The sequence below is a fragment of the Neolamprologus brichardi genome, chromosome 15 (genome assembly GCF_056152115.1).
Source record: "Neolamprologus brichardi isolate AB-2024 chromosome 15, ASM5615211v1, whole genome shotgun sequence".
Classification (NCBI taxonomy): domain Eukaryota; kingdom Metazoa; phylum Chordata; class Actinopteri; order Cichliformes; family Cichlidae; genus Neolamprologus; species Neolamprologus brichardi.
The window spans coordinates 887,501-1,172,500 of NC_142118.1; the positions used below are offsets into that span (position 1 = coordinate 887,501).

At 42.5% G+C, this 285,000-nt stretch overlaps 13 protein-coding genes and 1 non-coding gene across 24 annotated transcripts; 8 read left to right on the plus strand and 6 right to left on the minus strand.

Moving 5' to 3' along the window:
- Nucleotides 1-103,085: 103,085 nt before the first annotated feature.
- On the minus strand, nt 103,086-111,705 carry LOC102798343 (uncharacterized). 4 transcript variants are annotated; one of them, XM_035908704.2, is made up of 6 exons: nt 111,541-111,705; nt 110,137-110,176; nt 106,806-109,869; nt 105,264-105,407; nt 104,694-104,774; nt 103,086-103,773 (listed from the first exon to the last, which is right to left on the minus strand). In XM_035908704.2, exons 3-6 carry the CDS (start codon nt 109,846-109,848, stop codon nt 103,655-103,657), a joined length of 3,387 nt encoding a protein of 1,128 aa, XP_035764597.2. In that variant the 5' UTR covers nt 109,849-109,869; nt 110,137-110,176; nt 111,541-111,705; the 3' UTR covers nt 103,086-103,654. The 4 variants fall into 4 exon arrangements, with proteins under 4 accessions (XP_035764597.2, XP_006793020.2, XP_006793021.2 ...); XM_006792957.3 differs by having other exon boundaries at nt 111,497-111,705; XM_006792959.3 differs by having other exon boundaries at nt 103,648-103,773; nt 104,689-104,774.
- A 133-nt stretch (nt 111,706-111,838) lies between these two features.
- Nucleotides 111,839-152,982, plus strand: vsnl1a (visinin-like 1a). The gene is made up of 4 exons (XM_006792956.3): nt 111,839-112,178; nt 120,524-120,690; nt 148,473-148,688; nt 150,938-152,982. The coding sequence occupies exons 2-4, from the start codon at nt 120,529-120,531 to the stop codon at nt 151,133-151,135; spliced, it is 576 nt and encodes a 191-aa protein (XP_006793019.1). The 5' UTR covers nt 111,839-112,178; nt 120,524-120,528; the 3' UTR covers nt 151,136-152,982.
- Nucleotides 152,983-156,626: 3,644 nt separating this feature from the next.
- On the minus strand, nt 156,627-161,438 carry sf3b6 (splicing factor 3b, subunit 6). The gene is made up of 4 exons (XM_006792960.3): nt 161,283-161,438; nt 160,647-160,765; nt 157,749-157,887; nt 156,627-157,087 (listed from the first exon to the last, which is right to left on the minus strand). Exons 1-4 carry the CDS (start codon nt 161,310-161,312, stop codon nt 156,998-157,000), a joined length of 378 nt encoding a protein of 125 aa, XP_006793023.1. The 5' UTR covers nt 161,313-161,438; the 3' UTR covers nt 156,627-156,997.
- A 2,661-nt stretch (nt 161,439-164,099) lies between these two features.
- On the plus strand, nt 164,100-182,983 carry tdrd6a (tudor domain containing 6a). 5 transcript variants are annotated; one of them, XM_006792961.2, is made up of 18 exons: nt 164,100-164,443; nt 167,461-173,087; nt 173,324-173,403; nt 174,240-174,290; nt 174,384-174,438; nt 174,870-174,949; nt 175,130-175,184; nt 175,888-175,967; nt 176,520-176,583; nt 176,700-176,761; nt 176,944-176,962; nt 177,571-177,650; nt 178,646-178,700; nt 178,784-178,839; nt 178,925-178,988; nt 179,481-179,563; nt 180,861-180,915; nt 182,512-182,983. In XM_006792961.2, exons 2-17 carry the CDS (start codon nt 167,537-167,539, stop codon nt 180,903-180,905), a joined length of 6,480 nt encoding a protein of 2,159 aa, XP_006793024.2. In that variant the 5' UTR covers nt 164,100-164,443; nt 167,461-167,536; the 3' UTR covers nt 180,906-180,915; nt 182,512-182,983. The 5 variants fall into 5 exon arrangements, 4 of the variants coding, with proteins under 4 accessions (XP_006793024.2, XP_006793025.2, XP_006793026.2 ...); XM_006792962.2 differs by having other exon boundaries at nt 179,481-179,554; XM_006792963.2 differs by having other exon boundaries at nt 175,912-175,967.
- A 265-nt stretch (nt 182,984-183,248) lies between these two features.
- On the minus strand, nt 183,249-190,876 carry pla2g7 (phospholipase A2, group VII (platelet-activating factor acetylhydrolase, plasma)). 2 transcript variants are annotated; one of them, XM_006792965.3, is made up of 11 exons: nt 190,576-190,876; nt 190,133-190,260; nt 189,786-189,936; nt 189,429-189,522; nt 189,261-189,329; nt 188,009-188,180; nt 187,298-187,411; nt 185,425-185,516; nt 185,049-185,219; nt 184,814-184,962; nt 183,249-184,627 (listed from the first exon to the last, which is right to left on the minus strand). In XM_006792965.3, exons 1-11 carry the CDS (start codon nt 190,637-190,639, stop codon nt 184,527-184,529), a joined length of 1,305 nt encoding a protein of 434 aa, XP_006793028.1. In that variant the 5' UTR covers nt 190,640-190,876; the 3' UTR covers nt 183,249-184,526. The 2 variants fall into 2 exon arrangements, with proteins under 2 accessions (XP_006793028.1, XP_006793029.1); XM_006792966.3 differs by having other exon boundaries at nt 183,250-184,627; nt 190,732-190,876.
- Nucleotides 190,877-191,325: 449 nt separating this feature from the next.
- Nucleotides 191,326-198,870, plus strand: ints9 (integrator complex subunit 9). Its single transcript, XM_087852484.1, has 17 exons — nt 191,326-191,434; nt 191,744-191,871; nt 191,957-192,017; nt 192,140-192,202; nt 192,522-192,661; nt 192,806-192,892; nt 193,092-193,212; nt 193,315-193,449; nt 194,955-195,066; nt 195,173-195,353; nt 195,596-195,656; nt 197,143-197,314; nt 197,400-197,524; nt 197,763-197,930; nt 198,123-198,221; nt 198,301-198,438; nt 198,519-198,870. Exons 1-17 carry the CDS (start codon nt 191,426-191,428, stop codon nt 198,690-198,692), a joined length of 1,974 nt encoding a protein of 657 aa, XP_087708610.1. The 5' UTR covers nt 191,326-191,425; the 3' UTR covers nt 198,693-198,870.
- A 1,957-nt stretch (nt 198,871-200,827) lies between these two features.
- On the minus strand, nt 200,828-203,468 carry glrx5 (glutaredoxin 5 homolog (S. cerevisiae)). The gene is made up of 2 exons (XM_087852722.1): nt 203,056-203,468; nt 200,828-202,040 (listed from the first exon to the last, which is right to left on the minus strand). The coding sequence occupies exons 1-2, from the start codon at nt 203,351-203,353 to the stop codon at nt 201,868-201,870; spliced, it is 471 nt and encodes a 156-aa protein (XP_087708848.1). The 5' UTR covers nt 203,354-203,468; the 3' UTR covers nt 200,828-201,867.
- Nucleotides 203,407-205,584, plus strand: prkrip1 (PRKR interacting protein 1). Its single transcript, XM_087852721.1, has 2 exons — nt 203,407-203,549; nt 203,704-205,584. The coding sequence occupies exon 2, from the start codon at nt 203,774-203,776 to the stop codon at nt 204,353-204,355; it is 582 nt and encodes a 193-aa protein (XP_087708847.1). The 5' UTR covers nt 203,407-203,549; nt 203,704-203,773; the 3' UTR covers nt 204,356-205,584.
- LOC118454354 (small Cajal body-specific RNA 13) lies at nt 204,845-205,120 on the plus strand. Its single transcript, XR_004843694.2, has one exon.
- Nucleotides 205,585-206,590: 1,006 nt separating the features above from the next.
- Nucleotides 206,591-207,476, minus strand: LOC148098367 (high choriolytic enzyme 1-like). Its single transcript, XM_087852723.1, has one exon. It carries the CDS (start codon nt 207,380-207,382, stop codon nt 206,591-206,593), a length of 792 nt encoding a protein of 263 aa, XP_087708849.1. The 5' UTR covers nt 207,383-207,476.
- A 4,285-nt stretch (nt 207,477-211,761) lies between these two features.
- LOC148098368 (high choriolytic enzyme 1-like) lies at nt 211,762-212,610 on the minus strand. Its single transcript, XM_087851986.1, has one exon. It carries the CDS (start codon nt 212,553-212,555, stop codon nt 211,764-211,766), a length of 792 nt encoding a protein of 263 aa, XP_087708112.1. The 5' UTR covers nt 212,556-212,610; the 3' UTR covers nt 211,762-211,763.
- Nucleotides 212,611-213,639: 1,029 nt separating this feature from the next.
- Nucleotides 213,640-222,957, plus strand: clmnb (calmin b). Its single transcript, XM_087852123.1, has 10 exons — nt 213,640-213,791; nt 214,612-214,673; nt 214,751-214,846; nt 215,248-215,331; nt 215,426-215,518; nt 215,595-215,821; nt 216,071-216,264; nt 219,263-219,345; nt 219,592-220,889; nt 222,252-222,957. Exons 1-10 carry the CDS (start codon nt 213,725-213,727, stop codon nt 222,379-222,381), a joined length of 2,334 nt encoding a protein of 777 aa, XP_087708249.1. The 5' UTR covers nt 213,640-213,724; the 3' UTR covers nt 222,382-222,957.
- A 7,597-nt stretch (nt 222,958-230,554) lies between these two features.
- On the plus strand, nt 230,555-232,728 carry LOC102776590 (alpha-1-antitrypsin homolog). 2 transcript variants are annotated; one of them, XM_006792969.3, is made up of 5 exons: nt 230,555-230,658; nt 230,823-231,445; nt 231,605-231,875; nt 231,954-232,101; nt 232,190-232,728. In XM_006792969.3, exons 2-5 carry the CDS (start codon nt 230,833-230,835, stop codon nt 232,376-232,378), a joined length of 1,221 nt encoding a protein of 406 aa, XP_006793032.2. In that variant the 5' UTR covers nt 230,555-230,658; nt 230,823-230,832; the 3' UTR covers nt 232,379-232,728. The 2 variants fall into 2 exon arrangements, with proteins under 2 accessions (XP_006793032.2, XP_087708371.1); XM_087852245.1 differs by lacking the exon at nt 230,555-230,658 and having other exon boundaries at nt 230,795-231,445.
- A 3,628-nt stretch (nt 232,729-236,356) lies between these two features.
- Nucleotides 236,357-241,704, plus strand: LOC102789805 (alpha-1-antitrypsin homolog). Of its 2 annotated transcripts, none has more exons than XM_087852397.1 (5): nt 236,357-236,460; nt 238,136-238,748; nt 238,919-239,189; nt 240,591-240,738; nt 240,836-241,704. In XM_087852397.1, the coding sequence occupies exons 1-5, from the start codon at nt 236,452-236,454 to the stop codon at nt 241,025-241,027; spliced, it is 1,233 nt and encodes a 410-aa protein (XP_087708523.1). In that variant the 5' UTR covers nt 236,357-236,451; the 3' UTR covers nt 241,028-241,704. The 2 variants fall into 2 exon arrangements, with proteins under 2 accessions (XP_087708523.1, XP_087708524.1); XM_087852398.1 differs by lacking the exon at nt 236,357-236,460 and adding an exon at nt 237,753-238,005.
- Nucleotides 241,705-285,000: the final 43,296 nt, after the last annotated feature.

The following is a 285,000-nucleotide window of genomic DNA, read 5'->3' on the forward strand; positions in this document are numbered from 1 at the left end:
TGAACTAAACCCAGCAGCTATGCATGCAGACGGCTTCTGCAAACACTTGTGAACGAATGGTGGAGCTCAGTGGAGTTGTTGCCACCCGTGCAACAAGTCCTCACGACTAATTATTCCTCTGCCAACTGTTAGTGCTGTTATTACAAAGTGGACACCGTTTTGAATGACAGCAACTCAGCCATGAAGTGGTAGTAGTGTATTCTGGTGCTGAGCTCTGCCCCATAGTGCCAGTGAAAGGAACTCTTAAGCACTGGCATACCAACACATTTGGGACAATTTCATGCTCTCAACTTCGTGGGAGCAGTTTGGGGATGGCCCTTCCAACATGACTGTGCACCAGCGCACAAAGCAAGGTCCATAAAGGTCCGTAAAGACCTTGCCTTGAGTAAGTCTGGTGTAGAAGAACTTGACTTAACAGAGTCCTGATATCAACCTGATAGTACACCTGTGGGATGAATTAGAACGGAGACTGTGAGGCAGAAGAGGTCACAGCTGACATTACATTAAACACTATGGATTAAGAATGGGACGTCACTCAAGGTCAGTAATAGGCAGACTGCTTGTCTCCACCCCGGGGGGAAGGGTAACATCTCTTGGGTTTAGGTGCTGTTTCCACCTCGAGGGCGAGGGTACCTGGACCCGGGGTATAGAGTATGTTTGGGGAGTGTGATTGTGTGTACATGTCCATGTATGTCTATCTCTACGTTGGGTGAGTGCTGAGTGTTTGTATATGTGTGCATGAGGGGGGGAATGCATGTCTGTGTCTGTGTCTATATGTCAGGTCGGGTCTTAGACTCCACCTCTCTGGGAACTCCCAGGCCCTCCAAGTGTGGATCTCCCCTCACCACACTCCCTGCCGGTGATTGATGCCCTCAGGGGTCGGTGCGTTGGTGGTTCTTGGTGTCCGGGGCTGGGCGCTCAGGTATGTACCAGCTCACTCCCGGTGGCTACTTGGCGGGGCCTGGCGCCTGTTGCTCGGTCAGGCCTCTTCTGGGGCGTAGGGGGCCCTCTTCCACTTGGTAAAGTAAATCCATTGGGTCTCCTTGTTGGTCTTCAGACAACAATTCTGACGGCTAAAGAACCAAATGGGACAGGCAAAAAACAAACAAACAAACAAAAAAAGACGAGCAAATACCTTCAGTACTTAAATAATGCACACAGACACCGTGTCACGGTTAGCGCTGGCAGACCGTGGGGATGTGGGGATGAGGGAGGTCCGGGCTTCTCTGCTTGGGCTGCTGCCCCCGCGACCCCGGATAAGCGGAAGAAGATGGATGGTGCTGTGCATTATGGCCACCAGTGTTGGCAAGTTACTTGAAAAAAGTAATCAGTAACTAATTACTGATTACGCCTCCAAATAGTAATCCTGTTACTTTACTGATTAATTATTTTAAAAAGTAATTACTTAGTTACACGAAACACAACCTAAATATGTAATAAAGCGACAGACCTACATAAAATGTAATCAAATGGAAAAGTCTCTTTTTAAAAATAGTTTTATTAGTTTTAATCTTTTAACTTTATGCACATTTCATCAAGCAACAATTAAACTAGATGCAACTGTGTTTGACTTGAATGTTTTTAACATTTAAACCTTTTTCCTGCATATGAAATAAAATCATGTTTTATGTTTACACTCTTTCAAATAGATAAAAGTAAAACAGCAGAAAATCAATAAAATCAAAGATTCAGCAGCTCTGAGTCCTGTCGCTTTTACATCTATTTTCACCTGTTTAGCAGGAGTGCTGCAGCGCTCATGTCAGTGGGGGGGTCCGGGGGTTTCTCGGTAAACGTCACATTCCCGTGGCAGCGTGCTCGCTGCTCGCTCAGAAGTTTAGGGGTTTTTTCGCTGTAAAAAGAAGTTTTCTTCCCACGCACAACGGACACTAATGTTTTTGTCACTTTTTATGGAATCAAACTCAAAGTAAGGTCAGTACTTCCACGCTTTAAACGCTGCACGCTCATACTCTCTCTGCACTCGATATATGATCCATTGTTGATCTGCACACAGCTGTTGTCACAAATGTTGCACGCGCTGCCATCATCGTCATGAGACGTAACGCGTTACTGCTCATCTCTGGTGCCACACATTTGCACTTTGGCCCTGCCTGTCCAGTGGACACAGATCTGGAGGTAGGGATGCACCGATACCACTTTTTTGGAAACGAGTACGACTACTTGCATTTCAGTACTCGCCGATACCGAGTACTTAATAAAAACATGATTTAAATTTGCAGGTAACAGCTTTAGTCCTATAATTTAACAAAAAACAACAACAAGGGACTAGTTTGGAATTAAGAACATTTATTTAAAATGAAAAGCAGGTTGTATGCAACATATTACAGGATAAATAATTATGAAAAAAACAAAATTTAATTTTAAATTTGTTCATCTGTTTCTCTGTTTAGAAGTCTCACTAGCACAGTCACAGCTGGGATGACATCAGAGGCTAGTGCGTCGTAGCTGCTCACTTTTTTAGTTAGTTCCTCAAAGGGGGCGAGGACGGCAACAGTCGTCTCCATAAGAGCCCATTGGTGAGCGGTGAGATAGTCAGGGAGTTCGTGCTCGGACACGCCCAGCACTCGCTTTTGCTCAATGAGGGACTGGAGCATGTAATACGTGCTGTTCCAGCGCATCTGTACGTCCTGCTGCAGTCTCTTTATTGGCTGGTTGAGCTGTCCCTGAATGTCCTCGAGGCGGGAGTAGGCTCAGGCCGAATGTTTAAAATGCCCAACTATTTTCCGTCCCACTGCTATAGCATCAGCTATGCTCCTCTGTGCTAGTAAGCGTGGGTAAATAAGCGTGGGTAAATAAGCGTGGGTAAACTCTTTGTACTCGTTGTCGTGTTGGGATTTTGGTGCGTGGTATCGGTCCCCGTAATCGGGGGACTTTTAACAAGTACGAGTACTTTAGAAAATGTGTTATTGAGGCCGATACCCGATACCGGTATCGGTGCATCCCTATCTGGAGGTCTCGTGTTTGTTTAGATGCAGCTTTGTATCTGTGCTGATGTTCTTATTCAAAAGAAAAAGCTTTCTACTTACGATGACTTGTACTGTCACAGAGTACTGTCATTACCTGAACAGTTTACAGACATCTCAGAGGTTCTGCTGTCAGTTTCCTAAAAGAGTAAATATAATAAAACTGCAGCTTTCAAATATCAGTTTGATGATGAAACAAGAGGCAACACTACACCAAAAATCCACAGTTTTCCACAATAACCCCCCAACCCGTCCACAAACACACCGTTGTGTCGTGGCCCCCCCGGCACACAGTGAGTGGCCGTTTGTCCGTTTGCTCTCATGCAATCAGCTGAGGCATCAGAGCGCAACTAGCAAGAAGGCGTGAGGGACTGCTCGGTGCCGAAATGAGCGACCAGAGGGAGTCACGAGGGAGTGAGAGGAAGGAGAGGGGAGAACGAGAGCGGGAAATACTTGAGAGAGCGAGTAGATACAGCACACACACTCACAGAGGCTTCTGTCACTGCAGAGTTAGAGGAAGGCACCGAGGGGGGGCTGATATGGAAATAAAGGAGGAGGAGAAAAAAGAGACAGATAATGAGGATGGGAATCAAAGTGAGTGACAAAGGAGGGGAAGGAGGATAAAAATAGGAGGCGAGCATTCAAGAAAACGCGTGAGAAACTGCGCTCTCTGCAGCTCGGACCGCGACGCCACACTGCAGCATCACTCCCACTGTCCAACACACTGCGTTTGATTTATGACCTCATTACAAGGCCGCCGTCAAGGTTAAAAAAAGCGAATTCATCGACTCACCACACAAACCAGGTGCAGAGTGTCCACCCACGAGCTCTCAGACTACAGACAGGATTCATGTTTTTAAATTCACTTTTAGGGCACACGTCTCTTATTTATCGTACAGAGTTATTGCTCTTGTTTGGTGCTGTCTGTGTACAGGAGGCTCTGAATCACACGTACTGCTAATGCATGAAGAAACAAGAGGGCGGGGAGGAGCTGGAGTCATAAAACAGACGAGCTTTAAGATCCACTATAGAGTCCTCTGGTTCCCATTCTGCATGCACAGAATGCTCCCATTGCTAACATCACATATTCAATTCAATTTTATTTATATATATATATATTTATATATATATATATATATATATATATATTTATATAGCGCCAAATCACAACAAAAGTCGCCTCAAGGCGTATCGCTGTAGAGAACTGCTTCTGCCATTTAGCAATATTTGAATCTGTTTGATAGACTGGGGCTCAGCTCATGCGCTTCCATCTCAGACCCAACTTTTTGCAGGATGAGCAAAGATTTATTAAAAATAAATAATAATAAATAAACACCATAAAAATGTGGCTTTTTTCCCAACTTAGTTTTGTGTGGCACGCATTCAGTTTTCATGGTCAGGATTGAACCTTGTTGCTGATCCTGCAGAAACCTCCAGATTTAAAGGAGTAATCCAGTTACTGTGACACGTTCTCACTCCCAAAGTGTAACATTTTACGCTAGGTGACAAATCGTCAACATATTACGTTTTCGGCTACCCACCACGTTCCTAAATGACAACCTCGGAAAAATGAGTAAATATGAGAACCGTCTGGACTCAATCTACACATGTGCGCTCTTTTTCTTCAAATCGCTTAGAAACATGCTATTTAACATCATTAAAGTCCTGGTTAAGGTCACGAATAAGGTTAGGTTTAGGGCTGGAACGTCTATTACCGCGGGAGCGTCATTGCACTGGATTGCCGCCATAACCCGCTGCGTACCATAAGAACGCCGAAGGTCTCCCAGATAGCAAGGAAACATTGAACAGATGTTGATTTTCCATCTGAACCATCGGAATCGTCAGGGTTGAAATGTCAACACAAATCCAATGTTGAAACAACACTGAAATACTGATGAAACCGCTTACAGCTGCTACCACTTGGACTATTCCATAGCCCCCCCTCTCACAGTGGTACATCCCTTCAGGTAACCATTGTCTTGTACAGTAGAGCGGGACATTAGATTTACTCTCAGCGGAATTGACCGGAGAAGGCATCAGTTCATGCACTGCACTGGCCTGCACCACGATTAATATAAGGTAAGAATGAATGACTTTTGTTCTATTCGTTATTTCCACGGTTGCATTTGAATAACAGTAAAAAAACAAACAAACTTCTTAATGTAAAGTTTCGGACAAAATGTGGGAGCCCGAAATTGTGTCTACTTTCATCTTACAATCCGGCAACAAATAAATTGCACTGCGAACAAAGTCAACAAAGAAAACATTTTCGTTTCATACTTTTCCGTTATATTCCCTTACAAAGCTAGCTTAACGCTTCGAGGATTCCTTTGTTCTTGCCGTCGCCTCGGCGCTTGACCCAGACTTTCGCTCTGTAGTTGCTTTTTAGCATAGTACTACAAAAAATTGTAAATCTGTGATATATGATTTTTTTTTTTTTTTTTTTTGGTTTTTTTTTGCCTGTCCCATTTGGTTCTTTAGCCGTCAGAATTGTTGTCTGAAGACCAACAAGAATACCCAATGGATTTATTTTGCCAAATGGATCATCATGGCATTGCCGTATTGGTCCATTTGATCGACCTTTGTTTTTATTATTTATTTTATTTTCAGTTGTTACAGACGGGACAGACATGAGTGAGGGATAGGAAAGGGAGAAAGAAAGAGGAAGGAAAAGAAAAACAGAAGGGGAGAGGGACAGTGAGAAAGGGGGGGGAAAAAATATCTCCGGGATCACCTGTTGAGAGAAAAAGAATAGAAAACAAGCAAAAAAAACAAAACAAAGCAACATACTATACACAACACCATCGCATTAATCTAGCTAAGTGTAAACAGCAGTAAATACTAAATATTGAATGTTGTTGTGCAGCACGCAGGACAGACAGCGCACAATGTGCTTTGAAGTAGCAGCCAAGAAAGGTGTGATTTAAGTCTACGAACAGTGAACACCCGTGTGCACACCTGTGTGGATCGGCGCGCTTGTATTCAAATGGTTTCCCCATGTAATGGTCTGCAAGAGGATGTAGAGAGCCATAGCCCTGTCCCCCAGGGCATGAAGCAGGCATGGAGGAGATCCAGGCCCCAGACATCCAGAGGCCCCAGAGTGCAAGAGCCCAAGGAGGACCACCAGAGGGGCATCCGTGCCACCTTCATGGGAAGGGCTGAGGATCCCCAGATGAGGGGTCACCCAGTAGCCACCGGGCAGAAGCTAGAGGGGGCTGCACCGGCGTGGCCGCCGGCTCCGCCGGCAGCCAGCTGCGCCAGAGTGAACCGAGCCGCAGGCACAGAGGCCGGAGGCCCGAGGGCCCCCCGCGCCCCGGAAGAGGGCTGACCGAGCAACAGGCGCCTGTGATATATGATTGATAAACGTAAAGGTAACTGTATAAATTTGTTCAATGACTTTGTTACTTTTAATGATTGGAGAGCACCCGCTTCGATTGCACTCAATTCAAACTTTACGTTGCACGCTCACCTAACTTTACGTTGCACGCTCACCTAACTTTACGATGCACGTTCACCTACCTTGCGTTTGCACCTTTTGTCCACACGTAAACTGCGTTTTATTATTTATTTATTAGTTTTTCGCCTCTCACTGCTTAAGCCATTAATCTTTCTGGAATTGTTTTTTTAAACAGATGCGACCTCACAAAAGATGTTAGCTATGCTGTCAGACCTGACGACAGCTGTTAACGAACTCCGTGAGGAGGTCAGAGCCATCCGCCATCCCTGCTGCAATGAATCGGTAGATGCTGGGGTACTGCCTCTGGATTTGCCCTTGCACAACATTGAGGAGCTAAACAATGCAGAGGCAGCTTTTCAATCATAAGAGGCAAATAAGGCAATGGTAAGTATATAAAGGTTATGTACACTTTGTAACTATAAAGTGTAATAGCTGTCAGATGTGAATTAAATACATAACAACGGCCTGTTGATTAAACACACAAGCACTTGCATACACATTTAAGACATGAGACACGCTAATTCCATCTCTTAAAATGTGTCTATAGGTGAGACGCTTTGCCTTGATTGGAGGGACCACACTGGAGGTGCGAGTCCGCCGTGTAATGGCTTATGCCATTACAAACGAGCTGGCCTCGGTACTCAACTGGGCAGGGAAAAAAACCAAGGACCAGACAAAGCAAAAAATGGCATTTAAAGATACAGCGCTCTGCAATTGCATATATGGTGGTAAGTTTTACAGTTTTTTTGCTATATTACTTTGTCTTTCTTAATAACAAGACTTTCATGTCCGGTTAATCTGGAGATGGAGTCTTTGGCTTGTTTAGTCCTCGGGTTGTAGTTGTACAGCCCGAGGACCCCATGTTTATTTTGTTTTAAAGGATACACGGCACACCATGCTAAGACTTATCACTTATCACAGCTCATAGCTCTTTGGGAATCAAATGCGGCAGTTTGCAGATTTACGCCTGGTGACTTTCATGTTTATCAGCCTAGGAGTTTACATACTTTCTCCCCGCTGAAGACAGTTAACAAGAGCTTATTCATGTGCTCTAATTCACTTTTTTTGTTTGTGTGTGTATTTTTTTCCTAGATGGCCTGACGCAGCAGTTGGGGGCAAACTCTATGTCCAAGTTTGTCTTTGCACAAGCAGTGCAGAAATGGCTCCGATACGCCCCAGATCGTATGGGTATGGGTGGTGCAGGACGCACATCATGTATCCCCATCCCAGAGTAAAAAATTACAAACTTCTGTGAAACATATAAATGTAAATAGGAAACTGTCTTTTAATAAAGTATTTAGCAAACGAAACACGCCTATTGACCTTTTTTTGTTTATTTTTTTTCTCTGTTACATCACATGCAATGCTTTCTTATTTTAGGATATTAATATTGACATGATACATTGTGAGACATTTGTTGTTGTTGTTTTTTTTTATAAAGGGTGTCCAATTTGAGGAATAAGTACAATTATGTGTTTAGGTGGTTTAAGTATTGATGGAAACATGCAGTAGTTTAGTATTGGTTAAAATACCTATAAAGAAAGGTAGATTTTCAGTCATGATTTAACTGTTGTTTTAATAAAAAGCAACTGTGCGAAAGAGGTGGAAAATCAACACCATAGCTCAACAGTGTTTCAATATCAGAATCTGACATTGTTTCAATGTCAGGTTTCAACATTGATTCAACATCAAAACCTGACGTTGTTTCAACATTAAAAAAGGGTGCGAGAGTGACGTTAGGTCAACGTCGCACTTCAACGTTGATTCAATGACGTCGCCTGATATTGACTCAACGTTGTTTCAATGTTTCCTTGCTATCTGGGCTCCTTTCGCGTTCCACAGGAACGCCGTGGGACGTGACAAAACGTCGGCATGTTACGCCTCAGGAGTGAGAACGGGCTGGAATATCATGTGGGACAGTCAGAGCAGGTAGATAAAATGATCTAGAGATAAGTATGAAGTATGAACCGATCCTCACACAATGAATTCTGCGTTTTTCATTGTTTAACTGAGTTCTGACTTTCTTTAAACGTCAGCTGTGTTTATCTCTCCTCATAATTACATTTAAAGCCTCTTTAACTAATGAATGTAATCACCTCCACCGAGGAGGTTAAACACGGACGCTCAGGAAGCTTTGAGTGAATTTGGCTGAAGCATGGTAGAGGTGTAGAGCGGCTCTTGTTAACAATTCATGTAAGAGTTGCCGCACTTCCACCGAGGTCTTCAAGATCAACTCGATGATTTATTGGTGGAAAACTGACAAAAATCTTTGTAACTTGGAAACTCTGATTTTTCACCCTCACATTGTTATTTTTCCCACAGTAGTTTTTCTTCATCGTTACATTTTAGCTGCTGGACACTCGAACAACATGTCGCCTTCACTCAGACTTAAACACAGAGATCAAATCAGTCCCTTTCCTGGTCTGACTTCAGGGTTTGTCTGACCTTTCTCCACCACTTCCATTTAAATAACAAATTACTGCAACTCAGTGAGTTTTAGTCACAAAGTTTAGGATCTCTAACATATGGCCGTGTGTTTTTATCAACAAATCTCCACATGGTCCCTTTCCTTCCTTTAAAGCAGCACATCACCCAGCAGAGAATCATCTGCTGTTAGCAGTTTATGGCATTCTGCACTGTTCACCACATGTTACACTGAGCCGCTGTAGTGTCGTCTCATATTTATTTTGATATCAATTCTGTTTTTGAAATAATTGACTCAATATATATTTATATATTACCATTATTGATTTCTTTACATCTGCCTTTGGACTTCATAATCATAACTGTCGCATGTTCAATGAACGTAGAGTCTCGTGTGATCTGTTGGACGCTCGCAGTCAGTTTCTGTCTTCAGAGCTTCAAGAAAGCAATAAAATGACATTATATTGGAGTCAGTTTATGATAACACGATTAACTGTGATAAATCGGTGAACACTGTAAATCTGTTGCTGTGTATGTACACGGAAATTCACATCACAAAGATTTCACATGATCTTTTTCATTCAGAGTCTTGCAGACTTGAAACATAACTCTGTCATAGCTGCTGCAGATTTATTTGCAGAGTGTTGCTTTAAAATGGGAAAATAACCAGAATGCAGCAGCTGGCAACCAGTTGAATTGAGGCATTTAGGCATCTGCAAACTTGGTCAGGATGAGTTCAGTCAGAGACAGGCTGCTTCCCATTTGATGAGCTGTGATCAGCAGTGGTCGCCCAGACGTCGAGGGTTTCGCACGCTCAGTCTCTGCATGGCCACAATGTTGCACAGCAAAAAGTCTGAGGTCAGATCCAGGCGGGTGATTTTCTGTGTGGAGGTTACATCTTCCCCTCATGCCTGTGTGGGTGTTTCTCTGCTGCCCCGGCTTCTTCGTGGTAAAAACATGTTTGGGTCGGCCCTTAACAGCTGTTCCAGCTTCCTCCTTCTGAAGCAGGAAGGGTAGCAGCTCTTTCTGCTGATTGGTTGCTCCTTGCAAAGAAGAGGTTTGAACAGCAGGTGGGAGGAGCTTGTGTGCTCAAAAACAAACATGGAGCTGGACCAAGATCCAAAATAGGGATTTGCACCATCTATGATGTCATGAAGCAAAACATTAAAAAATAAATGAAGTAGTTGAATTTTGACAGCAGCACAAACGTTATAATTGAATGTTGGAGCCGTCAGTGACGACTGATCACCATGGAAAACAAAATGTTCAGTACTCGAGGCTCAGAAACAATCACACAAAATATCCAATCAGTCTTTTATACATGCTGTTAAAATAAACCGACCACGTGGACTTTTTCACTGCTAACAGCCACACAACAGCCACACAACAGCCACACAACTCAGCTACTGTCCGCTCACTTTATAAGTATGTGTGGGGTTACCTTTGAGTTTTAGTAGGCCTTCCTTATAATCGGACTTAAGAAACACACACACACACACACACACACACACACACACACACACACACACACACATCCTTTCCTCAAACCTAACCTGTAACTTTGTCACTAAAACCACATTTGGAGTCTCAAAAATGTCTTCAGACTTGTGGAGAGCAGGATTTTGGTCCCCACAACGATAGTAAACGTCCGATTTTTAACAATATCTTTTAAACAAAGCGAGAGTAAACTTCAGTTTAGCAATTAAGGGTAGTTTTGGTAAATTTGCTCCAGCTGCTCCAAAACTGAAATTTCCCATCTGAGGCTACAGTCGTCTTCTCTACAGCTTCCAGCACAGACAGCAGACTCTCCATAGTTGCTCTCTCAGTGACGCAGCAGCTGCTCAGTTTACCTGCTGCAGATGCTGTTCGTGATGCTGCATCTCTGCTATAGCTTTGAAAGCATATAGGACGGTGGAGAGAGAGACAGATGACAGAAGGAAGTGAAACGAGCCATTATCAGACATCAGAGAGAGAAAGCGAGTGGAGGTGAGGTAAATGAAGTAAGAAACGTAAAGGCAGATGGAGAAGGCGAGAGAGCGAGTCAGACGAGAGGCTGAAAATGTGAGAAAGAAGAGGAAGCGTGAGGGCTTCACTCCTCCTGGTCCTGTCCAGCAAGAGCAATCGCACACTGAATTACAGCATTTAGACGTATCTGTGAAAGTCTGAGACGACCACAAACAAACGTTACTGCACTCGTTTACCACAAAGGAGCATTAAAAGTGTTATACAAGTAAGAAGCTAATGCACTTGCATCATCAACTATCAATGAAAAACTTGACATGTTTTCTTTTCCTCACAAGTCGTGCTCATGTTTAATATAAAAGCTGATGCAACGAACAGCTTAGCAAAGAGATTCCAAAAATAAACCCCTCAGCTGCAGAGAGTGAGAGCTCAGGCCGTTTCCTGCATGTTGTTCACTATCAAACGAAGGCTAAAACAACAGAAACAGCCAGTCACATCTGCAATATTGACATTTTTAAGCAGGCACACTATGCTCCCATCTCAGACCCTACCTGTGCAGCTCACCTGGAGCTCATTTCAATCAACAGAGGGTATTTATGGCCAGCTTCACCGTCGCCTCGCTGCCAGTTTGTCAGCCAAGCTGGTAACTGGCTCACATTCTAGCTCGGGGTCCAAGTTCTTGTTTGCTTGCTTTGTCTTCTTTGCTCCGAGCTGGTTACATCACGCCATCACCGCCAACATTCACCTTTTGGTCACAAACACTCAAAGATTTCAGCCACACTAACCTGCTCGGCCTCCTGCCATCACCACCCACGCAGATCCTGGGAAACTCAGGTCAGACCTTCTTAACACTCCATCCCAGTATCCACGGTAACCTCTGAACCAATCCACGCACCCACTAACACTTTTTCTCTCTCTCGCGCTCTGCGAGCACCAGTCACTGTTTATGTAACGCACCTCGGGACGCCATGCTGGAATTTTCCACCTAGTATTATATTGTGTATCAATCCACGCCAAACTTCCAGGTTTCACCTTGTCAGTCACATGTCGTTGTAAAGAAAAGCTTCTTCAGTTGTCCTGCCTCCGCACAACAATCCTGAGTCCAGTTCTGCTACAGGCCTCTGGCCCCTCACAGGTCTAGCAACAAGTCACAGCCTTGCTGAGTCTGCGGTACAATCCTGTAACACTTTATAGCGAAGCTCATGTTTAGGATGAAATTCTTCTGTAATTCCAGTATAATGTGTCTCTTTCTTGTAAAATGCAGAAGTCGGACAAGGTTAAGCAACTCCGTGATGCAGCCTGAACCCCTGAGATCACACTTACGACGTAAAAGAGCAAAATATTTGTTTTTCTGCAAAATTACTCTGCAATAAAATGAATTATGCAGTGCTTAAGTGTACTTACAGTATAATTATTTCTTTGTTTTCTATAATAACCTGACTTGTTACTCCCTCATTCTAGTATTTGTATGGAAATATATTTGTAATTTCAAATAAAACACAATGAAATTTCATTTGATTCCAGGGGAATTAGTTTGAATCCAAACAATACAATTTGATTTTACAGGCAGCTCGATCCACACAGTAAGTGCTACACCAAGAAAACAGAAACAAAGTAACCATGCTTACGTTGTCCATATATGGACGCAGCTTCCTGTAAATACCAAAGAATAGCTTTAGTTTGATTTTGCAAAGCAGCATTTGCTAATACTGGCTGCTCACCCCAAGCATGGCGTAGGACTAGAGTCAGGGTTAGCACATATGATGACCTCAGAGGGTCATCAAAATGCTCCAGAAGACGCCAACACCAGAAACGGTCTTAAGGTCAGTGACTGAGATTAGTGACCAGCATGAACAAGCAGCAGTGGCGTTAATCATGCGTGACTGCAGCGTCGTGTGAAGCTTAAAATAACAGGTTGAGTGAGACAAAGACCGGAGGTTTGAGCAGCTGATCATCTGTAATCTGGTATTTTGCAGTGTCTTCGGTCTCTCCTGGATCGGATCTGGTCCCTCGGGAGCCCAGCCTCTCCTCCACTGTGAGCTTGAACTCATGCGTGAAGCTACAGACACAAAGCTGAAAGTGGATTTCTCTTAAGTCTACGCGGATGCTGCTGCTTTGTAGCGATGACCTCAGCGTTTTGTGAGTTTAGATGCTTGCATAAAAAGGAACGAGAGGAGCTCTGACAACAGCTGGTGTTGTTTTCATGTACAGTGATGTTGAGAGAGGATCGCGACACCGCGGGGAAATGCTCCATCGAGATGTTCTCCTCATTAACGAGACGAGAGGAAGAGGTGAAAGCCAACTTCTTTTTTAGTAAATAATGGATATCCTCTGAAATATTCAAAGTCTGCATTTGAATTATGTAACGCAGCCTCTGCGAATCAAACGTCTCATCAGAGTCGGGGTTTCGAGAGGCTGAAGATGGAAGTCAAAGGCCTCCGAGCGCCGTCGTTACTTCTACTTAAAACAAAGAGCGTTCCCCGGCTCTAAACGGTGACTGCTGTTACTGCATTACATAAACTGATCATTGCAATCCTCGTCTCTGCTCTGCTGTTGTTTTTCTTTCGCACACGCCCACATGCACTCATGCACACGCAAAATTAGACAGGCGCCACTGATTGCCTTGAATTTTGCATGACAGGGACTGACGTGCAATCAGTGGCTGGATTCTTTGCTTACCCCGTGGCAGTTTGCTGTTTATAGGAGCCCCCCCATCCCACATAATTAGGCTTATGCTTTTCTTTGTCTGCTCTGAAATAGTTTTGCTGCTTGTGTTTTAATGTTCTCTGGGACATGGGAAATAATTCAGTCTGGCTTTTTAGTCAATCTAATCAAATTCCACAATGTTTTTGCTCTTTCTGACGCCCCAAAACACATTTCAATTCAATTCAATTCAATTCAATTTTATTGATATAGCGCCAAATCACAACAAATGTCGCCTCAAGGCGCTTCATAGATACAGAGAAAAACCCAACAATCATATGACCCCCTATGAGCAGCACTTTGGCGACAGTGGGAAGGAAAAACTCCCTTTTAACAGGAAGAAACCTCCAGCAGAACCAGGCTCAGGGAGGGGCGGGGCCATCTGCTGTGATTGGTTGGGGTGAGAGAAGGAAGACAGGATAAAGACATGCTGTGGAAGAGAGACAGAGGTTAATAACAGATATGATTCAACACAGAGAGGTCTGTTAACACATAGTGAGTGAGAAAGGTGACTGGAAAGGAAAAACTCAATGCATCATGGGAATCCCCGGCAGCCTACATCTATTGCAGCATAACTAAGGGAGGATTCAGGGTCACCTGGTCCAGCCCTAACTATATGCTTTAGCAAAAAGGAAAGTTTGAAGCCTAATCTTAAAAGTAGAGATAGTGTCTGTCTCCTGAATCCAAACTGGAAGCTGGTTCCACAGAAGAGGGGCCTGAAAACTGAAGGCTCTCCCTCCCATTCTACTTTTAAATACTCTAGGAACAACAAGTAGGCCTGCAGAGCGAGAGCGAAGTGCTCTAATAGGGTGATATGGTACTACAAGGTCATTAAGATAAGATGGGGCCTGATTATTTAAGACCTTGTATGTGAGGAGCAGGATTTTGAATTCTGGATTTAACAGGAAGCCAAAACAGGAGAAATCTGCTTATGCATTTACAACATACTGTGTATCAAAGAACTGCTGCTGGCAACCTGTGATCGAACTCACAAACTGAAGGAACAACTGGAGTTACTGTTGTCATCTGCGATCACAGAGGATCCCTACAGACACGACTGGCAGAGGAGGATGCCCCACACCCAGTTTCAATACCCGAGGGAAGGGGAGCGAAACAGGGATGACGCTTTACCTACACACAGCACATGTGGCTCCACATTCAACCACTTTCCCAGACTTCAATTTGTGAGCGGAGATTAAGTGGTGGGGGGAATGCAGGAGCTGCTGATTTTAGCAAACATGACATACGACGTGAATCAACTGAGGATCCGGATGCATGTCTCGGGTCCTGTGTCAGGAAGTTTCTCTGCTATAGCTGATAGTTAACCACAACTTGGGGAACTACAGAAACACAAGGAAACTGGAAGACAAACACTGGGGAAAGAATCAGCTTGATAACGGAGAAGGGGACAAAGACGAGGTCAAATACACCAGGGCAGCTGAATACAGTTAGAGCAGACAGGGTCGGGATTTAGCTGACTGATTTAGATTTCGATGACTTAACACGTAAATTCAGGTTGAGACGACTCTTCTCCTGCTGTGCTTTTTATTGGCCGGCTTGTTGTCCCTCATTTTGTAAGAGGACTTGTTGATTCAACAATCCTTTGATACAAAACACAAACATGTAAATTCATCTTATCAAATGTACGGCGTCCACAAAGCAGCTCGCAGACATGCTCTGTCAGCATGCTTCACATTTATTCTCAGACAGGAGGAGAACACCTTTGAGCACAGAACGTGAATCAGCAGTAAACACCGGCCTGTCTCTGGACGTTAAAGCTAAAGTTAAATAATGTGTTTTTGTTAGTCCCCGTAGAGAAATGACTCCTCTGCATTTAACCTGTTCACTCAGTGAAGCAGTGGGCAGCCACCAATGCAGCGCCGGGGGAGCAGTGTGTAGGGACGTACCTCGCTCAGGGGTACCTCAGGGTAGCCGTTCAGTAACCCTGACCTTCCGATCATGGGGCAAGCCCTCTACCTCCTGAGCTATCCCTGCTAACACAGACACTAACATGATGTCCTGGTACTTCCTCCTGGGATGTTAGAAACTACTTCAAAGGTGATCCCACAGCCGCTGACGGAGCTCCGCTGAGATGTTGTCTTCAGCAGGTTCTGGGCCGAACCCTGCAGCGCAACAACACATCAGCTCCTAAAGCTTGAACGACATTTGGTAACTTCTCTTAAATTCCGACTGAAGCGACGACGTGGCAGGATACTGCTGACTGACAGAAACTCAGCTAGTAAATACATCAGAGGGTTACCGTGGTAACTGGAGCCTGGGATGTTGTAGTATAGGCCTCTGTAATGTGAAGCAGGACTTTTAGCTTCTCTGTAACTTCTAGAAACCTTCAGTTTGACCCTGGGTTTATTTTATACTAATTGTATTTTTCTGTGAGCAAATATAAGCGTTTATGTTTCTATGTGATTCTTTAATATGACAAGTACACTGGAGACAGAAATTTGCACCCAGACTGAGCCTTTGTTTGAGTGCTTTGAAACATCAGCGCTGTAGCATGAATGCAAGAACTGGGAGAGTGCACAACATGTTCTGGTATCAGTGGAATTACAGAAAATAGTCCCAAAAATGATCACCTCCATCCTAAATAAGCTAACAAAACCACACCAGCCATTTAGATGTTTAAAGCAAAACAAAAATCTACCACTTCCTTTTCTTTTAAATGAATATATATACTTTAATTTCTAAATGAAAATGTGTTGGTCCTTGTATATAATACAATAAGTGTTTCTTACAAATAAATACTGTTGAATGAATAAATCCTCACTATCATTTTTTTTAGGAAATCAATACCATGAATGTAAAAATGCTCATGAATATATAAACGTCTTCCAAGGTCGTTTTCAGCAGTTATTTCTGATTGTTAGCCCCCCATTAAAAAATCCCAGAAACGCCCCTGGGCAGAGCTCAGCGGCAGCCTGACTGCTTCATATTTATCCTTGTATCCAAAATCGTGTTCATAACTGCAAAATAATCAGTCCAACATTTGTGCAGTTTGTGGCAGGAACAAAACGCCTGGTTCGATCTGTCACATTGATCAATTATGCTGGGATCCATTTTTGAATGGCGTGACTTTGACAAATAGACGCTGTTTACGATCTAAAGTTAAAAACTGAGTGCAGTCTGTACCATTGAAACTCCAACAACAACGAACAGCAGCGCGCACTGACACTACACGAGAGCATTTGAAGTTTAACATGACAGTCAAAGACAGAACCCGAAATAATGACAGAACCACAGTCAGTGACAGAACCCAAAATAATGACAGAACCACAGTCAATGACAGAACCACAGTCAATGACAGAACCCAAAATAATGACAGAACCACAGTCAAAGACAGAACCCGAAATAATGACAGAACCCCAGTCAGTGACAGAACCCAAAATAATGACAGAACCACAGTCAATGACAGAACCACAGTCAATGACAGAACCCAAAATAATGACAGAACCACAGTCAATGACAGAACCACAGTCAATGACAGAACCCAAAATAATGACAGAACCACAGTCAATGACAGAACCACAGTCAGTGACAGAACCCAAAATAATGACAGAACCACAGTCAATGACAGAACCACAGTCAATGACAGAACCCAAAATAATGACAGAACCACAATGATAGAACCCGAAACAATGACAGAACCACAGTCAATGACAGAACCCAAAATAATGACAGAACCACAGTCAATGATAGAACCCAAAACAATGACAGAACCACAGTCAGTGACAGAACCCAAAATAATGACAGAACCACAGTCAATGACAGAACCCAAAATAATGACAGAACCACAATGATAGAACCCGAAACAATGACAGAACCACAGTCAATGGCAGAACCGCAGTCAGTGACAGAACCCAAAACAATGACAGAACCACAGTCAATGACAGAACCACAGTCAATGACAGAACCCAAAATAATGACAGAACCACAATGATAGAACCCAAAACAATGACAGAACCACAGTCAATGGCAGAACCGCAGTCAGTGACAGAACCCAAAATAATGACAGAACCACAGTCAATGATAGAACCCGAAACAATGACAGAACCACAGTCGGTGGCAGATCCACAGTCAGTGACAGAACCACAGTCAAAGACAGATCCACAGTCAGTGACAGAACGACAGTCGGTGGCAGAACGACAGTCAGTGACAGAACCCAAAATAATGACAGAACCACAGTCAATGATAGAACCCGAAACAATGACAGAACCACAGTCAGTGACAGATCCACAGTCAGTGACAGAACCACAGTCGGTGGCAGAACCACAGTCCCATCCAAAACCTGACTATATTGTACCAGGTGCTTCTGCACGTAAAGCTTACATTAAAATAATTCTTCACAAATTATTTAGCCGTATAGCTAAAAAATTAAACATCATGTGCACCTGTGTCTGCTCCGCAAACATCCACAGTTGGCTTCTGGAAGAAGTATGGGACCAACTGCAGGATAAAGAACTTATTATAACTCCTCAAAACCTTAAAAATCTTGAAAAGTGAATTCTTAAAGACCTGCGCGATGTCTTTGGGAGTGTAGAAAATGTTCAAGTAGCTCTGGAGTTACACAAATCCATAGCTGTAAGACTCATTGCAACTAGCTTGACTGAACATCTGTCACAACCAAAAAAGACGCCGTCTGCCATCGTCAGGTTTTTCACTGCGCTGGCCAAAGCCATCACCAAGCCGTTTAAACGCACAACTTGAAATGGTGGCTTTGAACATCAACTTAGTGTTCATCTTTTTTCTTTCAGACCAATACCTAAATACATAACATCAAAAATGTTATAACTCTATAAAGCTAAGAAAACCACACCAAGCCATTTAGATGTTTAGAAAAACAAAAATCTGCTATTTCTTTTAAATGAATATACTTTGATTTTTAAATGAAAATGTGTTCGTCAAGTCAGGGAACACTTAAATGGCTCATTGCTGGGCATCACCAGCACATCCATACACAGTGGTGTCTGGTTTCCTTTCTGCTGTCTTGCTTCTCCCTCCCTAAGAGGTCACAGCAGAATGTGTTTCAAAATCCTGGAGAGAATCATGAAACATGAAATTTAAAACAGCAGGTGTGAGCTTTACTGATAGAAATACAATTACACAATATTTGCAGTCTCTTATTGGCAAATGTTTAGAATCGCTGACCCCACTGGTATGGCCATATCCTCCTGACTACCAGGAAAAAATGTCGTCCAATCAAAAAAAAATTTAAATCCCCCAATGTTTGTAAGGTAATTAGAAGACTGAAATATTTTTTTGGGAAAAAAAGTTTACATTTTTTAGATATCACATGTCCACTGCAGAGGACATTGGAAGGCCAAACATGTAAAAATGAACTTTGATGGCAAATATTTGCTTCAACTCTTCACCAAGGAGAAGTTTGAACTCAAGGAACTGTATGATGAGGTGGGGCCAGGTTTCACAATGAGCTCACCCGAAACTCTGGCTGATTGGGACCCACACCCAGTTCCACACCTTGGCTCAGGCGATTACAGGATCATCAGGGGGTCCTTTTGTCCCTCTGTGGGGGGACACTCCCACTAGGTTTAAATCTGGGACTCTCCACCATTTGACCTTAGAACTGAAGAAGCTTCTCGGATGAGAGGTGAAACGTCTTCAAGTAACTTAAAGAAGTCCAGACGCTTTTCTTTGCAAGCTCCTTTGACTCAAGGAACTGTAGTGGTTTCTTCCCCCAAAACTGCAAGTCATTTTTTAAACAATTCAATACTATACTAAAATGAAGTTAGAATTAAGCATACTATGTTTTAATGTGTTATTAAGAGACTTATTTAAAATATGTTAACAACATTTATAGCTAAAAATTGCTCAATAAGAAGTTTTATGCACTTCTTCCCATAAAATGTGCTTGCAGCGATGGCCGCCATGTTCCTTAATGAAAAAAAAGTTCCCAAAGCTCCACCCCTTCACATTTGGTATCATTGGAAAGCCCTAGATGTCCTCTGTAGACCAAAAGGAGGCAATTGTGTAGTATGCAGTGTATGGGAGATATTCAGGTTTAGAAAGGTGCTCTACAGAGGACAAGTTTGCATTGCTGGTAGTCAGGAGGTTAAGCTCATGAAAGGTTATATTGTTTGTCATTTATATTTTATTTTGGTACCTACCTGTCCAAAAAAGTCCTTTCAGGTCTGTATCAGGATGGTCACGGCTGCACAACAGACAGCAGTTCAGCCTTTCAGTCCCACCTGATGACTCGAGGGAATCTGTTCTGTCTTTGATTTTAAAGTCAATATTTTTTCTTTATCTGGATGATAAACCTATGCACCCTTTATTATGACTTTGATATTGTATAAATAGAAATAATACTTTTTAACTGGACTATTCCCTGAAGATAGAATACCTCATGTCTCCATAGGAAGCCCCCGGACTAAAGATCGAATGCTTTTTGATACCAAACCCAAATCAGAAGCATTTTCTTTCTTCTCCGCTTTGAAAGCTGACACAGCTTTTGGTGGCACAGTTGTCGTGGTCTGTGTGGAGGGAGGCAGGAAAGGACCCAAAATGCAGACTCAATGCAGAGGCACAACTTAACCTCACAATGGCTTTAATGCTGGACACGAGAAAAACTAAACTTGAATATACAAAATGAACCTGGCAGGCAGAGAACACACAGACATGTATGGAGATCACAACACTGACAAAGAGAAACACAGAGCTTAAATACACTGAGGGACAACGAGGGAAGAGACACAGAAGGAGAGCACAGCTGGGAGTAATCAGGCCGGACGAGACAAGGAACGCAAAAGTAGAAACACTGACATGAGACATGGACCTTCAAAGTAAAACAGGAAACACATCGACTGAACTCTAGACATGTAAACTTAACAGAGACCGGGGAGACAGGACAAAGAGACCTGAACGCAGGACAGAAAGGCACAGAGTGGACACATCTAACAACACTGAAACAGCCGTAACCAAAGCCCAGGATAACAAGAACAGTAATCACAACAGCACAAAGGACGCAGAACATAAACCATAATATAAAATAAACATAAAAAACACAAGAACTCAAAATGTTGGGTCACAAAGACCCAGAACTGTGACAACAGTAACACAATCCTCTACATGCTTTGTTGTGAGACAGCTCGGTGCCTGATATGAACTTTCACTGGGAAAGATCTCGTGTATCTGCACTTGTTCTCAAGGTTACATCTAAAGGTTAGCTGTGCTGGGCATGGCAGCACCAAGCCATGAATAAAGATGAATCTCAATGTGAATCATGTTATTCTGTGGTAGAAATACAGTTTTCATACACTTTCAAATAAAACGGAAATAAATGAAACCCTTTCCTTCTATCACCCAACACACAATCTTCAACTGTAACAAATATTTTAAAAGATCAAAGAAAAGATTTAAACTTCTCATTTTGATTGTTTGTCTTGAGGTGTTTCAAGAAGAACGCGGTTAAAGGAGAAATGACAGCCGTTGGTATTCCTGGAATCAAACCTGCAAACTTAGCATGTCTTCTTGGCAGAAGTGCATCAAGTTAGATGGAGAATATTGGTGCACAGCCATTTTCAGGTCTGTGTCAGAGGCGCTGTTAGGTTCAGCTTCTCACTCTGACTTGGTGAAAATATTCCTGTGTGCTCTTGCCAGGTTGTTGTCTTGGTGCAAATAGAAACTTTCCCCCCATCCTGACATTTTAGGCACTCTGGTGGAGGATTTTTCCATCTGGCTCAAGCCAAGACTACCTGCACAACCTATCCATGGGGAAAAAAGAAGAGAAACTATGATTTCTGGGGACTTGTAATTCATATTCTGCTCTGGCAGCTTTATTTAAATCCCTGGAAGTGGCCGTGTCTCTCCACGAGCTCCAGTTTGGCATTTTAGCTAAGCTACCATCGAAGACATTTAAAGAATGGCTGGAAGGCAAAGAAGCACAGCACTGTTTTACCCTCCAGGTGGGTGTGTCCCAATTCATGTGAAAACTATGAATTGGTGATTGTTCCATCTGAGAACAATGGAGGTTAAGTGTTCAGGACATAATGCAGGTCATCAGCTTACAGGAAAGTCAGTGGCTTGATCACGACTCCTCTGCTCCGTGTGTTAACGTGTAAATGAGATACTGAACAGTTTAAAGTCATAGAATAAAGCGCTGCTCGAATAGCTAAATGTGACTGAAGCCTGTAGACTCTGACATGTAACGCTTTGCTCTGAGCACTGCATGATCGCACATTGAATTTGTGGAATCGTCCACTCCTGGGAAGATTGTGTCAACCAGCACCTCGATGCTCCGCAAACTGCCAAAACTGCTGCTTTTATAGAGGTGCTCACACGTTGTGTTAGTCAAATGATTAGTAGTACCTCGCTAATACTTACAGAGCTACATGTTTCAAGTGGAACTAGATGCCAAGAATGACAATCAGCCTGCGTTTACTTGGTGCTGACAAACTCTAATGGCAGTTCTTTCCTTATGTTTGATAAGTGCTCGTGGTATAAATAATCAACACAGAGGTGAGAGGATACTGCGTTTTAATAAAGAGCAACCAAGGCTTGCAAAGAGAAGTTGCATGAACTCTAAAGCTGTTAATTCAATAAAACAACACTTTTTGTAACCCTTCATCCTGTGAGGGTAAAGAGTTTGACAGCAGTGGTCAAAACAGTCCTTCAGCTGAGCATGATGGACGGGTATCCAGCTTCCCTGGTTTTCATAGGAGCAGAAATACTATCTGCTGCAGTGCAGACTGCAGTTTACCCTTGACTGATTATTGTTCTGGGCTTTCCAAGCATGAATGTCTGCTAGCTATCAAACGTCAACATCCATCTCCTTATGCTCAAACTCTTGTTTTGATTCTTCCTGCACTACAGCTCTCCAATAACTACATTGTTCTCAAATAGCCAAACAAAGTGAATTAAGCAAATGATTCTTCCACTTGTGTCCCAATCCCTCCACATTAGACACAGTCCCTGACTTCCTTTTTTAGAAGCAGTCAATAGTTATCAAGACAAAGCTGCTGCTGCACCACCTGACTGCCAGGCGTCTGAGCTACCTCCCCCTCCTCCCTCAGGAGGGGAAGCCTGGGAAGGAGAATCCCTTTGTATGAACTGCAGAGCTGGAAGACACTCGGCTGGGCGGGATGACAAGCTGACTGCAGAGGTGAAAACGAGGAGAGGTGGAGGAGGAGGAGGGTGGTGCTTCTTCCCTTTCATCTCTTGCTCGTTGGCTCCCTGTGTTACTGCCTCTCTCTCTCTCCTTTGATTGGTATGCAGAGCCAGGCCTGTTCGTTCTGCAGTGTGAGTTTGTGAGTGCTGCTGCATGTCAGAGAGAGGGGATCGCACTGCAGTGGCGGGTGGAGTGAGCACGGCTCACACACTTGCAGATACATCCTGTGCTGCACCAGGAAAGCCCTTTTTGAGCTAAGTCATGCCTCTCATGTTATTTAAATCTAAACTTGTATTTGCTTCTGTTTGCTCAAACAGAAATATCGATTACTGTAGTTTTGTGGTAGATGTTCTTTTGTCTTATACAAAATACACGATGTCATGAACAAATCGTCTCGTACAGGTTGTCTCTCTGCACACTATGCAGGAGAGGCTGCTGCTAGTGAGGGGAGACACTAAAGCAGACAAAATGCAAGTGCACCAAGGCTAGTCACATGAACCCACTCCCACCAGTGTGTTCATCTTTAATGAGCAGTGGGTGTGGGTGCTCGGTGGGTTGGTTGTGCGTCGGTATGGTCAGTGGAGTCCCAACAGACTTGGCACTTGTGTGCAGGAGCCGAACCCTCACCTGCAAGACTAAAGAAACGAAAGTTTAGTGTAAAAACAGTCTGGAGGGGGCCCTACCTGCTCGTCTACAGCTGGAAACAGAAGCCCTGAACCAATCAGGATGTTTTATTGTAACAACAGCTGAGTGGAGTCAGACTATCAGCAGCTCAGAGTCACTTGAGAAAGATGTTGAGCTGAGCTGTTAAGCAGCTAAAATTATGAGGATTTCTTATTAGTGCCCCCCCCCCCACACACTATTTAGGTGCTCGCGTTGGGCTGGATGATTGAGCCGCCTCGTTGGTGTGGTAATGTCTCGCTCTGCAGCAGGGAGGTGGGAGAGACGGCGGCTCAACTATCTGCTCTCTACTGCACCGCAGAGAAGACTTCAATGGATTTCCTCTCCTGGCGCTGGTTGAACCCAATTACACTTGAAGCAATAAATCCTTAGCAATGCAATTTCCCCTCCAGAGGAGATGTGCCGGGCTTCCCCCCCCTTGTGCTCTCCGCCGCTGTCTCTTTGCTCTGCAACACTCAAACGGTGTTTCTCCGTCTCTCCCTCAGCCACTCTGCTCCCTCCTCCTCCGTCTGTCACTCATTCGTTGGATTTCTCTGGTTTCTCTCTGTCTTTATCCGTCCTCAGCTCCCTCTAATGCTCGTTCCATCCCTTATTACATCATGCTCCCTGCGACCTTCCTGTCTGCCTCCTTTTTGCCCTGCAGATGGTTTTTCCTCCCTACATATCAGCATGTTCCCCTAAAACCTCTCCTGCAATCACCTCATCGTAGCAGCCCAGTTCTTCTTCCCAGTCGTCTTTGTCTTTCTGTCTGAAGTGCATTCCTCCTCACATGGAAGAATGTTCCAGAGAAAATGTAAGACATTTGTTTGCATACTTTATTAATCCCCTGTAGGGAAATTACTCAGTGGGCAACCACCAATCCAGCACCCAGCGAGCGGTATGTAGGGGAACCTCAGGGTCGCTGTTCGCTGGATTTGAACCCCCAACCATCCCATCATGGAGCGAATGCGCTGCCTCCTGGGCTGGTGTTTTTACCTGTTGTGGATGGCATGTCTGTCAAAGTTGGATCCTGCCTCACGCATCTTTCAGCAGCGGTTTCATTTTTCAGCCCAAAACTTCTGACACATCTGGCATTTGTACACGAAGCAAATTTGGATTCTGTGTTTGAAGAGAATACAGACTCGTTTTATGACCCCTATATGTTATTATGTGACTCTTATTAATTGTGCATGCAGCTTTGCACCATCAGGGCCTGAACACTGGACTAAATTAACTGAGACTGTCAGCACCAGGTGTTAGCAGGACATTTTTCCAGCTGTGTGATTCCAAAGATCAAGTTTGTATCTTGCTAATGCCGAAGTGCTGCAGAGGAAGCGAGGCCAACGCCTTGAGCTGTGATGGTACAGAACAATCCTACTGGGGATGGGATTAGTCATGAGGTGCGTATCAAAGTAGCATCGGCGTGAATAACAGGACTCAAAAATGTTTCCATACTGTGGCTGGACGGAGTATGTGGGTGGATAAATGTGCTGCTGCTGACGTGTCGTTGAAGCCTTGCTGTTGCTTCTTCAAACAGCATCTGGAAGCTGCTTCTGGCCTGAGGCCAGAGCCTTGTTTCATTTCACTGATCACACTCTTCAGGCGCACAACAGAGACCAGGAGGGTTTCTGAGTAACAGCACAGAGAGAACAGCACTCGCTCTGGAAAGGAAGCCATAATGAGCCGTTTGATTTTGCTCATAAAATAAAGCCATTATGAACTTGACTGATTGCGCTCAGGTTAATGCGTAATTGATAAAAGGCAGATCAATGAACTGTGTGCTCTCATTTCGCTCGTCTAGTTTCCAGCCAAACTCGGGTCTCTGCTGTACACGTTTCAAATGTTTTTACACTTTTTTACATGCTCACCGTGTCAGTGCTGAGGAGTCCATCACTGGACACAATCCCATGACTTATTTCAGAAGCTTGTCCACCTCGAAGGGCAACTCAGATCGTATGGATACAATCTGAGATTATCGCAGGCGTCCAGACGCCACCATCGTGTTTTTCCTGAGGGTCAGCGCTGTCAACGCCAGCGGTCACACTGTGACATTTCTAAAGGAACCAGCAGGGACATGCATATAATTGACATTCAGAGGAGACACGCAGATGTTAGTCATTTGGTTTGTACTGTCATGCAAATGACTTTTTTTTTGGTAAGCTTCTCAGTGATTAGTTTGAAGGTTAAAAAAATCAAATCTCTAAACTGTGGATTTGCTTTGTTCCACTTCTTCCTGGTGGGAACTGCACACATGTGATCTGCTTCATATCACCTCAGTTTCCCGCTCTCTCAGATCTTCATCTGCCGCTCATCTTGTTCCTCCTGCTCGCCGTCCACTGTGGGGCTCAGAGCTTTCAGTCGCTCGGCTCGGGAACTCACTCAGATTTCCTTATTTAAGTCACAACTCACAACCTACGTGTCTAAACTGGCTTACTCGCTTTAAAACAGATTTTACTTGCTGTCAAATCATGTTTTTGTTTGTTTGTTTTTTTTAATTTATTGTTTGTGGATGTATTTTGCTGGTTTCTGTATTTTAATTTATTAGAATCTATTTTAATCGACTGTGTTATTGATGTCTTTTTCTCTCTGTAAGGTGACCTTGGGTTTTAGAAAGGCGCCCTCAAATGAAATGTATTATTATTATTATTATTATGGATTTTGAGCAGTGTGCATATGAGAACACACACTATCAGCAGACCTAAGCTGTAGCTACATAATCAGGTCAGGACCTGAACACAGTTCAATTCAATTCAATTCAATTCAATTTTATTTATATAGCGCCAAATCACAACAAAAGTCACCTCAAGGCGCTTCATAGATACAGAGAAAAACCCAACAATCATATGACCCCCCTATGAGCAGCACTTTGGCGACAGTGGGAAGGAAAAACTCCCTTTTAACAGGAAGAAACCTCCAGCAGAACCAGGCTCAGGGAGGGGCGGGGCCATCTGCTGTGATTGGTTGGGGTGACAGAAGGAAGACAGGATAAAGACATGCTGTGGAAGAGAGACAGAGGTTAATAACAGATATGATTCAATGCAGAGAGATCTGTTAATACATAGTGAGTGAGAAAGGTGACTGGAAAGGAAAAACGCAGTGCATCATGGGAATCCCCCGGCAGCCTACGTCTATTGCAGCATAACTAAGGGAGGATTCAGGGTCACCTGGTCCAGCCCTAACTATATGCTTTAGCAAAAAGGAAAGTTTGAAGCCTAATCTTAAAAGTAGAGATAGTGTCTGTCTCCTGAATCCAAACTGGAAGCTGGTTCCACAGAAGAGGGGCCTGAAAACTGAAGGCTCTCCCTCCCATTCTACTTTTAAATACTCTAGGAACAACAAGTAGGCCTGCAGAGCGAGAGCGAAGTGCTCTAATAGGGTGATATGGTACTACAAGGTCATTAAGATAAGATGGGGCCTGATTATTTAAGACCTTGTATGTGAGGAGCAGGATTTTGAATTCAATTCTGGATTTAACAGGAAGCCAAAACAGGAGAAATCTGCTCTCTCTTTCTAGTCCCTGTCAGGACTCTTGCTGCAGCATTTTGGATTAGCTGAAGGCTTTTCAGTGAGTTTTTTGGACATCCTGATAATAATGAATTGCAGTAGTCCAGCCTGGAAGTAATAAATGCATGAACTAGTTTTTCAGCATCACTCTGAGACAGGATATTTCTAATTTTAGAGATGTTGCACAAATGGAAGAACGCAGTCTTACATATTTGTTTAATATGTGCGTTGAAGGACATATCCTGGTCAAAAATGACTCCAAGGTTCCTCACAGTGTTACTGGAGGCCAAGGTAATGCCATCCAGAGTAAGAATCTGGTTAGATACCATATTTCTAAGCTTTTCAGCGCCGAGTACAATGACCTCAGTTTGATCTGAGTTAAGAAGCAGAAAGTTAGTGGCCATCCAAGTCTTTATGTCTTTAAGACATTCCTGCAGTTTAACTAATTGGTGTGTGTTATCTGGCTTCATGGACAGATAGAGCTGGGTGTCATCAGCATAGCAGTGTAAATGTATGCTATGTCTTCTAATGATGCTGCCTAGGGGAAGCATGTATAATGTAAACAGAATTGGTCCTAGCACTGAACCCTGTGGAACTCCATAATTAACCTCAGTGTGTGAAGAGGACTCTCCATTTACATGCACAAATTGGAGTCTATTAGATAGATATGATACAAACCACTGCAGTGCAGTACCTGTAATACCTACAGCATGTTCTAATCGCTCTAACAGGATATTATGGTCGACAGTATCAAATGCTGCACTGAGGTCTAGCAGGACAAGCACAGAGATGAGTCCACTGTCAGAGGCCATAAGAAGATCATTTGTAACCTTCACTAAAGCTGTTTCTGTGCTGTGATGAACTCTGAAACCTGACTGAAACTCTTCAAATAAACCATTCCTCTGCAGATGATCTGTTAGCTGTTTGACAACTACTCTTTCAAGGATGTTTGATATAAAGGAAGGTTGGAGATTGGCCTATAATTAGCTAAGACTGCTGGGTCTAGAGATGCTTTTTGAGTAAAGGTTTAACTGCAGCCACCTTGAAGGCCTGTGGTACATAGCTGATTATTAGAGATAGGTTGATCATATATAAGATCGAAGAATTAATCAATGGCAGGAGTTCTTTGAGCAGTTTTGTAGCAATGGGGTCTAAAAGACACGTTGATGGTTTGGAGGAAGTAATTATTGAAGATAACTCAGAAAGATCGATTGGAGAAAAAGAGTCTAACTTAACATCAATGGTACTAAGAGTAGCTGTAGATAATATTACATCTGTGGGATGATTATTGGTAATTTTTTCTCTAATGATAAAAATTTTCACACAGGCGTGTGAACTTCCCTCAGCCTGTGTTTGAGTAGACGAGCGTGTATATTTACTCTGAGCATGCACCACTATTTCCTTTTTCAAGCTCAGCATAATTGTTAGCTGTGCACCTGCAGTGGCCACATCGCTGTTCTTTTAGATTCTTCTTTGGTCGTCAGCAGTGAAGCTACAGAAACATTTTGTTATGGCAAATGCAGATGGACCCAGGAAGCAGAACGCACGGAGGCAGAGTTGCGGTGAAGACAGTTTATTTACAGTGAGGGGGGGGGTTTACAAGGACAAAAAATATATACAACAGTGTATAAATGGGGACGCGGAGCCAGGACGTGCAGGTGACGGAAACACACACAGGTAGTGCACTCGATCTAAAAAAGAAGAGGGACGAGAATTAGGAAGGTCTCGCCCGATAACCGAGAAAAGCTTAGAGTCAACTTTACAGAGAGTTGGAGAGCTTACTTGGTACTGTTTGATGCCAAAACCTCGAGACGGAAAACAAACCAGTCGAGGCAAAAATCCTAGGGAGGAAACAAAACTCCTTACAGTCACCAAAATAATCCAACAGCTCCAGCAGGCAGGGGCAGAATTTCAGACGCTCCAAAAAAACGCCAATACTCCGACACTAGTCCTCTGTCAGGTAGCTCCTAAAGACACTTCTGAGGAGTCACAGGTGTGCCAGGTTCAGTGACTCACTGTCCCGCCTACCTATACAAAAAGAGAGGCACCAAAAAACGCATACAGACAAAACACCACATAACCAGAACCCAACTCCTAACACATTTGGATCAAAATCTGGAAAACTACACTCACGAGTTCACGGTGCGTATGGCCACAACCGTGTAGATTTGAAAGAGGAACACAAACAGTGACGTGGTTGTTGTTGTAGAACAGAGGCTTATAATGTGACATATGTACTGTCGGTGCTTGTTAGCTCTGCACTGTCAGCCCTCTGAGACCCAGCAGCCCAAATTTAGTCTAATGAAACCCGACCTCCCTGTAGCCTTCAAAAACATCCTTCCACATGCAAAGACCAGAGACTGTCCACTTCCAGCCTCTGCACCACCTCCATGAACTCTAACTATTATTGGATATTTATATTTCAGGCTGAAGCAGTTTTAAAACGCTGTGGCATTCAAAGTGGGAAAAGTATTAATGTATAACACTCAGACGTTAGAGGGCAGGGGGCATTATTTTATTTTATTTTATTTTATTTTCCTGGATGAGTTTAAAAAAATCTGTAGAAAAAATAAAAAAAGCATCCAAATCTGTGTTGCTGCCAATCATTGACCATCTCAGTGCCCTAATACAAATAATATTCATATACTTCTAAAATGTAGTTCATGGAAATGACTTTAGTGTTTTGTTGTTTTTTCAATAAAAACAGTGGAACCATGTAAACATACTGACCTTTGAAGGGTTAAAATCCAAAAAATATTATTAAAAGTGATTAATAATTGATATTTCAGGCTGAAGTAGTTTTAAAATACTGATTCATTTAAAGTAGAAAAAATATTACTACATAATATTTTTACACCAGTTTTTTGGGTGATGGCATTTTGTGGCCAGACAGTTTTTCAGGATCCTCTAAATCACAATAAAAGCTTTTATACGGGAGTTTAGGCTGTGCTGAAGAAAGTTAATCACACCAAATGTTGACTTTCAATTTCATTAGAATTGTACAACCATGTGTCAGGTTGCGCTGTGTGCAGGCAGGAATGGTGGACCCAAAGTGCAGACGCCGGAGACAGGAAGTAACGCAAAACAGCTTTAATTGCTAAACTCAAAAAGTAACAAAACTGAGTATCCAAAATAAACTCCGACCGACCGACCACACAGCAAAATGAGGGTAGATCACGACACAGACACAGAGAAACACAGGGCTTAAATACACAGGGGAGCAATCAGGGAATGAGTAACAGGAGGGAAACACAGCTGGGGCAAATCAGGCCTAACGAGACAAAGGAAGCAAAACCAGACGCATATACATGAGACACGGACTTTCAAAGTAAAACAGGAAACATAACACAGACTGAACTTACAGACACAGACAGGCACTACAGAGGGAACAGAGACGTGGGACCAGGGCAGACACAGACACTGACTGGACACGGGGATATAGCCGACAGGGGAGACAACAACTAAGGATACACAGAGACATAAACCAAAAGACAGAACTCTAACAAAGAAACCAAAGACTAGAAATGATAAATAATATAATCAACTCAAAAACCCTGGGTCAGGCATCCTAACACCATGTCCCATTTATATTTATATTTTAGCAAAACATAAAGAAATGCAGTGTGCTCAAGTACGGCATTGATATCGTATGAAATATACGACAAAATACTGACACACTCGAACACACCTTGCACAGTTTTGAGTCGACGATTTCTCTCCAAACAATAATTTTCAAACGTATATTCATGTAAAGAGCGCGTGATCAACAAGTTTGACGTCAGAGCAGAATAAACGGTTTGTTTGTTCATTTACATTTTTTACACAACAAACTGAAAGTGTTGGTCGGTGGAGTTTAACAGGGAAACATTAAGACCCTTCATTTGTAATGTACCCCCCCCCGAGGGGAGCTTCTCTGAAACAGAGGAGCAACGACTCTGCAGCATCGTTCCTTAAGATACGCCTGTGAATATTTAATGGAGCTGCTTTTGAAAGCCTATTTTTATCATCTTGGCTCAATAATTCAAAGCACCCTCCTCCTGTTCGTATCTGCAGCTCTGTGTGTGGGTGCGTCGCTGTGCCGCACATGCATGTTTGTGTGTTCCACTGTGGTGTTTTGTGAAGCGTGTGACAGCGAAGCAGAAACACTTTGTTGTGGTCTGCGTCAGTCGCTGGGTAATTCGTCTGCCCCCACGCTGGGTTATCAAAGACGCCCAGCCGAGGACATCATTTCAAGATTCGCGAGCCTCTGACCAGTTTTTCATCCTATCAAACTCTGCGGGGAGTTCGGGGATCTGTGAGCTTCAGAATATTTCCAACAACAACTGAGATGAGAACGGAAGCATAACGAGAAACGGCCAAATTGTCCCGCAGCTTGGAAGTCCTATTTCCTGTACTCGGTTTACCCTCGAGTCTGAAATCTCGTCATGAAAAGGTCTGCGTTTGAATAATAAAACCTTAATCAAGCTCAGCCAAACGCCGGCACTTGACCTACAATCAAACAGCCAAGTGGGCAATCAGAGAGCTGCTATTTTCTTTCTTTCTTACATTCGTATCACCGCATCTAATCAGGACAGGTTTGGATAGGGAGTCCTTTCTGAATGTGCCGACCTTCCAGCGCTGCCACAGAGCAGATTTCAGTTGATTTAATTAGACGCAATTACGACAGCCTTGAGTCCGGTGAAGAGAAACGATGCAAGGACGTTAGACATCCTAACGAGGCCTGTGGGCTTTGTCATTTGGCGGGGTAATAATTTGTTTGACGACAGGATAGAAGTATAACCGCTTCTCCTGCACCCACACATAACAGTAGCAGCTCAGTCCTCAATGCTACATCTGTGAAATGACCTTAACTAGGGATGCACCGATACCGATACTGTGAAATGTGTGTGTACTCATACTCGTAAAAGTTAACCGATACCAACTTATTTCATTAATCAGAGGGTGGCTGGTCATTTCTGTTGTAGTTTTTTAGATTGGCCACTAGGGGGCCAATTATTATTTTATCTATTATTTATTTTATAATTTTTTATATTTTATTATTTATTTAATAATAATTATTTTGTTTGTTTGTTTACAATATGGACACTCTGCAATAATTTAAAAGTTTATTTTATTCCAAACAGAAGTGTTTATTTATTATTCTGAAAGCTCGAGACAGTGCCAATAGTTCAGTGATATTTTGTTAAATTACAATGTGGAGACTCTGCAATAATTTAACAGAAGTGCTTATTTTTCATTTGAAATTTTTTTGTGGTCATTTTTATTAAGATTTTATTTTTTATCGGCAGAGAATAAAATAAAATCTGTCTTCCAATTCATTGTATTTGTGTGTGTGTGTGTGTGTGTGTGTGTGTTAGAAGTATCGTTTTTTTGTACTCTGTATCGGCAAGTACTCAGATCCAAGTATCGGTATCGTATCGGTTTGAAAAGATTGGTATCGTTGCATCCCTAACCTTAACCTATTTGTTTCCGCCAGTTCAAAAAAATCTTCCTTGACGTTGTGGACCTTGTCAGGCCTGCAGCTCCGAGTCCAGCTTTCCGAGTGTCTTCCTGCATCTTGTTAGGTCTGTCTCTGTGTAAAGGTTTTTTCCTTTGTATGTTATTTCCTGTTTTATTTTGGTAGTCTCTTGCCTGTATTTGCTTTAACTTCCCCTAACTGTGTTTTGTTGTTTCCCAGCTGTTCCCACACCATACCGCAGTGTATTCTGTGTGTTTGTAGCCGTTGTCTTTGTGTTGCTGTGTGGTGCTCCTGTTTTCCCAGTGTGCTCTCTCCCAGCACTCCCAGCCACTCATGGCAGGTGGCTGCCCCTCCCTAAGGCGTTGCAGGAGGATTCTTCCTGTTAAAAGGACGTTTTTCCTTCCCACTGTCACCAGGTGCTTGCCCATAGGGGCTTGTATGATTACTGACATTTCTCTGGAGTCTTCACCTTACAATAAACAACGTGTCTCCTGTAACTTCACAGTTTTCTCCAGGACAAAGTTTTCATATGCTTACTGGTGAAATCTGGCTTTGATTCACTAATGTGTACACGCAGGTAGGAATAGGCGCATGTTGGTGACTGAGGGCCGCTTTTTGAGAATGGTTTGAATGTAAATGCACATCAGATAGCTTCTATGAGCAGTTAATTGAGAAACCAGGTTATAATTCAAATATATTTATCTTCTGATGGGATCATGCCAACACAGCATGCTGCAGCGGCTCCATCTCTCGTTATGTAATCATTTTTTTCTCATTCTTATTTTAGTCGTTCGTGTTCGTTTCTGAGGGGGGGCTATAATTCACTTTCCAGATTCCTTCTGTCAGAGCCTGATGGAGCTCTGTGCCATATAGTAAACCTCCTTGTGTTTTCATCCATGTGTGTACCCTTTGGTTATTGTACACATGAAGTAAAAGGTGCAGTCATGGCCTCTACGTGTGAATTTGCACACATGTAGCCTCGTCTGATTAATGTGTGTGAATGCAAGCTCCTTTTCAAACAGGCTATATGGAGACAGATGGCTCCGGGCCCCCACGCCCATGTTCGAGCTGCACTCCTGCCGGTGCACTGCGTCGCTCTCTGCGTGTGTGTTCTGTTGCGGGTGTGTTCCTCCCTGCGTGCGTGTGCCGCGGCAGCGTCGTCTCCACAGCGACCGGGATTGTTGCTGCGGCTCCTGATGGTATCAGAGAGGAGCGCCAGCAGACAGAGCCTGGAGTCACTTGGGAACACCCCCCAGACAAAGCTCGGGCGGATAGAAGGCACTTTGTGTTTTATGGCTTTTTTAATGCCGGACTGATTCACCCACTGACTCACTGCTTCCTTTACTGCTTAATCAAAAATACTTTAATCTTCCTGACGGTGCACTGTGGACATAGTGGAAGAACATTACGTTGTAATCGATCATTTGGTCCAGTGTCACATGCGGTGCAAATGAAATTCTTCCTGCTTTTATATCCATCCATCTTCATCCGCTTTATCCGGGGCCGGGTCGCGGGGGCAGCAGCCTAAGCAGAGAGGCCCAGACCTCCCTCTCCCCAGCCACCTCCTCCAGCTCGTCCGGGGGAACACCAAGGCGTTCCCAGGCCAGCCGAGAGATATAATCTCTCCAGCGTGTCCTGGGTCTGCCCCGGGGCCTCCTCCCGGTGGGACATGCCCAGAACACCTCACCCAGGAGGCGCCCAGGGGGCATCCTTGTCAGATGCCCAAACCACCTCAGCTGGCTCCTTTCGATGTGGAGCAGCAGCTCTACTCTGAGCCCCTCCCTCCCCTCCTATCTCTAAGGGAGAGGCCAGCCACCCTTCGGAGGAAGCTCATTTCTGCCGCTTGTATCCGCGATCTCGTTCTTTCGGTCACTACCCACAGCTCGTGGCCATAGGTGAGGGTAGGGACGTAGATCGACCGGTAAATTGAGAGCTTCGCTTTTACACTCAGCTCCCTCTTCACCACGACGGACCGGTGCAGCGTCTGCATTACTGCAGCTGCAGCCCCAATCCGTCTGTCGAACTCCGGCTCCCTTCTCCCATCACTCGCGAACAAGACCCCGAGATACTTGAACTCCTCCACTTGGGGCAGGAACTCATCCCCGACCCGGAGTGGGCACTCCACCCTTTTCCGGCTGAGAACCATGGCCTCAGATTTGGAGGTGCTGATCCTCATTCCCGCTGCTTCACACTCGGCTGCGAACCGCTCCAGTGCGAGCTGGAGGCCCTCACCCGATGAAGCCAACAGAACCACATCATCCGCAAAGATCAGAGATGAGATCCTGAGGCCACCAAAGCGAAAGCCCTCCGCCACTTGGCTGCGCCTAGAAATCCTGTCCATGAAAATTATGAAAAAAAAAACAGCTTAACAGACATGCATCTGTTACAGGCGTCATCGACCGTCGTATTTCCACTTTTTATCAGAGCTGCCCTCCCTCCAGCCTTAATAATCCTCTGCACTTCTCTCTCCATCCGTCCTCCTCTCTCATTTCCTCACACTGCCTCCTCCACCCAAATGAATACACTTCCACCTGCATCCTAACCTGCTGCACATCCTTTCCAGCTTTTTCTTTCTGCCTAACGAGTCTTTTCTCTTTCCTGAGTATCCAGCTTTACATACAACTCACTGTAATCCTTTTTCTTTGCTTCTCCTAACTCGCTCTCTGCCTCGGCTCACAGAATCCCACTTTGTTGTTGTTAACTTCTTCCTGTGAAGACTTTCTTGTACTTCCTCGTTCTACCTCCAAGTCTCTTCTTCTCTCTGTCCGGAGAATACACCAAATACCTTCTTGGTACTTTCCAGCATGTACAGCTGTACTTTTGGTGTTTGTCAGAGTGGATAACAGTGATGTTTCCTTTGATTTTGCATAGCCTCAATAAATGTAAGTGTTAGTTTTTTGGGGTCTGAAGTTTTTACATAGAATTAAATGTCAAATATAAAATATAGTTTTTGCATAAGACACGTTTGTTATTTGACAGATATGTGCTCTTTGCTAAAGTACATTTACATTTTAGCATCATGTTAGCATAGCAAAGGCTTCACACAGTTTGTTAGCATCTGTGCTCGTTGCTAATATAAATCAACTGTACCGAGATCCTCGATGTGTCGACTGAGTCATCACTCAGAGTAAAAGCCTGTTTCAATCATAACACTGGTGCACTGTCATTTAAAGTCCAGTTATTTGTATAATAGGAGTTTTTAAAAGCAGTGAGTCATATTTGAATTCTTACAGATTTCTGCATTTTTGTTCGTTTCTTTTATTTAACTCGCCACGTCCGTGTTTAGTGTTCGAAACACCCAAACTGCTATTTTTCTCAACACAATGCCAAGCATGTTAAACACAACGCCCACCTCAGCGCACAGATGGGATTCAACATGACTGCGTGTGTCTGCTTTGAAGCTGCTGTGAGTCTCATGGAGCGCTGCAGCATGTGTGGGACGACAGACCTCCCGTGTGTCGGCTGCTCGCAAAGCTGGCGCACCTGAAAACTCTTCGCCAAGCAAGCTGACCGCAGGTGGCTCGTTGTCCAATCAGAAGACTTGCTTTGTGTTTTCAGGAATAAAAACAAACAGCAAAATCCTTCAGTTTTGCAAAGCTTTAAGTCCAGCGAGGGAAGAAAAGCAACAGTAAACTGCTTTTACCCAATCAGGCTGTTACAGCCTGTTTGCCCCAGAGCCGAGTTTCGGCGCCAAACTGTTTTAAACCATTTACAACAATTTCAAATGAAACTCTTCACAGACGCAGGATGTCTCCCATTCAGTGGCGGCAGAAACATGAATGTGCTTTTTTCCTGAGGCCTGAATGGAAGAGTGGAAAGCTCCGTGGCACCGTCTTATGTAACTGATGCTGCTGTATTATTATTGTCTGTGTGCAGCCACGCCGGCTGTCCGCCTCAGAACCATCAAACAGTCTCTCCTCCTCTCTCCTTGTTTTCTTTTTACCTCTTCTTTTATTCTCATTAACCACCTCAATCAGATTCGCTGTGATTGCACTGCTCTGTGTTTCTCAAACAATACTTCATGCTGTGATCTAATCCCGTCTGTTTCAAGCTCCTACAAAGCGTCCTTACACCTGGATGCCACAGCTTGATGGCTACACTGTAAACTCTGTAGGCAATCACTGGCAGCTCATTCTTCTGCAGGTCAGCATAGAAAATCAGCTTGCATGGCTCGTTGGTGCTCCATGATTCACTTGCTGCTTTGCTCACTTGGCTACTTGTTCACTTTCCCACTCACCCACCCACTTGCTTCCTTTCCCAATCGCTTAGTTGCCTCGCTCGCTCACTTGTTAAGTCATTCACTTAGTAACTCGTTTGCTCGCCTGAACACTTCTTCCATACGTCTCGTCTCTAATCGCATCGTTCGCACTTCAAAACGATGATGTGTCCGTTTTGATGTTTCCTGGCTTGTTTTCTTGTTCCGAACAAATTCAGGTGAAGTTACATCATGGAGTCACGTCACCTTTGCCCCCCCCCCCTCCAAGTTTCTCATTTACATAATAATCTGCTGGCTCTCATTTATCATTATTAATAAAATGAATTTCTTAGATCATTTACATTAAAGTATCCGGCACTCCTAGTTTCTTCTTATTTTGCTTCCATGGAGATATTATTTTTAAAGTGGCCTTGAGCAATACTTCTCTGGGCTCTTTGAAGGTCTTAACACGCGTCATGGTCCTGGGACATCTGACCTGGCGTTTCAGTTTTCTTGTGTTTTTTGTATCATGATTTGTGATGTTTACGTCCATTTTGTTCATCTTGAGTTTATTCTGTTGTCTTTCCCTCCTCGTGTTCCCCCCGCCTGTCATGTCATCCACGTTTCCCCAGTCGTGTCTGTGTGTGTGTTCCCGTTACTTCCTGTTTTACTTTGGTAGTTTCCTGTCAGCGTGCACTATGTTCTGTTTAGCTTCTCTTACTCTGAAGCTACCTCGTCTCATGTGTTATGTTTAGCTCTGTTTCACTGTATTTTAGCCCTTTGTTTTCTCCCTCGTTGTTGCGTGTTCTTCTCCGTGTTCTTCTCCGTGTGTTCAGGTCTTATAACTTCACAGTTTAGTTGCGTATAATTTTCCATTCAGCAAATAAAGTTGTGTTTTGAGTTTAAGTCTCTGTGAGTCTGCATTTGGGTCCTGCACACAGTCAGATCATGACAATACTAACTTAAGGATTCAGGACGCTGGGCTCAGGCTTCTGTTGTGTTTTGTCTTCGTACTGATGAAAACAACTGTTGACTGATTTATGAACAGAGCTGTACACGACCAGGGACATTGACAATCTCAAAATTATCATTTGTTCTCATTTAATTCTACAAAAAATGAACCTTAAAAGATAAAGACAGAAAACTGTATTTGTGCAGAGAGATGCATCGGGCCCTTCAGCTGATCCATGAACCTTCATGACTCCAGTGGCTGGCTGTCAACAAGCCATGAATGAATGAATGGAAACAAGAGGAAAAGACTGAGGGTCACATCACACGAGTACTGTCAGATTACCCTGCACTACCATCCAGGAAGATGCTAACAGCTGATTGGCAACAACTTCATTTTTGGTGGTGGTGGTCAGAGGGCCCGGTGGCGCCTGTGTCCGGCAGCCTCGCCTCTGTCAGTGCGCCCCAGGGCAGCTGTGGCTACAATGTAGCTGCCATCACCAGTGTGTGAATGTGTGTGTGAATGGGTGAATGACTGAATGTAGTGTAAAGCACTTTGGGGTCCTTAAGGACTAGAAAAGTGCTATACAAATGCAGGCCATTTACCATTTTCAGCACGACAAAGATCCCAAACACACAGTCAATGCAGGAAAAGCAAATAACGCGACAGTATTTACTTAAACTGTTTTTATTCATTATCAAGAAAAGCATAAAACATAACAAGCAAACAAAAAAGAAAGAAATAAAAAAAGAAAAGAAAAAAACCCCAAAGGGAATATATTAAAGTCATTATATACCTGTACAAATACACATATGGGGTAAAGAGGAGAGAGACCCCCCCCCCCCCCCCCCCAACAAAAAAACCCAAAAAACCCCCCACACACAAAAAAAGCATATTTTCACTCAATTACCCACAGATTTAGAAAGAGAAACTCCAAGAGTGAATTGTTGTCTTTTACGCTTACTTCCACCCCCTCAACAGTTGGGACAAATCATTTGGCAAATAAGAAAGCAAAGGGGACCAAACATTGAGAAAGAGACCCTCATTTCCTCCTAAAATAGCAGCAGTTCTTTCGTGAGGAATAACTTTAAATAATTCTCTGTACCACAAAGTCACAGAGGGGGTTTATCCTTAACCCAATTCATGAGAATACATTTCCTAGCTAGCAGCAATAGTTTGTCACAGAATTTGCGCTGCAAGTGATTCAGTGTTACTTCTTTTGAGGCCAAGAAGAAAATACCCGGGGTCCCTTTGAATCAGATTGTTAAAAATATTACTTAGTTCTTGAGATATGAAACTCCAAAATCTTTTGATTAATTTACATTCCCAAAAGTTATGAAAAAAAGTGCCAGTTTCTTTTTGACATTTACTACAAAAATGGTAAATATGAGGTGCAATCTTATGCAAGACATTAGGAGCTATATAAAGGTGATGTATGATTTTGTATTGGGTTGAAAGTAAAAGTGGAACTACCCATGTTAATGGCTCGTTTCCACTCCTCTTCGGTATATTGATTATTAAGATCTCCCATTTATGAATAGCGCTCAATGTGTTGCTACTGAGAGTATATAGGAGAGAAGAAAAAGCTACAGTATGCGACAGTATGAGTCATGGATCGGCCTCCCCGCCTGCACATCCATATTACTGAAGCAGCGTGGGATCATCTGGACAGAGAACCCACACACTGTATTAGCATGTTTGTTTGCACACGTGTCATTAAATCACTGCACCTATTTCCTATTTTCCTGCCAAAATCTAGAGAAATAAGATGTTAAATGAAAACAACAGCAGTTGTTTTGGTTGTCCTGAGATGAGCTCTTTATATATACAGATGGATCACAGCAGCACTTCCTGCCTCCTCCTCCATTTCCAAGCATGAAAGACCTGCTAACAACATGAAAAAGCCACTAATGCCACTGAATAATCTTATAATGTCCAACACCACCGGGTGAAAACTAGATGACCAGTAGTAATGTTAGGCACCTCTACATTATTCAGTAAGTAAACATATATAAATATACTGTTTGTTTGAAACCTTTATTTTACTAACGGATTATTTTGTAGATGATGACCAGCCTGTCTGTGCAGCCTCATTTTAGATAACATCCTGGTGACTCCACGGTGTTATGCTGCAATGTTCTACCCAAACGGACAAACGTGACCAAACATTTCTGTTATTAGCAGGTCTTTCGTGGTTGGAAACTGAGGGACAGCTGGGAATATTCAGTTGAATACGATTATGGAAGTTGACCGATGTGATACTTCATGAACAGATATCATCGACACTGTTTTAGTCAAATTGGCAAATGCTGTCCAGCACTGCGCTGCACAAATGCATCAAATGTCCAAAAGTTGATTCTGTTCATCTGGATGTTTTCAGTGGGAGAAACGTTTCATCATCATCAGGTGACGTCTTCGGTCTCAGCTGACTGCAGGTTTCAATCTTAGAAACAGGACATTTGCATAATGACTGAAACCAGCCCACTGAAGGAACAATGGGCTGGGAGGTCAGTTCCTTTATCTTAATTATGCAAATTCTCATGACCATTGATCAACAACCACTGACCCATACCCACACTGTAAAACCTAATAAGTTCACAGAACTCAAAAATTGTTGTGTAACAGATTACACAACAATTTTTGAGTGACGTTTTTAAAAGTTTTAAGTTTAACTAAAATAAAAATTATATTTGCAGTTGCCTTAAATTACCTCAATGTTAACTCATAAATGTTGATATTCCTCAACTTATAATTAGGGAGTAATAAACTCAAAATGTTCAATATTATTCAACTTAATTAAGGTGTGAAATACACTCAAAATATTTTACATATTGCAACTCATACGATGTGGGAAATAAACTCAAACTTTTTCATATTTTCTAACTTATAATATGGGAAATAACACTTAAAATCTTCAATATTTTTAAAATACTGTGGGAAATACACTTACAAATAATTCTAAACTGTTTGCCCAGTAAATTATAATCAGCTAAAAGTGTTAGAAAACATGAAAGTAACAACACTAACAATTTAACAACTTTTTATTAAACACAATGTGCTTTTAAAAAGGCACAAACAGAGCTCACTCATAAAAAAGTGCTTCATAAATAAAACAAGAGAAAAAGACTTCAAGGGTCTCCATCTCAATTCTAAAATTCAATAACATTTTCAGTATTAACAGCAATTGAAGCTATTAGAACATTGAGGCATTTAACACTTACTGTACCTTGACAGCTGCAGCTCACTTTCTTTTTTAAAAATACATAAAAAACAGTACTGGTTTCCACTGCTGTACTTATAGTTTCAATTTTCAATTTCAATTTTATTTATATAGCGCCAAATCACAACAAATGTCGCCTCAAGGCGCTTCATAGATACAGAGAAAAACCCAACAATCATATGACCCCCTATGAGCAAGCACTTTGGCGACAGTGGGAAGGAAAAACTCCCTTTTAACAGGAAGAAACCTCCGGCAGAACCAGGCTCAGGGAGGGGCGGCCATCTGCTGCGACCGGTTGGGGTGAGAGAAGGAAGACAGGATAAAAGACATGGTGTGGAAGAGAGACAGAGGTTAATAACAGATATGATTCAATACAGAGAGGTCTGTTAACACATAGTGAGTGAGAAAGGTGACTGGAAAGGAAAAACTCAATGCATCATGGGAATCCCCGGCAGCCTACGTCTATTGCAGCATAACTAAGGGAGGATTCAGGGTCACCTGGTCCAGCCCTAACTATATGCTTTAGCAAAAGGGAAAGTTTTAAGCCTAATCTTAAAAGTAGAGATAGTGTCTGTCTCCTGAATCCAAACTGGAAGCTGGTTCCACAGAAGAGGGGCCTGAAAACTGAAGGCTCTCCCTCCCATTCTACTTTTAAATACTCTAGGAACAACAAGTAGGCCTGCAGAGCGGGAGCGAAGTGCTCTAATAGGGTGATATGGTACTACAAGGTCATTAAGATAAGATGGGGCCTGATTATTTAAGACCTTGTATGTGAGGTCTTAAATAGGGAACAAACATCAAGGCAGTGCATTTATGTATTAGGCAACAGAACATTAAACATGAATAGTGCATGAACTGAACAGTCATTCATCTTAAATGTGAGGTAGAAAAGCCAAATGATTAGGAAAAAAACAAACAAAAAAAGCTTCCTCAATACTCAGCTCAACAAGTAGTCCATTCTGAGTGATTCACTCATTGAACAAATCATTCTTCAGCGTCAGTAGACGCCCTTTCAGTGGTTTGTTGTCCTCAAGGCACATCATAACCTTCTGGATAAATGTGAATGTAAGCTCAAGTTTCTTTGGGTATTGTAGGTCTAGTGCATAGATGTACCCAAAGAGCAGGAGAAATGACTCAGCCAGATTTGTGGGACCATTCACAAGTATTTCATCCTCAACGACAATGCAGATGCTTTCGGGACTGAAGAGGGCCGAATCAGTAGTGTCATCCGTGACAATTGTCAGCAGAGCCACAGGAGTGTCAGTGAAGTCTGGACCATCTGCTGACTGCAAAACAAAAATAATACAAGAATGAGTTCAGCCCCACAAGGACACAAATCATGCTATTGATTAGAGGTGTGAATCTTCATAAGTCGCACGTTTCTTTTAGGATTATAATGTCAACGATTTAATTTGATATGGCGATACATCATGATGCATTACAATAATCTTATTTTGGGTTTGGTTTCAAAACATATGTTTAAATAAATGTTTTCAATAATAAATATATGCCAAGATATTTGTTTTTGTTATTTACCATGTGTGTTGGCTGTGTGAAGTTACACAAAGGACATATAAAACAACCACATGCTCCTTCAGTTGCATCAACTCTATGTGAATCATTATGTGATCTTGACAGATGAGCTTTCATTGCCTCGAATGATGGAAAAGTACAAATGCAACTGTCATAGAGACATGGCAGGGGGGACACAGTCGTGAATATTCGGTTTGCAATACAGTGTAGTGCCAAAATAATTGTCCCCGAGTATTTGAAGTTGCAGAACACAACTTGCATTTCCACTCCATTGGGCCAACTTCACCCCTGCAATTAAAATATTTGCAATTAAAGTCAAAACCATTTCAGCCCTGTTTGCACTTTTGGCTTTTCAAAATGCACTGTTTACACGCATTGTACTTAAAATGCGTGTAAATTTTTAAATTAGGTGGAACATAATTATGCCAACAAGTTCACACAGTAATTTAATTTTGTCTGTTCTGTTGCAAAAAAAATCTAAAAATTTTGAATAATTCAGGGCAAAATTCTCTAGTTTCTTTGTATTTATTTTTTATTTAAATTAGGACACAAATTATAAAACTCACCCACTGACAACTGGTGAAATGTTGACTCTCTGTAGCGCTCTTTGCAGTCTGATATCTGTAAACAATATGTGCACAAAGACGACTTATTAATGTTCAAAAACATTTTTTGCACAGCACACACACGTAGTCAGCTGATCTCATCTGATGCAGATCTGCTCCTTGATCAAGTGACATTTGTCCGGATTTTTGGCACCAGTGACGTCGAATCAGCACCGCAGCTGGATGGCCCGATTTACATACCCAGCACAGCTGATACTCACCACAATAATTTACTAAGATTATATGCACTCCTGTTATTAAGTCCAGTTCAGTCTGTTAATGTTAACCGTTTCAAACTAATGTTAATAGGTGTGTTGCTAAGCTTAATAACTTAAATAACAAACTTGAAATTTACCCGTCCTATTTTCCCCTTTGTTTTTTCTCTGTGCTTTGTGTTTGCGCGTGCGCAGTGTGAGAAACTGCGGTGACACCCTCACGACGGTCGCGAGGATTTCAAACAGGTTTGAAATCCTCATTACAGGTTAGGGAGTATTTGTGATCCGCACAGTCTGCATCAATGATTCTTTCTTAGCCTGGGAGCAGAACGCGGCTCTTTATTTTCATTTCATTTCAATTTATCTAGCAAAGATCGATAGGGTCTGGCTTAAAGGTGTCAAGGAGGCGCCTCAGTCTGGCTGGTTGAGCCTTGTCGAATTAGCGCGAAGAATTTAGCTGAACTTCGTTCGTAGCACCGAGTTCGACCAGTGTGTAATGTTAGGCTGAATCAGGCGATGCATTTTTCCGCAAGCCTTGACTTGTAGAGCTCGCTTAGTGGAATACCCCTCTAAACTGTTAAAAGGATTTCGAGATTATCTCACAACCACACATTTGAGACTACGAAAAAATACAAACATGTGCCTAATTACCATCATGCTAACACACTCATGTTGTTTATTATTGTTCGCTTCATGCTAGCACACACACATAGCTCAACAGCGTAAACTACTGACTGTGTAACAGGGACACTTATTGAAATAAGTATACTCACAATACGCACGTGCATTACCGGCGGATACGACAACCGGTAGAAACGGACAGTAGAAAGTTTTAGTAGAAAGTTCAAACGCATGGAACTAGAACTGCCACCGTCAACTTCCCGGGCAAGAATACAATGCATTATGGGAAATGTTGCCCCCCACGGAAAACCGCCAAAACGTTACACCGTACTAATTTGAAATAACATTACGTATTTGTCACATTCGAAAACTTCTAAAATTACAATTACTTGGATTCAAATTTATTTATAACAAACATTCACTGTGCACAAAGTACGACTATATTTCCAGTAAAAAATAAAAAAGAATGTTTATCGAAATTAAATTTAAACAAAACAAAAACACGTTAGACTTACCAAATTTAGGGCAGTTGATGAAAAAAAAATAAGGTGGTGGTCGTGGTGGGTTGAAGTTGCGGACTCTTAATCCACACGGGCTGGCCAAATCTTCCCCGCATCAAGGTAAATTCAAGATGGCTGACTCAGCTTTCCTGAGGGAGCGACAAGACTCCACCCACCAGAACGTCACTAATATATGCTTCTTAAACTTTTTGAGCGTTCCAAACAAATTAGCTAAAAAATATTGAGCCCTATTCAATTAAAGTTGCATAAAAGCCAACAGAGCTCAATACTTTATAGTTTGCTCAACTACAAAACAACATTTGAGTGTTATGAGCTTATTAGTTATGAGCTAGAACAACTGTTAGGGATTACAGTGCACTGATCAATGGCCATGAGTACCTTTCACAGAGTTGGGGAATGGCTGCAATCACAGCATTGTAAGATGGTGACAGATGGACCCTTAGGCCCCTCCTCCATTCAGAGATGGTCTTTCCCTTTTCACGTAAATGGCCTCCTTGACTCCGCCCTCAAACCAGCGTTCCTCCCTGTCCAGGATGTTACATCCTCATCATTGAAAGAGTGTCCACTGGCCTGTAGGTGTGAGTAGACTGCAGAGTCCTGGCCTGACGAGGTGGCTCTTCTGTGTTGTGCCATCCGCTTCGCCAGAGGTTGTTTGGTTTCCCCGATGTATAAATCCTGGCAATCCTCCTGCACTTAACAGCTACACTATGTTACTCTGTTTGTGTCGGGGACCCGATCCTTGGGGTGGACCAATTTTTGGCGCAGCGTGTTTTGGGGTTTAAAAGCCACAGAGACCCGGTGTTTAGAAAAAATGCGTCTCGGCTGCTCCGATACTCCTGACACGTACGGGATCACTACAGGTTTTTGCTTATGTGACCCGTGGTAGGTACCTATTTAAAATAGGACGGAGCCGTAGGCGCACAGTCAGTTAAAAAGGTTTTAATTTTAATATAAAATAAAAGTAACCGTGTAACAGCTGCACCTAAATATCTATCTATCTATAAAAAAGGGTAAAACACTAAAAGACAATCAATATCTGCGGTGCCTACTGATACAGAAAAACTGCACATTTTTTTTGTTGCCTCACAGCAAGAAGGTCCTGGGTTTGATTCCACCATCAGGTGTTTCTGTGTGGAGTTTGCATGTCCTCCTCGTGTTTGTGTGGGTTTGTGTGCATGCATGTGTTAGACTGGCTGTCCAGGGTGGAGCCTGCCTCTCGCATTAAGACACCCACGACAGGATGGATGGACTGTATGATGCACAGGCTGATATCAAACAGGTATTTCCACACTGTTTACTGTAATCTTGTTATATTTCCTCTTTGCTTAAATGATATAATTGCAGGTACTTTCCTCTCCAGTACACGCTGGCTCACTGCTTCACTCTCTTATCCCCGGTTGTTCTCACTTAACACTCTCTCCATCATAAACTAAGTGCACCACTCGCCCACGCACTACTTTCTTTCATCATTCATGCACTAACTGCATTATTCACTCACTCATATAATGACTCCAAACTTTTGCCCCCCCCCCGAACAAACCATTGTATCACTCACTCGCTCATTTATGAGAATTGCATCATTCTTTGCGTTGCAGAGTCGATCGCAGCGTCGCTCACTCACTCATTATTCGACCAAACACACCAACTTCACAGCTAAATACACAACTTCCTCTCTTTTTGCATAATTCAGTCGCTCGCTCCTCTCTGCCGCCGTACTCGATCCACGGCGCATTAGCAACGCCGCTGCACACTGTTCACAGTTCGACTTCAAGGCTTCTGTGGTTCTAACAAGCTGAGATGAAAGAAATCCTGTGTTGTTATTGATTGCGGCATCACAAGATAAAGTTTTCTCACCACGGCTATTAAATGACTACAGTTCCTGCACTCAAACCTCGAAAAACCTAATTAAGAAGTGAAGCATCTTCATTTCACTTGAGCCCAGCACAGAGCGCAGCAGGAACATACGAGCAATTAGATGATGGTGGATAATGATGGAGCCGGTCTGTGCGTCAGGAATCTAAAAGATAACGAAATCAAAAGTTAAGGTCTTCTTAAATGAAACTTTTACACACACACACTTGATATTTGTTTATCTGGGCTGCACTCACACGAGCAAAGCGTTGCGTAGCAAACAAACATATTAGCAGAGGTAAACAGGATGTGCAATAAGATCCAACAGTGAAATCAATACTGTTTCCCTCTTTGGCTCCTGTCAACCTGCTGCCTGCAGCATCAGGCTGAAGGGCCAGCAGAGCAACTTTAATCTGTTAATGATGCACGAACAGTGTTGGGGAGTAACGGAATACATGTACCGCCGTTACGTATTTAAAATACAAAATATGAGTAACTGTATTCCGTTACAGTTACCGTTTAAAAAGGTGGTATTTAGAATACAGTTACTTTGTTGAAATAAATGGATTACACGGCGGTACTTCCCTGTTTCATATTGTGGCGGGTCAGGACTGTTTGGGTTTGTTTGACAGCTACGTTCTGTTGTTGTTGTTGTGCTAAGCTAACAGGCAGAATGCTACAGGTATAGCTCTAAAGAATGTAGCATCATGGGCAGTGTAGTCCGTGCTGCAGGGAGAATGGACTGCCATACCCGTTATGTGTCTGTGAGCGAGGGAGGGAGAAAAAGGAAAAGTACGAGCTGTCATCGAGCAGAAACGGGAGCTGGAAGCATGTAAATATAATAATAACCACTGCAGCCAAGAAGAGAGCCTGACGAGCCCAGCTGTAAGTAAGCTATTAAGACTCAACTGTACACCGTGTTCGTGTTTTCCTCTGAAACAATAAGTTCTGTTGGAGCAGCCTTTCAACGCCTCTCTCTGTCTCTGCTAGCAAAGTTGACCCAGACAACAAAGTAAAGCTAGTTTTCAGCTACGAGCCGACACGAACCCACCGTATCAGCCAGAGGTCCCTTTACTACGGTTCGGAGCCGCGGACCTTCAGTAACAGTAATAAATCACAGCAATAGTACATTCATGTAGTTGTAAACAGCATGATAATATATTAAGTAATCCAAAGTATTCAGAATACGTTACTCTCATTGAGTAACGTAACGGAATACGTTACAGAATACATTTTGGGGCATGTAATCTGTATTCTGTAGTGGAATACATTTTAAAAGTAACCTTCCCAACACTGTGCACGAATGATCCAAATTTACAAGAGAATGTTAAATGAAGCAAAACTATAAAGTATGTAAAGAAATGTTGCTTTCTTCAGAGGACAACTGTTGGACATGTTGGACTGTGTCAAGCTGGGACATGATGGGAGTTTCCCAGTGAAATATCTGACTGACGGTTCTTTGCTGTGTGTCCACAAACGTTTAAGTTCATGGCAATGATTGTGCGATGATATAAACAGACTACACAACATGATTTCTTCTTTCATCAGCAGAACCGTTTGTTTGTAACTGGGAGTGTTTAACAAGCTGATACGTGCTTCTGTCTGTGGGACAAAACCAACCTGCACCAGTTGGAGGGAAGCAGAAAGAACCGTGCGTGTATGTCAGTCACACTGTGCATGTTTGTGAGTCTGAGTGTGAGGATGCTCGCACATCTCTGCGTGCAGCCTGTTTTTTGTGACTGGACTCGTCTGCAGGGAATTTGTTTTCCAATGCCTCAACCACGCAGGCGCCCAGGCGAAGGACCGCTGGCTGTGCAATATGTCCACAGCTGTGTTATTGCATTATCACTTTGACCTTCAGATTAGTCTATTGACCTTGAAAGAGGTCAGAGGTTGAATGTCAGGTGATATTTGACATCTTTAACGTTAGTTTCTGTGCAGTATGTTAACAATACAAAGCACACATGTAAGCATCGTCGTTTCTAAGTTATCAGGCTCCATTAATCAATTTTCCAAAGTTAGAGGATGTTTAGATTTAGAGGTCGAAATAGCTGATTAACAGTAAAAGCTAATAGCTAATAGTCTGAGTCAGCAGACGAGGACTCTGCAGCTCACAGCAGCTTTTTCTGCTGTAACGTTTAGTAAAATAGGAACACGCCATCTCCTGCCAAAAGGAAGTTGTCATAAACTGAACAAGCAACAAGGCCGTTGATCCTGAGGCCCTGTGACACGTCCATAGATTACTAACTGACTAACTGCTGCTGGTATTTTTTGTGGGCACATTTATTAATGTGCGTTGTGTTTGATCTGCGTCGGGGCGGAGCAGGCATATGCACCCCCGTCTGTGGGGTTGGAGTGGCCGTGTGGACAGCGGGCTCTGAGCTTCAAACTCACCGGTGCATGCTGTGTGTGTTTTCATGTTAGTGTGTAAATGCCTGTTTTTACACACTCCGATGAAGGCAGCAAAGTTTCTGAATGTTCAGTGTTACTCGTTTGTCCTGGAACAATTTCTACCAGCGCTTAAAGAACGGCATTATTCTTAGTTCCCCTGCTCCGCTGCTGCATTCTGCTCTGAGAGATGAGGATAATAACACACTGGACTTAATTTAATTTGCATAATGAAATTTTGATTTATCAGTTGAGGGAATATAAAACAAAATAGATAATTGCAAATTAGCCTCAAAGTCTGGCATAGCTGTCTGAGAGGAAAAATGGCTACTGTGTCCCAGAGCAGACAATTAGCGTCGCAGCAGGAACAACATAAAGCGTGCGCTCCTTTGCACGGCGCCGGGCGTGATCCTCACACTCCGAGTAAAAAGCAACGTGGAGAAATAAGAGACGAGACAAAAAGTCTGTTTCTCTTTGCCACTCGTTCAGATTCTCCTCATCCTTCATTTTGTTGGCATCCTTTGATTTTCCGAGCCTGTCAGTCTCTCTTTTCTCTGGTACGACTGTCGTTTGCTCAGCCTGCCTTCTTCCCCGGCTCTCCTGCCCCGGATGCTCAGAGACTCATCCAAGGTTTCCATCCACCATCTGCTCCACAGGCTGCAGGGGTCCCGTCCAGTATTATGTCTTTGTTGGTTCATCAGAGTCCAACTGCAAAAATTCTCGAACCCTAAAAATAATGTTATTGACTCTCACGTCATTTCTCCTCATTTAAATGATGTGTACACTGAGATGGACGATGCCCACCAGGAATATACAGGAAGCCATCTGGTTCATTTTAGTCACATTTCTGAGAAATTTACCAAAAAACGTTGGGACAACAGCTCGAGTTTAAATGACTAACATAACATAACAAACTGAAATGTTATGTTTGAACATGCAAACATAACATTAAATCTGAGGATTAGACTGTTCAGTTATTCCTTCCTTTTGTTGACATATTGGAGTCAAAGGATTTTCACAGACAGATGGTGTCCCCAGTTTTTTCTCTCTCCATAAATTTGAAAATATGGTCAGCAGCACAAAAGGATTTCTGCATGTCCTTCTGACAAAAATGCTCAAATATAAGTCAGCTTTATTCATGCACTTTTTTATTAAATAGGCCCAAATTTGCATAAAAGTCTAACAAAGTGTGAAAACAGATGAATGTTTGCAGTGAAGGTTTCTGCAAAATACTCAAAACTGATGAAAAGAAAATCAGTGGAGAAATTACAACAGAGTTTAATAACAGCAGCAAACATTAAATGTATGTGACGTTCAATTCAATTTTATTTGCACGGTGCCAAAATCATCTGGATGCTTCATGTACTGAGGTAGATCCCACAGCAAAGGCTTCCTGTGACGGCGTCTGCTCCAAGGTCGTGGTTATTGGATATTTTTCATATGATTTACAATCCATATACTTACGATAATGATAAAGACGTGTTTCAGTGAGTGATTCATGTTATCCAGTCATTTCAGTATAAAAGGATCATTAGGAGATGCGATTAATCAATGAGTTTTGGCGTTTTCAGACTTCTACCAGTGGTGCTAAATCAATGAGGTCTGCCACTGATAAGGTCAAATTATACTTTAATGAGTCAAAATCCTTTGGGAATCAATGTAGTGAACACTCCCAATTTAATGATACGTATCCATTAATTAATGCTTTAACCTGCAGCTGGTTCTCATAATTACTGTACATGTTTATTACAGCCTAATGTGTGATCTGCTGATTGCAGTTAGAGAGTCTGTTGACCTGAAAAATATATGAATAATTATATCATATTATATTATATTATATTATATAATTTATGTAATGATAAAAATGGATAAACATTCTATGGATGAATAACTTAAGATAATTAATTAAAATACAAACAAATATAAAATCTAAAAAGTTGGAAAGTTGTTAGGAAAAGTGAGGTTATGCTAACACTAAACTAACACTTGGCTAAATATAGAAATAATCAAAGGAAATGTAAAGTCTGAGAACGCCGTCGACACGGGGGCATAACTCAGACACCTGTATGGACTGAAACTTTATCTTAAGATTTTTCATCTTGTGACTAAAGTACAAAGAATTGTTTTTGTGGATTGTTGGGATTCATCTGAGGAGAAAAAGCTACTAAAGTAGGAGCAACTGGTGATAACAGGCAGGGGGAGGAAGGAAAAACAACGAGGAGATGAAATGTGTTTTTTTCTTGTTGATATTGAACACAGACAGATGAGTTTAAAAGGAGAAATCATCTCCACTATTATCTGACAAGTAACTTTGCTCTGTGCGGAACAGCTCGTCCAAGGGTTTGTGATGTTCTTGTGTTTTTATTATTAGACTGTTACTTTGCAATGATTAGCTGCTGTTTGTGCGTCTGTACACATTATGCTAGCTGAAGTAGCCAAAGTAACTAATAACCTCGCTGGTAATTTGGGTGAGGGAACAGTGGGTACATCCATCTTTTAAATATAGGCTACGTCTCAGATGCTTACAGTATGTTTTAGAAACACTTGCATGGGTCACACAGTGGGAACAAAACAGCACTTAGAGTCGTTGTTTTAGCCTTAAGCCTAACGTGTGCTAACATGCATACTGGGCTGTGACAGCATGTTTGATTATATAAGTATAACTTTTTCTGTCTGACTAGCTGTGAAAAAAACAGTTTGATCTGATAGATTTCTGATCATGGATCAGCCTATAAATGTGAAAACTGAAGGGACTCTAAGCAGGAAGCCTCATGAGTGTCAGTCAGTGAGAGGACATTTTCATTTGATTGATATTTTCACAGCGTTTTATTCCAGTAACTTTGGCCCGATGCATGAAGATGAAAACGAGAGGCTGCTGGAAACGACACTCTTTCAACTGAAAATTAATTCCAAGTGAGCAGCATTGGCATTTTAACTCCTCTCATAACACAGCCCTTAAAGTAGGTCCACTTCACTCCATTTGGCTTATGTGTTTGGGCTGTATCTCTTACATAAATGCTGCTGTTGCAGAGGGAGGGCTGAAAGGAGTGATGGATGAGGAATGGACTGATGCTGGATGGGTGGATGACAGAAGAGGGAGGATGGAGAGGGACTTGTGCAGTGAACCATCTCCTCTGCATCTATGCTAATCAGCAGTAGAAAAAGGTCGTGTGCACTGTTGCAAATATTAACTGTCTGTGATAAAGAAATCAGGCGATCTCAAGAGTTGGCAGGTCGTCTTGTAATCGGAAGGTTGCCGGTTCGAGCCCCGGCTGAGACAGTCTCGGTCGTCGTGTCCTTGGGCAAGACACTTCACCCGTTGCCTACTGGTGGTGGTCAGAGGACCTGGTGGCGGCAGTGTCCGGCAGCCTCGCCTCTGTCAGTGCGCCCCAGGGCTGCTGTGGCTACAATGTAGCTGCATCACCAGTGTGTGAATGTGTGGATGACTGGATGTGTAAAGCACTATACAAATACAGGCCATTTACCAAGAAACGTGCTTCTGTTGGAGCAGTGTAACATACGTGACTATAAATGTGTGCGTTTGGAGTCGGTCTTTGTTGCTGCAGGCACAGAGTTAGTTTATATCCACATGTTGTCTGAAATTATTGTTATTCACGACTGAAGACTTCCTCCTGCCTCCTACTGCATTAGCATTAATATTTACATGATCATTTCAGCCCCTCCCTCTGTGTGGCTGTTACTTTAGCTCAGGTCTCTCTTCAGATTGCTCTTGAGCATTACACAAAGAAATTTACAAGATGCACTAAAACATTAAATGCACTGTGAACAGAATGCAATCAGGCTTATGATCGCATCTCAGCGATAATACGGAATAAACTCAGCAGATGAGATTATTAGCATAGCTGTAATTCTATGTTTGAATATGAAAAACAGACTCCATGTTTGGTGCCAAGTGCACGAATCAGCACAAAGCTGATAGTGATAAACATGTAAACTGTACCGAGCACATCCATCCACTCACGTCCTGCATCGATGCAGCGCTTTGACTGCTGCACTCTGCCAGCCTCCAGTCTGTCCTTATGTAACCAGCTTACATCGGCTGGAGCGCTGGAGCGCATGTGTTAGTGTCTGTGTGAGTTTCTTTAATAAATATAGTCACGATAATCTAAACAGAAACGTTCCTGTTAAACAGAAGTAATTATTGTTTAATCAGTAACAGACTCCTGCTGACAGCACGTGCTCCTTTCAGGAAAACCTGCCACGGGCACTTCATGGAAACTGATGCCAGCATTACATAAACTGCAGACAATAATCCTCCTGTTAACTATGTCTTTGTTGCCACTTCTAGATAAACGGGAACAATACAACACAGGAGTCTGATGCTCAGCAGACGCAGAGAATTCACCATTAAGCAGTTACAGAATAAGTTGTTTTAAACATCACCGTACTTTAATATCCAGTTTAACTCAAACACAACTTTTGGAAAGTCCTTATATCAACAATACATTAGGGCTGCTCAATTAATTGAATTTTAATCACGATTACGATCTGGGCTTTCAACGATCATTAAACATGACTGAGCCGATTATTAGCCCCTCCCTCGTGCTTTACTCTCGCGCTGCTCCGTGTGGCAAATCGAGCGCACCTCTCTGCATTTCGATCACATGTCACAACAGTTAAGAGCAGCGGTCTCCAACCTTTTTTGCGCCACGGACCGGTTTATGCCCGACAATATTTTCATGGACCGGCCTTTAAGGTGTCGCGGATAAATACAACAAAATAAAACTAGTACTGGTACCGAAAAAAAGAAGATTTATTCATAACAAACGTGAAAAGACCCAGGAAAACCGAGTAAACGATAAAAACGATAACAAAATAACGCTGAAAAATGATAAAAACCCTGAAAACCAAACATTTCACACCTGAGCCTCAACTCTCGCGGCCCGGTACCAAACGACTCACGGACCGGTACCGGTCCGAGGCCCGGGGGTTGGGGACCGCTGATTAAGAGGACCCGAGGGAAGCTCGGAAAGCTGAGCAGAAGTTATTTGGAGAGGAGAGTGACTGCTGTTGGTTAAAGAGAGGTAAAAAAAACTTGAGTGGTGTGGAAACATTATGGGTTCAGTCAGACGTGGATCAAGTAGACACAGTGTGTAAACTTTGCTACAGTGTCGTAGCTGCACCACAGAGCAACACTGCAAAGTTCACTAAACATAGATGTTTACATTTTTCATTTATTTTTTATATTGCAAACATTTGCACTGTTATCAGTATTTGCACTATTTTATATTATTTTTTGACAATCTTTAAAGTCATTATTCAACACATTGTTATTGTTAAATAAATAAATAATCGTCAAATAATCGAGATCTCAGTGAAAATAATCGTGATTATCATTTTTGCCATAATCGAGCAGCCCTACAATACAAGTACCAAAATATCAATATATCATCTCCAGGAAACTCTCGAAATCTTGATTTTATTACTAGAAGGTTTGCCGTGTGTCCCAGCACAGTCCCAGGAGACAAGGAGTCAGTCTAGGAGAGCTGGACAGGACTGTGGGACGCCCCAACCCATCAGCGGGACCAGTATGTGCCCCTTTGTGCAAGGAGGAGCAGGATGAGCATGGCCTGAGCTACAACCTCCAGCAGGCCACTGTTGAGAAAGTCTCTGATCAAACAATCAGAAACAGACTTCATGAGGGTGGCCTGAGGGCCCACCGTCCTCGACTGGGCCCTGTGCTCACTGCCCGGCACTTCCACTGGCGTTTACCACAGAGTAGCAGAATTGGCAGGTCCACCACCTTCACAGATGAAAGCAGGTCTGAAAGCAGGGTCAGAAGACAACGTTAAGCTGCCTGTAGCATCATTCAGCATGTCAATGTCCGGCATCATGTTGCAAGAGTATAAAATTCAACAGAACCCCTCTGGGACGTCTTGTTTCAGTTCCAGGTTGCACCTCGGACTCAGTCACTGGTCTGGGGGAGATCTCCCTGGACTCCATTCGTCGTCTCGTTAGGAGCTACCCGGATGCTGTCAAGCATGCATATAGTAGCATGCAGTGGCACACATGCAAACACACATGCAAACAAAATGGACCAACCTGCTGCATCATTTTTGTTGTGTTGTTGAAGAAGAAGCTCAGCGAAGCCTTTGAGTTCATCGAGATTCGATTACATCTTCCACCAGCTGAACAATAAGTGTTATATTTAATGTCAGCCCCTCTGAAGTGAAGAGTTTTGGTAAATAACTGTCTTTCTACTGACAGAAATTGATACGAATGCAAGGGAGCGACAGCATCAGTTGGCTTTTTGTTCGAGAGTCATGACTTTTTCTCTCAGTGAAAAAGCTCATGTTCTGTTCCCTACACCTACACTCGCAGCCGACGGCGAAGCCGACGTGAAATGAGCAGAAACAGTGTCCAGCCACGGTAGGTGTGATTTCTCCCAGTAATGTCTGTAAAGGTGAAGCACCTTCTTTAAACAGAGCATATAAATGCGTGTTGTCACCTGTTACATCCATGTTTTCTGTTGTTTCGTTTGGAAAAGGCCCGGCATGTTTTATCCCACCATGAAACCTTTTCTCTCCGTTTTGCTGAGACTGGAGTGACAAAGCTTTCCTTTCTGGCATTTCACTTTGACTTCGTGCACTCAACAAGCTGCCGAGTGCTGGAACAAACCGTTTTTTCCTTTCTTCATTGATGTCTTTGCCCTTCTGCTCCTGTGCTGAAAATAAACCATCACGCTGTGAGGCGCGCTCCTGATTTTCATATGAGCAACAAAGAGAACGAAAGATGCAAAGGACTCATTCACTGTCATGCTGCTTTCAGGGAGACATACAGTATTAATGCTGCCCTGCTGTCTGACTGAAGGAGCGGCTGTATTTGCATCTGTGTTTGTTGTTCTGTAACGGTGAGAGGCCATGGTTGGTAGCTTGGCTGAAGCTATGGAGGTCAAAGCAATCCAGCTGTTCTGCAGCTTGGGAAACTTGGGTTCCTCTTGTTTCACAGTTATTGCACGTGCACACGGTGCTGCGTAAAGCACACAGAGGATGCAGTGAGCGTAAATGCTGCACCGTCTTGCAGGGTTTGAGTTCTTTCTGGAAAACTCAAATAAAATACAGCCTCAATTTCAAAAGAGTTAGAATGCAGCGTCACATGTAAATGCAAAAACTTGTTTGACTTGAGGTAACTAATTATTTACATGTTACATGAATTCAATTCAGTTTTATTTACACAGCACCAAATCACAACAACAGTCGCCTCAAGGTGCTTCATACTGTAAGATAGACCCTACAATAATAGATACAGAGAAAAACCCAACAATCATATGACCCCCTATGAGCAGCACTTTGGTGACAGTGGGAAGGAAAAACTCCCTTTTAACAGGAAGAAACCTCCAGCAGAACCAGGCTCAGGGAGGGGCGGGGCCATCTGCTGTGATTGGTTGGGGTGAGAGAAGGAAGACAGGATAAAGACATGCTGTGGAAGAGAGACAGAGATTAATAACAGATATGATTCAATACAGAGAGGTCTATTAACACATAGAGAGTGAGAAAGGTGACTGGAAAGGAAAAACTCAGTGCATCATGGGAATCCCCCGGCAGCCTACGTCTATTGCAGCATAACTAAGGGAGGATTCAGGGTCACCTGGTCCAGCCCTAACTATATGCTTTAGCAAAAAGGAAAGTTTGAAGCCTAATCTTGAAAGTAGAGATAGTGTCTGTCTCCTGAATCCAAACTGGAAGCTGGTTCCACAGAAGAGGGGCCTGAAAACTGAAGGCTCTGCCTCCCATTCTACTTTTAAATACTCTAGGAACAACAAGTAGGCCTGCAGAGCGAGAGCGAAGTGCTCTAATAGGGTGATATGGTACTATAGAAACCTAGAAGTAATAAATGCATGAACTAGTTTTTCAGCGTCACTGTGAGACAGGATATTTCTAATTTTAGAGATGTTAAGCAGTCTTATATACCATATTTTCTGGATTATAGGGCACAGTGTTGATTTTTAAGAAAATTAAAGGATTTTAAGTGTGCCTTATAGTCCAGAAAAATACGCTATTTGTTTAATATGTGCACTGAAGGACATATCCTGGTCTGACTTAAAAAAAAACTGCATCTACAAACTGTGGGAAAAATATCTGCATAATGATAGTAAGTGTGAAATTGTAAAGACTGTAAATAAGTCATCACCTACAGTTCATAGTATCATCAGAGGATTCTGAGAATCTGAAGAAATCTGCTCACGGGGGACGAAATCAACAGCACATTAGAAACAGGTACGATTCTCCCAGACAGCACTAAACCACATACTGCAGTCCAGAGCTTTCACCAAGAAACAAGACCCACGAATCCTGTATTAGACGAGAACGGGACAGTATTCCTCTCCCAAAAGTCCAGCAGCTGGGCTCCTCAGTTCCCAGATTCTTCTGCCCGTTGTCAAAAGGAGCAGGAATGCCACGTAGTGCTAAACATGGGCCTGCTCCAACTGAAACATGCTGCAAGCATCACGTTCAAAATGTGCCAATATATTCCTTAAAATGCTGCATCCCAACAGCCTCCCTGTGTTTGGGCGTTGGATTGTATAAAAGACTTTTCCGCTCCTTCATTTGAGTTGTACTGCATATCCAGTCAAAGTCTCCAGAGCTGAAACGATGTCTGCAGATGTATATATCTTTGAGCAATAAGTAGCTCATATTACTCAACAAAACTGATGGTTGCTGGCTCACCTTCTCTTCTCACAATGAGGTGATATATCTGGCTGCAACATTAAAAATTGATCTACTCAGATAACAAAAACTTTCATTCTGCATTGAAGGACCGAGAAACTGTTTCACGTTAAAAGCTTGCTTACGGGCTGCCTTCCCATCACGATGTGTGTGTGTCACCAGCCAGCTCTGTCCTCTCTCTCTTTTCACTTTCGCTGACTGTAATTACAGATCTCTGCAGCAGCAGCTTCCCAGGTGGACCAACTCTCACGAGAGCCCTCCTTCAATTTCCTCGTCAGATTGGACTGGTGTCTGATCAGATCTGGAAATGTGAGGTGCGTGGCGTTCCCAGCATGCACGGCGATGTGAATATACCTGTATTTGTATTAAAGTGCTAATGAAATCCAATTTATTTTATCCATGTCTGCTTGGTGCAAACATCATATGAAAACACAGGGACTGCAGATGTTTTAGAGTTTAATTTCCCTCATCCTGCACTTGAGGGAAAACAACGCTGGCCAATCAGGGCAGGATGAGTTTCTTGGGAGAGTTGGCAGCCACACTGATTTAGTGTTTGGGAAAAGTGCTTTTTGTATACGTAAAAACCACGGGAGGAAAATGTGCTGATTGCTTAACCCAGACTGGCATTTAAACGAGTGAGTGGACGTAATATCAGTGCAGCACTTCTTGGAAAGCTTTATATGTTCAGGCTCATACATGATGTCCTGTTCAGACCATTTCCTCTGGTTTGCTGCAGGTTTGACAAAATTAGAGCTAACCATATTACATATGGCATCAGCTGCCTCACTGTTGTGACTGCCTACCTTATAGCCTTAGTTTAGGACAAATGAGGAAAAATGGGCTCATTCAAACTTTTTATGATGTCATAGAGAGCCAAGAGCAGAAAAATCTGGCTGAAAACGAGTTTTCAGAGCAGGCTGAAGCCGGAGGTTTTGGTCCATTATTAGAAACTGTCCATGCTCATTGAGTCGACATTATTATGTCATAGTTACTGTATTTTTGGTTTGGGTTAGTAGCTCATCTAAATATGTTTATCTGTTACTCATGATTAGTCAGAGTGGGTCTTGTTCAATTTTTTATTTGCTACTATTGCCAACAAATTAATCTCTAATGGTAACAGACGTAACTTCTGTTAACTTTCCAACTCGACTAAACCAGTTCAAGGTTACAGGGAGCTGGAGCTTCCTGTCACGGGGTAAAAGGTGAGGTAAACCCTGGACCGGTTGCCGGGCTGTTGCAGAGCTGACACGAAGAGACAGACAACTATTCACACTCAGATCCACGGCCTGTTTAGACTCAACAGTTAACCTAACATGCATGACTTTGTACTGTGGGAGGAAAACAGCGAGATCCTCTGCAAGCAGTGACAAAACATGTGAACTCCACATCGAAGGGCGCCAGTCTTAAATCCAGGACTTTCTTGCTGTGAGGCAACCATGCTAACCACTGTCCCACTGTGCCACTGTGCCACGTCCTTTTTTACTTTACAAGTCATGAAAGCTCAGCATCAACAGCCTGTTCTGTCCCTAAACTGCCTGTGCTGACACGACTGTTATAATCAAAATCTTCTTGTCATACTAGTAGACTGAAGATTTCTGCAAACAGAATATCAACCGAAAAATAATGCTACATGCTGAGAAAGAATCTGAGAGCCATATTAAATGGATCAATTACATAAATAACCCAGAGTACAGCCTTAATCCAAACAAAGACTTTCAAACCAAACTTTTCAAAAAAAAAAGCCAAAAATGACGACGTGTGCACTGTGCATCATTAGTGCATGAAGTAAAGGTAAAATTCAAAATTAAAGGTTCATCTTTTTAAATGGTGGCTTATATTTGTATGAAATGTGAATAAGCATTTACAGTCGTGATCCAAACAAAACTAGTCTGCTGGTGCATCGTTTTGACAATGTTACGTAAAGAAATCAAGCAAAGACTACATCCTGGACGACGCTGATTAGCATGCAAGCACTCCTTGCTAACAAACAACCTAGCAGTAGTGAAACTTGGAAAAAAGCAATAAAAACTACAAACACAGAACATAAAAGCTGTGCCTTACGACCGACACCGAATTGATTCAGAAGGTTCAGCTTTTAATTTCAAAGTGAATATTCTATGTTCCTGGTTTTTGTTGCATTGCTGCTAGCAAACAAAGCAATCACAACAAGGTTTTTGCTAACCACTTGCTAGCTGGTTTGGAAACATGCATTTGTTATGCAGGGTTCTCACTGACCTGTTTCTAGCAGTGTTGCCAACTTAGCGACTTTGTCGCTATATTTAGCGAGTTTTCAGACACCCTTAGCGACCTTTTTTCTAAAAAGCGACTAGCGACAAATCTGGCGACTTTTTCTGGTGTTATTGGAGACTTATTTATGACGACTCTTTGACGTGAAAACGCGCTCTTACGCTCAACAAGCAGCGGTGCTGCCGTGGGCACCTCACCCGTGCTAAAGCGCTCATGGGCGGAGGATAGTCCTCCCCCAGCTGCTATTCACACACAAAGTAACTCCACCAGAGCGCCTATTTCGGGTCACTTTTGCCGGTCCAAGCCCGGGTAAAGGAGCAGGGTTGTAATTGTGACATTAAAAAAAACAATAATTGCTAAAAGAAATTTAATTTGTAGTTCTAAATAAATTCTAAATGCATTTAGGATGTTTTTTACTCACTTTATGTCTCTTCCACGATGTTATTTCTCTCTCCAACAGCGTAGGTTACAATTACATTAGCATGACCAATTATGCAAATTAAGCGATGACGTCATATGTCGACTTCTAGCGACTTTTAGGACAGCCAATAGCGATTTTCCTTACTGAGGAGTTGGCAACACTGGTTTCTAGGCCTTCAGTTGAGGTTTAACAGTTGATTTCATAGTGACTACCAGCGAACTCCAGCAACCACTCCAATAAGGCTGAGAGGACACATTTTGCCGTGGCACTGAGTGGTTGGTTATGAAACTTAACCACATCTGGATCTTAAGGAACCACACAGAGTCCATCCGGTCGTTAAGTCTGACGTCACTAGCCGTGTCTGGGCCTAAACTGCGCTGCAGGTCCATATATCAAACGATCACTATGGCATTACTGAGAGTTGAAAAACTGTCTAAAGTCTTTCATCTTTAATAAAATGATCAGCGTTCTGCTCTACCAGGTGTAACAACTGAGTTTAACATCCAGGCATCCATGAAAACGGAATTTATGACATTTAACGGAGTTAAAAGTTAGCTCGCTAGCTTCTATCTAAATACAATATAGCATGTCCTGACTGCGGGGTTTTGGAAACAAATTAAAACGTACAGCTCTGTTATCACTTCCAACATAAATGAAGACAGAAAACTAAACAGCAGTGACGTTTGTAGGGTTACTGAAGTTTGGCTAGCTGGTATATAACGATGTGCTACATGACCGCTAGGGACACAGCTATGTTAGCATAACATAAACAAGCTAACTTTTTTTCCCACTCGATAAAAGTTAACGTGAGTGTTCTCGGTGGTCAGGAACAAATGTAATCGCATGGCAGGATGCTGTAAAAGGACCAAACTTCAGCAGGAGAACAACTGAGATAATCCATCCACAATACGAGGTTAGTCATTCATATACTGCTGCATGGGCTGGGCTGTAGTTAGCTTAAACTGAGCTTAAATAAATGATTAGCGGTAATAAATGTCATGGTCCTGGGTCAGTGACCCAGCGCTTTAAGTTTATTATTATCATTTTCTAGTTTATTGTTATGATTATTATTTGAGTTCTCTTCGGTCTGCCTCTGAGTCTGCGTCTGTATCTCTGTCTATGGTGTCACCCCATCTGTTTGTGAATCTGTCTGTTCAGTTCAGCGTCTTGTCTGGTTTCCGGTGTCTGAGTTTCCTGTTTTATTGTGAAGGTCTGTGTCTTTTGTGAGTGTACTCAGTTTACGTTTCCCCTGTCTCGTCAGCTGTGATTTCTCCCAGGTGTGTTCCCCTCCTGTCTCTCATCCCTTGATTACTGCCATCTGTGTATTTAAGCCCTGTGTTTCTGTGTCAGTGTCGCGTCGTTAACGTCTGCTCTCCCTCAGATTTCACTGTGTGTGCCGTTACCTGTTATGCCTGCCTGTTAGTTTATTTTTCCCCCAGTGTAGTTAGTCTTTTGTTCAGTCTGCAACCTGCAATAAAGCTGTTTATTTTGAGTTCAACTTTGCCTCAGTGAGTCCTGCATTTTGGGTCCTTCCTTCCTGCATGCCTGCACACAGCCATGACAATAAAAGCCGAGGGAGGTCAACAGTGATCACTGACTGTTTTAGGAGCTTTTTGAGATTAAATAGAAGAAAATACAAAACATTAAACATGTTAACAACACAAAAGCCATATTAAACAGAGACTACTTTAGGCCCGGAAGTAGGATTCGTCACGTCATCACTTAACGACCGGATAGTTGGCCTAAAATGTGCCAGTTAACTGCCAGTGCCAGCCTAAACTGGTCCAAAATCGCACAATGATTACTTTGGCGAGCCACTGTCAGAGTACGGTTCAAAAAGCTGTTTATGGACATTCTTGTCACAGAGATTAAAAAGAGATTTCTAACAACATCTTCGACAGCCTTGAGACTACAGTATGAGCCACAAGCATCCAAACTATTTTAAGCCTTAAAATCTTTCCTTTAGCTTTCCTGCTAGAAATACCCAGGAATTACACCCAGCCTCAGTGTGAAGGCCACCCTGCAGACACATTTGAAATAGCTCCCATTGATTTGACCCTTTTAGTGATACTGTTTATTCTAAAATGTCTATGGAGGCAGACATCCAGGAAGCCGGCACCACTGAAGAGCTCGACAGTGGGCGACACTTTTATTGTTGATTTAAGTTCCTTAAACAGATGAGTCAGTGGTGAGCAGCTGTCAGCGGTGGTTTGCAGTTTGTTTTTAGACCCATAGCTGCAGCACCCAAGGAGAAATACTGGGATTGACATTTAAAAGAAAAATCCATAGAATGATGACTCACTCGAGAAACAGCACTTGGTGATATGTGCATCCTTTGCTGTTACAGTATTTAGCTTAGAAATGTGGCCCTACTGCTTATGAATTACTGTAATACACGTTTTGCGTGTTAGTCAAATTCACATAGAACAAGGATATGATGCAAAAATAATACCTAAGAGGACATTTGTTACTGTGATTAGCAGAGAAACTGTGAGGTTGTCAGCAGCTCAGAATAAGAAAGCATCGTGTCTCTGTGCTCTCGTGTTGCAGCTACGTTTCATAACTGTGGAAATAGCCAGGAGCAGATGTGCAGAGGTCCACCTCTAACTTTCCTGCCAGTCTGCCTTCTCTTTGTATCCCTCCACAGCACTAACATGTCTGATTTGTCAAAAGGCTCTGAGGATGAAGGAGAGACACCACACCTCATTACTACAAACAGCAACAATAAATGTTTCCATCTCTTACTTTCTCTCTCAAACTGTGACTTAACGAGAACAGAAAACGCCAAAAACGCTGTAAAAACCAAACAAATAAATAAGATATTCATGTTTTGTTTGCTGTTGTTCCACAATCACGATTCACTCTACGGTATCTTGATGTCATTGAAACATTTGTTATTCCAAACACAAACGTTCATAATTAGTGACAGTGGGGTTGTAGTGGCGAATTTCTGTCCCAAGCCTCGAAAAAATAATTCTTCCACTTCTAAATGTGAGCTGTTCAGATTTATTTCTGACTCGTACATACAAACAAAAGATGTCACGGTCAAAAAACTATTTGCTGCTACAGCGCACATTTCCATTGCCGTCCTGGCTCACTCTAACCTGCTACCACACATTCGCTGTAATGTTTTCGTACCCGACACAAATTAAACGCGCAGCATTTATTCTCTAACAACGTATTATACAAAATCAAACATGGAACATAATAACTGAAACAGTATCAAAAATATTTCTCTATAGATTGGCTCTAACAGGGTTTTTTCCTGTTTTGTGGAGCAGGTGATGCACTTTGTGTTAACGTGAAGAAATCTCTGCTCTTATTGAACTGAAAAATAACTTGACATTAATATCAAACATACTGTAGGTCTCCACACAGCGTGAGTCATTATATGATTTGTTATCTTGCTCTAATATGAAGCTTCTAATCTTATTGATTGTGTCTATGTTTTAATCTGATCTCAGTCTTCAAATTAGTCCGATTAGTTAGGGCCGGCTGACTCGTTAACAGCATGCAGGTGTGTCTGCCAACACTTGTTTACAGGTGCCTTCAGGCCTGGTGGGTGTGGCCAATCCCCTAGCAGGGCCACACCCCTGCAACACCTGCTGCTGATCAGCGCTCGTCGGGGGAGCTATTTAGGAGAGTCTTGGAGCTTCCACTGATGCGGGATTGTTGTGTGAGACTCCACGTTAGTCTTCCAGTTTAGTTAAGTCAGCGAGTGCATGCCTGCAACAGCTGAGTGTCCTGACTGCTGCTTTTATTGTTTCCTGCAGGAAGTGCGTGGAAAGCCAGAGAGCAGCGAGCACGGGGATTTATTGTTGTTTTTTCCATTCACTGTAAATAAACCTGCATTTGGGTCGTCCTTCCTCTCACCCCCACGGTCGACCGTGACAATGTGTGCATTTGCATCATCTGAATAAGCCCACACGTGGTAATAACAGTTGTAAAGGTTTTGGGTAAAGACGGGCAGTCATAGAGACAGAGCGCATCATACTTTTTAAACTATGGAGAGGAAACCGATGGCCCGACAACATGCAAGCACGGGCTAAATCAGTACGGTCAGTGTGAAGGGTGGTGGGGGGAACTCCTCTGATTTCAGGAACTTATCTGGTTGGATATATGCAGAAAGATGAGTGGACACGTGTGGGAAACTAGACACAGCTGAACTAAATCTGGTAACAGGACATGGGGAAGTCTAACACGAGACAAATGGCTATCAGCATAAAACAGGAAGTTGTGTTACATAGACGATAGAGCTAGTATAACTAAACCACCAGAAACCAGAACACAAAGTAACAACAACTAAAGACTAAACTTTTTACTTTTTTCCATCTTATTTCTCCAGAAAGGCTCATTCTGTGTTTACATCTGTGATATCACAGACACATCGAATCATCCAGAGCTGCTCTGTCAGATTGAGACGTGTTATTTGAATAAAGTTGTTCTCATGTTCAAGAATGTTCAGTTTTGTGACAGGTCATCGTGTCATGAACTCTAAACTTTATTGGGGAGTTGTGCTCTTGGCTAACTTCTGCCACAGCAGCTTCATTTTAGATGGTGTTGGTTTGTTAAATCTTATTTTTATATACAAACGTCATGAATTTGTTGTTCTTGTGACAGAGGGCCACTTAGAAAGGAAGCCAAAGGGTACAAAGGAATTAAACAGTGATCAAACATATATGGAAGCTTCTGACTCTCACATTTAGACCGAGTTACTGAGCCAAAACTTGATTAAGACAAAAAAGATTTGTCTTAATCAATGGCCGAGAAAATGTATCTTGAAAAAAACCTGAAAGATTTGCAGAGGTGCCCCGTCGCACCGCAGCAGGCTGCGTGGCCTGTTCTTCCCTAACATATTATTATGATACATCACAGCTGTCAGAACGATGGACTTGCTCCTTGTTCCTTCAGAAAGATAAATTCTTCTGCAGTTCTGGCTAACAGGCTTTATCTTTCAGATCAATACAATAGTGCAATTTAAAATCTGATCATTTAGCTCCAAAGCACAATATAACAAGAAGCGTTTTTGATCCATTGTACCGTTTGAGAGGTGAAACACTCGCTGTTTATGCATTGCCCCTCTGTTGTCTCGAGATGCCCTTGTATGTAATTGCCACGGTGCTTTGATTCTTATTACTTGCTCAGCTGTAACAGGGGGATGGGAAGTTTGGGGGGGGGGGGGTCAGCCGTGTTTTTAGAAATGGAAATTACCTTTCATAACAGCAACAATCGTACTGAGATCTCCACAAGATCATTAATATTCATCAAGAACATAACACGTCTTATGCAAAACACGCACAGGCTGGAGTGGCTTTTAAAAAGAAATATGATGAATTTACATGGAGCACATGAACAGGCACCGGCTGGGTGTAGGTGCATGCTGGGGCTGCAGGCTGGTTTAGCTTTAACTGCAGCTTATAGGCAGCAGCATGATACTTTGATCCGATGGCACTTTAAGTGACGGCGTGCTCACAACTTCTTTTGAAACAATGAATGGATCACAGAGAAGTGGAGGGGCTGCAGCATTTGTTGCTGTTCTTTCACTGCACAGTGTCCGGCTCTGCTTCTCTGCAGCTGCACCGGCTGCCTGAGCCTGAGACTGTCTTCACTTCAGAGTCGTGTCTGCTTAGTTCAGCAACCCAGTGCCTCGCATGCAGCTCTCCTGCTTTATCAGACAAGAAGGAGTGTGTGTGTGTGTGTGTGTGTGTGTGTGTGTGTGTGTGTGTGTGTGTGTGTGTGTGTGTTCGCACATCATAAAATATCCAACCACAAGTTGCCTCTTTGTGAAGTTCTGCAGAGTCGTTCAGCTACTGGAGGATATCCTTTTTCTAATCCTTCACCAATATTTATTATGTAAAACCTGCTGTTTGCATTGATGCTCTTAGTCTAAGGTGAGCACTTTGATGAATTAAATGTAATGAGAAACACTTCTAGAACCCAATTTATTCAATTATGAGAGCCACTGGCTTTAAAACTCCTTTTAATTGAGATACATTGTTTCCATCTACTGTCCATTTATTGCTGCGTGTGTGTGTGTGTGTGTGTGTGTGTGTGTGTGTGTGTGTGTGTGTGTGTGTTTCCTGTCAGGGAGACAAATCTAAAGTTTATCGTGAAAATAGGCCACAAATCTTTTTCGTTCTCAATTGTTATTGGACTCTAACGTGGTTTTCCTCAAGAAGAAAAGGCCCCGGCTGACTTTTATACGGTAATATTCAGCGACGTGGCTCAGAAATAAATGACTGTTGAATCCATGTAAAGTTATTATGCTAAGCCTGTTCGGGACCCCTGAGAAGAGCCATGAAAATAGGCTGCACTAGTAAACTCAGCACTAGTGCGGTCGTGACAAACGTGATGCAGACAGACCTTTGAGACTGTTTGACTTCTGATGTATTGGTGGAGATACTGTGAGGAAGACGTGGTCGTGTTCTTGCTTTACATCGTCTCTCAGAAGGTTCAGAGCTCAGTTACATTTGTCTTCATTTGTCATCAAGATGGTTTTTTGGTGAAAATTTGTGTTCTTTTTGGTCAGCAGTGGTTTTCTCCACTTTTGCATCTTTTTGTTATTGTTGAATCATGAACTCTGACCTCAACTGAGACGTGTGAAGCCTCCGGTTCGTCCGGTTCTAGGCTCTTTTGCGACTGCCTAGATGATTGGCTGATGTGCTCTTGGACTCATTTTAGTAGGTCAGTCACTCCTGGGAAGTGTCGCCAATCTTTCAAGTGTTCTCCATTTGTGGATAACGGCTCCCACTGTGGGTCCCCAAACCTTACGAATGGCTTTGTCATCCAATCCAGGTTGATAGATGTCAACGACTTTGTTTCTCAGCTGTTTTTTAGGAATGATATATCATAACATCATGTTTTGCTTTGTAAGATATTTTAGCCCACTTCACTTTGTCAGACAGGTTTTGTCACAATACGGCTGTGTGCAGGCAAGAGTAGGACCCAAACGCAAACTCGCAGAGACAAAAAGTAAACTCAAAAAACAGCTTTATTGCTGGCGTGGAGTGGGACACGAAGAACAATACAAAACTAAACTGGGAAACTAAAGCACAAGGAACCACAGGGAAAACTCACACAGCTATGAGGGAGCACGCAACACCGACAAAGAGAAACATGGGGCTTAAATACACAGAGGGATAACGAGGGAATGAGCCACAGCTGGGAGTAATTAGGCAGGACGAGACAAGGGAAGCAAAACTGGAAACATTAACACAGGACAGAAAGTAAAACAGGAAACACACTGACGGAGCTCAAGACATGTAAACTTAACAGACTGGGACAGAACATAGGGACCTGAAACATGGAACAGAAAGGCCCAGTAGACACAACATGAACATAACAACGCCACAGGGGAAGAGTAAAACAAAACGCAGGAACACAGGACCTTTCAAAATAAAATAGGAAACATAATGAAAAGCAAACATGACAACATAAGAAACACAGACATGAAGCACATGAAGGACAAGGGAGACTTAACAGGGGTTGGATACACAAGGGGAATCTAATAAACAAATAACTTAGATAACCTAATGAACAAAATAAACTCAAACTTAAAACGCTGGGACAAAAGACCCAGGATCATGACAGGTTTCAGTGACCTCTCGATTCAGCAGGTCTGGCAGGGTGTGGTTGGTGAAAAGAAAAATGTGGTTAATCACAATTAATTCATTAATAAGGGGGCAGTTACTTTTCCAGCGCGCACTAGGTTTGGATAACGTTCCCTTAATAAATGATATCATCATTTAAAAACTCCATTCTGCATTTAGTTGGGTTATTTTTTTTCTTCTAATATTACAATTTGTTCACTGATCTGAAATATTTAAGTGTTTCAAATGTGCAAAAAACAAACTTTTTTTTAATGGCAACCATGCAAAGCACCGCAGTAATGGTTCAAATCATTATCACTATAAGACTGGACTCTCACACACATCACACACTCTGTTTTTTCTTCATGCACACTTCCTACAATTGATAATCTCTTTCTGCTATTTGCACATTTTTTACTGTAAATTTCTAAGTTAAACCTGTAAATTGTAAATACTGTAAAACTGTCATTTAATGGTCGGGCATTGCATTGCACAGCTACAAGCATTTCACCTCATACTGTGTATGGTTGTGTGTGTGTGACAAATAAAATTTAAATTTGAATTTGAAATCAAGAACGACCGCTCTGACGGGTCATTGAGTCACACTCGCTCATGGTTTTGTTTGCATCCACCTGACAAATCTCATAAAGTGTACCTTTGCTGCACATCTGCAAGACACTTTGTAACCCCTGGTTCCTCCTCCTCATGATGAAGAGGGCTTTCTCAGAGTCATATTTGTCGGGAAACAAAGCAAATATCTGTGTCTGAGGTCAGGTGGTGCCACCATTCGTTACGTCTTGTTTACAGTTTGGTGCAGATGCAACACGATGATGCTGACACGAGCTCATCAGAGAACATTAAATCGTTTTTCTCAGCTGTGGATTATCCAGAGCAACCAGGACACTAGCATAGAAGAACTCGACAACTGATGTACTAATTGGTGCAGTTAAAGGCCTCATCAGCACAACTGATTAGGTTTCATATGTCGTGGTGATTACGAGGAGCATTAAGCAGAACTCATTAATAAATATGACAGGATGCCAATAAAAGGCCGTGAGGGGAACACTTGACTACTGTGAAGAAAAAATGTTTCCCCAACTTCCGTCTCTGAGCGTCAGCCTTTGGTGAAATCCAGCTTAGATTAATTAATGTTACGTTTTCCAAACAATAGCTGTTTTTAAATTGAACTTCTGCTAGCATAGCGCTCATTTATTGATCTTTAAAAGCTCATTGGGTGAGGATGTGAGCGCGTGTCTGAAAGGAAACGTAGGAGCACGGCAGACGAGTCTGTTCTTGATGAAGTTTGTCGTGCATGCATTAGCCATGTGAACGGCACAGAGCGTGTTACTGCGCGGCCTGAATGATTAACCGATTTTTACATGAACATCTCCTTTGTTACTTTGCTAGCATTAGTGCATTTTTTAGAGGTTTCTGAGCCTTGATTTGCACGAGTGACACACGGTTAGAGCTGTTTGCAATCTGTGCTTACACTTCACCAGATCAGTAACACTTCCTACAACATTATTTGCTTGCTATGAATGTTTCAGGAGACAAGTCTTTAAAATGCACAGACATGCTGATCGTTTGATTTGATGCAGAAAATGTTTCCATGCAGCAAGGCAGAGTGCACCTCCTGCATGTTTTGCACTGTAATAGCAGAACAATGTTAGGACCAGTAGGCTAGCAAACTGCCACCCACATCTCCCAATGACTGACTGAAAGATCTGAGGAAACGTTGGCCGGGGCAAATGCACCTGCTGCCAGAAGCTGTGAACACATACCAGAGGGATTTTATGCTTTGAGAGGAAAACAGAAGGCAGGAAGAAGTTTGCCTGCTCGGCTGTCATAAATCTTCACTTGCAGTGTGAACACTGGCTGACTCATAATTTGCTTTTAGGGCCGTCCTGTCTGTGCAAAGAAATCTATACATTCACACCATATGGCTGCTTGGAAGTTGTTTCGTTTGTATCCCCGTGTGAGTTACTGCTGAAAAAATACAGTTAAGGAAAATAAATTTCTAATTTATCTCTTTCAGTTCATTCAAATGAGGTTTGCTCCGCTGAATGCTGCAACGCTTATACGTGATTATTAAATTCTGGCGCTGCGGTACAACATCTCTGAATATCTGACTGTGAGGCATGTTCACTTTCATTTGTTAACAAGTCAAAAAGTTTTGCAGTTCATTGCAGATTGGATGATATTTCCACAGGCAGTGTGTTCAGCCAAATACATGTAAGTGTATGTAACTCACGCCGCACTTTCTCTGCATGCAAGGATGAAAGTTACGACTGTAGTGTCGAGTCCTCTCATGCAACCAGCTGCACTCATCAGCACAGACTGCTTTGCATGACTGATTGATTGCAATGTGCTGGCAATCTGTCTGCACTTAATCAGGCCACAGTTACACGCCGTCTCCCATCAAGTGACCTCTGCAATCGGCTCGGCTGCACGAGGGTTAAAGGAGTTACACGCTCGCAAAACAGACACAGGTAAATGTCACTGATTTAAAAGAGAGTTTTCTATTATTAACCATTATGGCATTGCTCACACACACATTGCCTGCAGACATAAAAATGTTGATTCAGTATTAAGTTTTAATTTTTCCTCCAAGTGATGCTGCGAGGTGAAAACTGAACAATCGCTACATCTTCTATAATTGAATAAAGTAATGTAAACAAGAGTTATGAAGGGCTCAGAGGAGGGGAGCCTGGCAATTAGCTTTACACGCATGCAGCTGAGAGAGGAAACAATAAAACCCGGACTCGGTGGAGCGTTGCTGACTGATTGCAGTTCAGGAGGTGGAGTGGATTCTCAATCTTACTTTTTTCCTCTCGAGAGAAAAGTGATCAGAAGACGCCCGAAGAACAAACATCACACTTCACGATCAGGAGCGTCATTATTTACACGGGCTAAATCCTCCCACTCAGGTTTGTCCAGTTCACTGTGACTCATCAAAACATCAAACTGACGCAGATAGCAGAGAAATGTTTGACAGACTAAAATGCCACTTCCCTGGCGCCAAGCCATGACATTCATCATGCGTCATAGAGGGAAAAAGCTACAAATGGGATATTGGAAAGTGTGTTTAAAAAACAGCCAGTTTAGAAAAGCCAGCAGTAACACAGGATTTATGGCCTCGCACTGTGTGGCGCTATGAAAAGGTCGGCTTGTAGGAACTCAGACGGTACACAGACACATGGTACAGAGGAATTTGTAAGGTCGCTCACTTCCATTTTCCCAATGGTGGCAAAACCCTTTGTAAGCACAACTGTAAGACGTTTCCTGTCGTTGGTCACCAGCTTTGCACACATCTCAGGAGGTATTTTGGCCACGCCTCTTAGCAGAAACTCTCTAAACCCTTTAGGTTTCTTGGTTTCCGCAATAGATTTTCCATAGGACTGAGTTGTGGAGACGTGTTCAGTCACAAACCAGCTTCCACTGGTTGTTTCATTGGAAAACAGCTGTTGTGTCAAAATGTGATACAGTCTAGGGGTGCAACGATACTCGTATCGATATTGAACCGTTCGATACAGTGCTTTCGGTTCGGTACGCATATGTATTGAACAATACAAAACTTTTAATTTATTTTATCAACTTTTCTTCTGACGATGCTGTCTGTGTTGAGAGCTCAGTGGATCTGCGCTCGACTACTCCGCCTAGGCTGCACTGTCGAGCGCAGATCCACTGAGCACAGCGCAAGCTAGCAGACAGAAGCTAAGCTCGTTGCAACATGGCAAACTGAACCTCCCCCACCCTCATTCAGATCTGGCGTTTGGAACTATTTTGGTTTTCATGTGACGTATGACCCTGAAGGTAAGCGCGTCATGGACTAAAGTAAAACAGTATGTTGAATGTGCCAGCAATGCTCAATTACATTGGTGGGAACTAGTGCGTTAGCGCAGTTAGCTCGTTAACGTGTTGGCCGTCCAGCCCCACGCACGGGGCGATCCGCGGTAGCTCGTTAACGGAGATTTGCCGTGTTGTGGCGTTAACGTCATTTCAGATTAACGCTGACAGCACTAGTGGGAACACAACGAATATGACTGCACATTTACTCCGACATCATCCTCGTGCAAAGACAAGTGGAAGCAGACAAAAACAACAAGCACGCATGCTACAAACTTTACCCGAGTCATTTAGACAGCCGTTAGCACATGATTCTCCTTATGGGGACCTGATATGTTTAATATGCTGCTGAGAATATAGCCCAGAAGAAGCGTATAGTAGAGCTTTTATTTTGGAAAGAGACATTTCTCTGTAATAAACTTTCTTTTCCAAAGATGAGGGATTTCTCCATCAGATAGATTTATTTTTTTATTACTTTGTTGTTTCAGCAACATTAAATTAAAAACTGTACTTGGTAAATGGACTTGTTCTTATATAGCGCTTTTCTACTCTGTCTGAGCACTCAAAGCGCTTTATACAACTAATTCATTCACCCAATCACACCAGCACTTTTTTCTGACCTAAGTGCTAAGTAGTCTACCATTCATACACATTCACACTCCGATGGATGCATTGGAGAGCAACACGGGGTTAGTATCTTGCCCAAGGATATTTGGCATGCAGACTGGAGCAGCCTGGGATCGAACCACCGACCTTCTGGTTAGTGGCTGACCTGCTCTGCCACCTGAGCTACAGCCACCCACATACTTTTGAGTTAAAATATATATTTATAATTTTAATAAATGACAAATTAAAAAAGCATGAACATATTTTTCTATCGAAAAAATATCTAACCTTGACACCAAAGTATCAAACCGAACTGACCGTGAATTTTGTGTATCGTTGCACCCCTAATACAGTCGGCTGTGAGTAAGTGTAAAATACGAAAATGTCAATGCTTCAAAATCCCTGATTTTCCAAACATCATCATTCTGCACTGAGTGCTGCACTGCAGCTGCTCGCAGCCCAGTTACTAAATAAGAGAAAGTCCATCCTGTGATCCACAGTGTTGCCCTGAGACTGATCCACGACTCATTGATCCTCGACTAGAACCACTGAGCATGTGGTTCCTCACAAAGCACAGATCAGAACAAAAGCCCACACAGATCATAAACACAGTCAAACTGCACATTTGTAAATGTTTCTGCCTGCACGGTGCATCCTCAACAGCCTCAGGAATAAATTAACTGTCAGCCAAGATGAATGGCTGCGTTGCCCAGATGGGCTGTGGGATCCATGGCAACCGCTTCACCGCCTTTTAAAGCGTTGTTGTGTTTTGAGTTACTCATCTGGGCTCCGTCTTTGTGCTGTTTTGTTCTAATCGAGCTTAAACAAAATGAAATGTATTCTGTCGAGCCACACGGCTGCCACACGGCTGCCACCCGACCTCGGGTCACATGATTTAAATGGTTGAGTGTGAATATAACTCCAAACAATTATTCCAAAGAAAAGCATTATTCCTTTTCCTGGAAAAATACAAAGATGGTTACAGTGTTACTGTCTCCATCCTGGGTCGTTTGACCCCACGTTTGACCCCACGCCTTTCAGCATTTTTATATACTTTGATGTTTTGGGTTACCTGACTTCATTTCTAGGTTGCTGTTCTAGTTCATTGTTTCTTAGACGCTCCTTGTATCTTCACCCCTGTGTTTGTCTCCCTCACCCTTCACGTGTTGTCATGTTCGCGTCTCATTATGCTTCCTGTTTTATTTTGAAGAGGTCTGCTGTTCCATGTTCATTGTAATCAGCTGTTTCCCCCCCGATCACCTCCTGTGTGTATTTAGTATTTCATTCATTCCTCGTCCGGTCGTTCACGTCATGTTTCTAGGTTTGACATGTATCCATGTCAGGGCTTCACGTTCAGGGTTTCTTCATGTTTTAATCTTCACCCAGAAGAAGTTTTTGTTTAGTTTTCTCCTGTTTAAATAAACAGCTCGTCCTTTTTTAATCAAAGGTTTGTTTTGCGTGTTTCCTCACAGTCAGCCTCAGCCACTCTGTGACCGTTACAAAGGGACTCTTACCTCTTTATGCACGGCTATACTTCATGTTACCTCATATTCTAGGAAGTAAAGGCTGTTCCTGTCGTGTTATCAGGACAGTATTTGCTCCAAAGACTAAAGTAGTCACTGCAGTCAAGCTGGATCTTTGCTCTGTATATGTGCAGTGTAAACAAAACTTCAGCTTTCATTTCTAAAAATGTCTCCATCCACATCATAACCATAAGCATATAGAGATGTCAGCCAATCAGAAGCCTGCAAACAACCACATGGTGCACAGTCGGACTACAAAACGGGTGAAAGGGTCACACTTCTCAGAGTTTTGTTTTTACTGACTCAAAGTGCATTTCTGTGTGGACAGAAAAACGTGCACACAGGCGACATTTCTGATTTGGTGAAACGTTCTCAGTGTTTCTGAACTTGAATTCAAATAACAGTCAAAAAGTTTTATTTTGTCTTTTAATGTAGTGGATACAGCAATGCATTACTCAGGCTTACTGTATGTGAAAGCCACAGGCATGTGTTATCAAATAAATATACATATAAACTGATTCTATGCACGTTCATATTTTCCACAGGCATCATCAGAAAACTTTATTGATCCCTGGGGAAATTATTTTTGTTACAGTGCTCCATTATAAACAAACATTAACAAGACAGACAATACGCTAACTAAGAATAGCACAATAAATATATATATATATATATATATATATATATATATATATATAAAGTCACTTATTAATAAATAGCTGAAAAAGAACATGTGTAGCTGTAGCAGTAACCAGTGTGTTGAGTGGATGAGTTGTGCAGGGAGCCACAGGCAGGAAGGTTTTCCTGTGTCGTTCAGTGGTGCATCATGGGTAATCTCAGTCTCTCACTGAACTCCTGTGACTGACCAGCATGTCATGGAGTGGGTGGGAGGTGTTATCCAACATCCACCTCTCCAACACCACCTTGAAGGAGTCCAGCTCCATCCCCACAACATTACTGGCATCATATATACAGATTTAAAGGCACATCACAGGTGACCTCAATTTTAGATGACACCAACTCACCCAGGGACACCACATCGTTTCATCCTGTCAGAGATGATTTCAGTCCATTTAAAACTGAACCTGATGAGCTGCAATGGGTCGGGAGCCACAAAAAGACCAAATAAACTGTTTTCTTAATGCTGAGGATGCTTAATGCTCTTTCGCCTCGACTTCTGGCCGAAGATCAAACCCTAAAGATTCCAGGTGATTGTGTTTCTTTAGCTCTGAGCTGACTGACAAGTCTTTTCAGGTCCAAAGGGGATGATGGGAGAGAGGAAGCAGCAGAGGGACAGATCAATGCTTAGTCGACCCTGACAAAAAGATCAAGGGCTGACCTCCGAGTACAAACGACTATCTGGGCAGAACAAGAGTGAAGCAAGAGTGAGAGGGAAAGGCTGACAAAGCCCTGCAGACACTGCAGTGGTGCCGTGGACTAAAGGGGAAACACTTCTATGTTCTAGTTCCTTTCATAATGATTTCATTAAATGTGATGGAAGAAGACGTCACAGCACAGTCAGTACGTCTCCTAAACGTTTCAAAAGATCTCATTGGCTGGAAGGTTTCCAATTTTCCACCTGTTTGATTAAAAAGTGATGAGGTTGAAATTTAAAGTACTTGATCAGGACCTCTTTATCAGGCTCTTTTTAGCAATTTAGATTAATATGCAAGTTCTGTGTAAAATCTGTGCTCCAACCTTTCATATCATAGAAACATGCAAAATAATCTAAACAAAAACTGATGGGGATATGAAAGGTAGTGAAGCAATATTTATTTAAACCATTACAGAATATTTTCAACATTTCTTTAGGAGGGTTAGTACTGTCCCTCTCCTGGGTTTCCATCCCCAAATCAGCTATAATCCAAAGACCTACATCTCAGGTTAATTAGTCATTACAGTGGCAAAGTATTCGGCCCCCTTGAACTTTCCCACATTTTGTCACATTACAGCCACAAACATGGATCAGTTTTATTGGACTTCCAGGTGAAAGACCAACACAAAGTGGTGAACACGTGAGAAGTGGAACGAAAATCAAACATGATTACAAACATTTGTTACAAACAAATAACTGCAAAGTGGGGTGTGTGTAATTATTCAGCCCCTTGAGTCAATACTTTGTAGAACCAGCTTTTGCAGCTGCCAGTCTTTTAGGGTCTGTCTCTACCAGCTTTGCACATCTAGAGACTGAAATCTTTGCCCATTCTTCTTTGAAACAGCTCCAGCTCAGTCAGATTAGATGGACAGCGTTTGTGAACAGCAGTTTTCAGATCTTGACACAGATTCTGGATTGGATTTAGATCTGGACTTTGACTGGGCCGTTCTAACACATGGATGTGTTTTGTTTTAAACCATCCCATTGTTGCCCTGGCTTTATGTTCAGGGTCGTTGTCCCTCTGGAAGCTGAACCTCCGCCCCAGTCTCAAGTCTTTTGCAGACTCCAAGAGGTTTTCTTCCAAGATTGTCCTGTATTTGGCTCCATCCATCTTCCCATCAACTCTGACCAGCTTCCCTGTCCCTGCTGAAGAGAAGCCCCCCCAGACCATGATGCTGCCACCACCATATCTGACAGTGGGGATGGTGTGTTCAGAGTCATGTGCAGCGTTTTGCATGTTGGTCTCATCTTACCAGAGCAGCTTCTTCCACATGTTTGCTGTGTCCCCCACATGGCTTGTGGCAAACTGCAAATGGGACTTCTTATGGTTTTCTGTTAACAATGGCTTTCTTCTTGCCGCTCTTCCATAAAGGCCAACTTTGTACAGTGCACCACTAATAGTTGTCCTATGGACAGATTCCCCCACCTGAGCTGTAGATCTCTGCAGCTCGTCCAGAGTCACCATGGGCCTCTTGGCTGCATTTCTGATCAGCGCTCTCCATGTTCGGCCTGTGAGTTTAGGTGGACGGCCTTGTCTTGGTAGGTTTACAGTTGTGCCATACTCCTTCCATTTCTGAATGATGGCTTGAACAGTGCTCCGTGGGATGTTCAAGGCTTGGGAAATCTTTGTGTAGCCTAAGCCTGCTTTAAATGTCTCAGTAACTTTATCCCTGACCTGTCTGCTGTGTTCTTTGGACTTCATGGTGTTGTTGCTCCAAATATTCTCTTAGACAACCTCTGAGGCGTCACAGAGCAGCTGTATTTGTACTGACATTAGGTTACACACAGGTGCTCTCTATTTAGTCATTAGCACTCATCAGGCAACGTCTATGTGCAACTGACTGCACTCAGACCAAAGGGGGCTGAATAATTACACACACCCCACTTTGCAGTTATTTATTTGTAAAAAATGTTTGGAATCATGTCTGATTTTCGTTCCACTTCTCACGTGTTCACCACTTTGTGTTGGTCTTTCACCTGGAAGTCCAATAACATTGATTCATGTTTGTGGCTGTGATGAGACAAAATGTGGGAAAGTTCAAAGGGCTGAATACTTTTGCAAGACACTGTAACTGGCTGTAGGTGCACATGATTGTGTGTCTTTGTGGTATCCCTACAACAGATTGGCAACCCGTCCAGTGTACCCTGCCTCCTACACTGAGAGCTGGGACATGCTTTGGAAAAGTATAAAGAAAACGGATGGATCCTTTCCTACAATGACAGCCTGCAGTGATAACGTCCACAACCTGTAGCTACAAGTGAGACAAGGGGGGGTTCGTCTGCTGGACATAATGGGCTGGTTCTTATGTAGCACTTTGCCACTTGAGCACTCGTTGTGCTTTATATAACACATATATGTTCATGTTTCTATCGAACATGCTCGCTCTGACGAATGCATCAGGAGCAAAGTTGTTGCCCAAGGACGCTTTGGCATTGAGCCCGGGATCAAACCCCCAACCTTCCAACCTGCTTCCCTCCCTGAGCCACAACCTCAGCAGTTTCTCCAGGTCAGCACTTTAATATGTTGATGTTACCTCACAGAAGAGAAACGAAACATGTTTGAGCTCGTCTCATGTGCAAACATCTCCCGACGTTTGGACGGCACGTTTCCCCTCGTGGTTGATGCAAACGAATGACTCTCTCTCTCCTTTTCTCTGTGACTCCTAAGCCCTCTCACTCATCTCTGTGACTCTGTTTAAAAGGTTCCTGCTCAGCACTCAAGGAGCTTTTCAGAGGTTAACAGCACGCTGCCCGTCCTCCCCTCCATCGCTAAATAATTTAACCAGCACTCGACAAGCTCATCGGTTCAATCTGACACAACACACTCGCTCATCTTTGACCTCCACAGAAAGTGAAATCTAGACCCTCACGTGGACGACTGATGACCAGGGATCACTGCTTTGCTGTTTCTCCACGTTTACCTGAGTGACAGCTGAAACACGCACCTCAGGGCTCCAGCCTTATCTCCGAGGCGCCTGAGCCCGCACATCGCTGTGCTGCAGCAGCATAACTGCATTAAAGTTTCATTGTGTCTTGGAGCAAGCTTGACGGGAGCTCTAAGCTGCCCGTCTGCGTGCCATCGCCGACTTCAAGAACAAGCGTCCCACTCTCTTCTCGCCCTCAGATCCTCGCTTCCTCCCTCCTCACTTCTTCGCTGGTCAGGCTGAGCGCTTGTTAAATAACACGAGGGCCCCTCGAGATTTGCTGATAAGCCTGTTGTTGAGCGGACGGGCCAGAAGAATCCCTTACTCACTTATAGCTGTCTCTCCTGGTTTTTCAGCTGCCACTGAGACTCAGGAGAGGACTGTAACGAGTGCATGAGGCAGGCCATTGCATGCTGAGAGAGCATATGTGCTGAGCCCTTTTTTGTCTTTATTTCAGTCTTATTGCATTTATCTGAAGCTTCTATTTACAGCGACTTTCACTGAGTGCATGATTACCTGCAGCTTCTTTTGCTTCCCAGCACTCGATCAATCTGTCGATGGACTTGAAAGGATCCTTTGGTAAATGCAATCTGGAATCAATTGGACTTGCTTGTGGTTGGGTTTGTATCACAGGATTTATGAAGCTGCTCTCTCTGTGTTTGCCTTTGTTTCCGCTGCAGAATATCCCGAGTCAACAGCAGCTCGCGGCAGATTTTCGGCTCAAAGCAGAAGGGCATCCTAGCCCAGCCATATTTCAGCAAACAGTTTTATGCAATCATGTTTATTGTTTGCAGAAGTTCTGAACCAGGTGTCGGTGTTTTTCCCAGCTGAGTGTTTTTGTTTGACTTGCTTCGTGCTTCTTAAGCTGCAGTAAGTCGTGGATCAAGAGACTCTGCTCTATTTCTGGCTGTGCAGGAGCTCACTGCATATACTTGACCTGTCAGCAGAATATTAGATGTGTTTGATTAGTTTAACCGACAGGTTTGCTGGAACGAACTAGTTTTACTTTATTTATTGATGAAAAAACACATTTTCACTTGTTTTATTTTTTCAAATATGTTATTTATAACACATACAAACTAAAATAAAGACATTTCTGAAAAACTGGCAAAACAATAAATTTAGCCAGTTTTGAAAGTTTAACCCTCTGAACTCTTGGTGATGACCTAACGCCAGACCTGAGCAATCAAAACACGTCTGTTGTCTCGTGTCGTATCGTTCGGTTCTCTCTGGTGTTGCACTGGTTTTTGCAATTTTTGCACACTTTGTACTTCATGCAGTCCTGTGCTGATTGTTACCTGTAGCACCCTGTCATGATCCTGGGTCTTTTGTCCCAGCGTCTTAAGTTTGAGTTTATTTTGTTCATTAGGTTATCTAAGTTATTTGTTTATTAGATTCCCCTTGTGTCCTTCATGTGTTTCATGTTTGTGTTTCTTATGTTTCCCATTTTATTTTGAAAGGTCCTGTGTTCCTGCGTTTTGTTTTACTCTTCCCCTGTGGCGTTGTTATGTTCATGTTGTGTCTACTGTGCCTTTCTGTCCCATGTTTCAGGTCCCTATGTTCTGTCCCAGTCTGTTAAGTTTACATGTCTTGAGCTCCGTCAGTGTGTTTCCTGTTTTACTTTCTGTCCTGTGTTAATGTTTCTAGGGCTGTGTCCCAATTCAGGGTCTGCAGCCTTAAAGGCCGCATTTTAAGGCCGATTACGTCACAGCGACGCGACGAAGGCTGTCCCAATTCAAAGGCTGCTCGAAATGCGGCCCTCAGATGCGTCCTTCATTTCCCTGAATTTTAAGGACGTGGCGGTGTAGACTTCGTGGCCCAACATATCCCAGAATGCATAGCGCGGCGGTGGTGTGGATAATTTTGCCGAAAAAAACGGCGGATGAGGGGCGGCCGAAGAGTAAACTTTAAGTAAGTACTGAATATTATGTCACTTATTTATGTGCAAATGTTTAATAACGAAGAACATTAAAACATTCCTGTTGGCCACATGTCGGCAAAGTCATGTGACATTAGTGACGTTTGTACTAACTTGGTTTTAAAGCCTTTACTTTAAAATAGACGCCGTTCAATAGCTGAGCTTAATCAGAGAATGATCAAAGCTCATGTAGAAACAAATGAACAAAAGATTTTCTCCTTCATTTCTGTCAAACAAAGCTGTATGAAACGTTTCCAGCTGTTAGTATCATGGTTGCTAGGCAACCTGGGCAGCGCAACGGAGGCTAGACCGTCCCATTTCACAAGCCTCGCACTTCCGGCCTTAGCGCTCTTTAAGTGCGCGGCCCTTGAGGATCGTTGAGGCTGCAGACCCTGAATTGGGATACAGCCTAGTTTTGCTTCCCTTGTCTCGTCCTGCCTAATTACTCCCAGCTGTGCTCTCCTCCTGTGGCTCTCCTCGTTATCCCTCAGTGTATTTAAGCCCCATGTTTCTCTTTGTCAGTGTTGCGTCCTCCCTCATAACTGTGTGATTTTTCCCTGTGGTTCCTTGTGCTTTAGTTTCCCCAGTTTAGTTTTGTATTGTTTTTCGTGTCCCACTCCACGCCAGCAATAAAGCTGTTTTTTGAGTTTACTTTTTGTCTCTGTGAGTTTGTGTTTGGGTCCTACTCTTGCCTGCACACAGCAATGACACACCGTGGTCCTGGAGGACCGTCGTCTCGTCTCACTGTGTACCGTCCCTCTGCACATGGCTGGAATGACAATAAAGCCAGTTGACTTGACTGGAGACCACAGGGTAAAAGTTATCTTAATGGTAACTCAGAACAGGTTACAAATGTAGTAATAAAGTACAAACAGACATGCACATGTCAGCGTTGGCTCAATCCTTTTCTAATCCAAAGCCTAACTCGTACTTAACACTAAAGGGAATCTCATTCATGTCACATGGTTCATGTTTAGGCCACGTAAACCCCACGGGGACTTTTTAAAGCTCAGACACAAAAACTCCAATATTGTTCTCGGGGGTTTTCTGCTATAAATGCTATAAAATGCCATAAATATCCACAAATATTTCTTTTTGGAAAAACGCAGAGTGACTCCTGTGAGTGTCCGTGCAGAATACAGGTGGAGCATGCTTCACCCTCATGCACACTTACGTCACAGATGACATCAGCTTCATTATGTGTCAGAATCGTCTGCTAGCTCTGCCTACACGTTTGGAGATTAACATTATTGATCGTATTGATTGCTGATTTAATTTGTCACAGACCAACAAAAAGCCTGTTTCTCCTTTCAAGTCAAGAATCTGCTGCATTATTTTTGACTATTTTAAAGGTTCTGACATCGTTAGGAAGCTGATTTGTTCATTGTAAGGATGTCGCTTTAACTTAAGCGCTCCATACAACAGCTCCAGTGTACGGCGGTCCTGAGGGGGCGAGTGTGCCACAGTTTAAGGAAACATGAATAGAAAGCTCAAAAAACACAACAGAAGTGTTATTGGGAGACGATAATGTGACGAACAGCAGAAGTGACCAATAGAAACCAAAGCTGAGCCTTAACAGGAGGAAACGTGTTGTTTAATCGTGTGAGTGATATGGTAGCCGAATACTCCGAGCTGCACCTCTGAAGAAGACACAACAAGGCCAACGGGGCTTCCTGGAGTCCCACAGTTCATTAGAAGCTCGGTCCATAAACTCCTGTTTACTCTGGTCACCAAAATATGAAAATGATTATAATTACACGTGATTATCCTGAGCCCTCATTAGCTGGAGTGTTTCTGTGAACCACAGCCTATTAAATTCATTCAGCTGAAATTAACGACGGTCCCACAGGAAGTTTCGACTTCAGAGACAAACGAGCAACAAACCGCAGCGAGATCGTTTGGATTATTAGGAGGGAAATGAGCATCGAGCTGCGCTAACTTCTCTGTTTGTTTTCACTGAAAGCAGGTGAGCAGGAGAGTAATACCGCGGGAGATGGACAGGAGCGATAAATAGAAGGCCGTTATTTAAAGGGTGTGATGTGGCGGTGGGTGGATCTTGTGGAGATCTGTCACCTCGTGGTTATTCAACATCCAAACGAGCGATTTCTCGGCAGCGGCGGTGACACGCAGAAGGAGCCAGTGTCATCTTCCTGTGGGAGGCGAGGGAAGAAAGAGATGGGAGGTGGCGAGGCACGTGGCCTGTTACCATAGCGATGAGTCTCAAGTCAACCTGCAGAACATCAATGATTTTTTTATTTCTTTCGTTTCTCCTCCTTTCACTTACAAAACTTTGCGATGCTCTCCGCCACTTTGGGAAGGTGGAGTTATTCTGCGGCGCTCTGAGATCTGCTGTTTACCCCGACGGTCGCAGAACGCTTAGTCACAACGCTCATTTATATTCATGCTGCTGTAACTTATGCTCAGAGACACAAAGCAGGATCCGTTTGGAGAGGAGAGGTTTTTGTGTGGAACGTGCTGACACGACGTCCGTTGCGTAACGCGCCTTGATGTGTGTGACACACGCGCACGCACACGCCGAGGACGGCTGTGATTTATGGCGGTGAGAAATTGATGCTGATGTTTAGTAGATGAAAGAGTACCGCAGGTGTGCAGAGGAGAGAGCTGTGGAAACAGCCTCGTACTCTTCAGTCATGTCAGCTTCTGTCACTGTGCTGAAACTGTTCATCAGGACGCGCAGCACTGAACACGTATCGAGAGAAAGAATTCCTATTTATAAAATAAAACTAGTGCTGCTTGTTAAAACGCTGCTGCTTCCCCACATGGAAACAACGAGAACGAGGTGACAGGGATGCAGTTTGATTAAACAAGCGTCCGGTTTTATTTTTAGCACATATGAGTTCAGGATGTTTGTGATGCTCGGCCTCACATTCCAAGGGTCATGGGACAGTCATGGATTTGTTACATCACACTGACCCTCCTGGCAACCATTAGCTTTAACAGAGCTATTGATCAGCAGCATGAAATCTAATAATGTTCTCTGAGGCAATCACATCAGCTGGTCTGTAGAACAAGATTGCGTGATCTCCATGGGTCCTGTGGTTTCTCTCCAGGCAGCCGGGCTTCCCCCAAATGCAAAGGCTTGTGTGTCCAGTTAATTCCTAATCGGTTGTGGTTAATGATGAGCAGTGTTGGGAAGGTTACTTTTAAAATGTATTCCATTACAGATTACAGAATACATGCCCCAAAATGTATTCTGTAACGTATTCCGTTACGTTACTCAATGAGAGTAACGTATTCTGAATACTTTGGATTACTTCATATATTATCATGCTGTTTACAACTACATGAATGTACTATTGCTGTGATTTATTACTGTTACTGAAGGTCCGCGGCTCCGAACCGTAGTAAAGGGACCTCTGGCTAATACGGTGGGTTCTGTGTCGGCTCGTAGCTGAAAACTAGCTTTACTTTGTTGTCTGGGTCAACTTTGCTAGCAGAGACAGAGAGAGGCGTTGAAAGGCTGCTCCAACAGAACTTATTGTTTCAGAGGAAAACACGAACACGGTGTACAGTCGAGTCTTAATAGCTTACTTACAGCTGGGCTCGTCAGGCTCTCTTCTTGGCTGCAGTGGTTATTATTATATTTACATGCTTCCAGCTCCCGTTTCTGCTCGATGACAGCTCGTACTTTTCCTTTTTCTCCCTCCCTCGCTCACAGACACATAACGTGTATGGCAGTCCATTCTCCCTGCAGCACGGACTACACTGCCCATGATGCTACATTCTTTAGAGCTATACCTGTAGCATTCTGCCTGTTAGCTTAGCACAACAACAACAACAGGCGCTCTCTCACCCAGGAAACACGCAGAGAGAGAGTGTCGCCCTGTAACCATGGCAACCGTAACTGCCGCCTGGAACAACAGAACGTAGCTGTCAAACAAAACCCAAACAGTCCTGACCCGCCACAATATGAAACAGGGAAGTACCGCCGTGTAATCCATTTATTTCAACAAAGTAACTGTATTCTAAATACCACCTTTTTAAACGGTAACTGTAACGGAATACAGTTACTCATATTTTGTATTTTAAATACGTAACGGCGGTACATGTATTCCGTTACTCCCCAACACTGATGATGAGAAAGAGCTAAAATGTGACTTGTAGTCTAAGACCTCAGTTACAACCAGCTGTCACAAATAACAAGCGTGTATTTGTCATCCAGGAGGAATTAGGAAGAATTGGGAATTTTGGAAGTCGTCTTTTTTAGAAAGTGTGTCTTCATGCAAAATGTTAAATAAGCAGCATGTTGAGTTTATGCTGCCTTAGTCGAGGTAATAAGAGCATCCTGCCCACAGCAGAGCAGGAACATGCTGCTGGGGGGCTGAAGGTGTTTAATGTGGAACAGCAGAGATGCTGAGATAATGGATGGTAACGGATTTTAATAGGCGGCTGTCGTGGAGAAGCCACGCAGGAGGCTCAGATGCTGTGACAGGAAGCAGCCCGGTCCTCGCGGGAACACCGAGAGAAGTTGGGAAGCAGCTGGGAGTTGAGTGAGATCCAGCTGTTAGCTGTGGCGGCTTGGCGTTCAGCATTTCGAGTTGGCAGCCAGCCCCACAGCAGTGTGGTCATAAGGTAATCTGCTGGAGACCAGCAGCCTCCAACAACCACCTCCCAGCTGCTCGGGCAACACCTTTTTCCCTGGATACCAGAGGTTGCCATGGGGTCACCGACTGTGTGACTGAGTGGTCAGTAAGGCTATAAAAGCAAGAATATTACAGCACACATATTTGGGTTTGAGGGAAAATATTCCCTGAAACAGTGAGTTACAGTCATTTACTCAGAACGCCCTCAGGGACGTTTATACATGTTGTTTTTAATCATCCTCGGAAAAATATCCTTTACAGATGATGACTGAAGTCTGGAAAACATAAACATCAACAATGAAAGCTTTGCCATCCACTGGCCCTGCTCGAGACTCAGGGCAACGATGGAAACAATGATCATAACTGTCTAAGTGGAGACATAACAAACGGGACTGCAAAGTTAACATGAAACAAGCCTTTACAAGAACAGGAGAAACCAACAAACACAGGAAGGATGAAGGCAGAGGCAGTGATTACAGATGAGAAACAGGAAGGAGAGGAACACAGGGAAGACGATCGAGGATCAGGGACAAGAAGTAAAGCTGACGTGGAGACGGCAGAAGACGAAGCCACAGAGTAAAACAACCAGAGGAGACCAGCCTGCACACTAACACTCACGAGGATGAACAGAACAAGAACGTAAAAGCGACCTGAAAGCCAACATTTAATTCACGGGTCCTTTCACCGCCGCTAAGCTCAGCTGACTGGCTCAGCTGACTGGCTCAGCCTCGCAGACTCTTTCACTTCTCTGCCTCCAAAAGCTCGCAGATCAGATTCATGAAGCACCTGAGGCGACTTCTGCTGTGATTTGGTGCTATAGAAATAAAATTGAATTGAATTCAGTGGTTTGTGTCCTGAGATGCTGAATGTCATCACCTTTCCTTCTAGTGGGCTGGTCAAAGTAACGCCAGGATCCAAGGTCGCTCTTTGCTGACACGATCACTTTTTCCTTCGCCAGTCACTTGTTTTAATGTTGCTGCTGATCAGCGTAGAATCAATAACTGAATAAAGGCCTTTATGTCTGCTTACATGTTAACTGCCACACCAGCACGCTTCTAAAATATAAAGAATTATAAGAATTATATCGATATACAGTAGAAGGGGTTGGACATATTAAACTGTAAACGTTATAGAAACTAACCTTTGATCTTTTTTAAATTCTATGTATTTAAATAACAAACTTGCCAGTAAAATTGGATTTTTCATAAATCTGTGTTCTACAGTGGAGAGCAGCTCCAGCAACTCTGAAAGGGAAAACTGCAGGACGGAGATGGAAAGGTACTTTGTTCAATCACGGATGGACCTGCTGCTTAATGCCCACATCTAATCAGCCAATCACATGGCAGCGACTCAAAGCTTGCAGACATGGTACAGACGACCTGCTGAAGTCACCATGCGCCGTGTCAGCAAAGCTCCAATCATCTCAAACCGGATTCTTGAACATTACAGTGTTTCACAGACACAGTCACCAGATTTCAGTCCAACAGAGCCGTGGGAGAGAGTGGGAGATTTGGCTGATGCTATCATAGCCATGAACCCATGAATCCATGAATCCATGCTCAGAAGAATTAAGGCAGTTCTGCAGCATCGGGAGGTGAAAGTGACCGGTGAGTGTGTACGTATTACATGTATGTATATGCATAAAATTTGATGTCCATGCACATCAAACAATATTCCTTCTATAAATTCAAACAGCTGATTGAACTTATTTCCATTAGTATCACCGTACTCGAGAACGGAAGCAGCCTTCCAGGTCTAACTTGCTCCCCATCCCTCGCTCGTCCTTCGAATGGAAAACCAATGGTAAATGTCCTGTATTTGTAAAGTGCTTTACTAGTCCCTAAGGACCCCAAAGCGCTTTACACACCCAGTCATCCACCCATTCACTCTCACATTCACACACTGGTGATGCAGCTACATTGTAGCCACAGCCACCCTGGGCCGCACTGACAGAGGCGAGGCTGCCACCGGGCCCTCTGACCAACACCAGTAGGCAATTGGTGAAGTGTCTTGCCCAAGGACACAACGACGAGACTGTCCAAGCCGGGGCTCGAACCGGCAACCTTCTGATTACAAGACGAACCCCCAACTCTTGAACCACGATCGCCCCCAAAAGATGAGATCACCGGCTAAGGCACCAAACGTGGAATGACTGTAACTCTGTGAGAACTCATAGCTGTGAAAGTTGATGCAACATTATATAATCTGTGTTCTTATCTGATGCAATCTGTATGAAATGTTGCAAATATGCTTTATTTGGATGACAGTTGCAGTTTTCAGGGTTGATGCGTGTGTGTGTGTGTGTGTGTGTGTGTGTGTGTGTGTGTGTGTGTGTGTGTGTGTGTGTGAGGAGAAGGCTGGGTTTCACAGTAACAAACTCTTCATAGATTCTTGCGATTTGCTTTGCTGCATTGCAGCAGTGGTTCCCTCTCCGAATAGGAGGGAGAGTTGAACAAACTCCACAGCTGTCTAAAGCTCACTTCACGTCCTGGACTTAAAGCGTGACGCACTGTTTTATAACCTGTTGTTCTCATTGTGAGTGTTGAGAAGATCCTGGACTCGTTTTGTTTGTGTCTTGCTCCGACTCTCTATGACGTCCTCGTATCTTTTTAAGATCCCTCTGTCGAATCCATAATACTTTGAAATTCCTCCAATCTCTCCATCATTTCCTTCGGATCACTAATGGCGTTATTTTTCCAGTTTCTCTGACCAGATCAAAGCTATTTATTAGCCTCTGTGCCAACACAGACATCCGTTCCAAAAACATCAATATCATACTGTGAGAGGTGCTGCCTGCCTCGTGAGGCTTCGGACAGATTTGCCAATCTTCTGTTTTTCTCTGTGGTCAATCAGCTCATCTCCACAGAGATGTGCGAGACAGCTGAGTGAAGAGGTGCGATGCTGGCTCACAGTATTGACAAACAGTCCAGCAGAGGTAAAACCTTTTCGCACAGCAGTGCAGTCGTGATGATGGGGCACTTTGCAGGAGGCTGTGTTGATGCCAAAGAGAGAGGGGGGGGTGAAACATAAAGCAGAGCTCTTTATTCTATTTTTAAGGCCAGTGGACAAAATGATGTTTTAACGAATAGCTGTGCAGACTGGGCTGGATTAACATGATTTTCTTTATGTTTCTGCTTCCAAGGAGCCGGATTTTCTTGGGATTTTGTTAAAGTGGTCTTCAGGAATACGTCTTGTGACTTGGCTGCTTCTTCATTTTCAGTCCGGTCCTTGTATCCAAACATTTCCAAAGGAATGTTTTTTTTATTCGTTAGGCGACTTATCACTGAGTTATGAATCATTCAAGGAGAACGAATAACAGATAATTTGTCAAAGAAGCGATTGTGTTGTTTTAAATTGTATCTTTAACCACTTTGTTACCAGCAGCCTGTTTCGTTTGTCAAAGCTACAAAAAGCCAAAGATGAGAGTATGAAAAACAGCATCGTTGTACCAACAAGCCGTTAGACGAAAATGTAAAAACTTGAAAACTGCGTCACATCTCAACCCCCCCCCCCCCCCCCCCCCCCCCCCCCGACTGAGGACTTGAGGGATGCATTTGGCTTTTAGTTGATTCGTCCACACTTTGCTGAAGCGTCATCAGAAATGCTGTTAGTGTAAGAGTGTCTGTAAAGAAGCCATTCTCAGGAAAGGACCACGGGGAGAAAAGGCCGACGTGTCGGAGCTCAGCTAAATGTTGGAGATCTTAAAACTGATGGAAACATGAAAGCAGAAACACACATCAGATTTGATTCGCTCTGCGATGCCATCTTCATGTTTCAGCATGACACTGATCTCAAACACACGAGCGGTGCAGTAAAGTCGATTGAAAACGACTGCATGAAGTAATTTGTTTGGTAATATGTGGTTATTCAAACTGTGTTTTTCCCGTATATGTGTTGTATTCTGTGTTTGTTTGCACCTGTTTCCCATTTTTCCAGCACGATGTAAAGACGTGAGGGGCTTTTGAGACTTTTCCACAGTATTGTTGTTAGCATGGTAGCATCACGGCTACTTAATTTCTCTTCAGCTCCATAATCACTAGGGGTGGGAAAAAATGGATACTGTGTAGCATGGTGATATTTTGTTTGCTAATAATGTATGGATACAGGGACAGCAGAAATCAATATTTTGTTACAAAAAGGTTTTTGTGCTCTGACTTCAGAGCATGTTGATCCTTTTTCTGAGCAAGAATCCTGACATTCCTTCACTGTCCAAATGTGTTTCACTTGTTTTTGGCAGCAATAAACATGACAGTTTACTTATTTTAATTTAAGACATGTTTTATTTTAATGAAGTTTAAAACTTTTTTATTTAATGTAAAATTATATTTTGCTTTAATTTACTTTCAAATTCTTCAGTTGCTGAAGGAGCTGCATAGTTTTCATAAACTGCATAGTTCAGAATAGCTATAATTGTACCAGATGGTTGATTCAGTTAAGTTGGACTAGACTGTAATACAAACCGTTCAGTTTGTCAACAATCAAACTGAAATGAGAGAAAGACTGAGTGTGAGACTTGGATATTAGAGAAAATGAATATTGATAAAGTTTACCTTTATGTACAGAATCTGAATATCGCAAAATATTTTTAAAAATTGCAATAATATCGTATTGTGAGTTGTATGGTGATTCCCACCTCTAATAATCACAGACGTCAGGATGGTAGTTCAATTCAATTCAATTCAATTTTATTTATATAGCGCCAAATCACAACAAAAGTCGCCTCAAGGCGCTTCATAGATACAGAGAAAAACCCAACAATCATATGACCCCCTATGAGCAGCACTTTGGCGACAGTGGGAAGGAAAAACTCCCTTTTAACAGGAAGAAACCTCCAGCAGAACCAGACTATTTATCCTGTAAGATGCCAGACTGTCTCCTAGTTGACCCAAAAATAGTTAATTCACCTACAGTTCTGTACTTAAACTGTACCAACCCATTGGATTCAGCTTCATGTTGAACCACAGTAGGGATCAGTTTGTAGTTTGTACACATCAAAAGAGGATGACACAAACGCAGCAGCAGAAAAAAGATCAAAACCACTCAACACTTTCTGAAACAGTCGTCGTGATGCAGCAGAGCGCCCTGTCATTAAGTTGGACTCAACACGCTGCCAGTTAGAGCAGCTCAGACCCTTTGGGGGTATCGTGAAATAGCCTGGCTGTATAGCAGGGGAGTATTTCCCAGTGGCCTTGCCCAAGAGAAGAAGAGTTTGTCCCCCAAATAAAAGGCTAAATCGGTTTCTGCAGAAGCCAGTGATAACACTTCAGATATAAATTGTGAAGTACAAATGTCAAATCCTCCAGTCTGCATAGATTTATCCTTGGAGGCCCATGAAAATATCTCACTGGCATCATCAGAGCGCCTCGACTGACGCGGTGACACAGCAGCGATGTTCCTGTTCTCCCATCAGTCATTTCCACCTCTCCGTACCGCCTCATCTGTCTCTGCCAACAAGAGACCTTCACCTCAGCACCTCTGCATAAGGCTGCTGTTACTGAAAACAACTATTCTGTAACTCAGACGGCGACACTGATGTCAGTGAGAAGTGTCGTCAGCTTCTGCTGTTAACGAGCAGCGTGTCCGTCATCTTCTGGAGACATTATGAAACACTTCTGCAGTCAGTCGCCCCATTTAGACTCAGACATTTTCTTTTTTTTCCTCAGATATTTTTATTAAATTTTCTGCATCCATTTTTACAAAAGACAAATTGAACAATATGCCGTTTTCTTTCTGAAGAACATAAAACAACATAAAACATACACTCCCACCTCATAATTATAGGAGTACCAGTGGGTACAAAAAGAAAAAAGAAAGGGTCCAATCTAATAATACGAATAGTAAATCCTGGAGTACAAGATAACAGTTCCTGAGTGTACAAGAGAGATGTGGAGAGTTTCAGAGCCCACACCCCCACACAGACACAGGAAAAACAAAACAAATAAAACAAAAAACACAAACACAAACATAATGAGTGGTCAGCTTAGTTGTAGAGATAAGTCAAATCTGTAAGAGAAAAGAAACATGTATAAAGTAGGTAAGTAAATGCCATCATAAAGCGCAGGCACAATAGAGTCCATATACTTAAACATAAGATAAAATAGAATAGAATAAAGTCTGAGCTGACTAATTGGGAGCGTTGCGGGACCGCAAAGTCAAAAAAGGGTTGCCAGATCTTAAAAAATTTGGCCATAGACCCACGCAGGGTGAATTTAATCTTTTCGAGTTTGCTAAAATGCAAAGCATCTCTGATCCAGATTTCCCAGGATGGGGGAGAAGAGGACTTCCAACATAACAATAATCTGCGTCTTGCCAATAAGGTGAGAAATGCTACCAGATCCGCCTGGGGCGTCGGCAAGACAACTGTATCAGGAAGAACCCCAAACAAAGCAGTTAAGGGCACAGGTTGGAGGGTTAGCTGGATGATCTTTGATAAAGTCAGAAAATATTAATCCAGTATTGTTTGAAGGATGGACATGACCAAAACATATGTATTAGAGAGGCAGGTGTTTGATGACAGCGGTCGCAATCAGGGCTAAGGTTGGGGTATATTTGAGCTAGTCTGGCTTTAGTCCAGTGTACGCGGTGCAGAATCTTACATTGAATCAACCCGTGTTTGGCACATAATGAGGAGCCATGGACCCGGTAAAGAATTTTATCCCAAGAGTCATCCTGAATCACACACCCCAAATCCTGCTCCCATGCCATTTTAATAGCCGAGACTCAGACATTTCGACTGATGCGTGTCCCGTCAGGTTTAAAGTTTCTTACACTTGTGTGTTTTCGTACATACGCCATCATTTGGGGGGTTTTTGCTCTTTTTACTGACAGAAACATTCTGCCTCTAACTGCAATTTCACAGCATTTTGTGTCGTCAATAGACGGAGAGGACAGCTGCTTTTAATGACATAACGATGGCTTGTATGGCAGCAATGAACACAAACTGCACCAGGAAGGAAGTTTTTCCCACTGCTGGGTTTACAGGTTAACATGCTTGATTTTGGCTTTGCACTAAACCACCAAGCCACTAAAGCATTTGATCATATCATTTGAGCTCTGATTAAACGCACTGCCTCATGTACCCAGTGCACAGTGTGCCTGCACAACCACAGTATCAAACATGGGTTTATTGGGATGTGACATTTTCCACTTCACCTCTTCAATGGGTTTTACAAAAGGATTCCTCCCAGCTCCATATACGCAAAAAAACCCCTCCAATGTCTTGCTCTGCTTTCCCATCATTCTCCTTCTGGGAGCGGTCCACCATATCCAGGAAACCACGGCCTCAGCCTTGGACGTGCTGATTCGCACCACAGCCAGCTAACAGCCAGGTCATGTTTCAGAGAAGCCAACAGAACGACATGTCTGCAATGAGCAGGGATGTACTTCTGAGGTTCCCACATCACAAACCCTTTATTATCCAGCTCTTGATATCCAGCTATGCTTTGATATCTTATGCATGAATATCATAAAGAGAACTGGAGACGAGGGACGACCTTGGAAAAGTCCAACACCCCCTTTGAAGATGAGGATGCTTGACTTTGTGCAAAGGATGTAGATGCAGCCGATGAGCTGATGGCTCGTTATGATCGCCCTGCTGGGTGTAAGACTTCTCCAACACCACAAAACACGTGTAAGTGGGATGGTCACACACGTATGACGTACTCCAGGAGCAGAGATGGGCAGTAACGCGTTACTGTAATCCGATTACTTTTTTCAAGTAACGAGTAAAGTAAGGGATTACTATTACAAAAACGGTAATTAGATTACCGTTACTTTCCCGTAGGAACGCTGCGTTACTGTGTTACTAAAACCGTGATTTTCTTGCGAGAATGTCTCATGACAGTGACGTAAGCGAGTGCGACGTTCGTGACAACAGCTGTGTGCAGATCAACAATGGATCATATATCGAGTGCAGAGAGAGTATGAGCGTGCAGCGTTTAAAGCGTGGAAGTACTGACCTTACTTTGAGTTTGATTCCATAAAAAGTGACAAAAACATTAGTGTCCGTTGTGCGTGGGAAGAAAACTTCTTTTTACAGCGAAAAACCCCTAAACTTCCAAGCTAGCACCGAGTAGCTACGACGTAATGGGAAACTCACAGAGAAACTCGCGGATTCTTCCACTGACCGCTGCACACCTGCACCAGGGTAACCCTCCGCCTACCCCACTCCTGCTTTACAGGTGAAAATAGAGCAACAGGACCGCTAGTCTTTGACTTTATTTATTTTCTGCTGTGTTTTACTTGCATCTATTTGAAAGACTGAGTGTAAACACACAAAATATTTTATTTTATGTGCTGGAATGTGCAGAAAATAGGTTTAAATGTTAAACTAATTTCTTCCAGTCAGAGAATGTTGCAGATAATTAAATGTTTGCTTGATGCATAAAGTTAAAAGATTAAAACTAATAAAACAAGTTTTAAAAAGAGACTTTTCCATTTGATTACATTTTGTATGATGATTATGTAGAAAAAGTAGAATTGGGCTGAAAGATCTATCGCTTTATCACCTATTCAGGTTGTAAATCCTGTTTTTAAAAAGTAACTAAGTAACTAAGTAATTAATTACTTTTGAAATGAAGTAATCAGTAAAGTAACTGGATTACTTTTTTTGGGAAGTAATCAGTAATTAGTTACTGATTACTTTTTTCAAGTAACTTGGCCAACACTGATCACGCCACAACCAGTAAAACTGGGTCAAAGTGCAACAACGATGGAGTTTGTGAAATCCAAATTCCACATTTGTTTCATGATCTGATTTTTTTTTTAGCATTATGTGAAAATCGTGAACATTCTTCTAATTTATTAAACTGAAACTTGAAAACTGATTTACAAACAGTCACCAAATACACACATCTGCTTCTGTGTCTCAGACAAACCTGCTCAGCGTCATCAGAGATCATTTTTAAATGAAAACAATAATGATAATGAAGGCTGCTTGATGTGTGACCTACTTCTGTATAAACACACATGAATTAATGCTCATATATTTAGACTTTAGATGAATTACTGTAATTTCCACACAGGCCTCTGTGATGGTCACAGTCTGGTCACACGCACAGAGTGTCCACATCATTCACCCGACATGAGGTGTGTGTGGCATATTTATGAGGCAAAGCCAATCAAAGAGCATCCACTTGGAAAAATAATGCTTCACAGTGTCTGAAGAGAAAAATCATAAATCTGATTAAAAGCTGAGAAGAAGAGGACATGTCTTCTGTGTTTTACTCGCACCCTAAGCTCCCGCCTAGCAGCATCCCCTCACTGCTGAACCGAGCAGCAGAACCACAATAAGCAGATTAACTGTCATTTGACCGCTAAAGTGAAAAGGCAGCCGTGAAACAGTCGATAATAATGTTTTGGAAATGTTCGTTGCACGCAGTGTCCGATCCAAAAAGCTGCCACGACAGCTTTAAAAAACGTGTGCTTTATGTTGCAGTCTGTGCAGAAGATGCAAAGCGAGATTAGACAGAATTACTGCCGACTCTGCAGGATGTGCCCTGACTTCTTACTTCTGGCTTTTAATTTCATTTAACATTAGCAGCTTATTAAAGTAGTTGATGCTTTTAAACAGATTAACGGCACAAACTGCAGCCATCTAAGACGAGGGAACGAATTCTCCTGCTCGTCCCTGCAGACTAATGCCCTCTCCCATCACGCCTGTGGGGTTAGCTAAGAAGCTGACAGCGATTAGTCACTCGGTGCGGTGAATTTCTGACAGCCCCTCATTTTCATGTCAGCTCAGTGACTGTGCTTCAGCACCAACACGCACTCTGAATATTTTCTTATTCAATCAGCCCAATGAGAACATGTTATGAAATCTGTGTTGATTTTGCAGACCTTGTATGCCCGTCAGAGGCACGATTTCCTTCTTGCGCTCTCAGTTCTTGGTGTATAAGCGTGTGAATACTTTCATTTTTGCATATCTGAATAGCAATGCATGAAATGTAGCTTGAAACCTAAACACTGGAGACAGCTGGGATACAAAAGGCCAGTGTTCACAGTGTGGGTGGACTAAAACGGTACTGCAGTATGTACGTAATGAAGTACCATAATGGAATTATGAGAGATTTTGGCACTTGTTAATTCAGGCCATTACTAAATGGCCCCGCCTACGTTCTTTTAGCTGATAGGCCCTGGCCCTAATTCAGCCACCACACACTCATCTGGACTCTGCCTCACTAAAATAACCATCCGCCTCATCACTCAGCAGCAGGTTTTACCAATGCCCACAACAGCACTTAGTTATGGACCCTAATGATGATTTACTGTATGGCTGTCCAAAACTGTGAAATGACTCATAATGCTGTCTTTTTAAAAACACCTCTGAGGTGCAGTCTGTGACCTGCCAGCAGTTACAGCTGAGCTGTAAGGAAATCTGAAGAAGAAAAATCGGTTCCATCGGGTTTAAAAGCAGGGAAGTGAAATCTACGAATAATAAATAAAGAAATGCAAGATTGGAAGGTTTGCTGTGATAGATCTTCCTAAGCTGCCTCGGATGATGCTTGTGAGTGGTTTAATATGTATGTAACGATGTCCAGTGTTGGGAAGGTTACTTTTAAAATGTATTCCACTACAGATTACAGATTACATGCCCCAAAATGTATTCTGTAACGTATTCCGTTACGTTACTCAATGAGAGTAACGTATTCTGAATACTTTGGATTACTTAATATATTATCATGCTGTTTACAGCTACATGAATGTACTATTGCTGTGATTTATTACTGTTACTGAAGGTCCGCGGCTCCGAACCGTAGTAAAGGGACCTCTGGCTAATACGGTGGGTTCTGTGTCGGCTCGTAGCTGAAAACTAGCTTTACTTTGTTGTCTGGGTCAACTTTGCTAGCAGAGACAGAGAGAGGCGTTGAAAAGCTGCTGCAACGTAACTTATTGTTTTTGGAGGAAAACACGAACACGGTGTACAGTCGAGTCTTAATAGCTTACTTACAGCTGGGCTCGTCAGGCTCTCTTCTTGGCTGCAGTGGTTATTATTATATTTACATGCTTCCAGCTCCCGTTTCTGCTCGATGACAGCTCGTACTTTTCCTTTTTCTCCCTCCCTCGCTCACAGACACATAACGGGTATGGCAGTCCATTCTCCCTGCAGCACGGACTACACTGCCCATGATGCTACATTCTTTAGAGCTATACCTGTAGCATTCTGCCTGTTAGCTTAGCACAACAACAAAAAAAGGCGCTCTCTCACCCAGGAAACACACAGTCGCAAAGAGAGCGTCACCATGTAACCATGGCAACCATAACGCTGCCTGGAACAACAGAATGTAGCTGTCAAACAAAACCCAAACAGGCCTGACCCGCCACAATATGAAACAGGGAAGTACCGCCGTGTAATCCATTTATTTCAACAAAGTAACTGTATTCTAAATACCATCTTTTTAAACGGTAACTGTAACGGAATACAGTTACTCATATTTTGTATTTTAAATACGTAACGGCGGTACATGTACTCCGTTACTCCCCAACACTGACGATGTCTGATAATTAAATCCTGAGTATATGAAGCTGACAGCTCGGTATCCAGAACCCTCACTGGGCTCATCCTCATCCTAGACCAGGGGTGTCAAACTCCAGGCCTCGAGTGCCGGTGTCCTGCAGGTTTTAGAGCTCACCCTCAGTCAACACACCTGAAACAAATGATTAGTTCATTACCAGGCCTCTGGAGAACTTCAGGACATGTTGAGGAGGTAATTTAGCCATTTAAATCAGCTGTGTTGGATCAAGGACACATCCAAAACCTGCAGGACACCGGCCCTCGAGGCCTGGAGTTCGACACCTGTGTCCTAGACCCTCGGCTCCACAAGCTCGGCCTGAGCGAGCGCACGGGTCCTCATGTGGGTCCAAAACCTGCAGGAAGAGCTGTGGGAGTCCAGAGCATTTGTGCAGCAGTCAAAAGCTGAAGGCTTTGGCAGTCTGATGCCCAGCTGACCCAACTGGCTTCATGGAACATCATTAGAAAATGAGGAATGAGGAACACCGGGTGGGTTTTACCCTCTAAAGCATAGGTGTCAAACTCTGGCCACACCAAATTACTATCAGAGCTGGCCTACTGGTATTATACAGCTAATATATATGTTGTTTAGTATTAAGCTTTGCTTGTTCCATATTCAGTTTTTCAGCAAAACTTGTTTGAGTCCATAAGAAAAGATTCATTCTCATATCTGGAGGAATAAATATATTTCAATAAATATTAATGTTAGCCCGACTTTGTTCCAGTTTTGAATTTTGGCCCACTGTGTATTTGAGTTTGACACCACTGCTCTAAAGTGTCAGCGTGAAGGCAAAGAGCACTGAAGGTTATACCATCCAGTTTACATGTGTGGACTTGGAGAAGGCAGTCAGCTGCATCCTTTGAGATGTCCTGTGGGAATATTTTAGGAGGACAGAAGATTGGACCTGTGGTCACGGATTCTGTTCATCGTTTTTTAGAGACAGAATGTTCATCTCTCTTAAGATACAATCTTCTTCCCTCAGTTGCCTCCAAGATCAGCGGCTATCTTTTGTTGACAGGAGTCTCCTGTAACCTGGCCCTGGATTGGGATTGATGGATGGATCCACAATGTGATTATCACAGTGACTACAGCTCATAAAGGTGTGCCCTAAAGGACTTCTGGAACAAGCTGACAGCACTGTCCCCGTGGTAGAGTTTCACAAAATGCCTTCTTTGTACATCGATGTCAAGCAGCAGTGACCGAGGAGGCGAGCTCCCAGCAAGCTTTGAGAAAACTTTTCTCTTTACTACAAAACAATGTAGACTTTCACAATTTCCTTATGATTTAAAATGAAACTCTTTGTCACTTACTTAGCTCTTAGTTCCTCCTACGCCGGGCGGCGCATCGGGCAGCTAGTGATCTCCATCGATGTCGGTCAGCAGCGACTGCTTCAGCTTCGTCCCAGGCAATGTCGACAGTTCTCAGATCGTCCATGAATGTCCGATGCCATGTGGTCTTTGGTCGGCCTTGTTTTCGCTTGCCAGTGCGTGGACGCCATGTCATGGCAATCTTAGCTGGGCGATGAGGGGGTAGGCGTAAAATATGGCCTGCAAAGCGGAAGCGCTTTTCTGCAACAACATCGGCTAACGGGCGGGTGCCTGCTCCTCATAGGACCTCCTCATTTGTTATTCGGTCCCGGTAGGAAATTCTCAGGATTCGCCGCAGGCCCCGTTGTTGAAGCACGTTCAGGTGTTGAATAATTGCACTTGTTAAAGTTTCCACCAGATGAGCTTGATTTAACTATCACAGCATGGAAGAACCAACACAAACCTCAGAATATGGATTTGGTCTCAGAACTGCCACGACTTTCTTTACAAAAACATTCGTCTTCACAGCTGTGAGCAGCCGGAGAGGAAACTCAAAGCAGAAACTAACAGCCAGAGGAAGCGCAGTGGCATTTTGAATGTTCAAAGAGCCACACTGTTGACCATGCTGTTTGCAAACCTTGAATAAAATGTCAGGACAACATTCGGCAACTCATCCCTCCTCCACCGTGGGTCGAGCTGATCTGCGCTCTGCAGTGAGTCAGCGACGAACCCGTTTATTCGACCAACGCTGCTGTTTGTCGCACTGAGACGAGTCTCCCGTCCAGTCAGCGCCAATTTAATTAGAGCTTTTCAGAGGCAGCGAAACAATAACGCAGCGCCATAACAGCAGACTGTGAAATCCTCTTATTGTGCTTTCTCTCGGCCTGCTACGCTTCATCCCGTTCCACACCAAAACACAGATTACAGTGCTGAGAGACTGTGTGCAAACAGTTTCACCAGTATTGCACGTTCACTTTTGATTTAACAGCTTATGAAACGTCCACTGAACACTGTGTCCCGGTCCACTCCCAGGTGATATCGCATCAGGTTAAAAATGAAGAGCAGCACACACTTTTATTAAAAGTAACCGTTACATGAAATTTCTAGAATCTAAATCACTTTCATGCTACTACAGTCCAGCAGTGAATTGCAGTCGAGTGTATTACTGCTGGTGTGAATGAGTATGGATACAGATGACACATGTTAGAAACATACAGGCTGTAAACAAGCTTTTAATGCAACCAGTGTCTTCATATAAAGGTGAAAAGAATAAGATGCTACACTTTCCTGGAGAAACCTTAATTGCATATTCAGTGGTCCTATTTTGCTTATGTCCTGGCCCAAAGAAAAAGCCGCCTCATAACTGCTCTTGCTAGCTGATGAAATATTGAACACATATCAGCTGATTCCTCATTGATTATCGCCTAAATTTCCAGTAATAAGCTTTCTAAGTATAGGCCTTGGTAGTTCTTCCTACGCAGCGGAGTCACGTAGATGATTCAAAGGGCATAAAGCGAGGGGGGAAACACGTCTACTCTTCAGGGTCTCTCCGTGTACATAATAACATTACTTGGACCCTCATGCTGGGATAATGCCGTCCTCCAGTCTGCCAATGAAAATAAACAAATGTGTGCATGTCTAATCCTTTCATTTTAGTGGTGTGGACGAAATGAACAAACACAGGAATTTAAATCCCTGCCAGGTTTCACTTCTTGTATTGTTTTACATCTCGGGTCCTCGCGTTGCTAGGAGCTCATAATTTGTGCTAAGTGAAATATACAATGAAACTTTTGATATGGGGGAGGAGTCATTTTGTAAGAACCTAAAAAGAAAAAAGTGATAAATTCTGGCTTCACTGGAGCCTTTGAAGTCTTTTTACTGTTTCTAAAGCTGGGATGTTTCTTTCATGCTACATGGAGAAGAAGCAGATACACATTTAAAGAAACCTTGTATGACATCCAACATAAAAGGGAAAGGAAAATTAACTCTGCTGTTTGAGTTATTTTATTCAGAAGAAGAAATCCAAGTTTGAAACTTCTTCCCACTTGAGTTGTTTCTAAGTCTGTTCATTATTCCCAGTTAGTATTACTGGGTAGCTGGAACACTGACAGAGGTGGTAGTGTTACACATAATTACACATCTTTATCATTGTGCAAAGCATTGCACTAATCATGACAGTGTTTTTAATCTAAAACGTCATTTAGGTCATTTTAGTCAGATGAAACGACAGCTGTGGTTAGCAGATCTGTAGGGATGGAGTCAACCCAAGACCTCGAGGAAGCTTCGGATTCCTCCACGACAAACGGCGCCTTAAATACTCCCAGCTATTAAAGGACTAAACCATTATTTACTCACAGGTGAGTTCACCAAATTCTTTTTCGTTTGAAAACACATCGTTTTCTCCCCGTTTTGGCCTCCCGTCCACACTGAGACAGCGTTTTCAATCAATTACAAACGCAGCATTTTGAAAATGGTGCTTTCGCGTCGCAGTGTGGACAGTGAAAACAATGAGTTTCTAAAACGATGATACATGTCAGTCATATGATGCAGTCATGTGACCAATTAAACCAAGAAAGCGGAGTGGTTTTGTTTTGTTTCACGTAAATGGCCTCCTTGACTCGGCGCTCAAACGAGCGCTCCTCCCTGTCCAGGATGTTACATCCTCAGAGTCCAGGCCTGACGAGGTGGCTCTTCTGTGTTGTGCCATCCGCCTGTTTGGTTTCCCCGATGCATAAATGCTGCAATCTTCTTGGCATTTACCAGCAGAGACTATGTTACTCCGTTTGTGCTGCAGGACCGGATTCTTGGGGTGAACCAATATTTCTTGCACAGCATGTTTTGGGGTTTGAAAGCCCGAACCACTGATCGTCAGTGGTGCTAGTTTCAGCAGAATCAACTTTTTGGGATATAAATTTGACCGTTTTCTAATAATTGTTAAATATTTTATATTTTAATCTTACATCTCAGCACCATCATGAACAAAAAAATCCATGTAGAGAAATTCCCCACACCAGGCCTATCCTGGGACCTGGTCTCCCGACCCCAGGGAAGCATTTCCCCAAACACCCTGAGAGGACACCGCAAACATTTAAGTAATCACACTTCAACAAGCAACTTCTTTACACCAACACCTTTTTCTCAAGACTTTACACACAAACATTTGTCTTGTTTTTGCTGACCAGTAGACCTTATTTGCTCCCAGTAACAATTCTTTCCTCCACACTTCCTAATGAGGAGCAGCTGTGCAGGTCCTACAACAAAAGGCCTACTCGCTAATTATTATTAATTAGATCATTCATAAATACCCAACTTCTTGTATGCAAATGGTCATATATATATATATGTATATATAATGTAAGTGCTGTACCAGTTACCACAATGAAAATACATATGTAAGGGAGACCTCTTCATTACAGAGCTACTGACTGAGGATATTTACAGGTGGTGGGAAAAACACTGAAGTATTCCATATAGTCCATGTATCCTGCTTAGAATAACATCCATCCATCCACTCACTTCTGCTTATCCTTTTCAGGGTTGTGGGGGGGCGCTGGAGCCTATCCCAGCTGTCTTAGGGCGAGAGGCGGGGTACACCCTGGACAGGTCGCCAGTCTGTCGCAGGGCTAAGACACAGAGACAGACAACCAACCGCACTCACATTCACTCGCACATTCACACCTGTGGGCAATTTAGATTGATCAATTAACCCTTGCTTACAATATGTGGAAGACAAATGGCTAATTTATTAGCCAACTGTAACTGTACTTGGTTGTCAAACTAACAATTGAGTGTGGAGTGTTTTATATTATTTGGACAAAAGTACCAGGCTACATATAGGTTAGAACTACAGAACCTGGATGTCCATGGAAATCCATGCTACTTAACTTGGTTAAGTTTTTATACTAATGTTAATGCCAGCTTGGATAGTGAGGAGAGAGAAACAAACTGATTTACTGCAACAGCATCATCCTATTACAGTATCCTGCACAGACTCTGTCAGCTCTTTGGAACAACCTGTTCATCTACAGCTGTAAAAGCAGACATAGGACTTTATGCACGTGTGACAATGAGACTGAAAACACCTGCATTCAAAGTTTACATGAGTCTCGTTTACATCTCCAAATGATCTTCATCTGTGTGGACTGCTCTCTGCCTGCTAGGCTTTATTTGTTTAAATGAATTCTACATACACACAAAAAGCTGGTATTTGAAGCACATTAAGTCATTCTACCCTCATTATTTTCATTTTAATCCATGTCCTCATTACCATGTGATCAGTGATTACTCTTTTAAAAAAGCAGCAAATGCAGAATCTAATTTTCAAACTGCTTTTGCAGAAACTCTGACACAGCCAGCGGATATAGCACCACTACTGCGTGTTTCAGCAATTTAAAGGACATTTAAAATCAAGTTCTTGTGCAATTTTACAAAAACTTACAAAATATATAGCAAGCAAAAGTCGTTCTAGACATTTGTAAAGATCTGAGAACAGAGACACAGTTACTGGAACCGTTGGTGACCACAGATAACAAGCTAAGGCTGACCAGTATTCTTACTGGATACCATTATGCATCACAAGTGCATCACTTTGCCAAATGTGTTTTACAAAGTGTGAATGTGTTTCATTTCTTAATAAATAATAAAAATCATCTTAATAAAGTTAATAAAGCTACTTATTCACAAGGAGTCATCGCAGCGGGTCGCTCAGACAACTTCCTGTCAAAGCGCCCAATCTGCAAAAAGAGTTCCTGAGATCTACACACTGAAAACTGTTCGTGCACTTCCATTTCTATGTATAGTAAGTATAGTTCATCAACTGGAAAACTGTCTGGAATGAACTTCTCCTCCTCATTATGTGCAAAAAGGGGCTCATCATTCCTTTATTCAGAAATGTGACCATTATGTAACAGTTTCTAACACACTCGACTGCACATCTAGTTAAGTGTTACTAAAACATGACGATTACAGGCTGGTGTGTAATCAATAAGAAATGATTAAAGATGAAATAGCAGCAGTTGGAGATGGAAATATGGTATCATTAAGCTATTAGAATAATAGCTATTGATAAATGAATAACGTATTAAGAAGTTAGCAGTTTGTAGGAGTCATAAAACAAATCTGTCATTAAAAAGAAACTGAGCTGAAAATGTCTCAGAGAGGGAAAATATCCACACGAAGAAAGGAGCGGCAACAAATCAGCAAACACCGCTCAGACACAACTAGCACTGACAAAACCATTACCAACAAACCCAAAAGGAGAGAAATCTAATTCTACACCCACAGCCTTCACAGACTGGGCCTGATTAAAAAGGCAGATTGAATGTTTAGCGTCTGAATCCAATTATTTTTGGAAAGCCATACCGTGGCATTGTTTCTCTGTGATTTGTACTTGCCCGTCTGCCAGCTGAGGCACCTTGCTCATTGAGACAAAGAAAAGTTTCACCGTTTCGATTCTGAGATGTGATGAAAACATTAAATAAAAAATCTTGTTCCAAAATCTCGAAAAACAGGCGTGAATACAACACTGCTCAAATTGGGGGACACCAGGTAACACTAAAAGGACCAAATGGAGCCAATTTGAAGAGAAATGTCCTGATTACGAAACAAAATGTGTCATGTGACTTTTTCATGTGTCTCCTGTTTAAAAAGAACTTGTAATCTGTATAAAATTCTGACATAATAATGGCAATGCTATGATACAATGTGGATTTTACTTTAAACAGGTGCAGCCAGTTGTCAGCAAACTCCTCCAATTTTAATAAAATGTCTGAATTGAGAATAAAAACAATCCCATTCACTTTACAAACGAGAGCTGTGAATGTAGGCATGCAAACCTTAAAAGCACTTCTGATACTGTTGCTACAACTTAAACTGAGGTGTCCCTTCCACTGCCTGCAGCCAGCATAACCACTGCTGACTCAGAGTTCAGATCGATGCACTAGCTCAGTTCTGAAAGAGGAGCTTACATCGTTTTAACACTAGAAGGTTTTAAATACACAAGTGGAGTAAATTTGTAGTCATTGCATTAATATTTGCTGGTATTTTGTGCTTCAGTAGTTTGTCTGAAAGCTGTTTGAGGACGCTACAGTCGCCCAGCTGCTGAGAAAAAGTCAACGTAAAGAATGTAACGCAAGAAAAGCAACAATCTGATCAAGTTTTTAATAACACTGCAGGAAACTAATGATGGAATAACATTAAAACAAGGAAAACTGCAGATACAGCCATGCATAGTGTGGACATCAGAAACATATTTGAATAAATAACATATTTGAATAAATAAAGCAGCTTCAGTACTGAACTCCAGCTAACAGGAGACCAGCTCAGGACAACAGTAACAGCAGAATGCAAAGATAACACACCACACTGTCAGCTAGAAAGAAGCAGATAAATACAGTATATCAATAAGTAAATAAATACATAAAGATCTAAATGTTTTCCATTAAAAACCTGAATATTTTTCTGGCTTGGACAATGTGGAGAACGGATCCTTGCCAGGATATTTTATGGACCCAAACATCTTTGGATAACGGGGGAACTAAAATGTACGGAAACCTCAACAACTCAGGAGAAAATAACAGCGACTTGATGCAGAAGAATAAAACAGGAACGCTGTAAATCCGATGATAACCCTCGAGGTCGTGAACACTGCATCACAAAGCTTCAAACGAGGTTGTTTACACTCACACACCTCACCCTTGATTGCATGTCCAACGTTCACTTGTAGGGGCGGGGCCGGTGCAGGTGTTTGGTCTTGGCTCTCTTTGAAAGTCCAACCCGGATCGGCCGTGCACATGTTTTCAGCGGCTCTAGTCTCCTGGGCTGCTCAGGCGCTCCTGCACACAACACACACCATAAACACATCCTTGGTGACTCATGTGACTTCTGTCTCAGAGAGTGACACTATATGCAGTCCATTTCCTACTAAACATTCTGCTCTTTATATATAAGTTCAATCACTCCTAACCAGCTTTCCTGCACCTTCCTGTTTCTCTATGGCTCCAGAGAGGTGTGTGTGTGTGTGTGTGTGACGAGTCAACAAGACATTTAATGTTCTCTGCCTGTGTTAGCTGGCACCAGAAATACTAATCAGTAAAACAGATAGTATTTGATTAGCATGCAAAGACATTTACCTGTAGGTGTTACTACCTGGCTATCCTACATTAGCTGTGCCTCTCTGTCTTTGAATTAAACAAATTAGGTGAAATGAAAGACATGTGACAGCTGCATGTGTTAAAGTCAACTGGCATATAACTACACAACATAACCACATTCTGCAGATGCATGTGGACATTAAAATGCAAGAAAACAGGCTGCTTCCCCAAGTGCTGCTAATGTTGGCCACAATCAACCTGAGATGACACTGTGTGCGTGTTTGCAGTATTATACACAGCAAAAATAAGAGACACACACTTCATATACTAACGCTGAAAAGATTAACATGACAGAGTAGCGCTGCTGTTATTCTGTCCTGCATATAGAAAAGGAGAAAACATTGCATCTCCAGAAAGGCAGGTGGTAAGAGTCCTCTCCTGTTAAACACTCAGAGGCACACTTGGGGTTATAAATGCAGGACAAGCTCATTCTGTTCAAATGTCTATTTTTGACAAAGCGATTAGTCTAAAATATTACTGAACGAGCTACACTATTCCCCTCTGGCCCCTCTTTAAATCCTGGAAAAAAATATGGATCCCATCCCAAGTGTTTATCCATGAGATGTTTTTAAGTATAAGCTCAGCCTTTACATATACCTCACTGTGGCTCAGTTGTTCCATAAGAGTCAAACACACAAAGGATGGAGACCACACTTCCTGTTTGTGCTCCATCTCCCGGGGCTCTGAAAGCAGCATATTGACAGGCAGAGAAGAAGCACTTGCTAATTCTGTCCTACTGTATTTGCTGCTCTGTTTACCCATCAGCCCATGTTTCTGCATTTGTGGAGCGCGTTATCGTTCCACCGCAGCATATTGTGGAAGGGGAGGGAATATTAATGAGAGTACGCTGTGTCAGGTTGAAATGACAAATCAATAAAAGTAATTATATTTCCACAGTGAATTAACCCAGCTGACCTTTTAATCACCCGCCGCTCTGTAAAAACAGTGTTAACTGAAAACAATGGAATAAAAAAGCACTTAACTCTAATTAAACAACTCTCATGAAATGTTTTTTTCTAGCCTGTCATTTTTCCTTCTGATGTTTTCAACCATGTTGTTTATGTTAATCACAGAGACACTTTGTTGCTCCTTTTCTTCAGAAATATATTCGTCTTTGTTGTTTATTTCTTTTTAACAGAGGCCAGAAATATTGAATTAAATCAACTGTGAACCTCTGTGTTTCTCTGCAACAGGAGCTTCCCGGCACAGGTGTCTGCTAAGAGGCACTTCCTGCTCTCCATCACTACTGACAGCAGTCCGAGAAACCACCGGATCACCTTCACACATGTCCAGGCTGTGGTCCTCGGCAACATCATCTAAAAATTTGAAAACAATAAACAGAAAACAATATATTTTTCCACTGAGCAGCAAAATCAGAACAAACTGGCAGAATTATCAGGATATCCAAGAAGAATCAGTTGAGCTCCTAATTGAACCAATATATAGTTATATACAGTGGATTATGGACAGTATATACATGATGAAAGTCATCCATTGGTTTATAAAGCACTGTTAGGAAGCCTCTTGACCGCTGTCACCTTTATCTGTTGAAAGTAACTTTAGGAAGGATGACTGAGAACCTTTGCTTCATTTTTCAAACGCTGGACTGAAACAGCTGAAGTTCATCAAACTTTTTCTTCCATGTGAGTCAGTTCTACTTGTTATTTTTGATAATGTTAACTATTTTGCATATCAAGTACCAGCTACTTTAAAAATATAATTTAATTTGCCTTATTTGCTTAAATTATATGACAGACATCTTTGGAAGCTTTTGATTCCTGGGGTCAATCTGACCCAAACGTAAAAGATATTAGTGTTTAGTTTTTGATATAACAGCTGGGATGATTTAAATTAAATGGAGTAAAAGTAAAATTTGCTTGTCTTTTATCAATTTTTCAGGTTCTTGCACTTATATCATGAACCAAGTTTAACAAATTGTTTTGGATTTTATTTCGTTTTGGGGTATTTTTTGGTTGCTTTTACATCTTTTTGTAACATTACATAAAAACTAAGGTACAATAATTAATGCTATCATGTCATAGTCTGACCACAGAGTCTTATCATCTCTGTTAGTCATGAGAAACAAATACGTGTATTTCTGCAAACTATTCACTGATGATTTATTCGTCTCAGCATGCTAGCTTGGATTTGGACATCTAAATAAGGACAGTGTACATGAGGGCTGTCACAGTACTAGAACTTCAAACGTAACACCGATACCCAGGAAACTACTCGTCACTTGAAAAACAACTAAGAGGCTCTTATTATTAACCACAGCTGTGAGGTGGTCCTTTAATAACATGAGATGACTAATGTGGTTATTTAACTGCTAACAGTTCAGTGGGTGACATTAAAGTATGCACTCGTAAGGTTAACGTTGTAGTAACAGGAACTTTACTGACCTCGTTAATACTTCACAAAGTGTTTTTCAGTGTTTTGAAAGTCAGTAACAGGAAGTGCCGTGTGCCTGTCTGGGTGAAGTTAGGTCAACTGGAGGAGTTGAAGACACCACTGCTGGTATTGATGCAGTTGCAAATTAATGCATACACTTAAATAGAATTTTAAGTATTGATTAGAGCTTAAGTATTAGTATTTTTAACAACCCTAGTTTAAACTGTGCAGCTGAAGTATCTTATTTGAACGGTCAATGGAAACGCCTGGGGTGCTTACTGCTGTCAGTATTACTGTGTTTGCTCTATCCTACGTATAACTACCTGATGCGGCGCCTCTGTGGCGTCCCACGTCTGGACTGGTGAGACGCTCTGTCCGTTCTGAAGCGCTGCCTTCCAAGACTTTAGTTCTGTCAGTGCACTGCTCAGGTGAGATGAAGTTTGCTTTGCAGTCGCTTTCAAAGTCATTTCTACTGATCTCAAAAAACAAATTCAGCTCTTTCAGGACCGAGTCGAACTGGTTTTTCATTTCAAACTCAGCACAGCTGTTCACACCAGAGGCAGGGCTGTCACTCTCAGCGGAAACAGTAGGGGACATTAACTCTGGGTTTAATTCATCCTGAATGTGCTCAGAGGAATCACGGACCGATTCACAGTTAGGCTCTCGCTCGGGCCATTCGAGAGCAATGGCATCTGCTCCTAAGATGAAGTTTGGGAGTTCATTACAGGCAGAATCACTGCTAAGAAGCCTGTTTGCCATGTTCTCAGTGATACACTCCTCCTCTTCTGGTATCCTCTCATGCATGTTGCTTTCTGCCACTGACATAAAGTGGTATAGCAGCTGCCCAGGCGAGCTGACGAGGACAGGGATGTTGCCCACTCCAGTGGCGTCATCATCATCTAGTGAGAGTTGGATCTTTTCGAAAGTGTCAAACCCCTCCGGCACTAGGTTACAGAAAGCAGATGGCAATGGGGAAAATCTGTCAATGCAGTTTATGGAAGTGGGATTACTGTGAGCCTTCTGTGAATGGCTTAAATTGCCCTGACACGGTACGACTGCATCGCTTGTTGAAGAAAAGCTGAAGGCTGAAAAGTCAGCTTTATTTTCAGCTTTGTCTTGGCAATCAGAGACACAACTAAGCTTGTGTTCTTGTCCATCTTCGCTTCCCAAGGGCAATGTGCTCCACTCTGTCCATTCATCAGCGCCATCACCAGATGACAGTTGAGTCACGTCTGCTTTGTGGTCATTTTGCCACTGAACATAATCCTCAGATTGCACCAGTGTTGCTGAGTTTTCAGGCCCATCAGTTTTCATTTCGTCTCCAACTTCTGTCCCTTCTTTTCTTTCCTCTTCTCCCACTTCTGTCATGGAAATATCAGCACTGAATGGTTGGTCAGACAAACGCTCGAGCTTGCTTCTTTGTTCAGTTTCAGTGAGCTTTAATTCACTGTCCCATTCATGTGCTTCACCCTCGCTGCATTCAGCCTTGCAATCACAAGTAAGTAGTTCAGTTGTGTTATCCTTGTGCTGTCCATTCTGCAGTAGCGGTTTTTCCTCCAACTCCACTGTCCTCTTCGGGTTCATATATTCATTCATTTCCAATTCTTTCACAAAACAGAAGATTTCCTTGCTTTCTTTTATCACAGCTGTCATGTCCACACTGTCAATTTCTCTCTGTGAATGTTTGACTTCCGACGTCTCCAGGGGGTCAAGCCTGACAGAAAAACAGCTGGAGCGACTCTGCTCTTTGAACTCATGTCCCATGGAACCGTGGCTTCCTTGTATTACATGATCCCCAGGAGGGAGAGGCTTTGTAGGGCTCCTGCTGAACCTGGATTTCCATTGACAGTCACATTCAATGAAAGTCTTGTGTGTTTCATTGGTGGTGACGGAAGAAGACTGTAGTCCTGCCTGACAGAAGTCATCGTTTGCACCCTCCTGATGCCATGTCCTGCTTTCATTATTAAAGCACTCTGTCCGGTCGGGACATGAAACCTTTTCTGATGTCCTCATGTGGGAATGGAGTGGAAGAGGCATTTCCATCTTGTCGACTTCTACTGATGGAGATAATTTGGGACCTGCAGCGCTTGCTGAGTTACAGCAGTTTTCTTCAGCTTCCCTGTCAGTTTCACTACAGATCGCAGGGTCAATTACATGGAAAGGGCCTTCATCATTATCTCCTTCAGCCGGCTCTTGACTGATTCTAGCCGGCAACGTAGTCACTGTTGTGTGATCAGCTGTTTCACTCTGAGCTTTGGCTATTATCTTGCAAGCACCATCCGCTCTTTTTTCCCCACAGAGGTCATCAACATCGAGATCCGCGCTCTCATTTGCAGGATTTCTTTCTAACATCACATCATGAGAAAGAATTGATCCTTCACCGCATACAGCAGCAAAAAGGATGAGGGCTTTCTTATTAACTTGGCCTTCTGTTTTCCCATCACAGAGAGAAACATTTTCCTTCTCACAGAACTGTAATCCTGAATCATTGTTTTCCTTTTTCCCAGCTTCTACCAAGTTCCCAGAGGGCTCTTCTACAGGGTCTGAACAGAGTGGTTTAGAATCTGCATAATCACTGGAAGATCTCTTACTCTCACTCTCTTCCTTAGTGAAAACAATATACTCATTAAACTCAGGTTCAGTCCTCTTCTGAGTCGTCTCTACAACTTCAGCAAATTGGCTCCTTGTGCTACAGTAACCTACGTCACAGACTGATTCTTTATTAGTACAGTTAGGCTGACATCTGACCTCTTCATTTCTCGTCTGCATTTCATTGACATTTTTTTGTACCTGTCTCCCATATTTTTCATTTCCAGTGGAAGGACTGCAACCACCAGGGGTTTGATCTTTAAGGGATGTCCCTGGTAGCCTGCCATCAGAATGACTGGATGTGTTAGTACTGGCTATGGTGGCAGACTCTCCTAATGAACCATCTGTATCATCCGACTGGTAAAAGCTGAGTTTGTCTGTTTCAGTAACTGGAAGCTGCTCCTCTTTCCCCAGGAGTAGGTAGCTCTCAGTGGGAATAAAACACACTTTAGATGATTCCACGTGTGTACTCTTATTGTATGAAGTCACCTCAGTATTAGGACTGACGTCAGACTTAGTGTCTTGTGGTCGCTCCTGAGATTTCTCATCCTCCAAACATTCAAATGTGCTAATCAGGCCTTCGGTTTTCTGCAGGGTACTTGCTGATGATGGGGAATGATTAGTTTTCCTAAATGTCAAAAGCTCTGGAAAGTCGAAGCTGCTTAAGCCACTGTGGTCATTCATCACTCTACACTCAGGTCTGGATCGTTTTGGGGAGGGTGGTGACGTGAGCTCTCTCTCTGTTTGTGAGACGTCATCATCTTGTGGGACTTTCATGTTCTCATCGAATTATAAAACCTAAAAAAAAAGCCCACCACAGTGTGAGCTCTGCATCTGGAAGCTACACAGCTCAAATCCGAGTGTTACTCGTCAAATAAGCAATCATGTCCAGAATGTTGCTAATACAAAACTTACTGTTGGCAAATAACATTTTTAGGAAGAAAAAACACAGTGCAGAGGCTGGATTACAAAGGCATCATTATAACAATGCTGGTGAACAATGAGCTACTTCATCATGTACAAGAGTGCACATTTCATTACACAGCAGCACGTGCAGCATCTCACCTTATGACTCCAATCACATGGAAGTAATCCCTCAACAATCCTTTAAAGAAACAAAAGATAATATTGTGTTATTCTAGTATCAAGTACTGATGTGGTTTCTGACCATACCACTGACGTTTACACACTATACACCTCAGTACTAGTACTTTGTGTACAATGAGCATGATAAGCCTCTTTTTATAAGATATTTTGACTGATCAAATAACATATTAACGAGTTTTACTAGCATCTTTTACATCAGCTCCCACAGCATTCAACTGACCCTATAACCTAAAACTGAAACAGCTGAGTGGAAGTCAGTCAGCATTAATTTCATGATTTGTGCTTCTAAAACAAAAGACAGAAGGAAGAATTTCAGGACAACAGGGTGCCTGGCATATCATGTCACACATAAATACTGTAACGGTCTACTACATGATATATACACTATATGGAGAGTATTGGGTCACATCCCTTAACGTTTGAATTCGTGTGTTTTCAGTCCCATTGAAACAGGTGTATAAAACCAAGCACATAACCGCGCAGTCTGCCTTTATAATCATTTTTTAAAGAATGGATCGATGAGATCAGAGCTCAATGATTTCAGATATGCTACTGTAATAGAATATCATCATTGCAACAAGCCAGTTTGTGAAATTTCTGCCCACCTAGATATTCCAATCAGCTGTGAGTAGAATTAATCCAAACTCAAAGCATTTAGACACCACGGCAGTTCAGCCACAAATGGCACACCAGGTAAACTTGGAGAAGGGCTGCTGAGGTGTATAGTGTGTCAAGGTCACTAAAGCTCTGCTGACTCAATTTTCTGTAAAGCTCCATTAACATCAGCACAAAACTATGCACCAGGAGCTTCATGACAGCTGCTGTAGGTGTAGCTTGTAGCTGGCTTAGTAAAACAACCACAAAAGAAATTCTCCAAAGACAGAAAACATATGTAGATGTTAATGACCACTGTCGTGAACAACGATCAAAAAACTAAAAAATGCCATGAGACTGCTCACCACACGATGGAATATTTCATTATTGTACCCATGCTACTATAACAAGGTAGTGTCCTGTAGCTAGCAAAGGTAAAAAGAGACTTAGGTTTGCTAGCTGTTAGCCTTCATTTAGCCTTTACTTTCTAGCCATTGCAACAGAACTAACAGTTCATACAAAGTGCCTGCCTCTTCAGAGATCCCTAAATTACTCTTTAGAGTCACTTGTAATAGTGTAACTTGGTTTTTGTATGTTAGGTATAACTGCTTTATAGAGGTAAGCTAGCTGGCTTCTCACTAGCTTAGTTCGTTATATTGGTATAATAATAAAAGAAAGCAGACTGCGACTTTGTTTTACACTGTAAGCTATAATGATCACTTACTCTCTAGATGCTGTAAGTTAAGTTTTTTGCCCCACGTTTGTTACCTTCTGAAGGAAAGCTTTTTCACCAGGCTGCTGTATTTACAATCGCTGGCTAACTGATGTCCCACATTTGGCGCGAAACTAACAGGGCTGATTAATATGACGTAACTCAGGCTTTAGCTAACATAAGTCAACACCATCGATATTAGCCTCTGCTCTTTAACACAACCGCCCATTGAAATGTGTATTTCTGACACTGGAAGGCAAAGAAAGGTTTGTATTACTTCACAAAATATTATTGGGGACACAAACGCTGGTGTTTGTCTGCTCCTCGCTGCCTTTATTGTCTGTATCGGTGATCCACAGCCACAGGCTGGCAGCGGGAGCGAGGCAGACGCACACTGCGCGCTCTCTCAGTATCTGTCTCCTCCTCTCAGCACATCAGCAGCAGTTTGTGTTGCGCAGCATCATCCTACGGACCTGCACAGCTTCCTCTCTGTGAAAGCCCGACTTCTCCCCAGCATTAAACTAAAATTAAATAAATCCAACAACCCAAAAGGCACCGCTAATCTTCAGCTCGACAGAAGAGCATTTCTTGCTGTTTCCCGTACTCGCAGGTGTTTTCTTTCTTTTTTCTTTCTTTTGGACCACTCCAGACACCACACCGGACTCCACACTCGTTGACTCCACACTCTCGCAAGGTAGGATGAAGGCTTTGCGTAAAATCTTGACAGATGTAGAAAATCTAATTATTATTGTACTGCTCGGCATCATCTCAGTTTATATTTATTTATATTTATATCAGCATGATGTAACTCAGTGCGTCATCCTTTCGGTATCATAAGGCGAATGTATCGATGTATTGTGGTTGAAGTCCATTTTAATAAGGACACACACACAAATACATATATCAGTACATCTGATCATATCGCGTTAGATAAACATGGTTGTTTCTTACCTGGGTTTACTCTTGCTGCTTACGCGCACACACACACACACACACACACACACACACACACACACACAAGGCTTGTGGATTTAACAACAAAAGTGAGGAGAGCGAGGCTGTTCTGTGTAACAGTGGACTGTGTGAAATTTGACGATTTGTACTTGTGACTTGCGTGGGGTGGGCTGCTATGACATGGCACCGTGTGGTGTGATGTGCTGTAGTTTGTCACTGGTGCTGATGTTGCGCAAGGGTGTGTGTGTGTGTGTGTGTGTGTGTGCAAGAAGAAGACGGGGGTGTGGTGTGTGTCCTTAACCCCAATCATCCTCAGTGGGAAGCGCCTGGTTGTTGTTTTTTTTCTTTTGCAAATCAATCTTGCATGACCACATCCACCAGCCCCATCCAATCATTGTTGCCCCCCCCCCCTTCTACAGACACACATTAATCTCTCCTGTAATATTTGCCCAAATTAAAGCCTCAGATTGCTTTGTTCCCATCCTTGCTGTCTCAGCCCAGACTCTGCCTGCCTCTCAAGGTCATCCATGTTGGCAAATGATGGCAAAGGGATAGTGTTATGTAACAGCCCACAGCCTGGCTCTGGAGCAGGTCTGGTGTGTCAGACCATACCTGTGTGCTGATGTGTAATTACATGATGTGTAATTACTATCTGTTGAACCCTCAGTGGACTGTGAGACAAAGGGCTATGACTCAGGTTTGGAGTCAGCATGGCGCTCTGCTCTGCATCGCACTGCAGAGTGACCCCTCGTCCCAGACTCAGCCCCACTCAACTGTCTTGCTAAAACAAACCACTGGCTGATGATGCACTAGCTGCCCCCCTTGGCCCTTTGTAGATGTGATTAACCGCCTCAATAATACATTACAGTGCATGTAACTAAGTGCCATCAGGCGTATTTCTTTTAGGGGGGGGGGGGTTGTACACCCTAAGTCTCCAGTCACCTCCCTGATTGCTTTCCTTGCCTTCATCCCATTTCTTGCCGTCTCTCTGGTGTTGACAGTGTAACAAAGTAAGGATGGAAACGAGTTCAGTCATTATTGCATTTGTTAGCCGAGAGGCGACGTTCATGTAAAAAGATACTTTTGATTCCATTTCTCATTTTATTGCGATTCAGTAAACATCAACAACAGGGGGAAGGTGACAGGGAGTTACCGAGCTCGTAGGCAGCTCGCAAGAATGACAGTCAGTGGAACAGCAATGTTTTCAGATACACAGACCATGTGGGTTGCTTTGATACAGCCGATAAATACGTCACTCAAATCATTCTGCAGACATAAATGAAAGGTCTCAGAAAAAACGCTTTTAAAAAATGTGTAGGTTGAATAGGTTTTGAAATCGTGCCATGTTGCCTCGCGCGTCACTTTAAAGGCTGTGCAGGTTTTATATGAAGCGAGATGGTGGGAGGTATCAAGACGATGTGTGACTTGTCATTTTTACTCCTCGAGAAAGGATATCATTGCTTTCTCTTATATAAACACGATATTCATTTATAAGTCCAACTGAGGGTGTAGCAGTGTGTGTGTGTGCGCTCGGTGTGGGACATGCAGTTTTTATTCAGCCGAGAAGCTGTCGACATGTTTGCCAGAAGAAAAAATTCTAAAAAGCTGTTGGCAATGATAATATATCAATTATATTTCTGAGATCTGTGTGTTAACTCGAACTACACATGGAGTTAATGCTGTGAATGGTCTTACTGCACCAGCATATGGATCAAACTGTTAAACTGTGAGCACCGAGCTTGTCTGGTTCCTATAAAGGACGTCTCCCGTCCCAGTGTTGTTAAAGCTGAACATCGTCCTGCTGACTTTAAAGTCCGTTTTTTCTGATGTTACACAACATTTAAGTGTCTCAACTCTTTCAGTAAAAATTACAGTCAGAAACTCAAGAGCCGCCCATGAAGCTGAACCCATGAATTTCGCGTACCCTCCCCTCCTGAAGGCTCAGCTGTAGCACCCTGTGCTGTAAAGCTGGGTCCTAGCAGCACGCTGGCACACACTGCAGATGCAGATTCAGCCCATGTTCAATGACTGGTGAGAGCAACACTTGCATTGTGATGCGACGCTCTTGTTAAGCAGGTTTTGAATGTTTTAGAGGAGAATCACCATTAAGTAGCGCAGAAGATGTTTGTGTCTTTTATCATTCGGTCCCTGGAGGTTGTGAGCGTGCGCTGCCGCAGCACTGCATATGCTGCTGCTTGCTCTTACTGTGCTCAGGGCGCCTTGAGATGTTCCTCAAATGTTTATGAGCTCCATTATCTTTGGGATGCAAAGTGCACTCAATTCATTCTCAATCAGCGAGTGTCTGTGACAGACTTGCGCTCCTAAACACATGAGTAATGCCTCCGTACAAGCACACGTGCTTTATAAATACAAATGCATTTACTTTGTCTCTCTGTCACACAGTCACTCACGTATGCACTGACAGTAAGTGAGACCGTCTTCTGCTCACATCTCTTCCAGGACACGGTGGCCTCCTGCTGCAGCTGCGTCCTTCTGCACTGCACTCTGCACTGAGGAGTTTTAACCTGCTGCTGCCCGTTACAGGCAAATGTTCGTTTACATGTTTCACATCGAGCCTGTGGTACTCACCTCAAAGGGACGCTCATTTCTACATATTTTTACTCTAAAAATTGCTTTGTATGATTCACAGTTCCCAATATTTATTTATGCGCCTCATAAACAGAAAGCTTGAACAGCAGGTGGGAGGGGCTTGTTTCCTTAGAACGGCCATATTAGTGATATCTGCTCTCAGTGACATCATACAGAGCCGGGCGTAGATTATCTGCAATATGAGCCAAATGCCCGAGCACTTGTACAAACGCCAACGTCGTTATTTTAAACTGTTTTAATCAGCCATGTGCTGATGTTTTCTTTTTTCTTTTCTCATTTGTAATTAAAACACATTTTCACAAAGGAGCCTTATTTCATAACATAGCAGCGCCGTAGCTGTGTGGCTGATTCACTTCTGTTGAATAATTGCTGCCAAAAATCTTAGAAAGCCAGTTCAGTGGATCCTCACATTGAAAGCACAGTGGAAGGATCACAGGCTGAGTTATGAATGAGGAAACTGTTCAGCTTCGTCTTCTTTACAGAACGAGCTAAAAGCATTTAGGATGCAGGTCACAGTAACACAGGCGGGCTTTTCTGCGCTCTTCAAAAGCTACTGTTTGAAGGATGTAAGGTTTGTTTTTAACTGAACATTTTTGAGTGTTCAGGTTGTTTAATCTGTGTTATAACTACGAGCCAAGTACGTCTGCATTTACAGGTCATGGCTGGTGTAATTAGGGAGATGTTATTCTGCTGTAGCTTTATGTGCCAAAGCTCAGGTATAGATTAGCTCCAATAATATCCATGTATCTGAGCGTCTGGTTAATTTGTTGGTTTGAATGAATGAAGATGATTAAAACAAATTATGAACACACTGATGACACGCTGCAGTCCTGACGCAGCTCCTCCCTCGGTGAGCAGCACACAGTGTTGGGATGCGTCCGGTGTACTGCATCTGTTGCATCCGTTGGGCTGCTGTGATATCAGGGTTTCTCTGGAGTTTTTGGCTCCCTGAGAAGCCAGATCCAAAGTAAGATTGGAAACATTAAACAAAATCTTTAGTACATTTTCTAAAAGCAGTTTTTCTGTTTGTTTGTTTTTCTTTGAACATTTCTTTTTCTTTCACGAGGCAGCTGTTTGAGTGGATATGTGTGGCTTAGAGTCTGACTGATATCAGGTGATTGATCTGTTTTTCTTCTGATCATGTTTTTAAAAAGTAACTAAGGAATAAAGTAACTAATTAGTTTTGATCATTAAGTAATAGGATTATTTTCTTGGAGACGTAATCACTAATTAGTAACTAATTACTATTTTCAGGTAAACTGACCAACTGTTTATAGCTAACTGTTGTATTTGCAGAGTGCCCCCTGCTGGACAAACTGTGCAACATCAACACCTAATATGGTTGAAGGGTGTTTCTGCTTTCTCTTCTTTACTGTTTAATTTTCATTTATCGACCGTTATATATTCTGACACTGATGAGTGATCAGCAGGCCAATATTAACAACAGCCTGTTGTTAATGTTGACCTGCTGATAAGTCAGTCAGGCTCTAGTACAACAACGTTGTGTTTCTACGGTCTCTTACTGAGCGTTAGGAAAACGCTCAGACATTCTCCATCTGTATTCTCCTCTCTCTGCGTTCCTCTCTGCTTCCATCTTTTCCCAGTTTTGGCTGGATTCCCAGCTCCACCTCCCATCAGGTATTAAAGCTAATGGCTCTGCGTCACACTGTTTCTCTGATTTAATTGGATTTTTGTTCACTGTTATCAAAATTTCATATTTTCAGTGCAGTCTGTGTCATAGTGCACCTGCAGCACTTTAATCATTATGAGTTCATGTATTTGTTGAAATTTCCATGTAGCTTGCAGACAATGTGCTGTCACACTTAGTCATTGCATAACTCAAATTTCCGTTTGGTATGTTATTAATCCAAACTGTCCCTGTGAGCTCGGGTCATGCTGAGCCGAGCTGGAAAAAACCTTTTGAAATTGGCTTTCAGGACAAAGTATATTTATCTCACGTAGACAAACGATTCCCAGATTTTGGTGCAGGGAGTGTCTGAGCTGTTGAAAAGTCGGCTTCACACGGTCTTCATGAACTGACGAACTTTTTCCCCATTTGCTAAGAATAACTTTTCTGATCTGATGTGTCGCTTTTTCCACTGCTCGAGTTCTCCATCAACAATCCTGCAGATAGATTAGATCAAGCAACTGAGATGTCCACACACACACAGACACACACACACCATCCGTATCATTTCACGATGTATTAAAATAGCCTGCCCTGTGGTTCAGGGCTCTTCATCACAGTGAAAGAACACAAACCTATTTTAAACCTCTAGGAAGACGTTTGAAATGGAGTTTGGTGATAACGAGATGGGACTGAAACTCATGTTGTGACCATATTAACCAAAATGTTATCACTTTAAAATGCATTTTTCTCCTTATTATATTTTCCCGTTACGATACGATGTCACGTATGGCTGCAGGCAGCATCGCACGCTTCAGATCGCTGCTTATGTGTTTGTTTTAATTTGGGGATTCACATGTAAACACTCTTTGAGCTTGGGGAGCTGACATCTCTCTGACTCACAGCTGTTACGCTTCATTTCACCTCCTCGCGGCCGACCGAGCACCTTTCGTAGCCCTTTATTGACTTTTCTTTTGTGAACAGTGCTGCTTCATGAAACGAAGGTCTTGCTCTGCTGCTGCCCTCTCTCCTGTTCAGCGCGTGAGCAGCAGGGCTTCAAAAACCTGCAGTGGCTGTCAAACATCGGGGCGGGCGCCGCTGCTGTGGAAAAGCTCCACCGTATAACCTGCAGCTAGTTAGCGAGTGCTTGCAGATATGTCAGCGTCTTCCATATAAACTTGTCTTCTAGCAGCCAAGAAGGTTTTTGGATCTGCAACAAGCAAAAACCGGCAACCGCTCTGGAAAAGTGTGGAAATACACATTTTTCCCCGGTGACCACAGGTTGGCAGGGGGTAGCCTAACTGAGGCTTAAGTTGCATGGTTAGGAATATTTTGGGGGGAAAACAAAAGCGAGTTATCAGATGCTGCTGAGTTTTAGTTTTCTGAAATCAGCTTTTTAATGATTAGATAAAAAGTTGTGCAGGAGAAAGTTTGTTTTGCAAGATGAAGCGTGAGACCTGCAACTTTCTCTCAGTGACCATCGTACCTGTAAATGCAGCCAAATCCCAGTACAGCCAGTGTCTGTGCTGCCTGTGGATGGTGACTGTTGTCAGATAGGGCTGCCACAAACGATTATTTTGATAGTCGACTAGTCACCAATTATTTTTGCAATTAGTCGACTAATCAGATCATCATCCATTGGACGTAAAACATACAGCTTATTGCACCAGCAGCATCTGCTCTTATATAACTATCATTAGCTTACAGCTTGAAGTGTTTAAGGTATGTGCTAACTAAAAATAAAGACGATAGTTTATTAAATTTTAATGAAATTTGCAGATTGTTTCGGTGAAGTTTAATAAACTCCTTGCTATCTAAAATATAACAGGACACCGGAGTAAATTCTCCAGCATCTCACACTTCTGATAATCAGCTGTCTGCTTGACGTTTATTCAGCTGTGTAAAAACTATAACTTTAATCTCAGCCAAACCGATTTACTCAGGAACAAATAAAATACTAAAAAAGCCAAACAATAACATTTTTAAGTTATCTAAGCGACTTATTTATCATGTTTAACCTGAGTAGCGAAAGACAGCGGTGGGTTTGAAGCCGGGAGTCCGGTGTTCTCACGGCTCTAGTTAGCCTAGCCCCCGGCTAGCTATCGAGCTAGTGGCTAACAGACGTCTCCGAAAACGTCGGAGCGCTTTTGAAAATATGTGGTGTCTTGATAAACTGAGCAGATATTTGAGGTTTACACAGCTACATTCTCGCCTGAAAATATGTTAAACGTTTATTTTGTGACCCAGAAAGAATAATAAGAGTAATATTAAAACTAACTAGCTGCCGCCATTGTTGGAAACTGAGCTGGGCTGCGCTATGAATTCTGGGACACAGCTTCTTCTTCTTCTTCGGGGTTTAACGGCAGCTGGCATCCTTGTACATGCAGTGCTGCCATCTTCTGTTTCAGTCCGTTATTACACTCTTAAATCCTACTACTTATTCCTGCGTCTTTTGGGATCTTACAAAGCTTCAAACGACGCGTCGACTATTAAATCAGTCGGCGACGATTTTAATAGTCGACTAATCGTGGCAGCCCTATTGTCAGATGATCTCAGCACACCGACCTCTTATTTGACACAGAAGAAGGGAAACTTGGTTCTCGTCGAGCACTGATCGCTTTGCAAAGTTGCCCACATTTAAATGACCGCCGGGGTATAACAGCTGGTGCGCTGTGACAAAATCAGCTCCAATAGATGATCAATAAGCAAACTTGGCAACTGTAAACTCGTTGTTAATTTAATAACCTCTCACAGTGCACGGCTGCTGTTTGGCAGATGTGAGAGGATCTTTAACACAGGGACACTTATAAACCAGTCCCTGCACTGCCTCTGCCACAGTCACAGTGTAACTCTGCCAATACAGAGCAAAACAATCATCTTTCTAAAGTTTGAGCTCTTTTGATTTTCTCCACATATCGAAGCCTCGACACGCAGAGACACACATCACATACTGTTGCTGCCTCACGTGCTTTTTTGAGCTGCAGAGATCTAATAAAACATCTCAGGAGAGCGCGAGCGGAAATGTTCCAAAACTCGAAACCATCTTTTTCACATTAGGATAATTATGAGTTGGTTAATGCGCTAATCAAGGCCATAAAGTGGCAGCATCAGCATTACGCAGATGCAGGCAGCTCGATGGAGGAGAGGCGGCTGGTGGCAGAAATTAAGGGACTTTAAAGCAAAACATGCTTGAGTGTTTCAGTGGGTCACAGTCACAGTGGGTCACAGTCACAGTGGGTTAACTACTTTAGGATCCTAACATGTCATTGGGACCCTTTCCAACAGCCAGAGATTCATTTTTAGGATTTTAGGACGAGATTCTCTCTGTTTAGGAGGAACTAAAGGCCTGGTTAAAGGTTTAACTGGAAGGAATAAGATTTTAATGTAATGTGGTCTTAAAATAATTAAAAGAAGGACAGAACAGGCACACACCGACGTAAAAAAGCTTTTATATGTTGTTTCCCTGGACTGGTAGTCTGCACACATTGTAGTCGTCTAGGATCATTTTCTTATTTATGCTGGGCTAATCTTCTTTAATGAATCTAATTCAGAAGCTCTGATGAATTCAATGGTTGAGTTTTCCTTTAAAAACAAAGTAAACAAAAGTGGCCGAGCAGCTGCTCAAAGGCAGCGAGTCTGACAAACTGACCCTGTTATCCAGGAGGTACAAACAGCATTTCACTCCATTTGTTTCAAAGCTTATTTTTAGACTCTGGTGTCGACTTTTCTGCTTCCCATGAATCGCTCTGCAGACTTTTCCTGCAGATTCACACAAGGAGACGTTCTCCTCTGTGCTCTGTATTAATTTAAAGATGCTGTGCCCCTCCCCCTTTTTGTGCTTGTCACAGGAAAAATGGGGAAACAGAACAGCAAGCTGACCCCTGAAGTGATGGAGGATCTGGTGAAGAACACAGAGTTTAACGAGCACGAGCTGAAGCAGTGGTACAAGGGATTCCTGAAGGACTGTCCCAGCGGCCGGCTCAACCTGGAGGAGTTCCAGCAGCTCTACGTCAAGGTGAGGCTCCACTGGCTCACGTTCATTGTGACAGACTGCACACGTGTTATGTGCTGCTACTCTCCTGTAGCTCAGCGAGTACACAGAGCAGCTGTTTGGTGTGGCGGTTAACAGTGAGGGCAGATTACAGTAGACGTGACGCTGTGTGAACTGGAGAATAAAGAGGCAGCAGCACAGTTTGCTTCAGACAGTGACGTTCGACTCGCTGTGTGAAGAAAAACCAACGATTTCAGTCAACAGGCTTAATCATCTTAAAACATCTCAGTTAGGGCTGCACGATTTTGCATAAAATGAGAATCACGATTCTCTCACGATTTTCTTTTCCAGTATAAATATTTATTGCACTTATTAACTGCACATCAACTTCGTAACAGTTGAGACTGAACATAAAAACGATAAATAAACATAAAAACAACAAATGTCTCACATTTTGTCGTTGCCGCAAAATGTTGTACTGCTTGAAATTGCGTCTCCACCGTTGCTCGACACTGCGTGTACAAAGCAGGTAGTGCAACAATAGAAAAATAGTTGCGGGACGGCACTGTGTAGCGTTTGTCTAGGGTGTTGATCATTTTCCTGAATCCCTCGTTTTGCACAGTGTTGATGGAGCCATATCTTTGGTCAGGTGATAAGTGATAGCCTCCGTAATTTCTTTGTGCCTGCGGGAGTTCGACGGGTATAGGGAAGCGCTGTATAAGGTTCCCGTTATTGATGTTTGGGTGGTTGACCGGGACGGATTTTCTCCTGTCACTTTCTCGTCATCCCTGACGTGCTCTCCGTTGTTTTTTCCTGCTAATTTTAGCAGCCAGCTTCTGTATCACGTGGTATAAGGCTCCACCCTCGTCATTTGTTGAGCAGGAAGAGTGAGCGCTTGTTTTCATGCAGATTACGTCCCGGATCAAAATGCGGTACAATCGTTGTCATTTGGAAATGAGATCGCACATAAGTATGAATCGAGATCGCGATTTTCTAACGATTAATCGTGCAGCCCTAATCTGAAATATTTAACACATATTTTCACCTATGAATGCTGCAAATACACTTCGGTTGCAGTACACTGGAGGGTTAATGACATAAACCAGTTATAAAACTATTTCTAATCATCCCAACGACACCACAAAGCTTCTGGTTAACATTTCCAGGCGAGAGGAAACAACAGAAGTGAGGAGAGAAGGAAGGGGAGGATCTGCAGTAACGTCTAAATACCGTCGGCTGTTGTTTCCACAAATCAGAGACAGCTAAAGACAAACTGGATTTAAGAAATGGGAGAGTTGGGAAACGTTAGGTGCTCCCCTGCTTGGGAGTAAACCATCCGCTGTCTCCTCTGAGACCAGTTCACTGAGCTCGGGACTGGAGTTCCCCCACAAAGACCAGTAATAAACCAAAGACCAGTAAATGCACTTTTGTGTTTTTGTCAGTCGAGGCGAACAAACCTGGATAAAAAAACTCAACATCATGAAGTTACAGTTGTTTGAATATGTTGGACCATAAACAGCTGATGACAGAAGCAGCGCTCTCAAACACTCCTCCTCTCAGCCGCCGGGGCCCCGCCCACTCTCACCGCCTCACCTCTGTGAACTCTGCGTCTTCGTATTGATGCACATTTTGTTTCGCCGTGTTTTCCTCCGCGGTCACGTTAAGTTCGGGTTCAAGTTGAAAATTAGAACACGGTCCAACCGTATGATGTCCCGTCGTGGTGCAGGAGGGTTGTGTCATATTTATAACACAAAAAACAAGCAAACAAACTATTGAAGTGTCATATACAAGCAAACTAAGCTCGTGTGCTGATTTTAGCATTTTCATACATCTCAGGTTTGAAACTGAAGGAACAAGCTGTGATGAAAAACGCTCCATAAAGCTACATGAACCTGCAGAGGTTACTTATGTCAACACAAACGTATTACATACAGCTGGATCTTACTGGGCACTTCATCCAGCCCAGTTTAACCAGTCCAGTTAATGAGTAATTCGATCTGATGGGAACCTTAAAACATAGAACTCCCCAAAAAGTTTATTTTTGTGTTCTCGAGCTGAATACGTGAATGCAGCAGCAGCAGGAACATCTGGAGACCAGAAGCTTTATAAAGGTGGAGTTCACTGAGGGAGTCGAATCAGCATCATCAGCTTAAATCTACATAGATGTGTGCTCCCCTTGATGTAACCTAACATGATGCTCTGCACCAGCACGTTACTGTAAACTCCACCACAGTGCTGCAGGCTAACCTCTTTAGCTGCACACACTCCGGCAATCTTTGGATAACAAAACGTTAATATACTTCGGTTTGCACGGCAGGATGTTTCCCGCTATGAGAAAGCATCACCTCAGCAGCACATCTTTTCAAAAGCCTCAAAAACGCTTTACGTTTCCAGTCCTTACCTTTAAATGTCACCGCCGTCTGTTTCTTCTCTCACCCTGGGAAATAGCAGCTGGACCTGCAGCCAGCAGACACACTGTGCCACAGACTGTACGTATGTATGTTTGCTGATATTTGTGGTACCGCAACAGAAACTTATAGACGTCTGCATCAAAAACGCTGTTGGGATCATCCCGGCTCACCTCGACCCGTCAGCGTGGCTCCATAGGCGATGCATAGATGATGTGTTTTTTCCCAGCGGCGCGAGGATGGTCTTCTGTGTAACAAGCTTGTTTTTGAGTGAACAGCAGAGATATTTGTGTAAAAAGCATAAATACTCAAGAATAGTAGAGATACATGAAAATTCTACTGAAGTACAAAGTAAGTGTACATCTTCACCTCGGCCAGAAGTCGCCGTCATTAGTTGGAGATAAAGTGTTTTTTTATTAGCGCCTCCAAACGCTCCTTCCAGCTCTCATCTATACATGTTCCCCCTCCAGTTCTACAAGCTGTTTGTTCTCGTTTTCGTGCCCCACCCTCCCTCCCACTTCTAGTTAGTACACGGGGCTCTGCTGGGCCGGGAGCCGCCGCAGTCCCAACTTTGTGCCTTTAGCTACTAAAACGCTGTCAAACCTAAAATGAGGACGTGAGCCCAGCGAGCTGATGATGCTCTTTAGCATCACTTGCCAAATTCCACCTTCATACGAGCTCTACGCTTGTAGCATCTTAGCTCGTGTAACAGTAGCTAATATGTTTGGCTTAATCCACAACGATCAGGCGTGCTGCCTTTCCACAGAGAAACTAATCTACGGGAGCAGACAGTCTGCGAGGAGCTTCTCTGAGGTGAAATATTTTCCTTGCTGCTATGCTAGCGGTGTGGTTTCAGGTTTCCCCAGAGACTAAATCGGACTTTGAGCTGTGCTCACTGGATCTGGTCTGAAATGACCAAAGTTTCCTGTCACAGGCTGGAAACTTTCCCAGATCAGCCTTATTGTCGAAGGCTTTTAGTCCACCAATCCCAGCTCTGAATACAGTGAAGTCGACTGGGTCCCTTTGGTTCAGTTTAGCAGAGATTTTGCATGCGAGCAGGTTTGCAGTAAACCAGCAGTCAGTGAAGTAAGTAGGGTAGGCTGATATTGTGTCATCAGTGTTAGTAGATGTGTTAATTTTAAAACCACTATAAAGTGTACTTAGTGAGTTTTCCCACAGTTGGTGTGAGCAGGGCTGATTGGAGGCTCACTTGAGTGTACTCTGGATCGCCACAAGAACCACTGAGGCAAATTACGCTGCCATTAAAAACCCTTCTGGGTTTGAGCCGGCATGCTGCCACGTTCCCATTCGCCTCGTTTGTATCTGGGCAGAAAACCATCGGAGATGCTGATATCACAGATGATTATCTTCTAATGCTAATATCCCAGCGTATCGCATTACCGCTGACCGATTTCTTCATTTAGTCTTACAAAACAAGGATGAACGCATTCAATGATGATCCAAGAACAAACAAACTGCAATAAAATAGCAAAAAGTGGCTAAAAATATCGACTTTAACAATTATTCTCTATTAGCCGGAGAGCTGCTACTCGAAGTGATCCAGCAGATCTAAACTCGTCCACTTTTATTCATTCACACGTGTGGCAGATCATAATCCCGTCAGCTCCCAGCAGCCTGTGAGAGGAGCAACCAGCACTAAAAACACTGATACATGAAAGTGCAGCAGAGTGCTTCTGTACTATCTTGCTGTTGCATCAGGCTTATCGCAGCATCTCGTCCTCGTTCACGTGTTTTAACTTCTCCTGGAAGAAAGCACTCTGAGCCTGAGTAAGAAGAGGCATTAAGCTTTCATCAGGAGTGCCAGGAAATGCTTCTTAACCTGAGGGAGTTACCGTTATGTAAGACACGCCTTGCCAGTAAGGTCATCGCCGCACTTCCTCTAAACGCCGTCGGAAGTCATGCATCAGCTGAGACCAGCTGTGATAAAGAAAAGAAGAAAACATTGGAAATGAGTGAAGGTATTCTTGGAGAAAAGAACCTGAACAAAGAACGTCTGTCAGGGCCAGAAGTGACATTTTCCATGTGGATCAGTTGTTCCATTAACGTCTCCTGAAAGGCGCCGAAAATCTTTTAAAACGACGGCGCAGAAATAACCCGAGCTCCCGATGGACGCAAACAGGAACAAAAGAAAAAGAAAGAAGCCTCTTTACCTCTCAGTGCGACACAGGAACAGTTTGGGGCAACGTGCCCCCCATTTAAAGGGTCCTGCAGGCTTCGGGGGTAAAATGCTATTATTATCATTACTGCATCATATTGTGTTTCCAGGCAACAGAGTATCAGCGGTACGGCTTTATTTAAATGCAGAGGGCTGATAAGTGTGGAAAAACAGGGCCGCACGTTAACAGGACAGATTGTTCCTGGGTGGCTCGTGGTGGGTGGGAGTGCTGGGGTGGGGGGGTCATGTGTTTAGCAGGAGGGGGGCGGGACAGCATGTTTGCGTTGGCTGAAAGCGAGAAGCAGAGATGAGAAAAGTATAAGCAAGCGAAAGGAAGCCCGCGTGCATTATTTATTCGTCATTAGGCCTCGTTGGAGTCGAGCTTCCTACGTTTACATCCTGCCGTCCCCACACGGGCCCGCGACAGCCGTCCACAAGCCCTCCCTGTCAGGGTGCTAAACACGGTGTTACCTCCACTCGGCTGCCAGCCTGGAGTTAATGCACTGTTTTGGTTGGACACACACACACACACACACACACACTTTGTCTCTCACGCTTGTGGGAGGATGCAGGCACTGCGATCGAGCGCAGGTGCAGAGTGTCAGCTGGAAATAACAGTGTCAGTATCTGAGGGCACACGCGTGACGAGTCAGTGTTTGTCCGTACATGTTAACGGTGTGATTGCTCGCTCTGCTTATTCGATTTGATTGGAGCTGGAGGGTCATGAACGAGCTGCATGATCATTAGAGAACATCTCATTAAATGTGCTGAATTATGCTTCTTTGAAGCCAGTTTTAAAGACAGGAAATCACATTGAGTCACGTTTAGATTTTAGATTGTAAAATTGGATGAAATGTCCAGATGATGATGGCACAATGCAAATGTGCATTAGTGCGGTAAATGAAATGGAATTGATCCATTTAAATACAGTTTATATGAAGAGTGAATGAAGTTCTTCAGAAAACACCCACAAATCCACAAATCAACCGCTTATGGATTAAATAAAAGAACCTTCTTCTGATTGGCTGACAGAAAGTTTGAACCACAGGTGGTGACTAAGCTTCTATTTGGCTGAAATGACCATATTAGGGTTATCCTCTCTGTGTGATGTCACACAGGTATAAGCATCCAGCACAGTAACAACATACATGACAGAAAGCAGGGAAACCATCATATGTTCTCTTATATCCACATATTTGATCTTTCTCATAAATCGTACTCGCTAGGATGTTGAGCGCAGCAGAGGCTGGTTGTCTTCTGTACGTAAAGATTAGTTTTAGCTGTGATGAAAATAGGGCTGGGCGAGTTTTTAAATATATCGATATATTTTTATACGAGATGTGACAATATCGTTTATATCGATATAGTCCACGTTACGTTATAACTATACCTGTGGAGCCGCTAGTTTGCCTCTCTTCCGTCCGCTTTTGTCTCTACGCTGCGTTGCTCCGCCTCGCCTCTCCGCCTCGCCTCTCCTTCACTGGACACAACTCCGCCTCCCCATCGCTTCACCTGCAGGCAGCGACAGGACGGACACGGCAGCTATCACAGAGCAGCTGCTCGGTAAACAACAACATTTGGAGATATTCTAGTGCTGTCAGCGTGATGTTAACGCCATAACTGCATTAACAGGACAAATCTCTGTTAACGAGTTACCGCGGATCGCCCCGTGCGTGGGGCTGCACGGCATCAACGCGTTAACGAGCTAACCGGGCTAACGAGCTAGCCGGGCTAACCGGGCTAACGAGCTAACCGGGCTAACGCGTTGACGCCTAAAATCTTTTCATTTTCTCAAAAATCAACAGTGCGCCTTATGTATGAGTTCTGGTTGTGCTTACGGACCGTGAACCACTTTTCTGTTCACGGCGCTCAGCAACCTTTCAAAAATGTTTTAGTACGACTTTGCTAAGCTACGAAGCCGCACCGCTTGATGGATTGTTGGAGCATTACGGCTGCCGAGGAGCCTCGCGGAGTGATACGTACTGTGCTTCAACACAATATTACCGTACTGTGTATAAGGACCATAAATGACACCTGTAAGAGACGCGGTTACGAAGAGGATTTCAAACTCCAGGCTGTCGGTCACGCAGCAGAAGTTGGGAACAGAGCAGCTTTGTTACTATGCTCATCGTCTTTGTTTACATTTTAACTGCACAATTGTGAGCTTTTTGTTATGCACAAAAACAACATTGTTTTATTTTATTTATGGAGAATTTTTATTTAACAAATGCTGATAATTTATTTCTGAGTAATTGCTTCATGTACATCTGCGCTGTATGTTAATAAAAGTGCCTGTGTGAGATCAGGGACACAGCTTTGACTAAGAACTCTGTTTGTTCTTACTTTATGGCTTTAAAAAATATCAAGATATATTTATCGTATATCGCCATCCAGCTAAAGAATATCGAGATATGAGTTTTGGGTCCTAAAGGAAAAGTTCACCCAACAACGTGCAGCCATTGGAGGCCAGTTGTAAAGGAACTATACTGCAACTATAGCAAAGAGCATTTTTATAATGTGACTCATTGCCACAGTAAACACATTCTGTCAGCTGTTCATTTCATGACCTATTAAATTCAACAAGATGTTTAGTTTGTTCCAGTTGCAGCCAAGCAGGACATAAAGCAGAGTCTGAGTAACAAAGAGCCGGACATCATACGGAGCCTGTGGATCCTGCTCAAACTGTCCCAGGTCGCTGAAATGACTCGTTGCAGCCATCGCGATCTTCACGTTTAGCGGCACTGCCAACACCAGACAGCCACATAAAAATGGATCGCAGGCTTCTATGCCAACTCGCACTCGAGTGCGTGCATGCCACAGTGTGTGAAATTTGTCATCCATGACATGCCAGCTGCTCTGTGAGCCATTTGTAACAGGATAATGACACTCGCAGAAACACAGAGGTGATGGAGTTTTGTCACTGCAAATTTTAATGAGTTCTGTTTTTCGTGCTTGATGCATGCACGCACACATGCACAGAAATGCGCACACATGCACACACACATGCACACACATGCACACACATGCACACACACATGCACACATATGCACACACACATGCGCACCTTTAACAGTGATTCATACACTTGCAAGACAGGATTCATACCTTCTTGGTGTTGTGTGTCTGTGTGTTATTGTGTTGTTTGCCAAGTAACACTCAGTAAGCATCAATAGACTTATCGTGATAAGGCAGCATCAGTATACTGGACTTCATTGTGGTTTCTGCTGCAAACAGAAACTCTGTCTTTTCCCTCCAGTCGTCTGTGGCTGACTCCTGCATTAAAACAGCAAAAAGACGAAACTAAACCAGTTTGAGTGTTCGCTAAATTTAACGAGGTCCTCATAATCCGTAAAACCAGGGAAACATACACGGAGACGTCATACGTGTGCTTTGTGTGCGCGGGAGGCGATTGACGCGTTGTTGTAACGCTGGCCCTCGCTCAGCCAGATGCTGACCTGAATATGCAGCAGATGTATGGATGGATTCTGCTCAGTCGCGTCACGCTTTCATAGCCTCGAGGCTTTTCCTGTCGACGGGTGTGATGCGCTGTGTTTGTGTGCACCATTCAGCAGCGTAGACCGTGAGGCTCCCCGTGTTCCCCACAAACAGACAGAAAGACGGATCGGAGGGCTGAATGTGAGGAAGGTAAAGGGAGTGACAGAAGGACGCTGACATCATCTGGCCAACAGCCCGTCTCTGCGAGGAAACATATGTCCCCTAATCACAGGAGACAAAGACTGAAACGACGGCGCCGCAGCGTCAGATCGACATGGAAAATTAGCTATAGATCGTTGGGCATAGATGTGACAGCGCACACTTGTACATAAACAAATAAAAGTCTTGGGCGTATACATATTTAATAATTCTGTGACAGCTGAGAGATCTCTGTACTGCAGAACAAAATGTGAATATTTTAAGAGGCTGCTACATCACTAATTGTTGGGATGTGTCAGCGTGGACCAGTATCAACCTCAGTTACAGTGAAGATTTCTTGTTTTTCTAGCTGCAAAAATGGAAAACAAATGACACAAAAACAAATCGCCACGTTTTGGACGAAGGGTGCAAAATGGAAATAGTAATCCAGCTACTGATAGGCAGGAACTCGTTAGAGTGGGTGATGGTGGATGTTAACACATTGGATTTTAATCAGACAATTTTAATTTCATTAAATAATTAAAAATAATAATAATGATAATTAGACTGTGACGATGCTCCAAACAGCTCGGGGAAGCACTGTCTACTCGCTGTGCCACAAACTGGAGACAACGGCACACAGCTGTGTAGCGTAGCTTCAGCTCCTGCTTCAGACTTCATGAATGCACTGCTGCTGCTGCTGCTGCTGCTGCTGCTGCTGCTGCAAGGAGAAAGCAGTGCATGATTTAGCTGTGATTACCCAACATAACTCACTAAGTAACTCTTTAAGACACCCCATGAGGAGACGGTGCAGCCCACACCCATCGCAGTGTTGCAAACAAACTGATCTATACAGGACGGCCCGGTGAAGGCCACACCAGACGCAAAAGGCAAAGCCGTCTGCCAGACGCAATCCTGGCCTCAAGTCCTGCAACAGAGCCGGCCGCTATGGTCTGACCGCAAAACACTAGGCTGACCATTTAGATGGAGGCTGTCGCTGAGGGGCACCTGCTACCCGAAAGAGGGTCTGGCTGCCGCATTCAAGCTGTAAAACTAGTTGACCGCTGCACAAATGAGAGGAAGGCTCCCCTCAACAAGCCCCACGATGTGGCCACCCTTCGAGTCGAGTGCACCCACGCTCCGGAAACTCCTGAAGAGGCTTACGCCTGCCGAATGGCCTCCACGACCCAGCGGGACAACAGGAAGTTAGACAGGGCTCTGCCCAGGATCCGGGAATGGAAGGTGACAAACAGCTGGTCCTGCTAATCGGCCCGATACGCCTGACGTACGCCACCAAAGCACACACAGGGCAGCCTGGCACCGAGCCGCCTCCTGGTCCAAGCCCTGAGTGTCCGAGGCTCAGCGGGGACAGCTGGAATTCGGACAGGGCCTTCGGCAGGAACACAGGACTGGGCCGGAGGAACACCGCTTTCCCATCCAGCAGCTACCTGCAGCAATCCTGACAGAGCGTGGAGTTCACAAAAAGGCTGTTTTCTTATCCAGTTACTTAACTAATCGATGAAATAATCAGTAGAATACTCGATTACTAAAATAACCAAACGCTGCAGCCCTACACACTTTTGTCGTCTTTGTGTTTTGTCTTTTATTTGCACGTGTTACATTTCACTCATTTTATGGATCGTTCTCACGCTATTTTCTGTAAATTCTTTGATGTTCTGTTATTCTGGTTTAGAAAGATGCAAAAAATGTGTTACTATAATTTCACTGTAAAATAATAAATGTAACAAAACTATATCCCGAGCAGGACAACACCAAAGCTCTTACAGCCCCTCGAAAATGCACAAAGAATATCAAATTATTATAATATAATTTGTAATATTTCCTATTTGATTCCCATGTCGATTCCTTCCATTCTCCCTCCTTCCTTTCTGCATCTTCCCCTTTGTTATTTCCTCCATCTTTGCCCACTTCCTCTCTCACCTCCCTTCCGCTCAGTCCAAGGAGGCTTGTGGCTGCCGTGCACTAAAAATAGCTTTTGTCATCTCAGAAGCGCTCATGCCATTCTCCATCGTTGTCACAACAAAGCGCACACACACACACACACAGTGCTGAATGCTACACACTGCGGCTCCTGAAAGGCAGAGATACTTTGTGTCGACTTCAGTTCACGAGTTGCACAAATATAGAAACAATCCCGACGCTCTCGAAGCTGCTCAGGAAACGCGAAGCAGACAAACGACGATGATCAACTGGAGACTAAATGACTCACTCATTATGAACACGAGTAGTTTACAATGTTTGGAAAGCACACAGGGAGGAGAATCTGACACTGAGTAAGCAGACTGTAATTTTCACAAAGACAAACAGTGGTTTCTACACCGCGAGTCCTTCAGAACTGAAAATTGGTGTTAATTGCTCAGAGCGTCCGTGTTGCCGATCCGATGCACTAGAAGCTGCAGAGCTGTAACGGACACGTGAATGTGCTTGCAGAGGCACGTCGAAGAGAGAGCGAAAAGGCCGTCGCACAGATGGTGACTCGGAATAATGAATTGCTTTTAAGCCTTCCGGCTGCTCTCTGGGCTCTTTGCGGCGCCTCAGTCCGGACTGTAAAAATGTAATTGAATTATTCAGTAACTTTGAGGGCACCTCATCGCTGCTGCTGAGGTGTGAGAGCAAGAGAAGAGGAAGTTAGTGAGGGCCTTTAGATGCACGGAGAGCGATAATGGGGTCTGTTCAGCAGGGGAAATTATATTCAGACTGAGCCGCACACTGGCACATCCTCTATCACAGACGAGTGGTGAACAGGGCTATTAGTGTCTCGGTGCAGGCTAAATCCCGCCGTGGCAGCCAGAGTGACCTTCAGCTGGTTAACAAGAGTTCAAACCACCATGTCAGCAAGCCTCCACCCAAGAGAGACGCCGCAGCCCCATCGTTCTGACCCCTGACTTTCATGTGGAAGAAGTCAAGATTTTATACACATATTATATTTACCAGTTTTCAAAAGGCATGCATATTCTCAAACACATGGACCTTGAACCCTTTAAGACCTACCACAGAACCAAGTCCGCCAGAGCTTATATTATATGTTTACATGCTGTGGAGCCATTTTTGGGAACATTTCAAGTTGATATACATCAATACAACCATTACAGCCTAAATTTTAATAATATGTCTGCATTAAGTGCATAGTAATTACATAAATTGCAAAAAAGTGCAATAAACTACAAAAAAATTGAAAATAATTTTTGTTTTTTTAACATATATTTCTAGTTAGAGAAATTTAAGAGGCTTATCCCTCAAAACTGTAAATACAAAAAAGTTGCACAAAATAGTTTCCCACCACAGGAAATTTATTTTGAGTGTCTTCATAGTTTTATTTTTGAAATACACCAATTTTTATACACTGCAGGAAAAACAAAAATAAATATTATAATGCAAATTTGCAAAAAAGCAGCATATGCATCAAAATAAACTATTTCCAGCAGTGCAATATGAGTCCTAAGCATCCCAGAAACGACACAGAAAGTCATAAAGTCAAAGATAACTTTTAAAAACACCAGTATAGGCTCATGAGGCCCTGATGGTAAAAAACTACATTTCCGCGAAAATGACGTCACTTGCGGTTTCGGGCAGGTCATGGCGGACATGCGATAGTTCATGCTGATGGACGTAGGAAGTGTTACAAACAGCTGATCGGATCGGCAAAGCGTGTTTCTGGAATATTATGTTTTTGTTGCTGCAAGTGCTTTTTATGCAGTTTTTGCAAAACTATATGTGGAAGGAAACTGTGACCGAGGACAAGCTGATGGCATAAGATGTAAGTACAACTCCTCCGGTTTCATATGCAAAAAAAATTATTGCTCTAGCTCACGTGGTTGCAGAGCTACCGGGATTTAAAAATAGTAAAAATGGGTGGATGACTGGACGAGTAAAGCGCTACACAAATACAGGCCTTTTACCATTTATAAGGTTTGACATGTTGTGCAATCAGAGATGCTCTTCTTCATACCTCGGTTTGAGTTACTGTTGCCTGTTTTCCTCTGACAACACATTTTTGCTGGACGTGTTGTCTTTGTTAGGCTGGTCTCTGTACTTTGTTGTGTTTCTGAAACATTCACTGCACCAACAACCATGTCACTGAAATCACATTTCTTCTGTATTCTGATGCTCGGTGGTAACGTCAGCAGGTCATTGCGATCATGTCTACAAGCCTCAGAGAAACACAGCGAGGCTTTTTGTGCCAGACAGACTAGTTACCCTCCGAGCAAACTCAGGAGCAGGCAGGACGCCCGTACCTGTGAGAAGTGGATCGAGAGAGGAGAAGGTTGCTGCTGTTCATGTAATTGCGACACCACAGCACATGACACATCAAATCAGAGCACTGCTGATTACTTAAAATTAGAGCAGTCAGCTGGCAGCACTTCAGTGCGTGTAAGGCAGGTGCTCCTAAAGTAGGTTACAGACGTGTCTGTAGCCTCCAGAGTGCAGCTAGCTGTACGTTGGCATGCACCTCAGGGTGAGAACGAGCACACGTCAAAATTATATCCCTGACTTTTATAAATAGGCTCATACGGGGGAGATGATAGAAGCCATTACGACATCGTGTGGGTGTGTTAGCACTCTCTAAGTCAGATGGAAATAACACCGTGGCAGCAGAGGCGACAGAGCCAGTGCAGAGTCAGGGCCGGGCTTTTCCATGTGTGCACGCATGCACAGACTCACATGGCTGAGCAGTCATGAATAATGAATTCATGCTCGAGGAGGAAGAAGCCAAGGATGTTTGATGAGTCATGCAAAATGGAAGCACAATGCAAGTAATGAAGCGTGCTGCAGACATGCAGAGAGAACTCAGAGGAGGTTGTTGTTGTTGTTGTGTTGTTGGGGTTTTTCCCCGTTGTGTGGTGTTTCCTCACCGCCTCAAGTCCTCCCTTAAGAACAGGAACTTCTATGTGTCAATTAGCCAATTTTCATCACAAAATATAGAAATCACATGCGGGGTGCCCCAGGGCTCCATCCTAGGGCCCCTCTTATTTAGCATTTACATGCTCCCGTTAAGCCAGATTATAACCACCAATAATATTAACTACCACAATTATGCAGACGATACTCAACTTTATATCTCCATGTCACCAGGTGATGTTGAACCTGTCCAAATTAATAACTGGATGTCTCATAATTTCCTTCAACTGAACAATAACAAAACTGAAGTACTTCTCTTTGGACCCAAAAAAGATCGATTAAATATCAGTAATCAGCTCAAACTGGTCCAACTAGAAACTACCGACCAGGCCAGAAATTTAGGTGTAATAATGAGAGCTGAACCTCAGGGCCACATAAAGGCTATAACAAAGTTATAGGCTTCTATCACCTGAGGAACATTTGTAGGATTAAAGGACTGATGACACAAGGAGACCTAGAAAAACTCATCCATGCATTTATCTCCTTGATTACTGTAACAGACAACTGCAGCTGATCCAGAACGCTGCTGCTCGTGTTCTCACTAGAACCAAGAAAATAGAGTACATTAGGGATCTGCTATCACGGTACAAAACATCCAGATCAGTCGGGTCCTGCAGCTCTCGTTTACTGACCGTCCCCAGAACCAGAACTAAACCTGGAGAAGCAGCTTTTAGTTTCTATGCTCCTCACATCTGGAACGCTATCAGGAGACTGCACAGCTGCAGAGACACTAAACTCTTTTAAGTCTAAAATTAAAACTTACTTATTTAGACTTGCTTATGAGTAACTGATCCTATTATGTCTGTGAAGGTTCTCAGTCATCCAGGTCATTGTAGTCAAAGGAGCTTGCAAAGAAAAGTCCATCTGCATCTTAAGGTCAAAGGTCACTCTTTCGAGGATGCCAATGTTCACGTTTTGGACAGAGAGGACAGATGGTTTGAAAGAGGAGTGAAAGAAGCATCTATGTCCACTGTGAGCGACCATCTTTGAACACAGGCGGTGGTTTACGACACCAACTCTCTGCCATCTATAATCCAGTTTTGACTTCCCTCCCCAGACGCCTTAACGCCCACTCACATCCTGGGCCATCTGACCTCAGGAATTCGCATGATAAGGTGGGGCCAGGTTTCACAATGAGCTCACCTGAAACTCTGGCTGATTGGGACCCACACCCAGTCTCATACCTTGGCTCAGGCGATTAGAGGATCATCAGGGGGTCCTTTTGTCCCTCTGTGGGGGGAAACTCCCACTAGGTTTAAATCTGTGACTCTCCACCATTTGACCTTAGAACTGAAGAAGCTTCTCGGATGAAGGTGAAATGTCTTCAAGCAACTTAAAGAAGTCCAGACGCTTTTCTTTGCAAGCTCCTTTGACTGATCCTGTTATGGCTCTCTACCTGTTTGTTTTAATTTTTCATATAAATTATTGTCGGGGCGATCGTGGCTCAAGAGTTGGGAGTTTGCCTTGTAATTGGAAGGTTCGAGCCGTTCGGTCGTTGTGTCCTTGGGCGAGACACTTCACCCGTTGCCTACTGGTGGTGGTCAGAGGGGCCGGTGGCGCCAGTGTCCGGCAGCCTCGCCTCTGTCAGTGCGCCCCAGGGTGGCTGTGGCTACAATGTAGCTGCCATCACCAGTGTGTGAATGTGTGGATGACTGGTTGTGTAAAGCACTATACACATACAGACCATTTGATTATTGTTTTATTGTAAATGCTTTCTTGTATTTTTTTCTTGTGTTTTATGTTTTATTTTTCGTGTTTTATTTTAATCATGTAAAGCACCTTGAATTGCCTTGTGCTGAAAGTCTGAAAGCCTTGCCTCTCCCCCTCCCTGCCTCTCCCCCTCCCTGCCTCTCCCCCTCCCTCCCTCTCAAACCGCCACATCTCTTTCTTCCCTCGCCTCCTTTCTTCTCCTGGCCCGGCTAAGCAGGAGAAGCTCGATCGTGAGCTTTTGTTTAAAAGACGCCTTCAAAAAAGCACAAGCTGCTGTGGATTTATCTGCCAAGCTCTTAAAAGACCATTTTAGACTCACCACTGGCAAAGCGAAGATAAAACAGTCGTCTTTTTATTTCTCCCTGTTGTTCTGCTTCGCTTTGAACTACGTCACCAGCAGCAGAGGGTAGCCCTCAGGTCCACCTGCCAAAGCTGGCAGTGACTCACTCCTGCACCCCTCACTAGCTTTTCTGTGTCTGAGGAGAGACGAGGAGGAATGATGGTGGATAAGACCGACTAATACACACATATATATCTGATATTTATATATCAGAATGAAGAGTTTTAATCTGGATTATTGTTTTCAGGAATTTTGCTATGGAAGCAACATGATGTGTTTATTCATTCTTTCTCCTCTCTCGCTCCCTCGGGCATTAAATATGCTTCCTCACCTCAACAGTGCCATCTGCTGTTGTGCTGTCATTTATGCTCCTGATGCAGAGTTACTGCTGCCAGATGGGTGTTTTGTAACCACTGATAACCAGGGTTGGAGACAGGTTAGTGCCAATTTCCTCTCAAAGCACCAGCAGCCCAGGAACGGGCTTTTCAGGGCTGCAGCGGGACATCTCGCCAGCTTCTCAAAGCAGGCTTTCATATCGTTTGTATGTGGTGTCGTAACAGACACTGGTGGGACTGTGAAGTGGCTTCTCTTGCTCAAGGCCCAATATTTAGTCCTTTTTTTAAAATCCTCCCCCTCTAATCAAAGCAAATTGTTTACTTAAAATCGTAATCTTAAAAAAACTGCACTCCTGGCTACTATGGTAACAGCACGTGTGGTTTAAGACTACAGCAAGCCCCGGTTCAGTGGCTTTGTGGGGCATTTAGCCAAAAAGCAGCTGGTTTGCAGAGAGACAGCAGGTGGTGGCGCAGAGCAGCGCGCTCCCCACTCAGCAGCGCAGAAACGCTGACGTGTTTTCAGTCAGCTTTAGCACATTTCTCCCCGATGGCACCGTAGAGGAAAATCTAGTGATGTCTGAAGGCTGTGGGAGTTTTTCCTTCCCACTGTCGCCAAGAGCTTCCAGGATAACGTGCCCTCAGGAGACTGTGGCTGTGATTTGGTATAAACTGGAATTTAAACAGGACAAAAAGAAGAACATCTGCACTAAGATTACAGTTGTACATTTACATTTATGAGACGTTCTCTGAGATACATTTGCAAGACTCAGAAGATTTTGTATGTTTGATGTTAAAGTCTAACCTAAGCTCAGGTTATTATTCCCAAAAGTTTGAAACATCTCTCAAGTTTTTTCAGGACATTTTCCAGTTTGTTTCATAAGACGTTATAATATCAGAGAAAATCTGATTGTGTTCTTATTCTTGTAATAAATAAGTGACTTTGACCTCAGAAATGTGTTTTTTTAATTGTTCCGTTTACCTGTGCTCCCTAAGACGCTGGTGTAGAAGAAAGAAACAGATGTTTGACTGTGTGAGGATGGAAGTTTAATCAATCATCAACAAAATGAAAAGCAGCTTTGATTTCACGAAAATAATTCTACTTACTCTGAAAACGACACTCGTGTCTTTGCTGTGCTCTTCTTGTTCACTGACAAACACTGCTCCCTTGCTACAAAGCTAATATCGCAGCAGGCACTCACCGGACGACTAAAAATGCTTTTTCCAGAGCAAAGTGTGTGTTTGTGTTGTCTGTCTGAACCCCGGGGCCGTGGAAGCAGGAGCAGCCACAGATTTGCGCCGGCTCAGTGTCTGTATCTTCCTGGCATGTCACTGAGCGTTTTATGTAAGAGCGCACACAAGCAGACACACCTCCCCATCCCCCCGATTGATTATGCATGTATTCTCCTCTCCTGCTCTCGAGCTCGATGAAGCAGGACCTCCGGTGGCGTGCTGATGTAAACAGCCGTAGAGCAAAGCGAGGCTCGGGCATCTTTGCTTACATCTCACGCTGTTAGCAAAGGAATGCATGAAAGGTGAGGCTTTATTTACCCCCCCGGTGCCACAGCAGCGTGATGGAAACCGTATGAAACACGTCAAAGCTAAAGCCTTGTTGTTACAGACCTCGAGCGCTTTGAAGGGCGGATCACAGGCTCAGACTGACCTCTGCACCCTGTGCTCGTGTACTGGAGAGATGCACAGCCAATAGCAAATGTGCCTTTGATAACAACAGAGGCAGAACAGAGTGTCCTGCAGGGCTCTTATGCAAGGAGACCCTGACCTCGGGGGGGCTGTGTGGATGCATCACCAAGAGATCATAAATTATTACTATATTTATCAGTCTGATTTATTGTTATTGTCTCCCTGTTGGGTTTAATTCCCTGACAAAAGAATATTGAACCGTCCATATTAAGGGAAGCGATGAGCAGCAAACTGAGTGTCGAGTATGTTCACCGTGTGCAGCTCTGTCGAAGCAGCAAGTAGAATCATTTGGATTTTAAATGATTCCCAATCCATGGAAAACAGTTACAGTGACGGAGCACGGCATCGACAGGGCAGCGGTTCAGAGCGGGCGCTGTGGGACTCTGAGTGCATGGATGGTAATAGGTCATGTGGTTTGGCATTTGCAGAGGTCTGCAGCATATAAAGCAGCTCATCTACTGCCTTTGTTTGGTAAGATTAGAAGCAAAATGCATGATAAGGCTGGTTTGCATCTGTTATTATTTTTAACCTCCTAAGACCTGAACTCTTCCACAGCAGCATTTTTAATTTCTCTTTGACATTTGGGCTGATTGGGGCCCGATGAATGTAAAAACAAAGAATTACCAGATTTTTTTTTTACCTTATTTTTGTTTTTAAGAAAAATCAGAGCCACATATGAGGATATTCATTTAAATTTTGATAGAACAGTAGCAGCATAATGTCCTCGTAAGTGGATATCAGCCCCTTGTTGAGCAAAATTGACTATTTTGGTCTAAATAACCCAAAATGTGATGTCCACATATTCAATTCAATTCAATTCAATTTTATTTATATAGCGCCAAATCACAACAAAAGTCGCCTCAAGGCGCTTCACAGATACAGAGAAAAACCCAACAATCATATGACCCCCTATGAGCAGCACTTTGGCGACAGTGGGAAGGAAAAACTCCCTTTTAACAGGAAGAAACCTCCAGCAGAACCAGGCTCAGGGAGGGGCGGGGCCATCTGCTGCGACCGGTTGGGGTGGTGTCCACATATGTGGACGCCAGGTCCTAGGAGGTTAAAGCAAAGCAGTGATGCTTGCATTTAAAAACAAATCAGTCAAATCAACATGTTATACACCTATGTGGTGTGTGACTTTTGTTGCCATGATGCCAGGTCTCTCTTGGAAATGAGATTTTTAATCTCATCGAGATTTTTTACCTGGATAAATAAAGGATTAATAATAAAAAAAATACATCAGCACTAAATTTACTGATGGATTCTTATAATTTGCTTCCAGGAAAAGCCATCGAATGTATTTACACTTCAGATCACTGTACAGAGAGTCTCCTGTCTCTGTTTAAATCAGTTTATCATGTATGACCAGTTTTATCCAGGTGACCTCCAACAACCAGTTGTTTAATACTTTTCCATAGTAACTTGGAGTTGGGGTGGAGGGTGGGCACTGACCCATGTATGAGTAGGGCTGTAGCAGCCAGTTTTACACCAATGACTCACTCGCTGGTCAGGGAATTCTCATTTTTCCCTAGCAACCAGTGCCACCCCAACGATCACAGATGGTCTCTAGGTCAGAGTCATGACGATGTCACGATAACATCATAATAGGGTCATTGTGAAAGTTAGCATGTTAGGATAATCCTGTCACATCGCCTGCATGTATTTATATTTTTAATTTGCATTTGGCGCCGTATCGCCTTCAGAAACTGTACGATATCTTTTGTCTCACCTACACTGTGGACATTTGAGTGGATAAAACTTCAACCTCTCTCTATCTTTCTCTCGTCACTCATATCTGGCAGTGCTGCCCACTTTCATTAGCAAGATGAGCTTGAAAGCTCAGCGAGAGGTAACAGAAACTCGACAGCGCTGATCAAAATGAAAATACTTCCTGGTTAAAGGTCCGGGGATTTGGATTGACTGCAGAGTTCGTCGTGGCGAGTTTAGCTCAAACTGCAGAGAAATGCCAAACAGTTCGTCCTTATCTGCTGGTCAGTGCAGCAGTTTTAGTATTAGCAGCTTCCAAACTGTATCAGAAACCGTGGATCATAAATCGTCTTCAGCTCATTTAAATGCTGACCCTTGTGATGTCATCACTCAAAGCTTTTAAGCTGCAGTTTCTCCGTCCAGCCGAACGCTTGAAGAGCCGAGTTCAGCTAAAGAGAAACACAGATCAAACACTTCCTGGAAGTTATTTTGGAATCAAAGTCGTTGTGCTGTTGTTACTGATGAGCTCGTTTGAGGGTTCACTCACTTCAGTTTCACGGCACTTTGGAGCTGCAATATTCATCTGCTCCACGATCCTGCAGTCGTTCGCTGCTCTGTCAGTGTGAAACGGCCTTCAGTTAAGTGTGACGATTGAGTGTCTTTCTCTCCCACTGCGTTTCCTGTCCTCTCTCGCCCTGCCTCCCAGCGTTTGGATCAGCACCAGCACCAGCTTGCAGGCTGATTATAAAGGCTTTAATGTTCCATTTACCAGCAGCATGTTTCAGGTGGTGTGTGCTTGTTGACAGAATCAGCCTCGACACACGCATGCAAACCTTGCGACATTAGCCTTTATTAGAGCAGCTGCGCCTGTGCGCCTGGCTGAGCGGTCTGGCACTGAGCCCGTCCTTTGATCCCGACTGCAAACAGCCATAGCAGCAAACGGCTGCCAGATCAGCAGGAGAGTACGCCTTAATGGAGACGTTAACGGCCTAATATCTGTAAGTGTAAAGTCGAGGACACGGTCCCTTCAACTGTAACTGCGTGCCATCTAGTGAACGCTGTCGCCTGTGCGGTTTGCTCTTTCTTCATTTTTACGTAACTGTTTCATAACTTAGCAGATTGTTGGGAACTGCAGTGGCGTTCTCTCTCGCTCCCCTCCCGCCCCTTAAACATCCTTCCCTCATCCCTTCCTTGGCACCTTTCCTCTCCCCTCTCACTTAGCCTCCTCCTCCCTCTCCTCAACTCTTCCCACGTCGTCCCGCAGGTCCACGTGCCTCCTCCCGTTCCTCCGGGGTTGGGGGATGATCTGAGGCAGAAGCGTACGGGGGAAAGAAGCCACTTTGCATTTATGCACAAAGCGTCCCGTGCATGCAAGCTGGCTCGCGCTGGCTTCCATCCTCGCATTAGGCGTCTCTGAAAGGGCAGATAAGGACCTGGATCATGGGTGTAAGCTCTGTCGTTCTCACACTTTGTCTGCCTTGCTCCTTTTTTCCTTTCGTTCTTTTGAAATTCTTCTGTCTCTTCTCATCTCTGTGCCCGCTGACACCCTCCTCCCCCGCATATCTTTTCTCTTCTGAACTTCTCTAAACTTCCCACTGCAGTCTGATCGGCTCGCACTGCAGCAAAAGTTACATGGGTGGGACCTCATCTCACTTTATAACCTGAGCTAACACGGTCTAACCCTTACTCTCTATGGTTTCATCCCTCATCTCCAAGTCACTGCGATCTATTTTCCCATTAGGATTCATGGCCTTGTCTCCTCCTCCAGTCTTGATTCCAGACAGTTTGTGCTGGGTTGTTCGTCTTAGTGCAGCATCCTTGTTTCTGAGTGTGACGAGACTGTCTGCTGCACACATGGGCTTTGGCTTGCTGTAGTTGATCAGTATACAGACACATGTATACCTGCATGTACAGGTCCTGTAGCAGAGGCCGAGGAGTTTGAGGTTTCTGTGCATCTTAGCTGTTCCTCAAACTTCTGATGTTGTGCCTGGAATCTGCTGGAGTCCCTGTTCCAGGTTCGGGGTTAATTCAATTCAATTCAATTCAATTTTATTTATACAGCGCCAAATCACAACAAAAGGCGCCTCAAGGCGCTTCATAGATACAGAGAAAAACCCAACAATCATATGACCCCCTATGAGCAGCACTTTGGCGACAGTGGGAAGGAAAAACTCCCTTTTAACAGGAAAAAACCTCCAGCAGAACCAGGCTCAGGGAGGGGCGGGGCCATCTGCTGTGATTGGTTGGGGTGAGAGAAGGAAGACAGGATAAAGACATGCTGTGGAAGAGAGACAGAGGTTAATAACAGATATGATTCAATACAGAGAGGTCTGTTAACACATAGTGAGTGAGAAAGGTGACTGGAAAGGAAAAACTCAATGCATCATGGGAATCCCCCGGCAGCCTACATCTATTGCAGCATAACTAAGGGAGGATTCAGGGTCACCTGGTCCAGCCCTAACTATATGCTTTAGCAAAAAGGAAAGTTTTAAGCCTAATCTTGAAAGTAGAGATAGTGTCTGTCTCCTGAATCCAAACTGGAAGCTGGTTCCACAGAAGAGGGGCCTGAAAACTGAAGGCTCTGCCTCCCATTCTACTTTTAAATACTCTAGGAACAACAAGTAGGCCTGCAGAGCGAGAGCGAAGTGCTCTAATAGGGTGATATGGTACTACAAGGTCATTAAGATAAGATGGGGCCTGATTATTTAAGACCCTGTATGTGAGGAGCAGGATTTTGAATTCAATTCTGGATTTAACAGGAAGCCAAAACAGGAGAAATCTGCTCTCTCTTTCTAGTCCCTGTCAGTACTCTTGCTGCAGCATTTTGGATTAGCTGAAGGCTTTTCAGTGAGTTTTTTGGACATCCTGATAATAATGAATTGCAGTAGTCCAGCCTGGAAGTAATAAATGCATGAACTAGTTTTTCAGCGTCACTCTGAGACAGGATATTTCTAATTTTAGAGATGTTGCGCAAATGGAAGAAAGCAGTCTTACATATTTGTTTAATATGTGCGTTGAAGGACATATCCTGGTCAAAAATGACTCCAAGGTTCCTCACAGTGTTACTGGAGGCCAAGGTAATGCCATCCAGAGTAAGAATCTGCTTAGATACCATATTTCTAAGCTTTTCAGCACCGAGTACAATAACCTCAGTTTGATCTGAGTTAAGAAGCAGAAAGTTAGTGGCCATCCAAGTCTTTATGTCTTTAAGACATTCCTGCAGTTTAACTCATTGGTGTGTGTTATCTGGCTTTATGGACAGATAGAGCTGGGTGTCATCTGCATAGCAGTGAAAATGTATGCTATGTCTTCTAATGATGCTGCTTAAGGGAAGCATGTATAATGTAAACAGAATTGGTCCTAGCACTGAACCCTGTGGAACTCCATAATTAACCTCAGTGTGTGAAGAGGACTCTCCATTTACATGCACAAACTGGAGTCTATTAGATAGATATGATACAAACCACTGCAGTGCAATACCTGTAATACCTACAGCATGTTCTAATCGCTCTAATAGGTTATTATGGTCGACAGTATCGAATGCTGCACTGAGGTCAAGAAGGACAAGCACAGAGATGAGTCCACTGTCAGAGGCCATAAGAAGATCATTTGTAACCTTCACTAAAGCTGTTTCTGTGCTGTGATGAACTCTGAAACCTGACTGAAACTCTTCAAATAAACCATTCCTCTGCAGATGATCTGTTAGCTGTTTGTTGTTACAGGGCCTAATGCTCCTGATGGCACCGAGTATGTCTTTATTTTGTTGTTCGTCTGCTGGGACTCTCTCATCTATCGTTGTCAGTCACCACTGTGTGTGGTTGGTTGGCCAGCAGCTGCTTGTCTGGAACACTGGAAGCTCCTATGGGAGTTTGGGGACTTCATACGTGGCACAGCTGTTCCTGTACACTAGCACAGCCACTTGGTTGTGCCTCCCACTGTACACCATCCCAGCTTGCTTCTAACATCCTGCTGCTCTGTGCTGAGTCTCTGGGGCACTTTTGGACAGTCTGCATGGGTGATATAGTCGGTGGACTCCTGCCTCTGTGGTGCTTAGAGGATGCTCTTGTGCTGCGGTGATCAGAGCTTCTGTGCTGTCCTGTAACCTACACAAACACCTAACGAATGTTTCTGGATGTGTAAACAAGCAATTATATGTTGCATAAGTCATATCACTTTAGCATGTGAGAGTCAATGAGAGTCATTACACTTCATCTTCTGTGTATTCCAGTATCGTTACACTGGCTTTTAAACAACAGAACATTACATTTCTCAGTCCTCATTGGCCCAAAGCTGAGATCTAGCCGACGTTATACAACCAAGGGACAGCCAACGGCTCTGGAAGCTAGCTGAAAACAGATTCAACAACGGTGCGAACACTGACAAACACCTTTGACTGCACTTCATTTGGGAATAAAACAGAAAATTTGTCATGCAGGGTTTGGTTTAAGTAGAGATTACGTGAGGTTCCCATCAAAACATGTGCTGCTGGTGTCTGACGTAACAGGATGTCAGGGACAGAACCTGTGGTTGCCCCTCAAGAGTCCAGTGCTGGGAAGCGTCCTTAAATGCCCCTGTGTGCATGTGCTAATAACGAATAATGATTGACGGGTGCTCTCCTCTGGCTGCAGCCTTTGAAACTGATGGGTTTGTTTCGGTCATGAAGCTGTCATCGGATGCTGCTATCATTTTTAAAATATCACCGTTTAAACCGAAGGTGTGAAGATTGTTGTGGTCAGCTTGTAGAGAGTTATCCTCTGACTCTGGAGTTATAGTCAGCTTTGCAGAGCTCTGTTGTGTGACTAAGTTCATGGTTACCTTGTATGGACACGAGTACTGGGCTACCTGCACACAACAGCTACAGGATCTGCTCAGCCTTGGAAATCCATGCTATGAAGCTTGAGGCGTACAGTTTTTGTGCTGATGTTAGCGCCGGAGGAATAACAGCTGAATAACTCTGTGGTTACTCAGTCAGCAGAGAGTCTCAAAGTATGTCTGGGTGTTTGATTTTATCACCTGTGGAAACACAGGAATCCACAGAACACTAGAGGTGGGAATCACCATACATCCCACAATATGATATTATTGCAATTTTTAAAAATATTTTGCGATATTCAGATTCTCGTCTTTCTAACAGTACATGTTTTAATCTTTGCTGAATTAAAACATATGAAAGACATCATAACTTTTCAACCTTTTTTCCCCTAAAAAGTCCTTTTTTTGCCCAAAGCACGAGGTTATGTTTTAGAGGTGGGAATCACCAAACATCCCACGATACGATATTATCACAATACTTAACGCACGATACGATATTATTGCAATTTTTAAAAATATTTTGCGATATTCAGATTCTGTACATAAAGGTAAACTTTATCAATATTCATTTTCTCTAATATCAAAGTCTCACACTCAGTCTTTCTCTCATTTCAGTTTGATTGTTGACAAACTGAACGGTTTGTATTACAGTCTAGTCCAACTTAACTGAACAACCATCTGGTACAATTATAGCTATTCTGAACTATGCAGTTTATGAAAACTATGCAGCCCCTTCAGCAACTGAAGAATTTGAAAGTAAATTAAAACAAAATATAATTTTACATTAAATAAAAAAGTTTTAAACTTAATTAAAATAAAACATGTCTTAAATTAAAATAAGTAAACTGTCATGTTTATTGCTGCCAAAAACAAGTGAAACACATTTGGACAGTGAAGGAATGTCAGGATTCTTGCTCAGAAAAAGGATCAACATGCTCTGAAGTCAGAGCACAAAAACCTTTTTTGTAACAAAATATCGATTTCTGCTGTCCCTGTATCCATACATTATTAGCAAACACAATATCACGATGCTACAAAGTATCGAGTTTTCCCCCACCCCTACAGAACACGTGGTGTGACCCCACACTTCTGACCAGATACATTTTTCATCTAAATGAAGGCTCTGCTGTAAACTACGTGTCCTGCTGGTGAACATGGGGGAGCGTGAGGCTTCTACACAAACCCGAGTCTCACACTGATGTTGGCCAGAACAGAGCTCGGTGACTTTAGCAATGCAAATAAATGCTAATGTTGCTTTAACTCCACTGGTTGTGAAAACCAGCCAGATTTCACTGCTGCCAGTTACCCATCTGCAGGCTTTTTTCAACACTTTGAAGTTACAGCTTCAACTTTTCATGCTTTTCATGCTTTTCACGGCTTAATCGACGCCATATCTTTGTCATTGATTCCCTCTGTGCTGCGCCGGGGTCTTGCTTGTGCTTTTTATGTGTGCAAGGCTGGTAAGGTCCAAGGACAAATCCATGCTGTCAAAGATTACTGCACAAGGAAATATCAGTCTTCTTTTGACGACAGCGTTTCTTTCTGAGTGAAATCTGATAGTGGAAATGTGACGTTCACTGAAAAGAAAAGAAAAAATTGTGTTTCAACTCAGCTGCTCATTGTGTAGTTCTGCAAATGTCAGTACAAGCAGGATGTCTTGACATTTGCAGATATATTAAACGGGGAAGGTGCATGCCTGCTGTGGTTCCTGAATGTGAGCCTGTGAACACGCAGAGATTACACAAAGTTTACGAGGGCCTGACTTCCTTTGCTCATATTCTACACGTTCACTCTGTGGCATGGCTGCGCCTGACCTTGAATGAGTTATGGTGAAATCAGGTGCAAAAGTAATAAAACAACAATATCTTTCTCTTTTTTTTGTTCCATTTGCTCGATGAAGATTGAAGCAGCCCGCCCAAGTCCTCAGGGGGCAGCCTCGCTCAAGCTAAGATTAACCATCGACCCAGACTTTTTACCAGGGAGGTCAAACAGAAGGTTATGTCTAATGAATGGCTCAGCTTCTCGCAGCCGCCCACAGGGTTCGTGCTGCACGGTAGATGACGAAGAGCCGAGCGGGGGCTTGGTGGCCTTCCACGCAGTTACAGCATTAATCTCTGCCCTTGTGTTCATATGCTGCTGGCGTGCAGTAATGATATGGATTGCTTCGACTGTCAACACACTTTTTGTGCTTCAAGTACTTTACTGGGGGTAAAACCCAGAGGATCCTGAGCCTTTACTGGACTGTAGAGAGCAGAGATGGGCTGTGTAGTTAGGCATCTGCAACATTCAACAAATGAAATGATGTTGCACATGGTTACACCTTCAACTGGTTTGTTTTTAGTTACATAATTCAGGTATTATCTACAGAACTGCCTTAAAGGTAGCATCTATGCTAATCAGAATGCTAATGTGGTCCTGCTGAAAAGGCTGATGATGATAATTATCAGCATTTTTCACTAGCATTCGGGCTAAAGTGCTAAATTAAAGTAAGTTAATCACTAAAGTAATTACAAAACATTGATTTAATTAGGTTTGATGAAATGACAAAAGTATGGGCTCTACCACGCTTGCAGGTGAATATCATCACCCTCACATTAGCAACAGCCAACAGATGCACATGTATCAGACATCAGATCAGCATCAGCGGGGAAGTCCGGCGAAACAAAGCTGTGAGGGAAAAGGTCGTGTAACTTGGAACCGCATTAAAGTCACACGTGTCAGGATAAAACAGCCGTGTGAATATCTCTCGGAGCTAAAGTGTACAGTAGTTCTCGCTGCGACTTGTGTCAGAGATCCTGACGTTCATTACTCATGGGAAAGCCTGGGGTCACCTTCAGGGACTCATGAACACGGTGAACCGGAGTTGCCTGTTTTGGAACTAGAATTGAAGAAAAGACTGCAGGCTCTGGGCGTTTGGAAGCGACAGCTATCCAGGACATCTTTACAGTATGGATATTAGGGGTGGGGGAAAAATGGATACTGTGTAGCATGGTGATATTTTGTTTGCTAATAATGTATGGATACAGGGACAGCAGAAATCGATATTTTGTTACAAAAAGGTTTTTGTGCTCTGACTTCAGAGCATGTTGATCCTTTTTCTGAGCAAGAATCCTGACATTCCTTCACTGTCCAAATGTGTTTAACTTGTTTTTGGCAGCAATAAACATGACAGTTTACTTATTTTAATTTAAGACATGTTTTATTTTAATTAAGTTTAAAACTTTTTTATTTAATGTAAAATTACATTTTGTTTTAATTTACTTTCAAATTCTTCAGTTGCTGAAGGGGCTGCATAGTTTTCATAAACTGCATAGTTCAGAATAGCTATAATTGTACCAGATGGTTGATTCAGTTAAGTTGGACTAGACTGTAATACAAACCGTTCAGTTTGTCAACAATAAAACTGAAATGAGAGAAAGACTGAGTGTGAGACTTTGATATTAGAGAAAATGAATATAGATAAAGTTTACCTTTATGTACAGAATCTGAATATCGCAAAATATTTTAAAAAATTGCAATAATATCGTATCGTGGGATGTATGGTGATTCCCACCTCTAATGGATAGTTGCATAAACCAGCACATGAATACACAGCAACAGCCACGTGAGACTGAAAACCTCGACCAAGGCTGGATCCACAAGGATATCGAGTCTTTTGTTAGTTCAGTTCATCCATCTCAGATTAGCTTCAGACGTTCAGCCACACTTCTGCTAAATCTTTCTGCACATTTGTCCACAGCTTTGAGTAATCCTGCTGCCAAACAGACAACCTGGAACAATTACTGTCATTGGTGAATCTAATGAGAACAAAGCCTACAAAACACTGAGTTGCAATAGGAAATCGAAGTTCATTTAGCCACCCAAGATAATCAGTGTTTACTGATTGTAAATGCTTTGCTTTCTCAGGAGACGTCATGTTTGTACATTATTTGGCCACTCGTGTGAAAAACACTAGAGGTTGTATTTCTGAAACATTATCTAAAGGCTCTTTTGCCCAATGACTTCAAATGACTGAATCATAGAAACATGCCCGAGTACATACCCACCCTTTTCTCTTTCTTTGTAGTTCTTCCCTTATGGCGATGCGTCCAAGTTTGCCCAGCACGCCTTCAGGACCTTCGACAAGAACGGCGACGGCACAATCGACTTCAGAGAGTTCATCTGCGCGCTGTCCATCACATCACGGGGCAGTTTCGAGCAGAAGCTTAACTGGGCTTTCAACATGTACGACCTGGATGGAGACGGCAAAATCACACGGGTGGAGATGCTGGAGATCATCGAGGTATAATGTGGTTCGAAACTTTCTGAAGCCGTTAAAGGGGTTTGATTGTTTTTACTTGGACAGCCTTATACTAGCTTTGTAACTTGCTGAGTCACCAGGACAACTATTTTTGTACTTTGGTTACTGAGCGCTGAGCTGAGGCTGAGACAGGTTATTCAAACAATTTGCAGCTAAAGACAAACGTCTGTAATTCAGGCCACTCCTGCCGCTCGACCTGTTTGCATTGAGGCATCCATTATTTTATCATTCTTTCCTGATCCTTGTGTAAGGATCAATCATTTGGAGAAACATGGACTTGATGCCTCTTCATATTCAGCATTCAGTTCATTTTCATGCTTCCCAAAGGCATTTCCCACTGTTTCATGCAGGCAAACATTAGTAACAACATCCACAGTGAAGTTGTTCACCGTTGTTGTTCTGAACGGTAACGTCACATCTGAAGACATTCGAATGTGACAGCTGAAGGAAAATATGCAGTGTTCGTTCTCCCCCTGCAGGCGATCTGAAACATATAGGATTTAATGTCTCTCTGACTAGAAAAGACATAATTACAAAGCTTTGTGTCAGCAGCAATAGAAGAGAGACGGTGTTCATCCTTTTTCAAAGGAAACTTGCACAGATTTGTGTTTCACCCTGTCAGTCGTGCAGGTGAACAACACTAACAACATCTATAGTCGGTGCAGGTTGCAGATATTGTGTTGTCCTTGTTTTATTTGATCAGCATATCCAATTATACCGACAAATAGAACCTCCTAATCGACATCACAGCAAACTTTACTATCAAAGTCTCCACTTTTAAGCAGCTTCATACTTCAGCATCCTTGATAGGTTTAGCTAAAGCACACAGGGAAGCTCTGCAGCAGGCTGGCTATAACTGCAGTGGAGTTTCTCTCTTTGAAGAAGTTACTGGAAATGCTTAGTAGGAAACAGCAGTAAAGAGCATGTTTGTCATAGTTGTTGTTGTCAGACGACACAATAAGTTACTGTGTAGAGCAGGGGTGTCAAACTCAAATACACAATGGGCCAATCTGGAACAAAGTCGCGGGCTAACATTAATATTTATTGAAAAAAAATCTTCCTCCAGATTTAAGAATGAATCTTTTCTTATGGACTCAAACACGTTTTGCTGAAAAACTGAATATGGAACAAGCAAAGCTTAATACTAAACAATATATATATTAGCTGTATAATACCAGTAGGTCAGCTCTAATAGTAATTTGGTATGGCTTCGCGGGCCAAATTTGGCCTGCGGGCCAGAGTTTGACACCTATGGTGTAGAGTTTGTGATTACAGTATTTTTATCACGTAGATCGAACTCAGAAGCTTAAATTCCACGTAAAGGTTACAGTAAGTAATTTATTGAGGGTATTTATAGAAAAATAAGAATATTGTAAATATCCATTGATTAGTGATTAATTCTGTATTTTCATAAACTCATAATTAATCCACAGAGAATACGTAGGAGCAGACACAGTTTCTTAAACTTCTTAAATAGAGGTGTTGGACTGTGGCTAGAGAGCCGCCACATGTGTGGTACACTTATGATAGAAGTTGCTTTAAATTTTAAGATCACAAATAGCTCTTTCTACTATACTAAACTATAAACGTGCAACAGTTGAACATGTACATCTTTCACAGTCTCCCTCCTTCCTCATTTCCACGTCATCCTCTTCTTCCTCACCTCAAGCCTCGCCTCTAACACACAAAACTGTTCATTTATTCCCAATATTGTCGCAATTACTTATTGTCAGCAGTTCAGACTTGCAGCCCTCACATCTCCAGACAGCTGACAACAAGCCAGCTAATATAAGCTGATATTATACCAGCCAGTACCAGGCTCAACTATCCCAAAAATCGCACTTTCATATTGTGTGAGAATAATTATGTAAGTGTCCGAGCTCAACAATGTAAAGCATCTTTAACGTCTGCTAGCGTCTGCTAACAGCAGCTAATAGTATCTAACAGGCTAACAGCAGCTAACAGCAGCTAAAAGTATCTAGCAGGCTAACAGCAGCTAACAGCAGCTAATAGTATCTAACAGGCTAACAGCAGCTAACAGGAGCTAATAGTATCTAACAGGCTAACAGCAGCTAACAGCTAACACAAGTGCTAGTTTCACAACGTTTTACAGCCTCCTCAGGAGTAAATAGACAGGAACATATATTTAGAGTACAGATTTAGAGACTGGCAGCTGAAGGAAACTTTGCAGCGCACTCTAAAAGTCTTCTGCCCTCTTCCTCCCCCTGCAGGCCATCTACAAGATGGTGGGCACGGTGATCATGATGAAGATGAACGAGGACGGCCTGACGCCCGAGCAGAGGGTGGACAAGATCTTCTCCAAGATGGATAAGAACAACGACGATCAGATCTCGTTGGAGGAGTTCAAAGAGGCGGCCAAGAGCGACCCGTCCATCGTATTACTGCTGCAGTGTGACCTCCAGAAATAGGCCGGAGGGCGAGCGGAGCGCTCCACCAGCCGCCACGGACTGCACAGAAAGAATTTCATGTTCCATTCAGTTTGCAGCTATTTCCACTGAAAAAAAAATCTCTATATATGCTTGGACTACCTTTCAATGGATCTGCTTCTTGTGTTTGAAACACTCGTGTGCATGAGAATGTTATTTGCTATAAAAGATCTACACACAACATACAACCAGTGTGCAGGTGCCGGTACGGGTGCGCACTCACAGTACAAACACACACACACACACAACTCTCACTACATATAAACACCTCGCACAATTAATATATATATATATATATATAGATCTATAAATATGAATATATATTTAAATTATTTAAAGATCAACTGCCAAAATGTGAAGTGTGCAAAGTATTTTCCATACAGGTTCATTCCACTGGAGCTTGCGCATCAGCGATGTGCTACGTTGAATTTGCCGCTACTCTATTTATTGTTCCGAGTTTACTGGCGCTAGCTGTGTGTGTTTCATTATACCGAGTAACGTCAACCGAACCAAATTCCTATGATAATGTATCTGCCTCCAATAAGACACTCTATCCATCGTCTCAAGTACCAATAGCTCTAGAAGAGATGGATTTTGTCCAACTTTTCCTTCCGAAAACATGCTCGTGCTGTCGGTAAATACTGTAAATGTAGTTAATTTGCATGCCTTTAGGTTCTGCCTTAAAAAAAAGCTCCTCCTTTTGCATCCTATGATCGAAGACAGGAAGCCTTATCGGAGCAGTGCAATGACACTTTGGTGGTGGGAGAACCGGGAGAGATCATTTTTACTGACTAGGAAGGAAAAGGTTGACCGCAGTCAGTCCGTCGAATGGGATGTAGGTTTTTTGTGATTTGTCGAGACGTTTTCTTTTGACTGCTTTAAGTGTGGGAGCATGTTTCCTTGTAGATTAGGTGTGGTACATGTTGCTAAGAACTAAACCCCTGCTCCACGCGCACTGAAACACAACAATCCAGTCATCATACGAACTAACAGATGTTGAACATGGAGGATTTTTGAAGTGGAAGCGCTGGAGCTAAAACACTTCAGCAGGAGTTAGATCGTTCTATGTTACCATCGCGTCCGCTTTGTTCGAGTTCGCCCACGGGTTGCATATCATCACGATGGATTCAGAGGAGGTTTTTTCTTGTTTGTTTCTTAGGCTGTTGGAGTGTCTTGTTTGTCTTTTTCAGTGGAAGTAAATGAGTGCTAAAGCAGCAAAAGGAGCAGTGAATGACGTTTCATTACTACCAGAGGACGGCCCTTTCCGTAAAGCCGTGTGTTTAGTAGATCGGACGATTTTTGCCCCCCTCCTCAACCCCTCAAAGTCTTTCTCTCTAACCAGTCAGTCAGACTTTTTGTACTTTTTTACTCCTTTTCTCTCACAAATTGTACTGATGCAAACCAAGCGTAGAGAAGTTCAGTGAAGCGCAGAATGCTTTGGAAATCACCCGTTTGCCCTGCTCTGACATTTTCCAGCCTGCGTAAAACTACCGGTATTTTACGAGCTAGCGGAGGATAAAGGAGACGTGACGTCATAATATACACAGCACTGCAATAACGATATATCATAGCAGTCCATCGTCATCTTACAGCAGTGTGACTTGTCCCCCTGTCGAGTTTCTAATCTGAACTTCTTTACATGAACATCTTTGGCCAGATAATGTTTCTAATTACAACTCTGTTATTATTCTTACTGCTATCAAGATACCAAATGTAAGCAATGGCAACCGTGTACAAGGATTCTTTTGTAGCATGTATTGTGTCCCTGACGACATGGCTGCACTACTCCCTGTGTTGTGGTTTAATCTAATAAAAGGAATTCAATGGGCTGTTGTCTGCTCTCTTACTTAAAGGTCACTCGTGGTCCCCAACCTTCGGTCTCGTGTGGCCCCTCATAGTTACCTGGTAGGAGTTGCTGATGTCGTTGTTTAAGAGCTAGTGACACAAAAAGGTGTCACTGATACGATTGGACACATATTAGCATTAGCTGTTCTTCTGGCTAATACATTTATTTCTCAGTTACCTTAAAGTAATAATTATTACAAACACAATTTCAAAAACACAATGCTAAGATTTTTTATTCTCAGTGGAACATAGAAAACATACCAAAGGTTTAAACTGAGACATTTTGGGGCGATCGTGGCTCAAGAGTTGGGAGTTTGTCTTGTAATCGGAAGGTCGCCGGTTCGAGCCCCGGCTTGGACAGTCTCGGTCGTTGTGTCCTTGGGCAAGACACTTCACCCGTTGCCTACTGGTGGTGGTCAGAGGGCCCAGTGGCGCCAGTGTCCGGCAGCCTCGCATCTGTCAGTGCGCCCCAGGGTGGCTGTGGCTACAATGTAGCTGCCATTGTAGCCACAGCCACCCTACATGGCAGCTACAATGTAGCTGCCATCACCAGTGTGTGAATGATTGAATGTGTAAAGCGCTTTGGGGTCCTTAGGGACTAGTAAAGCGCTATACAAATACAGGCCATTTACCATTTTACTCTTTCATTCAAAATATTAGCTCTTAAGTGGAACTGAAAAATAGAACATTTTGCAAATAACGTGGTGAACGTAGTCACGCGTTTCTCAGAAGTGTCGGCAGAGGTTCACCAATCTGCAAAAAATATTCAAATTCAAAATGAGCGAATGTTTCTCTTAAAGCAGTGATTGTTATTAAACTTGTCTAAGCTTTATTTTCATCAAACACTTTCAATAGTTTAACTAATACTTCTACTATCTCCTCTTTGGTTACTCGTTCTCTTTTTCCATTATTCTACTTATTTCAGATGAATTACACGTCGTGCAGCCGCGATGACAGAGAACATTTTCACAGTCCTATAAAACCTATAAGACTTAACAACATTACTTCAGTTATAGTGCACCAACATCTCTGATACACATTAGCACAAAGGGAACACTGAATGACCTGCTGGTTTATGTCCATCTCAGATTACCACAAAGTAAAAGATCTCTCAGCAAAATTATGCAACATTTTAGGCACTATTGCCCCGATCAGATCAGTGAGCTGGGATCTTTTATTCTAAGTATGAGCTACTGTTACAGCAACAGACATGGACTACTGGTGTCCCACACTACAACTTAATGTCCTCTATGTGAAGGAGCCAAACACATGCCTGCTCCTCTCGTTAACTGAGATAAACTGCTGGCATATTTGTTTTACATCTATACTGTCCAGTCTCTGCTGGTGGACATACAGCAGCATTGTTTAATCTCATTTGACTCATTGTTAACCTTAGCCATGTTTTTAGTCTTCTGAGAGCACTAAAGCTTCTTCCAGCCTCAGTACCTGTGTTTTATCCTCAGATTAAAATTATTATTCTGTGCTTGATGTGCCTCACCTTTGGCCCTGGCTCCTCCCCTCTGACTGCACTAGGACATATTGCTACCTGATAAAATAACACATTGATTCGTGCCATATAAAAAGTGAGACGTGTCAATTCAGATTCTTTGTCAAACATACACTAATGAATCAATTTACATCAGCAGCCTAACAACTGTCATGATAATAAATACTAGTTAATCTACAGCACCAAATCATCAGTCAGTGACCTGTGACCTCGCCTCTTCACCTCTGAGCTACAACATGGCAGAGCTGCCTCTGTCACCTGATGATTAACAGTGAGACATTCCACATACATGCAGTCACACATGTGCTTCAAATACAGTCATGAACCAACAAGTCATCATCCAGTTTCACCTGTGATCTTGTGTCACCATTACTCTCTGAGCTCTGTGTTGGTTCTTCTGTCCCCTGACAAACAGGACAAACATGACAATAAGAATAAAATGTGGAGCTGCTTCAGTGTTTCTGTCACTTTGTGCAGATCTTGACTCGTCAGTAATGTTTGTAGGCTGAGTGCATTTTTAAAACAATTTGTGCAAACTGCACTACAAGGTGGATATTTGCAAAATCATGACTACCTCATGACATTTTGTCTCAAAAATTAACCCTATGAATATGTCAGTGTCATTAGGATGAAATTATTGTGTCATCAACATTTAACATTAGACATATAATTTTAACAGCCTCTGTAAACTAATATCCTGGCTGCTCGAGGCCGTTTTCTCTGACAGCTTCAATCAAAATCAAAAATGCTGCTCTGAGACTGAGAGAACTAATAGTGCTGCTGTTGTGCATTAGTTTCCAAACACGTTATTCATGGTTACAGTTTTAGCCTGATGTGGGCCAAAGCCTAGCATAGCCTGTAACGTTATTGTGACACATTTTATGAGTGAACTTGACTTTAAGTGACTTACAGGTTTCTTTGAAAAATACTTTCTTATATCCGGGTTCTTCCTCTTTGCTGCCGTCCTCCTCTCCTCCTCGCAGCAGGTTTGCCGCTGCTGAAACCAAACAGAGCTCCCTGAAAGGCTCAGCCAATCACAGTGGCCATATTTGTCACATGACGTAGGACCCCAATAGAGGACGTAATTTAACTCTTTCTGCTCCGCTGGCTGAATGAGACGCTGACAGATCGTTTTTTCTTCTATTGGGTTTGTTTTTCTTTACTCGAAGAGATTAAATTATTGGTGGGGACACGCCCCTTCCGTCCACGCTTTTACAAAGGAAATATATAAAGTGTACAAAACCTGGATTAAAGATTTCACTTTACATCTGTGAGTCCTCCGAGACCGGGATCGTCGCTTCTAAAGAACCACGGCGATAAAACAAGATGTTATCAATTCACTGAATGTCAGAAGTGATGTGTTTAGTCTTGTTAACTGTACTTAACAGTCCAGTTAAGCATAATTAAGGAAAAGCGATTAATCCTGTTCCTGTAAGTGTTGAGCTGGTAGTTATTAGATAATTACAGTACGTCCTACTGTCAATCAATAAACAACAACAAGTGCTGTTGGAATTGTTTTGGATTTGCACTCCTTGCTGTGATCTTCAGCCACACATCTACTGTCAGCTCTAACAGGTACTTGATGTAAAATTCAAATGTGGGTCCTTATTTCAGATTTACTGGTATACATAAAAAATAATGCCCTAATTTACTAAAAGAGGCATAGAAAACCTTGTAATGACGCAGCTAATAAAATCATCTGAAATGTCCCTGTACAACCACTAGGTGTCACTATTAAGGAACGATTTAATGTTAATATTAAAATTGTGATCGTCTTTTCTTTCTCTGGAAATCCTGCGTTTCCCTGGTAATACTCTGGAATGCAAACACTGTTCAGAGGAAGTGACTGAGAAAGCCTGTGGTGTTTACCCATGACTCTGCACACCACTGACTGCACAGAGGTCACATGCAGCTCTCATCTCCACACTCATCCCTCTGAAACCCCAGCGACTGCATCACAAGCCATTTAAAACCTGAGGCAAACTAAGAATCGGCCGACCCCCTAACCCTTGTGCAAATGTGGAAAATGCACAGTGTATTGATCTAAATGGGTTCACGCAGAGGACAGCATTTCCACTAAATTACATCTACAGTATGTTAAAAACACAAGGAGATGGCAGCTTTTAGAAAAAAAGATTTATTTTATAGAAATGAAAATCCCATGGTCAGCTTTAAATTAAAAGTATGGAGAGAAAAGCAATGTGCTCTAGCAGACTTTAACATGTTGCCCTGGGTGAAAACTAGGACGTGTCTCCTGCTAAAGTCTCGCTTGTCTCACTTTGACAGGAACACAACAAAAAAGTTAAACTGACAAGCAGATTTTGCCCTGGTCTGAACTCAAATACTGACAGTGTAACCAAGTTCATACAGATTTGATCCTGAAAATCAGAAAACCAAAATAAGGATGTATAATCAACAGCTGTACTGGAACAAACCGGTCCAAACAGGGCAACATGTCACATCTAGAACTGAAAAGAAATGCTTTGTGAAGACTACTTTGGAGGGTCCGTGTTGATGCCGTATTTCTCTTTTAGCAACTTCAGCTGTTCTTCTTTCTTTTTTGTGTCCATTTTCTGGAAAGCCTGCGAAAAGAGTCGATTTTAAAAAAGTACATGAATATTCTGTTCATATTTGATAGAAATTTAAAACTATATATTATTTATTATTAAAATACAGACTAAGCCCTGTTCTGTGAGAGCACTTTGTCCTCATCTGTGTGTCTGCACTGCAGGGATAGTTTGGGGAACTTTAAGTCTTTATACTTGTTTAGAAGTAACTGAGGAAATACAACAAAATGCTGATTCATTAAAGCACAATTACACCTGATTTTCAGCCTTTGGCATCTAAACACTGAAAAAGTGAAGACTGAAAACAAAGGATTACAACAAAGTTTTAAAAAAAAGCCATACTGGCTGTATTTACAGCCTCAACATTTAAGTGACGGAGGGGGGTGGTGCTACAGCTACCCCGTTCCTCTCGTGCTGGCCAAAGACTCTAGCTCTGCTATCATCAGGAAACCAATGACACAGCTCTCATCACCATCATATTGGATGTTTTGCTGTGTCATTCACCAGCTGGCTGTTAGGTCATGTTAGCAGTTATACTGTCAGCTCAAACGCAAACATTGAGAAGCCTTGAAGCTATCTATGTAGCTTGAAGGAACAGAGTTCCTTTCAGGGACCTCCAAGAACCATCTGGTCCAAAAGACCTTTGTGCCTGCAGTGATGTGATGCTCATACGTACTCTGTTTGCATTGTAGTAGAGGACCACGAGGTAACGATTGCAGACATTGAAGCCTGACAGGTGGTCACAGGCGTTCTTGGCATCAAAGATGTCTTCATACACGACATAAGCGGTTCCTCTTGTTTCAGGCGTGTTCCCTCTACGAAAAACATCAGACACAGGAAATCATTACCAGACCTACACCTGATGGTGGGTGACAGTGGGGCATTTTCCTGTTTTCTTACCCCTCTCTTATTTCCTGTGTTATTATTGTATACACATGACAACGGGGTGTTTTTTTTTTAAATTAAATGTTTGACCTCCTCTGAGCTGAATAAAGTGGACTTTTTAAAAAATTATTACTTTACTGGCCAGGACATCCAGGAGCTCTCTCGCTGCAATGCAGGGATTACACCACCTTTGGGACATGCCAGTATAGTAACCTTATAGTTCTGGGACCGTGCATGTGCAGCTGGTGTCATTGCACTGAACAATCACATGGACGAGTCTGCATAAAGGCAAATAAGAGTCCACACAGGTCTGCTGGATTTTATGTTCTTGAAGAATGCTGGCAGAGCTCTGGTCAGGACCATCTTTCTTCTCATCAGCAGTGGAACAACCTCATCGTCATTAACCTTAGGCTGAGTGAATTTAAAAACACTTTTAGCCATTATTTACTTGTTTGAGGTTATAGTCCGGCTAGCTTTGGATTTACACTGTTTTTGACTTTTTGTGGAGATTTTACTGGAACTGTCATCAGATCGAGGAACATTCGCTTAAATTTGCCCACTGCCTGCATGCTGAAAACAACTTTAAGAAAGCGTGCTACATTTGCTAAATATCTCACCTGTTTATCCCCTGATTGGGGATAGTGGCTTTGTTAGTGACATTTGTGGATCAAATTCAAACCTCGAGCGATCTTCACCCAGTACAAACACCTAAAACTACATTTATTAAGACTAATTTAAAACATGGAGCCCTACTTTTAAAAAACTGTCATGTCAACTATCAAATAGGTGTTTAAAGCCTCTGTCAGTCTGCCCCAGGGCAGCTGTGGCTACAATGTAGCTGCCATCACCAGTGTGTGAATGGGTGGATGACTGAATGTGTAAAGCGCTTTGGGGTTCATAAGGACTAGTAAAGCGCTCTACAAATACAGGCCATTTACCATGTAAAGCATTAGTTTTCAGCTAGTTATCCATCCGGATACTGTCCACAGTGAGGGGGGGGGGAATCTCCATCCGTTACATTTTGGCTTTGCTTTTTCTCACTTCAACTTTGAAGTGATGCACTCAATGAGATAATGTGAAAGAAGTATTTCTTTTACTTTTTTGCAAGATTTTCAAGTTGAAGAAGCAGCAAAAACAAGAGAAGTCAATGCTTGACTCTGATAACTATAAGTTTATATATTCTAACAACCTTTGTATATGACTCTATGCAGAGTGGTTTTGTTTTTGTTACAACATTTGTAAAGTTTCTTAATAAACATATTTGAGGATCTAATGGAGAGGGTAACTAAAGGTTTTGACATAATGTTGGAAAAGTTATGCCAGAATGTACCTTTGTGCAAAACCACGTAATGTGCAGGAATGAACCCTCCTCAAGGCTACATCTAAAGCACAGCCTACATAACTCTGGTTTATATTTATGTAAATTTTTTGCCGAATTGTACGTTTGATGGAGAAAGTCGTAATGGGTCAGTCTGTATCTGCAATTAATGGTTGCACTTAAACATTTCTGACATTATTGTGACCCTCGTTCTGCATCACTTGTTACATGCAAATCACAGCCCCACATCTCCCTTGACCTGTGACCCCGGTTCTGGAGCAGCACACATTAAGACAGAATACACTTTTGAAAAAAGACCAGGCGAGTTTCCTTCATGGAGCAGTTTTTAACCAAGTGGCTTTAAGAAAAGATCTTAACTGGAGATATAAAACAAAGTTTCTTCAGGACAGATTCTTCTTCCTCATGTCAAGGACATCGGGGATCCATTCTCATAGCAGTCCTCCACATAATGTCATTATGTCATTTGCTAGAAGATTGATTTTTATATACCATCTACCCCACTTTGAACTGTTTATCTCTGAATCCAGTCTTATCATCTTGGCTAGAAGCTCCGGGCTAATACAAAGTTTAGAGGAAATGCTTCAGAAATTCAGTCGTGATGGTCATAGCTTGCGGTTTCTTGCAGTCAGTGCTCTAACTCAATAAAATTACCACCAAATTCAAATTTAGATAAGACTTTGAACAAATAATGTGCCGTAATACAAAACTATTAGATGAGGAAGGACAATTTGTCTAGCAAAATAGCGTAATTTGTTTGCACCTCTTCCTCTGAGGCTGCCATTTTTTTGTTTTTGGTCTGTCTATTCTCATTGTGAACACACCAATGAATGCTAAGATTCCTGATCATGCATCAGTAAGGAACTTAGCTATGTTTCAGATCTGATACACATGTCGTAACTCATTATGGTGTAACCTGGTTGGAAATGCTTGGGAAAAGAAAGAATATTTTCTTGCATACAACAGTGCGTGCCACAGCCTGTGGGGCATCTGCTCTGCCAGCCCTTCTGTCTGCTCACCCAAGGTACCCTGGAGCTAGCTAACAATGCTTAGTCCTACAGTGGTGGACAGTATGTCCTTGGTTTTTAACATGGAGAAAAGTGACCTCCTTAGACTGCGTTTAAGTTTTAATGTACTTGTTTTTTACAGAGTTATAAGTTCTGTGACTAGTTAGCTAATGTATAGTAAAGTAGCAGAAAGATGTAGTGCTTTTATTATAATTGAGAGATTTGAATAACATTTGAAGATATTGGTCAAAGATACACAAAGACAGATAAACGTGAAGTCCAACTCCAAAATATGACTTCATGCACTTCAACTGCTATTTCTGAAAATCTACAGTGAAACACTTACGTTCTGATTTGTCGTATTGGTCCATATTTCCCAAAGATATCATACATTTCCTCTGCTGTGATCTTATAAGGAAGATTCCTGACATACAGGATTCTGTTCACCTCAGGAGGTAATCGGATCTGCAGCACAAAAAAACAATAAAACAGTTCGGATAAATAAACACTGTTGAGGTTACGACTACTGACGAGCATTCAGAGAGTATTCAACACAAAGCTACCGCGGAAACGTAGCTTGTAGACATTTAACTCAAACTTTGGCGGAGTTAAGTTAAATCAGTGGTAAACCGTTTTATTTTCAGACAAATTTAATGGCTTCCTCTTTTATTTTACCCACCAGCCCCTTCAACCCTCTCCTGCCCTTACGTATATAACTCAGATATTTAAACTAACGACCAAAGCCCGAACAGCATCAATCATCTCAAACAGAAGACGACTTTAACTGTGTGCTGAAGATAGACATCATAAAAAGCACCAACGAGAAATGTTACGATACAATGTTGTTGTTTTCATTTTGCTAACGTGCTAAGCGGCTAACCGTACGCTAACACAAGCTAAGGCTAGCTTTGAAGCTAACTGAGCTAATGTTTCTGAAGCTCTATTTATCACAAAATTCACAGTCCCACTTTCTCACACTTACATTAGCGCGTTTTGCTGCTTGCATAGCCATTGTGACGGGTTGTTTCGTTCAAATTAAACCTACGAACGATAAACACGCAGTCCCACCAGGCGCTTGGCTCTTCTCGTCAAAATGGCAACGGAAGCTGACTGGTGACGTACTTCCGATTTCCGATTGAACGCAAACACAGAGCTTTCCACCAAACCACTCTGTCTCAGTTTCCTAACATTTAAAGGTGGACAAGTGTTTCTCTCTCACGCTCCCCCAGTCTGTCTACTGGTTTTTGAGACTTAGTCACTGGGACTTCTTGTTTTAGGTTTTTAGGTGCTTCCCTGCTCCACAACACTTGATTCAAATCACTATCTTGTTACCAGGCAGTTGTTGCATTTAATACCAAGCTGACCACTGGAACACAAAGTTGTACTAACTTACAGGTATTGGGAACAATAATGTTTTATAGAGGGAAAGATTGTGATTGAACGGTTCAGCTCATTCCCTCAGGAAGGATCATGAACTTGACTGACAGTAAGAGAGTGGACCCCAGACTTTGATGTGAGAAACAGTTAAGAGGTCATGGGTATCAGTTAAGAGTCATGCATATGGGGCGAGTAATATTGGGTTTGCAAATGATATATGTACGTGTGTGTGTGTGTGTGTGTGTGTGTCAGGAACTTGTAGAAAACTTTGTAAAGGGAGATGTCTCAGTTTCGTTAGGTTCTACACCAATAGTGAAGTCAAGAATAGTCAACAGATAGAACCACATGGGCCTATAACTGTGCTTACAGACTAACTCATTCATGCATGAGCACAGCCGCACACACTTATTTGGTTGTTGGATTAAATGTTCAAATAAAAATTACTTTTGTGTTTGCTAAAAAAAAAAAAGAGCTTTGGGACGAAGCCAGAGTTTTGACACTGTGCTCACAGCTTTGAGCATCCATGCATCCATGTGGCCATTACGCGCTGGTTCTGATGACATCTCGCCCTTCTAAAGACAACACTCCAACTATCACAGCCACAACAGGTGCAAGATATGATTTTTTTTAGATATTAGATTTCGTGCCACAGACTTTCTTGGTCACATTTGCGTGACTTATTTAAATATTCTGCCCCTTGCAGGATGACCACTCAAATCACAAGAAAATGTACCTTTTGAATACAGCACTAAAAAAACAAATACTATGGCTGTGAGCAATAAAGCATAATTATCATATATCCTTATCTTTTATAATTATAATAAAAACTTTGGTTAGGGAGGGGGTGTTCACTCTGATTTCCCAGATATCATAAGCACTTTTACTCTTTTGAGATGACTCTGCTACATGAAAAATGCAACATTAGCATCCTTGCTCTTCTTATTACACGAGACAACTGTGTGGCAGGTTGCAAACACATTAAAGGTCTGTGGTACCTTTATTACTGTTCTTACACTGGTTTTGTAAGATAAGAGAGCAGCTGTGTGATGTTAAATAAAAACACGTGCTCACATTTAATGATGGTGAGTTCTGTAATCATACCAGTGCTTAGCTCTGCAAATGTCTATGTCCGAATATGAGTACTCATACTGCTAGTAGCTTTTGAACTTTATCTGCATACAGTGGCACGTTTCCTTTTGTCCTGTTTGTGTAGAGGAAGGATTCTGGTGAAATAACTTCTGAGGCAACCTTTCCTCTCTCCTCTACCCACTTCTGCAAAAACATGAGCTCTTAAACCAGAACATAATTAAGCTTTCTTTCTTTTGGCATTTATTTACTTCAAGACAAATATGAGTCACAGCTAATTCACAGAAAATGCATTTCTCACCACTCTATTTTTGTCTTATTTTCTCATTGTGAGTCCTTGAAAATATTTTTTTCTTATGGCAAGTTCCAGCTCATATCAATTCTGAGGAAATAGCAGGATTTTGTTTTTACACATTATAGTTTCTTGAGCATATATATACACACACACACCTCATATATATCTAACCTCACCCAAACTATTTATACTGTCAGAGTGCTTGGTTACAGCATTGGTACAACCTGTTTTATTTTTGCACCTGTTAACAACAACAATTGGCAAGTGAACAATATTAAGTAAGTAAAATTTTATTTGTATAGCACCTTTCAAGATAAAAATCACAAAGTGCTTCACAGAAAAGCTAAAACATAAAAACATAAATCAACCAAAGGCAAGTTTAAAAAGATGAGTTTTTAGCTGTTTTTTAAATATTGTATGGCAAAACAATACAATAGCCTACAAAGAGAACCCTGTGATAAGTTGATGCACTATGAACAAAAACTTGGTGACAGTAGCAAGGAAGAACAGCCTTTACAGGAACGGAACCAAAACCAGTTCAATGGACGGAAACCAGCAGCATAACTAATAAATAGTTTAGGCTCTTTCTCCGATTCTACTTTTGGTAACTTAAAAAAAAACAAAACAGGTAAACATTAATCTGAGAGTAAAGTGCTCTTCTAAGAGAATATAATAGTTTGAGTTCTTTAAGACATGTTCAAGACAAATATGAGTCACAACTAATTCATAGAAAATTCATTTCTTGGTACGTTTTATAGTTTAGAAAGTATACATTAAAGTTGTATTTTAAATATTGTTATTTTTATTTATAGGAGAAGTGTGACCTCTCTAGTGAGTGTTCCTACTTTAACTGAATGCTTTTCAGATAACTTTTAGAAAAACGTGACAGATGGGTCATTAACAAATTAATTTAAAAACAAAATCGAATAAATCTAATTGTGGAATTTTATTTCATTTTATATTGCACCATATACTAATATGAGCACGGGACAAAAAAGGAAAAAGAAAAAAAAAGCGCGAATAACAGTTCCGGGTGGGAGGTAGAGAGGAGGGAAACGACTTTGGGCACGCGCGTGGTTGGGAGTTGGACTTGTTAACGGTAATCGGTCGTCGAGTTGCTGTGGAGTTCGATTATTTTGTTACCACAAAAATCAGTCTTTAAAAGTGTTAGACAAATTACACGAAACGATAAAAACACCGAGCCTGGACTAACATTTAGCTCACTGGGTTAAATCTGCGAAGTTTAGGTGAGGAGAAGTTTAGCGCCGCTGGGGCTACGGGCGGTTTTTTTTTCTTTTTGGCTAGGCTAACGGTGGCAGGTCTTCTGGGAGCTAACGTCGACGGTACTTCCAGAACACTCGGCAGGATTTTCAGGTGTAAAAACGGTAAGTTCTGTACTAAATCCTCCATGGTTCGCTACTGTAATTCTGTGTGCTTTTAAACTGCCCTCGCCTATTAACTTAGTACCTGATATGATGCTAGCTTTTGCGTTATTGAAGTAACGTGTGATAATAGGTAATTAGTTAGCATTAAAATAAGTTCTTAACATGAAAGGTTTGAAATAATGTTGTTTTCTGATACTAGACTGGACTGTCAGAAAAGACAATAACTAAACGATAGGGTTGTGCTAATAGTGCTAATTTTCAAGATGCTGTCAAACATTTCTGTGATAACCTGTGTGCTGTTTTTCGCCTCGTTTAAAATATTTAAAATAATTGAAAAATATATTTAAAATTTGGAAGTTAAATCTTGTCGTGGAAAAAAGAGAAGAAAAAGTTCCTTCTATTTAGACGGTTGAGGCTTTACTTGACCCCACTGTTAGACACATTTACTTATCATCACTGCAACCCAGTAATTTAATGTATGCCTGTGAAGTTCTCTGCAGAGCGGGTCTTTGCGGGGCACACAAACGAATGTAATTACAGTAGCTACCAAGATAAATGTGCTTATAATACGACCGCAGTTTTTTTTCTACTGCATCATTGGGAGTTTTTACAGGTATTACTAACGGTTTTCTTTGACATTGGAGCTCATACGTTCCTTGGTGGTTGGTAAGGAGCAGTCGGGTCTCAATTCATGGGCTGCATCCTTCTCAGGCCGCATTTGTAGACCGATTACGTCACAGCGACGCGCCGAAGGCTGTCCAAATTCGTAGACTTCTCCGAATGCAGCCGACAAATGCGTCCTCCTTTTCCCCGAATTTGAAGGATGGGTCGGGTGTGTCCTTCGTGGCCCACCTTATCCCAGAATTCATAGCGCGGCCCAGCCAAACTCCAGTTTCCGGCAATGACAGCCAAAGAAAAGCTTACCACAAAACGGAAAAGTTATGACAAATCAGACTATAAGGCAAAAAGAAAGTGCAGCTTTATGGTTTCATGGACAAAAGAATTTCTGTGGCTGCAATATGACGAGCTAAATAACCAGGGCGGCACATAAGTGGTCCGCAGGTGCGCATTCGCTGTCAAAATAAAAAACGTGCACAAGATAAGAAGTTGCAACGCGTGTTTGCGTACATACACATTTTCTGGAGGAGGACAGACATTTGTTTAGAACTCTTAAAGATGTCGAAGAAGCTCCTTTAAGCAATTACTTTGGTATTCCTCCACCTCCAAAGAAATGTCAGAAGGAGTCCGAACCACAAAAGAAGCGCTTATTCTCGGACAAGTGCAGGAGGTGAGCTGGCTTCAAACAAATGATGAACGCACAGAGATTTGGTGCAGAATGTGCCGTGAAAATCCCACTCTAGTGGACAAAAACAGCCTTTTATATGGACGTAAACGCGCGTTGCAACTTCTTATCTGGTGCGCGTCTTTTATTTTGACAGCGAATGCGCACATGCGGACCACTTATGTGCACCCGTGTAAATAACATAATGTTCTGCCGGGTGTGTTGTTGGTTTTCCCTCGATTTCTGAGTCGAGAAGCGCCTTTGTTACTGGGACCAGTAATTTTAAGAAAGGCCCCTATTAGAACCCATGAGAAATGCAAGAAATGCATTATTGCTCAATTTGCAATATCTTTCCCAGAACAAACAGCAATTGCAAATAGAACAGCGTACTATGTTGCGAAGAGTGAACTACCACTGGCAAAATTTAGCAGTCTTTGCAAACTTCAAAAAGCAAATGGCCTAGATCTTGGTTCCACTTGCCTCTTACCGTGACTTCAGTGGAAATTTCAAATTCAGGATCTGACACAGACTGATTCATGTCCTACACAGTTCTTACACGTTCATAGAAATTTCTGTTCAATTAGAACCAAGTATTTGTGTTGATGATTGTAATTTTTATACAATGTTGTAATTTGTGTTTCAACAATTTTTTGATTAATGTTTTGTTTCCGTTACAATATTATACTTTAATGTATAATGTAAAGGAAACAAAACAGGAAACAAACATCAATCAAAAAATTGCTCTCTTTTTTATTCGGGCTACTTAAATTTATTTTGGGCTACCAAAAACTGAAGAGTCCCTGCCCGAAGGGCTACCAGGGATTTTGAAAATTTGCGAGCCCTGTACAGGCAGCTTTGTCTGTGACCATTGAGGACTTTGCTGTTGACAAAGTGATATACTTAAGGACACTGAAAAAATGGCAACTGGGATTGGCATCTTGATTGCGGTGGAATAATACAGAACTTTCTAGACATTGTAGCGTCACTGTCTGACCCTTGCATACTGAGATTCTGCTCTACTACAGTGGTCCCTAACCTCCGGGCCGCGAGAGTTGAGGGTCGGGTGTGAAACGTATGGTTTTCAGGGTTTTTATCGTTAACTCTGTCTTTTCCTGTGTTGTAGTTGTGTCTTATTTTAAAAGAAATATTTAAGTGTTACTATAGTGACCAGAGAGCATTAAGGGGCAGAGAGGAGGATGTTACTCTTAATGTTGTTGGTGCCTTTTAGGAGGACGCTGCTAATAAAGTTATACAATTACACAGTGAATTTGCGTTTATTATTATATTTACAAAATACCAGAGTTTTTGTCTTGGTCGTATAATTTTATTTTGTTTTATTTATCTGCTACACCTTAAAGGCCCGTCCGTGAAAATATTATCTGACATTAAACCGTCCATGGGGCAAAAAAGGTTGGGAACTGCTGCTCTACTACATAAATTAGGGGTAGGTGATATAACCACGCCGTGGACACAAGTTTGTGAATGCAGTAACTCAAGAATGGGGCAATGTAGGATTCTGAAACTCATACCATGTATGTATCTGCTAAAAATCTTGGAGAAGTTCAAATCTCAGTGGTGAATCTCAAGGTCAGAGGTCAGGTTTTCTAAGAATCTTGTAAATGTGATAACTCAAATGAGGCAACGTCAAATTTATACCACTGGTTGTTACATTTAGTGTGTTTATGTGTGTGTGTGTGTGTGTGTGTGTGTGTGTGTGTGTTCCTGTGTTTTCCAGATAAGATCCAGATCCTCATGCAGCGGTGTTTAGAGGTGACAAATCATGGGTAGCTAGATTTGATGAAACTGCCAAAATGTCGTCAATCTTAGGACTCCCTACACGAGGATCAGATGTAACTGTTCTCATATCCAAGGTCCATGTGCATCCCCATTGTGTACTTGTGGAATTCTGGGGAAAATTTAGCCTGGAGAGGACTGCAGAGTATGAACGTCTAGCCAAAGACATCCAGTCCCCTGGGGACTCTTTGCAAGAACTGGAAGGAAAACCTGGTGACCAATGCTTGGTTCAGATTGAGAGTATTTGGTATAGGGCTCGCATAGTCTCAAGTAATGGCTCGAAATACACAGTGTTCCTCATTGACAAAGGAACAACATGCCGTGCCATCACAAGTAGGCTTGCATGGGGTAAAAAGGAGCATTTCCAACTGCCTCCTGAAGTGGAGTTTTGTGTGCTAGCTAATGTGCTACCACTGTCACTTGAGAACAAATGGTCCCCAATGGCGCTTGAATTTCTGAAATCTCTAACTGGGAAGTGTGTGTCAGCACATGTGCAGCAAGTACTAGTCCTGAACAGAACATTCCTCCTGCACATACCTTGCATATCCAAACAAATGTATGAGATGGGATTTGCTAAGAAACTATCCCCAAACATCTTCCAGGACTTTGTCCTAAAGTCAGTGCAGCCCCATAGTGGAGCTGAGGTTTTTCCAGAGATCAAACGGCTGTCCGTGGGACCTGTTGAACAACTGCGCAAGCAAGAGGTGTTCATGTACCCAGAGCTACAGGGAGGAACTGTAGAGACAGTCGTTGTAACAGAAGTGACAAACCCACAGAGGATTTTTTGCCAGTTAAAGGTCTTCTCTCAAGAACTGAAGAAACTGTCAGATCAACTTACACAGAGCTGCGAAGGGAGAATGCCCAATTGCGTTATAGGCCCAGATATGATTGGGTCTCCATGTTCTGCAAGAGGAAGTGATGGCAAATGGTACCGCTCTATTCTACAGCAGGTATTTCCAACCAGTAACATGGTGGAAGTATTGAATGTTGACAGTGGAACCAAAGAGTTTGTTAAAGTGGAGAATGTAAGGTCACTGGCTGCAGAGTTCTTTAGGATGCCAGTTGTCACCTACATCTGCTCTCTCCATGGAGTTATTGACAAAGGGGTAGGATGGACAACCACCCGAATTGACTACCTCAAGTCTCTCCTGCTGTACAAGACGATGATTGCCAAATTTGAGTACCAAAGCATCTCAGAGGGTGTTCACTATGTCACTCTTTATGGAGATGACAATACAAACATGAACATCTTGTTTGGTTCCAAAGAGGGCTGTTTGCTGGACTGTGAAAAAACACTGGAAGATTATGCTATCCGCAACACAGCACACAGGCAACCGCATCCAGCCCAGCAAGAAAGAACGCCGCTAACTCCTGGAGAAGTTGTGGAAGAAAAAGAAGGGAAAGCAGTTGCAGAGAGGGTGCCTGCTGAAGTTCTCCTGGTAAACTCCTTACATGTGGCAGTTGTTCAGCATGTAACAAACCCATCAGAGTTTTACATCCAAACGCAAAACTATACAAAGCAGTTGAATGAATTAATGGATACTATCTACCATCTCTACAAAGATTCTCTGAATAAAGGATCTGTTAGAATTCCAACTGTTGGACTCTACTGTGCAGTCAAAGCAGCAGATGGTGATTTCTACAGAGCAACTGTGACTGAAGTTGGTGAGACACAGGTCGAGGTATTCTTTGTTGATTATGGAAATACAGAAGTGGTCGATAGGAGAAACCTCAGGATACTTCCTGCTGAGTTCAAAAAGCTGCCACGATTGGCACTAAAATGTACTCTGGCTGGTGTCAGACCTAAAGATGGGAGATGGAGTCAGAGTGCCTCTGCCTTTTTCAGAAAAGCAGTAACTGATAAAGAACTAAAAGTACATGTACTGGCCAAATATGATAGTGGCTATGTTGTCCATCTGACAGATCCCAAAGCAGAGGGAGAACAACAAGTCAGTACACTGTTGTGTAGTTCTGGTCTTGCTGAAAAGGCTGGCAAACCAGGGCAGTGCAAAGACACAATGCATCCTGCTATTACTCCTCCCACACAATATCCAGTTGCCAGCCCACCATGTGGGAATAAGAACACTGGATTGGCTCTCCAAGTCCAAAACATAGTTGGCCTTAGCCAGAAAGAAGGAAGAATGGCTACCTTTAAGGAACACATGTTTCCTATCGGAAGTGTCCTTGATGTCAATGTGTCCTTCATTGAGAGCCCAAGCGACTTTTGGTGCCAGCTAGTTTATAATGCAGGACTCTTGAAATTGCTCATGGATGACATACAGGCACGCTATGCAGGCAGTGAGTTTCAGCCAAATGTCGAAACGGCTTGTGTTGCTCGTCACCCTGGTAACGGATTGTGGTACAGGGCCCTTGCGATTCATAAACATGAAACCGCTCATGTGGATGTGTTGTTTGTTGACTATGGCCAGACAAAGACGGTCTCCTTCCAAGACCTGAGGAGAATCGGCCCAGAATTTCTTACTCTGCACGGTCAGGCTTTTCGATGCAGTCTGTTGAATCCCATTGACCCTACATCTGCTGTAACTGAGTGGAGCGAAGAGGCAGTAGAAAGGTTTAAAAACTTTGTGGACTCGGCTGCTTCCAACTTTGTGATTCTGAAATGCACCATATATGCTGTCATGTGCAGTGAGCAGAAGATTGTTTCCAACATTGTGGATCTAGAAACTCCATTTGAGAGTATTTGCAGTAGTATGGTAAATGTCATGAAAGGTACACCTCCCAAAAAAGCTATGGGACCATCTTTTCGTCTGGATACATACTACTACTCAACACACAGTGTCAAAACTGGGATGGAGGAAGAGGTCACAGTGACATGTGTGAACAATGTCAATCAGTTCTACTGCCAGCTTGAAAAGAATGCTGATGTGATAAATGACCTCAAGATGAAAGTGAGCAGTTTTTGTCGTCAGCTTGAGAATGTGAAGCTTCCAGCAGTCTTTGGAACTCTGTGCTTTGCAAGGTATACTGATGGGCAGTGGTACAGAGGGCAGATCAAGGCCACAAAGCCAGCACTCCTGGTTCATTTTGTGGATTACGGGGACACTATTGAAGTAGATAAATCTGACTTGCTCCCAGTTCCCAGAGAGGCAAACGACATCATGTCTGTGCCTGTGCAAGCAGTGGTGTGTGGTCTTTCTGATGTCCCTGCCAATGTTTCCAGTGAGGTGAACAGCTGGTTTGAGACAACTGCAACAGAATGCAAATTCCGAGCGCTGGTAGTGGCCAGAGAACCTGATGGGAAAGTGCTAGTTGAGCTCTATCTTGGAAACACTCAGATCAATTCAAAGCTCAAGAAAAAGTTTCAGATTGAGATGCACACAGAAAGCCAGGTTGTTTGCCATGGTCGGAGAGCTTTTGAGGCTTCACCGAGTTGTTCGCAAAAGACGACAAAACGGACCACAAAAATGGAAGATGACACACAATTCCTGAAGAAAAACAGTTTCTCTGCTTCAAAACCTCCGTTTACTTTAAGGGATGACAGGAAATCTAATGAAATGAACCTTTGGAACAAAACAACAAAGTCAGTTCATGAAAATGGTCAAAGGATCAAGAGTCCACGACTAGAGTTGTACACACCTCCACAGCAAAGGCAGTCATCTGCTGGTGGCAATGTCAGATCTTCACATCTTCCAACAGATACCAAGAAACTCAAGTCAACAGTAAATGGCACAGAATCCCAAAAGGAAAGTAATGCTGAAAAGCTTCCTAAACTTTCAGACTTGCCCTCAAATTCTATCACACCTGGTATGGTAGCAGATGTCTACATGTCACATTGCAACAGCCCATTAAGTTTCTATGTGCAGTGTGTAAGGGATGAGGATCATATATATTCCCTGGTAGAAAAGCTCAATGACCCCAATTCAACTCCAGAAACCAACAGGCTCAAAAACGTGCTACCAGATGACCTTGTTCAAGCACAGTTCGCAGATGATTCCTCATGGTACCGAGCAGTTGTAAGAGAACTCCATGGTGATGCAATGGCTCTCATTGAGTTTGTTGATTTTGGCAATACAGCCATGACTCCACTTTCCAAGATGGGCAGACTCCACGAGAAATTCTTGCAGCTGCCAATGTACAGCACACACTGTATGCTGAGTGATGCTGCTGGTCTCGGGGAACAGGTTGTAGTTGATCCAGATGTGGTGTCGGCTTTCAAAGAAAAGATTTCTAGCAGTGGAGAAAAAGTGTTCAAGTGCCAGTTTGTCAGGAAAATTGGGTCTGTGTGGGAAGTTAACCTTGAAGACAATGGTGTGAAGGTTACGTATAAAGTGCCTACTGTAGATCCTGAAATCACTTCAGAGAAACTTGAGCAAGTAAAGGAAAGGAAGGAGCCATCCCAGGTATCTGATATCAGAGAAGTGCCAGAGAGATCAGTGCTGAGCCACTGCTCCCCACATAACTTTCTGGAAGACCTTTTTGAGGGGCAGAAATTGGAAGCCTATATCACAGTCATAAATGATGATCAGACTTTCTGGTGTCAGTCTGCTAGTTCAGAAGAACATGATGAGATCTTATTAGGTCTCTCAGAAGTTGAGAATTCAGCAGGTCAGAACCATATTGATCCAGATGCTCTTGTTCCTGGAAGTCTATGTATTGCTCGCTTTTTAGACGATGAGTTGTGGTATCGTGCAGAGGTCATTGACAAAAATGAGGGTGAGCTCTCTGTTTTCTTTTTGGACTATGGAAACAAGGCTAGAGTCAGCATAACAGATGTGAGAGAAATGCCACCTTGCTTGTTGAAGATTCCACCACAGGCATTTTTGTGCGAGCTTGAAGGCTTTGATGTTTTGTGTGGATATTGGGAAAGTGGAGCAAAGGTTGAATTGTCTGCACTCATAGATGTCAAACTGTTGCAGTTGACTGTCACAAAACTAGCAAGAGCTACAGGAACAATCTTTGTGCAGGTGGAATGCGAAGGTCAGGTGATAAACGAGTTGATGAAAACCTGGTGGAAGAGCTTCATAACCGAAAATAAAGCCAAAGCAGATGAACCGCCTGATTCAGATGAAGCATCAGTGCAGACTGACTCATCTGTAAATGAGTCTGTGGTATCTGACGATCAAGTAGAGAATCCCAAAACCCAAGAAGCAGACAAATCTCATATCCACTTTGAGAAAGACAACAGTGACGAGCTCAGCACTGATCAGTTTGAGCCTTGCACAGAAGATGAGGTACAAAAATTAAGTACTCCAAAGTCCTCTAAAGATTCAGTTCATCTTGAGATTTTTGGGATCCAAGAAGAAAGACAGATCAAGGACAGATTTCCTGGTGATAGTGGTATAGATGAAAGTATATTGTCGCCACTTGATGACAAAGACCAAAATGTTTTGACTGTGAACTTTAACATGGAGGACACTAACAAAGAACCTGAAGAGGAGCAAGTCTTGGTAATGGACCCTCTTGGGCCCAACGTCTCAAGTTCTCCAGTGGATGAGAACCTTTTAGAGACAACAGATGACCATGAGAGAACTGCAAACACTGACAAGGAATCTCTACTTGAAGAGATGAACACAGTTTCCTACAGCTCTGACATCATGAATGTTTCTGGTAAGAAAGAGCTTAATTTCTCTTTTTAAAAATGTTTTTCTCCTTGTTAGCACACAATATGGTTGAGTTCAAATCTGCTCAAATCATAATGAACGCCATGTCATTCTGGAAAAATACCTGTGTAATAATATTACATTTGCTTGCTGGAGTCTGATGGAGTTGAGTCTCACATGTTGTCAGTTATTATGCAAGTTAATGATTTCATATGTGTTGCATTTTCCTTTTTCTATTTCCAGATCTAGCCAAAAACCAAGATGGAGTAACAGCTTCTGTAGGAAGTGGTACTTCCCTGAACCGTAGGACAACTGTGAAATTGGTAGATTTAAACTTCATTATGTCGAAATAAACTGATGATCTTTTTAAAAGCCTTAAAAGTAGGACTGTGCGATATGATGAAATATATTGGATGATAAAATTAAAACATCTGTAATTTCATATTATACACTATCGTTTGTTTCATGGTGTCGCAAAATAAACCGTTTACGGCAATATTTTTTCATCGTTTGGATGGCCACCATGCAGGCACAGAGAATACCAGCATGGCCGTTGATGATGAGGCAGAACCAGTTAGCTCCAAACAGAAGGACCAGTCAAAACAAATCGAGGACCTTATTTCTAAACGAGGGGCTACCTCTGTAGCATGGACATGGTTTGGTTAGGAAAAGTCTGACGCGGACCAGAAAACTGTACGATGCAAATTATGCTGCAAACCGGTCCCCACTTCAGACTCAAACACGACAAACCTCTTCTACCACCTACGCACGAATCACGTGAAAGAGTACGGAGAGAGTTTATGGACGAGAACCAAAAAGAACCGCCAGGTGCTCAAAATACACCTCAAACGTTAGAACAGGCTTTTCCCCGCACCACGCCATGTAATAAATACTCACAAAGAAAATGGCGTCCGTTACAACTTGTAACTAAAAATATATAGTTTCATGCATGAAAACACTTCACACAAGTCGAGTTGCCCAAGATTCACGGAATTTACAGAAAATGCACTATATTGTGATACATATCATTATCGGGATGAGAAATGTCATATCAGGATGAGATTTTGGTCATATCGCACAGCCCTACTTTAAAGCCTCATTCTGTAATTTAAAATTGTTGATCACATACGTACATATTGGTATCTTCCATTTTCTCAAGGTTCCAAGGAACGCTGTAAGTCTCATGGAAAGTACTGAAGTCTCAAAACAGGTACAAGAAATGACAGCACAAGACATTTGATTGGATTAAACTATTAGAACATTGACAAGGACATAATTTTGTTTACTTTGTTCTTTTCTTCAGATTCCGACTGAATTAGTGCTGCCCTCCCTTGTGCCTCCTGAGGAGCAGTTGTGCAGTGAGTGCTTCTTATTTTGTCATCCAACTCTTGATACGGTGGTTTTTCATTTTGAAAGGCTTAAAGTGAAAGGGAATGAAAAAACAACGAGGTTACTTTCTGTAGTTTGGCCAGCTGACGGCCACAGTTACAGCGTTGATTTAGTTTAAGTCATAGTCTTTTGAAACATTAAGTTTTAGATATAATTTAAGGATCTAAATGCTTTTAGCTTTAGTCTAGTTTTAGTTGACTACATTTCATAAGACTATAGAAGACTAAATCTGAAATTGATTCAGTTTAGTATAAGGTGTGAAAGTTTGTCATGGTTTTACTGATGAGAGAAAACACAACTGATGATGTTTCAAAAGAACACAAGTACTCACAAGTACTCGTATTGAGAAATGTCTCAGGCTGATGATATGGGGTATAAATGGGTGCAATTGTCCACAAAGGTGCTCCCAATGAACCGGAAAGTGAGGCCGGAGATGGGATGAGTCAGCAAGAGGTTCCATGTGCTACCACACAAGCTGAGGTATGCTGGGGACGAGGATATACTGTAATATTGGTATCAATGTTAAGCAGTTCTGCTTTTGTCATGATTAGTAAATATCAGATTGATTATTTACTGTTGTGACTAAGGGTAAAATGCTCTTACTACACTGATATAGTCCCCAACTCTCAGGTGAGTAAAGATTAATCTGCTCTATTTCAGAGTGACTCTGTGAGCGATGAGGAGTCCTTGGTTCATCTCAACATTCCAAATTCAGGTTTGATGAGATTTTGCCAGATTTGATATTTACATGTTAAGTTCAAATGCAAGTCTGCAAGCATGAACCTCGCATGAAACAACAGTACACCATACTGCCAAAAGTATTCACTCACCCATCCAAATCAGTGAATTTCAGTGTTCCAATCACTTCCATGGTCACATGCAAATAGAATTAAGTATCTAGGCAGGCAGACCGCTACTGCAAATATTTGTAAAGGAATGGGTCGCTCTCAGGAGCTCAGTGTGTTACTGTGTTAGCATGCCACCTGTGGAACAAGTGCAGTTGTGAAATGTCCTCGCTACTAAGTATTAATATGAAGTAGAAGTGATTGGAAATGACAGCAGCTCAGCTACTGCAGCTCAGTGGAAGGTCACGTAAAATCGCATAGCAGGGCCAGCAGATGCTGAGGTGCAGAGGTCCTTGGATGCAGTGGTGTAAAGCATGCTGCCACTAGACTCTAGAACATAAACACACTTCTAAACCTTGTGGTGGAAGAGATGGAAGAGCTGTTTTAGCTGCAAGCAAAGGGTAGCCGGACATTATATTAAATCCTTTGGATTAAGATTGGAATGCAACTTAAGTTCATATGTTGGTGAAGGCAGATGAGTGAATACTTTTTGGCAATATAGTATAGATATGCCAATGATGTGGTTATTTTTTTAAGCAAGTAAGCTATCATTCCCCATTTAAAACTTTCCAGCTTGTCTGTGTTTGGATCTCGCAGACACTGACGAAGCTGCCAGTGAGCCCCTCACGTGCACTGTGTCCTCGCTGGAGAAGGTAACTAGATAGTGGAGTGTGTCTGTATGTGTGCTGTCTTCTGACTGCCAATAACTGCCTTTTTAAGTGGTGATACATTGTCCCACCAGGGACATGTAACTGCTCATGTATTTAAAAAATAAAATAAAAAATTATATTGTGGTGACAGTGCACAGAATACATTGACCAACGAGGCAAAAAAACAAACAAAATCTGCAATCAGTTCATGGGATGCATGGCTGAGGATATATTGCTCAGTAAATATTGAAAAACACATTGAAGTGATGTCTTCAGATCAGCTTTTTAAAATGTATTTATTTTTTGCCATGTGCAGTTTTTATATTGATTGTGTAGTCTCTAATTTGAAGTGTAAAACATAATTTCAACATTGTTCTGAAATTTTATTTTAAAAATATGTTAAAGCACAGATTTTGATTTGGGATTTGCTACGGAAAACAAGCAGAGGTTACAAAATATACTCGCATGCAGAAATGGATTTGAAGCTACAGAATTGTAAAATTAGACTACAAATATTTTAATCACCAAGATTACTTTTTTGTTATTTTTTTTTAGGGTGATGAGATTGAAGAAGTGACCTGTTGTACTGAAGAGGCTTGCGTAACAGATGTCTGCACAGGTATCAGACTTCAGATCAGGGAGTGTACAGTTCACTGCTTCTGAGTAATATTCAGTTTCTCTGTGAAGTCCTCCTTTTAGATATGCACGCAGTTTTGTTTTGTTTTTTTACTGCAGAGCAAAAAAAGCCGAGTGGTGATGGTGAAGACTGTCTGAGCTGTGTGACAGCAGAGGAAACGGTAATTTGTTTCTGTTGGTTTTCAGAGTAACTAAACAACAATGTCTTGCAGCTGTATAGCTCATACGTGATTAGGCTTTTCACAGGTAAATTTATCTGACACATACTGACCCTGTAGAACACTTTATTTCTCTTGTCTCTGTATTTCCTGACAGTAAAGTAGTACAACTTCTTCTTTTATAGGTCCAGAATGGATCGCTTGGTGAGTCATTTTTAATACTGAGTTACACAACATATGACACTGCAAACTTCTTATTACAATATTAATATAAACAAATATGAGGATAATTTAACCAGCAGCCTATAATAACAGTGCATGCAACAAGTGCATGATTGCAGTCTCTGACAGCTGGACAGATGCATGGGTCTGCTGGCAGCAGAGCTCATATTTTACAAACAAAGAACAAACTATAATATTGGAACACATAATGGAGGTTGCTATTAAAACAGGTGTACCATAAAGAGAGATGTTAGCTAACACTTTTAAGGAGTTGTACCAATATAATTATTCTTGGAGCAGACAGCCAAAATTTCTTTTAGCCAGCATGAAGAAAAATACAATAAAATGATGAGTTAAAGACAAAGACTGGAACACATCGGCTGTGGTAGGAGGTGTTTTTGTCCTTGAGCTCTTATTTAAATGTAATCTGCTGTGCAGCAGGTTATGTCTGCACAAGTTATTGATTAGTGGCTTGATGAGAGAATGCCCACACTTTGTTCTCTTTGTTGCCAAAACTCTGTTTATTATAGAATGAAATTAAACATGAGGTGAAGATGTGGCGTTGATATGAAGTGTTATTACTTTAACAGACACTCCTTCAGGGAACACAGTGGAAGGTGGTGATGTTGCCCTAGAGGATCGAGGACCGTGGACAACTACTCCTAGCGGGGTATGAACATCAGACGGGTATAGTACAAACCAAGTTGAACACAGCCAGGCTTTGGTCGCATTAGCTGGTTCGACAAAACCAAAAACCCAGGTTGGTGATAACGAGTGTGGTTATCAGCTTTCTTTGTTAAGCCAGACAGAGCCAGAGTGCTGCCTCCTCCAGTAAGAGACGTTCTCAGGTGATGATGAGGAAATGGTGATCAAGGTGTTTACGTTCAACACTGTTTCAAATAAGAGAAAAGATTAAATGTTGCAGAAAATCATGAATCTGGTGATTTGGTGCACAGAGAGGTAACAAACATTTTAATTCCAGTTCATTATTTTATGTCCAAGTGTGAGCTCAGTGCTGATGTTTATATGGAGGTGACGACAGCTCCGAAACGTTAAACTGGATTTATTTACACTTTAAAAATTACCGTCTCGGCCTAAGAAAGGACACATGGAAGTATTAAGTTTGTTAGCAGATTTATTTTATTATTATTATTATTATTATTATTATTATTATTATTTTAGCCTTCATTTGGGGGCGGGGGGAAGGGGAAGACCCCTTAATGAGATTATCCTGGTGAACAAAGAGCAGAACTATCACAATTTGCATAAATTTAGTTGCACACACAGTTTAGTAGAGGCAATATAAATGAAAATAAAACAGAAACCAATACAATTTTAAACTTTGGTGTCAATAAAAAAAAGAAAAACAGTAAAAGTGCTTGTCTACTATCAGGAGTAAGGTAATAATATTCAGGCCAAACGTGCAGCTTGAAACAACTGCATCCAGATCATTTAAAATTGCCCTAAATTTATTAAATGAGACCAGGTCCTTAAGGCTTAACGACTTGCACATATCAAATGTACTTGGCCAGGAAAGAAACTTCTTATCACTTGAAATGAAACTAAAAGAATCAGTGAAAATGTAGCAGATGTTAAACTGAACACGAGCTGCTTCTGTTTGTTGGAGCGGGCTTTAAAGTGATGAGTGTGATCGTTTTGTTTCAGGACGACTCGATAACCGAAGATGAGACGTTGTGTCTTCGTGAGGATACACTTTCTGGTGTGTCAGCTTGGCTTTTTAAATATCAGATCTGATTACATAACACGCATAGGGCTACATTTCCTGTATATTTTCTGTTGCAGCTTTACAATCTGATGCTGAGCCACAGACCTCCACAGCTATTAAATCTTCAGATTTGGTAATGCATATTTTTCCAATTTGAGGTTTAAATGTAACATTGTATCTCTGCAGAGACTATACACACTGTTTGTATTCCTGTGCAGAATAGCCTTGTTGAAGAGGTGACCTGTCTTGTTGGAGAGATCTGTTTGACAGAAGTCTGTAGAGGTACTGTTTAAATTAAAGAGCTCATTTACAGCTTTATATTTTAATTCTGGGCTACTACAGTAGCTTGGTGTGATTCACAGTTCAGCTAAAGGTTGTGTAACCTGCACTGAGCCAAGCCACTGTAGCTACTACAGCTGCTCATTTCAAACAGAAGGTTTCATCAGCAGGTGGGTGGACCCTCTGTACCCACAGCAAGGGCTGTGTGTCTGAGGTGACCACAGCATGGATGCCCCCTCTCAATAACATTGTATGGAGCCAAGAAAGAAAGTCCAGTCTGACACAGAGCATTGAGAGGAGTCTGAAGCTTTAGCTGTACACACACTGACCTCATTCCTTTAAACTAGGACCATGCTTGTTGTAAGCCTTCATTTGCAGTGTGTATGCATTTTTGTCATTTAGAAATGAAAAGTATTTTTATTATTTAATTTCACAAACATAAACGTGCATCAAGAAACACGCTTCATTATATACTCATGTATTCTTGTTTTTCAGATCTAAAAGAGGAAGCTGAAATGTTGACGGAGGAGTGTGAGCTGCAGGAGTGTCCACCTTCCCAACAAAATGAGGTAAGAAAGGTAAAAATGAATGAATTCAGTTTAAAGTCTAAATCTAAATATGGAGACTTGATATTTTATGTTTTAGGACTGTCCCTAAAAGACATCTGTCATAAATATCACATGGTTGATGATTCACTGACATTAGGCTATGCGGGGCGATTGTGGCTCAAGAGTTGGGAGTTCGCCTTGTAATCGGAAGGTTGCCGGTTCGAGCCCCGGCTTGGACAGTCTCAGTCGTTGTGTCCTTGGGCAAGACACTTCACCCGTTGCCTACTGGTGGTGGTCAGAGGGCCCGGTGGCGCCAGTGTCCGGCAGCCTCGCCTTTGTCAGTGCGCCCCAGGGTGGCTGTGGCTACAATGTAGCTGCCATCACCAGTGTGTGAATGTGTGGATGACTGGATGTGTAAAGCGCTTTGGGGTCCTTAGGGACTAGTAAAGCGCTATACAAATACAGACCATTTACCATTTTTAGGCTATGGATGTTCCTGGAAAGGTTTGTGTTTTTTTTTCAGTTTATGATGCTTTTAACATAGCAGTGTAATATCTTAAACACAAAATGTATTTTTTGGCACTAAAAAGTACTAACAGGGTGAGCAACATTCAAGCATCTAACTTGTGTATTTCTACACTTCTGCAGTCATGTGGAAGAGTTTTCACAGGACTCTGCACATTTCTAACAACACTATTACTGCTTCCTTATTAATTAAGTAGCAGCCAGGTGCTAATGTTCAAATGCATTTCATTAACTGATTATCTTCAGGTGTGAGCACCTCTGTAAAAGCAGGAGTTTTGGCACTTCTCTGTATATAAAAATATTCTAAAGTCAAATGTGAGGCCGTCTGTCCACCAGCTGAAGCTTGGTTTAATCAGATCATGTAACAGGACAATGATCCCTACGCACAGCAGCAGATCTGCAAAAGAAATAGAACAGCCAGAGTCGAGACTCAGCCCAGTTACAACGCTGTGCTGAGAAAAAACCTCAGTGAACTGAAGCAAAGACAAGTGGATCCTTCTCCGATGCTGAGACTGACACTCATACAGAAAATTATTTGCTGCTCATGATAACTGTTGTTCTACAAGATGTCCAATCATGAGGTGTGCTTCATTTTTCTGCACGAGTGCTGTGAATGTTTTTTTTCCACATGACTGCAAGTGCTTGCATTTTCTGTTGGGTATTTGACAGTATGTTCAGTGCACACTGCTTATGCACGTGCTCTTCATTGTACCACCGACGTATCTAGATGGCACTCATGTTAGCCTAAAGAATACCAAACACACATTACTGTTTTTTCATTCAACCTTTTTAACATTTCCAGAGTTGTGATGACAGTGTGTCGACAGACGAGCTGCCTTCTCCTTAGGACAGTTTTGGTAAGTTTTGTTCTCCAGAATAATCCGGTCAGGTGAAAGAACAGCATTCATACAAAGTAACCATTGGAGTAGGAAGTAGTAACAGAAATGAAGAGCCTGTCATTGGGTGCTTCTTATTCTGCAAACATGTCTAATCACTTTCTTGTGCCTCAACTTCTTTGATGCTCATATTAAAATATAATAAATAACCACGAGTGTGGAGCTGAGTGATGTTTCAGAAAGCAGGTGTAACAAACTCTGAGTCTCACTGAACTCTGATGGTGCAGCCAACTCAGTGCAGCGCAAAAAACCAGGAGAGCTAAAATATCAATATATGATCGATGAATAGAAAAGAGATTTTATTCAGCCTCGTCAGTCAACTTTTACACTTTTGTGCTTATGTGTTGGTAGATGAGGTGTTCAGCAGTAACCCGACGGGAGTCTACATGACGGCAACCTTATGTGGCCCAAACTGAAGGGTGTTTTTTTTCTTTAAAGAATGATTGTTCTGTGATATCAGACATTAATCTCGGTGATCTGCAGCGGCAAAGTTGTTGAGATTCAAACTTTCAAATAAGGCAGCATTTAAAACTGCAGCAGAACTCAGCCAGCTTGTTGAACCAGTGGTCAGCAGCAGTTACTTGAAGCAATCATTTTGTCTGACACACTGGCAGAAATGTTGGATCACTCTTCTTCACAACAAAGCTTCGGTTCATTGAGGTTTGCAGCTGTGTTGAGGTCTGGCCATTGCAACACTGATTCTTTTTCTTTTTCTGTTGGAGGTTTGCTGCTGTGCTTGAATTCTAGTCGAGCTTAAGTTTGGTTGACTCAGTGAGTACAAAGTGTCGAGGTCACGTGGCTGCAAAACAAACCCGTCCTCAGCCTTCCACCTCTGTGACAGTTTGTATGGGGTGTTTGTGATGTAACAGCCCAAAGTCAGATGTAACTTTGCAAACCTAAGTTGTACTGCCAGAGGCTTTCCCCCGGCAGCCGTTCCTACTTATTCAGTGTTTCTGTAGTTTTACTGTCATGAACTCCAACTTTACTGAGGCTGAGCTGTAGCTCAAAGCTTTGCTCTTATAGAGATGTGACGGTGGATTTAGGGTTTCTCAGGTTTGTAAGGGTCCTGTGACGACTTTGTTTTTCACACAGCTGTAGATTCTAGATTTTGTTTCTGTGATAGTAAGTCTGCAGTGTTGATTGCTCTCAGTCCCTGCACTGACGACAGATTGATGATGAAAGCAGCCATGTTAAAAGAAACTTTGAGTCTTTAAAAAGATATCAAATCTTTATCAACTGTATGAATGAAGAATTAAAACTGTCAGCTGCTTCAGGCACAGAAACTCGGGGCGTGTTGAAGGAAACCTGTCACGGTGCACGTTAGCATCACACGCTGCTGCTCTTGTAACTGACTCAGAGCTGAAGTTGGCGTTCTGTCAGAGTTTCTTCATCTCAGCGTTTCCACTAAACCTGCTTTCTGGAACATGTGCAGATACAGATACCTGTCTGTTTGTTCTGAATGAGTTATGTTGATGTATGACGTTACCATTGAAAGTAGGAGGAGACAAAAAGGCGTATTTGCTGACTGTTGCTTTGTTGCTGCTAACTTCCTTTCAGGAATCCAGCTGTCAAAGCTGTTCAGCTGAGCAGCAGCCGGCAGAGTGACTGCCTCTTCTTTTCTTTTTGGACGTTAAATAGAAGATTACTGTAACTGCATATTGTTTTGTGTTGTTTCAGATGGTTCAGTTCATTTTTTCTGTGTTCATTTTAAGTGCCCAATGCCAGTGTTGTCATTGTTTTGGCTTCTTTGTGTGTTATCGTCCTATCGTCATACCCTTTGATCTGCTTATTTCATTGTTCCTCTAAAAACAAACAGCTGTGAAGCTAAAAGTCTTTATATGGTAATAGTTGATAAAACATGAGGAGTTTGTTTTGATAAACTGCCAAACAATTCTTTAGATGTTTGAGTCTTTAGTTTCTTTGCTCTGGTTTCAGTGGCTGTTGTGAAATGCATGGAAAAAAATCTATTTGGTGTTAATCGACGAGTTGAAGCAAATTTGTGTTGGCACAATAAATATTAATATTCATGCACATGAGTCATGGTTTTGCTTCCCCATTTAATTAGTTTCTGTAACATTTTATTAAAAAGGAACGCGTCTTAGAAATGTTTCATGTTTGTCCCTGTAAAACATTTCGATCATCGTCCTCATGGTGTTGGAAACGGTTGCTTTAACATTATGAACATACCCAGTGTTTAAAAACCACTTTTACAAGCTACAGATGGAAATCTTTACTTTTTAAAAGTTTATTTTATTTTTTATAGCGATATCTAGATATAGAATTGGACACTGATTAATATCCGTAAGGCGATGTGGCTTCATATAAACAAACATAACAGTTCTGTTGTCACACATTAACTAGTGGACACCCAGCTGTGCACACATACAGCGGGTGGGACGGGTGAAACTACATGATACACCTGTAAAGTTACAGAAAAGCTTTCATTGCTCACACTGTCCTGTAATTATACATTTAGAATGTAAAGTTTCCATGAAATCACAGAAAATGTCCTGATGCTTTGGTGTGGTACGGATGGCAGTGATCAACAGGAAAAGCTGTAAGACACATGAAAAGACAGAAGTTCAAACTCTATGCAGTCCTTCGTGTTTCTAAAGCTCTCCAGTGGGTCGAATTGGAGTCTTTGCTGGGGCAGTTTTGGCCCTCAGGCCTTATGTTTGACACCTTGTTGCTTGTCAGTTTTCTCCCATTCACAGAACGCCCGGAGCAAGCTTCATAACTGAGACAGGTTTAATTCACTGCCTGTTACTTATGGTTTGTTCCTGTCGTCTTGTTGCCTTAGTATTTTAATTTGTGGACTCCCTTTAAAGATTGAATTTTATAGCCTTACTGCCACAAACTGATCAATGAAGTGTTTTTTAAAAAAAATGAGTGCTAAACATTTGTAAAGAAACCAGATTTATTGGATTTCTGTTGTGTATAAAAGTTACATAGCAAGGAAAGAACTGTACGGTGGCTTATGGCCAATGGGATGTTTAAAGCAGCTTTTTAGTGTTTACAATATTCATTGAAAGATGTTCTTGAAGTTACTGGATGCCTTTTACATGCTAGCTTGTCTAATAATCTTTATCACATAATTCTATAATCTTTTCTATAACTTAAGATTGTCATCATAGGCCGCATTACATAATCACACAGCAATCATAGAGTACCTTGTCTTTGCTCAAAGGTCCAAAGAGGTACAGAAACATTTGGATTTATTTACACTAAAAGATAAAAACTGATTACAAAGATTTGTTAAGAAATTGCAGCTTATAGTAAAGATGTCACCAACAGTGAGAAGAAAGTTTCAAGCTGCTCGTTTGCAACATTCAGGCCTCCTGAAACAAACACTACGCTGAGTGCTTGATCCATCCAGAAAGAATAAATCCATCCTTTGATGAGGTAGAGATTAGATTTCCATCTGATTACTGCTTTACAAATTATTTCCAGTTTGTAAAATGTGCTTAAAAAAAATGCCAAGTAGGCCTGACTTGACATTTTAAACCCATTGCACTGACTCCTGCGCACAAGGCGAATGCGAGAGGCCACAGTATAAGAGGCACAGCGCCGGTTCAGATGGCGGACTGAAGCAAGTTGACATTAGTTCCTGGGATGAGGTTTTCATCTTCTCCGTCTATCAGAGGGTCCCACTGGTTAAAGTTCTTCTCCAGGCCTGCAAGAGTTTTGCACAATAAGCAGAGCATTACTTCATGCAGACCAACAGCCAACTCCTCACAGCTCAGCTGATACCGCCGTACACATCTATTAATCCTATGAAACAGCTTTAATGTGCCCACAGCTGAAGTGTGTTCCTGCATTACATGATTAAATCTGACGAACGACTAGCAGGAGCTCTTACCGAGATGGCGTTGCAGAAACGCTAGTGTTGCTTTATTGCACAGGTCTATGGCGAGCTCTGGGTCGATCTCTCCTTTGAGTTTCATCAGCTTCCCGATCCAGTTGCCTGTGAGAAAGGTGAAGTCTGGGAAACTCTGGTGGACTGTACCTCTGAAAGAAAGCAGGTGAAGAAGAGACGTCATCACAAAATCAGCCCAAAGTCTCTGAATGAAAGTGCAGCAGACCAGTAGTGGTACCTGATGGTGATCATTTTCCTCTGTATGACGGCCGAGTCGAGCTTCTTCATGCGGCTGATGTTTCCCGCCCACTGGAACTTCTCTGAGTTGATGAAAAAGATTGGCTGCTTCACCCGAGGAAAGATCTCATCGTCTAAAGGAGTCATCCAGGAGTCTAGTGCTACTCCACACCTGTTTGCACCATAGCAGGCCAGGTTATTACTTTCAATAATCTGGGTCTGTGACTGCTGCCTGTAACACACGTTTCTAATGTATACTAAGCAAAGTGAAATGCCCTCATGCACACAGCTCTAGCCCTGCAGACATTATGGACAATAAGAGTGCAGTTACAAGAAGTGATAAAAGACTGGAAACCAAAAGTCCCATAAAAACATACTTGAATTTAACCTCTTTACACAGAGCCTCTATGACTGTTGCTCCTCCAAAAGAATGGCCCATCACTGCTATCCTGCACAGGTCCATGGAGTTCTGTTACCAAGAACATGAGAGAGAATTACGAAATCAGCACAAATGAAATTTACTCCACTGCGTTTCACATTTTTCCTCATCACAGATTAAAGTCTGCTGATGTTCTTTATGCAAAACAGCATTTCATGAACTTTGGACTCTGCAGCTGATGGATAAGCTGAGGCTAACTCAGGTTTTTCCTCAGTGCACTTTCGAAGTCATCTGAAACTAGTTGATGTCATTTTATTGTTTATACACACACGGCAGCACAAAAAGTAAGAACTTTGTGTTTGATACTTCTTTGTTGTACCAATGCTTCTTGCCAATAATCTACAGCTGCAAAGTATATTTGGTGCCACGTTTGTAAGGAAAACGCATTTGTGCGGGCCGATGCCGAACAGCTTATTCTGTGTCGACTCTTGTGTGGCGTTGGATGGGATGAGCAAAGTATGAAGAAACAAGACATATTGGCAGTTTAACAGTGTTTTTCACAAGTCAGCCAACAAAACCAAAAGTAGTGGTTGAAGAATGGGAAGCTATACCACAGCACTGCGTGACCAGCACGAGGAGCAGGTGCCATGCTGTTGTGGCCGTGTGTGGTTCCTCCACATGCTGTTGTTATGACTCTTATGTCTTCAGAGTTCAATAAATGACACCAAGTAGAAGATTTGGCAACTTTTTCAAACTTGTGGCAAAATGTGGGGGAAATAAATAAGCCTGGTCTAAGACTTATTGCCCAGAAGCATTGATACAATCAAGTCAACTAAATAAGACTTTTGGTGCCAAGCTTATATATAAAAAAAATGTGCTGGTAAATGAACTTTGGAAGCTCGAGACTTTAGGGAAAGTTGCAATAACCACAAAGATACAACACTGCTAGAAACACTCGTTGGTCTTCTAAGCATCACACAGAAAACCCTGAAACAGATGTTCCAAATGTACAAGCTGACTTTTTGTGAACTAAGAAATGATTAAGAAATTGAACAAGTGCTGGAATTTAAGGATGTGCACACAGGAAGCAGTTCACTCAACCATTCATCGCTTTGGAGCTGATGTTTGTTGCAGACACTCTGTGCTGTACACACCTGCCCCGTATGTCAATCAGCATCATCTTTGCAATACTTCACCTCAAAGCTTAGAAAGGTTGAGTGCTGGGTTAGCCTACATCGCTTTGTCAGTGGTTTCTTCGCCCAGCTTGAAGTTGCACCACTCTGTGGTCTCTGGTCAAAACCTTGCCGTTGCTTCCTGATCTACTCTTTAAACTTTTCTGTTTCAAGTTGAGCAATCGAAGCAGTGAAGAATACCCCTGACTGACACACGACAGGAGTATAAATAGATTGGAAGTTGCCTAGGTAACCAGAGGCTGGAATGTCTGCTTCCTACGACGGGGGTCCACACAGGATCACCGCTTTGTTGCCGACGGCTGGTTGCTAGGTTAACCCTTTAATGTATGTCACTCTGTCATGTGTCAGTAACCAGCACACTTTGCTCTCCCAGGTAACAGCATCAGCTGTTCACCTCGAAGGTGAGAAGAGTTCAGCTTTAAACACTAAAGCTAAAAGGCTGCAACTGTTGCCTTTTAGCTTTGATCAAACTTCAAAGAGACGTCTAACACACGCCCACAAACTGCGTTTCCTGGAGCCTTGTGACACTTGCCAACTTGCCCCATGCTCATGTTACAGCTACTTTCTGCATCTTGTGACACATTTCCATTATTGTGTTTGCTACCACACACTGCATGACATGCATGCATGTCAGCTGTCCTGCATGCATGTCACAGCCAGAGGTAACCAAAAGCTTACCGTCAGCGTCGACCAGTCGAAGTGCGTCTCCAGAACATTTTGCACTGAGATTCCTGAGTTGATTTCAGTGAGTTTATCCAGAGCCAGAATGCATTCATCTGCTCGTTGTTTCACCTGAAAGATGAAACAAATGAATTCATTCTGTTTCTTTAAGGCGCCATTAATATTTACCTTTACATTCACGACATCTGTACAGATACGACAAACAAAACCATCTTTTTTCCCCTACTATGGGATTTATATACTCCCGGTCTCCCTAAACTTTTGTTTATGGTGGGCAGCCAATCAGAGGGAGCTTCTCTTAAAGGGAGGGGACAGGAAGCTCTAGTGGAGCTGAGCTGCTGCACTTGGACTACAAGATAAACCAGGATTGTGTTGAACTGTGAGTTTTGCAAAACTACTCTGATGAACAGAAAAAAAAGAAATATCCCTCGCCTTAATCGTAGATTTAAAAAGCCAACTGCTATCTGCACTCCCTCGTTCCTTTCAGCTTTAAGATAAATGGATGTGACCACACGCTTGCTGTTTAACGTAACGTGCCCAGATGAAAACAACAATGTCAGCTAGAACAAACAAGGATGTGGTTTGATTTTAACATCAGTGCCAAGCTGCCTGCGAGCAAGCGGGTATGAAGTTCACATGTTATGCAATCAAGAGGCTGAATTTTAAACCCACAGAGGGAGTCTGTGGGTAATCTCTGCAACAACATACTTGTTTGTTTCTGAGGGGGAATTCGCTCTCTCCGTGCTGCAGAGCTCTGTAGTACATCCACTCCTTCACCAAGCTCTGTTGGGTGGCACCGGATGATTTTGTCAAACTTGCATTTGACCTTTCTGACTCTGGCTTCTCACAAAAATAATACGTAGCTGACGCCGACTGGTCTCTGTGGGAGAAAAATAAACATAACCTGTAGTTCCAGCCCTGGGAACAGAAATTACTTCCTTCATGTTACTTGGAACAGTTATGGTGTAGACACATGCAGAGAGCACATCCTGGCCCTCTCTCTGTAAGAAGCAAAGTCACTCTCATGTTGTTGCTCTCACACTGCAGCCGTGTGCTCTGTCTGCGGCTTTGTCAGCATGTCGCCGGCTGCTAAAATTCAGCAAAATATCACTTCCATCACCGTAAGTGACGGGCCAGCTGTGGCCATTATGTTCATCTCCATACGGTCCCCCTTGTCTGCATACTGAAAAGAATTGTGATGAGCTGGTTCATACCATTGTCTGCACACCCTTTCCACTCCTACTCCACACATAAACAGACAGCCAAGCAAACAACAGCAGAGGACAAACGTTCAGCTACGATTTCCTCCAAATGAAGATGACAAAGCACAGATTTCAAACTCATTTTACATCGTGGGCCACATACGACCCACTCTGACCTTAAGTGTGCGACCACTTAAGGTCAGAAACTCCAATTTCTGTCAGTGTAAAGATGTTGAAACATAATTAATCCCTGAGATATCTTCATATGAGGAAAAGAAGTGCAATTGCAACAATTTGTCTTAGTTTTGTTACATGTGTAAAATAAGAGAAACACTGTTGCTAGCTCATTGTGCACACTGTCATGCATTTAGAATAATGTACCTTTTTATAGTAAAAACATCTTTAGTAGATGCTCAAAAAATGGGAACTTTTCTGTCATTTAATTTTTTGTATCTATCAGTAACTTTCTGGTGTAGCATGGACACAATGGTCTGTAAAACTTTAAATACAGTTAATAGTTTCAAATCCATAGAGAAGAGAGATTTTATTTGTCAGTTGCAGTTGCCACAACCGAGATGACAGACCTTGCTGACCGTACATACACAACATCACACTGGGCAGACAGCTTTCCAGTGGGCCCGATTGGAGTCTCTGCCTGGCCGATACTGGCCCCTGGGCCCTATGTTTGACAACCCTGCTATAGAACAGTTGGTGTTTAATGGAATAAAAATGACATATGAACTAAATTGGAAAATTACCTGTGTTCCACTGATGCCACGATGAAGCCCTGAGAGGCCATTTCTGCACATATCGCTGAATACAAGGTCCTGAGAAACAATCACAGGAGCCACAGTGTGAGCAGAACTTGTAACGATTATTGCTGCAGGAGTGATGAAATAAAAAAAACAAATGCATTGTGTGTGTACCTAAAAGCTCCCAAGCCGTGGGAGAAGATGATCACGGGACATTTTTCATTTGATTTAAATGGAGCATCCAAATAGGCTGGGATCTTGAAGGACCCTGAAATAGATAAAAAATGAGGAACATTCACTTTGCCTATTTTTTTAACCAAATTAGAAAATGAAAGAAACCATCTTTCTATTTTTGTAGTGACTAAAGTCATATAATATTGCTGTCCTGACCAAATAAATGTGACTTTTACACCACAGAGAAATGGACTGTCAGGTTGGCGGTGGAAGCACAAGCACACAAGACTTGAGAAAAAATAGTCAATTTTATGCCATGAAATCATTAGAAATACTGGATTTTCCTAATTTATTCACCAAAGAGGTAGTTGAAGATCCTTTCACTGAGGGCCCTGTTCATTTTCATGAAGTCAGCCAAACCATTAAAGTACTCCTTGTATGGGACCCAGTCAGGCTTCCCTGCACTTTCCATCTCCTGACAGGGATAGTACAGCCGGAAGAAGGTGCCCTGTTGGAGAGACAGACAGTTAGTTCAAGCAACTCAGCAGAAGGCCATTTGCTCCCGTGATGTCAGCAGCCTGTTTGGCCCAAATACCCGTGGGTACCCAGCCCAGCATCTGCAGCACACTCAAGAGTGTCAAACACAAATATGTGACCTCAGCTGTTACATGTCAGCATGAACAAAGGTTTTCTTTTGCTTGTACCTCTGCAGTGTGGTCCATCATGAAGTCAGTGCAGCCCACAGCGTTTGGGCCGTTGCCTGGAGGGATCCCGAGGTGGTTACTGCAGCTGCTGCCCATGGTGAAGAAACCGAGCGCGGACCTCCTGTGGTCTGGCAAATAGAAACACACACACGTGTACATCAATACTGCTGCTCTATAAAAGGGAAAGATATCAGGAAGCTACTGACTGCAATGAATAAATGTGTATATGCAGACTGTATTATTATATAGTTTATTAGTATCAAATGAAAGGCAAAAACTTGTTCACTGTGGTAACTGTAACCAGCCGTATATGAGACCGAGTCGCGAAGTTTACCCTTGATCTAACCGCAGAGCCCCACACAATCGCACATTTAACTAAACGGGTCAAAGTGTTTGTGCTGTCAGTTAAAACAAAACCCAAAACGTGGCGTGTTAACTCCTACCTGTCCTCGCCCACGCGTTAACTCTCTTGACTCCTAACTGAACAAACCCTCCATAAGAAAACATCGACTAGAGCACTTTTGACAGCGACCTATCCAAACGTTCTCTATCTCCTCTTTAGCTGCCGGTAACACTCGTTAAATAAAACAAAAGCCTACCGGAGATACAGAAGTGCGAGCGCTGCCCGCTGTTTCTGCATCAGTTTCGCAATATCACCGTGGACTGACAGAGCAGTCACAGGATAAATGTACTACTTTGGGAGTGGTTAATGTTTTTGTCAGCTAGCCGCTGCTAGCATAGGAGGGGGCTAAACCAGAGTAGTGGATGAACGGTGTTGAGTCACTGTGGCAGTCCTGCCTTTGCCGGCCTAATGGCGTCCCCCAACTGAAACCTTAATGACCTACATGTCATATTATTTAACAGTTGGCAATCATGATTCTATCATTACTGTAATTACGACATTGGCGGCTCTAAATATAAACTCAACCAGGCGTATGAAATTGTGTTAACTGCTCTGTTTACGGCTCTGGTTTATCGCAGCGACTCTCGCTGACAGCTCTGGGATCACTTGTTGCACTTGTTTACAACAATCATCGACCCTTTAATTAATATTTTCATTAATATCGTGTGAGCCAAGGTGCTGTTGCCAAAGCAGCTGCATATAAGCGCTGGCTTCTCAGTGAAAATGGCACTTTTAAAGTGTCTGTACTTTTGATGTGACTCCACGTCTGTTGGGGGCAGTAGAGGGCAGCCGAGCGGGAAACAAAGCGAGAAGAAGAGCAGTGGAGAACGATGCTGCGTTAGCAAAGCTAACTGTTTCAACTCATTTATCAACAACTCCTTGTGTTAAAGATGAAATTGGTGAGTAAAAAGCAGATCAGTGAAGAGAACAACGAATGTAGGAATCGTCGAAAATGATTAACTTATACTCACCCAAAAGCGACTGTTAGCTGGAAGCTAATAGCGTTTTTTGGTACAGTTGAATAAAGTGGAAAAGCGAGCAGCGAGCAGCAAGTCAGTACAGCGTGAAGTGTTTAACTATGCATACGAAAAAACGGAAACACAATCCCCTGGTGTCGTGTTTATCCTGTTTTACTGTATCTGCACCTTTGTACTCCTACACACACCTACACACACCTGTGGTTTTAACGGTGCATTTCCTCCTTGCAGTACTGTCTGTCGGGTCATCCTACATTGCCCTGCAATGTCCTCAAGTTCAAGTCCACCACTATCATGTTGGACTGTGGACTGGACACCACCTCTGTCCTCAACTTCCTGCCCCTGCCTTTGGTGCACAGGTGAGTCACTGACAGTAATTCACTCATTCGTGGATAACAGATATGTTTTTCTTGATGATGATGATGATGATCCTTTTTTTTTCAGTCCAAGACTTTCCAAGCTACCTGGTTGGGTCTCTAAGGATGGAACAATAAATTTGGAAAAGGCACGAGAAGCTGTTTGTAATGTGTTTAGGTTACTTGGCGTGTATTTCAACTTACTGCAGTTTATTATGAAGATGTGCCGATTTATCTGTGGGGGAAAAACTGTTTCGCCTTATGCTTGCAGGAGCTGAAGGAGTGCGCAGGGAGGGTGTTTGTTGACGCACAGCCAGAGTTCTGTCTCCCTGAGGTAGACATCCCTGATACTTCATCTCTGCATCAGTGTTGTAGCTTGTGCTAGAATGTCTTTCTGCAAAACAGGGGCCACTGTGAAGCATCAGAGTTGCAGCAAATCGACCTGTTTTAAACAAATAATAAGAAGGAAAAAGAAACCTGATAGGCCTGCCACAACTGACAAGAATAGGGGAATCCTGTCAGAGAAATCAGTTACTATGATCAGCACAGTGTGATTACCACGTCTTTTACTTTCACAGTAGACCCTAAAACATAAATCTTAATAAATACCTGAAGTACCACAATGATATTTATTTAATCTCAATAACCCACAGAGAGAACTGTTGGACCTGTCCACCATCGATGTCATCCTAATCTCAAACTACCACTGCATGATGGCCCTGCCTTACATCACAGAGCACACCGGCTTCACCGGGACAGTGTACGCCACGGAGCCCACGCTACAGATTGGCAGGTGACAGATGCAGGGGATGAATACCACATCTTACTATTTCTATATTATTTTTGTGATATCATTATTATTTTATTTGGTAAAATGAGATACAGGTCACACGTCTTCAGTTGCGTTTACGCTCGTCCTTCCTGTTTCCTTCCTCAGGCTGCTGATGGAGGAGCTCGTGAACTTCATGGAGAGAGTTCCTAAAGCCCAGTCTGCCACGTCCTGGAAGAACAAGGAGATACAAAGGTCGTCTAGTTTTGTAAAAATATTCTGTGTGTGTGCGTTTTGTCTGAGGTGACACATGAAATACAGTTACTGACTTTGTTTTAGTCATTTTTGAAGTTTCATTTTACCTTCACATAATTTGTCTGGTGTTTTGTTACACCTCCACTAACAGGGTGGTGTAACTCCACCGTTCAAATGAATACTTATGTTGTTGCATTAGGATGCTCCCGGGGCCGCTGAAGGATGCAGTTGATGTGTGGATGTGGAAGCGATGCTACAGCATGCAGGAGGTTAACTCTGCACTCAGCAAAGTGCAGCTTGTGGGTTATTCACAGAAAGTGGTGAGAATTGATTACGTCCAGGAGATATTTAAGATTTCACATTTTTGCTTTTGTGCAGCGGTGACTTCTCCTCGTCTTTTTTCTCGTTTGTTTTTCTTGCAGGAGTTGTTTGGAGCTGTACAAGTCTCCCCATTAAGCTCCGGCTACTCGCTGGGGAGCTCCAACTGGATCATCCAGTCTCACCATGAGAAGGTGTCCTATGTGTCTGGCTCATCTCTACTCACCACACATCCTCAGGTAGGCCAGCAGCCTGAATGCTTCACCATTTCAAAGTCTACTGGGCGCAACCCTTGAAGCTTTTTTCCTGAGCTGAGTGATTTCTGTCATATTTCGGGGCTGTTTACAGAACCAACTGACAAAATGCGTGTGCAGCAGTCAGGGAGGGTGGTCTCTGCTCGTGCAGCTAAACCACGTCATTATTGATTTTTACTAAGGTGTCAAAACTTGTCATTGAGGGTTAGGGCTGCCACGATTAGTAGACTAGTCACGATTACGTTGACTATTAAAATCGTCGACGACTGATTTACACGTCGACGCGTCGTTTGAAGCTTTGTAAGATCACAAAAGACGCAGGAATAAGTAGTAGGATTTAAGAGTGTAATAACGGACTGAAACAGAAGATGGCAGCACTGCATGTACAAGGATGGCAGCTGCCGTTAAACCCCGAAGAAGAAGAAGCTGTGTCCCAGAATTCATAGCGCAGCCCAGCTCAGTTTCCAACAATGGCGGCTAGTTAGTTTTAATATTACTCTTATTATTCTTTCTGGGTCACAAAATAAACGTTTAACATATTTTCAGGCGAGAATGTAGCTGTGTAAACCTCAAATATCTGCTCAGTTTATCAAGACACCACATATTTTCAAAAGCGCTCCGACGTTTTCGGAGACGTCTGTTAGCCACTAGCTCGATAGCTAGCCGGGGGCTAGGCTAACTAGAGCTGTGAGAACACCGGACTCCCGGCAAATCGTTTTCAAACCCACCGCCGTCTTTCGCTACTCAGGTTAAACATGATATATAAGTCACTTAGATAACTTAAAAATGTTATTGTTTGGCTTTTTTTAGTATTTTATTTGTTCCTGAGTAAATCGGTTTGGCTGAGATTAAAGTTATAGTTTTTACACAGCTGAATAAACGTCAAGCAGACAGCTGATTATCAGAAGTGTGAGATGCTGGAGAATTTACTCCGGTGTCCTGTTATATTTTAGATAGCAAGGAGTTTATTAAACTTCACCGAAACAATCTGCAAATTTCATTAAAATTTAATAAACTATCATCTTGTCTTTATTTGTAGTTAGCACATACCTTAAACACTTAAAGCTGTAAGCTAATGATAGTTATATAAGAGCAGATGCTGCTGGTGCAATAAGCTGTAGTTTTATGTCCAATGGATGATGATCTGATTAGTCGACTAATTGCAAAAATAATCGGTGACTAGTCAACTATCAAAATAATCGTTTGTGGCAGCCCTATTAAGGGTCCAGCGGAGGTCATCAAATGTCGTCTTTATGGGGGAGAAAGTTAAAGTTTGAAGGGATTGAGGACAAAACCGTCACGATCTCGAGTGTAAAGAGTGCAGTCTGTTATTTGTTTAGTAACAGATTTCCTTTTTCCTGTGCTCAGAGTTTCTTTTGGAAGCTAAATGTTTAGGCGAGTGTTTGTCAGTGCGCTGTAATTGTTTGAATCCAGTCTGTTCTGTCCTATTACAACTACTCTGCACAGTTTCTCTTCTTCTCTGCTCTCAGCCCATGGACCAGAGCTCCCTAAAGAATAGTGACGTCCTCATTCTGACAGGCCTCACTCAGATGCCTACTGCCAACCCAGACGGCATGCTGGGAGAATTCTGCAGTAACTTGGGTGGGTTTTAATGTAGCGCTTAGATTTCTGTGGCGTGTGAAAAGAACCAAACGTTGAAGTCATTCTTGAATGATGTTGTCTGTGCTTGTTCATCTGCGTTCTGCAGCCATGACCATCCGGGCAGGAGGAAATGTGCTGGTGCCGTGCTACTCCTCGGGAGTGATCTACGACCTGCTCGAGTGTTTGTACCAGTTCATAGAGAGCGCCAACCTGGGGACCACACCCTTCTACTTCATCTCACCCATAGCCAACAGCTCGCTGGAGTTCTCTCAGATCTTCGCCGAGTGGTGAGCGGCCGTTTATCGAAAGCTTCTCGATTCTGTCGTGAAAGTTTGATTTTAGGTTTTACTGTTTTTCTTCAGCATTCGCTCGGTTAGCTTGTCCTCATTTTTCCACGTCTTCCACAACAAGTCATGATGCAGTCACTCTGATAATTAGGAACACAGAAGTGCAGCAAACAGCAGAGAGACGATAACGTGTGTGACTGTGGAATATTCCACGTGATTTTTCTTTTTCTCAAATATTTCAGGCTTTGTCACAACAAGCAAACAAAGGTTTATCTCCCAGAGCCGCCTTTCCCACACGCAGAGGTGAGTCAAGAACACTGGCAGTAGGCCTGGGCCATATCATACCGCTCACGGTAACACCGGTACAATGTTAGGCAACGATAAGAAAATGAAATATGGCGATAGAATATGGGTAAAACGCGCATGTGCAGTGCCTTTGTTTACATACACACATGGTGGAAAATCATGGCGACGCAGAATGAGTAGGGCGAAAGCGGATCGTTGAATGAAACAGATGAACCTGAACTGGTTTGTAAAAATGCTGCAGCTTCAGTGGTGGAAGTGGTTTAGCTTTCATCCGTCAGATACACAACAAAGCTCTATTTTTGGTAGCGCATGCTAGCGGGCCGTCGTTATTACTGAACCGATTTTATGGACACGGCGCTCAAAATTCTGTCAAATGTTTCAGTTCGACTTTGCTAAGCTACGAAGCCGCACCGCTTGATGGATTGTCGGAGCGTTACGGCTATCGTAGGCGGAGCCTCGCGGAGTGATACGTACTGTGCTTCAACATATAACGTTTAACCTCTTTTTAAGTTGTGTGGATATTATACATGGTTATGCTGAGGATATGTCGGCCAGTTTCCACTGGAAATGCCTTTTGGTTAAACTGTCAGCGAGGAATTTGCACTGTTAAATATTTATATAACTTTAATGCACATAAAAAAAACAGCTGCTTGTTTAAGTGAAAATACATTGGTAGTTTTTTGCACTAATAAAGTTGTGGAGTTGTAAAGTATTTTGTCTCGTGTCAATTATATCGTCAGTTATATCGTTAGCACACATTTTCAAATATATGTATCGTGATAAATATTTTTGGCCATATTGCCCTGCCCTACTGGCAGTGCACTTCTTTATACTGAAAATAATCATTAGATTATAGGGAACCTACTTTTTTTAGGTTTTTAACTTGAGGTCCCAGTGGAGGTCATCAAATGTCGTCTTTATGGGGGAGAAAGTTAAAGTTAGAGATGGACCCGATACTGACCTAAATGACTGGATCAGATATTGGAGAGAAATAAAAAAATGTAATCGATCCATTAAATATCACAAAAGCACCTCACAAAACTTGCGACACGCCGTAACTCAGCTCATAACCTCAGCACGTCAGAGCAGTGTGCGTCACGTGATAGAGCGGCTGTGGCGTGCGAGAGCATTGGTTGAGCATTTGGAGCTTTGCTACCAAACCAGCATTTCATCTCTGAGGAAGTATTTATATTTTATGCAAATTCATGTTTGGTTGGAGAAAACGTAGCTTTGAATTGGAAAGCATTAGGCAAATAGTGTTCGAACAGGCCAGTGCTATCACAAGTCATTAATAACAGCTGACATGTAGCCACGAGTTGCATCAAATGTGAGTGAGATGTGCTTTTGCCTGGAGCGCATCGTACCTCTAACACGTTATAAAAAGCAGAGTCGACTGATGCAAAGACACCAGGATGAAAACACAAGTGCACCTGTGGTGACGATGTTGATAAACTGGTGCTTAAATGTGCTGCTGATGTTTCAGCTCATCCAAACCAACAAGCTGAAGCACTACCCCAGCATTCACGGAGACTTCAGCAGCGACTTCCGTCAGCCCTGCGTGGTTTTCACCGGCCACCCCTCTCTGCGCTTCGGCGACGTCGTTCACTTCATGGAGCTGTGGGGCAAATCCAGCCTTAACACGATCATCTTTACTGGTAATTACAGCTGTCGTTACATCTCAGACGTGACTAAAACAAGGAAAGCTGGTAATGTCCTGTGCCTGATCTTTCTCACTCCCAGAGCCGGACTTCTCCTACCTGGATGCCCTGGCTCCGTACCAGCCGTTAGCCATGAAGTGCGTTTACTGTCCCATCGACACACGGCTCAACTTCCACCAAGTATCAAAGCTGCTCAAGGAAGTCCAGGTATGCTGTTAGCACCTGATCTGACTATGAGAGATTATGTAAGCGTTCAGGGCAGAGCTCAGCGAAGCAGTGGGTCTTGTGTAAGATTTGAGGGATTTGATTGAAGCATCCCTGTAGTTCCAGGATGGCCCGTTCGCAGCACTAGTTCATTTAGCTGTAGCCTTAATTTAAATGTTAAAGCCAGCTTCAGCCACTCACATTTGTACTCTGAAGCTACAGCCGTGTCTTCTTCCTGCAGCCTCTCCACGTGGTGTGTCCCGAGCAGTACACCCAGCCTCCTCTGACCCAGTCCCACCGCTCCGACCTGATGTTGGAGCTGCAGCCGCCTCCGATGCCCTACAGACGCTGCTCTGTTCTCAACCTGCCCTTCAGACGCCGCTACGAACGCATCTACATCCTGCCTGAGGTGAGGCCCCGAAGAGAAGTCAAAAAAACTCCTCAGAGATGGATCTGAGTTTCTGGCCACAGAGTATCTGTTGTTTCAGAAACAGATGGTGGATTCTCTGATCACTATGACAACGTGGCGTTTGATCAGCTGTTTTTATTGACAAATCTTCTCGCTGTCAGAAAGCTAAGAGTCGTATTTTTCTCTTCCTAGCTGGCCAACTCGCTGGTGCCCTCGGAGATCAAACCCGGCGTCTCTGTGGCGACCGTGTCTGCGTTGCTGCACTCAAAGGACAACAAGCACACGTTACAGGTGAGCCAGAACACTTGCACTTCCATTAGAGAATCAGCTGATCAGAGCTCAGCTGCATTTTTCTTTCATTTGTTCCCAGTCGGTGCCCAAACCCCCTCCCATGCCCCCCAGCAAGAAGAGGAAGCGTGTGATTGAGGAGCCCCCCGTAGCGTTGGCCCCTAAACCCATGCTGAGTGGAGCTGTGGCCCTGGAGGCTTTTCTGGCCACTTTGCAGAAGGTGGGAAATCTGAGCGAGCGGGCTGTCGGTGTGCTGTGATGTTAGCTCTTGATGTTAACTTGTTCTGTGCTCATCTGCAGCACGGGATCACAGAGGTTAAAGTGGAGGAAACTGCAGACGGGCACATCCTGCACCTGCAGGCGGAGGACACGCTCATTCAGCTGGAGGAGGACGGGACGCATATCGTCTGTGACAGCGAGCCGCTGAGGACCACGCTCAGGGACCTGGTGCTGCGCTTCCTGCAGAAACTCTGAGCTGAATCCTGGCTGTTAGTTTTTAACCGTGTTTCTGCGTCACTGGGTTACGGACAGAAGGGGAAGGGACGGTGTGGATGCTCAACGGCCATATTCACAGTCGTTTCACTGTACAGCATTGTTTGGTTTTATTTTATAAAACTCAGATGTATTATTTTGTATTTAAAAGTTTTCCAGAGTCGTGCAGTGACTGTCGTTCATCACTTAGTCTTAGGAAAGCTCTAAAAGTGAACGTTGAGACTTTGCTCACGAGCCCGGGCTTTGTGTAGCCGGTGTGTTCCTGCGTTGAAAAGAAACAAAGATCTCGCTCCAACTCCTACAACCAAATGCAAACAGTAGTGAAGAGGCTCAGCTCAACCCACCACAACTCCCAAGCTAGCAAGAACGATCTGTTCATGCTAGCATTAACTGTGCCTATAACACATGTGACACATTTACATTTACAGCATCTAGCAAAGACACACAATCAGAAATATCAGCGTGGCTAAATATACATTATGTGTTGCAGTGTTGGGAAGGACACCGACTCCCCCGCAGGGGAATTGTAGAAAAGGGGAGAGGCCAAAGGGGTGCACTGTTTATAGGGTTGCACCAAAGAAGAAGAACAGTGAGGAGGGGCTCCAACTGATAATGAACAAAACTACAGGCTTGAAGGTCCTAAAAATCAGGTATAACAGGAACGGTTTAACATTTTGTGTAATTGTAACAATTTATGAAGCGGTTACATTTGCACAGGATAAAATGAGGAAAGCGCTTCACTCACATTCCACAGAAGTGTTCCTTCCTGAAACTGAATGAGTAACAGCAGGTGTGTTTTCCCGGCACACGCTGACACGACACAAGAGGAAATGCACAGTAAACATGTTCAACAGGAATGATGACTGAATATTTAATTTAAGCTGGGCTCCCTGAACACACCAGGGCCTCTGTCAGCGTTCACACACACACACACACACACACACACACACACACTCCTCGTGCCTATGGTAGGACAACTTTTCTCCGTGCCCCTGGTACACTGCGCAGAAACACCTTGCCACACACACACGTGCTCTCACTTCTGGAAATGCTCCGTTTCTCTGGTGAGGAAACAAACATTTCCTCCAGGTCTTAAACACAGTTGCACATTTTTCCAGCGGGAGGAGTCGCCCCCTGCTGACCACTATGAAGAATACAGTTTCAGGCACTTTGACAGCAGCTTCGTATCTCAGAACCAGATTCTGTGAAATTCTTCCAACTACATAGACTCCAGATGTTTTATAGTGAGTGTTTGGCCTGGACTCCAACACAGTTTTTCAGCTTGATGTGCATTTATTGAGACACCGTGTGAAAGTTTTGCCTTTTAACATTTGCGTGTAACTTTTCCCAATCTCACAGTGATGAAGAGTCCTGTCAGAAATTCCTGAAGCCAGATTCAGATACTGAAAAGGTTCATGTGTAGCACCTTTTTGTTTCATTCACTTTTCACATGTCGAGCCAAAATATTTGATTTACGTCAGCATGTTGTGCAATGAATTCTTAAAAAATGTGACCAAGTTAGACAAAAGAAGAAGTTTCTGACCTATAAAACGCATTTATAGCAGATGAACAGTATCTGAGTCATGTTCACAAGAATTAGAAAAAACAAACTGTATTAAGCTGACACAGGAGCTGGGAAACACACCTGCACAGAAAAACACACAGTGGGACACCAGCAGTCACGGACTGGCCTCCCAGAGCCCCGACCTCAACATCATTGAAGCAACGTGGGATGATCCTGACAGAGAAAGCCAAGATCCTAAAAGATCTTTGAATGTTCTTCAAGAAGCCTGGAGAACTATTTTTGGAGGCTACTTAGAGAAATGAGAAGAAAGCTGAAAAGTAAAGACGTCACAACAAATATTCCAGCTGGTTCAAACTTGTACAAAGTCAGTTTGTCTTATAAACTGTTTTCTAGTGCATTTAAAAATGTTTTTAAAAAATAATCAAAAAACTAAAAACACCCATTTCTCAAATTCTTAGTAAAACCCGAGGAAATGATGTGGCTCATGACGCCTGCACATTACTGCAAGTGTGGCCCAGCTCGCAGTAAAAACGACTGTGAGTAACCTCGCTTACGAAAGACCGACATGCATGAGGCACGACACGACAACTCGTTTGTGTCACAAAATATTTAATCAGTGCAGAATTGATTACATGTGTCAGAAGTACATCTAATAATAAGCTGTACAATATCTTACAGTGTACTACGTGTTGCTTTGATAATACGACTGTGCAGCAGGAGGATCATCTCGGACTGATAAATGTGAGGTGCTCTGACTCTTCACCTTTAGAGTGAAATACAGACAGATGTAACATTAACTGCTTCGGCTGGTGTGCAGTAATCTGTCATCTTCAGGGTGGTTTAAAAAAGAATAAAAGGACATCAGGTATCAGGTATGTTACGTTTCAGCGGATCCTGACATTGACAGGTTCCTCGTGGTTCCAGGCAGGAAGAACAAACAGGGGGCTGTCCAGTGATCGATCAGTGGCTTCATTAAAGAGAAGATATTCATACCAGCACGAAGCCACGTTGTCCCCTCTTTGTTCTTGTTTCCTGAAACTACAGGCAGTGCATTTAAGAGCGTGATGACATCATTAGCCGATGAGGCCCAGGCAGCGTGAATAATGACCTTAACTTAGGCGTGGTACAGTTAGGCAAGTCTAAAGCTCATCTGGTCTTAAACTGAGCGTGGAGGACAGCGGCGAGGGGAAGATCGCAGAGGACTGATGTAACCAGGTGAGAGCGCAGCGAGCGCTCAGGTGGCAGCTTAAACACGTCACAGTCAGCTGGCAGTTTGAGGTGGGCGTGAGGGGCTGATGTCACAGTTCTTCTTGGAGGTGCAGAAGTATTAAAGCTTTTTGTTACAACAGGATGGACTTATTGTAACGATGTTCTCGTTCAGCTCCATGGAGCTTTCATTTGGCCCACAGCTTTTGCTTTTTGGGGTTCGCTCTCATCGCTCCGTGGTGCCACTTTGCCCTCAGCTGGAAAAAACAAAGCTGTAATATCGAATACACAATAGCCACTTCTTTTAGTTCGGGGACTGAGTGTGTGTGTGTGTGGTGGAAGGTGGTGGCGGCGGCAGTGGGGGGGGGTTCAACCTGATAAATGCGCCTTTGGGTGAGTCAGCCGCTTCACGCTTATACCCGTCCATTACTTGGCTTCTTTCTCTGCGTCCAGCACTGCAGAGCGGATGCCCAGCTTCTTCAGCTCCTCCACCAGGTCTCCGTTCTGGTGCATCTGCAGAAAGATGTCGCAGCCGCCCACAAACTCGCCATTGAAGTACACCTGAGGGATCGTGGGCCAGTTGGAGAAGTCTTTGACTCCTGTGGAAGGCAGACGACGTTAATACTACCAGTCAGGTTTTTAAATTAGGCGTAGCAGTTTGGTTACATGCCTCATTAGCATTTTTTAAGGAAAATCTGAGGGGTGGGGCTTTTTTCTACCCACTGAAACTGTAGCAAAAGCACAAATCTCCACACTCACAGCAAAGTGTCTCCAACACAATTCAGATTTATTCATTTAGTGCAACAACAGTGGCCTCGAGGCACTCTATGCTGTAAAGTAAAGACCCTACAATAATGGAGAGAAAATCCCAACTATCAGACGACCCTTAAGAGCAAACCATAGATGGAAGAGGGAAAGATAAACTGCCTTTTAACAGGAAGCAGAACCAGGTTCAGTGAGGGGCCATGTGTGAGTGGTTGGGGGGGTGAGGGGAAGAAGCCAGGAGAAAACACACTGTGGAAGAGCCTCTTCTCTTAACCCCCCCTGCTCTTTTAAGCCCTTCAATATCAGTATTATATGTTTGCTAGTGTCCAGATGTGGCTGTAAAATACAATATTCAGGACTATAAAACAATATGTAAATTGATCCAATTGGCCTTTATCAGGTTTTTACTCTGAACATGTGGTTACAGACGCACTTAGACAGGAGCACATATCGCTGATGTCATCTGTAAGGACGCTCTCCTGCTCTCCGACATGTCTCGTGTCATTATCGGAACAATGGGGATCGAGTCAGTCCTGACAGAGGCCGGGACTTTGATACCGATGCTAACGTCCGGCTCACCCCACCCTTTGGTGCTGCTGCGCAACACTGATAAAAACTGTCCATGGAGCCGTTGACAGCTATCCTAACGTAATGCTGCTTTGAGTGAGGTAACAATCAGGTTCAGTAGTTCACACACGACTCTGAGGGGAGCCGACACTTCAAGGGTGTTTAAATGAGCTGCACCCAGCATGTGACGCTTTTACTGCCGGTTACAAAGTAACCAAAACGGTACACGTTGACCTGAGAGGTGACAACCTGTTGCTGTCAGGCCGACTCCGGGTTACTGACCTTGTCTGAGGTCCTGGTCCTCCAACACGTTGTACGCAGCGTAGTTGTCCACGCCGTGCATCCGGAGGATCTGAACCACAGCGTTACTGAAGCCGCACATGGGCTGCGCCGGCGTGCCTTTCATAAACACCACCACTTTGTCCTTCTTCACCATCTCACCGAGGTCTTTCTGGAGATCCGCCGCCGAGCACAGGAGCCGGACTGAGGCCCACTGCGAGCTGCCGTCGGGTTGTCTGGGCACGTAGACGGCCGGACCCGAGCGGAGACACCGAGCAGCGGATCGGAATAAATTGTTCATGGTTTATGTTCAATTATCTCGTTACAGGAGGAGAAGAAATGTCCTACAGACGGGCCAGAGTCGGAGTAAAAACAGCCAGCCTCACTGTTACGATGAGGGGCGTTTACGTGAACGGTGATTGGACAGCGTCGCCCACAAAATAAATCGAGTCTGATTTGCTAATGGTGGCGTCACACGTCATTCAACGCCGGCGAACGTAAGACGTTTAAAGTGATGTAACTTAGAAAATATAATAGTAACAATGTTACAATAAAAATAAGAATAATGTGTAATTCACATGGCATGTATATGCATATGGCGTGTTTTCTTTGATAAAATAAAATATTATAATAAAAAATATATTTTTTCAGGTCACAGAAGCAGATAAGGACTTCCGGAGCATTTTACAGCCACAGGAAGAAGAGGGCAACTGTTTGAAAGATGGCGGCGCCCACACAGAAGAATAACAAACCGGGGAAACCTGGAGGGAAAGAGGCTCAGCCTCTCATTATCGCCAAAACCCCGGCGGAGGAACAGCGTCTGAAACTGGAGAAGTTGATGCGAAACCCAGATAAGCTCGCTCCCATCCCAGACCGACCCAAAGAATGGAACCCGCGAGCTCCGCCCGAGTTCGTCCGGGACGTGATGGGCTCCAGCGCGGGTGCAGGCAGCGGAGAGTTCCACGTTTATCGCCACCTCCGCCGCAGAGAGTACCAGAGACAGGACTTTCTGGACAAGATATCAGAGAAGCAAACGAAGGACGAGGAGTACCTGGAAAAACTGGAGCAGAACAAACAGGCCGCCGAAGACAGGACAGCGAAGCGGCGGAAGAAGCGAGAGAAGATGAAGCAGAAGAAGCTCCTGGCGAAGAAAGCTAAACTTGAAACTAAAAGCAAGAAGGAGGGAGACGACAAGAGCTCCGAGAGCGAGGAGGACGACGAAAGCAAGGATGAAGATGAGGACGACGAAAGAGAAGCTGAGGATGACGCAGAAGCGCCCAGCTTCATCATGGGGAAGAAATGAACCCGTGAGACGTGGAAACTCCTCGCAGCTGGACACCAGCGATACTTAAAGCCTTTGAAAATAGAAGAGATGATTTGGACCCTGTGGTGAGCAAACAGGAAGGTGGACCTGCTGCAAGGATTAAAAACATTTGTCTCATTAGCAGAGACACTTGGACCTCCTTAGTTTAGCAGGCAGGAGAATCCACCGAGGGACGATGTTTGAAAGAGAAATTGTTCAGTTATTCATTATGTGCTCCAGGATCACACGTGGAAGCTTGTCGTTGTTATATTTCAGTATGATTCAGGCTTATCTGCAGGGAAATCCAGCTTTGGTTTTAAGTTAGGAATTTTAACAGCATTTGGAAATAATCTATATTTCAATGTGCTAAATGTTTTGAAATAAAACAGAATAATAAAAACACCCGGGTGTTGTGCAAGTTGCTCACAATGAAACCCAACAGCCACGATGATGCTTAGACATGTGATTGATTCTTCGATGTTCTCCTCCTGTGCAGCCTTGTGAAGCTGCCCCTGGCCGAGCCCGTCGCCTGTGGGTACAACAAGGCTGCAGAAAGCAACTCAAAGAATGAAAAGGCGTGGCTTCTGGAGGCTCAGGAGTGTCACGTGCGATGTTCTTTGCACAGACCCCTGCCTTCCACGGTGGTGACGACCTCCCTCGGTAGCCGTCACCTTTCTTGAGGCAGGTAGAGTAAAACCTGGCAGCCAGATATTGTCTGAAACAGGGGAAGCTCTTCCTGTCAGACACTGTTCAGCTGTCACACTGAAGCCTTTGCGCTGCTGTTTAGTTTCAACTATTAAAAACACTCAGAACGTTTGTTTGCTTCAGTGTAAGTTTGTCTGTGCCTACTTGTTAGTTTGCTCCTTTAATACAAATAAGAATATAGCTGGAAGCGAGTCAGTCCTTTCAATCAGGTTTTGGGTTTCTTTATTTATATTTATTTAGTTAGAAAATGTTGTCATTCCTTCAACCTGAACCCTTGACCGATGCTGCAGATTAATGTTAGAAATGTATGTTATACTTGTGCTCAGTATCACATGTTCCCTGTTGGATTAAAAAAAAATGCAAATTTCTTCTAATCATATTAAATTCAAATTATTTCCTTTAAATGTGATACCTGAACATGTTTTAAAACAAAATTTGCTCTCTTCCTTCTTTAGTTTAAATTTTTTCTTTTATTTAACAAAATGGGCCAATGGGACTTAAATAAAATGTGTTTTTGGTCTTTTTATGGTCTGAAAGTCATTAAAAAATGTTTGCCTAGATTCACAAAATATAAAAAGTGTTTCATTGAAAGAGCTGTTAATATGCACGTGCTTTCATCCTGTCAGAAAGAACAGAAAAAGGATGTTTGATGTACACTTGGCTTTCTGTTAGCTGTAGTGAAACACTGCCACACTTAGGAGTGTATCTTTAATATATTACTGGATATTTTTATTTATGATTTATTTTAATACCTGATGAAGATCAGTTACATTTTTTGACATTTGTTTTTTTTTTCCTGCACAGCTGTTGTTCATTCAGGTGAGTTTTCAAACTAGCTGCTTATTATTTAACAAAAGATTCAACTTGAGAAAATGTATTTATTAGCTTTCAGCCCTCCTACATAATAATAGATTGGATTTATAAAGCGCTTTTCAAGGCAGGACACAACGACGAGGCCAGAGAGCCCGGGGATCGAACCAGCGACCTTCTGGTTACAGATGCGCTTCCCAACCCCCTGAGCCACGGTCACCCCAATGTACATGTATATGTTTGCTGAGTTTCACAGCTAAAGAAGAAGTCTCGCAACCTTTGATTTGACCTTCACAAAAGTAAACCAGTTAGGGAGTGGAAAGGAGTATCGAAGGAGTATTAAAATGTCTTATTTTCATGTATAATTAACACGAGAGTTCTCTGTGCATATTATCGCACTCTATTTGCATCATATAGTTTCTTGAATAGCGATGCAGTGAGGAGGACATTTCCACAAGCCTGACTGTAGATACGGATTGGTGGAAGAAAAATTAGAAAGGATGAAAGATAAGAGGTAAGAAAAGTCACGTCATAAAGAAAATGAAACAAGTACTGGCGAGGAAATGAATCACTAATATCCAGCGTACCATTTTAATGCACTTTATTTATGTGTTTGACCTCACAGCTCATCATCTCCCTATAAAACACTTGTGAACACATAAGTGGAAGAACCTTTGGGAACAAATGAAAACTTCAAATCAGACAAGCTAACGTGTGTTTTCAGCAGCTGTACAGCAGGTTGATCCTCCTGATGTCCCCCGAGGACATGCCCTGCCTCTGGCCAATCTGGACGTTGGGGTTGGGGATGGGGGTGATGGTTTCCCTGCCATTGATGGAGAAGGCTGTTCTGTCATAGTGCATTATGGAGGAGTAGTCGTAGGGAGTGTTGAGGTTGTTGGTGTCCTCCTTGTTGAAGTTGTAGGCCATCTGTCGGTCGATGTTCTCCAAGTTGATCCTGACGTAGTCGTCACGGTCGCTCCTGGTCTGCTCATGCTGGAAGCCCAGAGCGTGGTTGACCTCGTGCTGGACGACGCCAAAATAGACGCAGCCCTGCCTGTTGAGAGACAGGACCTGCTTCCCTCCCTGTCTGCCCATAAGAGAGAAGCATCCGTTCTGGCTCTCGATGCTGATGTAGTCGTTGTGGCTCTTACGGTCGACAAAGCGGACACAAGTCTGGCTGTGGAAGGACTCCAAGGCATTTCTGATCAGCTGCCTTTCCCCGCTGCTGTACTCGCTGCTGATGGTGAAGGGAATCGTCACCAGGCCGTTGTTGTCTTTCTGCCACAGGCAGCTCTGGTAACTCTGGCATTTAATGGCATTTCTGCTCTTTGGAAGCAGGATGTCTCCTTCCAGCAGGATCTCATTGCTGCCGTTGTTTGCGGTCAGAATCCTGGTGGTGATATCGACGGTGTGGTCTTCCTCCACCTGGCTCTCTCCTCCTCCTCTTTCCTCCATGAGAGGATGAGCCTGAGAGAGGCCGAGCAGCAGCAGCAGGCTGACAGAGGGACTCATCTTCAGAGTGGGTCTGGTAGCTGTGGAGCTTCTTTGCAGAGCTGCTGTGGAGAGACTCCTCGGAGCTTCGTGTCTGACACAGTTGAGTCGCGGGTCTTTATACTCTCCTCTACAGGTGTGTCTGCAGGAGGATTATGGGCTGGGGTCCACATCGCTGGGCCTGAATAAACCTGAGAAGGGAGGACTGCACAGACAAACCTACTCTTTCAACATGCTGTGTTATGTCAGGTCTGTGGACGGATCAACACAGTTTCTTTACTGGGTGGGACTCGTTTAACTACACATCAGAAACTTCTACAACTAAAAGTCCTCAAATTCTCCATTTGCAACCACCTTTATTTTCACTGTTATTTTGGACAATCAGATAATGCTCATCTAAAAGTAATCTGTTCTCTTTTCTTCATCTGGCTGCTGTGTTTTTCTTCTCATTGACACACTTATCCAAATCCATCAGTCTGACCATCATATGTATAAACAAATATTTATATTTTATTAGCAGCATAAGCAATTTAGTTTGTAGTGCTGCTGATAAATCATATTTGAGCAGGTTTTGGTGACATTCAGGCAAACAGTCAAAGTCGAGAGCAAAAGCATTTACAGAAATTCACAACACATTTATGGAATCTTCGAAAATATATCTGCTTTCATAAACGACCATCAGAAATATCTGAAGTTGTTGAACCAGAAACCATCATTTCCTTTCTTGATATCTGAGATACTCTGTAAGGGTTCAGTAAATAATAATGAGCGATGTTAAACAATGTGAGCTAAACTAGTCGGTGAGGTTGTCAGATCTTTTGGGTGTCCTTTTAACCTCATGACTGACGTCTGGGCCAATAAAGGCCACATTAAATAAAACTAAATAACATAAAAAACACGAAGAAACAAATAGAAGAATGAATTTTAAAGGAAGCTTTTATTCTCAGCTCCATATTTTTATTCTTGCGCTTTACTAAAGTCATTTGCATGATTCACAGTTCAAAATAATCCCTCTTTAGCTTTACTAGGCCATGCTCCTGTCTGAAATAAGCCCTTTTAGCTCCTCTGCCTTTACCTCCACCAATCCTTTAGCCAGCTTCTTCATCCCTGCTCATACAGCAGGTTTTCTGCACCTGGTAGACAAGTGTACGTTACACATACGCTGACCTTATTAACTGAAACCAGTAGCATATTTAGTATTGCTGTTTGCCACTGTAACACTTTAAATAGGAAAGAAGTAAAGAATAGTAGAAGGCACAATTTAATTATAATAATATTGAAAAGACACAGAATGAAAGGCTGAACAAAGTCAGTTTTCAGACATGAATACCAGGAGGAGCTGGAGGGACTGGACTGAGACAGAGTTCCTGTTTCTCATGTGAAGCATAAAGACACTGTGATACAGATTCACTATCATATACACTCAGCTTGGTTTAGTGCAGGCAGCTACATGGATGGAGACTGCATACAAAACACTCGCTCACTAGTGGTGACCAGAGATGGGCAGTAACGCGTTACTTGTAACACGTTACTGTAATCTGATTACTTTTTTCAAGTAACGAGTAAAGTAAGGGATTACTATCGCAAAAACAGTAATTAGATTACCGTTACTTTCTCGTAGGAACGCTGCGTTACTGCGTTACTAAAACCGTGATTTTTTTGCGAGAATGTCTCATGACAGTGACGTAAGCGAGTGCGACGTTCGTGACAACAGCTGTGTGCAGATCAACAATGGATCATATATCGAGTGCAGAGAGAGTATGAGCGTGCAGCGTTTAAAGCGTGGAAGTACTGACCTTACTTTGAGTTTGATTCCATAAAAAGTGACAAAAACATTAGTGTCCGTTGTGCGTGGGAAGAAAACTTCTTTTTACAGCGAAAAAAACCCTAAACTTCCAAACAAGCACCGAGTAGCTACGACGTAATGGGAAACTCACAGAGAAACTCGCGGATTCTTCCACTGACCGCTGCACACCTGCACCAGGGTAACCCTCCGCCTACCCCACTCCTGCTTTACAGGTGAAATAGAGCAACAGAACCGCTAGTCTTTGACTTTATTTATTTTCTGCTGTGTTTTACTTGCATCTATTTGAAAGACTGAGTGTAAACACACAAAATATTTTATTTTATGTGCTGGAATGTGCAGAAAATAGGTTTAAATGTTAAACTAATTTCTTCCAGTCAGAGAATGTTGCAGATAATTAAATGTTTGTTTGATGCATAAAGTTAAAAGATTAAAACTAATAAAACAAGTTTTAAAAAGAGACTTTTCCATTTGATTACATTTTGTATGATGATTATGCAGAAAAAGTAGAATTGGGCTGAAAGATCTATCGCTTTATCACCTATTCAGGTTGTAAATCGTGTTTTTAAAAAGTAACTAAGTAACTAAGTAATTAATTACTTTTGAAAATAAGTAATCAGTAAAGTAACGGGATTACTTTTTTTGGGAAGTAATCAGTAATTAGTTACTGATTACTTTTTTCAAGTAACTTGACCAACACTGGTGGTGACTGCTGCTGCACCATCTTCATATGAACACAGCAAAGTCACACTAACTTTGTTCTCAGGAGGCAGCTGGTTAAAGACGAGCCACTGGTGGATCTGACTGTGATCGACACTCGTGTTCTCTCGTGCTTCTCTGTGGAGTGACTGATGGAAATGTGCAGGGCTGCATTGAACGTGTGAAAAACCTGCAGAAACACAGGAGAGGCAGAGACACTCAGGTCCAACAGTTATTGGACACAGAGGCCATTTTTGTAGTTTTGCTTCTGTAACCACAGCGGACTTTAAAACAATCAAGCTGTCATTGAAACACTGACTTTTACCTTTAATTCAATGGGTTCAACAAAAGAAAATGTAACCGATTGTTTAGGAATGAATCGTTTTTTATACATAGTACCTAATTTTCAGAGGTCCTATATTATTGAACTGCTGAGTGACGCACAGTTTAGTGTTCAGGCGAGGCCGGCTCCCTCGTTGTTTCAAATGAAACATGCATAATATCTCAAGCTGATTTAAAGTGTTGTTTTAGTATTTTATAGCTTTCATATAATTTTTATTGATGAGGTCTGAAAAGATGTCAGCACAAGTGATGGAAGTTATCAGTGGGCTAAATAAGCTTTCAGAGCCAGAGCACAAAATGACAGAATTATTTCCATGGTTGAGAAAAACTCACAGCATCGAGTCAGCAACGCCCCCGAGGAGGCGGGCAAAGTCTGCAATCAAGAGACGTCTTCGTGAATGAACATACGGCAAATTTACAACAAGGTGCAAACCACTAGTTACACTCGAGAACAAGAAGGTCGTTAGACTTGACCAGAAACAGGTAAAAGAAAACAAATGGGCGATAAAACTGAGATGAAGCGTTACCAGAATGATGGGAGGAAAGAACCACGGAGGAGGAGAAACTGCTGCATCATCTATCAGACGTGATGGAGCGATGCCATGGCTGCCAAGAACCAGCTATTTAATGTTTATTGATTATGTATTTGCTAATAGAAGTAGCAGGATGAATTGAGGAGTATACAGGCCTATACTCTCTGCTCTGACTCAGCCATGTGCTGCAAAACTGATTGAACGGTGCTTTGAAGAAAAAAGCTAAAGAGGTTGTCAAATAAAAAGCAACCCAAGAATTCCTCAAGGCAAAGAAATGGCCTAAACTTCATTGGTGCAAGAACAGGAGCCTCTGTAAAATAAGGAAGATTTCTTTAAAGTGATCTTAGACATCATTGCACAATATATGAAGCAGTTTCTTGCACAAAGATGTCAAACGCAGCAAATATGATGCACACTAAAAGTCATATTTTGGAAGCAGGTTTTCCAGTTATTAAATACAAAAGTGAATGCCGAGAGAACGGCAAGCAAGCAGCAATAGAAGGTGATTGCTGTGATGGTCTACCAGGATATCTTAAGGATAGAAACGCACAATTAGGTGATGTCCACGGACTCTGGCTTCTAGATTTAGTCTGTCAGTGAGTGCAAATGTTCGTCAAGTATTAAATACAGTCCTTATGATCCAAATTCTAGCTGGTCTATGTGATTTTGACTCTCTGAAAATGGGGAATGTGTATAAAATTGGATGCAGCTGTTAAACAGTTAAGCCATTACTTTGTAAAACCTGACTGTGTCGGTGTGCAGAGCAAAACTACAAAATAAACTACGGACCTCGATGTAAAAACCACTCACGAAATCAAGCCAACCATATTCAGCAAACCAATATAATGCACTTTATTTTTTATATTTGACAAACTTATTTCACGCATAATTAACATGACTGAGGTCATTAACTTTCACTTCACAGAAACTGAAAACTAAATAAGCGTCAGTAACTTTTAAGTGATAATCGGAAAACAGTTTGCCATCAATGAAAACTTCAAATCAGACAAGCTAACGTGTGTCTTCAGCAGCCGTACAGCAGGTTGATCCTCTTGATGTCCCAGGAGGACATGCCCTGCCTCTGGCCAATCTGGACGTTGGGGTTGGGGATGGGGGTGATGGTTTCCCTGCCATTGATGGAGAAGGCTGTTCTATCATAGTGCATTATGGAGGAGTAGTCGTAGGGAGTGTTGAGGTTGTTGGTGTCCTGCTTGTCGAAGTTGTAGGCCATCTGTCGGTCGATGTTCTCCAAGTTGATCTTGACGTAGTTGTCGCGGTCGCTCCTGGTCTGCTCGTGCTGGAAGCCCAGAGCGTGGTTGACCTCGTGCTGGACGACGCCAAAGTAGACGCAGCCCTGCCTGTTGAGAGACAGGACCTGCTTCCCTCCCTGTCTGCCCATAAGAGAGAAGCATCCGTTCTGGCTCTCGATGCTGATGTAGTCGTTGTGGTTCTTACGGTCGACAAAGCGGACACAAGTCTGGCTGTGGAAGGACTGCAAGGCATTTCTGATCAGCTGCCTTTCCCCGCTGCTGTACTCGCTGCTGATGGTGAAGGGAATCGTCACCAGGCCGTTGTTGTCTTTCTGCCACAGGCAGCTCTGGTAACTCTGGCATTTAATGGCATTTCTGCTCTTTGGAAGCAGGATGTCTCCTTCCAGCAGGAGCTCATTGCTGCCGTTGTTTGCGGTCAGAATCCTGGTGGTGATATCGATGGTGTGGTCTTCCTCCACCTGGCCCTCTCCTCCTCCTCTTTCCTCCATGAGAGGATGAGCCTGAGAGAGGCCGAGCAGCAGCAGCAGGCTGACAGAGGGACTCATCTTCAGAGTGGGTCTGGTAGCTGTGGAGCTTCTTTGCAGAGCTGCTGTGGAGAGACTCCTCGGAGCTTCGTGTCTGACACAGTTGAGTCGCGGGTCTTTATACTCTCCTCTACAGGTGTGTCTGCAGGAGGATTATGGGCTGGGGTCCACATCGCTGGGCCTGAATAAACCTGAGAAGGGAGGACTGCACAGACAAACCTACTCTTTCAACATGCTGTGTTATGTCAGGTCTGTGGACGGATCAACACAGTTTCTTTACTGGGTGGGATGTGTTTAACTACACACCTTAAACAAACTAAAACTAAACTATTTCTATGATTAAAAAGTATCAGCAGAGGGCACAAAGAACACGTCGTGTTATACCGACGAGGAAACAGCTACAATATTTAGATCATCTTCACTGTGAAAGAAAACACCAGGGTGTCCCAGAAAACAGGGATCAATTATTTGATTATAAAGAATTAACTGCTTGTTGAACAAAGTTATTATAGTTTTGTATTTCTGTGATAAATATTTTTTAGCTTAATTTTTATTTGTTTCTGTCTTAGTTTTGGGTTTTTGGAAATTAATGTTTCCTGTGAGACTCGACCTGTTTCTGGAATGTAGTAATTTTGCAAGATAAAAGAAAGATCAAACACGTTGCTGCAGGAAATGTTAGAGGTAACTTCCAGTGCTCTCAAACTTGACCAACACTTTGTCAAATCTCTCTAAAAAGATTTGTAATTTTCTGTTTTTCTTTCTTTAACTGATTAATACATCACAGGAACCTTGGCTCCCTCTGTTCGTACCTTTAACCTGAGCCAGGTGAGCTATGAAGAAATACTTTAATGACTCATTCACTCATGAGATCTTCTGGACGTCTATACGTGAAAACAGAAACCACAGCGAGTTCTTACATGCAAACAGACCCCTGGACATGCAGTGACCTCCACTACATACAGCATTTCATAAACCACAGACTTGCAGTCGGGTTCACGCTGTGCTCGGGGGAGTGGTGCGAGGACGCGTCAGAGGGAGGTTTCAGCGTGTTGGGGCAAGATATACCGCCTCTCTTTTGCCTTCAACATTAGTGTTTAAGGAAACCGTGGCGTGCCTCTGATTGCTGACATTTGGACTTATTCTCACTTTCTATCTCCATCATGGATCATGTGCCAAGAGTCTAAACGAGGATGCAGGACAGCTGGGATTCACAGACAAACTCAGCGAGCGAGCTCAATGATAAATACACATCTCAAGGTACGGTCTTACCCTGGTGGGTTTTACTTAAATAAGTGTGTATACAGGCCACCTTTGAAAAGAAAACAAAAGAGGACCATCGTTGGTCTCCTGCTTCCTTGACTTCATTCTTAGGGAATTTTCCAGGTAGGTTCTTGGCTTCGTGTCATTTGATTGCCCAATCATTTAGTGTTTTAGTATCAAATTTATTATTATTATAAAAACGTTCCTTCTCCAGCACTGTTCAGTTGGGTTTCATGTAAACTGTCTATCTATAAAACAGAGTATGGACATTTAATTACTAAATACCTCAATATTCTGCATTCTTCTGAGATTTACGACATTAAAAACCAGCTGCTTCATATCGTATCAATCTCTATCCCGCTCTGACGTGACACAGACGCAGGTCACTTGTTCTGCAGTTAAAAGCACCAAAGCATTGGACGTGGATCTTTTGCGTCCTTGTGCTTGCAGGGTGGGGCCTCGTGGATCAGAATAATCCTGGTTCCTCCTGTGGATACTGATTGGGATCATGTTTGGGAGGCTAGGTCAGTGCCTGGGGCTATTATCTTTCTTCTGTGGCCTGGTGGGGCACAGTGTCTCGCTCCTGTCAGAGTGCTGTGGGTGTGCACAGGTTATTTAGTCCACAGCAATGTTTAGGGTGGCTAGTGAGTGCTAAAAGCTAATCGAGTTACTAATATTTGTCACAATAACAACCATACGAATAAAGCACCAACGATTTCCCATTACACTGCGTTCCATTAACGTTATGGCTGATCACTGCTGATGCCATGTTTTATTTAAATATTGGTGTACCAAGGCCCTGTTTTCTCTTCCTCAGATGAACGAAAAGCAGTGCAGAGGAGAACCTTCACCAGGTGGATGAATGTGTTTCTGCAGAGAGTAAGGCACAAATCAGTTCATCAGATCACTCTGAAAAAAATGTGGTTATCAATGAGGGTCATGCTTTTTCCCCCCAGCGGGACCCTCCCATCGAAGTGCACGACCTGTTCACAGATATTCAGGATGGCAAAATCCTCATGGGCCTGTTGGAGGAGCTGTCTGGGTGCAGACTAGTAAGAATCGTGCTGTTCGGTGGACAAATGTGATGCCGAGAAAGATTTAGCCAAAGTTTAAATTTGGCCTCTGCAAGCGTAGCAGGAGTCTGGAAGCAGAGATTCACCAGGAGACGCTGGGAGCCCAGTTCCTGTGAAAAAGAGTTTGCTGTCATGGCCAGAGACAGGAAATGTTTAATTACTGCTGATGTCATTTCCTTTTTTCTGTTTAATTAGTCTCAAGCCTAACGCTTAGTCAAAGCCAAGCCAGCAGTTTCTCCCAGTTTACTGTCTTCGTGCTAAGTGTTGGTTGTAACGTCATTGCTCAGGGTTGCTATAATAACGGGAGCAGTCTTCTTAACAGCAATAAAATCAACCAGCTCGTTTCCCCAAACATGATTTTTCTCGTCTAACTTTGTTAGCTTTATAGGTTTAGGTCTTCTTCTCATCGCATCTTCAGACTTAACAACATTTCCAAGGCCTTGGTCTTTCTGGATGACAGACATGTGAGTGTGTTGTTGACATTGCTCTGACATGTATGAATGACATGATTTCAAATCAGGAATAACAAGTGATCGATGTTTCCTTGTTATCTCACAGGTAAAGCTGCTTGGCATCGATGCTTCTGGAATTGCTGATGGAAAACCGTCTGTTGTTCTTCACCTTGTTTGGAGCATCATCTTGCATTTTCAGGTTGGATTTATCATCTATGAGTCAAATGTCTTAATGTATCATCTTAGACTCACACCTCTGTGCTCCTCCTGCACAGGTAAAGGAGGTGATGGGAGGCCTCCAGAAGCATTTGTCTTCCAGCCTTTCCGCCTTGTCAATGAGCAGTTATCCCTCCTCTAATGACCTCTCACCCCAGCCAAGTGACACTGGCACATACTCTTGCAGCACTCTGCCAAGTAAAGGCAGGAAGGCTGGCAGGGAAGCAAAGTATCATGGGAAAGCAATCAAGGTGCTTCTGCAATGGGTCCAAAGATGCACATCAAAGTGAGCATAAAAAGATCAAAACACTTACAAAGTCATTTAATTAACACTGAGCCCAAACATATTCCCGCTCAAACAATGAAACAAAATGTCAGCAGGTTACTTCATCCTCTGAGCTCTAATAGGTGGTAAACGTATCCCAACATCAGCCCAAAATGAGCTTTCTTGTTAGAAATCAGAATAGTTTTAGACTGAGCTGGAGCGATGGCTCACACTGTCATTTAATTAAATGGCATTTTTAACTTTTTGCAGGTACGGGGTGGACGTGAAGGATTTTGGGAAGAGCTGGAGGAGCGGCTTGGCATTTCTTGCTTTGGTTAAGTCCATAAACCCAGACATGGTTGATCTGAGGGAAAGCTTTCATCGAGATCCAGTGGAAAACATCCGGCAGGCTTTCATGATAGCCCATCACAGCTTGGATGTACCTCCACTGCTGGAGCCTGAAGGTAAAAAATCACCACGTTGATTATGTGCCCAGAGTTATGAGAGATTTCCTCTCATGTTTACAGCAAACTGTAAACATGAGAACAAGTCTTCTATAAATGCATATATGAAACTCAAGCCCAGGGGGCTGACAGGACAAATGGAAATGAATGAATGTTTCTCTGAGGTATAGTGGATGGAGAAAAGGCACAAGCTGGTGCACAAAACATCAACAGCATACAGGAAGCTGTCAGACAGCACAGGACAGCCCACAGCTCCCACTGCCACGCCCCCGTTCTTGCAGCATGAAGATGACGGACAGTGTTACGCTTATGAATTAAGGGCCCTGCTTATACAACAGCACGGCCCTGAGTCAGGACTGTTATTGAACCAACTTACTTACAGAATCAACCATGGACTTATTTATTTATTTGAAGAGTTCAGAAAAACGTCCTGACTCAGGAACATGAAAAATGTATAAAATGAGAGTCATGTGGATTCACAATGTCTCTAGAGAAAGCCACAAATATCACATTTTATATCTCTTGCAATATTTAGCTAACATAAATTAGTCAGTGTTGAAATTTCAAATAAACCCAGACCTAACTCAACCAACCATCCCCTAAACCAGGAACCTTCAGCCCCACAGAGCCACACGATATGCAAATTATTATTTTGAGGGCCAACGTGGTGCATATACTGTAGTGATGTTCGATTCGTGAACGAATCGTTCAATACTCGAGAATCACTTTACTGACTCATGAATCATGATTCACAAGCCCAACTGACTCACTGACTCATCCCTGTTGCTGTTAGCAAACTAATTCCATTAGTAGAAATATATCTAGCTTATAATTACAATTGTGTGTGTGTGTGGGGCGGGAACAACAGCCAGTTTCTTAACAGAAACATTTCTGCTCTGAACTGGAAGAAAAAACCCTGAGTAGAAGCTCACATCAAGAAAATAGCTCCTCGGTTCACAGTAGCATCGCTCTGCTAACATGCTTGGAGTCATTTTTGACCAGGATATGTCCTTCAACGCACATATTAAACAAATATGTAAGACTGCGTTCTTCCATTTGCGCAACATCTCTAAAATTAGAAATATCCTGTCTCAGAGTGACGCTGAAAAACTAGTTCATGCATTTATTACTTCCAGGCTGGACTACTGCAATTCATTATTATCAGGATGTCCAAAAAACTCACTGAAAAGCCTTCAGTTAATCCAAAATGCTGCAGCAAGAGTCCTGACAGGGACTAGAAAGAGAGAGCATATTTCTCCTGTTTTGGCTTCCTGTTAAATCCAGAATTGAATTCAAAATCCTGCTCCTCACATACAAGGTCTTAAATAATCAGGACCCATCTTATCTTAATGACCTTGTAGTACCATATCACCCTATTAGAGCACTTCGCTCCCGCTCTGCAGGCCTACTTGTTGTTCCTAGAGTATTTAAAAGTAGAATGGGAGGGAGAGCCTTCAGTTTTCAGGCCCCTCTTCTGTGGAACCAGCTTCCAGTTTGGATTCGGGAGACAGACACTATCTCTACTTTTAAGATTAGGCTTAAAACTTTCCTTTTTGCTAAAGCATATAGTTAGGGCTGGACCAGGTGACCCTGAATCCTCCCTTAGTTATGCTGCAATAGATGTAGGCTGCCGGGGATTCCCATGATGCATTGAGTTTTTCCTTTCCAGTCACCTTTCTCACTCACTATGTGTTAACAGACCTCTCTGTATTGAATCATATCTGTTATTAATCTCTGTCTCTCTTCCACAGCATGTCTTTTATCCTGTCTTCCTTCTCTCACCCCAACCGGTCGCAGCAGATGGCCCCGCCCCTCCCTGAGCCTGGTTCTGCCGGAGGTTTCTTCCTGTTAAAAGGGAGTTTTTCCTTCCCACTGTCGCCAAAGTGCTTGCTCATAGGGGGTCATATGATTGTTGGGCTTTTCTCTGTATCTATGAAGCGCCTTGAGGCGACTTTTGTTGTGATTTGGCGCTATATAAATAAAATTGAATTGAATTGAAATTGAATTGAATTGAATGCTAACAGCTAACATGCTAACAGCACATTTGAGCTACTCACCCCCTCCCTCCTGGCTCACAGCTTCTTCTTCTTCTTGATTGGACACCAATGTTAAGGTGCATTACCGCCCCCTGGCTCACAGCTCAGTGGACATTTAGATGAGAAAACATATATTTAACACATTTAAGGAAAATACTAATAAAATACAAATAAACACAATAAATGTTTATTAAGCAATTTTGATAGGAAATTGCTTAATTTTAGAAATGTTTTTGCTCTTTTTTGCTCTTTAAAATAGTTGTTTTCTTTTAGAATCATTCATCTTAGCAGTGGGATTTACATGAAAAGATAAACAAATTAAGTTTGAGTGAAAATGTACATTTTTTTGCACTCTCTGGTCGACTGACTCAGTGAATCAAATGACTCAAAAAACTCGATTCACTTTGGTGAGTGACTCATTAAAACTCGATTCAGTAAAAAGAATCAAATTTACCATCACTAATATCCAGCATGTTTCCCAACAGTAAAGGGTATGTGGTTCAGTCCCTGGCTGCCACAGTCTGCATGCCAAGTATCCTTGGGCAACATACTCGCCCCTGGCGATGCATCCATCGCAGCGTGAATGAGTGTGAATGTTAGTGAGCACTTAAAAGCACAGAAGGCAGTGCTTGTGTGATTGGCTGAGTGCGGCTACAGGAGAGTAGAAACTCACTAATCAGCCATTTATATGTTCACCCTGTTTCTGGACACAAAGTGCTGCTTTTTGAAACTGATCAGGTTTAAGGCAAATCTACACTGGCTGGACTTACAAGCCACACACACACACACACACACACACACACACACACACACACACACACACACACACACTCCTCGTGCCTATGGTACGACAACTTTTCTCCGTGCCCCTGGTACACTGCGCAGAAACACCTTGCCACACACACACACACACACACACACACACACACACATATATGATTTTTTTTAATCGTTCCCTGCAGATGTGGCGTGCTCTTCACCAGACGAGCAGTCCATCATCACCTACGTCTCGATGTTCCCAAAGTGTCACTCAGGCACAGATGAGGTTAGTGCTGCACAAGTTCACCTTCACTACAGTCTCACAGCGAGGTAGATATAAAGAAATAAATTTATATCACTCAGTAACGTCTGTTGCTACAGTAACAGATGGACAAACATATCTGTTCATAAATGACGTACTGAGAAGGATTAATGATATATAAATGACTTACTAATACCTTCATAGTGTGACATTATTATATGCCAGCAGAATTTCTTTGGTTCTGCTATCACTGACATGCTTATATTACAGGCTCCCACACCAGATATTGACATTCCCGAGATTCCCAGTTTTGGATCACTTGAGTCAGTCAGCTTTGAAGAGACGGACGCTGATGTTCCAGAAGTCCAGGTGTTGCTGGAAGGCTTGGAGAAGAGCAGCGAGCAGCTTCTGTGGAAGCGTTGGTCTCGGAGATCTTCAGGAAGTCCCCGTTCTCCGTCCTTTCGCACAAACGGAACAGCTGCCTCCGACCAACCTGCTGGGACTGCTTCAGACTCACATTACAAAAAAAGGAAAGGCAGTGCACGATGCACTTTACAGCCACCCAGTCCTCTGGATGCTGGCATAGTCAGCCAGGAGGTCCAGCTGTGGTTGGACAGTGGACTGGATCAAGGCTACGACGAGCGACGAGCACAAAGCTGCTATTCTTTAAGCTCCGAGGAAGGAATCTACGGCTTACCATCGCTGGATTCAGATGAGGAGGATGCATATAGCTACATCCTAGAGCTGAATAAAGATGTGTTTCAACCATCTAATCAGCTGAAAAGACAAGTACCAAAGGTCAAAGAGGAAACAGCAGAGGAAATGAAAGAAGAATCCAAATATCAGGAAGGCTCCTTTTTACAAAAGGCTGATTTTGAGCTTGAATCGGCCCAGGCAGTGGTGCACAGGAAGTTTGATTTTGACAAAAATGAAAGAAATCTCAGAAAAATGACAGACGGTGGAGCAGCGCTTGACTTTAAGCCAGAGGGTGAAAGTAGAAGCACAGAGGAGCATGAAGAGCAGCGGGCTAATAGAGCACAGAGCGATGATGATGGGGATTATTGTGAGGAAGAAAGGGGGAAAAAGATGTTCAAGAATGGGGTCAACAAAACAGAGGACACTGCAGCGCAAGCAACTGTTGAAGTGGCCCGTTGGCAGGAAGACACCGAGGACGGAAGAGATGCAGAGCTTTCCAAAAAACGTGGACAGGTGGGAGGGCAGGATTTAGGGAATGAAAGCCAAGATGCTGCTGTGATGAAAGAAGATGGGAAGAGCCAGAAAAGTACAAATTCAGAAAGTTTTAAGAGTGAAGTAAATGGAAAAATAATAACTGATGAGGCTGCCTGTGAAGTCAGAAGTGACACAGAAGAAGAAAGTGGCAGGAAGTGCAAAGAAGAAAAAATGAGAGACGCTGATGAAGCGATGGATTCAGCAGAGTCTGGGTTTGTTAAATCAGCAGCTGGAGAGGAGACGACAGCGACAGAGCACGATGGGGAGGAGAGTCCCAGGACACGCACACCTGGAGGTTTCTGGCCTCCTGCCTGCAGTCCAACCCCTCAGTCACCCAGGTAACGATTTATCAGTAAACATATAACGCGGCTTTCACACAGATGATGAGCATCGTTTCCTTTTACAGCTGCTGCTGCTGTTTCTCTTGTATTGCAGCATAAAGCGAGTAAATACTGTCGCATTACTGTCAGAGGGTCTTTGTGCAAACAGCAGCCTGGGATGGAAAGCGCTCACAGTGTGATCACGGCCCAGAGGAATATTTCTATAGAGGCTGTGTTTTTCAGCTCAATAGTGCCACCTACTGATGAAGGGGGGCAGAGACATCAGGCTGCTCATGGGAACTAACAAACTTCACGCCCCTTAAACATCCTGGCCTCCCTCTTCATGTCTTAGGCTACGTTCACACTGCAGGCGAAAGCGCATCAAATCCAATTTTTCTGACCCTGTGCGATCATGGTGACAGTGTGAACGGCACAAATCAATATTTTCAAATCCGATCTGGATCACTTTCGTATGTGATGCTGAATCCGATACATATCTGATGTTTTAGAAAGCGACTGCTGTTTGATGGTCATGTCGCATTAAATCCGTCTTTTACGACACCGACACAAGACAGACGCCAATTATCAGCGCCAGAGAAGACATCGCGAACACTTCCATCCAGTGTAGATGTCAGTGAAACTGTTGGGAAGACAACGTTGGAGAAACGTGAACATTTTATTTGTTCTGTATAATCTGCAGAAATCTGCAACTATCCTTTGAAGCAGCGCTCCTCTAAAACAGCAATAAGGATCATTATTAGGTTATTTACATTATTATGTAAATAACAAAATAACTTAAAGCAAAAATTGGGAAACGTGAAGTCCGAAGTCTTTATATTAACGGCCATCAGTCAAACAATACTGTTGCTCTGGGTCTAAACAGAGCGCGTTGTGTGTGACGTCTTCTTTTGCGCATGCGGCCGCTTTGAGCGTTCACACTAGAGCGCGTTTGCTGTCGCATTTTATTTGTAGTGTGAACGAGCAGACAAAAACATCGGATTTGATCAAAAAATCGGAATTGAGCATCAAGACCTGCAGAGTGAACGTAGCCATAGCACTTACCTGGCTAAACAGTATCGTCACACTGAGAAGTTTAAGTTATTGGTGTTTTTATATATGAAATAAAACATGCTTCACTTTCGAGCATGTTTTAGGATTTCTATTAAGTCACAGGGCTGCTTAAAGTTAACTTAAAGTCTGATGAGCCAGTCTCAGAATGCTGTTTATTGTAATTTAGCCATAGAAAATAAGAGTTACATGGATATGATATTGTTGAAGCTTCTGTTTGGATAAACACTATAAAAAGATATCTGCCTTTGAATGTATCTGTAGTTTTTGCTACTCCTGAGTACCTTCACCTCACACTTTGTTTGTCTCCAGCGGTGACGAAGGATCCCTTCTTCAGCCTTCAGCAGCCTCTTGTGGTGTGACCCTGTCAGAGCTGGAAATGCTCCTGGTCTGCTGGATCCTGCTGTACTGCTGCCTCATCCTCAGTCAGACGAACCTCTGAGTCACTGCAGCACAAGCTTCTTATTGCGACATGCTCACGAGCCCAGTTACCACTAATGAGGCAAACAGGGACACATAAGGCTGGACTGACTCTTCGTCTGTGACAGTTTCCTAAAGACGCCATTTAAGCAGATACACAGAATAATCTGATAAGACTCAGGGCCATAGTTTCAGATAAAGCTAAATCCTGTAATCCTCATTGTTACACAGACGTTCAGCTGCTCGGTCTTGCACCGCACTTATTATCAGAAATGGTTTGGGGGCTTTTTTTTTTTTTGCTGAACACATGTCCAAAAATTGATTTTCCTAGAAAAATGACTGCTTTTTGAAATTCACTGGACAAAACCGACCACACGGTGGCGCTGCAGCATCGCAGCGACCTTCTTATTGGACAAACTGTCCATACAGCATCCTGTTGCCTGCTGAAGATCCCATGTGACCTGCTGTTTAATTAGAAGCTGTATTGACAAGTGAAGATTAAGCTGATAATACTTAATGAGCACTTTGGCATTTCACAGACTCTCACTGTGTCACTTATGGCTGAGTGTGGACCGCTTTATTGTCTTCATCTCAGATGCTGCCCGAGTTCAAGCTGATTTTCCCCACAGGCTTTCTCCGTCATATTTTTGTGACCATCTGATACAAACAATAAAGCAGCTGCTTGATGTGTGTGCGTGTGATCCACTCATAAACAGATAGATGTTGTCATTTTAAGCAGTTTGGACTATTAGGTAATGCCTTTTGGAATATCACAGTGACAACAGAGCGAAACAGAAGCATGCATTAGTTGCATAAGTCTTCAAAATTAACGTTGAAGAGAAAGTGTATTAAGTTGGGGGTCGGGTGAGTATTCTCTGTCCTCTCTGCCCACAAATACTCAAACATTCACTGCTGGTCAAATTCTAAGAAGTTAAAAACACACTGCCTTTGTTTGCTTAGAGCATTACCCCTGAGTCGAAAGCTCAGCCCTGGAGATCGATATACTTTCAACACCGCCACCCCCACACCGAGCCACGAGAACAACACTCCCCCAAAGCAAGGGGTTTGTTGGTCTTATGCACGGTCAAGCCAGGATAGCGAGAGAAGCAGCAATGATGTCTGCTGTGTTTTATATGAATAAGAGTGCTAGTGTTGCTAACGTGTCCCTCGGCGTATAGATCAGCTGCATCAGCCCTAAACACGGCCTCGACCTTTGAACCGTATCCTGACCCGGCCAGCAGAACTGCTACTGAGCCTGACGTCCAGCAGCAGCATCACCCTCGGGCCTGGGTCAGCTCTGGCTCAGCTTGCCCAGCTTCTGGGTCTGATAACCAGAGCCGGCCCTGGAGGCCCCAGGGATGGTGGCCAGCTAGACAGAACACAGCCTGCAGGCCACCATATCTGCTCTCACAGATGTGCAATGCAGCCTCATCTGCAGGAGGGAGGGAGTGGAGGTGGGCTTCAGAAGGCAACGTCTGGAGCCAGGACGGATGCTGGGATTGGTGGTGCCACAGCAGGAGTGGCAAACTGCACCTCAGGCAGATGATGGTGCAAAAAAAAAGAACTGGGGGTCAGTTAAGATTGCGTAGCAGCCTACATGTTGATGGACGAGCTACACTATAAAAATGTATTTTCCAGGTCTCATGAATCTGAGTGGAAACACCTGCAGGCCTCTGACAAACTTAACAATCATGTGTATTACAAAGGTAGCTTATAAGTATATACGTTTCAAAGAATATATTTATATTTATACATGAATATGTGGTTAGAGTATAAACCAAGTGTTTTTTATAGGAATGAAACTTTGTTATTATGTGTTGATCATGTCAATAACAAACACATCAGGTATTCAACCATTTGATAAGCCCCACACAGACCTTCAGGCTGAATGCTGCAACCACCTCGCTGCTCCTGGTTTCTGCCTCTCTGACAGCTGTATGAGCTTCTGGCTCAGGAACAGGAAGCCTGGGCCAGCTGGGAAGGCAGCTGGTTAAAACCACAGCATGTCAATCTACCAGCGACACATCGGGCTGGGATTGAGTCATTTTGCATCCCCGTTGGAACATCTCCCAACAGTGCTGAAATATTTTACTTAAAGCGGATGCAGCATGGTGTATTTAAGTGAATACAGAATCTAAAATATGCCAGTAGCATCTTAGGTACAGATTTATGATATCCTACTGCAGCACAGACTCAAGATGTTTGACTGCATCTGTGTCATTTTGCATCCTTTCTTCATACAGAGATTCAAAGTATTCCAAGTTAACACAGCATAGGAGGACTGTTTGTTACCCAAACATACTTTTACTTCATGGCTCCATCTTTCTGAATATGAAAACATGCTTATTTTGTTCTATGTAAGTTTATGTTTCCAGTTTAGTTTTGTGTATAAAACATAAACATAAAGCCATCTATTGGATATTGGGGATTTTCTTATTTTATTTTATTTTATTTTATTTCATTTTATTCTTATTCTTATTAATAATATATATATATATATATATATATATATATATATATATATATATATATATATATATATATATATATATATATATATATATATATATATTATTTTCTGCTGTGTTTTACTTGCATCTATTTGAAAGACTGAGTGTAAACACACAAAATATTTTATTTTATGTGCTGGAATGTGCAGAAAATAGGTTTAAATGTTAAACTAATTTTAAATGTTTGCTTGATGCATAAAGTTAAAAGATTAAAACTAATAAAACAAGTTTTAAAAAGAGACTTTTCCATTTGATTACATTTTGTATGATGATTATGCAGAAAAAGTAGAATTGGGCTGAAAGATCTATCACTTTATCACCTATTCAGGTTGTAAATCGTGTTTTTAAAAAGTAACTAAGTAACTAATTACTTTTGAAAATAAGTAATCAGTAAAGTAATGGGATTACTTTTTGGGGGAAGTAATCAGTAATTAGTTACTGATTACTTTTTTCAAGTAATTTGACCAACACTGCATGTGGCTTCTTCTTTGCATGACAGAGCCTTAACCTGCCACCGTGGACGCAGTGGGGAACTGTGTTCACACACGTGTTTCTTTCTTTTGCAGATTGGTGAATCTCTGCCTCAAAGATGCTCTTTTAATAGCCGGTCGTCTTATTTTCCAGCCTTTTGTTAATCTCTCCCAACTTTTATCAGATTTGTTGGTGCCACCAAATTAAAAACAATCACTTTTCTTAAAGTGGTACACAAACTGGGATTGTGCGTTGTGTCCCAGTTGTTGTGATAATCCTTAGAACACCTCTGAAGCAGTGAGGTGAAAACACTGTGAACACCACAAACACGTTATTTGCATATTTATGCAGAGGTGAGTCCAGGTGTGACCCCGTTGTGAAATATGTTCACTGATAAGTGTTTTGACTCCTGAATCCACAGTCTGTGGAGCTGTGTCAGTCCAACTGCTTCCTGTTGTCAGGTGGAGTCGTTTACTAGTCAGATATAATTACTGTCAGTGAAACGTCAGATTGTAACACGGCTTCTCAGAGCAAACGCATTAACTGACTGTTGTTTCCACAGGCGGCAGAAAGTTTCAACTCAGGAAATCCTTCAATTTACTGAGTCTCCTGAGGAGCGCTGGGGTATCATCCACTTTCTCCCACTCAGCCAACTTCTCTGGATTATTGGAGGGAAAGATGCCGTCACTCCTCGAGGTGAAGAAAGAACCAAATAATGGAAAACCATGAAGCTGCCAAACACACTGAAACACAACAAAGGTTTTTTACTTTTCCCTTGTCTCCTTCACCTCGTTTAGAGATCCACTTCTCCTCACTCTGTCCTCTAACTGCTCCTTTTTCCATGTCCTTACATTTACACACCTGATGAGGTCACGCTGAAGGTGGGAGAAACTAAGGCAAAGGACGGGGGGAGACCTGACACCATGCTCGACTTCTCTGCCCCCCCATGAGTAACCTTTGGCAGCTCGTTCATGCTCATAATCTGTGACGCGGGGCTCATCCTGCTTATTGGATGACTCGTGGATCCCACCGACGTCTCGACATGAGTGAACATCACACAGAGAAGATGACAGTCGCGGTGCAGCGTATCATTTCCTGTCAGGAAAACAGCAGTTTCACTGAAGTTGCAGAGAGTTTGGTTTTTCAAACATTACAGGGTGATTTATGGTTTATTTCTCCATTTTCATGAAATGATGAAAAGAGATTTAAATGGCAGCAATTTATCCCGGTGACTGAGTCTCTGCTATTCTTGCAAAAGTAAAACATAGAAAAGCTTTTCTCTCATTACAAAAGCATTTTCTCTTTTTGTCACTTTTTCACTCTGAAAGCTATTTCCTCCTGTAACATCTCTTCATCATCTTTGGCAATTACTGGAAATTGTTTTGCAAGAGCGTGTAGCATCATTCTCCAACAGCAGAAGAGAAATGCTCACGATGTGGTGTCACATTAGCACGCTGAGGTTTAGCAGCTCGTGCTTTTCACCTCACTCAGTCTTGTGTAGATATCGTGATGATCTTAAGCTCACTGAGAAGATGATGAATGGATAATAGTTTGATTAACAGGACAACAGATTTATCACACGCATATTAATCAAGAGCAGTCCCACTGACTGATGGAAACCCAGATCAAAGTGTTCCAGAGGTGTAATCTGGATAAAAATATCCGGGTTTTCCTTCCATGGATCATATAATCCAGCTCACCTTTGACCTGGTCCAGGAAGGAAGAGGAAGTGGCTGCATTGATATGTTTGTTCTATTTCTGCTTTTTGCATGTGCTGCTCGGCTCTGTCGTTGCTTTGCACAAATATGTGCACATATTTAACGGCACCATCTGCCGTTTTTTGAGCGATGGTGGACCAAAAGCACCAGCGCAGATCGGTGTCACGATGACAATGAAACGGTGATTCAAGTGATAACAAATGAACAGTGAACAAGGCTGTTTAATTTTAATGTTAATGGGGGCAATGCCGTCATAGCAACTCTACTACTATTATTATCTCTGTATGTGGAAGGACACTCTGGGCCAGACTGTTTATATGTTTGACAACTAATAAAAAAACCATAAATACACTAAAACTCTCAAAACCGTGTTAGTGTTGCCACTGAGCAGGATTTTTATCAGTTCTCTTCAACATTTGTTTGTTTGAGGATCTCAGATGCTTAATTTTCGATGGTGAGTGCAGACTGTCAGACCAAAGCAAAGATGAGAAAATATGATAAAAATCATAAATAACATGTGCAGCTGGAGTGGAGCTAATATGGCATGTATTTGAATTTATTTATTTAAAAGGGACAGTGCAGTTAAACATAGTTCAAGTGCAAGACATGAGACTGATGTACCGCACATAGGTTTATAGCTACTGCTAATTTTCAACAATTGTCCCTTGTTGGGCGTACAATCGAAATAAATACATATTACAATAAAACATACATTTTCATGCATGTAGTGCCAACAATTCAGCGTTAGCCATGCGACAGACCCGTGACCCATCCAGGGTCATTCCCCGCCTCTCGGCCGTAACAGGTTCGAGCCCCCGGTGACCCGACTTTTACACGTTAATTAAATTTGAGCTGTTAATGATTCCTAATGTAAATAAGAGTGGAAATGAATGTTGCAGAAAAACAGTTATTGTTTGATTCAGTGCAAAGAGCAATAATAATACATACTAATTAATTCTAATTCTAGTAAGTTATTTAAATGTGGAGTGCACTCGAAGTCCTGCTACTTATTTCTAATGTGGAGGCTGCACATTAGAGCTCGGGACACGGTTTCGCTCGTCAGCAGGTCAAAGTGAAATGACTTTTAGTGACTGAACAGGTTTTTGTGGTGTGTTAACACAGCCAGGCTCTCTTTGAGCTCAGCACATCATTATGTGTTTTGGCAGCAGCATTTCCGTCAATGTAAAATAAAATTAGCATCTGATTAGGACCAAGTATAAAAACATTTTCACATTTTCTGCATCACTAAATGATTCAGTGTAAATTACAGCACCAACGCGACACGCTGTTTGTGCTTCAGAGAGTTACTCAGAAACTTTAAGCTTCACATAGCTCGATAAGCTACAGTATTAACCTCCTCAGACCCGAACTCTTCCACAACATGCATTTTTAATTTCACTTTCATATTTGGGCTGATTGGGGCCCGGTGAATGTAAAAACAAAGAATTACCAGATCTTTTTTTTACCAGGGCAAATTTTTTTTTCGTTTTTAAGAAAAAAAAGAGCCACATATGAGGATATTTGTTTAAAATGTTGATAGAACAGTAGCAGCATAATGTCCTCGTGAGTGGATATCAGGCCCATGTAGAGCAAAATTGAGTATTTTGGTCTAAATAACCCAAAATGTGACGTCCACATATGTGGACGCAGGTCCTAGGAGGTTAATAATAATAATAATAATAATCATCATCATCATCATCATAATATGTAATATAATAAGTCAAAACACTCAAGGACACTTCACAGAACAAATAAGACGAGCATAAAAACAGGAAATAAACAGAATAATAATTTTTTTTAATTGCATGCAGTAGTTATACAGAGCAGGCTCTGGTTCTTGAACAGGTGGGTTTTGAGGACTTAAAACGGGGGAAAGAACTGATGTTTCTGAGGTCGGGGGGTGAGGAACTCCACAGTCGAGGGGCAGAGCTAAAAGCCCCGCCCCCCACAGAAACAAGACGAGAGGAAGGAACAAAAAGAAGAAGAGAAGAGGAGGATCTGAGGCACCGGGATGGAGATCTGGACCAATCAGAGAGATGTGGTGGGGAGAGACAATGAATCGCCTTAAATGTGTAGAGGAGTAAAATTAACGTGGAGTTGAACCGGGAGCCAGTGAAGCTGCTTCAGGATGGGTGATGTGGTGAGTGGAGGGGGTCCTAGTAATAATACAGGACACGTTGGACACGTTGGCGCTTGTTGATGGATTTGTGTTGGCAGGCCAGATAAGAGTGAGTTACAGTAGTTGATCAGAGAGGTAACAGGACTATGGACGAGCATAGCAGTGGCATGTGGAGTGAGGAAGGGGCGGAGGCGATGGATGTTACGGAGGTGAACATAAGCTGACCGAGTGACATTAGTGACGTGAGAGTTACAGGATAACGTGCTGTCAAGAATGACGCCCAAACCTTTCACAGAAGGAGAGATAGAAACCGCCGAGTTAATGATGGTAACAGAAAAAGTGTTAGTCCCTGATAGCAAGGATTTGGAGCTCTGTAGTACACACTAAACAAAAACAAACAAACAAACAAACATGCAAAGCGTAGCAGGAAACAGGAAGCTGTCAGCTCATGTAAAACACTGGTAGCACAAAATCCTGAAAAGGTAAGTTTGAACTTGTTAAACTGGAAGAGAACAAAGATCAAATCAAAGCTCCATAACTACTGTGTTTGCTCTGTGAGACGGTCAGCAGGTTCGAGCTGCTTTTCCAGGCGACCTTTTTGTCCTCCAGTTAAATCTGTCATTTTTTAAGAGCAGCTGAAGATTTGAACGTTGTCTTCATGTTTAAATGATTATTGCATCACGCCACCTTTGTCTGTAAAAAAGCTTCAGTGGTTTTTTCCTTACTGTCCTCCATTATTTATTAACTTCATTTATCGATAGAAGAGACGAGTTCAAGCTGATAAAACGAGCACCGGCTGCACGGCCACAAAACCAACAACCTCAAACTGTGTTACATGGAGACACATTTCAACACGTTACTGCAATCATGCAGAGCTGTGCATTTTTTTAAATTAAAAACAGTAATTTAGCCTGCATCACATTTTTATGGAAGATGTGAGATCATAGAATTTAAATGACAAGCTGACAGCAGCTGATCGTCTGCTGTCCGTAAACCAGCTCGTTCTAGATTTTTGAATCAACTTTGCTCAGTTTATCATCAGTATTTACAGAGAAGTAGCTGAAGTTTGAGGACAACTGTGCCAGGCTGCCACCAACACGAACAAGATAAAACTGCTGCACGCTAAGAATACGTGTAAATGCAATTAATACAACCTCCCTTTTTAAAAATATGTTTTACTTCCAAAATGCATTTTCATGTGAACATTATTAAGATAGAATGAACTCAACGTTCACATCTGATTTGTCAGATCTTCTCTGATGATTATTGCAGGCACAAAATGAAAAATAAAAAATGGATTCGATGCATTTACGCTCATTTTTATCAGCTGTGTTGCATCACTGAAGCTCAGCCTCTCAGCATGGGACAGAGCAGAGAGATCACTCTGGGTTAATTTTTAACTGGACTGTAAACCGACTCTCGCTCTTGTATATAAAGAGGACGTTTCTGAGCAGCTGCCTGCAGCAGAGAGGACTTTAAAGGTAAGAACATTGCTTTATTAGCCAACCACTGAATGGATTTCAGGAAACTTAAACATTATGTTTGGTCCAGATCCTGCTCTGATTGTGTCAGATTCATTCCCACTGTTATCCCTGGAAGTGTTATCTTTGTTTTACATTTTAAATGCTTGTTTTTCTCTTGACAGTGCTCTAAAGATGCGTGGTCTCTTTGCTAGTTGTGCGCTCGCTGCGCTGCTCCTGGCCGTAGCCTTGGCCGACCACCACCATCACAGCTCTGCGCAGAGCAACGAGGAGCACGAGAGCTGCCACAGGCTCTCTGCTCCTAATGCTGACTTTGCTGCTGTCCTCTACAAAAGTCTGAATGCCAAGACTGCTGCTGGAAACAACATCTTCTTCTCGCCACTGGGCATCTCCACTGCCCTGTCCCTGCTATCTACTGGGGCCCGCGGTGAAACCCACAGCCAGCTGTTCTCCAGCCTGGGCTACAGCACCTTAAACCAGACTCAGGTCAACGAAGCCTACAAGCATCTCTTTCACATGCTTGGACAAAGCCAGGAGAACCAAAAGCTGGATGTTGGCAACGCTGCTGCGGTGCGCTCCGGCTTCAGTCCTCTGGAGCAGTTCTTAAACGACATCAAGCAGTACTACTCAGGTGAAATCTTTCAAGTTGACTTTACCAAACCTGAAGAGGCTGCAGCTGAAATCAACAAACTCATTGCCAGCAAAACCAACGACAAGATCAAAGACATGGTGAAAGACTTGGACACTGAAATGGCAATGGTCCTCATCAACTACGTCTACTTCAGAGGTAAGACACATGCAGACAGAACAGACAGTGTTTGTTCTCAGGTTCAAGGTTTTCACAGATAGAGATTAGCACAAATACACGAAACGAACAAGTCTGAAGGATGCAACGATTTCAAATAAGTACCCACTATCAATATCGACTTGATGTGACCTGTTACAGGACAGTGGGAGAAACCTTTCGACGGTAACATAACACGCAAAGAGGAATTCTATGTGGACGGAAGCACCACAGTTGAGGTGGACATGATGAGGAGGACGGGACGCTACGACTTCTACAGAGACGACGGGAACAGCGCCACCGTTTTAATGCTGCCGTACAAGGGCAACACCTCCATGATGATTGTTTTCCCCGATGAAGACAAAATGAATCAGGTGGAGGCTGCCATCAGCAAAGATCAAATCACGCGCTGGCACGATTCCTTCTTCAGGACGTAAGAGAGCACCTCGTAAGTGGCTGTTTGTGGTTGCGTATATTTCACTGGTGTTTCTCTCTTGTGTTTGTTTCTCAGTAACGTGAATCTTGGCATGCCAAAGTTTTCCATCTCTGCCAAAGCCTCCCTGGATGACACGCTGAAAGAAAGTGGAATAACGGACGCTTTTGGAGACGAAGCTGATTTTTCTGGCATGTCTGATGAGGTCCGGCTCAAAGTCTCAAAGGTAGGATCCCTGAATGTGACTTCATTGTTTTGTCCACTTCATGGACTCAAATGTGACCTTGGCTCTCGTGTCCTGGTTCCTCCAACAGGTGTCTCACCAGGCGGTGCTCAGCGTGGATGAAACAGGAACGGAGGCTGCTGCTGCCACCACTGTCGAGATCATGCCGATGAGTCTGCCCCAAGACATAACCCTCAACAGACCCTTCCTGCTCTTCATCCTTGAGCATTCAACAAAGAGCATCCTCTTCATGGGCAAGATCAACAACCCCACAGCCTAAGGACGCCCTTAGTGCGCCACATTTGTTGTTCACACTGCAGCAGTAGCTCAGGGGGTTATCTTTACCTCAGGATCTTAAAATGTTGTGGAGGTGCCGCTGTAATAATAAGAACGCCAATAGTGTGACGAATATGACATCACATAAGAGATATGAATCCGTCTGTCAGCATCAAACATTTATTAGTAAAAACTGAACTTGGCCAGAGGCAAAGATGTCTGAACATGTAGACACAGGTCATGAAAACAAGTCAAAGAAGCCTCTACGAACACAGCACATCAGCTGTTGTGCGGCCGATTGCGTTTTGAATTTGGTTCAACATGAAGTGAAATAAAAACTTTCCATGAACACAGGCCATGTTATATTATTTCATTTGTTTCAGTCCAGTGATCTTTATTATTCTATAATGAAGTCAGTGTCATTGCTGTAAGGCTCTTATCTGTTATTTACAGTTGATCTTAGGCAGAATTAAAAATATGATCTCACTCTGACCTGCTGATGGCGCTCAAGAGACTTATTACATTTCATCAGTCACCCGAGGATCCATAGAAGCTGCCGCTTTAATTTTGGGCTTAAGCTTGAGATTAATTGGGGGATTTTTTTGCCTGGTGAGTCATCATCAAAGATCAGAGTCAGTCCTCATCCTCACCTGAACATGTTCAGGCCCGGGAACTCGTTCACACCTGACACCAGGCTGTTCGCAAACACCCACATGCTGCGTTTTCTAAATATTTATATATGAAAGAAAAAGAAGATATTACTTTATCATTATTATTACATGATTTTATCAAACAGATTTATATTATTTACAGTTAAATCTAAATCTAACTCTTCAAAATAAAAAGCAGACTATTCCATGAAATATGGTGTGAACGTCAAGTGTTGAGGAAACAAACTTGTCATGTTGCCTGGCAACCACCTAGCAACAGGCTAAAAATACCCATTTGTAACGTTTGCAAAGTTTCTGACATCTGTATCATTTTAGGATTGCAACAGTAACACACACACACACACACACACACACACACACACACACACACACACACACACACACACACACACACACACACACACACACACACACACACACATATATTCCTTAAATTCCTTTAATTAATTATCATATATAATCACGTCAACATGGACACATCTACAGAAACATGTATATAGTACAGCAGGACCTGAGCACTGCAGGAGACCCACAACAAGGGATCGTTAGTATAGGTACAGAGTCATGCACAGATTTTCTGGGGGGCGGGCGCCCAAGTCAAACAATTATGTACTTAAGTATTAGAGGTGGGAATCCCCAAACATCCCACGATACGATATTATTGCAATTTTTAAAAATATTTTGCGATATTCAGATTCTGTACATAAAGGTAAACTTTATCAATCATCATTTTCTCTAATATCAAAGTCTCACACTCAGTCTTTCTCTCATTTCAGTTTTATTGTTGACAAACTGAACGGTTTGTATTACAGTCTAGTCCAACTTAACTGAATCAACCATCTGGTACAATTATAGCTATTCTGAACTATGCAGTTTATGAAAACTATGCAGCCCCTTCAGCAACTGAAGAATTTGAAAGTAAATTAAAACAAAATATAATTTTACATTAAATAAAAAAGTTTTAAACTTCATTAAAATAAAACATGTCTTAAATTAAAATAAGTAAACTGTCATGTTTATTGCTGCCAAAAACAAGTTAAACACATTTGGACAGTGAAGGAATGTCAGGATTCTTGCTCAGAAAAAGGATCAACATGCTCTGAAGTCAGAGCACAAAAACCTTTTTGTAACAAAATATCGATTTCTGCTGTCCCTGTATCCATACATTATTAGCAAACACAATATCACCATACTACACAGTATCGATTTTTCCCCACCCCTATTAAGTATATATAAAGTATGTATAAGTAATTTTGCCAAGGACAACATCAGTTCATTGGTAAGTTGCAATCTTTTTTGAGCAACTACAGCAGCATCGCTTGTCTTCTTTTCACCTTTGCATATGTTTACTTCTGTCAGGCCTGTACTGATAAAACTGGGATCTTTAGTCGGTCGGGGAGGTGATTAAGTTTGTTCAATGACACAAGCAACCAGTCAAATAACAAATAACATAAAGGTTAGTTTTAAATAAGCATGATAGGTTGACTATGAGCAGTCATCTGAACTCTTGCATTAACACTTGCCTAATACATTATTATCCACCTGACAAAACAGCTGATAGTGTGTGCGCTGTTTAACTCCTTTAGCTTTAAATGAATATTAATACCAAGGTCAGTCTTGCTGTCAGGTCTCAGTATGATTTCTCTTCCCAGTTAATCATGATCGTTAAAAAGAAGCCAGCTTGTCTATTGTCCAGAAATGATTTAAACTGGAAGTCATTTGAATTGACAGATTTCCCACTTTTTTAAATGGCTCCAGATTTCTGCCATCTTGAGTATTTTGCCAGGACTTCTCCAGGCTTGTATGTTTGCGTGATTCTGATTTTTTGTTTTTACCAAAAACACCCTGACGCACCCGGAGTTATTTCCATGTCCTGTTGAGCAAGTTAGGTTGTATAAACAAAGTCAATAGAGTTGATCCAGAAGAGAGAAGGCTGATCTTTGTTAATCTGTAAACTGTCAGCTGACTGCCTTTAAGCTTGCTTAAATATAACAAGAGTTTCTGGAAACGTCACTGCAGAAGATGTTAGTGGTAAGCATCAGTCTCTATTAGTTCTACGTTTAAGTACTTAAATGTAAGAAGTAAATGACAGTTAAGAGATTTAAAGATGATTTTTAGGTTTCACGTGGTTTTAGCAGACATGACATTACTCAGCATTCATTGTCTGCTTCCTTCGTTGGTATCATCAGTTATATTTACAATGTTACAACACAGCTGAACTGCTGGTTACTATTTACCAGTGTATCAAAAAATTGCTACAAGGGTGAAGTGCCTTCACCTTTCTTTCTTTCTTTCAAAGGTCTTTTTATTAGACAAAGGTTCCAATACAATGTATACAATAACACAAAATGCTTCAGAATATTCCAAAATTTCAATCTTGTTCCCACCCTAACCCCTAAAACAACAAATAATTGGCAGCCTGCTGCCCAACTAAACCAAAAAACAAACAGAAAAAAACAAACAAACCTTCACCTTTAAATATCTATTTCTATTCTGTCAATAACAGACATATAACTTTATTATTTTAGTGATGCTCATGAGTCAACTCACAGTTGTGTGGGAGAGACACTTTCAAATCCCTCAAATATCTTTTAGAGCTAAATCTCTGCTGTGTTGAGGAAGCTGAAATACATCCGTGACCTACACTCACAGATTAATGCTGACAGCACTAAGGCTGAAACATCCCAATATTGTCAACACGACTCTCCACTGTGTCGTGCAGGAAACTGGGAGAAACCATTTATTAGAGAATGGACACATAAGGACGACTTCCACGTTGACGGCAGTACCAAAGTTCAGGTTGACATGATGATGAGGACGGATTACTACCACTTCTATGAGGATGCAGGTAACCACGCTAGCATCATCGTGCTGCCATACAACAGTAACACCGCTATGATGATTGTCCTTCCTGATAAATTCTGGATGAAGAGTGTGGAGAGAAACATCAACAAAACTCAGCATCTATGATGTAACATTTATTGCATTATGTCTGAATATTCCTGCTTGCTAGTAGATGGAGACTGTTGTCAAAATGACCTATTGCTGTTTTATATCACTCCTGTTATTAACTAAAATAAATAAATAAATAAATAAAATAAATAAAGATAAGTTTTGCTGTCTGTTGCCTGATTTGCAAGTTCAGTTAAACATAATTGTTGAAAAGAAGGTACCGTGTATTTCTGCTGTCTTCGGTTTTTTCGAACAGTTGTTTTCATTTCTTCACTCAGCGTTATTGACCTGTGCTGTTGAGCAAGTCTTGTTGTATGAACAAAGTCAAATGAATCAATCCAAACGTTCTGTAAAGAGAATCCTGATCTGTGTTAATCTTTAACAGAAATGTCAGCGAACTTTCTTTAATCTTGCTGAAAAAAACCCAGAGTTTCTGGAAACTGCACTAAATAAGATGTTAATGGTAAGCATAAGCCTCCATTAATTGACTGCTTTTTTCATTCTTTGTATTTTATACGGTGTTATGAGGTGTTCTCAAAATTTCAGTTCATTCTGCTCTTTGTTTTTATCCGTATGTACAAGTCAAACATCTACTGTGGCAGAGACACCGACACACTGAACATTTTGATAAAGGTTTCAGTAACAGGTGACAGTGCGGCAATACGGCAGAAACGAGAAGGGGAAGATTTTATGCTTTTACCTCCAGCATTTGTCTTTGTTAATTTTTGGTTTCCTGTTATGTGGAAGTTTTGTATTTTCTGTGCAGAGAATCCAGCCTGACAAATACAGCTTTAATTCTATGTTAATAACGCATTCAAGCAAAATTCATAAAGTCTGATGATTACTTAGAAAAAAGTGAATTAATTTCTGTGTAATCAAAAACAACCAGGACTGCAAAATGCTGAAACTGCTACGACTTTGAAGTATAGAAAAGTTTCCCAGATGTTTCTGTTCTACTGGCAGCAGGTTTTAAAAGTCTTACCAAAACATTACTATGCTATTATTTTGTGGTTTTGCGCTGTGGCCGCCTGCTACCTACTTGCGGCTGCCACCATTGCTGGTGCAGGATGTTACTTGCTTATTACTTGAATATTACATTGTTAATAAAGTGATAGTAACTCGCTATTTCCATATGTTTACCTTGTTTCCACCCACTATTGCAACATTACTGCTGTAATAGAGGGCAAACAAGTTTTCTCAAGGTCTACCGCTATATTTTTCTGCCTCTTTGACTGTAGGTGCAGATATTTTGCGTAATTTTGAGGGGAGTGTGGCCATCATAGTACAACTGTAAGCTACTGTATTGGGAAATAATGTTTGAGTGATTCATTGAGCCACAGTAATGTAAGCTGACAGTAGATTAACAGGAAATGTCTGTGAAGGTTCTCAGTCATCCAGGTCATTGTAGTCAAAGGAGCTTGCAAAGAAAAGCGTCTGGACTTCTTTAAGTTGCTTGAAGATGTTTCACCTCTCATCCGAGAAGCTTCTTCAGGTCTAAGGTCAAATGGTGGAGAGTCCCAGATTTAAACCTGGTGGGAGTTTCCCCCCACAGAGGGACAAAAGGACCCCCTGATGATCCTCTAATCGCCTGAGCCAAGGTGTGAAACTGGGTGTGGGTCCCAATCAGCCAGAGTTTCGGGTGAGTTTATTGTGAAACCTGGCCCCACCTTATCATGTGATGTCCTGAGGTCAGATGGCCCAGGATGTGAGTGGGCGTTAAGGCGTCTGGGGAGGGAACTCAAAACTGGATTATAGATGGCAGAGAGTTGGTGTCGTAAACCACCGCCTCTGTTCAAAGATGGTCGCTCACAGTGGACATAGATGCTTCTTTCACTCCTCTTTCAAACCATCTGTCCTCTCTGTCCAAAATGTGAACATTGGCATCCTCAAAAGAGTGACCTTTGACCTTTAGATGCAGCTGGACTGCTGAGTCTTGTCCTGTGGAGGAGGCTCTTCTGTGTTGTGCCATGCGTTTGTGAAGTGGCTGTTTGGTCTCTCCGACGTAGAGGTCTGGGCATTCCTCGCTGCACTGTACAGCAAACACCACATTGTTAAGTCTGTGTTTTGGCGTTTTGTCTTTGGGGTGAACCAGTTTTTAGAACTCATTTTGTATTACTTCTTTGATTTCCAATCCACAGACTCTAAAGATGCATTTCTGCAGCTGTGCACTCATTGCACTGTTGCTCGCTGTAGCCTCGGCAGACCACCATCTCCACCACAACCGTGGTTCTGAAGACCATATGAGCTGCCACAAGCTCTCTGCTCCTAATGCTGACTTTGCCATTGCCTTCTACAAACGTCTGAATGCGAGGACTGCTGCTGGAAACAACATTTTCTTCTCACCACTGGGCATCTCCACTGCCCTGTCCGTACTGTCTACTGGAGCCCATAGTGAAACCCACAGCCAGCTGTTCTCCAGCCTGGGCTACAGCACCTTAAACCAGACTCAGGTCAATGAAGCCTACCGACATCTTTTCCACGTGCTTGGACAAAGCCAGGAGAACCAAAAGCTGGATGTTGGCAATACCATTGCAGTGCACTCAGGTTTCAGTCCCCTGGAGAAGTTTCTGAATGATGTCAAGCAGCATTACTCTGGTGAGGTCTTGCAAATCAACTTTACTAACCCTGCTGGGGCTGCAGATAAAATCAACAGACACATTGCCAATAAAACACAGGACAAGATCAAAGATATGGTGAACGATGTTGACCCTGAAACGATGATGATGCTCATTAACTATGTCTATTTTAAAGGTAAGCAGCCTGATCAAGTCTATTGTTAAGCTACAATAGACAAACATGAATATCACATATATTTAAATAAAAAAGGTCAGCTGATGATTGAAATATACTTTCAACAAGTAGTATGATTTATGCCGACACATCCCAATATTGTCATCACCACTCTCCACTGTGTCGTGCAGGATACTGGAAGAAACCATTTAATAGTGAAATGACACATAAGGCGGACTTCCATGTTGACAGCAGGACCAAAGTTCAGGTTGATATGATGATGAGGATGGGATACTACCACATCTTTGAGGACAGAGTGAACCACACCAGCATCATCTTGCTGCCATACAAGCGTCACACCTCCATGATGATTGTCCTTCCTGATGAAGGCTGGATGAGGAGTGTGGAGGAAAACATCAACAAGGACCATATAAGAAGCTGGCAAAACTCAGCATCTGTGACGTAAGACTTATTGCATTATGTCTGATTATTCTTTCTGGGTAGTAGATGAAGTGTGTTACCCATTTCTGTGTCTCATAAAACTGCTTTTAGCTTTGCTATTACGAGACCCAAAGTTTATTTACACTGAGAATCAGATGGACGTGCAATGCACTAAAGGTATAGAGCTTATTTGTGACCATTGGAAGGCTGTACACTTCTCTCCCTTAACGGTCGTCATCCTGGCTATGCAATACAATAATTTTTTTTTACTTACTTGTAACGCGTTACTGTAATCTGATTACTTTTTTCACGTAACGAGTAAAGTAAGGTATTACTATTGCAAAAACAGTAATTAGATTACCGTTACTTTCCCGTAGGAACGCTGCGTTACTGCGTTACTAAAACCGTGATTTTTGTGAGAATGTCTCATGACAGTGACGTAAGCGAGTGCGACGTTCGTGACAACAGCTGTGTGCAGATCAACAATGGATCATATATCGAGTGCAGAGAGAGTATGAGCGTGCAGCGTTTAAAGCGTGGAAGTACTGACCTTACTTTGAGTTTGATTCCATAAAAAGTGACAAAAACATTAGTGTCCGTTGTGCGTGGGAAGAAAACTTCTTTTTACAGTGAAAAAACCCTAAACTTCCAAACAAGCACCGAGTAGCTACGACGTAATGGGAAACTCACAGAGAAACTCGCGGATTCTTCCACTGACCGCTGCACACCTGCACCAGGGTAAACCTCCGCCTACCCCACTCCTGCTTTACAGGTGAAAATAGAGCAACAGGACCGCTAGTCTTTGACTTTATTTATTTTCTGCTGTGTTTTACTTGCATCTATTTGAAAGACTGAGTGTAAAATAATTTTATTTTATGTGCTGGAATGTGCAGAAAATAGGTTTAAATGTTAAACTAATTTCTTCCAGTCAGAGAATGTTGCAGATAATTAAATTTTTGCTTGATGCATAAAGTTAAAAGATTAAAACTAATAAAACAAGTTTTAAAAAGAGACTTTTCCATTTGATTACATTTTGTATGATGGATTATGTAGAAAAAGTAGAATTGGGCTGAAAGATCTATCACTTTATCACCTATTCAGGTTGTAAATCGTGTTTTTAAAAAGTAACTAAGTAACTATGTAATTAATTACTTTTGAAAATAAGTAATCAGTAAAGTAATGGGATTACTTTTGGGGGGAAGTAATCAGTAATTAGTTACTGATTACTTTTTTCAAGTAACTTGACCAACACTGCTCATGAGTGATATGAAGGTGGTGTGTAAGCTGCACTGGCGGATTGGCGTGGCATCAGCAGGAATGTGTTGTTCCAGACTGTTGCAGTGAAGATGGAGCTGAGCCAGTTAGAAAAAGATGGAACCACCAGCAGTTTAATGGTATAATTATGGTTTCTCTGTTTCTCAGGTATGTGGAACTTTATATGCCAAAATTTTCCATTGCCACTAATGCCTCCTTGAGGAATATATTGCAAGAAATGGGCATCACAAGTGCTTTTGAAAACATCGCTGATTTCTCTGCTGTGTCAAACAAGTTTCTACTTAAAGTATCAAAGGTGGGTGAAGTTTCCTTTTTACTTGTTTTTAGGGAACAGGACTACAGCATGCCTACTCTTAGCTTTGATCTGCCCGCTTTCTTATTTTTTCCCATAGGCATCCCATAAGGCCACGATCAGTGTCACCGAGATGGGAACAGAGGCAGCAGCCATCACCATTTCTGAATGGATCCCACTGACAACACCAACACCCGTCAGAATTGACAGGCCCTTCTTAGTTTTCATTTTAGAAAACTCGACTGGAAGCATCCTCTTCATGGGCAGGATCAACAAACCAACAGCTTCATAACGGCACACAGTTGTGAGATGATACGTTTGATCACAGCTGTCATCATAAGGATCCTTTCATGATATAAAAGACTGAGTGCTCACACTAAACAAATATTTGTCAGTCTGCACACACTAATTTATGTGGTCTACAAAAGTAATATTGAGGACATTTTGCTCAGGTAATAAAGAAGAAATCTTAAGACTACCATAGTTTTAACTAAAAATATTGATACTAAATAAATGAGAAATTTGCTGTGGTTTGTTTCTGAGATATTCTACTAAGATTCAATTCTAATCAATTCAATTTTATTTATATAGCACCAAATCACAACAAAAGTCGCCTCAAGGCGCTTCATAGATACAGAGAAAAACCCAACAATCATACGACCCCCCTATGAGCAAGCATTTTGGCGACAGCGGGAAGGAAAAACTCCCTTTTAACAGGAAGAAACCTGAGACAGAACCAGGCTCAGGGAGGGGCGGGGCCATCTGCTGTGATTGGTTGGGGTGAGAGAAGGAAGAAAGCAGTCTTACATATTTGTTTAATATGTGCGTTGAAGGACATGTCCTGGTCAAAAATGACTCCAAGGTTCCTCACAGTGTTACTGGAGGCCAAGGTAATGCCATCCAGAGTAAGAATCTGGTTAGATACCATATTTCTAAGATTTTCAGGGCCGAGTACAATAACCTCAGTTTGATCTGAATTAAGAAGTGGGTGTCATCTGCATAGCAGTGAAAATGTATGCTATGTCTTCTAATGATGCTGCCTAAGGGAAGCATGTATAATGTAAACAGAATTGGTCCTAGCACTGAACCCTGTGGAACTCCATAATTAACCTCAGTGTGTGAAGAGGACTCTCCATTTACATGCACAAACTGGAGTCTATTAGATAGATATGATACAAACCACTGCAGCGCAGATGTGGCTCATAGGGCAAGAAAACTAGTTACTAAATCCCAGACTTACAAAGACACTCTGGGATTTACAGAAGCCACTTGCTCAGTTTGGGGGTCACTGTCCCGACTGCTCCAGGAAAATCTCCGTTTAATTCTCCCTCCAATGGGAGAAGGTTATTATCTAACCCGCTCGCAGACATTAGATGCTGAGTAGCATTTCAACAGACTCTAATAAATATTCAGAGTATTCTCATCTCTCATCCACTTATGAATGAATCTGAATAAGTTGCACATTTTTAAGGAACAAATGTAGCAAAAATATGAAAAATCAAGATCCATATGTGAAAACTGATATTTAATTGCACTCTCTTTTTAAAAAAAACTGTCAGAAGGTTCAATAAACATTTACGTTTTTAAAAAATGTGAATATTCTTGTAGTTATTTCATGTTTCAGGCTGTTCAAGGTTAAAAAAGGAAGGGGAACTGCTCAGGTGGACATTAACCCCAAATCTGCAATCAAATGAACTCAAATCCTTTTAACAGTTTGTCAGTTTTTAATGAAACCTGTTAAAACAAGTTAAAGACTCATTTGGGTGTCATGTTGACCTTCCATCTTTCCCTGATATTATTTTGAAATGTGAGAGAAATGGTAAAAGTAGTTTAAAAATAGAGAGATTAACTGTTGTATGTCCACATCGTGCAAGTGTTGACAACATAGATGACAAACAAGAATCCCCATATTATCCAAACATACAGTTATGATTTTGTGAGAGTGTCTCATGACACAATGACAAACGAGCATTTTTAAAAGAGAGTTTTCCATTTGATTATATTTTATATGAAGGATTTTGCAAAAAGTTGGACTGGCAGGTTTATTGAAAGGTTATCTAATTACTTTTTTTTTTTTTTTTTAACTTGACCATCACTGTATATACAGCATCTATTATTAACCCATCCATACACGCCTAACCTTCTATGCTTAAGAGCTTTCTATCTAACATTCATGATTCTGGATGCATCAGAGAGCAACTGTGGGTTAGTATCTTCCCCAAGGATATTTGCTGACTGGAGCAGCCGGGGATCAATCACCAAACGTCTGATTAGTATCCGATGATGACCTGCTCTAACTACTGATCTACAGCTACCCCAGAAACCCCATAAAAAGAGCGTGCACCAGCCTCTGCTTCTCATGCTGACTTTCTTTTTTAACTCTTATTAGGGAATAATGCTAGAACATTCCCACTCCTTTAGTTTTGCTGGACTCTAAGACACTAAAAGAGACTAACAGTGGAGTTGGAAAATAGCCCCAGACTGCCCATCTCCAAAGCTCGGCTCAGCCTTCCACCATCAGTCAGAAATGATGGGCCCTCCTTGGCTTTCATTTTTGAAAACTCTGCTGGGAGCTACTGTTCATGGGCAATATCACCAACCTGACAGTTATATAACAGCACCTGCTTGTGAGAGGATGCTACTGTAATGATGTCATTTTGAGGATCATGGTTGAAAACACTATTTACATTATAGAAATATTTGTAACGGCTATCAGTCTTCACAGAAGCATTTTAATATTTGACTAAATTACTGTTAAGAACACTTTGATTTAGTTAGTAATAATAATAACTTTATTTATAAAGCGCTTTCAAACAAAGTGCTGTACTGCTATTTGAAAATAAAGAGATAAAGAAATAAAACTGATGCATATCAATTAGGGATGCAACGATACCAATTTTTTCAAACCGATACGATACCGATACTTGGATCTGAGTACTTGCTGATACAGAGTACAAAAAACGATACTTCTACTACACACACACACACACACACAAATGCAATGGATAGGAAGACAGATTTTATTATATTCCCTGCAGATAAAAAATAAAATCTTAATAAAAATGACCACAAAAAAATTTCAAGTGAAAAATAAACACTTCTCTTAAATTATTGCAGTCTCCACAATGTAATTTAACAAAATATCACTGAACTATTGGCACTGTCCCGAGCTTTCAGAATAATAAATAAACACTTCTGTTCGGAATAAAATAAATACAAATTAGGTTTGAGAATAAAATAAACTTTTGAAATTATTGCAAAAATTATAAAATAAATAATAGATAAAATAATAATTGGCCCCCTAGTGGCCAATCTAAAAAACTACAACAGAAATGACAAGCCACCCTCTGATTAATGAAATAAGTTAGTATCGGTTCATGGTATCGGTTAACTTTTACGAGTATGAGTACACACACATTTTACAGTATCGGCCCCGATACCGATACCAGTATCGCATCCCTAATATCAATACAAGTTAAAAACACCAAAACATTTAAAAACGATAAAATGTAAAAAACTAGTTACATAATAAAGCTGTAGAACATGAAATAAAACATGTTGTTTATGGATTAAACTCATGGAAGCATAATTTTTTAAATAAATCAACTAACAAATAAAGAAATGGCAGGTTAGCAGATTAGATGGATTAAAACTTTTGGGAATTAACTGGTGACTAAATCCCAGAGATTTCAAAGGGTTGTAACAGATTCGGATGGGACAGTACGTGCCCCCCACGGCCATCGGCCTCAAACAGCCCTTTGCTCTTTGACCCGTCAGTGGAAAAGCAGAGTGTTTACACATTGAGTACACATACACTTTTTCTCTCTTGTTGGCGCTGACACACAATCGCTGCTGTAAAGAAAGTGGGCAGGATGTTTCCCAATCAAAAAGCTGACTGGGCAGAAAGTCCCAATACGAGCAGTCCACCAGTTTAAGTTTGATCAGGACTTCACATAAATTCTTGAAATCTCTGTGGCCTATGCGAGTGTGCACACAGAGAGTAAAACTACGACTAATTTCCAGGAGTGGAAATTCATAGAAGCTCCTTCCCACTGGGACAGGCAAACACTTTTGAGTGTGTGTAGCCTCTTTGGATAAGTTGATCAGAGTGTGACTGGAAACGCAATAATCCCGTCTGCTCGTCAAAACAGCAAACAGAATTAATTAGTATGTTGAACTGTAAAGAAACCGGTGGAATACAAATGCTCGGGTAACTGGGTTGGTTGGGTAGAGACGGGTGTCCTCAGTTTAAAGGTTTATGTTTCATTTTGGTTACGTGCTCAGTGAGATCAAAGAAGCATAAAAGCCTGTTTACAGTCCAGATAAATGAGAAAACGATGTTGGTATTTTAGGCTATTACAATGGTAACGCTAAAGTACAAAAGATTTTCTGGATGAGGAAAACCAAGGGGTTTTTTTTAAAGCCCACTGAATCTGAGAGCTGTTTATGCAAATCTGTGACACCTTGTTATAACGGTGTTAACCTTTATACACTTTAACAAATGTGGAACAAAAGTCCAAAACTAGACTTTCTGAACACTTTCATGTTTTTCTCCAACAGAACTGGAAAAAAACTCAGGTGTGAGAAACAGTGTTGGTCAAGTTACTTGAAAAAAGTAATCAGTAACTAATTACTGATTACTTCCCCCAAAAAGTAATCCAGTTACTTTACTGATTACTTACTGATTTCAAAAGTAATTAATTACATAGTTACTTAGTTACTTTTTAAAAACACGATTTACAACCTGAATAGGTGATAAAGTGATAGATCTTTCAGCCCAATTCTACTTTTTCTACATAATCATCATACAAAATGTAATCAAATGGAAAAGTCTCTTTTTAAAACTTGTTTTATTAGTTTTAATCTTTTAACTTTATGCATCAAGCAAAAATTTAATTAAATGCAACATTCTCTGACTGGAAGAAATTAGTTTAACATTGAAACCTATTTTCTGCACATTCCAGCACATAAAATAAAATATTTTTTGTGTTTACACTCAGTCTTTCAAATAGATGCAAGTAAAACACAGCAGAAAATAAATAAAGTCAAAGACTAGCGATCCTGTTGCTCTATTTTCACCTGTAAAGCAGGAGTGGGGTAGGCGGAGGTTTACCCTGGTGCAGGTGTGCTGCGGTCAGTGGAAGAATCCGCGAGTTTCTCTGTGAGTTTCCCATTACGTCGTAGCTACTCGGTGCTTGTTTGGAAGTTTAGGGGTTTTTTTGCTGTAAAAGGAAGTTTTCTTCCCACGCACAACGGACACTAATGTTTTTGTCACTTTTTATGGAATCAAACTCAAAGTAAGGTCAGTACTTCCACGCTTTAAACGCTGCACGCTCATACTCTCTCTGCACTCGATATATTATCCATTGTTGATCTGCACACAGCTGTTGTCACGAACGTCGCACTCGCTTACGTCACTGTCATGAGACACTCTCGCTACAATTTTTTAGTAATGCAGTAACGCAGCGTTCCTACGGGAAAGTAACGGTAATCTAATTACCGTTTTTGCAATAGTAATCCCTTACTTTACTCGTTACTTGAAAAAAGTAATCGGATTACAGTAACGCGCCCATCTCTGGTGAGAAATGTCAAAGGATTATTGGAGGGTAACGTGAGGAAGCCGGACCAGACAAACTCAAGATAATTGTGACTGAAGACGCCACGCTCTGCTCTCTGACATAAATGGTTAAACAGGCTCTTGCTCTTAGTGTGTATGTGATTTGTGTTCTGGTTTTTCACTGCATGTTTTACTCTATTTTATTTTGACCAATGTCTCTAAGAACTACATTCGGGTGTGCATTAATAGTTTGTCACAATACACTCAGGTAGAATCCCAGACAGACCCATAGATCAGAGTAAATCCTCCTGGCAGGCTCCAAGGAAGCTCCTGTAGACAGAAGACTAAACCATGAATGAAATTTTCTGCACTAATTGTACAATGTACAACACAACAGTGTTGGCAAACGCTAAGAGGCTTACTACCACTCCCACAGCTTGTGCTTCCATGTGCTCTGGCTACAAGACCGCCAGTATTGCTGCGGACGTAACAGATGGCTTTTGTGCATTTACAAAGGTGTAGGTGTCCTCACTGCTAAACACTGGTTTTTGCAGATATTTCATTTTAGGTTTGAAAAACAAAGTCAGGGAAGCAGTACACGCTCACTGCAAAGCATCCTTTGCTATTAAACAGGCAAAGTCTGCTGTGTAGCACAAACACATTCGCTGTGGAAAACATCACAAGCCCAACATCATTTCTGAACCTCGGCAGAACGACGTCTTCATTAGTGTTGAGCTCCATGCCTCTCCCTCTTCCAGCGCTGAGAATCTCTCAGATCTCTGCTTTGGTTGTTATTCCTGCTTGAAGAAGATCAAATGTGTGATACGCATGCAAATCAAGATATGATTCGACACATTGTGAAGTGGCCATCTATAATGCATTCGCCATCGGGGTTAGAGTGTGTGGGTCCTAATGGCAGTTATTTCAGTGCGCCGCTCTCACACAGCAGCTCGTTTCTTGTAATGCAACAGGAGGAAGGAAACATGTCTGTTTGCAGTGACACTGACAGACTGATGAGAGAACTGGCTGTTCTCAAGCTTTAGTCATCATGCTTAATAACACAACAAAGCTCAGCACATGTATGCCACTCAGGAAAGACACTGCTGTGATCTAAAAAAGGGAAAAATTCTGTTTGCTCACATGTCCTCCCAAACACAGACGAAAGACGTGGATGTGTGACCCACGAGCCGCTTTGCACGAGGACAGCGGCACATCCAGTTTGGACCTGTGGGCTGCCGAGCGGCGTCTCTGCACGTCAGACGTCCTCTGCCAATGATGCTCGATCACACTGACATCCCTGGAGCTGCCTTGAGTTTTTGTTGTACATATATTAGAGTGCATGCTGTTGATGAAAAAGGGAAAGGCCACTGCCACCAGGAGTGCTTTTGCCATGGAGACAGAGCTTGGTTTGCAATAACATTTAGGTGAGTGGTACGTGTCTAACTATTCTTATCTGCAGTACATGCAATATCAGGACCCAGCGTGTCCCAGCAGCCCAGTGCTCTGTATCAAGAATACCAATGTTGTTCTCTATATCAGCCAGGCAGCTATTTTCAACTATTTCATAGAGACACTAAAGCAGAGCCGCCCAAGACACGAGAACAACTAGAGCCCAAATTCCCCTTTCCTTCCTGACCCGTGAACTAGTGTAACGTGGATTTTCCCAGTGTGGGATTATTCTCTAATATCTAATATTATATGGGATTAAATGTCTGTGTCTAAATAGTAATAATATCAGAATGCAATGATTTGCAAATCTAATTAATTATTGTAGCTTTAAAAGGTTAATTGGCAGCAGGTCAGTAATACGATTGGGTATAAAAAGAGAGAAGGAGCGTTTCTCAGAGGTAAATCACAAAGACTTTGGATATCACATCATATTCATATTCATATGACATCATCAAAAGTCATTGCCTATGGTTCAGATTAGATAGATTAGATGAAACTTTATCCTCCGGGAAATTCAGTAGGAAGTAGAGCTGGTCATATATAGATATGATAGATTAGATGGTAAAATGGTAAATGGCCTGTATTTGTAAAGTGCTTTTCTAGTCCCTAAGGACCCCAAAGTGCTTTACACATCCAGTCATCCACCCATCGGTGATGGCAGCTACATTGTAGCCACAGCCACCCTGGGGCGCACTGACAGAGGCGAGGCTGCCGGACACTGGCGCCACCGGGCCCTCTGACCACCACCAGTAGGCAACGGGTGAAGTGTCTTGCCCAAGGACACAACAGCCGAGACTGTCCGAGCCGGGGCTCGAACCGGCAACCTTCCGATTATAAGACGAACTCCCAACTCTTGAGCCACGATCGCCCCATAGATGAAACTTTATCCTCCGGGAAATTCAGTAGGAAGTAGAGCTGGCCATCCTCTGACTGGAAGGTTGGTGGTTCACTTCCTGGCTGCTCTAGTCTGCATGCCAAAGTATCGTTGGGCAAAATAAAGAACCCAAAGTTGGTCTCTGTTACATTAATCTAAGTGTGAATGAGGCATGTTGTACCGAAGGGTTTGAAGCTCAACCAGCATAGAAAAGTGCGACATAAGAACCTGTCCATTCAGCAGGAAACCAATCAATTACACCATCAACCAACAGCTGACGGTGTAATTCCTCTATACCTGAAACACTGTGATTAATGTTTATTTCTATGTCTATCACATCAAATAGACTTTATTTAATCTCACACTGGGGAATTTCCCTGTTACAGGAGCACGAGGAGGAGGAAGAAGCAGTGAATGAGAGATATAAAGTACAAATAGTGCACAATAAGCTAGAGCAGCGGTCCCCAACCCCCGTGCCTCGGACCGGTACCGGTCCGTGAGAGTTGAGGCTCAGGTGTGAAATGTATAGTTTTCAGGGTTTGTATCGGTTTTCAGCGTTATTTTGTTATTGTTTTTATTGTTAACTCGGTTTTCCTGGGTCTTTTCACGTGTGTTATGAATAAATCTTCTTTTTTTCGGTACCGGTACTAGTTTTATTTTGTTGTATTTATCTGCGACACCTTAAAGGCCGGTCCATGAAAATATTGTCGGGCATAAACCGGTCCGTGGCGCAAAAAAGGTTGGGGACCGCTGTGCTAGAATACTAAACGATGTACAGATGGGTTCTATAAAAAGTAAAATAAAGTAAAACAATATGTACATATAGCGCAGTGAGAGTGATGATAACAACATGCATTTTTTAAACACCTTCATCCTGTGTGGGTATTATACAGTCTGAGGAGATGAAGGACCTACGTCATGAAAGGTCTTCAGTAATGTCCTGCACACCTCAAAAGAGCTCAGCCTGTCCAGCAGATGGAGACAACTTTGGCCTTTCTTGAGCAGAGCGCGAGTGTTGTCTGTTATCACCTGGCAATTTGCACCAGTCCAACCTGTGGAGAGATTCTGTGGAGGAAGACCGAGCGCACCGATGAGCTTGGCTTTCTCCAGAAATCAACCAACATCGTGTTTTGATACGCTGGTGCTGATGTGCAGGTTGTCGAGTTACACCAGATGAGAGTGAGTGTGTGATAACCCAGCCCATTCTCACTCCCGAGGCGTAACATGCCGACGTTTTGTCACGTCCCGCGGCGTTCCTGAGGAACGCGAAAGGAGACCTTCGGCGTTCTTGTGGTACGCGGCGGGTTATGGCCGAAATCCAGTGCAATGACGCTCCCGCGGTAATAGACGTTCCAGCCCTGTATTCCAGCCCTAAACCTAACCTTATCCCTAGCCCTAACCATAACCTTTTTCCCGAGGTTAACCAGGACTTTAATGATGTTAAATAGCGTGTTTCTAAGCAATTTGAAGAAAAAGAGCGAACATGTGTAGTTTGAGTCTATACGGTTCTCATTTTTCCTCATTTTTCCGAGGTCGTCATTTAGGAACGTGGTGGGTAGCCGAAAACGTAATATGTTGACGATTTGTCACCTAGCGTAAAATGTTATGCTTTGGGAGTGAGAACGTGTTGGATAACCTTCCTATGCTCAAGATTGTTTCGCCTCAGGTCCACATCCAACGAAGCCTGGATCCTCTGAGAAGCTCTGGTTGCAGTTAGTGGTGTTATAACTGAAGTCCAATGAGTCGAAGGTAAAGAGGGAGGAAGAGAGCACCGTCATCTGATACCACCTCCTCACACACAGTGCTGAAGCCTCATCTGTTGGTGAGGAAAGCGATTTATGAGCTAAGACAAAAACATTTGTATTGCCTCTTTGAATTAAGCACAGTGTGCAGTATTCATTTGAGGGAAAAGATCAGCATGTGGAATAAATGACATTTCAGTGACTGTGTTTGGCTGACAAAAGTAGCACACATCTGAAGCACAGGGAGCAAAGCTTGGTGCCTGATAAGACATCTCCCTGATGGAGACAGCATCAAGGCATTTTATAGGTTTTCAATCATTACATAATAAGATTCAGGCTGTGAAGACTGTTGATTCGTGATGATTTAATCTCATTCACCAGGAATCTGGGGACCAGTGAAGAGAGATATGAGGAAAACTGTATTCTGCTTGCTCCAGGCAATGATTTGCATGCGTTGCTCTTGTTACAGTAACGTTGATGGATGAGGAAACAACAGGCCAATTTAGGCAGCCTAGCAACAGCACTGCAAGTGAAAGTTACAGGAAGGCATTTGGCTGTCACAGTCACTGGCTGCTCGACTACGAACAAACCTCAGTACTCCTCATGATTTCAGCTTCTTTGGACTTTATGGGTTTATTTTTGAACTTCAATCATAAATTCATTGATGTTCAGAGGTAGTTAATAATAGTATTACTCCATTAAATATCAGGTTAAACGTGAACACCTACGAAGCTCAACTTCAGAGTTGCCTTATTTATGTCACGTGACTTTTCATTAAAAGTCGCTCCCTCCACGGTGTCTAGCTCTTGGAAATCTTGGTGAAAAGAAGAGATTGTGGATTTAAATCTGTCTATAGGGATGAAAGTGTTTTATTGAAAGCAATACTTCTGTTAAACCCTGGAATTAGAGCTGGAAGTCTGCCCTTCGACCACATGTTGATTGTGTAATCGAGGCAAAGCTACAACAAAAAAGAAGGAAAAAAGTCATCGTCCACCAAAGTCCAGTTAAATTAGGTCGGCTTACAGACAGCAAAGTTAGACAGGATAGAGGGAACAGTGCACTGATTATTTAAGCTTTTAAATGTGCAAACACACTAATGCTTCGACACACGTGTGCCTCAGAATATGATGAAATCGAAGGTCTCATGAAAAGGCAGTGCCGTCTGTTTGCACAATTAAAGGCTGTCAATGAATCAGCGTGCTCCCATCCCCATCTGTGCATCCTATTTCTAATCAATCTATTAGAGTTCACTTGACCTTTGAACTCACGCTGTGCAGATACTGCATGTGCACATATTCACAGATTCTCGATTTCAATCAGGGGGAATTTTCTTTAAGCACTAAGAAAGCAGTGAGTGCTCACAACACAGAGCGTTACATGCTTACAAAACTTTATAAAGTGGATTTTTAGTGCACAGACAGAAGCATTTAGACACTCATGAACAAACAGAGAAAAAAACGTGAAAGGAAGAAAATCAAACGCTTCCTAGGACTCACAATTACACATAATCACACGTAGACACCAGTAGGTGGCACTGTTGTGTCACGGGAAAATGAGTGTGGGCCGCTTGCACCTTGCTATTGTTCACTTAACGCTTTACTCATTTGAGTTTGTAATTTAGAGCAAAATTAAAGCGCAGCCGCTGCTCCATTCATTGGTCTACTTTACACATCAAAGTCAAATGAGTTGAATGCTTGGAAGGTCATGGAATGACTCACGCTCCTATCATCAGTTATCATCTGTGTGCTTTCTGTGCCACAGCCTCGGCCAGGGAAAACACATTAAAGGGGGGATCTGCACAAAACGAGAGAGGCTTTAAAAAAACTTGGACAGTGTAAACAGGCCCAGCAAGCAAACAAGAGCCAAAGCTTTAATCTGTCTCTGCAGAGGAAAAAAGGCAGCGCGTCTATCACAGATTAGCTCCTAATTTCAGTTTGCAACAACACTAAAACTAGCTTGTTTATGTAGAGAAATATAAAGTCCAAGATCATAGCATGGATCGTTTAAAAAATTCTGTTTCAGGGTGTAGTTCTCACAAAAGAGGCACCCCGGACTCTTTCACACACATCTTTGGTATTGTTTGCCACTGCCAGGACAGAGACACATCAACAACAAAACCCAGCGGTCCCCCAGTACACAAGCCTCACTCGCACAATCCACTGAGTATACAGCGCACAGTGGCATCCACTTAACATGCCGAACGACTGAGTACAACCTCGTTAAATGTGCATCAAAGCCAACAAAGACGAGGCAGAGAAGCCAGGTTGACAGAAGGAGGCTGCTGCTGCATCAAAGACAAACAATAAGGAAACTGATCATGTGTATTATTTATGCTGCCTTCACGCACAAAGCCAGAGATGTACAGTGAGCAATCGAGCACCTTTTAATGTTGAGGCCTCTGTGGCAGACAGGGGATAAACTCATGTTTGTATGCGCGGCGCACATGCTTGTGATGTCTTATTACAGTAAGCGCCGCTGACAGTCCAAAGCACATCGCTCATAAACTGTGCTGACCTATACGTCTGGGCTTACATGCAAAAACTCGTGCATCTGGAAAGCCATCCCGAGTGGTGATGGCTGCCATTTAGACGCGTTTGAATTTGCTGTTGGGCGCCACGACCCTAAAATCGAAGCGCATCTTTGCAGTTGACAAATGGGATTAGAGGCAGCTTGTTTCAGCGGAGAACCAGCTGTGTTGGAGGATTGAGCTCGTCTGCGTCTCTCTTTGTACTGTATCAATCCAGGTCAGTGGCAAAACAGCAGCTGTGTTTCATTATTATTCCCTTGTCGTCTTGCATCAGCCCTGCAGAATCACGCTGCTCTCTGTGGCTCCTTGATACATGTGTTGACTGTTTTTTACACCTGCAGCTCTGAGGTGTGTGGCAGCGTGTGGCTGATCCATCACATCTAACGTGGGGTGAAATTGCTGCGGGGCTATTAGACACATTCATGCACACACACACATATATAAACACAATATACATACACATGACTCAACCTGAACGATAGCAGCAATCAGTGAAGATTTACAGGATTGTAAAAGATGCTCTGCAAACGTGAACATCTCCAATAGTCTTCATGTGCTGCGACTTTAAACTTGCAGAGCAAAAACATGCACTGAATGTCTTCAAGCAGAAACAGCAGCACATTAAAAGCATCGTGGAACGCAATGAAAAAAAATGGCCGCCATCCAATTAAAAAGCAGTGAAAAGAACACAAACCAGCGGGACAAAGATCAGAGTGTTTAGGCGATGCAGACCCAGCTGGAAACGAATCAGGAGAAGCAATCAAGTTAAACAAAAGAACAAAATTAAAGCTACACAATCACGTCCGTATGTGATGTTATAGGTTTCTAGATAAGATAAATGCTGAATAATTAATTTCGCCCCCGTTGCGTAATTAATACACGAGTAACACAAACAAAAAAGCAACACAAACACAACATTGTCAATGCAGAGCATGTTTACATTAACATTCACATCTGTATGCCAAACGAGCGGCTAACGCAGCGCCGCTCAGTGCTCGCCGGCTAACTGGTGAACAGCTACTGTTATCACATCTGTTACAGCTATTCTGATTTATGGTGGGTTCAGACAATTAAAAAACCCCAACACATTTTAATTAATAATGTTAATATGGCTGTAATTATGCCAATAGCTTTGTGCGTTCATTTTAACATTATGGACGATACCTCAGAAGCTTTATGGACGTGAATATTAACTGAACTCTGGTAAATCAAATCATTTGTCTCCTTTCTGTTTGTCTTGAGTTATGACCAAAAAAAGAAAGAAAGAAAGGTCTGCTAATCCATCGCTCTACTTTACTTGACGGGTAATTAATAGTAAGCCATATATCACAAAGTAATCAAGAATTTCTTGTAACAATCTAGAAATCTCAGCTACTCGGTGTGGATTATTTTAGGTCTCATTGCCGGTTAGGTGTCTTTAACTCCTTAGATGAGTTTTTAATATGCAGACAGATGTCAGATGTTAATGAGAGTTACTGCACTGTCATTAAACACACAGTCCTATCATAATTTAGCATCGCTTACACTCAGTGACTTTGAAATCATTACTCATACATCACCATGAAATGTGTTTTCAGTTTGGATTGACCTGTTCGCTACAGCTGATTAAACAAAAGCTGGTTAGTGATTTGTTTTTGTTTGTTTTGTATTTTGTAATTTGACGAACATTTTTGCTTCAAGGACGAAAACAAATCTGACAGTTTCACAATTTAAGAGCTGAACCTTTATGACATTTTGAACATGTTTATGGTGTAATAGCCTGTTGTTTACACAAACCTTTCTCAGTCTAAAGCCAGTTAGCTGAGTATGACTAAGTAAAGCAGGGAAACAGCTGGGCTGAGTCTGAAGTTAGTAATCATACACATTATATAAAAGATGGCCCCGCCCCTCCCTGAGCCTGGTTCTGTCGGAGGTTTCTTCCTGTTAAAAGGGAGTTTTTCCTTCCCACTGTCGCCAAAGTGCTTGCTCGTAGGGGGTTGTGTTATTATTACTGGGGCTTTCTCTGTATTATTGTTGGGTACCTACTTGCAATAAAAAGCACCCTGAGGTGAAATGTGTTGGGATATTTGGGATATACACATATGGAAAACACTTATAAAAGACTTGCATCAGATGTGGCCTACTTCATAGAGTGAATCATAAGGCTTATAATTATAATAATAATGGATTGGATTTATACAGCGCTTTTCAAGGCACCCAAAGCGCTTTACAATGCCACTATTCCTTCACTCTCACATTCACACACTGGTGGAGGCAGCTACAGTTGTAGCCACAGCTGCCCTGGGGCAGACTGACAGAAGTAAGGCTGCCATATCGCGCCATTGGCCCCTCCGGCCAACACCAGTAGGCGGTAGGGTAAAGTGTCTTGCCCAAGAACACAACGACCAGGACAGAGAGCCCGGGGATTGAACCGGCGACCTTCCGGTTACAGATACGCCCCAAATATGCTTGTATGATTCACTCATGAAAGTGGCCACTTTCTCATTACTTTCATATATTGTTTATGAAGTATCCAAAACATACAAGTTTCATTTATATAACTTTTCAAGGGATCTTATATCTGTTTTCACATCAAGTTTCACACAAGACAAATACAAACTTTATAAGATTTATATGTATCTTTTCCATATGGGTAGAGCTATATAAATAAAGTCACATGACTGTTATGCCATGTTATGTATGCTTGGAGCCAGAAATGTCCGACATGACTGGAGTGTGAAGTGCTCATTTATCAGCTGGTAATAGGCAGCTTGGTTTCAAGTTTATTCATAAACCGAAGCCGTATGGGTGCATCACTCACTCAGAACACCAGCCAATAAGATGCAAAATATGAAAAGATATAAGAATAACAGCAATTTTAATTTCGTACACAGGCTGAGAGTACCTGGAGTAAACCAAGTTATTATAGTGAGCACAAACAATGCTCCAAAAGGCACCGACAGCACAAACAAGGCCACTGTAAGTCCCTTTCACTTAACGTGGCCACATCTCAAATAATGCGTGACTTAAGTCTTAATGCATTTTAAACAGGTGAGTTGTGTTAAAGTGGTTATAAAGGGGTTAACTAGCTACAGAGACTGAAACTGCTTCATGTACCAGGCTGCAAACATCCCCTTTAATGCTGTTAAGTTGGACTTTTTAACATGGGAGCTTTTAGAACCAACTTCAAGTGGCCATTAGAGAGAGAGTGGAAACTTAATAAGATTGAATGATTTTCTATCCACATTATCCTTTTGCTGTACGCACCGGCAGCTATCACCGAACCACTCTGATGCAAAGAGAAGTCTTTGTCCCTGCATAATGAGTTACGGTGCACATTTTGGACAAAAAGTACACCACACCACCAATCAGCACGGTGGACCATGAACAAGGCAGGGAGGGCCCACAGGAAATCAAAGTATTTGAAGGGAAATAAATAAAAATGTGAAAAATGGTGATAAAAAATTTAATTCTGAAATGATTTTCTCTTTATTGGCTGTTTGACAAAGTGGCAAAACACGTGTTAAGAGCCCTTAAAAGTTATAGTCATAGATTTTAGCAACAAACTAGACTTAATGCACTGATTGTAATGATAGACTAGTTACTGTGCATATCACTTTACTGCTGCACTTAAATAAGTGGGGAGGGGCGGTGCCACCCCATGCCGTCCATCTGGACACGCCCCTGTTTTCTTTCATCAGTGCTTTATTCTTCTGCAGTTGTTGAATCACAAACACGTCTTCTTCTTCTTCTTTTTTTATTCATGACACTGTAAGTTCTCAGTGAAACACTGGACTCAGCTGGTTGTGGGGGGTGAGCCATGGCAGGTACACTGAGCCAGTTGGAGCTACTTTCACAGAAGTATTGACGTGTCATCCATCTGCTTTTGTGCCTTTCATACCACCAGCAGTACATTTCACACCCACCTGACATCGGCCCTTCAGGCAGCTGCTGTGGGCTGTGCAGCATGAAGTTTGGCTTTGGAGTTAAGCATGAGGACCTCACTAGTAATGTTTTTACTGTAGCTTTAGCTAAATGTCACTCACTTTTTAAATGTATATTTATATATACTTGTATGAATTTAATTGCTCCTTTGTTCATCATATATTTTGTCCTATGTTTGCTAACATTTAGCACCTAGCAACGGTGAATGCTGCCTCTTTGAGCGCTAATTGAGTCTTCAACGTGCATCGTTTGTAAGGCGAACTGGGGCCAGACCTATCTGCTTTTCCTCCAACACTTAGACACTGTGGTTGCAGTTATATAACACCTACAGGTAATATAACCATAAAGACTTGCATCACTCAGTACTTGCTGTAAACTGGTACATTACAAGCCCACTATTGCCTCCTCGGGGAGTTCACACAGAAGCACATAGCTGTAAAAAATTACAGCCGCTGATTTGATCCTCAAAACTCTGAATGCACAGCTTTGGACTTGCTGTGCAGCCACGACTCAAGAAAATAGGTGGTGGCAAAATTTCATTGCATCGTCTCCTTTTTCCTTTCTCCTCTCCGCTTACCTTTAACCCTTCACATGAAAACAGAATCTGAACTGAATGCTTAGAAGGAGCCAAGGCCCGGTTCTCTGGTTCTAAGAGAGGAGGCGGCATGATGAATCGACAAAAACGATCTTGTTCTCATGTCTCAGAGTGGACTATAATCAAGATTAATGTTTGTTTTTGATCGCTCGCCACAGTCGAAAACTCAGAAATGTTGCAGAGTCTTTGACAGCGCTGGTATAGACAGAGTGACACAGAGCGAAGAGAGAATCAATGCATCATCTATTATGTCCAGTGCCTAATGAAAAGGCTCTGCTGCAGATGAATAAAGTGCTGCCAAAAGGAAGTCTTCAGAGGCCTTTTCTGTCTTTAGCTTGATGTCATGATCGGTTTAATACGCAGGCTGCTTGTCCTACACTATTGACCCGCTCCGTAATGGCTTTCCTTGTACAAGCATCATTCAAGCTGCACTTTATTGCTGTTGTTTTTGTAGTCGTCGATTCCTTCTTACAGCACTTATCCTTAAATGCACCAAAGTGCTATCTATCTATCTATCTATCTATCTATCCATCTATCCAGCCATCCATCTATCTATCTATATCTGTCTGTCTGTCTGTCTATCCATCCATCCATCTATCTATCCATCCATCTATCCATCCATCTATATCTGTCTGTCTGTCTATCCATCCATCCATCTATCCATCTATCCATCTATCCATCCATCCTTGGGCAAGACACTTCACCCGTTGCCTACTGGTGGTGGTCAGAGGGCCCGGTGGCGCCAGTGTCCGGCAGCCTCGCCTCTGTCAGTGCGCCCCAGGGTGGCTGTGGCTACAATGTAGCTGCCATCACCAGTGTGTGAATGTGTGGATGACTGGATATGTAAAGCGCTTTGGGGTCCTTAGGGACTAGTAAGGCGCTATATATATACAGGCCATTTACCATCTATCCATCCATCCATCTATCTTTGAGATTTGCTAACATTATGCATCATTATGAAACAACATCAGATTTTCTCCCAAAAGCAGAGAAAGAGAATTGAATTAAAGGTGAAATAAAATATAACACCTGGGTCATTAATTTATTTATTGAAGAAGAGGATCAACCGTTGCACATCTGTGGGTATGTGTAAACCTGGAGGATTAGCAGCATTTGGCAGGATTGAAAAAACCTGATTTTCTGATTAATTTCTGATTTTCAGTGGAATGACAATCAGGTGTGGGGGTCGTCTGTTTTTTAATTTAAAGCCCAGGGATCTATCACACTCTGATCACATGGGGAGGGAATAATGGCAACAAAAAATAAAAATGTAGACGAACAAACATCACTCAAAGTAAAGTGTGTAACAGTCCGAGACAAACCTCCCTTCAAATAAAGGAGACTTTCGAGTAATCTGAAGTCATACAGTCAGTCCTTACAAATAATATTTTGTTATTTTGTAGTGTCACCACATCATTTGAACTTCATCATTTATGTATTTATTTATTTATCGGTGGCTAATTGCAACGTCAGTGTCTCTGACTTTTTTTCTTTCGGACTCTTTGTGGATTTTTCCGTCTTTGTTGTTTGGGATTGTCAGTATTGATCTAATCGTGAGTTGAGAAATCGTTTTTGACAAAAAGGGTCCATTTAATCTCAGGTATTCAAAAATATAATATAAATGTATCCAGATAAAGCAGATTAGTTGGATGTGAAACTCCCAACTTGGTCACTGATTTTCGATTAAGGGTCATGTTGTTCGGGGACATCCTCGGGTTTTTCGAGGCTCTTTGCGGTCCTGACTTTTTCAGTGCGCACAGTGGGAATACCTTCCTCACCTTAACCATGCGCTTTCAATTAAACTGTCATAGTTTTTTTTGCTATCAAGAAGTATTGCAGAGAAAGCTTAATGTTCATAAAACACAAGTGTGGGGGAACAGATCTATGACCTTCAAATGCTCTGGCATTGAAATGCTTTGTGGTTGACACCGATGCCTTCTGCTGGAAAACCCATCCACTCATTTTCCTAACCGCTTAAGAAAACCTCCCCTGCTGTCATAGGGTGAGAGATGGGGTACACACCGGACAGGCCACCGGTCTCACATCCACACCTACGTGCCATTAGCTGAATCAGCATGTCTGATCTTGAGAGGAAACCCACACAGACACAGACAGACATGCAGAAAGGCCCGAGCCAGAACCCACCGAGCCTAAGGCTTCTCAGAAGGATCTGAGCCTGAATCTGCACATCTGGGTTCATTATGTACGTCATATGAATATATGCATATGTGTGTCACCTGCAGCCCGACCCATAAATCAGTCATCCAGTGACGTCAATGACTTTTGGGACAGCGAGGTGGCGAGACACCACATTGCGCCCTTGTTAAAGTGCACTTTGCAGTTTATGCGTCTGCTGGCACTGTGAACTGTGGCCTAGGGATTTATAACAACCTCATTACCGAGCCATCATAAAACCCTCATGTTTATAAATGTTAATGTTTGTGATTTATGTTTAAATGTCATTTATATGTCGCCGTTAAAAGGCATGTTAATGAGGGAGGATGACAAAGAGGCGGGACGTGAAAAGACTGATGGACACACACAGACGGGAACATTGTGACGGACTAAAAAAATGAATTTTCCAGGGTGACTTTTATTCCTTCCATCCTATTGATCTTCACTTTATGCTCTGCAATTTGTCAGGAAGGCTGCCTGTCCCATGTGGCATCTCTGCAATCAGTTAATTATGGATATCGCTCCTTTAGCCACAGTCAGAACCGCCGCTTTGTGTTGTGCCGGTTTGTGGGCGCTGCTGACGATTCCTTGTTATGGTGATTAATAATTTGATGTACAGAACTCTGTGTGTGTGTGTGTGTGTGTGTGTGTGTGTGTGTGTGTGTGTGTGTGTGTGTGTGTATCCCACTTCAGATGGCGTCTCACAGATACTCTGATAATATCTGTGAGTGGAGGAGTTGGAAAAGGGAGAGAGGGAAGGTGCGTCCCCTCCCTCTGCTTCTCTCCTCAGGAGGTGACACACTTGCACATCAAAGCTGAAATGTAGCTTATTAGTTGGCAGAGTGAGGCCGGTGGTACAGTTCAAATGCTCTTGCTCGCTGTCAATTACACTTTTGGAGACAGATACGTATTTAATCTAGGAGAAAGATGATTCATCAAAGCAAACAAAGCACCTCACATTCGCCCTCCTCTCCCTCTCAGATGTAGAAGTGAGCCGGAGCTCCTCGATTAAGCCAAATGTCATCACACGCACGTCTAATCTTAACGTAACTCCGGATGAATCCGACAGTCTCACGCCGCTCCACGTGAACCTGGTTTTAATGATGAGATATGGCAAAGCCAAGGTTACTGAAAGTTTGAATGTGACCGACACGACGGGCAGGAAAACAGCGCAAACGTATCTACGGCTAAACCGAGTTTATTACCCGGAGCACAAAAGGTAATATGTTCCAGATCCCTGGTAATAGATGTCGTTTCAACAGTTTCAACAAAAGCTGTGACCTTCTGGGTTGCCTGCTCTTTACTTCCTCCAACTCTGGCCTGACCGGCAGGAATTGCTTTCCAGATTTCGGCCTCGATTCCCTCAGCTCGGATTGATCTCCAGCTCTCCTCCTCAGCCACACATTTGTGCTCGTAACGCTCATCCAAAATTAAAATTTGGACTGTAGAGCAGAGGCAGGGCTGCGCAGAGGTGAAATGAGATGACAAAGCAGGAAATACCACAGGAGGAACACGAGCTAATCAAAGCACATCGCCAGAAAAAATATTCTTATTAAAGTTTTGAAACTTTTACATCAGTGACAGAATAGAAAAGCGACTGCGTGTAATGGGAAACGCAGAGCTTTCCCCCTGACTGTAAAGCTCCTCTCAGCCGTCAAATGCTTTTTAGCATCTTTCAGCTAATTATTTTGGTTTCGACGCTCACAGCTTTGTTGTTTGTCTTCACTCTCGCCGCTTTACTCGTCAGGTGTTTAGAAGCAGAAGCTCCATGAATAAAGAAACAACAAAAACTAGCCTGATAGCAAACAGCAGACAATCAATAATCACCCAACATAGTGCAGCATTTAGCAGCTTAATACTTAAAGACCCAAAGGAATATGGAGCCGAAAGGAAAGAGAAAATAGTTTTGGCCGTAAACATGATTCAGAATAAATTTTAATGCTCCTTATGCTGCTGGATGTGTAATTAGGCGACAGTTTCAGATTGTTTGAAACTGCACCAGAGTGGCTAAAGACATCAGCTAATGGAAGTGTAAATGTGCCCTCGATCAAACAATCCCTTTCAGGAATAGAAGAAAGTAAGCTATTACATTTAAGCTGAGCACATTAAAGAAATTGCAGTTTAACGTGGCATTAATGGATTTTTGGTCTTTTGGGTGCAGATGTACTCCACAACATGATGAAAACACTGCATACAAAACAACTGTGGAGTGAATTGTTGAGCTGTATTGATCATAAATTAAAGTAAAAAGCTTTCTTAGAGCAATCGAAGCGCTCGCTTTTAGCCACCAGGCTGCTTAGCATTTGTTTAAAAAACTGATAAAAATGTTTTTGAACAGTATATTCCATAGATTCCTTTTCAAAATAAGAGCATGTTTTATTTAGACAAATCCCCTAAAAACACTGCTGAGATGAATCAATCCTCTAAAATACTGTAGACTATAAACGGTTCACAGTTACCGTTCAGTCTCCCTTGAGCTCTGTTTTGGTCTCCACCAGAATAGAGCTGTGATGGTCGAGGCTCAGGAAGTAGAGCAGGGGAGTTAATCATAACCTCCCCCAACCGACAAGTCAAAGTATCACTGGGTGAGAAAATGAACCTCGAGTTGATGTCTCTAAAAACTCTTTGGCCTAGAACAAAAGCACCCGTATGTGAGTGAGTCTTGTAGTAGTTTAACATATGAACATATGGACTTATAAGTGCCATTTTTACCAACTCTCACAGGAAATGCGCGGCTCCATAGCATGCTCCCCTGTGCTGAGCAGCTAGCCTGACCTCAGAGACTACGAGAGAGAGCTGAGAGGAACGAAACAGCTGCATGGGAACCCTCGGCCAAAGAGCTCTCCTTCACATCAAACACAATTATCGATTGACTGATAATATAAGAAATATTGTTTGGTGCAGGATTAAGTTTCATCCACATTTGGCTTTAACATTCAGCTGTACTGGTTGCCACTTGGATGAACCTGCTCAGTCTTCCCCTCAAAGTTATTTTAGAGTGATTTTCTTCTTTCAGTCTGGAGTCGAGAGCCAAAATCTCCCACAGCGACTGCATCCCTTCATATGCATTCCCACACATGCTGAGAGCTCCGACTGCATATCAAGTTTACGTGGAGATGAGAAGGTAGCACACGGAGACTCACACTTCACCGCTGTAATATTTTGAGTGAAAGCAGAAGTGAAGGACGGCCACAGTGTGTTTTACCACATGTTGGAGTTTCAGGTGGCAGAACACTGTCCTAATATGAATGACATCAACACTACTGTGAAGATGAATACAAAACAAAATCCATTCTGCATTTGGACAAGACGGACTAAATCACTGCAATGAAGGACACCTTGCAGCTCTAAATGAGCATTTAAGTGCAGTAACAGTCATTACGTTGTGGTGACGGCGGTTAAAAACAAACATTATGCTGCAGCGTTTCCTGGGACGGATTGTGCAAGAGCCTGTTCGCCCACAAATCTGTGGAACATGGAAACAATAATTAGAAAAGAAATAGTTTAGTTTGGATAACACTGTGTTATAGTAGCAAAAACATGGAAAGCAATGCAGACCGTAACACGGATGCTTTGTTCAGCTGCACTTTAATCATACAAAGCCTGGTCTCCACAGCTTTGCACCTCTGGGGGCTTATTATTGGGCTTTTTTGAGGACTGGAAAGCTGCACAACTGCTGTTTCTCCTAGATTTTAAATTACAATATCTGTAAATGGCAGAAAATATTAAATTTACTTTTAGATTTTAAGGTGCCAGTGTTTATTTAGGCTCAGTGAAAAAGCATCTAATGTATTCAATCTTGTGCATCAGCAGCACAGCGGTGCAGAGGTTAGCACCACCTGGGGCTTTAGCGCCCTGCTTTCCTCCAAAGCCCAAAGACGTGCACGGTAGGTTAACTGGTGTTTCAAAGTTTGCCTTAGGTCCAGATGTGAGGTCAATGAAGCTTCAAGCTGCCTGTGAGACTAGAATAGTGCTATTATACATCTGCCAGTTCTTTCTCCACATGTATGACCAAATACTGTAATCAATCATTGGATGCTCGCCCCCCTCCTCTAACCAAACAACTGCTTTGGACTCAGTTAAACATAAACTTGCGATAATGAGTGTACAGTGTGAGCATGTGCAAGTTTATAGTTGTTGCCGTATGTTCAACCTTAGCAGTGTGTCTCTGTACATGCATCCTGCACGTCTGCGTCGGTGCCCAGCGATGCGGCCCAGTTTGCAGAGACGATCCGAACAACCGGGAGACGAATGAGCCGCGAAGTTCTCGTCCCGGCGCTGACAACCACCTACAAGCTCCGCAGAGGCTCCGTGCATGATTGCCACTGGCAGTTACAGTGCTCCCTTTGATGAAAAACCTGGGTCACCTGACAACGCCTTGCAGCTCCGCTCCTTTCTTGTTTTTTTTCTTCCCTGTCCTGATTCAAGCAAGGAAGCAGGTTTAGTTTGAACACACATGCAGGCTTTTGTAGAGCTGGATTGTTTTGGAAAAGCTGGGTGTATTTTTTTTGTGGTAAAAAAAGTGGTAAAACATGAATTAAAGATGAGGCTGGAGTTTTGCTATCACATTGTGGTTCTGGCACTGAATAACAAAAAGCTGGATCTTCAGACGCCGTTCACATCGCATCCCACTGCATTTTACATCAGCTCAGCTTCTTTTTATGCCATGTTTATGTTGTCCAACACACCGACAACTCTTCGTGGATAAATAGAACAACGGGCCCAATCTATACCATGAAAAGCAAACTTAACACCAGTCGCCGGTGCTCCTGCTGTTGTCATAGCAACCGTGACCAGCCAATCTGCTCCATAGAAGGAGAGAGAGACCAAAAACAAGCAGCCATAAGTAACATCAGCTGGATAATTAAAGGTAAGAAGAAGACGCTCACACGCAGGTCTTCCTGTTTCTGTTTTATATTTGCACACTGTGGGATCTTCACACAGCTAAAAAGCACAACCAGAGAGTCATTCTCACTATAATGCATCATCAGAGGACACATGTGGGAGAATATTTCACGGATAATTGAGCCGGTGTGATGCTGGGCAGTGTCATCGTCGGGGGAGAGATAGGGGAAGGACTCCGGAGGAGAACAATCAGAGAGGCTTAACAAGCTCTCGCTGGCTTCTCACATCAGCGTAATTAAACCAAGTTGGTGGAACAGGCAGTCCTTCTGAACCGCTCAGGAAACGACAAGAGCTGCACGTGTATTTTTAGAGGGCAGCACTCGGGAGTTTCATTTTACAGTTTTTGGGGCGTTTTCAAATTTTAATAAAAGTTTTCAGGGTCAGTATGAAACCAACACTCAAAACATGCATGTTATATATATATTTTGTTTAAATTACAGGCAGACTCGCGCTTTATTCTGTTTTTCACCTGTTCAACAAATAAACAGTCATGACTAATCACGCTGTTGGGTGAAAATAGAGGATTAGAAACCGCGTCCAAGGAAAAACAGTTTGCAAAACCTCATTCGATTCATCATATTTTACCGTTTTCTGTCATCTGCCGATACCCCTGAGCAGAGATGTAGCCGTGACCTACTGTGGGTCCAAGAGAGGTGGACTTATTTCACAATGAGATGAAGAAAAAGAGTAAAGTGGTTTGTTTCTTATCATTTTTAATAGCTTGTGGACATTGGAGCTGCAAAACCAAAGGAATCCCCGAAGGGTGCAGTAAGCAAGCCCAAACAAACACAGAGGCACAAATGCAAAGTGAGTGAGCCACACAGAGGGAGGCGGTGATAATAAAACCACGCATGCATCTACAACATGGGAGTATTTATAACATGCTTGTCAGCCTCCAGTTAATTCAGTCTCAGTACTACATGCCACTGACTTTGCTCCAAAGAGTTATTTCACAGTACACAGCTGACAAGCCGGATTTTCCTATTGATATATCATCTTTAAAAGAAGTCACAGTGAAACATTTTGATAGAGGTGGTTTTTACCTCCCACCCCAAGTGTGTGTGTGTGTCTAACATTTAAGAGTTTCTAAACAAGAGAATTCCCCGATGACATCAGTACCTGTGCTGTCATAGCAAACTCTTATGATTGGCTGATGTATGTCAAGGTCAAGATGGCAAATAATATCATCTTTACTGTGACTTAGTCAGTGTTGGGGAGTAACGGAATACATGTACCGCCGTTACGTATTTAAAATACAAAATATGAGTAACTGTATTCCGTTACAGTTACCGTTTAAAAAGGTGGTATTTAGAATACAGTTACTTTGTTGAAATAAATGGATTACACGGCGGTACTTCCCTGTTTCATATTGTGGCGGGTCAGGACTGTTTGGGTTTTGTTTGACAGCTACGTTCTGTTGTTCCAGGCGGCAGCGTTACGGTTGCCATGGTTACAGGGTGACGCTCTCTCTGCGTGTTTCCTGGGTGAGAGAGCGCCTGTTGTTGTTGTTGTGCTAAGCTAACAGGCAGAATGCTACAGGTATAGCTCTAAAGAATGTAGCATCATGGGCAGTGTAGTCCGTGCTGCAGGGAGAATGGACTGCCATACCCGTTATGTGTCTGTGAGCGAGGGAGGGAGAAAAAGGAAAAGTACGAGCTGTCATCGAGCAGAAACGGGAGCTGGAAGCATGTAAATATAATAATAACCACTGCAGCCAAGAAGAGAGCCTGACGAGCCCAGCTGTAAGTAAGCTATTAAGACTCGACTGTACACCGTGTTCGTGTTTTCCTCTGAAACAATAAGTTCTGTTGGAGCAGCCTTTCAACGCCTCTCTCTGTCTCTGCTAGCAAAGTTGACCCAGACAACAAAGTAAAGCTAGTTTTCAGCTACGAGCCGACACAGAACCCACCGTATTAGCCAGAGGTCCCTTTACTACGGTTCGGAGCCGCGGACCTTCAGTAACAGTAATAAATCACAGCAATAGTACATTCATGTAGTTGTAAACAGCATGATAATATATTAAGTAATCCAAAGTATTCAGAATACGTTACTCTCATTGAGTAACGTAACGGAATACGTTACAGAATACATTTTGGGGCATGTAATCTGTAATCTGTAATCTGTAATGGAATACATTTTAAAAGGAACCTTCCCAACACTGGACTTAGTATCCCAATATATCAGTTTTCTTAAATGTATCCAGTTCAGGATCAAATGGGGGAGAGAGATTCAGGCCTGATTTTGTAAAGCACGTAATGATCCACCCTAGTGAGCTACTTAGTTTGTGTTACAGTCACACTACAGACAACTGTGAATGGAGACAATGGCTTAACCAAAATTACTGCAACTGTACAATAGGCTTCTTAATCTTGTTGCCTTTAACCCTCTGCTTGTGTGCACCCCCACCCACGGTTGCTTTGAAGGTCGGGATCAGGTTGGTGACAAATAGCATCCCAGCTGCTGCAGGACGGCAGAGACAGGCGGTCGGGAACGCCGCTTTTATATATTTGAATTAAAGTCCTCAGAGACGCCCCCTGAAGAGCACGGGCCGTACTAAAACGTTGATGTTTTACGATGTTTTTAATGACAACATGCTGACGTCAGCTTGTTGTGGCATCAGCGTGACATCGTAGGACATCTTACTGAAAAAATAAAAAGTTGTGCAGCTCTCTGTCCCTCTTTATCGCCTTTCATAAGACACACTAATCTATACAGTTTCTTTAACTTTCTTCAATGTCAGCTATAACGTTGGTCACTAACACTGAAGCTCAAGGTCAAATGTAGAGTCACCCTACGTACAGTCACCATCACACAAAAACAGGAAAGTCATGACACCAGCTGAAATCTGTCAGTAATTAGAAAACAATCTTCACACTTAGAGCAAATTAATATCAGCTGGTTGAGTCCCAACTGATCGCTTATAACAAGGTGTCTCATTACGAAGGTGTCACACAAGAAACATCTCCTGATGAGTAAAACCACTGAGCTCTCAAGACCTTCACAACCTTTCTGGTGTAAAACATACTGATGGCACCGAAGAACTGCTGAAGGATCCAGTGAGCACTGAGGTTCATTTCACCACAAACAGGCTCCACACTAGATTTCAGACAGAAATGAATTATCAGAGTTGTCTAAGAGCTGAGGAGCACTTGTGGAGAGCTACAGAAGGACCTGGAATCACCAGGTACGATTGTTTCAAAGAAAACAATAAGTAATGCTCTCAGCCACCATGGCCTGTATGCACACTCCCCACTCAACACTCCACTGTGGCCGAAAAAGCACATTGAAGGGCGTTTAAAGTTTGCTAAACAATATTTAGTGAAGCCTGTGAAATACACCGAGAATATAGACCCAAATGCAACTCTGTGGATGCCATATTAATCACCGGGTTTGGAGGTCAGAGGCTCTGCATATGAGGCCAAAACACCAACGGTGAAGCTGCGTGTGGGAACATCATGATGTGGAGCTGTTTTTCAGCACACGGCATGGACACGCTTCATATATTTGAATGAAGAATGGATGGAAAAATGTACCGAGACATGCTTGATAAAAATCTGCTGCCATCTACCAGGTGGATCAAACGAGGGTGGACGTTTCAACAAGACAATGGTTATCCTGAATACACAGCCCAGGAGAAAGAAAATAAAGCTGCTCGAATGGCTCAGCCAGTCACCTGCCCACCTCTATTGATTATTTAAAAACTTAAAAATAAGTTTTATCAATGAGTAAATACGTCCTCAGGGACATCATTTGGAAGAAGCAGCAGTTTTTAAACAGATATCCCAACCAATATTCCCATAAACTAAAATCCTCTTACCATTGCTTCATTTGGAATGACTGGATCTTGACAGCTTGCACAGCTTCATCCAGAAGCTTCTCCTTTTTATCCTGGGGTGCCTGCTGTGTTGCTGGCTGTGATAGGAATATGGGAATACAGTTTTTATTCCTTGTTTGATCTCGTAGTCTTTTCTTCGTGGAACCGAAGTTAGATTTCTCCAATGGTCTGAAAAGCCAAGAAAAGAGACAGAAAGAAATATCAGCGTGAGGGGAGTTCGAAAACATCACATTTCCTGCTTCTTTTCATGTGTAAATAAAAAATGGATTGATTTGGATTTGCATAAGCTTTATGATTTCGGTTACGCAAAACCTCGCCACAAAATCTAACGTAAATAACTCATTAGGTGGATGTTTCTACTAATAAAGCCCTTTATCGTCCGAGTCTCAACAACGTTTCCGTGACCACAACAGATGCAAAAATCAGAGTCTGGCTGAAGAAAATATGAACCCCTGTAGCTCCATTAAATCGACCAAAGCTAATCAGCGACAAACTGAAATCAGAGCGATTTGGGTGTTTATGTTGGGCCTGTACACTCTCATACTGTCATACTGGAGTCTTTTTGTTGTCTTATATGACTTCATGGTGTTTTTATGTTCTTGTCTTTCATGGTTCTAGTTTCCTCAGTTACTCTTTGGTACTGTAGCGAGGTTTTGTCATCGTGCCAACCGTGTGCTCCTTGTGTTACGTCTAGTGTCCTAGGCGCTACGTTCATGTATTTCCTGATTTACTTTGGCAATCTGTGTCCTGTGCCAGTGCAGTCTGTTTTGCTTCCCCCCGGTCTCGTCTGATTAGTCTCAGCTGTGTTCCCTGCCGTTTCCTCGATAGTGTGTGCTTTCCTCTATTCCTCGTCGGATCGTCTGTGTATCATCCCCGGTGTTCCTCTTCAGCTCTGGTTCCAGGTTTCAGCTCGTTCAGCCACCAATAAAGGCTCGTTTTCTGTTATACCATCCACATTGTCTGCGTTTGGGCCCACTTCTCTATAACTCCACGCAGCCGTGACAAAAACTATGACACAGCAAAGTGGAAGACTACGCTAACAAAGGCTAAACCCTGTAGTTTCACCTTTTACATGATGTTTACTGCAGCATTTATTCGCACAGATAGTACAGAATATAGGAGAATAATGAGAATGTTTCAAAGACAAACAGAAACGTTTCTACTCGCTCTGTAACTTCACTCAGTCGGCTGCTAGCTAGCTGAGTTAGCTGCTGTTGGATGCTAAGCTAGGCCAAAGGACCATTCACACCAGTGACTCCACGCATCTGCCGCCGTGACGAAAACTATGACACAGCAAAGTGGACGACTACGCTAACAAAGGCTAAACCCTGTAGTTTCACCTATTTGTCTCAGAAATCGTTTACATGATGTTTACTGCAGCATTTATTTGCACAGATTGTCATGGAACGGACATATTATAGTTGTTTAAGAAGTGTTACTACCACCTAGTGGTAACTAAGCAGAATGTCTTTTTTGTAGAGGAAGTGGTCTACAGGAAGTAGCGTGCTCTTTAGCTGCTGCAGTGACAGCATTTGTAATCTCTGCAATCCTGGTGTTAAAGTCCACAATATCGGCTTCATCCATAAGTTCCTTTACATTTATTGTGTATTAGTAAGTTTTGACACTGTTTTGAGTTAAATCATATGGAGGCAGGTAGATGCTTATATTTTTTCAGCAGATGCTTCATCTGTGGTCGTGTTTTTCACTAGAGCAATGTTATTCTCCCAGTGTAATGGAACATGTCTTCATTGTGTATTTTGTATTCCTTTTCTTTGTACAGTTTTACAAAAAAGAGAGAGAGAGAATTTATTTTCATCATTAAATCCTGCCAAACACAACAAGCGGCCTGTTTCTTGGAGGATGAAGTGCTGGGAATAAAGATTGTTAAGCTAGCTGTATAGCTGAAATTACGTTGCCTGCAACAAACTTTAGTGAGGACAGCATACAGATAGTACAGAATATAGGAGAATAATGAGAATGTTTCAAAGACAAACAGAAACGTTTCTACTCGCTCTGTAACTTCACTCAGTCGGCTGCTAGCTAGCTGAGTTAGCTGCTGTTGGATGCTAAGCTAGGCCAAAGGACCATTCACACCAGCCCACTTCTCTATAACTCCACGCATCTGCCGCCGTGACAAAAACTATGACACAGCAAAGTGGAAGACTACACTAACAAAGGCTAAACCCTGTAGTTTCACCTTTTACATGATGTTTACTGCTGCATTTATTCGCACAGATAGTACAGAATATAGGAGAATGATGAGAAAAAGACAAACAGAAATGTTTCCACTCGCTCTGTAACTTCACTCGGTCGGCTGCTAGCTAGCTGAGTTAGCTGCTGTTGGATGCTAAGCTAGGCCAAAGGACCATTCACACCAGCCCACTTCTCTATAACTCCACGCATCTGCCGCCGTGACAAAAACTATGACACAGCAAAGTGGAAGACTACGCTAACAAAGGCTAAACCCTGTAGTTTCACCTTTTACATGATGTTTACTGCTGCATTTATTCGCACAGATAGTACAGAATATAGGAGAATGATGAGAAAAAGACAAACAGAAATGTTTCCACTCGCTCTGTAACTTCACTCGGTCGGCTGCTAGCTAGCTGAGTTAGCTGCTGTTGGATGCTAAGCTAGGCCAAAGGACCATTCACACCAGTGACGTTGGAAAAGTGACACATTGGAGATGAGTTGTGGTCACCGGGAAGGGCTGACTTGGTATCAACGTGTTGGCAGTCCATCTTTATTTATAAATTAGATGGCTATATCAGTTTGGGGGCCTGGCCCATCACCATACAAACCACACACACACTCACACACAGCATTTACAATAGCGGGACAACTATGTCAACTTTTCCCCTGTTTGAGGTTTGCGTGTTTCGAAGACTTAACAGACTCTTACGTGATACTGTGTGTTCTTTGCACAGTTTCTAAGGTTAATCTGCATCCGTGAGAAAATCTGACCTCATTGGTCTGGTTTGACATTTTCTGTCAAGACTGAAAACAAACAGTTCTTTAAAAAGTGACTATTTATTTATATGGACTTCCTTAAAAGTACAGTATCAGATACACAAATGTTCGATGTGTGACAGCGAGAACAATGAAAATGATTGCAACTATTGTCGGCCTTTAAAATGAGAAGCACATGGTGTTTGAGAAAGCTGAAAGATTGACAATGAAATCAAAAGCAAACAAGAAAATAAATATGAATCTCCGACCGAAACACATCAGATGACTGATTGTGGATAAAGAAGACAAAGCCAATAATTCAGTCTTTGAATAAATGAGAATAACAATCATCACAAAGCATAAATTATGAAAGTCTTGATTTACTTTGTGTATTCCTCGGGGAAGGACAAGAGTTTACGAAATCTCAAGTTTTACTTGATTATAGGAGCATTCAAAGGAGCACGTTGTTTTTCTTTGTTTCTGCAGGGCTGCAGTGTGTGAAACCTTACATCCCGGGAGTCGGACTGCAGAATCAGACCGATGAGTGAGAAGACGAGAAATGCTGATGTTTTTAAGCGCGGATAATATCTCCGAGCTTTGGGAGGGAATCAGCGCCAATCCCCCGATTTGCACACAAGGATTTGTTTCCACTGGATGCCTCGTACACTTACTTGCCTCGGGATGTGATTCTTAAAAGGAATTTCTAACATGTAGATTTTTAGTTGGCTGCAGCAGGCGCTATTCCCTGTTGTGAGAAACCATACTACACTGGTCCTTTAGTTTGTCTCCAATGTCTTCTTGGACCAGATTTCTTATTTCCTATAGCCTCGAGGCCCAGAGAGAATTGGCTGACATGTGAAGAGTCAACAAGCTGAGAAAAAGTTGGCCTGGCTGAAATCTTCATGGTATTCATCTATCAACAGTCAGTTGAATTTCTGTACCTCTTTGTTTCCCCTGTGAGTGATTTTCACAGACAATAGTTGTGCCTGGCGGGTGCATAATAAATGACAGGTTGATTACACCCATTCAAAGCGCCCCAGTTTCCCACAACTCTTAATGAAAGGCCGCGGGGTTTAACCTCGAACTTTTAAGAAAATAATAGAGAAAAAAAAATAGAGAACAACTGCACCCATCAAGGGGTCAATGGTGAGCCCATGTTTTATATTTCTTAGCCACTTAGTGCTGCCTATTGTAATTAAGGTTTGCTCAGCAACCAAAAATAGTCAAAATACAAATGGTACCAGAAAGATGGGGTTGCATTTATTAAAGTGCTTACATGCAATCACAGAAACGCGTATTTTCCTCGTTCGCACCAGCTTCAGAAAACTGTGTGAACCAGAAACCGCGTTTATGTTAAATACAGAAACAGGAAATGAAGACACTTCAAAACCTCCACCGAAGGCGCATAAAGAAATCCAGACAGGCACCGAGTCAGGATTCAACAAATCCTCCAGAAAATAGTTGGACTCGAGTCGGCTGCCATCAGCATCGTCCCACTGAAATCAAAGAACAGCTATTTTGCTGTAACCTTTACCTCCGAGGTTGGACGTCGGCGCTACTCTCAGAAACACGATGCTGCAGCACGTTCACACCCTGTGCACGGCTCATTTATATTGAGTCACAAATACATAACAGTTGCAGCACAGACTACAAGCTCTACAGCTTTACTGCTGTTTGCATGCACGGCCACCATCGTGGACGTGAGCTTTGGGGTCGGTGGGGCTTCTCTGGCTTTCTGAGTTGGATATCTGACTTGAGAGGGCACCTGGACTCTGGATTAGCAGCCTCCATTTTCACAGAGTTCAGCATCAGGATGTGGGTCATCTGCACTTGTGGTTGGGATTTTTTTCCCACACAAGAAAGCGATCAGGTTTCCAGCTCACAGATTTTGTTATCTGCTCTGCTGTTAGCCAGGACCTTTGATGTGTCAAACTCGCAGCACTCCCAAAGCTGCACCAACAGTTTGGAGCTGCATTTAAATTGATTTAAAGGGAAATGTAAAAATCTAACCAAAGCTCTGGACGTGGCACACCATTGTACAGCTATTGTACTACTTACTGAACAAGTAAGAAAGCAGCCAGGATTGTCTTGTTGGAAATAGAGCAGCATGGCCGCCCTAGAAAAAGAAGGATACATGTACCCGTTGCTATAACTCTCTATTTTGTATATAATCAGTTCTTATAATATAATATAATATAGCATATAATTAGTGTAATTAATAGTTCTCATGAGCTGTAGCTCCATGAAGCTATTGCCCAAAAATGTAAACTTTCCTTTAACCACCACAGCTACAAAGCAGAGCTCCAGGCCGTCGCCTCCACAACCTCTCCACATGGCGAGCTAAGCTAATCGCTCCAACTCATGTTTAATGGACAGATACGAGCCTTCCATCAATGATTATGAAATGCTAAGCTATTTTCTAAAAATGAGAAACTGAAGACAAGAGGAGCAGCTTCTACTTGACATATTTATTTCAAGAAATGAATGTCCGGATATTTCCTTCTTCTTCTTTCAGCAGCTTCCTTTAGGGATCACCCCCCTCCGTCTCACCTTGTCCCTAACATCCTCCTCTGTAACACCCACCCAAGCATGTCCTCCTTCACTGTGGTCTTCTTTTCTCCTCGTGCCTGGCAGCTCCATCTTCAGCAGCTGTCCCTCCTCTGCACTTTGTCTCCAAGCTGATCACCATGAGCTGTCTCTCTGATCATCATCGGTCCTGATGAAAATCTTCAGCTCTGCTACCTCCAAATATATTTCCTAGTTTATTAAACAATAAACACAAACTCTGAATTACCTGTCTCCTCGTCTGAGCTACAGGATGAAGAAAATAAACAACAAATATAAAACTGCAGTAACACATGACTGATCTGCATCGCTGGATATCACCCAGAATTGCAGAGAGAAAAGTCCCAGCGAATGTTGCTTTTCTTTCTTCTTTCCTTTCTTTTTCTTTTTGCAATCAGTCTACAATAAAGTGTTGCATTAAACCAGGGACTGGAAGGGTGACTTTCTACTTCTCTGGATTCAAAAGAATAGGTCTTAGACCTCCACTACCTGAGGAGCTTCCTCTCAAAGAAACTCAATTTTCACTTAAAAAGGCAGACTGATCTGCCACCCTGTCACATCGCCCTTCTCTCTCCCTCCTTTTCTCCTTCTCTCTCCTCCTGTGTCCACTGAGTTGTTCCCCCAGCTTGGACAAAGGACGATTACACAAATCTGTCACCCAGGAAATCCCGACACTTTATTTCCTTTCAGACAAAGAGCCAGTGATGGGTGATGAGTTTGTAGCTGCTGGGGGATTTGACAGACTCCGGGGGAATAATAAAGCAATTTCAGCCTGCCAGAAAAGTCAGAGGAAGGAGAGAGAAAGAAACGCACACACACACATGGAAGATATAAATCACTCGTGCGATGGCCACAGTTTTTTGGTGGAGAAATGAGACAGTTAAATTGTACAGAGAGATGAGTGGCTTGACCAGAAGGTAGCCGTGGTTCAGAGAGCACACAGTGGCCAAATAAAGATGTATTGTAAAGGCTGAAATACAGGTTTAATGCAGGTTTTATGTGGGTGAGGGAGTGGGGCTGGTGAAGGAGAGCAAAGGAGGTTTAACATGATTTTTATTTCCAACAATTGGCTCTAAAGAGACTGAAATATACTGACTGTGCATAAAACAGTTGAATAATACTTAATAAAGACGTGCAGCTGCCTAGAAATGTAACTACACGTTGGTCAAAGCACCTGCAACACTGTGATTGTTTCGCCGATTCCTCCGTGCATGTCAGTGAGAATAACAATCACTTTCTCGGCATGATGAATAATAATCGTGACGTAAATATAAAGACTCTCAAATGTCACAAATTCCTTGAGGGAGATTACTGGAGCTATCAGAGTGGATGTGAGGCAACCTGAGGGTTAAATCTGTTTCACCCAGGAGGGGAAAAGTCTGAGAAAGCATTTTATATGTGTCTATCATGGCTAGGGATGGGTATCGTTTAGGTTTTATCCGATACCGGTGCCAAACCGGTACTTTTGAAACGGTGCTTAAAGAATGGAGAACACAAAGTTGGTCCAAAAACCTCTCATGTTCAGCTGTTTTTTTGTAAAAAGATAACAATGTTAGCCTTTTCTGCAGCTATGGGGCATATATGGTATCACTCTTGGCTGGAAGCAGCTTAAACAATGGAAAAAACACAAACTTTGTCCAAAAACCTCTCATGTTTAACTGTTTCCCTCTTTTTCTTTGGTCATTTTGGCCTTTTTGGCCAGGGTGAAGGGAGTATCTGCCATCAAACAAGAAGACAGCCGCATGTAGCTATGATGATGTTTGCTAGTTCACCTTACATGCATTAATGTAATAACGTGGTTGGGGTACCCATCCCTAATCATGGCTGCACGGTGATTAACATGTAATGCACCAAAACAAGCAGAAATGCCAGCAACAATATTACAACCTGCCACGATCAGGTGACTTCGATCAGGCTGTCATTTTATCGTTTCTTCCTCTTGACAATGACGACCGCACAGATGATCCACGTGGTTCAGGTGCATGGTGCATGCATGGTCAGCAAAGTGTTTGGTCACACAAACCCATGTGTGAAAACGGGTGTAGGTCACAGTCAACCTAGCCCCACCCTGTCATGTGATTTCCTGAGGTCAGATGGTCGCTCACAGTGGACATAGATGCTTCTTTCACTCCTCTTTCAAACCCTCTGTCCAAAATGCGAACATCGACCTTTGTCCTTTATATGCAGATGGACCGCCGAGTCTGAGGAAGAAGAGTCTGAGAACTGACGAAGCTTCTCTGATGAGAGTGAAACGTCTTCAAGTAACGTAAAGAAGTCCAGACGCTCTTCTTTCCAAGCTCCTTAGATGAGAACGACCTGGATGACTGAGAACCTTCACATACATAAACAACCAGAAGAGTCTGTTCAGTGACAGGTTGCTTCTCCCAAAGACAAGAACCAACAGACTTAAAAACTCCTTTGTCCCACACGCCATCAGACTGTTTAACTCCTCTCTGGAGGGGAGAGGGAGGGGAGACAGGAGGACAAAGGAGGAGGGAACAACTAAGCTGTAGTGCCTCTTCACTTCACTGTGCAATACTTTTGTTAATAGTCAACGGTGCAATAGACCTCAATACTTGAAATGTGCAATTTCACTTGTATTTTTATTCCTATTTATTCTATTTATCCCCTTTGTATATTTTATTTATATATGTCTTTGTATTTATATATATATATATATATATATATATAATATTCTGTGACTCTGTAACTTCTGTTGGTGCTGTGCTTTTTTGGAAACCGAATTTCCCAGAGGAACCCACCCGAGGGATTAATAAAGTTTTATCTTATCTACATGTGTTGACTTTGAATGAACCAATCACCAGCTGTATCATCTGATGCCATGGCTCTCCAAATGATCACAGACTGTGGAAACGTCTCACACCGTGGATTCTATACTTTTCCCTCCAGGACCTCAAATTCCAAATGCTAAAAGATGCTAAATTTACTTTCCTTTGGAAAAGGACTTTTAAGCCCTGCTGCAGCCCGGGAACGACCCTCGTGGTTCAGGAGTGGGTTGATATTAGGAATGTGACGGTTGGTATCTCCTTTCCTCGAGACATCTGTCACTGGTGGCTCTTGACAGGCTGACATCAGTTCATTCTTTATGAAACTCTCAGTTCTTAAATCCACTTTTTTTGACAGCTCTGTCAAGGCTGCGGCCGCCGCTGCAGCGTGTGCACGCTTCTCTACCACGCGTTTCCCTTCCAGTTCACTTTCCATCGATATGCTTTGATAGAGCGCTCAGCAAACAGCTTCTGTCGATGATTGTAATCTGGACAACAGTCTCTGATCGTGGAGACACACGGTGTTTAAACTGTTAGAATAACAACCGACTCTACGAGCCACAGCCATGAAAATTAAATAAAAACAAAGGCTTGAAATATTTATTACATGTAACAAATCTATAAACATTTAGCTTTTTTATTTATTTCTGAGACGAGTACATTAGGACAAAAAGTTTCAAAGAGACAGCGATAACATTCAGGAGCAGCAGACTCCGGCACGTGTTCCTGGTAATACTCCCACCTCATTTTAAGTTTTCGCACTGCAGAGTTGGAATATATTTTACACAGCGAAGGCAGCAGCTTCTGTGCATCACTCGGCTGAATAAAACAAGTGAATCATTGTGTACTTTTGCAGCTGGAACGATGTAGGAAAATATTACAGGAACACCACTTGTTCAGCACGTACAGTAAGGAAACGCGGGCTGATTATCATATATCACCGTAAACAAAATAAAACAGCATATCTCATTACAGCGCCGCCGTCTCCGCGCGATGGCTCGCCGCTGCAGAGAGCATCGAACAAATGTAAATTGCTCCAATCAGAGCAGACACCAGACAACGCTTTCACTTCATCGTTTTTTGGGGACACAGCTCAACACAATATTTCACTCTGACAGCAGCAACTACTATCGCTCGCCCCTAAGCTTTTCATGGCATTTTTCCCCTGACATCCCATCCATCATTAACTGTCACATTATGAAGTTCCAGCAGAGGATGGTTTTTATTCCCCCTCTTTCTTCCTTCCTCCTCAGTCAACATTACAGTCATTTCAATCTCAGCTCAAACGGCCCAAATTACCTGCTGTGCGTCGTCGCGCGGCGACAGCAGGCTTGTTTGATTAGAGAAATCGTGTGCTCTTTATTATGGTAATGGATGCCTTTCAAAAACAGCACCTTGGAACCTTTGCCCTCCGAGTGCTTTAAATTCTTTTGAGATGCTCCTTTAATGGCGAAGCGGGCTGCATAATCAACCGCAGGTTGACATTTAAAAACGTGGAAATTGCAAATCAGAGTGTGATGTGTGTCCACTGGGTAAGTGGGGAAAGTGGTGTTTGGTGGCGGCGAACGAGGCCGGCATCTGCTGCGAAATGATCTCAGCCTGCATCCCAGAGGCAGCTCGCTTAAAGTGGCGCTGCCCTTTCTCCCTTTTCTCCCTTTTTTTGCGAGACACGGGCACTTTAGCTTTATTTGATGCTTCACGGCAAAGAGACAGAAAATGGAGAACAGAGGGAGTTCAGCCTCTTCTCTTAATGAAATGAAGAGATGCTGCTTCATGGATGAGGAACACGATGTGTCCTGCTTTCTGTGCGATGCAGGCTTGTGCTTACAAATCAGGAGGCGCAAGGGGATAGAGTCTGAATGAGGAATGGTGCACTGAGCAGTACTCTCTCCCTCACACACACATATATACACACAACAACCTACAATCCCCTTCACACACACATAGTCTCACTCTCACATTTCCACTCTGCTGCACCTCACCACACAGTGCCGCACTCTGGTTCAACAACTCCCTCTGTGGGGAGCGAGGGAGGCTGCCTCAGCCCAGGCAACCATTGGAAAGTCATTATTACAGTGCTAAGTGATGGATCATTTCCAAATGATCTCCATGTACACCTCAACAATTAAGCCACCAGCAAGGCAATTACACATCAGCAATATAGTGATGGGACACTGATATATTGCTGGGCTTTAACCTTTGGGCTGGTGGACAGATTACACTTATTAAGCCGCAGCTTTATTGGACCAATAAAAACCGTTTTGCAGCCATATCCGCCGCATAACTGCAGAGTGGACGCTCTTTGTGCAGGAAGACCTTTTGCTGCTGGAGATGAGAGTCAAAGTGGAGGTTGAGGTGAAAGCAGAGGGAAAGACATGTCAGACCAATTATGTAAATACATTCAGCACAATTATATTTCCCTCTGCCGCCGCTGTGGTCCACATCACAACACAGATCCTGTTCCTGGACTTTCCACTAAAGGATTGACTGGTTTTTGTTTCCCAGTGGAACCTCGAGGTTTTCAGATTTATGTTTGTTTTTTGTAACAAATAATCAAAGATTGATGTGATATCATGACAGCAAGAATCCTCGACACCAGTGTTGCTCAAGAAAAAAGTAATTAGTCTTTTATTACTGATTACTTCTCCAAAAACGTAATCCTGTTATATTACTGATTACTTGTTTTTAACGACGGACGTCACACTCTCGTGCGTCACTGTCATGCTACACTCTCACAAACAAAATCACGGTTTAGTAATGCAGTAATGCAGCGTGCTTATGGGAAAGTAACAGTAATCTAATTACTTTTTTGCAATAGTAATCTATTGTATTTAGATTACAGTAATGCATTACTGCCCATCTCTGTGCTGCCCCGCCCTGAGCCTGGGTCGACTGAAGGAGAGCAAATTCATGTTAAAGAGAGTTTTTCCTTCCCACAGTCGCCCGCTGATTGTTGGCGTTTTGGGTTTTACCTTCAATTAAAGTCCTCTGAATGTTGCAGGCTGTTGTTGTGAGTGGGTACGATATACTCTAAACCAGCGGTCCCCAACCCCCGGGCCTCGGACCGGTACTGGGCCGTGAGAGTTGAGGCTCAGGTGTGAAATGTTTGGTTTTCAGGGTTTTTATCGGTTTTCAGCGTTATTTTGTTATCGTTTTTATCGTTTACTCGGTTTTCCTGGGTCTTTTCACGTGTGTTATGAATAAATCTTCTTTTTTTTGGTACCGGTACTAGTTTTATTTTGTTGTATTTATCCGGCACCTTAAAGGCCGGTCCGTGAAAATATTGTCGGGCATAAACCGGTCCGTGGCGCAAAAAAGGTTGGAGACCGCTGGACTAAATACTTCCATAATAAAACTGAACTGGGCCCATTATTCGACCAAACCTTTGGCTGAGCTAGTGAGATATTGAACCATCAACTTGATATATTAACAGGTCATTTTATAACAAGCATCCATACTTCCCAGACCAATTCCTGTTCCAGCACAGGAAGGCTCACATCTGCAGTTTTTGTGAGAAATATCTACACAACAGTTTATTCGATTAACAAATTTCTGTTTTTTTGTTTCTGAAACTGAAACTTTCTGGATGTTGTGTTCAGGGTGGATCAGGAAACATCAGATGTGAGTTTGAATACAGTATAGTGGTTGGTGCCAGGTCTGATCTACTATGAAACTGCTGATCTGCTGGGCTTTCTCCACACAGCCGTCTCTAACGTGTGCAGAGAGCGGTCTGAAAAAGAGAAAACATCCACTCGGCAGCATTTCTCTGGGCGAAAATGCCTCGTTGATGTCAGAGGTCAGAGCTTTGTATCAGTGGTTCACGCTGAGATTGGTCGTGTAATGGTGTAATGGGGATACTTTCTTCACGTTTTGGGCCCCTTATTATCGAGTGAGTGGTGTTTAAAGACCTGAGGATCTTTTGCAGGATAACACAGCTGCCTCCCTGGACCTGTCACAATCCAACAGAGCACCTTTAGGATGTGACTGTGTGTCAATGTGGACCACAATCCCTGAGGAATATTTCCAGCAACTTGTTGAATAAAATATATTTAACATTGTAGAATAAAGTCGTTTTTAAGACAACAGCAAGGTTGCCTTAACCCTTTGAAACCGGTCGGAGCGGGCACGCTCTGTTTTGCGTAACTATTTTTAATTCCCGGTAGCTCTGCAACCACGTAAGCTAGCGCAATAATTGTTTTTGCATATGAAACCGGAGGAGTTGTACTTACATCTTATGCCATCAGCTTGTCCTCGGTCACGGTTTCCTTCCACATATAACTTTGCAAAAACTGCATAAAAAGCACTTGCAGCAACAAAAACATAATATTCCAGAAACACGCTTTGCTGATCTGATCAGCTGTTTGTAACACTTCCTACGTTGGAATAGACGTCAGCGCGAACTATCGCATGTCCGCCATGACCTGCCCGAAACCGGAAGTGACGTCATTTTCGCGGAAATGTAGTTTTTTACCATCAGGGCCTCATGAGCCTATACTGGTGTTTTTAAAAGTTATGTTTGACTTTATGACTTTCTGAGTCGTTTCTGGGATGCTTAGGACTCATATTGCACTGCTGGAAATAGTTTATTTTGATGCATATGCTGCTTTTTTGCAAATTTGCAGTATAATATTTATTTTCGTTTTTCCTGCAGTATATAAAAATTGGTGTATTTCAAAAATAAAACTATGAAGACACTTAAAATAAATTCCCTGTGGTGGGAAACTATTTTGTGCAACTTTTTTGTATTTACAGTTTTGAGGGATAAGCCTCTTAAATTTCTCTAACTAGAAATATATGTTAAAAAAACAAAAACGATTTTCAATTTTTTTGTAGTTTATTGCACTTTTTTGCAATTTATGTAATTACTATGCACTTAATGCAGACATATTATTAAAATCTAGGCTGTAATGGTTGTATTGATGTATAGCAACTTGAAATGCTCCCAAAAATGGCTCCACAGCATGTAAAAATATAATATAAGCTCTGGCGGACTTGGTTCTATGTTAGGTCTTAGAGGGTTAAAAACGACTGTTATTGGCGAGTAGCTGGCAGCTTTGAGGCCTCTGGGAGGTCAGACACTGTGTTTCATAACGAACCTTTAAAGTTGGAGACACTGGCGTGATTATAATCATCTTGACCGTGACTGCATGTACTGAAACTGTGTTGAAAGTGATAAGTAAATTGCCATTGGGACTTTAATGGAAAAGTATAAATGGTGCACATTCATACATAATGCCTACACTCTGAGAAGCCGTCAGATTGTTAGATTAATGTCTGAAAAGGGCTGAATAAAAGGAAAATACTCTGTGGGCAGCTCTAGTTTCTCTTTCAGGACTGAGGCCAATCTAACAATACAGTGTCCCAGTTTCACCTCCTCGGGTGTATGGATGTCTTTCATATTTCCAGATATTGCATTTTTGTTGATAATTACAGGGAAGATTTTGAATGTTTGAAAGTAAAAATCTTGGCCAAGTGTAAACAAATGATGTGTCATACGTGAGTTATGGGTCATATGGGAGTGGTCCTCAGACGCTGGAGGCTGGGTGGGGGCTGGACGAGCGGTGGAAAACACAGAGCGAAACTAAGCTGAATAAATTCTTGAAACAAACCAAATTTCCCTGAGAGTCGGGCAGGACTCTGGGGAAGTTGGAGAACCACCGTCGTACGCTGGATATTTTCTGCACCGGCTGATTTTTCCTTTTGCCGAATCCTGACTTTCTATTTTACACGCCCATAAGCCAGGAAACTATAACTTACAGTAAATCTACTGTGACACCAACTCATAGGCTAACTTGCAAAAAGCTATCAGCTAAAACTGGAGGTGACAAGATGATGGGAGAGGAATCCGTTTAAATTGGTCGGATGAGCAACGATTCCACGGACAGAGTGGGAAAAATAACAAAAATGGTGAGTGAGTGAGTTACACGCTGATGGGAAAAAATGAAGTGAAACGGATTGAAAGAGAAAAGATGGGAATAAACTGACAAGCTTTTCCACAGTAATGAGGACAGATTAATTCAAAGCCATGTGCTACAGCTACGCTACTTAATTAACTCCCTCTGTGTAAAGGCAAAGTTACGAGTTTGACAGCGGCTCCTTTCTCTTTCTTCTCTGTGGCCCTCCTCCTCTTTTCTTCCTCCTCATCTTTCATTAAAGGCGCCCACACGTGCTCCGTCCCTCGAAACATCTACGATTGTAGGGAAAAAGAATATATTTGAAATATCTAAGGACCAGGTGGCAAAGTCAGTCCTCTGACACTCTGAGCGTGTTTTCCTCAGATAACATTCGCAGGTTTTTAACAGACTGCTACGACTCAGCAAAACGAGGATAATTAAAATAAAAGACTTGGTCAGACATCGTTTCTGCGTTTGGTTGTGAAACTGCACAAACTGTAGGTACCTGATGGGTTTTAGGGAGCCTTTAATGTTTCCAAATTGGAGTTTAATTTTATTAACTTTGCTGAAACACTGAAATATAAATGTGAGCAGAATAAAATGATTCATTCTTTTTCAGCTGTCAAACTCAAATGTCATTTCAGACGCACAGATTTGGTTTTATGTCGCTCGCTTATTTTACAGAGGAGCTTTGAGCGAGCGGCTGATTATTCTGCCTCCGTTTTCCAGCAGACGAGGACGTGACAGAAAGAGACGCAGGCTGTGTTTGATTAGATAACTGCACATAACGAGTTACATAAGCAAATGCAACAGCTGAGACGCAACAGTGTTCAACTGTGTTTCAGCTCACTTTGATAATGACGGTCACCAAATACCTGATCAATGTTTCGAGGAACAACGAGGCAGCACGTAAAACTTGTATTTTGTTGGCTCTGAATTCACATGCTTAAAGGAGTCATATTCATAATATTTACTGCTTTAAGTCATTGTTGGAGCTACTTGTTGATTCCTGGTTATTACACATAAACGAAGGCGCGTTTTCAGGTGATAAACCGCAACACTAAACTTATACATTGTTATATCCAGGCAAAGAAGCATAAAGTAGGAATAATTTCAGTATTATAATATTAATAATATCTCAGAGATTCTGCCAGTAACACCTAATTATCATGAGCCTACTGTCATGAGTCAGTATATACAAATGTGAATCACAGATATCACCGTTTTACTGTTTGTCATGTTGTTACATTATTACTAATAGTTTTGTTTGATGTTACTTTGCTAATTAAGAGTTAAGACAGGGTTCCCCAATCCCAGTCCACCGGTGCCCTGCAGGTTTTAGATGTGTCCTTGATCCAACACAGCTGATTTAAATGGATAAATAACCGTCTTGAAGTTCTCCAGAGGCCTGGTAATGAACTAATCATGTGATCCAGGTGTGCTGACCCAGGGTGAGATCTAAAACCTGCAGGACACCGGCCCTCGTGGACTGGGATTGAGTTAAGAGTTTGCTGTTTCCACTTTGTTACCCCACTATTATAAAATATTATAGTGGTTTTCACTGGTTTATTAGTGTGTTTGCTTCTTTTAGCACTGTTTTAAATTTAGTTCAAGTTTGTTTAATGCTGGTGGCCCAACCAGTCAAACAGCGTGTTAGGATATCAGCTAAAACGATTCTCGGAGCTCTTAAAGATGAAATTTGTGAAAGTGCACGGTGAGAAGGAAAAACGTTTCGTCACTCATCCAAGTGACTTCTTCGATGAACAGAAGAATGTCCAGATGAACAGAATCAACTTTTGGAGATTTATTTTCCTGGATGATTGAGAATGCATCAAGACGGTGAGAAGGAAGCAAGTCTCTAAAAATCAACGAACCAACAAACAAATAAACTTTTGCAGCCTCCCGACAGCACACATGCAGCACACATGCAGCACACATGCAGCACACATGCAGCACACATGCAGCACACATGCAGCAGTACACCCAAACACTGGTTGCAATACTTGCTCTGAGTAACTGTCATTGTTAGGTGGGCTGTGTTTGTCATTTTATAGGACAGCTGTAGTTGTTGTTATCATACAAAGTAAAAAACAAACAAAAAACTGTTTAGTTTGTTTTTTAAATCTTGATTTGTTTTAGGCACCAAAGCTACTTGGTAAGGTTTAGAAAATAATATTTAACATTAAATTTTCACCACACAGAAGCTTCTCTGCACCAGACAAAGAGCCTCCTCTCCGCTGAAGTCATGGCCAAAGGTTTTGGCAGCAACAATCTGAAAGAATATAATTTTTTTAACAGAAAAAGCTCGTTTGGCCCGGAATAGCTTTTATTTACACATTTAACAGCAATTTTATGAGCAGAAAAAGAAAAAGAGAAATGGATCTGACTTGTTAAAGTGTTTGAAAGTGTCCTGTTTTCTATAGTTTGAATAGAAGCATTAAACTCACGGTCGTGCTGTGAATACGTGTGGAGCTCACAGGAAAAGGCA

Coding starts and splice junctions, on each gene's coding strand:
- LOC102798343 (XM_035908704.2), bottom strand. CDS start 109,848: ATGAAAGTCCCACAAGATGATGACGTCTCACAAACAGAGAGAGAGCTC. Junction 105,408..106,805: donor CCACAGAGGCGCCGCATCAG/GTAGTTATACGT, acceptor TCAAATTTTTAG/ATGATGTTGCCGAGGACCAC. Junction 104,775..105,263: donor TGTTGCAGAGAAACACAGAG/GTTCACAGTTGA, acceptor TGCTGCTTTCAG/AGCCCCGGGAGATGGAGCAC.
- vsnl1a (XM_006792956.3), top strand. CDS start 120,529: ATGGGGAAACAGAACAGCAAGCTGACCCCTGAAGTGATGGAGGATCTG. Junction 120,691..148,472: donor TCCAGCAGCTCTACGTCAAG/GTGAGGCTCCAC, acceptor CTTTCTTTGTAG/TTCTTCCCTTATGGCGATGC. Junction 148,689..150,937: donor AGATGCTGGAGATCATCGAG/GTATAATGTGGT, acceptor CTCCCCCTGCAG/GCCATCTACAAGATGGTGGG.
- sf3b6 (XM_006792960.3), bottom strand. CDS start 161,312: ATGGCTATGCAAGCAGCAAAACGCGCTAAT. Junction 160,766..161,282: donor AAGCAGCAAAACGCGCTAAT/GTAAGTGTGAGA, acceptor TTTGTGCTGCAG/ATCCGATTACCTCCTGAGGT. Junction 157,888..160,646: donor CCAATACGACAAATCAGAAC/GTAAGTGTTTCA, acceptor TGTTTTTCGTAG/AGGGAACACGCCTGAAACAA.
- tdrd6a (XM_006792961.2), top strand. CDS start 167,537: ATGTCGTCAATCTTAGGACTCCCTACACGAGGATCAGATGTAACTGTT. Junction 178,701..178,783: donor TCGTGAGGATACACTTTCTG/GTGTGTCAGCTT, acceptor TTTCTGTTGCAG/CTTTACAATCTGATGCTGAG. Junction 178,989..179,480: donor TTTGACAGAAGTCTGTAGAG/GTACTGTTTAAA, acceptor CTTGTTTTTCAG/ATCTAAAAGAGGAAGCTGAA.
- pla2g7 (XM_006792965.3), bottom strand. CDS start 190,639: ATGTTTTCTTATGGAGGGTTTGTTCAGTTAGGAGTCAAGAGAGTTAAC. Junction 189,523..189,785: donor GATCTTCAACTACCTCTTTG/GTGAATAAATTA, acceptor TATCTATTTCAG/GGTCCTTCAAGATCCCAGCC. Junction 184,628..184,813: donor GTTTCTGCAACGCCATCTCG/GTAAGAGCTCCT, acceptor AAACTCTTGCAG/GCCTGGAGAAGAACTTTAAC.
- ints9 (XM_087852484.1), top strand. Junction 195,657..197,142: donor CGCCTTTCCCACACGCAGAG/GTGAGTCAAGAA, acceptor CTGATGTTTCAG/CTCATCCAAACCAACAAGCT. Junction 197,525..197,762: donor AGCTGCTCAAGGAAGTCCAG/GTATGCTGTTAG, acceptor TTCTTCCTGCAG/CCTCTCCACGTGGTGTGTCC.
- glrx5 (XM_087852722.1), bottom strand. CDS start 203,353: ATGAACAATTTATTCCGATCCGCTGCTCGGTGTCTCCGCTCGGGTCCG. Junction 202,041..203,055: donor GGACCAGGACCTCAGACAAG/GTCAGTAACCCG, acceptor TGCCTTCCACAG/GAGTCAAAGACTTCTCCAAC.
- prkrip1 (XM_087852721.1), top strand. CDS start 203,774: ATGGCGGCGCCCACACAGAAGAATAACAAACCGGGGAAACCTGGAGGG.
- LOC148098367 (XM_087852723.1), bottom strand. CDS start 207,382: ATGAGTCCCTCTGTCAGCCTGCTGCTGCTGCTCGGCCTCTCTCAGGCT.
- LOC148098368 (XM_087851986.1), bottom strand. CDS start 212,555: ATGAGTCCCTCTGTCAGCCTGCTGCTGCTGCTCGGCCTCTCTCAGGCT.
- clmnb (XM_087852123.1), top strand. CDS start 213,725: ATGCAGGACAGCTGGGATTCACAGACAAACTCAGCGAGCGAGCTCAAT. Junction 219,346..219,591: donor GTCACTCAGGCACAGATGAG/GTTAGTGCTGCA, acceptor CTTATATTACAG/GCTCCCACACCAGATATTGA. Junction 220,890..222,251: donor CCAACCCCTCAGTCACCCAG/GTAACGATTTAT, acceptor GTTTGTCTCCAG/CGGTGACGAAGGATCCCTTC.
- LOC102776590 (XM_006792969.3), top strand. CDS start 230,833: ATGCGTGGTCTCTTTGCTAGTTGTGCGCTCGCTGCGCTGCTCCTGGCC. Junction 231,876..231,953: donor CACGATTCCTTCTTCAGGAC/GTAAGAGAGCAC, acceptor TTTGTTTCTCAG/TAACGTGAATCTTGGCATGC. Junction 232,102..232,189: donor TCCGGCTCAAAGTCTCAAAG/GTAGGATCCCTG, acceptor TTCCTCCAACAG/GTGTCTCACCAGGCGGTGCT.
- LOC102789805 (XM_087852397.1), top strand. Junction 238,749..238,918: donor TAACTATGTCTATTTTAAAG/GTAAGCAGCCTG, acceptor TGTGTCGTGCAG/GATACTGGAAGAAACCATTT. Junction 240,739..240,835: donor TTCTACTTAAAGTATCAAAG/GTGGGTGAAGTT, acceptor TTTTTCCCATAG/GCATCCCATAAGGCCACGAT.